At 40.3% G+C, this 288,358-nt stretch overlaps 1 protein-coding gene across 3 annotated transcripts; it reads left to right on the top strand.

The window, feature by feature from the left end:
• The first annotated feature begins 20,372 nt into the window (after nucleotides 1–20,372).
• On the top strand, nucleotides 20,373–123,484 carry epha4a (eph receptor A4a). 3 transcript variants are annotated; one of them, XM_060834863.1, is made up of 18 exons: nucleotides 20,390–20,652; nucleotides 22,559–22,626; nucleotides 25,484–26,147; nucleotides 68,826–68,981; nucleotides 75,132–75,467; nucleotides 90,539–90,663; nucleotides 91,372–91,531; nucleotides 92,073–92,184; nucleotides 105,255–105,319; nucleotides 107,103–107,216; nucleotides 108,292–108,477; nucleotides 111,230–111,291; nucleotides 111,420–111,629; nucleotides 111,760–111,909; nucleotides 113,251–113,447; nucleotides 117,108–117,263; nucleotides 118,313–119,153; nucleotides 122,603–123,484. In XM_060834863.1, exons 1-17 carry the CDS (start codon nucleotides 20,562–20,564, stop codon nucleotides 118,425–118,427), a joined length of 2,967 nt encoding a protein of 988 aa, XP_060690846.1. In that variant the 5' UTR covers nucleotides 20,390–20,561; the 3' UTR covers nucleotides 118,428–119,153; nucleotides 122,603–123,484. The 3 variants fall into 3 exon arrangements, with proteins under 3 accessions (XP_060690848.1, XP_060690847.1, XP_060690846.1); XM_060834864.1 differs by lacking the exons at nucleotides 75,132–75,467; nucleotides 90,539–90,663; nucleotides 91,372–91,531; ... (9 more) ...; nucleotides 118,313–119,153; nucleotides 122,603–123,484 and adding an exon at nucleotides 69,549–69,754 and having other exon boundaries at nucleotides 20,375–20,652; XM_060834865.1 differs by lacking the exons at nucleotides 68,826–68,981; nucleotides 75,132–75,467; nucleotides 90,539–90,663; ... (10 more) ...; nucleotides 118,313–119,153; nucleotides 122,603–123,484 and adding an exon at nucleotides 27,124–27,188 and having other exon boundaries at nucleotides 20,373–20,652.
• The last annotated feature ends 164,874 nt before the right edge of the window (nucleotides 123,485–288,358 follow it).

Consider the following 288,358-nt stretch of genomic DNA (forward strand, 5'->3'; position numbering starts at 1 on the left):
GCCATTAAATCAAGGGCCACCTGTTCTGACACTTCAGGTGCATATTAAAGATCCCATGGCACTGTTCAAAGTTATCAAAACCCTTATTCAATGTTATTTTTTCCAATATTACTGAAAACAGACTAATAGGTCATTCAATTCATTATTCTGCATTAGACTTTATTGAGTGAAACATCTTTATTGCGTTCATTTTTAAAATAGTAACAGCATTTTATAAATCATGCCTTCAAGAAGTATGAAAAGGTACTCTACAAAGGGAAGCCTTCTCTTTCCATCACTGTATAAGCTAACAGACTTCTCAGTGAGTCATCAGTTAAGTATAATGCAAGTCTTTTTGATTTATATTTAACTTTATTGTAAGGCTTATGAAAAAAATGTGGTTACTGTATCTCACCTTTTGACTCTAGAATCAGACATTCTATCAGTTACCTGATGCATGCAGTAAAACATGTAGCAGATAAATAAAAAATAGATTAAAATTAGATTAAAATTGTGCTTTACTGCAGAAAAGGAAACGAAAAATGGTGCTGTAGCCTGCATGTGAAGTGAGGTCTTTGAGGGCTATAATACTACAGGGAAAAATCTCAACCACTACACCCATTGAATAATGTATTTTCTACTTCATTTGCTCTCAGACAAAAGCAACCATTTAACTGAGAGAAAAAGTCATGGACCACATGTTCTTATTTATATTTTAAAAATACTATTGCCTGTGTCACAAAATCTTTGCTGCTGTCAATGCTGAAAGAAAAATGGCCACAGATATGGCAACAGATGCTTGGGTGAAATAGAGAAATTGCCTCCATGACACAATGGAACAGTTTACCAATAAAGCTTTCCTCAGCTGCATGGTGCTGTTCAATAGCTCTGACAGCTGTCAGGGAGCGCAGGGACACCTTTGCTGTGCCTCCAACATTTTAATCACATTACTTAGCAAGCTGGCAAACAAATATGCATTTTCAGGTTCTTTTTGTCAAGACTAGAGTTTTCTGACTTTTAAGAAAAAAGACATTGTCACCGTGATACCTTTTAAACGGCAACAATCTCATTGTGACAAATAAAGCTTAAGCATATGGAAACTGGCAGCCAAATAGGAACAAAGACACCTACTTTTAATATATAAATATTAATTGCGAGTTGTGCAAAGTATCCGGCTCAGCACAGTTGATTATTAATAGGATGACCTGTAACTGTACTTCCTTTCTCAGGATATGGAGAATCAGTGAATATGCATCAAGACCGTAAGACGTTCTTTTTTGAATGCATTGAAGGGGATACTTTTGCCCTTGTGATAATCTAGCAGACAGCGTCATCCAAATCAATAGAATTAAAATTGGTCAAGTGCAACAGGCAGATCATCTGCTCCATCACATCACAGCCCAGAGAGGGAGGGCAAAAATGTACTCCCAATTCTTCTACATGTCAATAGAAAAATTCTGACCATCTCTCATTTCTGCATTATTGGAAGTCGTTTAGGGTTCCCAGAGAGTTTTTGCGTCCCTCAGGTAGGAAGGGAGAAAATTTCAAGAGCTGCCTTTTCTTTCTTCCCCAGGAGATTATATGGCTACAGGAGGTAAGGAAGGACCTAGTTATGATGCTCCAGGTATCAAGTGTGAGACAGGCTTGAGGGACCAGCTGTTCTTTTCCTGTCAGTGGATTTCCATATGAATTTGCCTCCAGAGGGCATGGTTTCCAGTTTCTCTTGGTCGGGGAATGCAGCATTTCCAATTACATTCATTCAGTTATGTCATGCACTAGGCCATGTTTGCAGCTATGGAATAAAGCCTGAAGGGACAAGTTTCATTCATTTCTAAATCCATTTGGATCTATAAAGCTAAAAACAAAAAAAAAGATTTAGCTATATGCCCTTAAATACAATACATAAATAGACCACCAGAAGTTGCAAAACAATACTTGACATGTAAGTAAATAAGTTGCATGAAGATTGAACACGATTGTCCATCAATGTTGTCATCATCAGAGGGTGATGTTAAACACATGGAGAAGTCTAGCAGTAGTTTTGCAAAAGGCTTTAATTTTTAAAGTGACCTTTGGTCCAAATTAAATTGCAAGTGCTTTATTACATTATAAAATCTTTGATGAGAAGGGTGTTGTTTGTCAATGGCCACTCTGGTGTTTCCTTTCTTCCTAATGGTAGGAAATGAATAAAGGTTTGTATGCCTGTTGCTCTTCACTGTGTCCTACACCTGTATACAAAAAGAAAAAGTATACATAGGAGATTTAGAAGGCCTCTTCAGTCAGGGAACTGGCTTTGAGCTGGCTGGTCAGAGCCCAAGTACAGTGTACACGTAAATAAAGGGTGACTTGATGAAAGGATACCAGCCTCTGTTATTTCAATGCCAATACATGTTAAAATTTCACAGCAGGTGTTCTTAGGAACCAAATATTTATAGGTTGAAAGTACCTAAACAAATTAGCATATAAGTTTAAATTAATGTATCTTTTACAGGAAATAATTTAACTACAGTTATAATATTATTCTCTTCAGAAAACAAATTTATATTTTTCTGATCTCTATTGCCTCATTGGGTAAGTGCTGTTTCTTCTGGCTTTAACCAGGAAAGCATGTGAAATAATTCTGTGGAGTTTTGATTTGATTTGAGTTATTTATTGGCACATGTATTTTGCTACAAAGTACAGTGGAAAGTTGTTGTATAGTGTTGCCACTGTCCGGCTCCATCTTGAAACACACAAAAAAAACAAAACTTAGAATATAAAGACATAAGACAAAAAAAAGAAAAAGTGTTCAACTTCAGAGTCCTTCTTGTTAAATGATCCGCCATGGGCCCAGTGGCCCAGTTCCCTTCACTGCGTAACTACCACTGAAACAAACGTCTCCATTCTTCAGCACCATCTCACTTGCACCGGTGCTCTCGCCACTATGATCCTCAGTGGACCTCACCAATGCCCACACCACCAACTCTGGGGACCGCACCAGCCCAAACTCAACTTCCCTGATGCCATGAGTCCACTTTGGACCCACCTCACCGATGCAGCTACTGCCAATGCCACAGGGTCTCATACTGGATCCAAATCCACTTCTGCTGCCACCTCCATGAATCTGCGCTGGACACAATGCTGCTAGGAACCCAAACTTGCTTCCACTGCGGCAGCCATGAGTTGGTGCTAGGAACGCCTTGTTGATGCAACCAAACTCTCTCTAATGCCACCACCATGAGTCCACGCTGGGGATACTTGCTGATCACCACAAGGGCAGAGCAGTTGAGCCCCAGGCTAAGAAGCTGCACTCCACTGCCATCTTATCTAAGCTTTTGTGTTGCTTGGTGTTCTATTGTCTTGCCTTTGGATAAAAAGGAAGTCAAATGGGCTTGGGACACTTTCACATACCTTCAGCAACTGATCTAGGACAATCAGTGGTGATAAAGGGCACATTATCTGTTTCCCACCTTGGGTAGGAATGGCAAAACCTAAATGGTGCAGGCTTTGAACAGATCTAACAACTCAAGACAGGGCTTTATTTGAGGTATTATGGGCTAACAGCAGTAGCAGAAACATATACCAACACAATTTGCAACCTCATAGCCTGGTATATTCTCTGCTCTATCATTACCGTCAAGCTAGGGGATCAACCAAGTTCAGTAGAGGGCTTGCCAGGGACAGCACCAGCTATACCTAAAAACTAGGTGTCCATCTGATGGAGCTACAAAATAATAGGACTACTTACATACCAAACAACATAACCAGCAAGTGATAGCGCGAGGCAATTTCACAACCAACTGATCAGTTTGGAGCTCTGCAGTCCTGCCACATCCAGATGTGAATGGTAATGGACAATTAATCAATTCATTGCAGGAGGAGACTCCACAAATATTCCTATCCTCAATGCTGGAAGAACCCAGCACCTCGGTGCAAAAGATTAGGCTGAAACATTTACAGCAACCTTCAGCCAGAAGTGCCGAGAGGATAATCCATCTCAGCCTCCTCCAGTGGTCCCAGCTTTATAGATGCCAGTCTTCAGTCAATTTGATTCACTTTATGTGATATCAACAAACAGTTGGAAGAACTGGATAGTGCGCCAAAATTATGGGCCCTGACAATGTCTGGGCTTGTACCCCAGGACTTGCTGCTCCCCTAGCCAAGCTCTTCGGTACATTTACAACACTAGCATCCACCTAACAATGTGGAAAATTGCCCAAGTGTGTCCTGCATGCAAAAAGGAAGACAAATTCAACCCGGCCAATTACTGCCCCGTCAGTCTAGTCTTGATCATTATGAAAGTGATGGAATGTGTCATCAACAGTGCTATCAAGCAGCACCTAATCAGCAATAACTTGCTCAGTGATGCTTAGTTTGGGTTTCACCAGGGCCACTCAGCTCCTGACTGCCTTGGTTCAAACATGGACAAAAGGACTGAGTTCCAGAGGTGAGGTGAGAATGACAGAGCTTGACAACAAGGCTGCATTCAAATAAGTGTGGCATCAAGGAACCTGAGCAAAAAATGTAATCATAGATATCAGGGGCAAACTCTGTGCTGGTTGAAGTCATACCTGACATATAGGAAGATGGTTGTGGTTGTTGGGGGTCAGTCATCTCAGCTCCAGGACATCTCTGCAGGAGTTCCTCAGGGTAGTGTCCTAGGTCCGACCATCTTCAGCTGCTTTATCAATGACCTTCTCTCCATCTGAATAGGCTGGGATGTTTTTTCACTGGAGGGTAGGAGATTGACCTTATAGAGGTTTATAAAATCATGAGGGGTATAAATAAGGTGAATGGCAGGTGTCTTTTTCCCTAGGTTAGGGGGATTTCAAGTCTAGGGGACATATTTTTAAGGTGAGAGGAGAAAGATTTAAAAGTCATAAGGGGCAATTGTATGTTTGCATAGTGAGTGATTTGCATGTGGAATGAACCTCCAGAGAAAGTGGTGGATGTGGGTACAGTTACAACTTTAATAGACATTTAGATAAATACATGAATAAGAAATATTTGGAAGGATGCGGGCCAAGTGCAGGCAGGTGGGAGTAATTTAGTTTGGGGTTATGGTCGACATGGACTAGTTGTACCAATGGGGCTGTTTCTGTCATGTATGATTCTATGACTTTATTCTCTTGTGACTCTATAAAGTCAGAGCTGGGATGTTAGTGATCATTGTTCAGCACTGTTTATGACTCCTCAGATACTGAATTTGATTTAATGTTGTCACATACTGAGATACAATGAGGCGTATAGTTTCTCATGCTAACCAGACAAGTCATACCTTACGTAAGTACTTCAGGGTAACAGAAAATAATGCATAATGCCTTGGATTGACAAGTGACAAGTAACACTCACACCACACAAATGTCAGGCAATGACCATCTCCAATAAGAGACAATCTAAGCACCGCCTCTTGACATTCAAGATGTTCACATCACTGATTCTCCCACTATCAACATCCAGGGGGTTATCACTGACCAGAAACTGAACTTGACTAGGCATATAACTAATGTGGTTACAAAAGCAATCAGAGGCACGGAATCCTGCAGCAAGTAACCCACCTCCTGACTCTCCAAATCCAAACTACCATTTACAAAGCACAAGTAGTTTGATGGACTACACTTCTGAATGAGTGCTGCTCCAGTAACACTCAAGAAGCTTAACACCATTCAGGACAAAGCAGTTCCTTTGATTGGCACAGCATCCATTCCCTCCATCACTGACTCAAAAGCAGCCACGTGTGCCAACCAGACGATGCATTGTAGAAAATCATTAAGGCTCATTAGTCAGTAGCTTTCAAATTCATGGCAACTACCATTTAGAGAGACAAAGGGAGCAGATACATGCAGACAAATTCCACTACAAGCCACCCAAACATCCTGACTTGAAAATATGTCCTGTTCCTTCACTGTTGCTAAGTCAGAATCCTTCCCTAAAAGAAATGTGAGTCCACTTAAACCAAATGGACTGCAGTGGTTCCAAAAGGCAGCTCATCACCACCTGTAGAAGAGTACAAGCGATGGGCAATAAATGATGGCCAAGCCACTGATGTCCACATCCTAAGAATGAATTTTAAAACAAAGCATAGCCATAGGGACTACAATAAAATGTAAAATCCTGTTCATGCAGTTTCCCAACATAAGCCACTCCTTAGTGATCAAGAATGGAAAATTTAGCTCAGTTTTCCCTGTCTCACTCAATGGTTGTAAGCTAAGTGTGGGGCTGCTGCTGCTTGCTCAGCTGTAAATGCTTAGTTCAGTGTAGGACAGGAATTTGACCTGGACAGTTATCTGGATGGCTTGGCTCCTCAGTGAACAAAACGGATGAAACATTTGTTCAGATGGTATTTTCTTCATTACAGCATAGTCAGTGCTGTGGGTCTGTAGAAGCAGGGAAATGAGTTCTTCCTTAGTGACAGAGCTGAAAATGTGTTGCTGGAAAAGCGCAGCAGGTCAGGCAGCATCCAAGGAACAGGAGATTCGACGTTTCCGGCATAAGCCCTTCTTCAGGACTTATGCCCGAAACGTCGAATCTCCTGTTCCTTGGATGCTGCCTGACCTGCTGCGCTTTTCCAGCAACACATTTTCAGCTCTGATCTCCAGCATCTGCAGACCTCACTTTCTCCTTCCTTAGTGACATCCAGTATCCTTTTTCAATGCTGCAAGTCCAAAGTCATTATGTAGGACAAAGGTATAACAAAAATAATTTATTGGATATTATTTGTTTCTGTTGTTTTCTTTTCCCATTTTTTTTCCTTTCATTCTTCTTTAAAATTTGCTCATGGGGTGTGGGCTTTGCTGGCTAGGCCATGATTAATTGCTTATTCCTAATTGCCCTTGAGGAGGTATCAGTGAGCTGCCTTCTTGAACTGCAGCAGTCAATGTTCTGAAGGTAATGCCGTAAGGGGTGAATTCCACAACTGTGACCCCGTGACACTGAGCGAATGGTGATATATTTACAAATCAGTGGCTTAGAGGGGAACTTGCAGGTGATGGTGTTCCCATGTATCTGCTGCCTTTGTCACTCGAGATGGAAACGGTTGTGGGTTTGGAAGGTGTCGTCTAAGGAGTTTTGGTGAATTTCTTCAATGCAAGTTGTAGATAGTGCACACGGTGTTATTGATCATCAGTGGTGGAGGCAGCAGGTACTTGTGGATGTGGTGCCAGTCAAGAAGTCTGTTTTGTTCTGGATGGCGTCTGGCTTCTGGAGTGTTGTCTGAGTTGCAATCATCTAAGAACAAGTAAGAAGTATTCCGTAACATTTCTGACTTGTGCTTTGCAGATAGTGGACAGGGTTTTGAGAGTCAGAAGTTGCTTACTTATTGTAGTATTTCTAGCCTCTGACTTCTTCTTGTAGCCAATGTGTTTATAAGGCTAGGCTGGTTTCAGGTTCTGGTCAATGGTAATCCCCAGGATGTTGATAGTGGGGAATTCTGTAATAGGAACGCTATTAAATTTCAAGTGATAGTAGTTATCTTTAATTAGAGTTGGTCATTGCCTGACATTTGTGTGATGTGGATATTACTTACCATTCTTCTGTAAAGCCTGGATATTGTCAAGGTTTTGCTCAATGTGGACATGTTTCAGTATCTGAGGAGTTGGGAATGATGCTGAACATAGTGCAATCATCGGCGAACATCCCCATTTCTGACGTTATGATGGAAGGAAGATCAATGACAAAGCAGCTGACGATGTTTGGGCTACGACACTACCATGAGGAACTCCTGCAGAGATGTCCTGGAGCTCAGAGGGCTGACCACCAAAAGCCGCAACCACTTTTCTTTGTGCCAGGTATGACACAACCCTGTGGAGTCCCCTGATTGCCATTGATTCCAGTTTCGCTAAGGCTTCCTGATGCCACACTCAGTCAAATGCTGCCTTGATGTCAACTTCAGTCATTCTCACCCCACCTCTGGAATTCAGTTCTTTTGTCCAAGTTTGAATCAAAACTATAATCAGGGCAGGAGCTGAGTGGACCCGGTGGAACCCAAACTGAGCGTCACGGAGCAGGTAATTGCTGAGCAGGTACTCCTTGATAGCACCATTGATGATTCCTTCCATCACTTTTTGGATGATCAAGGGGTGGACTGAAGGGGCAGTAGTTAGCCTGGTTGGATTTGTCCTGTTTTTTTGTGTGTACAGGACATAACTAGACAATTTTCCACATTGTCAGGTAGACACCAGTGTTGTGGCTTTACTGGAATAGCTTGGCTGGGGGGAGGGGTCAGCAGGTTCTGGAGCACAGGCCTTCAGTACTACTGCCAAAATGTTGTCAGGAAAATAATAGGATTCAATGATGGCAATGTCATTGAATGTTAAAGTGCAAAGGTTAGACTCTTTTGTTTTGGAGATTGTCTGGCAATAGTATGGCATGAAGGATACTTGTCACTTTTCTGCTCAAGCCTGGGTATTGTCCAGGTCCTGCTGCAATTGCACAAAGAATGCTTCAGTCTCTGAGGGCAAGTGGTGCTGAACATTATGCAATCGTCAGCATATATCTCCACTTCTGACCTGATGATGAAAGAACGGTCACTGATGAAGCAGCTGAATCTCTTACCTGTGTTTACCATGGTGGGATTTGACCCTGGATCCCCTGAATATTACCTGAGTTTTGGAATGCTAGTCCAGCAACACTATTGTATATCATTGTCTCTCCATAAGTAGTCGACAGGGTATTAATTGGTTCAGAATGGGACACCTGCCCCCATCTGGGGAGGAATCCCATGTCCAAGAACTGCTGGCCAGTCAAGTAACTGGTAGATCTGTGGTTTCACCAGCATCACTGGATGCAGTAGGTACTGCTGTGACTACATGCACTCCTCAATGGAGACCCTTAAGGGAACCAAAAAGGGATGTGGGTTTTCGATTGGGCTAGGCTAGGATTTCCTACTTGAGGAGCTAGGAACATAGGCCAAGGGAATTGGTAGTCCAGGAAAGTGGAAGGAGGGTATTAGTGGAGTCCCTGTTGGGCCATGATGGAGTCAGACATGACATGCTTTACATTACCCCTGGCCTTCACCTGCCTTGACAAAAATAGTGGGAGGGGCAAGGAGAGGCCCTTAAGTAGTCATTAATTGACCCTTAAAATCTTAATTGACCCCGGGATGGGTGGGCACCTTGGGTGTGTGCAATATTGTGGAAGGTCGAGGGTGGCTGGATATACACAGGGAGATATGCCTATGTCATTACTGGACCAAATCTTACACACTCCACCTGCAGGTAAATCACTCTGCTGCTGCGAAAAATAAAATTCTGCATCATGCTTGTGGATGTTAAATGAAAAGAAGGCTGTTAGCTCTCATTGAATAGCCTGCTGATGCTCACTGTTTGCATTCTGAAACAGAGAATGGCCACTGAATAGGATACTGGATGCTACCAATTAGCAAGGAACTATATCGTAACATTAGCCAGTGTCTTAAGCAGAGAAAGCAACCTTATTTTTACAAATCTTATTTTCCTCCTGCTTCTCATTTTCTGCCTTCTTTTCCATGGCTGACACAACCATTTGGTTGGGTATTCTCAGCTCTACAAACGCTTCGCTGGATTGGAAATTGTGATACATGCAAGGGTAGCTCATCCAAGAGGAGATGCTGGGTTTTATTTCTGTATCTCTTGACAGAGTTGGAGGCAAGGAACTCTAGACAGATGCTAAAACATGAGTATGAATTTTACTTGTGCTTTCCATCAGCACATTAAACCCTTTTACATTTCAGAAAAAAACCAGAAATGGGCTGGAGACACTCAGCAGATCTTTTGAGAGCCAGTCACAGCGTTCGAAACATGAACTCTATAACTCTAAATGCCACAACACTGATGCTGTCAGGCCTGCTGAAATTCTTCAGCCCTTTCTGTTTCTCTTTCAGATTTCCCGACTTCACAAGATTTTGCCTATATTTCCCTTTTTCGATCCTGATAGACTAATTCCTTTCCTTTTCTAAATCTTGTTTCACTCTCCTGGAGGAACATTAGAAATCACATTCGAACATTTGTACATGCTCAGCTGGTCCCATTGCATTTGTATGAATTATTAAATTATTATATTTTCCAATAATATCGATAGTGTAATAATTTCATTGCCATTAAACCATGGTGGCGACCAAATCAGAAGCCAATCAGCAACTACCAATTTTGATGTTTCAAATTGCTTGTGTCATGAAACTCCTTTGTAGCATGATGGAAGCATGTTGATTTCTCAGGGCAGGACATGTTTACCTGGTTACAAGAGGAAGCTGTTTCTCAGACCTAAAAGCTCCAAACGAATGTACCTCTCCATAGCCACCATACCAAGGCAGCTAAGGTCACTTACATTTAGGACTGCTGTCAACTGCATGAGACTCATGCACTGAGTCTATTGATGTCAAATCACCTTCAGAAACAGCATAAAAGGGTTAATAGTTGGGCTGTCTTTTCTGTACTGCAGCTTCCAAGGGATAAAACAGTACTTACAAGACCACAACATCACTCCAAGATTTCACATTCAAATCACAATTTGAACAAATCAATACCAAATAGAATCAAGGATAGACACACATAATTTTTCTTCTGTCTCCTGTGACTGCTGCCCTTCAATTTCAATTCAATTAAACTCTGAAGTATAGTGACATTTCTTAAACCACTACATATTGACTCTGCCTGTTCATTTAGTTAGTACTCTGTGTATAATCTTCAGAACATAGAAATTGCTAGAATCATCCCTTGTTACCATAAATCTTCTTTAGAAATGCTTTTTTTTAATTAAAAAGGGCATAATGTTATTTATTTGCTTTGCTGAGAAGTATATTATCCAAAATCACTTCATTTTGTTATCTCAAATATTGTTTTCATGTCTAAAATATGCTAGAAACACTAATCGATCTACATTAGAAAACTGCAAAGATTCAGTGAGCAACACAATTAAAGAGAATGGAAATGATCTTTTAGTGAAGTCAGAATTTCCATGTTGCGTGGCATCATCTCTTAAATCTTTGCTTAGTATAATTACTGTTGGTACAGGACAGGAAATGTTTGGTGTGGTTTTACTGGCATTTTTTTTCAAGTATTACAAGACAGATATTAAAAGCTTTATGCTCCTGAAATATAATCTCTGAATACACCATTGAAGATATAATTAAAGCAATTGACCTACCCAAAAACACATTTGTAATGTATTTGGTTTTAAAGACATTTCAACTTTTCTGGATTATCTTTCTTATGTGGTTTGGTTTATAAGTTTTAAGTTACACTGCTGCATAATACTAGGCACTGCTTCCATTTGCTGAAGGAACTGGTACTGCAAGGATGAAACTTCTCAACAGATGCCTGTAAAAGGACCATTTTATCTTTGGAGGGGAAGAAAATTAAAATTCCTTTGATACCAAATGCAGCACAGATCAGGTTTAGGGTAACTCGGTTAAATTCTCTGCTTTTAAGTTGTGTGTACTAATTTGAATAACAGAAAGGTTTAAGCAACCTTACTGCCCTAGTGGGAGCATGGGAGGCAAGTGGCATGCTATGTGGGTTGTAAACAATGCAGATGTGTGGGTTGATGCCATCTGCAGCATAGACACAAGAGAAACAAAAAATGTGAGAGAAGAAGAGAACTTCTCATAGATATAATGGCGAAGAACCGAGAGTAATCAATCAGTACAGTGACACAAATGGTGAAACACAACAGCGCTGATGCGACAAGATGTCCGAGGTGTCAGCATCACCCGCAGCGTGTCAATCCCTAGGGTAGCTTTGCTTTATATATTGCACCCCTGATATTAAATAAAGTTCACTTCCATTGGCCCATGCAGCCAAGCATTGCTGCTTCTTCTTGCGCTTCTTAACACGATCTTTATGATTGCGCAGTCTTATGTGCTTGAGTACATTTATCCTTTGACCAATGCTGACAGTCACTTGTAAGGAAGATGCTGGATCTACCAGATGTTGCGCAGTCCCACAATTACATAGGGATTATTTCAACGGAGTAACAATCTTGCAACAATACAAATGGAGCGTAAATACAATGGAAGACCAAAAACCTCAGCAACTGACACAATGCGTATTTTCCACAAATTTGCCTGAAGTGTTTCTCCTTGACTAAAGTTTTTATTTCTCACTCTTTTTAAAGGAAAGCACAATTGTGGTAACTTTCACAAAATATTCCTCACCAAAATAGCCCAAAAACAAAATGCACAATGCAAATCAAGAACATTCAAGGCAATTATGCTGCCATAATATTTTGCTTTCACCTACATCAGAATGCAATTGTGGACTTTGTTATTACAATAGAAATAGTGCTTGAATTGTTCTGTTTCAACATATCGTAGAGATGTATTTTTAACACATAATAACAGGAAGAGAAGATCCCGAAAAAGAGAAATATTTGCTTCATACTTGCTCAAAATTCTTAGCTTTATTTCAAGGAATTCTTGGGAATGGTGTAATTATGTTCAATTTGATTGACTGAACATCTCAGCTTCTGCAGTATGAAAAGAATGTTTAATATTGAATGGTTCTCAAGAAAGATAAATAGAAAAGAATCATGAGGGCAGTAATATACTGGAAATTGTGATTTTATTCTGCAAAGGTTTGACCACCATTATTTCAACTAATGTTTCACAACTGCAGATTCATCACTTTTCTGCTTTTTTTTGATTTTCATAAACCCTGTCATCAGATTCTAAATTCAATCAACTCTTCATCTTGACCCGAGAACACCGCACCATGTTTTTCAACATACCACTTGTCAATTTTATCAATTCCAAAAACAGCCCATTACTGATTGTTCTGTGACTTGTCTAACCATGAAACATTAGTAACTAAGTTAATGCAGTACAGCTTAACAACCTTAAATAAATCGCACAGAGCTTCAGATGTGAATGGGGAACATTCTTGCATGATGTGACATTAGATACTAAACACACCAATTTTCAGCTCTAATCCAGCATTCGCTGTGAAATACAGGTATGGTTTTAACTAATATCTATTAGTGTCCTTAATATTTTTTCATCATTAAGCAAAACTTGATGTGTGATCACCTGAAAAATCATCTTTGATTAAGCTAACAACCTTCACAATTGCACCAAGTACCAAAACTATTCTACACATAGTAGCAACATCTAAGCAATTCCTAATTTTAAGCAACACAATTATATACTTCATGTTGTCATTTATTTTTAAATAATGCCACCCTCTATCTGTGTTCACCTATCCCCACCTCACCATCCTGCACCCCCCCCCCCACCTGCTTTATCTGCAGCTCCCCTTACACCCACCTCCAGTCCTGAAGAAGGGTTACACCTCCTGATGCTGCCTAGCTTGCTGTGTTCTTCCAGCCTCCTGTAATAATATCAGCAACAAATACTTGGTAATAACATGCAAAATAAAATTCCTTCTGTACTAGCCTAGAAATGCATGTTAATCCAAACCTTAGACGAATATCAGTAACTGTGTCAGAGTGATATTTCCCTTTTGGAAGGACAAATAAGAATGTGGAATACAGGGTTAACGGTAGGGTACTTAGTAAGGTGGAGGAGCAGAGGGATCTTGGGGTCTATGTTCATAGATCTTTGAAAGTTGCCACTCAGGTGGATAGAGCTTGTGAGAAGGCCTATGGTGTATTAGCGTTCATTAGCAGAGGAATTGAATTCAAGAGTCGTGAGGTGATATTGCAGCTGTATAGGACCTTGGTAAGGCCACATTTGGAGTACTGTGTGCAGTTCTGGTCGCCTCATTTTAGGAAAGATGTGAAAGCTTTGGAGAGGGTGCAGAGGAGATTTACCAGGATGTTGCCTGGAATGGAGAATAGGTCGTACGAGGATAGATTGAGAGTGCTAGGACTTAACTCATTGGAACGGCGAAGGATGAGGGGTGACTTGATAGAGGTTTATAAGATGATCAGGGGAATAGATAGACAGTCAGAGACTTTTTCCCCGGGTACAACAGAGTGTTACAAGTGGACATAAATTTAAGGTGAATGGTGGAAGGTATAGGGGGGATGTCAGGGGTAGGTTCTTTACCCAGAGAGTGGTGGGGGCATGGAATGTGCTGCCTGTGGGAGCGGCAGAATCAGAATCATTGGTAACCTTTAAGCGGCAATTGGATAGGTACATGGATAGGTGCTTAAGCTAGGACAAATGTTCAGCACAATATCATGGGCCGAAGGGTCTGTTCTGTGCTGTATTATTCTATGTTCTATGTTCTACAGTGATCTATATCCTTCTATTATACATGCCAAAGATCCTTTGGTAATGTTTACACTCTCATTGCTGGCTATTTGCAAACAAGAATAAACTATCTATTAAGTTAACTATGTCTGCCTGCATAGCTTTGACTATACTGGTTTGAAACAGTTGGTTTAACTATTTCATTTAAAATCTGCCAAACATGGATTTTGTGCAACTTTTTTTTCAAGAAATCAGTATTTTAACATTTCAGTAAATGCAAGAGCTGAAAAAGAATATAAGTGAGTAATTTGAATTCAGAAGTTACTTCAGCAGTGATAGAGATACCAGCAGCTATTATGTTCTGGGTACTTGACTGAAAACCTAGAAATCATAGAAACTTAGCTGGGAGGTGAAGGAGAATATAGATCAGGCAAAATAATCTGCAAATCAAAGGGAAATTTGCAAAAAAAAACTCTTCGCATTTTGATTTGGTTTCAAAAGTTTTGTTAAAGACAAAGAAAGAAGCAATTGCTGTGACCAACAAAGCTGGGACACTTTCTAAAACAGCAACATTCCAGGTTGTTAATTTACCATATTAACTATATTAATATAATCTATATTACATTAAAACTAAATCATCTAAAAAGACAGTTAAATTTTACAAGTGTTGTTTACAGTGTAATCATGTATTGTGGAGTATTTTGCATGATTTCAAAACACAAAAAGCTAAACGTAATGAATCAAAAATAAATAAAGCTTCATTTTTTCCTGGAGACATGTCAAGCTGATTATCTGAAATAACAAATTGGCATGTCAAACTTATCTGTGTTGCTTTACCAAACAAACCTACATATGGTTTCTATTCCTTAATGGACCTTTTTTTTTTCAAATTAATAGAGTGCCTGATGTAGATTATAAGCATAGCAGAACTGAACAAAAACTGTATTCACTGAAAATATATTTTTATCATGTTTATGTATAGACTGACAAAACACAAAAGATGGCATCTTCTACCTTCTAATCTTTATTACCAACACAGTGCACTTGGATGGTTTCTTTTTGCAAAGCACAACACATTGGAAATCTTGGTATTAGTCTCTCTAACATTCAGTGTGTGGGTGAGAAATTCACTACCTACCTATCACACTTCCTGGTCCAAACTTGACTACTAATAATATCTGTACCTACTGCTCGATCTGTGATTTGGCAAATACAGAGAAAGCTAAAGTTGAGTGTGTTTCAAATGTTTCTTACTTCTTCTACGTTAACAAATAAAATAAAATAAACCAAACATTCAAACAAATAATGATTGCAAAAGGGATATTGTGCATAAATTGCCATTATATACCTTCAGTTCTTCAAAATTTAAATTTACAAAATGACCTTGGAAAATCATAGCAATAAATATGAGTGTAAAGAAACTTTCAAGATATGATTCCCAAGGCTAGAATTAGACCATGACAGAAATAAAGTAAATGAAAGAAAGTAAAAGAGAAATATGTTTCAACATCTTAGAATAATGTCATGCTTGAATGATTTAAAAGAGTGCATTGATATAGGGCAGGTAGATGGGGGCCACCACAGATTAGGAGGAAAACATTCTGAAACAATTGTTCTTTAGAGTATTGATGGAGGTTTGCATGATTAAAAGTCCTTGCAATTACACATGAGGTAACTTAAAGGCACATTTTCAAATAGAGCGACATAGAAGTTGCCAAAGACTGTTGATTCAAATTGAAATATGCACAGTAGCAAATTTACCAAAGCAACCAGCTGAGATATATCAAAGTTTATAGACCTTGACAGATCCTGATCACTCACCCAGATTACACTTGTGGAGTCTCACACTCATCAAGGCCCAACTTACTTGAACAAAGTTCATATGCAAGTTCTGTGAGCAGCGTACAGTAAAATCTTATTTTTAAATTATTTACCCAGTATCCCTTTAACTACAGACAAGTGTGAATTTTTGGTAAAAATAATGGTTAGTTCATCATCATTTTCCAAATCCTCAATTTTTCCAACTGACATTGTGAGTTGTTGACATCATTATCAAAATTCCAACACCAAAAACAAATTTATTCTAACAAGTTATTTTAGGATATTGAACAGATCACAGTAGAGAGATTAAATTATTTGGATGGAGTCCATAGTGGAAAAATTGTCAATGATTGATGTAATGATTGTGTTGGCCAAGTAGATTTTTTGATTCAAACTTTCCATACTAGAAAGCAATCAAATTACCAATTACTATTTTTGGAGAAAGTGAGGACTCCAGATGCTGGAGATCAGAGTCAAAGAGTGTGGTGCTGGAAAAGCACAGCCGGTCAGGCAGCATCCGAGGAACAGGAGAATCTGATGAAGGACTTATGCCTGAAACGTCAATTCTCCTGCTCCTTGGATCCTGCCTGATTGGCTCAGTTACTATTTTAGCTTGGTTAACCAAGTCCAGTCTTTTTCATTTTAATAAAGACAATGTATTTTTCTGGTGTGGAGTGTAGTGGATGAGTAGGGGAAAGGAGAAGCAAAACTGTGAGTTGACAGGAAATAACACACTTTTTGATGACAGTCTAAGATTTAGTTATCTATTTTTTAAAAGTTAAAAATCACACAACACAACAGCTTTATTTGGAAGCACTAGCTTTTGGAGAACTGCTCCTTCATCAAGTGGTTGTGGAGTAACTTATACTCCACATCTTATACTCCACATCTTATACTCCACAACTACCTTATGGAGGAGCAGTGCTCCGAAAGCTAGCGCATCCAAATAAACTTGTTGAACTATAACCTTGTGTTGTGTGATTTTTAACTTTGTACACCCCAGTCCAATATCGTCATCTCCAAATCATATTTTTTTCAATGTGCTGTTTTCTTTTGTATTGGGAACATGTTACAACGCTACAAAGTGAAGTTTTTTTTATCATGAATTATTTATAAATATAGCAGAATAAGCATATATTGTTTTTGCATTATTCAAATTTATAACAGGCCAAATATTTTCAAAACAGATGATTGCTTAACCCTGCGGTATTATGTTTCTTTCAAAAAAAAATTGCACCACATGGAGAAACTGTGATGGGCTCAAAATGGAACTAACTTCTCACCAGTAAATCTGATGTGATTACAACAACTGTGCAATGGGACAACTGTAATTGCTTTCATTAAACGTTGGAATGTGTTCAGGGGATAAAGCACTACAGGGTCAAAGTGAGTAGGTGGTAAAATAGCCAAGTGGGCACAACATAAAGTGAATAAAATGACTGATTTGACACATTGGAGTTTGTGAGATTGCGTATTGAAGCAAACACTTCTGTGTCTCTTTTCATCCATATTCAGGAAAAGGTCTGGGGGAGGCATACACAAAGCCTCCTGCTGGGCTGGTGCCTATCATTGGCTGACGGCACTGATCTTCTGTGGAGATGTAAAGCTGTGAGGAGGAGGATGTTAGCAGCATTTAGAAGACTAAGTAAGTGAAGAAGAAATTCAAAAAAACAAGCATCACTATTGCTCCTAATTAGTCTTGCTGTAACAAAATCTAAAGGAACATTGCAACATAAGAATAGTTATAATTAACCTAATAATCTTTACTCAGTTCTCTCAAACAAATGCTAACATATAGGATAACAAATTTTGGGTATATTCAAATAAATTAAATGGAGATGTATAACTGCAGCAGTAATGACAAACCTGTGGTTAAGTGAATGCAAATTTTAGTGCCTGAGTTTTATTTGAACCTGTAAATAAAGATATATATGTAGTCCTTTATCTCCAAAATGTTTCTCTGAAAGTTTCTGAAGAAAACCACAACCATTTTATTTGTAGTATGTCTCCTTAAGAAGCCATGCTGTGCACAGTGGGATCCCAAGGATGACCAGTAAATCTATGGTGTGGGATAAGGGACGGATGTTGTTCAAAGGGGAATGGATGGTGGTGGGTGTGTGTGGAAATGTTGGCCAGGTCAGTTATGTATTACTTTTTGAATAATATCTTGGGATAGGATCTAGCTAAACCAGAACAAAAAGGCCTTGATTTACTATTATATCGAGAGCATAACTCTTCAGTCAGCTTTCTTTTAGATGGTCTACCCAAAATGTCAGGATTAATTTCTAGGTTACTTAAAAAGGTTAAGATCTTAAGATTTTGAAATAAGTTTGCTTGCAACTCCTTCAAGTTGGGGTGGATAAATTCAATTCGTGACTTTAATTGGGAAATGAAAATATATTTAAAACTCACAGAATTGTGAAATTGCAGAAGGAACTTCATGTCTGAATGATCATTATGATCTCATATCATTTTCCTTCCTTCTCATAACCCTGCACATTATTTATATTTAAATAATCATCTAATGCTTTGTTGAACGCCTCCATCGAGTCTGCTTCCAATACAGGTAGTGTATTCAGGATCCGAACGAGTTACGGTGTGAAAAAATCTTTCTCATATCCCATTTGCTTCTTTTGCAAATTACTTTCAACCTGTGCCCTATCATTTTCAATCCTTCCATGAGTAGGTCAGTTTCTCCCTCTCGACTCTGGGCAGACCTTTATGATTTGGAAGACTTCGGTCAATTTTTTTCTTGGCGATCTCTTCGGAAAGCAGTCCTAACTTCTCCAATCTGTCTTCGTAACTAGAGTTTCCCATCCTGTGTAATGTATTAGCAGTTTATTTATTTAGATTGCAAATTCCTTCTTTGCTATTTGCTTCAATCAATCTCAATGAATACATCCTATGAAGACGATCTATATTTTGCACCCTAGCTAAATGATGGTCGCATTCTTTGCATAATAGCATATTTTTAAAAATTCTGCTGATCAGCAACTGAACTGTTTGCATGGACAAAAAATACACTCTCTCTGTATATGATCTGTTGAATTTAAATATTCCCGTTGTAATTTATGGTGAACCCAAAAATGACTGCAGACAATTAAATACGAGAACCTATCTCAGGATTCGTATTGTTACAATTCATTCGCCACACTATTAATGAATAGGAATTCGTTTAAATGCAGGTTTAGTTTCTGCGTTTTCACGCTCTGCTGTGAGTGAACAGCACATCGAACCGGCCTCAAACCTCTTGCTGACCTGATGTTCTAATCCGGGTATTGGGAGGTTGCTTTCCCGAAACTTTATTGAACGCGAAGCGCTCTAACGATTCCACTTGGTGGCGCTGGCGGGTCAGTTGCAATGCGAGCAAACCCAGTCGTTTTCCATCCAGTTGTAACTATTTCAGCAAAGCCTGAGTCCGTCTGTCTGTACTTAGCGACCGGGAATCATTCGTCACTTGGATGGAAATGGTGCAAGACGACAAGCTGAGAAGACAGGTTTGGGTGAGATGAGAAACAGGCGTCAGATCCAGCCATCTGGGCCCGAGACTTAATACATTATTGAAACAACTTCTGAAAAGTTACACGAGAGGTTAATGCTTTGCCCCAGTTGAGTAAGTTAGTAAAGCAACACCCGCCACCACACACCAACCCCCCAGTGAAATGTAACAGATATTCTTATGGCATGCCCAATAACTCCCACAGTGCTGGAAGTATACCAGTGCTTAATACAGACGTACAATTGTATAGTTCTTGCCGCAAAAAAACCCCTCCATTGTTGGGAAATTCAGGCACTCCAATGACACACGATTGAAATATTTATAAGACGCAACGAGAAGAAGGAAAATGCCAGTCCTGGAAATATACACACATCCCGCTGGTGAAGTATGGTAGAACATCCTTCCTTCCTGACCTGGTAACAGGCCAGCGGTTGTTCTTTGGCATTGGCTTAAAGCCAAGTTGGTGAAACCATGAGAGTGAGCAGAGTACATGGAGACACACGGTGCAATTCCAACCTTTGAACGCTCAGAGCACGGGACGACATGAAACCCTGGGACTCCTCCGAACTCGTTCCCTGTATTGCCCACGTGCTGCACTCAGAAGGCTGAAAACATGTACCTTCAAATAATTTGCCAAACTGGAGTCGAAACCCTGAGTGTGCACTCTCAAAATAATTACCCTGGGAGGACGTTTACCAATGATAAAGGGGAGAGAGTGCAGAAAATGTCCCAAGTTGTTTTGATTGGGGCGGGGGCTTGGGAGTGTTCAGCCAGTGTCCGGAGTTATATGTGTGTGTGTGTGTATTGGCGTTTCTCTCTCTCACACACACACATACTGATGTAGGTCTCCAACAAAACCAGATGTGAGAATTGAAGGAGATTTGCCGCACTCTGTTAGAGAGAGTGCGTGTGTGAGAGAGAGGGACCATCTCCATGCTATAATTTGAGGGTTTACCTCCTACCCTCATTCTGAAGGCTAACTCAGGACTGTGTTGAGGGGGGGGGGTATTTTGACTGAGATCGGTTTGATTGACGGCTGACGTCAGTCTCAGTCCCCGCCCTCCCCGGCAATGTCTACAAACTGCAGCTCCCAAAGTCCACTCACTATTCCACCGGGAAACTGGGCAGGCAGGCGGGCCGAGAGAGAGGAGAGTGATGGCCTGGATTGTACAGTTTACCGCCTGGGCGCTCGCCCTCCGCACTGCTGCCGCTTTCTACACCTCCAAGCTCCATCCGCCCAACCAGGGTAAGTCGGATCGTCTCCCCCCACCTCCCCACTGCGGAACTTGGGAGGATTTGTGAACTTGGAGCGGAGCGTTCCCCTGCTCCCAGCCAGTGCACTGGGGCAATAGCACACACAACGTTGGGAGGGCAGCGCAGGAGCAGAAAGGCAGATACCCAGAGCCTTGCTCTTAAAGTCTGCCCACCTTTCTCTCCCTCACTCCTTCCCTCTTTCTCCATGGCTTTTGCTCCACGGGCCAGCTCGCTCTCCCGAACCTATTTAAACTGTTCGAGCGGGCTCCCCTCCAACTCTTTTACCCCGTCTGTCCCAGGGAAGTGCCCTTCTTGGTCAGAGGGGTGCCCCCTTCCCCTCCCTCAGTACATGAAGGACAGTCCACACCTTCCGCAGTCCCGACCCTAACCCAACACCTTCAGGAATCGACCGTGGGAGCTGCGTTCACAAAATGACCAGCATTTGTGTGCGTGTGTGTGTGTTCGGCTGCTCACACCGAGCAAAGAACTCGAGCGTTGGAAATAAGAAACAGTTCAAGGTTGCGCAGCGTTGCCATCTGAATGGGGATTTTACAAGGTTGCTATATTTGAGGGAAAACACACACTTTTCACAGCAATCGGGTCATTGAAATGAAGCAACAGCGGGTTAACTGTTTTCCTTAAGTGCTTTTTAAAAAGTTTTTTTCTGGGTGTTTGGGGCAGAGAGAAACACAAAAGGCAGAGATTCTGGTTTTGCGGCGAGCTCTGTTCAATATTCAGACCATGTCCTCTGTCCTTCATTGTCCTCCCGCAGTGTAGCCCATGTTTCAGCACATCTCCAGCACAGCCAGTCAGTAATTCACAGTCACTCCGCCCCCGGGAGTGGCATTCAGTCCCTTCACCCACTTTCCCCTGCAACCTCCCCCACCCCCTCCCCCGCTGTGCCCAGTCAGGTGCCAGTTAGCAGAAGTTAAGTGGGTGCTTTCTAACAATTCCTGAACTCAGGCATTGCTGGGGGGGGGCACTCGATAACGGTGCCCCTCTAACAATTGCGGCTGGCATTCAGAGGTGCTCTCGCCCTGAGGAAAATCATGTGTTAGGAGGAAATTTCCCACTCTCCTATCAAACATCCATTGGCTCCTTGCTTCCTGAAGCCCCCCAGATTGGGGTTGAGGGGGTTGATCTTACACACTGTACCGCTTGACAGACCCGAGTTCTTCCAATGAATATTCTTCTCTGTCTCCCCTTGTCCTTGCCAAGAGTTAGTGACAGGGAGCGAGTGCGGGCTTCCTACCTGACCGTTGAAACCCTGCCTCCACTAGATCAAGTCAAGCCCTGTTCTTTCAATCACACCGAAAAACACTGACCGCTGGGGTCGTGAGTGTCGCTGAACACTACCGCCCAGTCAGGGAGTGGGCATTAACGAACCGCCCGGTGCACGCACATTCTGCATAACATTAGATTACTTACAGTGTGGAAACAGGCCCTTCGGCCCAACGAGTCCACACCGACCCGCCGAAGCGCAACCCACCCATACCCCTACATTTACCCCTTTACCTAACACTACGGGCAATTTAGCATGGCCAATTCACCTGACCTGCAGGTCTTTGTGACTGTGGGAGGAAACCGGAGCACCCGGAGGAAACCCGCGCAGACACGGGGAGAACGTGCAAACTCCACACAGACAGTCGCCTGAGGCGGGAATTGAACCCGGGTCTCAGGCGCTGTGAGGCAGCAGTGCTAACCACTGAAGAGGACAGTCTTAAAAACGTTGCCATTTCTACCAAACTCAAACATTTTCATGCTGGAAATGCTCTCGCTGGGTTGAAGGTGTTTGGAAATAAGCAGGAATTTTGTTTTTTTTTGGTGGGGTGGGGGTGGTGTCAGCCTTTCTTTACTGTTACATTTCTGCTGATGGCTTGCTCTCTCACTCCACGCAGTGATTTTGTTGGACTCCAGGTCTGTCCAGGGCGAGCTGGGCTGGGAGGCGTTTCCCTCCGAAGGCGGGGTGAGTATGCCAAACGTTGAGACTCTCCTTTGCAGGTTGAGAATGATTCCGTTGCCAAATCCCTGTTGGAGGGGGAGGGAGGGTCACGTTTCCGAAAGGCTTCTCTTCCCCTTCCCCCGAACTGAATCGCACTCTGTCCCGGGGGGGGGGGGTGTAGAATGATACCTCCCCCCGAAGGGGAGGGAGCGATCCAGCCTTAGAAGCCCGAGAGGCAAAGCCGAGCTGGTTGAGCAGAACGGGGTGGCCTTTATCAATGCTCACATGGTTCCGAAAGCCCATGATCAACTCATGAGATCCTCCCCCCCCCCCCCCCCCCGGTCCACCCAGAGCGGGGTTAGAGTACACAGTCACAATGGCTCGCTGTTAAAACCGACTCCAAATACCTCGGAAGAACCCACGCAGTCATCATTCAGGCAATTACTGAAGGGTGGATCACAACCAGCGGGAAAGTGGCTGGACGGTGGGCACCGGTTGAATGTGGGAGTGATTCCATTTGTGGGTGCAGTTGGGGGGGGGGGGGGCTGACCGGTGCCTGGTGCTAAGTTCGGGGAGCTGGGGGGGAAGTCAGACCTCCGCCCCACCTTCACTTCGAGACAAGCGACAATTGGCAGACAGAAGCGAGGCAACTTGTGCCATCGACCCAGGCTAAAGGACTAGCCATTGCAACTCTTCCCCACGACACTGTGTAGGCAAACAACCGAGCCTGAATCCTCTTATTTTTTAGGGAAAGAATGGCAAATTTTCTTTCCAATTTCCCTCTAAGAAAATGTGCAAACGAGATAGTCGAATACAGTTTGAATCGAGGTAGATTCCCACAGTTCGAAATACTTTGCCGATGCTTTAGTTGTCGTTAAACGTCTGCAGTGCGTTATTTCTCTCACTGATTGGAATTGCATTACCGATTCTATTGCACAGACCCAGACAGTGGTTTGTGAAGAAGGTTGGCAGGGAGGGTTAGCTTTGGTTGCATCTTTCCCTTGCATTTGCGCGTTGCTGGCTGTGGAACGGGAATCCCGGTTCCAGGCCGGTTGACAGCAGAGTGGGGGGTGAGACAGTAGCAAAGCACCGTCTGCCAGCCAGTGTCCTCCTTTCGCTGGGCGGTGGGTAATTTTTATCTCAGTCAGAGTCAGACATCCCCATTCGAAGCAAACATCCCAGGCAAGGCCACTGGCTGCAGAGGGAACTGTCTCATCTCAGAGGAGCTGGAGTGGAGGCGGTAGAGCATGGCAATCTTTAATGAACCGATATGAGTCTGACTGATGGGCCAGTTCCTAAAGTCTGCTCGTGGCCATAGCTGCGGGCGGATAGGACACTTTTTTGTTGTTTATTATTTACACAACGGAGTTTAACATTGAAACGCTTTTCATTTAATTGAGAGGTTGGTTGCTTCCACAACAGGTGCTTCAACTCTATTTATAAACCCTTGTGAAAAATTAAACAGGCCCCTGTTTCCCCGCCGCACAAAGTGACGCATTTCTTTAGATTTCCCTGGGTCAGTGTTTTAATATAATACAGGGGAAAAAAATTGACTTTACGTTTTCAAATACAAGTTGTCATAACATGGTGAAGCAACCAACAGTATTTACCCCGAAATGTATGATTTACAATAAACGCAATGGAAAAAAAAATCTGTACTTGTACCTTTTTAAAAATGTATATGAGCGCTTAAAATTAATTAACACGGGCGGCGAGGCACTGGAGTGGTTTGAGCAGCATACAATTATTCTGAGCAGTTGATGAAGGTTGTCGGGGATGAGAGGCAGACGTGACCCTGCCGTGTAGCTTGATTTGAAGCCAGCTTCTAATTAGAGTTTATCGTTTTGTCTCTAACAAGATTTAACACATTGCTGATAAATTAAACCCTGGTACCCAATCTCCCGGGAGCTCCGAATGGCGCGATGGCCACTGAATCTTTATTAATTCCACGGCAAGTCAGGGTAATGACCGAGATATTATGGGACTGACATGAGGATTCATGTGTGGCAAGACAGCAGGTGCACTGTCTCCACTTTCTCTAATTAAACCTAACCAGCCACACTGACAAATGCGGAATGAAAGGTTACGCTCAGCCTTCAGTTAAATACCATCCGAATCCAGGCTATATTCTGCACTGAGCACACAACTCATCCTTTCCCGTTTGAAACAAATACATGCAGACTGATTATGAATGTAAATGCAGTGTATTGTCATGACGTAACTTTTTTTTTAAAAGCAATCTGTTTTAAAACAATTCAACTACATATTTACAGCAGTTTTCTTTTAAAAACTGTACTGCAACGAGTTATTGATCAAATTGGTTCCACCATAAATAAATTGGGATTCATTCAAAACTCACTACCCTCGACTTCTGATTATGCCCATAAATTACCAATTTTTTTTTAGCTTTTACAAAGCCACCTCTGCAACATTTTCCAGTACTGTTTCCATCCTCTGTCGTTCTATCCCAAGTACCTTGCACATTTTGTCCATCCCTTTCCCATGGCTGTATCCTTCTGCATTGATTTTACGGTTCATCATCAAGAAATGTCTGGAAGCCTATGTCACCATCAGTCATCTCCCTTAAAATTTTATTGTTCCATGGCATCTGCCTCTCCCTTCAGAAAGCACCTTATAATACCTGTAATTATTTGATGTACAAAAATGTATGTTATTTACTCAATGTTTAACCAACCAGCTCCATTTAATGTCCATCATGACTGGTTTTATCGAAAGCAGAATGAGACAAAGTCTTGGGCAATGTAGATTACACTTTTGGAGAAATGCTTGCAGTGTGTAATTTTACATTAATGACGGTAAATTGCAATACACCATTGTATGTAGACATGGAAGTAAAAGATGGATGCATTTGTTTTAACAGTGGGAGGAAGTAAGTATCATGGATGAGAAGAATACTCCAATTCGTACGTACCAGGTCTGCAATGTAATGGAAGCAAATCAAAATAACTGGCTGAGGACTGATTGGGTCCCTCGTGAGGGAGCCCAGAGAGTTTACATAGAGATTAAGTTTACCCTTAGGGACTGCAACAGTCTGCCAGGTGTCATGGGAACATGCAAAGAGACATTTAACCTATTTTACTTTGAGTCAAATAACGATAATGAGTGGTATATCTCAGAAAACCGGTACATAAAGATTGACACCATTGCAGCTGATGAGAGTTTTACCCAAGTCGATATTGGCGATCGTGTGATGAAATTGAATACTGAAGTCCGGGATGTAGGACCACTGACTAAGAAAGGCTTCTACTTGGCATTTCAAGACGTAGGTGCCTGCATTGCCTTGGTATCTGTCCGTGTTTTCTACAAGAAATGCCCACTGACAGTACACAACTTGGCACAGTTCCCAGATACCATCACAGGCGCTGACACCTCATCCCTTGTGGAAGTCCGTGGTTCATGTGTGAACAACTCTGAGGAAAAAGATGAGCCAAAAATGTATTGTGGTGCGGATGGAGAATGGCTCGTGCCCATTGGCAACTGCCTGTGTAACACTGGATATGAAGAACAGAATGGAGAGTGCCAAGGTAGGATACAATAGTATATTTGAACTTACTTCATTTTGACTTTGTACATAAGTAATTTCGTTAGTGATAAGATTGTATGGTGTAAACAGGGATAATTAGCTGGTCCAGTGGGACATTAAAAGATGGAAAAATGTAATTAACAATTTAATATTTAAAAAATAGATTGTCCTTGAAACTGGTATTCGATGATATGTCACTGGGCTTGTGTCTAATTCCTTGATGTAACTCATTTGTAAGTAACCTCTTGTTGGTCATGGTGATGCCATACTGACTTCTGTTCCAATATCGTATCATTCACAAGGACATAAAGTTACAATGATATTTTAGTATAACTATATTTTTGTAAAAATGTTAATTTATCATTTATCATGATATCATTTATCTAAACATCGCAATCTTGTTGATTAATGAGGAATTGTTGCTGCAAATTTCCATTGTAGTTAATGCATCTAAAGGTAAGTGCAAAGTTCAAGTGACACCCCCCCCAAAAAAAATGTTAATGATAAAAAAAATTGATTCTTTTTTAGTAGAGGTTTTAGATTAGGAACATTACACACTGATTTAACAGAATATCATTTGGTTTCTGCTAAAGAAAAGAAAATACAGTATGTAACATGAGGATCAAAAGGAATGGTATGAAACCATTTTTACAGTGAATAATCTAATTTTAGAAATTAATGAATTTTTTTTGATTTGAGCTGCTAACAAAAAAATAATGTAATCATAGTGCTTGTGTACATGTGTGTACATGTGTGTACAGTAAAATTACACTTTAAGAAAAAGCTGGAGCACCATGAAATTGCAAAATGTCTGTCAAATCCATTTAATAGTTTTAACCAGAAGTGCTTTATTTTCTTACATAATTTCAATCTTTAAGTATCCCTACATTCCCTTTTCCATGAGTTGTACTGTTTGGGTTCACTACATTTTAATGTGGGAAAAGAATTACCAGCCACCTTTTTCATTTATTTCATAGAATTTGTAATCTATCTAGTTTGGCCATACTGGGGATGATCAAGAGTTGAAGATATGGAGCTGAATGGATCATTATTGGATTGTCCTGATTTAATAACAGAATGAGTTTTTTTTAAACTTGTATTAACATTTTGTGTAGCTAATTATGTTGCTCTGTTCAAAAAGAGCCTTGTGACAGATACTAATGGACAATATAGAAGAGAGTACAGTTCTATCCTTGAGCATAACCAAATGTTTTATTGAGTGACAGAATCCAGGCCACTCTTTGAACTTGGCACAGATACAGCACCAGTAGAATTTATCATCCTATCCTTTTTCTGAAACTACATTGTCATTTAAAGAGGATGAATCAGAATATTGTAATTGATAATCCAGTGATAAATTATCCTCCAGTTTCAGATCAGTCATTGCAGTTCTTGCGAAATAAAAAGCAATGTAATTTATAGGAAGAAGTGAGGGTTAAGGGCATAATTCAATATTGAAAGACCATTCAAATTGTAACCACTTTTTTAAAAAAATTCTAATGCAATTGATGCAGTTTTTTGATCAAGCCAAGAAGGCTACATTAGGTATAATAAAGTGATGATGCACATTTCCAAAAGGGCTAAAGATCATTTTGTTACCTTCTGTCTTCAATCTGAAGTTCATTTTGTTTTATAAAGTTAAATAGATTATCTTTTTTTTCATAAATGTAAAAATCCAACTTTTGCTGTGACATAATTGACAAGGTGTCTCTGTAGGGGACCAGGGTTCATTCTCCACCCCCCCCCTCCCCCAACCTACACTTCCCCTATATACTCGCCCCCCCCTCCCCCCTCCCCACCACCTCCACCCACCCCAGCCCCATTTGATTCAAGTAAAACTGACTGTTTGAATCTTTTTGAATAGGAACTGCCCCTATTGTTTTTGCATGAGAGGACTCTGACGGGACAATTATGGAGCAGGGGTCAAGGGTCACTTACTTCCTCATCCATCTTCCTCCTGTCATTAGGGGTCAGAGTTAGATTGATTAAGATCTCATGGTGTGACAAAAGCCTGGCAATCAGCAGTGGTGGCTGCTTATTGTGATTGCAGTCACCAACGCTGGTCATCTGCTGGGGCCTGAGACCTCATGGGACAGAATTACATTTCCTCTTCCAGTTGTCACTTTCAGCAGAATGTGTTAATACTTGAAAGAATTGAAAGATTGGAAGGGACGTATCTGAGGTTTCAAAGTGACAGACGGGTATTGTCTGTGCCACCTGCAAGTTCATATGAAAGGGGCAATGGTGTCTGACAGACTGCCTGATAAGATAGCAAGGAGAAGAGAGTCTAGTGATTGCATCGCTGATCAAATGCTACTGAAAACTGATCACAACACTTGATTTAACAGAAGTGAAGAAAATAACATAGTAATACTACCTTGCAGAATCTCAACAACTCTTTTTTTTATTTTAATGAACCGCATTCCTAAATTTCCCAAGGAATCAAAGTCATGGTGTTTTGTGCTGCTTACAGAGCAGATTCCATTTGCCGGATGTTGAGTCAGTTCAGAAACTCCCCACTGATCCCTCCTTAATTATTGCTTCATTAAGATAATCCTCCATTTGAAAAAAAATCTCTTAATTATGATGCTGTGTTGTGAGTTTTATTAATCCAAATGAAAAAAATAATGGTTGTAGTCATGGAGCAGTCGTTGATGGAGCTAGACTTTCAAACATTGAGGAAAATAAACATTTTTTGGGGCCATGCCTTTTACTTGTTTTGACACGATAGCATCTCCAATCCAACTGAAAATAAATTGGGCAAGTCATAAATATGGGACTGCATCATTTCTGATGAGTGACAGAACAGTACTTGTATCCTAATGCACAATTACAGTACAGCCAAATTACAGAATGAGTAATTAATAGCCAACAAGTTTTGTAAAGCAGTTAAACAGCACTTACACAAAGTCAACAAAAGCAACCTTCAGTCCAACATTTCAGCAGTCTTAAAGGTGAACTGTCTTTATTGGAAAATGTTCAACACCTTTTTCTGTTTGCATTTACCAAGCAATAGATGTGAACCTCTGAAACAATCACTCGTAATTTCAGTACAACATTGTGATGAAATTGCAGCTTTCGCAGGTTACCTGGAATCTGGATCATTTCGATTCCACCTCGCAACTACGTTCTGGATAAATACGCTTATTATGTAGGCAGAACTGTCAAATCATTTTTAATAAAGATAGTTTCTTTAAAGTATAATCACAGAGTCTAATCGTTTTTGGTGTGTTGGATGAAGATACCTATTTATTCTTCTTCGATACTTAGTAATTTATCAAAACAAAATGGGTTATATTAGTGCAACGTAGGAGAAAAATTTGTAGAAATTTGGCCTATTGAAATAGTGGTTTTAATCATGTGATAGCTGTTCAGGATTCAAATACATATCAATATTCCTAACCAAACTATTACTGTGACTGCAACTTAAAACGCTGCAGTGGAAAAATTCCTTCTGAGCTCAGTACATGAGATTCACATGCAGGATGCTGGTGTTTTACTGTCAATCAATGCTGAAAGATCAATATGATCTTCCTCAATGTCATCATCATACTAACCCTCTCAACCCCCATTCATTTGATCTGTGAATGAACATTGTCAACCAATCTGCCAGCTTTCTCTTGCATATATCACTGTCCTCATTTACAAATATTTTACAGTGCATTATGCAAACCAATACATCCCATTTCCTATTTCACTAGGAAAGGAACTTCCTTTCCAAATTGTTTCACACAGAAGATGACTGCTGTTTAGAGAGTCTGTGCAAGAATGAGAGACAGTGAATTTTAACACTGTGCAGGATCATACTTGGATTGAGAGCTATGAAGAAAGGAGTGAGGGTATAAAGGAAATTAGAAATCTGTAAGCTCATGAGACCTAACATTTAAAATGATGGGGCCTCGTTGATTGGAGGGCAGTTTGGACAATTACGTCAGCAGCAGCCTTTGAGTCCTTAAATTATGTTAGGAATCACAGGTTACTATCTAAAGCATCAATCTACCTCTTAACAGATGAATGCATTCATTCAAGACAAATCCTGCTTCTTGATGTTTATTACAGAGTAGAAAGTCAGTTTGTTTCCGGGTTTTCTGATGGCTCCCTGGAGGGGCGCACATACAGCAGCCAGTGCTGGGTGAAAAATTTCGTCTTCACACAAGTGGTGAAATAAAATCCACCACTGCCATTTTACTGTTTGTTGGTGACAAAGGAAGTTCCGAGCAAGGCACCACTCTGAGCATCTGAATATGTGCCTGGATTCTTTGACATTAAAAGGTCAGGAATGGTCAGTCCACCTCCTTTCCTGTTGTCTTCAGTTGCCTATACTCATCCCCTCCTTCCTCTACCATTCAGTCCATTCACCCTAACTGCAAGACTGCCCTCATCACTGATCAAAAGGACAAATATAGCAGCTCTCCTCTTGTGTCACCTGTTGCATTCAGTCTTCCCAATAATGCATTCTCATCTCATTCATTTTCAATTGCGTGACCTGCACTGCTTTGGCAGTGCATTCCCTCCATAATTTACGCTCAAGCCACTCACTTCAAATTTAACACAATTTCAATTTCTTAACATCGTGTCTTTCTTCTCTCAGCTTCCTAATTACATGCATAAGTCACAACTTCATCTCCACTTTCTTTTACAGTAGACACCATTCTTTCCTCTGCAGGACATGCTCACATCCTCTGGTGGGATAAAAAAATCCCTGTTAAAGCCGATGAGAACCATGTTTAGTACAGAAAGGTATGCCTTAAGTGTATTCACTGCTATCAATTTTATGGCACTTAATCTGACTATTGTCATACATTGCAAAGAGGACGTTAAAAATATTGCATCTTTGGTTTATTTGCAGCAGCAAAATGTGAGGATCTTGAAACAGTAACCTGGAAGAAGCCATAAACATAAGAACTGAGAGTAATGGTAATCCTGACAGACACAGGTGTTCCAAGCACTCCTGGTTGACCAAGCATCAGTTTGTAGAGATTAGCCAGTATCTGCTCTGTCAAGTGCAGGTTCCTTTGCTACAGCTCTCGCACACGTTGTGATAGGTGACTCTTAACCCGGGAACCCTTTTGTGTTGTGAAACCATCTGAAAATGGGTTTTGTGAGTTGCTATATTTGGAGTGCACCAAGCATGGCTGCTTCTGCAAGTTGAAGGTATCACTGACATTGCTTCTCTCCCTCTTCCTGCACCCAATACAGTACATTTAGAATGGCACCCATCTTTCTCTGTTCCAGTTTCTTGAGGGTGAGTTGTCGAAATCCCTTCTGCTCTAGATATCATCGAATCATATTTTCAGAGATAACCACACACGTCTGGAGCAGATGGGACTTAAATGTGGTCCTCCTGTCTCAGCAGTTGTCTCAGTACCATTGCACCACAAACACCCTCTACATCGGTCAGACATGTCAGAATATTCTTCTGAAACAGGTGAGACTTGAATCTAGGCCTTTTAGCTCAGAGGTAGGGTAACGACCATTGTGCTCAAGAGTCCCTATCCCCTCTTCAACTCAAAGTGAAGTGTACAAAATGAATAAGTAGTTAACTACACAAACACCTTGAAGGCTAAAAGCTCAATTACGTTCTGTTATTACTGAATTGAGTGCCTGCAGCATGTGGCCACTTGCAATCCTGTAGCCAATCACAGTTTTCTCTGCTGGGCTGTTTGAAGAAGTCTGCCTTCAGTTTTTATTTTGTGTTAACATGTCATTGGAGTCCCAGTTACATCTTAACACCTAGGTTTACAAAATATTCATGAGGCTCCTGCTTGCCTGCAGTGGGCACCTTGGCTGACTGGGAAATGCAGGGAGATAAAATGTTGAAGCAGCGTTAGTAGGTCTACTCACAGGACATTAACTCCTACATATTTTTCTTCTGGTTGGGTGGGGTTCAGGGATAGGCAACTAATGTTCATTCATGTTTTAACAACCCTGAACACTTTCACTTGCATTGCAGCCAAAACCTACCTGCTATATTATTCTCCATTGTCTCTTTATGCACATTTAATTTCAATTCCAGACAGCACACTGCTGTTTGTTTAGCTGTCTATATTTGGCAGATATACAGGTCTTCATTGCATTGTAATAAACTAACATTGCATTATACAACAATGAACTGTTGCCCTGAAGATCTTTTGGTTAAGTTTATATCCTTTGAAAATTAGTTACGTCCATCACTATTAACCATAGTAAATATGAGGTCCAAACTGAAGCAAGTAACTCATCATAATGTTAATAATGTGTTTAAATTTATTTTGCAGCTTCATATTGTTAGACTACAGGCAGTCTTATTGCTTTAATGATGTGGATAACCCAGTTTGTTTCACTGGTTCCAAGTCAAACGCAATAACTAACAGAAATGGTCCTTGAGTATTATAATACACTTCTTGTTAAGTTACTATTCTTTATGGAAGATGGCTATGGAAAATCAAATATCAAATCATACAAAATATGGGGGGGGGTCATTTAATTTGTTGGAAACTCTTTGTCATTGTCTGTTTAGTTACTTAATGTTGAGCATAATGTTCAATTGACGTCCAAAAATCAAGTTTGAATATGGCTTTAGCAGCAAAAACAAGTCCTGTTTCTGTTGTTTTTGCCTGGGTTTTTCCAGATCATTTTTCAGGGTCTGTTTCAGTGAATAGCAGAAGCATCAGAGACTGTCCAGCATAGAGTGCCAAGTGTTGTTTTGACAGTCTGATCCCCTGCCGTTTGCCATTTGACTGTGTTCTGACATGGCTCCAGAACGTCTCTTTGTTTCTTTCAGCTAAAGGGGTCAGAGGCTAACAGAAAACTCATTTTTCCTCAGCCATGATCATTTTGAAAAGCACCGAATGTTTAATTCTTATATTTTGACTTGACTGACTAAAACTCAAACTTGAATACTGCCTGGATTTAATGTAATGTTTAGGTACACATTTATTTTTGCAGCGAATGAAAAGTCGTTATTTTATATTTCTTACAAGTTCGACTTTTTAAATTCGAAATTGATTCCAAATTGAATGGTGGTTTTGTTAAGAGCTGAAATCATAAAATTAATGTGCACCCTCTATTGTGGGTTAATGATGGCACTATTCCTGCTAATTTTGATGAACAAATTACTGCAATTAGGATACTAATTGTGCCTAACTTAATTAATTTCCACCTCAACCTTAGACTTTCTTAAATATACAAAACATAATTATAATTAATGTTGTGTTGAAAAGCTACTAATCATAAGTGATGTATTTCCAACAGACTCCCATTTGAGCAGCTATTTCTGCACTTGCAGTCTCGTGGGGCTTTTCTGCTTGAAATTGAAAGATGTTATATGACACAACAAAAGTCTCATCTCTTTTTTTGCTTTCATGAGAAGTAATATAAAAGTATTGATTCGCAAATAGATAGACTGGAGACTTTTAGGCAATGAACTTGATAGTAGAATGTGTTTGTTTGAAAATATGTGCATTTGTGTTAAAAAAGACATCCCAGCTTTGAAAAATGGCCCATTTTGAAGCGTGCCAGAATGGAAAGTGATTAATGCAGTCGCTAAGCAAATTAGCATGTCAAAAGCTTTGAATCAATACCAGTACTTTTTTTGCGCTGGATGCAGCGGGAAAAAGCCTGAGAAGCACCAGGAAGCTCTTGACAGCTGTGCCAATGTGCATAAGAGGCTGTCGATGGTAATGCAGACATGGAAAGCTTGATCTAGCAGCGAGGCTAATCCCCAAAAACAACGAGAGCAGATTAGTTGAAAAACCACTTCAAAGAACCTAATTGCCTCAACAGTGCAAGTTGGAGAAATTGAGAACAGTGTAGAAAACAATTGGTGGTCAGAATATTTGCCAACATTTGAAATACTTTGTATTAAGTATTTTCCTCCCCCATCTTTTATAGAAACAATTAAACAAGATCAGTTCATAAAAGGATCTTGACATATTAATGGTTTAAGTCATCATAGTTTTGGTAATAGGTAACAATGCAACTTCTATCTTTCAAGTTGAATTAGATAATATTTAGGTTCTATTTTATTCTTGAAAAGACTGAGGAAAGTGAATATCTTTTATAATGATTTTGCTGAAATTTTAGTTTGGCAATGACCACACCTTTATATCATGTTGTTGCACCAAAGTGCTCTTTTCCTGTTGATGCAAGCATACCTTATTTGGCTGGCAGTAGCTAACTTGTTAATTTTATTGTTGCGTATGTTAATTCCACAAAACTACTTCTCTTGCAAGCTTTTTGTCAGCTGAATACTTCACTTTGTGATGCAGGCTCAGTTACTCTGCTCAGCAAAGTAACTTGGACAATATGCTTGCTGACCTTTATTGGCTTCCAGTCCAACTATCCCTTGATTTTTAAATACTCCAAAGCACCCCTCCCAGCTTTGTAATCTTCTTCAGCCATGCAACCCTGGAGAACTTTGCATTCCTGCAATTCTGGCCTCTTCCTTCTCCTATTGTGCCTTCAGCTGTCTAGGTCCTAAGCTCTAGAATTCCTTCACTAATCCTCTCTCCTCCTTTACAATTCTTCTGAGAACCTACTCTTTGACCAAGCTTTTGGTCACCTATCCTAATGTCTCTGGCTCGGTGTCATAGTTGTTTGATAATTGCTCCTGAGAAGTGTTTTGGCATGATTTACTCTGTTAAAGATGCTTTATAGCTGCTATGTGCTTGTTCTTGCATGCAGTTGGAAGTGAGTAATGTGTGCAGAGTTTGCTGGGATAGTAAACAATGTTCCCTCTAAACTGCACAGCAAACTGAAAGTTTCCACTTGTATAAACGAATCTCTTCAAATTACGACATGGGAGAAGAAAGGATGTATAAAACATAAATAGTGGGGTAGATTTGTTGCAGTCATGAAATTTTACCTTGAAAGCTTTGAAGTTGAAGGAAGAGGTTCGTACAAATTGTTGCTTCTGAAAATGTATTTACTGAGGGAACCTACATGAGGTTTAGTTGTAAGGGTTTATGAATTGAATACTTCACTTCATGGTACAGACTCGGTTAGCCTGAACAGCAAAGCAACTTCGACAATGGAAACATAAGCCCTGTGCCTGCTGACCTACATTGGCTTTCTGTCTGAATTCACTGAATGAAATCTTTGACCAGTTTTCTCTGGATCTAGCTTGTCACTTCCTGCCCATTCTAAAAGATAATTTATTTGATTGTTAACATTCATGTGCTGAATAGTTTGTCTCCGATTTTTTTTTTATTTATCCAGCGTAACTTTAATGCTAAAAAATGATTACTAAAACAGTGGAAATGTAGTTTGTTTCGACATAAACTTCTCAAAAGTCACAATCGATCTTGAAAGTGTACATGTACTGACATGAATATAATATTCTACATGCAAAATTATACTGATATGTTCATTTAAAAAGGTGGGTGGGTTGGTGGTGGGAGAGGGGAGTGAGAAGCACCTGGTAATAATTCTGGATGTTGCTCTTCCAAATTTGGGCTGTTTTGATAAATGATGTTTACAGCTGTAAAGCAGGACATATTAGTAATGGTGGTCAGAGTCTTTTTAGTGGTTTCGCAGTGGTTTAAAAATCGTAATTTTTAAAACAACACTTCAATAAGATTAGTTTCGCAAATACAGGTTCTATATAGTCAAAAACATCTGAAGTTTGCTCAGAACAGTAGCATGAAAAACCTATCAAATATATTGGTAATCAGTCTTTGTGAGCTCATGTGATTTTTAACCAACCACATAGAACCCAAAGTGTGGTGTCCCAGCAACACCAGCACAATTTAACATTGCCTGAAGAGAAGCACACTGGATCATAATTCTGCCAAAACAATCTTGTTGTGGCTTAAGGGTGATTTTTTTTTGAAAAATCCCTTACAATGTATTGATTTGATAGTTCTGCTGACTGTAATTTTGTTGCTTTTAAAATTTGATACATTGGATGGTTTGCAGCATAATTGCATACTTGTTTTGAATCCATTGAATTCACTGACTTTTCTTTTCCTTCTGTTAGTTCTTTGCTATGGTTTGAGCTTGCTGTGAGTAAAAGCATCACATCACTGCAAACGATTTCAAAGTAGAGGCAAATATATTCTCCACTGATTGCACAAATGGAGCAATGGGCGGGGGGGGGGGGTGTTGTGGGCAGGCAAGTGCCTATAAACAATTAAATTTTTGTAAATCTGGTTCATCTAGAGTTAAAATTAGGCCTCCATATTCTCCACTGTGCAAAGCATCAATGCATCTCAGTTTAAATTGTCGCTCTTCCCTTCAAATAACTGGATTGAACAGTGACAAGCAGACAAATATCAACATGTAAATGTCTCAGTGTTGCACACACAATTCCATTCTGTTGCCCTTCAGGTACCCTATCAAAGCTGGCTCAGGATAAGAATAATACATTAGTTAGCCATGGCTTAACAAGATCTTATCAATTGTCCTTAAATATAGAATCCTGGAGAGGTCAACATTTCTGCTGTTTTTGGATGGGGGAGAGTAGCCTGTTGTGACACACTGTAGATTAAAAAATCACACCTTATTTAATCAGTGGTGGTTGCCAGAGTTCAAACAAGCATGAATTTCATTTGAGTTTCATAGCAAAACAATTGTAAAACACAATTTCTATATTAAAATTGAATTTAAGGTATCATAATTCATTCTGACGTAGGAGCAACTATAAAATATATTGAAGATGTTCACTGAAATGTATGTATACCTGTTGTAAGTTTGCTCTTGTGAATCCCATTTATTGCTTTCTCTGGAATACATTTCTAATTTGCAGAAATTGAAATGTCTGAACTACCTCTTGAAGTCTTAATTATACTCTAAGGGAAGCGATAAAATGCTTTGCATTTAGGCCCACGAGATTATTTTTGGCCAGTATCAGAGAGAAACTTTGTGGAAGGTTGAATATTCCTCATTTATTTGGACAGAAGCAGAGAGTTTGGCGGATTCTGCTTCAGTGGGAGGTCACAGCCCATTTTCTAACAAAGCGGTTGGGATTATTCCAGACGTTTGGGGGTGTGGTGTGTAAATTCTGAAGTTGGGACCATATGTGGTTTCTGAGTCTTTTGGAAGCAGGCACTGGGTCTGCAGTTGCAGTCTCCCCAGAAGGGATCTGTTTGTTGGCTGACAGTGTGTTGGCTTTCCGTGTTGTCATTTTAATCAACAGTACCACAGAGTGGTAGCTGCACCTGAGGGTTGTAAGGAGAGCAAGAGGGCACCTTAAATTCAATTTTAATATAGAAATTGTGTTTTACAATTGTTTTGATATGAAACTCAAATGAAATTCATGCTTGTTTGAACTCTGGCAACCATCACTGATTAAATAAGGTGTGATTTTTAATCTACAGTGTGCCACAACAGGCTACTCTCCCCCATCCAAAAACAGCAGAAATGTTGACCTCTCCAGGATTCTATATTTAAGGACAATTGATAAGATCTTGGTAAGCCATGGCTAACTAATGTATTATTCTTATCCTGAGCCAGCTTTGATAGGGTACCTGAAGGGCAACAGAATGGAATTGTGTGTGCAACACTGAGTCATTTACACGTTGATATTTGTCTGCTTGTCACTGTTCAATCCAGTTATTTGAAGGGAAGAGCGACAATTTAAATTGAGATGCAATGATGCTTTGCACAGTGGAGAATATGGAGGCCTAATTTTAACTCTAGATGAACCAGATTTACAATAAATCAGTTGTTAGAGGGGAGAGAGTGACTCTGTCCATGCGACACAGTCAGGCAGGCGCTAGTGATTATCATGCTGAGCTTTTGCATGGCAGCATTGGAACCAGATGCATTCCCCATAGGCCATCCATCCTTTGTACCTAATAGTTTCCATTGGGACTTCACAGCGAGACTTCCCCTACTGGAGCATTTGGGGATAGCGGGGAGGCAACTTAAAACTCTTAAAGGGCTAGTTGATTTAAATTATCTGCCCCTCTGATAGTGAGCTTGCAGTCCTCAGGTTAAAATGATCCAGTGGCCAGGCCATGCCAGAGAGCTGTGTGAATGCCATTTAATCCATCTGTGCTACGCTCCACCTTCCACCCCACCCCACCCTCACCCCTGGGGACCCCTCAACCCACAATCTGTGCTTGGGAAAATTGCGCCTAACAATTTGAATGAGACCACTGTTAGGAGGTTAGTATTCTTAAGAAACAAGGTCTTGAAAAAATATTTGACAAATAATTTTCCAATTTACAGTGGGAGAGGATGGGAGTTTGTATGTAGTTTGATACAGTGGTGTCATCGAGAGATATGCCGATGCTTGCAATATGTTTTTGCTGAATGTTTTTTGACTGACTTGTAAGTTATGTGGAAGAAAACATCAAATTAGACAAAAATGCAAATAAATGATATTCAATGTACCATATCGAATTATCAATGAGAAGTAGTCTATCTCAAGCATCCATTTTGTGAAAAGTGCAGGTTTACAGTTTTTTAGTATTGCAGCTGCTCAAACACATGCAAGGGACAGAATTGATAAATTGGGGTCTACATCAGATAATATTTGAAAATGGCATTGAAAATTGTGCTGTATAATTAACTGTTCCCCGAGTGATGGCAGTCGGGTTGAATGCCAGTCATGCTGTTTATTGGCTGGATGTATCTGTTTTCAAAGTTTGTACTAGTGCTCTTGTTGGATAAAGTGGAATGGAGGAGAGAGATCCTGCACTTGCAATGGGGAAGGAGATTTCTCAGATACACAGTCACCAGGTAATGAGAATAAATAACCGTGAATGTCAAAAGTGAAGCTTGGAAGATCTGGGTGCAGTGCCACAAGAATTTTAGTGACCTCACATAGGTGGTCACGGTCAGTGAATGCATCATCAAATACCATAACCTATCAACTGCAACCAGCCTCAGCACTACTCAAATCATCATACATACATGTATTACTCAATCCAAAAATCCCCATCAATTAGGACTCAAGCTAGACTCAGCAATTAACACTGCTACAAGCATCCTGCCCACATTCCACAACTTTCATATACTGCTAGCTATTCAACCATGGGGACTTCATTAACCAAAGCATATTACATCATGCCAACAGGCACCTTTCCCTCTGAAAGTTTTTAAAGTCAAATACTTTGTAAAAGTGTCTACAGTTATGTTGGGAAAACCAATGGAGGCAGCAGGAGCTAACTGGACAGAGAGTGGAACCCTGTGTAGATATTTTCTAATCCACTTGGACTGTGACATTGTTACAAATATATGGGGCCTGAACCCAGGCCTCCTGGCTCTGAAGTTGGGGCACTACCACTGTCCTACAAGAGCCTTGGGGCACTTGCATATCATGGTATGTGTCAACTCCATCAGGACTGCGGGTAAAAATAGTGCAGGTGGCAACCTAGCAGATATTTCATACATGCTCTATAGCATTTTGATTACAATATTTAGGATATCCTCCACAGGATGCTAATGATGAGCATATGTATCAAAATTGTTGACTCTAAACTTGCCAAAAAGGCTGAAATAAATGCCAAAAAGCAATGAGGAGTTGGCATCAATTGGGCAGAGCTTGGAACTCATCTTTTCCAGCATGAAAGAGACAGAGAGCCAAGTCCATTCACACAGTTGCCGATCCAAACATTATGGTTTATGCCTCAGCTTTTGTTGTGCTACCAGCAACAGCCACGCAACTTCCAAGTCCTCAAATTAATTGTGAATTACAGTATACAAAGGCACCTGGGGATTACTGCAACATTCTATCTATTCGTCTTCTGATAAATCACGAGAATGTTTGAGGTTTATCCACACTATTATCAAATCATCTTTGAGTGCTGATTGACATCATGATCACCTGCCCTTCTGGTGAAATAACTCATGTAACTACATGGTGGCAGGCATGACACACTGCCCAACTATGCACATGCATTGTGGCCACCATTTTGGTGTTTAACGTAAAAATGGATGCAAATGAGACAAGTTTCACATCAGTTGCCTTTCATACGGACTGCAGTTTGCTTTCTGAAGTGCAAACTAGTAACTGTTCCAATTATAAACAACAGTGCAACAGCATAGGGAGAACATTTGTTTGCTACTTAATGCAACAGGGAAGAAGCTGTTGTAATGTGAGCCTTCTCAAGTAATTGTCTTTCTACTATAGTAGCTAATACATTGTGATTCAATATCAATGCTGTCCTGGAAGAATTTTAAAAATGATACTTTCTTTGGATAGAAAACTTAGCTTATCTGATCATGCTTTGAGGAATTCTCCATATTGAATAGAACAAAGCATCTATCTCTGTTTCTTCTGTTATATGTTACCCTGTTTATCTGTGTGACTCTGCATCATTGCACCACATTTTTGAGATAGGTTTTTGTAATGAAGTTATTGTTCAATGGGAGGGGATTAATGGATCGTTTTGTTTACAATATCTTCACACATATCAGATTAGTTTCTTTTATTGGTGACCAGAACTTGACACCTCAGTATCATGTTTTCAGCCAAAGAAACAAAACGCGTTTTGAGAAAAGTTAGAATCCTTTTTAGTCTTGCAAACGCCTCCAATTTCTTGACTCAGCGATCTTGCTCCTGGTTGCAAAACCTAGAGCTATAGAAGATGCCCAACATAAGCAATGCTGAGAGTTGCCAATGTATTTTTCAGGGTTTTAAATGGCAGCTTGCTGCAACTGGGTATCTGATTCAGTGCTGTGTCCTCTGAAGGAAATTACTGTCAAAGTGAATAAGGCAAATGTTTCAATGAATCCAACTGATGAATCTTCACTAAGACATACAGTTTGAATTTAATTGACTGCAACAACATATATAATATAAATATAAAAATTTGGGAATGCACAAGGCCAGAATTAGAAGTACAATTGGAGAGTTGTGGGATTGGAGGAATTTATAGATGTAGAGAGGAATGAAGGATGTCCAAAAGATTGCTTGATGTAATTCATCATGCACAGGAGTGATAGGGAATGGGACTTGCTGTGTGTTAAACATGGACAGAGATTTGGATGGTCTCATGTTTATGGATGGTAGAATGTGAGAGACAGCCAAAGTGCTTTGAAATAGTTAAAAGTTACCTAAACTCTCCAAAATGTTGACTTTGGTGTGATTGAAACACCACCAGAACCTGGAAATATCTGGCTTCCATGAAGGTAGGGTGAAAGGGACCACATTAGCAGGATCATTTTGATATTAAAATGAGGCTGTATGCCTCAGAGTTAAACTTCATTTTTTATTTTAAACCTGGCCTTAGCAAATATTTTAAAGGTGCCTAACAGGAGGCACAGATTGTTGGAGGGATCTACCTGTAAATTTACCTGCTAGACGTAGTTTATCTTTTCACATTACTTCTTCCAAAGTACCATTCTGACACCCCCTAATAACTGGATTAGGAGAAAGTGAGGGCAGCAGATGCTGAGGTCAGAGTCAAGAGTGTACTGCTGGAAAAGCACAGCAGGTCAGGCAGCATCCAAGCAGCAGGAGTATCGACATTTTGGGCATAAGCTGTTTTCTGATGATGGACTTACATCACTTCTTCCCAGATACCATCCTATCACCCCCTAATAACTGGACACCTTCCTGATTAGATTAGATTAGATTACTTACAGTGTGGAAACAGGCCCTTCGGCCCAACAAGTCCACACCGACCCGCCGAATGCTTCTGACATCCTCTACAATTAACCCGTATGACCTCTCTGAAGTGTCGTCCAATCACTCCCATGCTTTCCCTCCACAAAGGCCTCAGATCTCATTCACCACCAACCCCTTCAATCTCCCTCACCTAATGAGACCTCAAATCCCTTCTTCCTTTCATAGTCCTGAAACTATACCCAGCTGGCAGCCAACTACCACCTCAATCTTGTGATAGAAAACAGAGCTTAAAAAAAGTTGCTTCGGTAGTATTGTTAAATTTAGCAGGACTCAGCTCTCCTGGTCGTAAAATAATCCCCTCATGCCCATCCAACCTTCAAGCTCATTATCAATGCTGCAGCTTTAAAGCAGAGAGTATTTAGAATATTCAGTTCATTTTAAAAATAATGCATATAAGTAATATCGAACAAAATAAAAATATGATCTTAAAAAAGATAAGGCATAGAAAGTTTCAAAACAAAACTCTAACAATAATTAAACTCTAAAGGGGGTAAGACTTCTCACTAGTAAAATTAAACTTCTGTACCAGGGAGATTCTTTGTCTGTAGCTAAAATTTATCTCTCAAATTTCCATATGAATACAATTCACCAGCCCTGATTCCTATTTTCGTATTTTGGCTGAGTAAAACCAATGGGTCAGCCGAGCAATATAACACCAAAATCCATGGAAAACTATTAAGTCAACAATAGGTCAGGGCAGCAGATCATACTGAGAAATATGATTTCTATATTTGACTGCATCACACAGACTGTGAATGTTAATATCCAGTATACACGACAATAATGTTGAGTGTAGTTCGCCTGACGGATAATCCCATTATAAATCACTAGTCCATTGTAGCACATAATTGCAATTTGTAGCTGATAACCTACTTAGTTTGGGAAATTTTAGACCTTCCAAATATAGTGCACTTCTACAACACCATTGAAGTTATCTTTGGCAACACAGACAGCAACTGTATTCAGAAGATGCAATCAGTACATGGACCTTATATTAGCATTAAGAACCAATCAGTGTGAAGGGTTAGTGACGATCCACAGGTATTTTTATGCAACCATTTCCTTGTCAAAGTTGGAGCCCTCACACAGAAATCAATAAGCTGATTGTAAATGAGTTTAGGTGAAATGTGAAACATTGCAGATGCTGTGCCAGTGAGGATTGGGAAGCAGGCTAAATATAACCTCCCATTAGGCTTTACACTATAAGTGCTAGTTGTTAATAGAAATCAATACATAGTTAAGAACCTCTGAGAGCCTTCAAAAGGACTGACTGTTTAGACATTTCGTGGCAACTAATCTCCCAATTGGAATAACCAGTGCAATATTTAAATCCCACATTGTTTGACTAAACAACATCAGACTTTATCTCTGGCTTTAATTTGGCAGATTCCTCATCCAGATTCAGAAGAATAGTATGTATTATTGCCAGATTTATTTTTAAAGCCAATCCAAAAAATTTGGGAAAAGTATTTGAGTTGGAGATGAGTTGAAATAAGTAGTGGGTTTTATTCCTTAGAATCCAACCATTGCATTGGTCCAATAAGCCACCTCAAAATGAAAATTTCATGCTTAATTTAACTTGTCTCCAATTGTAATCATGCATCCATGGTAACAAACCAAGTGAATGTATAGTTTACAGCATACTTGCACTCTCTCTATACTAAGGTACACATTGAAATGTAGGAGGGAGGCAGTGACTTGGCAGTCATCCAAATGGAATGCTTCAAATACATCATAGATTGCACAAATACAGTGTGATCGGTTTTGAGATGTCATCTGAACTCCGAGAATGGATTACAGCCTTCACTATTCACTAGATGTTTATTGGTTTTGATATAATGCAACCATGTTGAATGGTATAAAATTAACTGTTCTAACATTCCAACATGCTGAGCACAGTTGCAAGATTGAGATAGCATGATGCTTGACTGAAAGATATCCCACACTTTGTGATGGGTGCTGTAATAATGTGATAATTTCCTCCTTTGCATGACACTTTCAACATTAACCTTGTTCACGGCAGAATGGTCAGTAGTGAGGTTTAGACAGAATCGAATGGAAGTCACCAGTTTACAACACATTTTCTGAGATCAACGTAGGAGCATAAATAGGTGCAAATTTGACTGGCGCAAACAAACATAATGAGGTAAACAGAAAATTGAGTATAATTGGAATGTAAGCAAATAATTGTGGACCAACCTGTTATGATAGCAGTAGGACAGGTGAGGCTTGAACCTAGACTTTCTGACCCAGAGTAGGGACATGACCTCCACCATGAAACACCCAATCAGACAGTTCAGACATATGACATATTCATGGTAGGTGGGCCTTGAACCTGAACCTTTGTGGTTCAGAGGTAGCAGTATGACAGTTGCACCACAAGACTCCATCAGAACTCATGCAGTTGAGACAATTAAATTTGAAGACCAAAGTCTTTAAAATCCCACATGAACCCAGAAAGGTACCTCAAACCATTTAGCAAAGTTTTAATAGAGTAATGTTTAGAATACAGCCTGGAAAGAAGTGAAAGCTACCTCATTTTAAAATGAGCTGTAATAATTTTATGTAACTCTGTTCTCCATGTTTATTGGTGGTTACATTAAAAACATAATGACAGTCATATACCGTAAAGCTTTGAAAAATCTACACTGATGTACTGAGTAATGCGCTTAAGAATTTGGAGTACAGAAGTGTTGTTGGGAAGCTTGACTGTTAATCTGGATGCTGAATGTACAATGTAAGACAAAGATTCAGCAAGTTCCTGTAAGAGAATGAAGCTATTGTGGTTAAAGTATATCAGGTTCCCTATTCAGACTTCATTGAAAAAGTGCTATGTGAGATGAGACATCAGGATGGTTGTTCCTGAGATTAAATTATTTGATTTAACTACTTCTGGATTCTGGTCTCCTGTTTTGGTCTTTGCCAAGCAAATCCACTATTATACAAGAGTGTACAAACATACAGAATGCTCTCTTTTTCTGCTCATACAAAGAAATTTGGGCTAGTGTACAAGGCCAACATGTATTGGCTGTCTCTTTGCCCTCAAGTAGGTGGGTGTGAACTGTCTTCACGAACCATTGCAGCCTTTATGGTGAGGGTACTCGGAATGTTGTTAGGGAAAGAGTTCCAGTGATGATGAAGGAACAGTAGCGTCTTACCAAGGCAGGGGAATGTGTGACTCACCGGGATAGTGATCCTATGCACCTGCTGCCTTTGTTTTTCAAGGGGGTAGAAGTTATACCTTTCTTTGGGTGGAGAGGTGTGTGGTGTGAAAGAAGCCTGTGTGAAGTATTGCATTTTATTTTGTAAATGATACACTGGGCAGCTACAGTGTGCCAGGAGGTAGAGGCTGAGTACATTTTAAGTGGAGGATGGAGTGCCCGTCAACCAGCCTGCATGATCTGTGAGATTTGTGTTGTTGGAGCCAAGGAATGAAAGTTAGTCCAGGAAGTAAAACCTAAGTTATCACTTTCCTCTCTTGTACCTTGTAGATGGTAAAAAGGACTTGGCAGGTTAGGGAGGTAATTACTCATTGCAGAATCCCACCTTTTGGCCAGCCTGGGCAGTGTGCCCATCATTTTCTCATAGCACTTCACATTGAGAGACTGGAAGTAAAGGGCAGGAAACTGGCTTTGCAATATCCGCACAAGGCCCCAGCTGATAACCAGGTAACCGTCCCTCTCTTTTTCCCTGAGCCTCCACGACCCTATTACCACACACTACTGCATTCAACCCATTTCCACTCCCTACCCTGCACTCCCACCTCTCACAACGCAATTAACTTCATCCACAACTAGTCTCCCTGTACCTAAACCAGTATTTGACATCACTGGTACTGTTTGGCTCTAGCTGAAGCACCAATTTATTGACAGGTATGCTACAGCAAGGCATGGTTGGTGTGAGTATATAGGTAGGAATTGAGTGATCATGTGCTGAGGGAGTGAGAAAGTAATCTTGAGGCACGTCCGGATCCCATGCCTGAGCTGGGTGTCTATACCTATGTGCAAAGTATCTCTGTTGCAGCCTTTTAACTATGCTGATGGTACACCCTGAAATCCAAATCTGTGCTTCCTAAGTGATTTGCTTGTGTATCAAAGTGGTGCTGTGATGGTGATGAGGGGTTGGCAAATGCTGGATGCCAGTGTAAGTGGCGGAGGGGTCCGTGCAGTTGGTGTCTACAGATCAGGCCCTGAGGTGTGGTTTGATTGTACGCAACAAGGCGGTCCTTTGGAGTCATATGGTGAGCTAAATCTGCTTGTACCTGCTCCCTGTAGATGTTTTCATGACATCTTGACCTGTACAATAGGATAAAAAGCAAAATATTGGTCAGGCACATGGGCCATTAATATGGTGGTTCACAGATCATAATCTCACTTAATCGACAATTTGCTGCAGTTGAGTGAGAAACTCACCACACCATTTGTGAAAAGCATAAAAGATGAAGTGAGATGTTTCTGACATTGAGATTAGGCTCACTGGACTGCTACAATTCTACCACACATCTCGTCATCGCCCATGTCACTCAGACCCATTCTTTCTGCTGTATATATTAAGTACTCGTCGTGGTTCATAAATACTCAAAAGTTAGACGCACAATCACCTTTATCTATCTTGGCAACAGCATTCAAAATAAATACTCCAAAGTTCAGATTATTAAACACTGCTGCAGATTTCCTTTCATCTTCTGAAATTACTGCAACTCAAATTATAAAGCTATAAGGTTGCAAGTCTTTTACTTTTGCAGTTGCAGCACGGCAACCAGACTGATGGTTAATAATATAAACATCATTCATTTGAAAAACATGCATCACGAAAATCTAAAATTTACAGTATTTATCACTAACTTTGCTTAATAGTGTTTTTAAATGAGCGAAATCTTAGGTTTATATATGGGATTCAGTTCAGTTCCTATGAACTTTTTTTTATATCCCCAAAGTACACTGCAACTCACAGTTTCATTTGTACTGTCTTGAACTAAGTGTTTAATTTCTTTGGGTTCTGATTTGCTTATTGCTGGAGGGTCTTCAACATAAAGTTCTTTTTCTCAGCAGAAATCTTATCCCAGTTACAACTTTGAGATGATTAAATTAGGGCCAGACCATTGCTGGGACATGAAATGTGGGAGTTTCAAGTGATACATTCCTATTACCTGTGGAATTATTTAAGGAATGCATACCATAATTAAAAACATGTCTTTGGCAGGAAAAGTGAACAGTCGATCCCAAGAATACAATTTGGTCATAGGATGTCATTTATGGTAGTGACAAAGGTTAAATTTTCCCTTCTCTTTTTCTTCTTGACCTGCTTTGACATCATCAACCACTTGGACAACATACTTCTCTAATGCTTGTCCATTGTTGTCCAACCTGGTGGCTCCACCCCTGTCTATTTCTATTCATATCCATCTACTCTTCGCCAGAGTATCACTTCTGCTGGCTTCTTTTCCTGCACGTGGACCAGTACCTCTGGTGTCCTCCAGGTAGCCCTTTTAAACTGGATGTATAGCTTCCTCAATACTGGCTCCAACAAACCCTTTTAGGACAGGGATAACATTAGATAAATGAAGAGTAAAACTCCCTCTACAATGTCCCTCCTTATTCCTCCTCTACATGCTGTTCCTTGGCAGCAGCATCTTAAGGCACAGCATTAGTTTTAACCTGTATACTAACAACAGTCAGATTACCTTCACCAAAGTCTCTCCCATCTTCTGCACTGTGGCTAAATTTATCAGACTGTTTGTCCAATGTCTAGAACTGGTCAAGCAATAATTTAGTTAAATATTGGAAGCGTTGGTACCTGCTTCAACATTATCCTCTAACTACTCAATAGTCTGTCTCTGGCATCAGTCTTAGACTAAGTCAGTCAGTTTGCAGCAGTGATGTCACATTTGATCCTAAAATGAGCTTCTACTGTCATATTTGTTATTTCTTCTAGCTACATAACATTGTTCAATTCTATTGCTGTCTAAGTGAGTATGTAGATGGAAGACTCATCCATACCTTCCCATTACTCCGAAGTTTTACTATTTCAGTACACCATTGTCTGGTCTCACACAATCCACCTGTTTGTTCATGGAATGAGAGTTTATTGCCCATTCCTGTTTGTTCTTCAGATTTGATTTAGTGAGTTGCCTTTATGAACTGTTGCAGTCCATTTGGTGTAGGCAGTCCATTTGGTGCAGCCTTTTAACCATATTGATGGTACATCCCGCAATCTGAATCTGTGCCTCCTAAGTGGTTTGATTGTGTATCAAAGTGGTGCTGTGATGGCGATGAGGGGTTGACAAATGCTGGATGCCAGTGTAAGTGGCTGAGGGGTCCATGCAGTTGGTGCCCACAGATCATGCCCTGAGATGCGGATTGATTGTACGTAACATGGTGATCCTTTGGAGTCATATGGTGAGCTGAATCTGCTTGTACCTGCTCCCTGTAGACATTGTGGTGTCAGAGGTCAGGGCCAATATGATAAAGTAATATAAGTAAGCCCAAGCAGAGTAGGTTTACAACATGGCTGTATAGGTTGATCAGGTGAAATGAATGACCTGTACGAAGTAGGAATTCACAGACTAGTTCTTCAAGGGAGTGCAGTCAGAACCACGTTTGTGTCATTGCAAATGGCTCAGATGTGCAGAGGGGATGAAGAAAAAAGGGGGAATAATAATGAGAGGGGATTTCCTTCATCAGGGGAACAATCAATGGTTTTTGTGGCCATAGACATCACACTAGGAGGAAGTTTGCCTTCCTGGTGCCAATGCCAAGGATGTCACAGAGCGGCTGCAGGATTTTCATCTGGGAGATGGTGAACAGCCAGAGGTCACGGTTCAGATTGATACCAACGGGTAGGAAGGGTGATGTGGTCCTGCAATCAGAATTGAGGGAGCTCAGGGAAAATTAGTGAGCAGGACTTTAAACGTAGTGGTGCCTGGATTACTCCAAGTGCTAATTGAGTAATGAGCGGCATGGTGGCTCAGTGGTTAGCACTGCTGCGTTGCAGTACCAGGAACCTGGGTTCAATTCCACCTTTGGGCGACTGCCTGCGTGGAGTTTGCACGTTCTCCCCATGTTTGCGTGGGTTTCCTCTGGGTGCTCCGGTTTCCGGATGAACCAGACCAATTAGGTGAATTGGTCATGCTAATTTACCCATAGTGGTAGGGGAATGGGTTTGGGTAGGTTGCTTTTCAGAGGGTCGGTGTGCACTTGTTGGGCCAAAGGGCCTGTTTCTGCACTGTAGGTAATGTTAAAAAAAAGTGCAAATGAGTTCGGAAAGCGGAGGCAATAGCCTCATGGTATTATTGCTGGACAATGTTAGATTAGATTACTTAGTGTGAAAACAAGCCCTTCGGCCCAACAAGTCCACACCGACCCGCCACCCATCTGTACCCCTATATTTACCCCTTACCTAACACTACGGGCAATTTAGCACGGCCAATTCACCTGACCCGCACATCTTTGGACTGTGGGAGGAAACCGGAGCACCCGGAGGAAACCCACACAGACACGGGGAGAATGTGCAAACTCCACACAGTCAGTCGCCTGAGGTGGGAATTGAACCCGTGTCTCTGGCGGTGTGAGGCAGCAGTGCTAACCACCGTGCTGCCCACCCAGGTTCCAATCCTGCAGCAGCAGATGGTGGAATTTGAATTCGATAAAATAAAATCTGGAAAAATGAAACTATTGTCAGAAAAAAACCTACTTGGTTCACTAATGTCCTTTAGGGAGGGAAACTGCTATCCTTATTTTGTCTGACCTGCTTGTGACTCTTAACTGCCCTCTGGGCAATTAGGGATGGGCAAAAACTGCTGGCCTAGCCAGTGATATCCTCATCCCGTGAATGAATAAAATAAAATATGAGAATAAACCAGATGAATGAATGGAAAGATGGTTGGAATTATTGTGCAGGAAAGAGGGCTTTAGATTCCTGGGATACAGGGGAAAATGACACCTAAACAAAGCTGAGTCTGGGTTCCTTGTAGGTTGCATGTTAGTGCAGTTGGGAGGGCTACTTTCTAACGTTTTGTCTCTTCAAAACTGGGTAATCACTTTTTTGCTGATACTCTGGGCAGATGCATCTGCAGTCAGCAAATTGATAAGAATGGGGTCAAGTATGCTTTTTCCTCTTGTTGGTTCCTCCCATGCCCACCCACACACTCCTGTTTGATGTGCAGCCCCCTTCCCCTTCCACATTCTTGATGAAGGACTTCAGCACGAAATGTCAATTCTGCTGTTCTTTGGATGCTGCCTGACGTGCTGTGCTTTTCTAGCACTTTGCAAAATCCCATTTCCTTCAGACCAAAGGGGTAGCCATGGGCACCTGCATGGGCCCCAGCTATGCCTGCCTCTTTGTAGGCTATGTGGAACAGTCCATCTTCCGCAGTTACATTGACACCATTCCCCACCTTTTCCTCCACTACTCTGATGATTGCATCGGCGCCACCTCGTGCTCTCATGAGGAAGCTGAACAGTTCCTCAACTTCACAAACACCTTCCATTCTGACCTTAAGTTCACGTGGACAATCTCAGACACCTCCCTCCCCTTTGGCCTTCTCCGACTCAACACAAACATCTCCCTCAAATCCCACAACACTCCACACACCTCCCCTCATCCTGCCTGTAAAAATGTGATCCCTTACACCCACAACACTCCACCATATCTGCTCCCAGGAGGAGCAGTTCCCCTCCAAGAAATCCCAGATGGCCTCCAATTTCTCCTCGTACATGATCCTCCAGCAGATCTCCACTTCCCATAATACTGTCTTTGAACCCCACCCATCCAACTGCAACAAGGATAGAAGTCCCCGGTCCTCACCTTTCACCCTACCAATCTCTGGATACAACGCATCATCCTCAGCCATTTCCACCACCTACAATCAGAGTCCACTACTAGAGATATATTTCCCTCCCTAAACCTATCTATATTCCACAGAGATCATTCTCTCCGTGACATCCTCCCCACCCAGCACTTCCCTTGCTGCCATCAGAGGTGTAAAACTATGCACATACCTCCTCTCTCACCTCCATCCAAGGCCCCAAAAGATCTTTTCACATCCGGCAGAGATTTTCCTGCACGTCCAAATACCTCATCAGACGACACGGTGGCACAGTGGTTAGCACTGCTGCCTCACAGCGCCAGAGATCCGGGTTCATTCCCGCCTCAGGTGACTGACTGTGTGGAGTTTGCACATTCTCCCCGTGTCTGCGTGGGTTTCCCTCCGGGAGTTCCGGTTTCCTCCCACAGTCCAAAAATGTGCAGGTTAGGTGAATTGGCCATGCTAAATTGCCTGTAGTATTAGGTGAAGGGGTAAATGTAGGGGAATGGGTCTGGGTGGGTTGCCCTTCGGAGGGTCGATGTGGACTTGTTGGGCTGAAGGGCCTGTTTCCACACTGTGTAATCTAATCTAATCTCATCTACTGTGTCCGTTTCGCAGGATGCCAACTCATGGAGCATTTCGGGTAACATCTCTGGGACACATGTGCCAAACAACCGCACTGCCCTGTGGCCGACCACTTCCACTCCCCCTCCCATGCAAGTCCTGGGCCTCCTCTACCGCCAAACCAAACCCAGGTGATGCCTGGAGGATCAAGCCTCATCTTCTGCCTTGGGACCCTTCAAGCACAGAGCATCAACATTGAAATCATTAGTTTCCAAATCTCCCTTGCCCCTACCTCATCCCAGATCCAACCCTCCAACTCGTCACTGCTCTTGACTTGCCCTGTTCATCTTCCCACCTATCCGCTCCACCCTTCCTGCTAACCAATCATAATTACCCCCACCTGCATTCACCAATCGCCTTCCCAGCTACCTTCCACCCCAGCCCCACCTCCACCCCACCCGCCTATTTATCTCTCTGCCCCCTTCCCCCACACACATTCCTGATGACGGGCTTATGCCTGACACATTGACTGTCCTGCACCTCAGGTGCTGCCTGACCTGCCATGCTTTCCACCACACATTTTTTTGACCCTCACCACCTGCTGCAGACCCAGACTAACAGCTATGTTCTTCAGGAGTCAACCAGCTTGATCAGTAGTGCTGCTGCGGAGTCCCTCCTGATAGTGGAGTACATTTGTTTGTCCTTGTCATTCTCGGTGCTTCCTCTAAGTGGTGGTTAACATGGATGAATATTGACTTACCAGCCAGGGGCATGTGGCAGTATGTGGTAATCAGGAGGGAGTTTCCTTGCCCCTGACTGACTTGATGCCATGAGACCAAATGGGGTCCAGATGCAGTATTGCATCTCTGCCACAACTACCTCTGCCACCTTTGTGGGTTGGTGCTGCTGGTGGGACAGGACTACACAGTTATGGTGGTGCCAGGCACTTTGTGTCAGATTTGATTCTATGAGTAAGACTGTACTGGGTTGTTGCTTAATTAGACTGAGACAGCTCTCATGATTCTGGGACTAGCCCCTCCCCAAAATAAAATGTTGGCGAGGAGGATCAACAGAACAGAGTTAACGCTTATTGTTTCTGGTGCCAGGTGTTATGTCTGATGTCATTCCTTTTTTCATATGACTGAATGCTTGCTAGGCTTATTCAGAGGGCAGCGAAGAGTTGACTGCATAGAGATGTACAGCATAAAAACATACCGTTCAGTCCAATTTGTCCATGCTGACCAATTATCCTAAATTAGTCTAGTTTCATTTGCCAACATTTGACCCATATCACCCTCAACCCTTTCTATTCATGCACCCATCCAAGATGCCCTTTAAATGACGTGGGTCTGGCATCTCATATAGGCCAGACCAGGTGAGGACTGCAGATTTCCTTCCCTAAAGACCATTAGTGAACTAGATGAAATGTTTACAACAATTGATTCATTGTCATTTGCCTTTCATTTGCAGATTTTAAAAAAAATGCAAATTCCACAATGCCATAATGGAATTCCAACCCAGGTCCCAAAAATACTTGCATCTCTAAATTTCCAGGCAATTTAGCAACAATACCATTGTATCTCCCACCACTGGTATCAGCCTTCAAAGTGCCAAGCCCTGGAATTCCCTCTCAAATTCTCTGCTGTTTACTGAACCTTCTTCCTTTGAGACACTTAGGTCTTTGAACGAGTTTTTGACTTAGTATCCTCTTTTATGGAGTGGTATCATGTTTTGTAATGATTCTATGAAGTACCTTGTGTTGTTTCATTGTGTTAAAGGCACTGTGTACATATAAGTTGTTGTTTTTTGTTGTCCTCCCTCATTGCCTTTTGATACTTCCTGCTGTCTGGTTTCCTTTGTCACCGATATTCTAATTGTTTGTTCAGATCACATCACAGTAAACCTGTAAATTGAGAATTTATGTCTGGTTGGGAGATATGATTGTATGTAATAGAATCTGAACCATTGTGATTGCTAACAACACTGAACTAATTATATGCTTATAATTTAATATTTAAGGTATTTGCTGTTAATGAACAGCAGAGGAAAAATCATATTACTGTCGTTTAGTAAGCATTTAATACAGGAGATCTTCAGGGAGAGGTCAGTGCAAGTTTCTTCCCATCTATAGCTAATCATCCTTTGTTTTGGGAATATAATACATAGAATTGTTACAATTTTGCCAATTACTGTGTTTGACTTGGTGATAATTCCAAAGGACTATGTGAAGGAATTTGGGCTTACATGTAATGCTTGTGCTGCAGTATCATTGCAAGTTGCCATCCTTTAAAAGTGTGTGTGGTCTGACTGAGAGTACCAGCAGGTAATTCATTGAAGCATCGTATAAAGACAAGTTACTGTTTTCATCTGTTGTACACGGTGAGACTGGGTAACAATCAGAATGAAGTAAATTGGTTTCCTAACTAAGGGTTACCAATGGGACTTCAAGAACACCGCCTTTACTCTGACTGTAATATGGAGATTTGATCTGGAAGTTGCCTGGCCTCTGAATCAGATGCTCACTACTTTAACCAACTGATCTATTGATGGAGCTTAGCACAACTTTCTGAATTGTGAATATCCTCCAAAGGGATGAGGGAGAATCATAATTGAGGAGTAATCCATTTGATTACTGCTGGCCAACACGAATGACCAACATTGTGAGAATTCCTCCAATAGGCTGCATTCTACCTCATGAAAAGGAAAGCCAAAAATTGGCACCCAGATGAAAAAAATCCTACCCAACGCCTGGATACATTGGGAGGGACTCTGAATATGGGACCTTGTCAAATCTGACAGTCCCTGTAGCCGTCCTCCAAGAGACTCTGAAGAAGGAGAAGAGCTAGAAAGTGCTGGAAATACTCAGCAGCCCAGATGTAATCTGCAGAGGGAGAAATAGAATTTTTCAAAAAAAGTCTGTGATAAGCTGGAAAGCAGGAGAGCTGAAATGACAGAAGGGATAATGACTAGAGGTGTAAATGTGGTTTTAAAAAAAAAATTTGTGATGTGGACATCACCAACTAGGACAGCATTTATTGCCTATCCAGTTAAGAGTTAACCACATTGCTGTGAGTTTGGAGTCACATATAGACCAGACTAGGTAAGGCAGTAATTTCCTTTCCTCTGAGACATTAGTATAACAGGTGGATTTTTCCTGACAATTGTTTCATGGTGGTCATTAGATCCTTAATTCCAGACTTTTATTGAATTCAAATTCCACCATCTGCCATGGTGGATTTGAACCTGGGTCCCCAGGACATTGTATGAGTTAACAGTGTAGTGGTAATACCTCTAGGCCATGGCCTCCCCTAAATAGCAATGAAAATTACCAATAGCTGCTGTTTGTAAAGATGGTGATAAGGATTTTGATGTGAATTGTTGAACTCACTGTTGGGTTTGTGAAGTGTCAAATCAAAAGACAGGGTGCTTGTGATAACAGGGCAGGAGGCTGAAGACAGCTCAGAATGAGAGTAAGCAGAGCATCAGGTGATTGGAAGCTCGGGATCACTCTTGTGATCTAAATGGAGAGATTCTGCGACGTGATCACCCAATTTAGTTCAGAGAAGACTCCAACAGTATATTGAATTGAAAGAAATACAGTTAAGTCAGTGTTTCTCACAGGAGTGTTTGCTAGTTTGGACAGTGAAAAAAGAGGAAGTCAAAGGGCACCTGGTACATCCCCTGTATGTACATGGGATGGTTCTGTGGAATGGAGAGAGGGTGGTGTAATCAGTGGACCAGTTATCCTGCTGGGAACAATTGCTTTGGCATGCTAAAAGGGTAGGGCAAAATTTGGAGATGTCAGGCTGGAGGTGGTGGCAATAGCAGAGGCTGGCCTTTTCAATGTGGTTATTGTGGCAGCCGTTTATACTGAACATAGACATGTAATTGAATGGTAAATGCTCAAAGAAATACTTGTAATACACTAAACATGCAAGCTCTTACAGCTGTTCAACCACATTAGCACCCATTAAGCTACAATACCTTGGCTGTTGAAACCCCATCATTGTTGTCAGAATATAGATTGTACTAATACTGTGACTGCAGTGCTTAAGGTAGATGGAAAGCCAAAAGCAATGAGACTCTGCTCCAAAATTGATCTTCTCAACAGGCTGGGTGAATAGGAAATATTTTTCTTGGACATCTGGTAAGGACAAAGTGGAAAGATTTGATTCATTTCTATGTGTTAACCTCCCCTCATCCCATCCACTATGGAACAAATCCATAAAAAAAGAAAAAGTGCCGCTACTCGGAATGCAGTGACCAGGACTAGATGCAGTGCTTTTCTGTTTTGTTGCTCATAGGATCTGATGTCTTGTCTAGGTCAGCTTTTGTTGCCCAGAATTAACCACATTGCTGTGGGTCTGAATTCATATGTAGCCCAGTCAAGTGAAGGATTTAACATTCCTCCTCTTTTAAAACAGCCCTTTGCTCATTTCAGTGCACAATCAAAAATACAGAAAATAAAAAGATGATGTCTTAACAAGGATTAGTCAATAGGTCTGGATGACTTCCTTTCCAGATTGTTAAAATAGGGTTGGAAATAATGGAAGAATTCAACATAATTTTCTGATCTTCCCTAGATACAGAGGGAGGTGTCAGAAGATTACTAAATGATAAATATAGCACCTTAATTCAAGAAAGTGTTTTAAAGTCAGTCCTAGTGACTACAGACCAAACAGTTTAACTTCTGTGATGAGTGAAGTCTTAGTTAAATAGTGAGGAAAATCAACAAGCGTTTGAAGATGTTTGAGTTAATTAAGGACAACCAGCATGAATTTGTAATTAGTTGATTGTGCTTGTCTAACTTAACTGTATTGTTTGATGAAATAACAGAAGATCAATGAAGGGAATGCAATGAACATTAGCTATATTGATTTTAAGAAAGCACTTGACTTAGTGCCACATAAGAGTCTTGTTAACAAAGCTATGGCTCAGCAAATAAGAAGGACAGTGTCAATTCTTAAAAAAAAGGCTTAAGGACAGAAAAGTGATTCATGATAAATTGTTGTTTTTCAAACTATGGTGATGTTCTCCGTGGACAATATTGGTGTAGGTACACAATCCTTTATCCAAAATGCTTGGGACCAGCTGGTTTTTTTGAATTCAGAATTTTTCAAATTTCTGAATAAGTGACATTTTGATGGTGAAATTTAAAAATCTTACTGAGCAGCAGACTCAGAATACTACGGGCCCTGAAACAGAATTAAGACCTGCCAGTGCTGGGCCATGCCCACCCACGTCGCATCTGAGTGACACGCATCAAAGTGGGTGTGGGTTTGGGTTAACTGCTTGCACACCAAACAACCTTGTGAATGAGAAAAAAAATTCACAAACAAACCTTTGGACTTTGGAGCTTTTTGGATTTTGGGATTTTGGATAAAGGGTTGTCTACCTGTACCATTTGTTTTGACCTATATAAATTATCTGCATATTGGAATACATAAAATTTGAAAATTTGTCAATGAGAAATGGTATTCAATGAGGTTGGCACAATATGAAATAAATTGATTCGTATAATGGGCATCTGGGTGGTAGATGCGATATCTCTTGTGGTGCAGTAGTAGTGTTCCTATCTCTGTATCAGAAGGCCCAGGTTCATATCCCACTTGCTCCAGGGGTTTGTGTCATAACATCTCCATATCAATCAGAAATGTGAGTTGATGCATTTTGGTGAAAGGGATGGGGAGAATCAAACTACGTTTAATAGCTCAGTTCTAAAATGTATGAAACGTCAGAGGGGCCAAGGATTTGTGTGTGGGGATCTTTGAAGAGATCATTTATTGAGAGAGGAGATAGCAAAGTATAAGTGGTCTTGGGCTACACAAATGTTAGCATTGAGTACAAAAACAGTCAAGTTATGCTGGACCTTTATGAATCTACGGTTCAGACATAATGATAATATCATTGGACAAGTAATCCAGAACATTAAATTAATGTGTGGAAACAGGAGTTTGAGTCCCACTATGGCAGATCTTAAAATTTGAATTAAGTTTTAATTAAATGGGATTTATACCCACATGTTTACTCTCCAGCAATGGTAACTGGTTAACAGTTTTGAGACAACCAAGGATGATTTTCTCCATAAAAGCTTAGTTATATTATCAGCAATTGTAATCTCTCATCCCTGTGCAGACTTAGAATCAAACTTGTGGCCTTTTATTCAATATGGCTTGGTGACAGGTAATTCTATGTTTGAAGGGTGCTTTTACCTGTTAGTTTGATTTTTTTTTTAAAAAGTCTTTTGGCTAGGGAAAACCACATACAAAGATGAGGCAGCTGTTTGCTTAATTGGTTCGGGACTGATAATATTTTGCTAATGCCAACCGTTAGGTAAACATGAGAAATTAATTTGTTATATCAGATAGTTATTCCCATTGAAAAGACACAAAACCTTCTAACCATTGGTTTTGCATGATAAGCAGAACAAATGGGGTAATGCCCATCCAACTTCTATTGCTTTTAGTTGGTCCTGGCATCCATTCTCATTCAGGCTCAATTAAAATTAATTAATTGCATTTATCTATGGGACGTTGGATAAAAATTCTATGCTTCATCCTGGCATGGTGCCATTTTCCACGTGACCTCAGCACCAGTTTAATCTTTGCTTTTTATCTGTGACTCCAGGCAAGGGAGAATTTTGAAGCTATGTCGCAATATTGACATTTTTGTTTCCCACCTGAAGCAATAAAGCGTTCAACACACAAGCTCTTTTGGAGCAGACATTAAACTGACAATTCATCTGCATCATTGAGCGTAAAAAAGATCTCACGGCCCTATTCAAAGAAGAGCAAGAGAGGTCTTTCCAGGGAATTGACAAAGATCCAACCCTTATTGAAAATCACTCAAAACAGGTGATCTGATCTTTTTATTTTATTGCTATCAAGCATCTTGAAGTGTGCCAGATTACAAAATTACATGGGAGACAATGACAAACATTGTAATAATGCAATTTTTATTTCAGTGTGCAAATAGCTCATCTTTACCATATTCCACTATTGCTTTGGAAGATGGAGATAAATACCTTAGACAATGATGCTAAATATTTCTCACCTAATGGGAGATAATAAACTCTGATTTAAAAAAAATGTCAAGGAGGTAACTCCTGTAGTTCTAGCTGATTCCCAGTTAAAGACAATAACACATAATGGAAGGCTGTATTACCCTAACAGTACTACTTGATTTCAATCTATACTTGTGTAGCACCATTGGCACACATGAAGAGCAACTCTAGTTTAAGTCTTTTAATCAGATGGCAATAAACCTTGTGTTTGTTGGCATTGTAAATGCAGGAGGAGACCACATACAGATTAATCAGACATAATTTTCCAAAAAATGATAAGATAAAAAAGGCTCAACTTCACTGTTTCAGTGTTTGATAAGGCTGTCCAACATTGTTCTGATACGTATATCTGATTCGTTAAGATTCATAAGATGTTAAACCAGCCAATATTCAATGAATTTCTCATGGAATAGTCTCCTTTGTTCCTCTACATAACATGAAGAGTTATTGAGCAGTAACAAAAAATTGTCAAGCATTTTGAGAATATGATTGACTTAATTAAAGACTTTGTAAATATTTTCTTTATAAGTATGGTGATACTAGATTGTAAGAACACCCTTTGTAACTCACCCGTTGTTGTTTCAGACGGTGCAGGTTCCAGCCAGCATCATTAACACAACACCTTATAACATCTCAATATTTTCCTGATTAAATTTTCTATGTAAAAGACAAAGTTGCTTAATAATTCAGTTCAACCCCAACCATCCGCAAGGCAAGAGATTTGACTTACAACATTCTAAAATTACATTCCATGACAAAAGCACTCATTCATCGCAAACCAACTTGTAATTAATCCAAAATTTCTACCATGCAGCATTTGGGCATGTTAAAATGGTAGGATTGTTCAGAAATAAAACTCAATTTAAAAGTTCTGTGCCTGAAATGCACATAATTACTCTGCATTTAAAGGTGCGCTGCAGTTTTGTGATTTTCTCCTTTGTGCAGAAGAGCTTTATGTATTTTTCAGGTGATGTTGACCTTGTCATTAGTAAAGTGAATTGAGACTGTAATAACCTTTCAAAGACTTCTGCCACAATCAAACCATTAGTGATGTGAGGCTGAATTTGATTGTACTCTGGGCAGTAGGAATGCAGTTGGGGTATTGGTAAGAGAGCAAGGAGCCATGTTAGGACAGTTTCCTATTGGTACCTTGCTGCTGGGTTAGCTTACTAATAGTGAATGGCAAGGCATTTGGACTGTCTGACCCACAGTCAATTTGCATAACAAAGGTTAATTTTATGGGTCTGTTGGTATTTTTCAGGGATGGAGGCAGTTACCAACTTCATAGAGACTGCATCAATGGCAGACCGAGCGGCCGTTGGAGCCTAAAGCTCCATAGACCCCCAAAAGGGGGCTGTGGGCAGGTATGGCAACCCTGTAGCTCCAAATATCCCCTTGGATTGATTCATCCTGCTTCCCATGGGGCCGACTGTCCTCTTAGCATCATATATTTTAATTTGTACGTCCCTGCCCAAGGGCCTAATCATGTCAAGGTGCCTTTGTGGTTTCTTTGCTGCCTCAGTCGTGCCCATCTCTCCCAATGGTACCTTAAAGCTCCAAAGCTGCCAGTCCTCTGAGTTAAGTGTCCAGAGCCTGTCCACCATTTTTAATTGGACAGTAAACTCGCAAGCAGTCAATAAGGAGATCCGTGATAAAATTGCAGAATGCAAATCACTTTTCAGCTTAATGTTAATCCTAAAGCTCACAGGAGAGTCAAGCCTACAGTTCCTAATTAGCTTCAGTTAGATTATTGTTATTAGTCAACAACAAATTCACATAAATAAAGAAGATGAATACGTTTCTCAGCTTAAAAAATAGTTTTAAATAATGTGGCAATATAAAGTTAATATTTTATCTAACTGCAAGTTATCCTTACAAAAGTACATTTTTTAAAGCTTGCACCTATTCTAAATTCAGCATGGTCATCTTACATACAAAGCCATATGGTATTCACAGATGCATTCAGAGCTGTATGATAGATGGAGAGCTATATATAGTTGGAAAGCAAGGTGAGAATGGAACTGAATTTTTTTCAGAAAATGGTCATAAGCCAAGTAAAGTGTATGGAGGAGAATGGAAAGTATTTTTAATTGAGTTTCAGTTCAATGTTATCATCTAACAGGATCCTTTTGAATGGCTTTAAAGTTGGTTTGTGCAATTACTTGTGCAGTATTTGTGCAATTGGAAGCAGTGTCATTGTGGAAGAATTTTTAGTTGTAATTTTTAGGATACTTTATTATCAGCAAAGAAGATCATAGGCACACAGTTGGGAAACAGTGAAACAACTCATCACATAACATGAGGGGTGGTGCGCTGGGGTGGTTAATGAACTCTTTAGGAAGGCAGATAAAGTTGTTTCAGTCAGCACCGTATAAATCAAAGGATTATCATAGAATTGGAATTTACCTGCTGGCGATATTGGCCAGGGGCCCATTCCCAGGGAGTTGCTTTAATACAGAGAGCTATGTAAACTTGCCAAACAAAATATATCCTTATTTGGCCTTAAGGTGAAAAAAAATCAGAAGATTTCAAATATCAGTTAAGAGTGACTTAGAACAGAAACCTCAAAGTAGTTAACCTGTTCTGCTGTAACGTTTTGAAAACTACAGTTAAACTCCAATTTCTCAAAATGATTTTCTTAAGAATGGATTTGCTGTTTATTCACCTGAGAAAATAGTGGTAAAATTCAGGGCACAGAAAAAAAAATTACTGCTGCTGCTTTAAGGCTTATGAGTGAAATGAATTTGTTCTCAACCTGGTGTTTGGTGTAAGGCCATCATATAAAACTGTGAAATTTCTGCATTAATTGGTGCACTATTACATGTCTCAATCAGAGATAACACAAAGATGGCTGGTGTTGGTAATGGAAATGTCACACTAAGCAGTAGGAGGTGATTTTGCAGGAGCAAAGTGCATTGTTGAGGTAGATTAAGGGAGGCTTACCCTACATTCATAAGGAGTGCTTGATGTTGACATTTCATGAAAAGGGTTCCTCAAAACTGATGCCCCTTACCTTAATAACTGCAAATAACATCTACAAAAAATTCAAGCCATTTTCACTGACAGTGACTTTCATTGTCTACAGGTATATACATATTTAAAATTGCATACCATTTAGTTAATACATCAAGCATAGCTGACAATAGTACATTATAAACTATTTTATGCTAGGCTTTTCTTCTTTGCGTGCTTAACAGAAAATTAGATTTAAATTCAGTGCATTTTAGAAAGATTTTCATTTAATTTGGAGTTAGATAATTATACTGATTAAAATTGCAGGAGATGTTGAGTTGAATTTTTGTTTCATCTCAAATTACCTGAAGAAAATGATGGGTTTTAGATAACTACATGGTATGGAAAATCTCTATAATTTACAGCTGTTCAGAATTATGTCAAATCTTTTCATTCCGTAATGGCATGCTAGTTTGAGCAGAAACATTAAATTTTAAAAATTGGTTAAAATTGAGAGAACACCTTCATTTTAAAAAAAGTACTCTTCCACATCCTTTTCCAAAGGTGATGAATTATCTGAGAACTTGACTCTGTTTGTGGCAGATATTGTTTTGTAATTATCCCAACGCCCCCCCTATGCTGTTGCATAGATATGAGATGTCAGTAAAGCTTCCATCTTGAATTAATTTTTGCATCTTTGTTTGTTGAATTCTGCAGAATTTTCTGTGCGTGGACATTTGTATCCTTTGATTTTGCTGCCACATTATGTAGGTCAGTCTCCCTAAGCGTTTATACATAGAAACTTTCCTAATTGGGATATTCATGATAAAGTGCCCACATATCTCATTGTCTACGCACACTTAACATCATTCCCGTTCTTGAAAATTACGGCTATAATGTGGCTTTTACCACGCTGTGGCACCAATCATAATGCTGATGTATCAATCTCAATGTGATTAATTCCAGTTCTTAGTGTTTTAAATATAAATAGTTTGGCTAAGGTATAAAACAATGTCAGTGTATAGAATTAAGGTTTCTGAATTGGAAGTATCACATTGTTTGCTGAAGGATAATTCATTATCACTATTGTTAACTTTTAGAATAAAATATACAAGGTCTATTATTTTAACCATCAATTACACAAGAAAAAGTCCCTTGTGCTGTAATTTGCATACTCAGTGAGTGACCCTAATACTATTTTTTGTTTGATTTTAGTTAAGTGTGGAGGGGTACAGCATATTTAACCTTTGGTGTCAAGCAAACAGACTTTTAAGTGAGAAGAGATTGGCCTATATATCGTTTTTTTTTTGTTCACTTGTGCAACAGGGAAAATATTTTACATAAAATTCCTGAGAAATAGGCAAATTACTTATAATGAGCATTCATTTTACTTGGACCTTCAGCCTCTTACTATTTACCTTCTCACAGTTACATCAGTGCACATCAAACATCACATTTGAATCTGTGCGATTTAGAAAAAATAAAAATGCACTATGATGATCTCTTGTGGACACAGGCTGACAGCAGTCCTGACTAGATCTTTGAATAATAACAGTTCTTTGTTTCCCTAGCTGCTTGGGTTGATCCCATCTGCTAGCTGAGTTTGGGACTTAAATGGTTTTTAAGGATCAGTATGACTTAAAAGATCAGGGATAATCTCAGGCAGACTAGCCAGCTCTTTAAGATTTAGATCTGTGCTTTCTTTGCTTGTCATTGTTTGAACAGTTATGTAAATGATTCTCTTGTTGCAAGTGCAAGATCATTATAACTCCTTGTTAATACATAATATTAATATATAATGCTTTATGAATGAAAACTAATATTTTATATTTAGCTTCTGTTTATTTTTGCCTATGTGCCAGAACAGGAGAGAATAGTTTAAAACTTGAAAATGCTTTCATATTTTTTAAACGGCTGAGCTGTGTGGTTCTACCTCAAACTGCCCTGATCATGAGCTTCTATACTTGTTCAGCAAACCTATTTACATTAGCAAGCAGACTGCCTAAATTCTAGCATGCCCCATTAATCCCACTACTTAAAATCATCCCAATTTCCTTTTTTTCTTTTAAAACAAAAAGACAATCTTGTGATCGCAATGTCTCCCACACACACACTTTTCTCATCAATCTTAAATATAAAGCATTGGCTGAGATCATCTCTGAAGATTGTCCCTGTGACTACTGAACAAACAGATCGACTGATTTTGCTTTGGAGTAGCTGAGCGGTTCAATATCCAATCATGTTTAAGCATCGGATTCTCCAGAAAACAAAACTAAAAACATTAAAGCAAAACATTGCCGATTCTGGAAGGAAAACAAAGTGTTGAAAACACTTAGGTCTAGCCGCATCTGGGGCAAGAGAAGAAAGTTAATGTTCCTGGTCAATATATCAAACATCTTGGTGAATGTTTGGATTTTTCAGTTTCAATCTAAATGTTGAATTTAGGTTGTACTCATTTTACTACCCTTCATATTTATGGCAATCAAAAATTCATGGCTTAGTGCTCTCCAGTTCTGTTCCCGTTAGACTGAGAGGTTAGTGCGTCTGACAGCTGCCTATGCAATTGCAGCACATCATACATGCCCACCTGCCCTTTGCTGCTGGAAGCTCTGCCATGTCAACTGTGCAGGGGCCAATGCAGCCCTCATCTTTGAGACCAATTCCACACTCTCCATTCAACCACTTTGTTGAAACAAGCCAATAATAAAATCTTTCTTTATGATCTAGTAACTTCTTCATCTTTTGTGTCTGGATGCCTCTCTGGTGATGGCTGTTGAACTCTTCAGAGGTGGTGATGTCTCAACTGATCCAACATTAATGATCACAAATGCTGATGATTTATGTCTAATTTCTTGCTTAAATTGAACACTTGTTGAAGGAAGATAATGAGAATGCTACCCAGTCTATTACATTAAAAAACTTATCAAAGAAATTCCCAAGGCACCCTATTCAAGGAAGTGCATTATCCTTGGTATGCATATAACATGATACTTAATTGTATGTTGAACTTCTTCATTCTAACCTTAGGAATGTTTTGACAGGTGAACAAATGCCTAATTTGATTATAATTTTACAATCAACATTCCAGAAAGGTTCAGGTTCTTGATTACCTGTAATCTGTTATCTCAGTATAATTTTGTAGCCTAGCAACTTGGCTACAATACACCTGAGTGGGGTAATAAGCCAATTCTGTTGGTTGTCCAGTGACTAATATTGCAAAATGCCAACTACTGAACACCTGTTCAAGATAGAGGTTTTTGTAACAAATTTGAATTCTATGATTTAAGTTGCCTGTCTGCATTCAAAGATGTGACTGACAAATTCTGACTTTCCATCTGTAAAAGTTGTTATAGGGTGACTAAATCGGTGTGTCCTTGGAATGATCATAATGGAATGACCATCAGCCATGCTTGAATGGCGGAGTGGACTCGATGGGCCGAATGGCCTTACTTCCACTCCTATGTCTAATGGTCTTATAATTGGGAATATTTTTCTTTCTTTGTTATCAGGTTATGTACCTAGAGCTAAATTTTACCAGGAATTGGCAAAGTGTCAGTGTTGAGATTTTCTTTCCATGAGCCCTTTGAGGTATGTTGATCGCTGCAGTTTGCCTGATTAGGTAAGCACCATATCTCTATGCCACCCCACGCATGCTCCGTTCTGCTTGGTAATGGTGGATGTACTTGCTGCAGATAGGACCTCCCAGGATCCCTGACACTGGCGCCGTTTTAAAGCATAAATCTGCCAACCAGGAACTCCCCTTCACTGTGTACATAATGGGAGGGAACAGAGAGAAACTATTCCAAAGGCACACTTGTGGCACAGCTGATGTTTTATTGCAAATATAAGCTCACAATTACTATTTTATATCATCAGCTGTCCGATTGGCAGCCATTTAACTGCAGCTATAAAAATTCAAGCTACACAGATTAACCACCCTCAACATCATTCCACCTTCAAAACCTGTCTAAGGGAGTGCTACTCTGACCTTAACACCAAATGTAACCTAAAATCTTCTCATTGTCTAATCTAGGAAGCCTGCAAGCAGTTGAAAATGCCACTCTTTTTCTGCAACATCAAAAGCAAAGAAAGGCTGCATTTGCCTCTGGGAGCATAACTGCTTGCTGTTTTGAGCACTGACACATTTAAAGACAGAGAGTGATCATTTTACCCAGCTCTCATCTACTGGAACTAGGTATCAATTTAGTCCTGTCTGACTTGTAACGCTTGTTGCTGCAGAAGGTGATGTTCCTCAGATTCAACATCCTCATCTTCATCCTTGGAAGATTGCAGCTGCTCTCCCAGGTCTCCATTGTCCATCACACCCCCATGTCCTGCAATGCTTTGTCAATTCCCACCCTTGCATAACGAGTTAGTCTTCATCACATTTATTGGCCCCTCTGCAACCCTGTCCATCTCCTTGATTGACTGCTGACAACTACGACAAACTACCTGACTCTGTCTGCAAGGCAAGGCAAAAGACTGTGTGTCTAAATTCTAGCAGTTAGAAAAAAGGTAAGACAAAGGCAAGGCATAAATGTCATGAGCAGCCCTGAGATTCAGCCTTGTCTTCATTTTGATGGATGCTTGCCCCTATGCAGCAAAGTGTCCTGGCAGCAGCATTACAATGAAAGGTACCAGTGTGCTACAAAGTGCAGCAATAAAGTGGAAAACTGTATTGTGGGTGGGTTGGTGATGCATCATAATGACCTAGTGAGGCTTGTACACTAGGTGCTAATCATTGTGGGGGGAGGAGGAGAAATGTGGCCTGCCAATGGAGTGTGCTCCGAGATGTTGGTGACTGCTGGCTAAGTTGGAGGCTGAAGAAGTGCATGGCAAACTGGAGTTGTCAGGTACCTGCACTGGCTTCCATATCATAAATGTGGGGTACATCCAGTACTTGTAGAATGGGAAATTGCAGATCAATCAGGCAAGCTTGGGTACTTGGATGCAGAACTGGGCTGAGAAGTGTCAGATAGAGTTCAACCTGGAAAAGTGTGAAGTGATTTACTTTGGAAAGTGTAATCTGCATTCAAATTTAAGTGTTAAAGACAGGATTCTTGGCAATGTGGAGGAACAGAGGAATCTTGGGGTCCACATTGATAGATACCTCAAAGTTGCTACGTAAGTTGATAGGGTTGTTAAGAAGCCATACGGTAGGTTTGCTTTCAGTTGCAGAGGAATTGAGTTTTAAGAGCCATGAGGTTATGCTGTAGCTCTTTAAAACCTTGGTTAGACCATTCTTAGAATATTGTGTTCATTTCTGGTAACCCCATTATAGGAGGGATGCGGAAGCTTTAGAGAGGGTGCAGAGGAGGTTTACAGGGATCCTGCCTGGGCTGGAGGGCATGTCTTATGAAGAAAGGTTGAGGGAGCTAGGGCTGTTCTCATTGGAGTGAAGAAGGATGAGAGGTGACTTGATAGAGGTGTACAAAATGATGAGAGGCATTGATAAAGTGGATAAACAGGCATTTTCCCATGACAGAAATGTCTATCACAAAGGGGCATAATTTTTAAGGTAATTGGCGGAAGGTTTAGGGGAGATGTCAGAGGTAGGTTCTTTACACAGAGTAATGGATGTGTGGAATGCACTGTCAGCAGTGGTAGTAGAGTCAAATACATTAGGGACATTTAAACGACTCCTGGATAGAAACATGGATGATAGTAAAATGTAAGATCCGTAGGTTAGTTTGATCTTAGAGTAGGATAAAAGGTCAGCACAACATCGAGGGCTGAAGGGCTTGTACTATGCTATACTGTTCTATTTTCTATGTAACATCATGCAAGTGGGCTTCTTGTTACTCACTAGAGAGATCCTTATCTTGTTGTTCAAGACATGAGGTGGAATCAGACATTTTTCACGATGACTAGAATTAATATTTGCTGATCTAGCTATATTTTCCTAACTTGACATTGTCCGCATGTATTCAAGGGCTGGAAAGATTTCACCCTGATTTTCTATATTTGTATTTGTTATTTATGGATCTGAAAGAGTTAATACTATGAAATGCTATAAAGGCACCTATTACATTGATGTCATATGGACTTGTGGGCAGAACATCTTACAATCTTGAAGGACTGAGACCTAATATATGGTACTTCTCCTGACATGACTGATATTGTTACAATGTAACCTCTAACTAGTTGCTCACATGCAATAAACTATATTTTATCAACTACAAGAGACTCTTCCAATGAGACCAGGAAGTTATTTGTCTCTAACAGACTAGACCAAGGACTTAAAGAACAATGGTGGCAGCAACCATCATTTAGAACAGCTGATGATGTAACATAGTGAGCTGCCATACAACAATATTGTCCTAAGGCAATCCGAATATCTCATGTTTTTACAAGAATGACTTTATTCTTCAGAATCTGCCCCCGTTCTTCAGTAATCTACGATGCATTTTATTAAAACAACAAACCAGCACACATACTTTAAGAAATATGTTAGTTTGGACTTTTAATTTCTCTTATGACAAGCACGTTATCACTATTTGAAGTAGAAAATACTGGAAATATGCTGCAGGTCAAACAGCACCTGTCAGTGGTTCTGATCATAGTCAGAGACATTTATTGTGGTTTTTCCCTTGAAAGATGCTGACTCATTTGCTGTGTGTCCTCAGCCTTCAGATTTCAAATGGCAGTATTTGTACTTGGTTTATCTTATTTCCTTAATAAATGGAAAGTATTTAAATTAGAATTAGAACAATATCTTTTTATCCCAATTATATATATTTGTGTATGTTTAATTTACACTTGCTAATGATCATGATATATAAGAGATAAATGAATAAAGTTTGCCTTCAGAGTCTTGGTCACAGTAGTTAACAGTAGGACATACAATGTTTAGTTCATGTTTTAAATATTTGACATATGAGATTTTCATATATCAACTTACGCTTCTGCATTATTTTCTTGAAAACTAACCAAATGAGAAATGGATGGGCAACTGTAACTCTAGTGTTTCGATACAGCTGTTACAGTCAGTGCAGTGGAATGCTCAGTGTTAACAGGACAATGTACTTCACAGTCTCCATTTGTTTAATCTGACAGGCTCCCTTGCCCATTTGGGCTGTTATTACTTGTTTCTGGGATTGCTTTGGGTTAGCATTGTTTGATGTGGAGGGAGGGTTTTGACCTTTATACTTAGCTGTGATTCTTGATTTTTTTTCTCTCAATAAAATCCTGAAGCTGCTGAACTATAGCCAAAAGCATCGTGCAACCTTATGCAACAGCACTAGTTCCATAAATCTTAATCACCTCTGTTACAGATTTGAAGCTAGAGCTGGGGGAGATTGATAGTTTTGGTTAATTGTTTTTTCTGCCATCGGAAGAAGTTTATTGCCCCAATTACTTCTCTTGATAATTTTGCAACTAGCAAGGATGATGAGTAACAAGAGGTGAGTTTATAACCTTCAGGTGACATAGAGATTTTAAATCCCTCTTTTCACTCTCGTTCAAACCACTGCCTGTTTTAGGAGAAACATAGTCTAGTGATGACAAAATGATGACATTCAGACCAGCAGAACCATTACATCTGAGACACAAAATCTCATGGCATGTAAATGTTTTGAAATCCATCCTTTTACTCCTCTGGTTATTTACATTAACACTCCATTTCTCTTCCATTAAAAGTTAAGTGTTATCCCACTGTAGAGACTTCAAAATGTTACGAGGAGGTTCCATATAAAGCTATGTAAATAACACAGTGACACTTCATTCTTTCTTCCAGCTTGTAAAGTTGGATACTACAAGGCTTTGTCGACAGATCCAAGCTGCTCGAAATGTCCACCCCATAGCTCTTCCACTCAGGAAGCTTCCACATCCTGCACCTGTGAAAGGGGGTACTTCAGAGCTGAAAACGATCCCTTGTCGATGCCCTGTACAAGTGAGTCTAATTTTCATTTTGTCTCAATTGTTTGTTTATTGAAGTGCAATTAGGTCCTTTATTTCACCTACAATTCTAATAACAAAGCAATCTTTATATAATAAATGTGCCATGATACATTATACATCTAAAAAAAGAATGAACAGTTGTGCCTTAATGGTACATGAATCTGAGATGATTTTCATCCTTTAACAACAAAACAGAATGCTGGCACATTACATTGTACAGCTAAAATGAACAGCATATGTATCACTCAGCATTTAGTTTAAGACCAAATGCCAACAGTTAACATTTAAGTGTTACTAGAGGAATAGGAGTAAACTAGGAAAACTGCATTGTATTTAATCTCTCAATTCAAGGAAAAAGGTAAGTGGAGGAATTAGACTGCTGAGCAGTAGTGGTTCAAGATCTATTGGAGATAGCCAAGAATATGATGATGAGAGCGCTTTCAGGAAAGTGAGGAAGAACTATTAAGGGATAGGAGTTCAAGGTCATTGTAGGTAACAATTCTTGACTCATTGATAGAGCTGTATACTTTGATGCATTTTGAAAGATCATCCTTTTTAGGATCCCTGTTGTGCTATTGACTAAAGTATTAATCACATGGAGACGGGAAAAGCATCAATAATCAGAGCTGGAATAGTCAAGGATAAATGCTGAGATATAAGACAGCGATGATGAATTCAGCCAGAAGGAGACACCGGCAGTTAAGTCTCAATTGTGTATGTGTTAATAATAATGTACAAATTACCAGATCATCTGTTCCCTCAAATGAAATTGTTGGCTATTAGAAATTTCAAAAATACCAACAAGATAAAGGATGGGATTGTTATTCAAAATGAAGACACTAACTTGGACTCTGGAAATGGAAATTCAGTACCAATTACCTCCTGCAGAAATAGTTTTGATATAGGTGACAGCCATTGTCTGGTTCATTTCTTAGGCAATGCCTTGACCAATTGGTCAATTTGAAAAATGTGTTGCTGGAAAAGCACAGCAGGTCAGGCAGCATCAAAGGAGCAGGAGAATCGACGTTTTGGGCCAAATCTCCTGCTCCTTTGATGCTGCCTGACCTGCTGCACTTTTCCAGCAACACATTTTTCAGCTCTGATCTCCAGCATCAGCAGTCCTCACTTTCTCCCAAATGGTCAATTTGCCTTGTTAAAATGTAAACAAAACTTGGCACTTCATTGTCAGTTGTCATAAACTGATGCATTAGCCTGTACAAACCAGCGTTCACTTGCTACACCTGTCATACAGTAGAAATGTCATTTTCCTTTGTTTAGGTATTTCGTACAAATTGTCTTGATGAGTGCAAGGGGAAAATCTTTGACAAAATGTGTCATTTTAATGCAAAAAATTTCCTGTACCAACTGAATTGTATTTTTAAAAGTAAAACGGTTTGATTTTACTGAAAGTTGTTTGTGGATTAATTAAGAAGTTAGAATTTTGTTATTCACTAAAATAAGTTTGTTAAAATAACTGCTGCTTGTTTACTCTGACTGGATAGGTACACATCAAAAAATGAACATGGTTTGTGCAGTAGTTAAATGTAGATACTGATTAACATTTCATTTTATTAAAATTAATATAGTTATCACCGTAGAATGGAAAGGTATCAGCCTATCAAATAGTTTGGAAATGTGTTGGCAATACCAAATAATAGACTATACAATTTAATGTTATGTTTTAATCACGTTTTCAACTGAATGCAGAAAAGACATGACCTTCACTGATGCAGTGTTAATTTGAGTGATTCTTTGCAGTGTTCAAACATTGCAACTGCTCCTTAATGTAACATTCACAAACACAACTTTCTTATCAGTTAACTCTTTCATATATCCCTTTGATTTTTCAAATATGGTTTTGTACTCTTGGAACTCTTATGCAAAATAGTTGATTTTTAAGAAATCTCAATGTTTCCATGATTTTTCAGCCTAGACTTTCAGAAAAGGGAACTTAGAATATGTACAAAAAAGTGATGTAAAGCTAATGTGGGTACAAAATTAAATTCTGTAAATGTACCATACGTCTATATTGTTCCAAATTTTACTAGAATTAAAAGAATCTGTATGTTTATCCAGAAACCATTTCAAAAGGGTTTTCCTCTAATTTTTCATTAAACCCAAATGAAGATTTTTTTTTGAAAAACGGCATTGGTTGTCACTGAGTTACTTATTATCATACTAAAAACTTCACTCTTGTCCACCTTGCCATTATTTTATTGGCAAGCCTGGAAAGAAAATATTGGGAGACAATTGAACTAATGTAATAGGAAGTGGTTTTGTGGCATGGTGGTGGTGTCCCTAAGTCTCAGCCAGGAGGCCCAGGTTTAAGCCTCAACTGCTACAGAGGTATGAAATGACATCTCTGAACAGATTGATTCGGGGGGCGGGGGGAAGGAATGTAAGTGTAACAGATAGGTGCAACCTCTACAAAGAAGACACGGGGTACAGAGATTTGAATGAGATCAAGTTTATAAAAATTCGAAGTTGGAAAACTAGCTGGGGGACCCTTGGAAAAATAGAATATGGAGCTGAGAAATGGACGAAGGGGGTAATAAAAAAGATGAACAATATTATTGCGCTGGAATTAGTCAGGCTTTATGATGGACAAGTTCGGTTTGGAGCTCAGTTCAGAGTTAAAATCCGCAAGGGCCTTTGTGAAGTGCTGATTAGATGCAATAGAGAGTCTATTTCATTGATTTCAAGCTCTTTCTGTTGTAATTTTCCCTTCTAATTTTATTAACTGTAAAATTTTATTTTCCTAAAAGATAATTTCTGAACTCTGTCTGTTATAGGAAGTTTATTGTTTGTAATCTTACTTTTGCCTTTTGCTCTCCTGACACTACATTGTTTCTTATTCTACCTTCCATCATCGCTGACCTTTCACGTAGTCCATGCCCTTTGGAACTCACTTCTGCAGCCTTGTGTAATAACTTCACTGCAAGATTGTTCAAACTTGTGACATTTATAGCAAAATGGTCAAAAATCAACTTGCTCCAAGCCAAGTGTGGGGTTGCTAATGGGCTGCAAGATATAATGCAGAAAATATTTGTCAACAGAGGTTTGGAAAGAAGTACATTACCCTTTTCCATTGGAATGAAGCATTAAGTGTAAATCTACTTCTCATGTTGAATGATAAATGGTGCAATGCCAAGGAATCCTTTGCTAACAGATAATGTAATCTGAGTACCACCACTTGAATAAACTGGCCTCCAGCAAACTACACACTTTCCATATCTGTTGAAAGAAATCTATTAGGGCTGATGATATGTGGATGTGTCAAGAAAGATTTTAAAAAATTCCTTTAAGGGTAATAAAGTAACTTATTTCTCTTGTTTACGATCATCCACTTTCACAAATGTGCCTTTCTGCTTTCATGGTTGACAGGATTTATCAGTTGCTTGGGCTAGCCATATCAGCCCATCATTGAGTACTTTCAGGATGTTGGTCAGAAGTGATGAAATTAAAGAGTTTCTGAAGTCCTTCATTTAAACCCCTTTCAAAACTAAACTTGGATACTCTGCATTTCAACACCACTTTTAAAAGACATAGAAATCAGAAAGCTTTTCTTAAATTGATTTTTCTTCTCTATATAATTCCAAACTTTGAGTCCTGCAAACTCTTTCTCCACTGTATGATCAATGGAGAAAGATAATGGATAGACCAAACGTGAAGGAGTAGGATTTGCATAATGTTGTTATTTTCTTCATTTTTAAGACCCCCACCTCCCTAAAAACTTCCATTCATATCTTCTTCCATTACTTTACCACAGTTAATGGCAATTAAGGTACCATTTCCAATCAAACAACATCTGGTGCCTTCACCAAGTAGCCATTGCTGTCACACAAAACTAGGCAATTGAATGATGGTAGATTATTTGGTTATGTATCCATTTACAGACCTGTCAGACCTCTGTAATCTCCAACTTGCCCTAAGCAGGGAGCATCATGTCCAATTGTAGTTGCCTCCCACTACTTATGCTGTGTTCAGCTAACTTAAGGTTGGCCAGAGCTCTAAACAACTAGCATCTGAGTCTTAAGGGCAAATTAATGCGTGCAACTCAGTCATTGCTTTTCCAAGAGTGACTACATTTCAGAAATTGGCTGCATAGAACTTTATGATATCCTTGAAGTTGTGAAAGGCACGATAGACATGCAAGTTCTTTAACCAGGGTTAAGCCTTATTTTTACAGATTGTTATATTACATCAAGTTTGGATTGATTCCTGGTTGACACTATCTTTGCAAACAGTATCACTATTCACTCAAAGTAAACCAGGAGACCATATTTCAGCTACTTCTACAGCACTGCTTAATGCATTTTGGTTCAGGTCATGTCATTACACTTTAATGTAGCTGTTAATCCATTTAAAGTAAACATGAAGCATTAAACATTGTGATTAAAAATTGTATGTATAAGAAAATAAACCCACAAGTTAGCAGTTGCAGACCTGCAATTAGTGATTCTATCTGTGTTTTTATTGTGCTGTAACAAGTTATGGCAGTACCGTGGCAAGATACTTCCATGTAAAACCATTCCCTTCTAAAATTATTTCATTTTAATTGCCTTTAATTTCTTCGCTCAATGCGGATCACTTCCAGCAGTAAGAACAAACGAATGCCACTGAACTTTGCTCTTATTAAACCCAGTTCCCACCAATCCCAGAACCAGGTGCAAAGAGAAGAAAACTGAGTTACACAAAATGCGTGTTATCAGAATTGATTTTCTCCAATTAAAAGTAATTACAAGGTACTATCTGAAAGGAAATGTTTTTGTAGTGAGGATTGTACATGTAAATTGAAACAAAGTATAATTATTCTACAGTGCACTGCTAACCCCACATCAGCAGGAGTACTGAGAAATTCATTCCCTTACTGACATTTTTATATCTTTTCTTACATATTGCATTAACTACAGTTCATTTCCAAAATTAATTTTTTAGCTGTAACTGCATAGTCCCATTTCTAAAACATTCCTGTAAGCTAATGAGGTTTGATAATGGCATTCCTGAATTATTTGGAATGCAAACAGCGGTCTTCGAAGACCCTGGCAAATAACTTGGAAATGGTTAGAAATGCCAATATGATAATTTTACTTAATGTTAAAACACTCTGTAAGAACGGTAAAAAGCAAATTTAATTAATATTTGTAATTTTAGTTGAATTAATAATGGGATGATTGTAATTGTGCAAAGCACACAGCTGGATTACTAGGTAAATGGCTGCCCCTTCATTCCAGGCTGCGGCATTATGCAGCCTTTCCTTTTGCTGAGCTTCAGGCCTCCACTTTGTTGTGTAACCATGTCTCTCTTCTTTAGTGCACTGCTCCTCAACTCTTGCAAGCAGCTGCTTTCCAGTTTTACGCCTCACTGGTTCCCTCTTTAGACACTGTCGTGCCCTGTCCCCACATAATAATTATTGACTTTTGCTTCCAAAAAGCTCTTATTCAGTGTGGGACATTTTCCCACGTGAACACAGAGCATTCCGTTGTGATCCACTTTGAAAAGTCCAGTCCACAAAATGAACTTAGAACAAACTACAAATATTTCCACCCAATTTTTAAACTATTTATTCTTTATGCTGCTTTTTCCAATATCCTTGCTCATGCATATTGAATGTGATTTTAAACGTGATTTTATTGTTTACAGTATAGAACGCCATGATAAAGTTTACAAGTGCAGCCAATTGCTGTGTTCTGAACAAGGTTTGATTTTCAGGAATTTATGCTGTGCTTATTTGTGTAGGGTATTGCGAAGATACACAAAACAGCGATAGTTAAGATGACAGTGTTCAGTAAAACTGTTCTCCAGAACATTACCAATGATGCTGATGTCACTGAACAGATTATATTCAATATCCTTTCACATTTCTTGGCAGCTTTATGTTTTTACTTGCTTTTTGCCCAAGGCCATTACATCAAGTTTAGAAATCCAAGATAACCAGGTTAATATGAATAAACTGGGAGGAAGTACAGCAACCAAGATGATTAAAAATAAGCTTCATGTCTGTGTTTGAAAATATTTGACAGTGATTTATTTTCAATAATGCCCTTAAGAGCCTTAAAAATGATTAGATGGATTGAATATTGTATCAAATTTTTCAAACACAATAAAGTTGTCATTCACTAGATTTTTCCACTCTAACCAGGACCACCCTCTGCACCACTGAATTTGATTTCCAACATCAATGAAACATCTGTGATCCTGGAGTGGAGTCCTCCCCAGAACAATGGAGGCAGGCACGACGTTACCTACAATGTTATCTGTAAGAAATGCACCAATGACCTCAGCCGTTGTCATCCTTGTGGGAGTGGGATTCATTTTATCCCTCAGCAGACTGGCTTGAAGAATACCAAGGTCTCCATCACTGATCTTCAAGCTCACACCAATTACACCTTTGAAGTTTTTGCAGTAAATGGAGTAACAAATTCGAATCCCAGCCATGACCAATCTGCCTTAGTCACTGTCACAACCAACCAAGCAGGTAAGTCTGCGAAATTACTTAATTTTCACAATTGCTGCAGTATTATTTGACATTTTAGCCATTTTGCATTTGAGAAGTATCGCCAGAAGTATTTCACTGTGCCTGAGGTCACATTAGAAATGTTCAAAACTTAATGGAGTTCTTTATGAAACTTTTTTTGTGCTCGTTAAGGGGGAAGACTTTTGATTCAGTACTGAGAAAGCGTGCATCTCTAGTCAGGTATTCACTGAGCAACACCAGGCATTCCCTGGCCAGCTAGAGCGCAGTGAGGTGTACATTAATGTTCTTCATGCACTGTTCCATCAATACATATCTGTTCCAACCTCAGAGCAATGCCAATTTGACATTGATCCAAACATCCTATTGTGTAACTGGAATGAGATTACCCATCAAACAATTTTGCACAGTTAAATATATTCACAGTTCACAAACTCATTCCTTATAGTCCAATAACAAGTAAAGACATTTAACCCATCAATTTGAGCCACATTTAAACCCAGATCCGAAAGGCAAAAGGAAATGCAAAAAGTTGCCAGACTCCCAGTTTGACTACATTTTTAAAAGTGAGTTATTTGGTATTCAGTAGAATAATCCTTGACCCATGCATTCAGTAAAGAATCTTAACCTCACAATATTATGAATCTTAATGGTGTGGCCAATGATTTGAATTATTAACCAGTAATACTGTTACAGATTCAAGAATAATAATAAATAGATTCTCCTAAGGCAGGGAGCATGAACATAAAGTTCTCTTTCTGCTTAAATGAGCCGTACCTGAAACCCGCAATTATAGCTTAAAATGTTGGATTTTTTTTTCAAGCCTCACTTGAACAAGGACCAAAACGATGAATACATCTAAGTGCTTGTTTGTGAAATGCTTCAATGGTTTTCTATCCTCCATTTATAAATTCAAAACAACACAGTTACTTTAAATACTATCTCCAAGCATGTCCTGGGAGAACTTCGTGCTTTTCATGCAAGCTCAGTAATGCAAGTATCAATTTTATATTGATTGTATACTGTCTAGACTGCTCCAGTTACTTGATGTGGTTTACCTTGCAGAGAATACAGCCAACAGTTATAATTTTAAACAGATTGTTTTGAAAAACAACTGTGCAGAAACAGATTGATCACTTTTTTAAAAAAAATAAAATCAAGATCGCATTGTTGTGGTAGAGAAATCAATTAGTCGAAAGTTGGATTTTCCTGAAAGGTTCTTTCTAAGGTGCCTAGGCATTACTTCAGTGAAACAAGCATAATTGTGCAATAGTGGCCATCTATCATTCCTGGCAGTGAGGTGAAGAGTGTTTTAATTGTTGGCCTCAGTATAGAGTTGAGTGAATAGCAACTGATAGGATTTTGAGAGGAAAGATTTTAATCATAGCAGTGATATGCAAAACCTTGGACATCAAGCCTTCTAGAATATTATAATGCAGATTGAATATTTAACACAAATATATTATGATTATTGCAGGAAATTAGTTTTCCATTGTTATTTGAGCAACTGGAATGTGAAAACATGATGGTGTTGACTTCTTATAGTTTTCTACCTGCTCACTATAACTATTAAAGGGGGTAACATGGTGAAATTTGAAGTATATGCAGACATGTACCAAGTAATTGATCAATCTGGACTCCAGTGTATTTACCCTTGTAAGAAGACATACAAAATCCTGTCTAGTGTTTCAAGGCCTCAGCAGGAAAATGGGGAATGATTTTCTTCCATTTTTACAGCACTTTGATAAATGCATCGATAGGAAACTGAACAGTCTTATGCAGAGTTTGACAGTTGCAGGAGTCCAAGGTTTTCTTGGTCAGACTGACCTAAACCTGAATCAGGCTCCAGCATGACTTTCAACAGCTAACTTCAGAGTCAGCCAGTGATATACATCCAAATACAAGTAGGAAGAAATATGAACTGTCTTTATGCTGTTATATTTTTTTTCAGGTCAGATTCTGGGAGATAAAAATCTGTGAGACTGCACCTTCGTGCTGGTGACAGAACTTAGTTTTGTATTGTATTGCTGGGGCAAAGATTCTAATCTCGAGAGATCCAAAATTAACAACTGACAGCAAACAAAATGACTATATTTGGAAAAATAATGCAGTTGTGTAATTTTCTATGTGAAGTGCTTTTTTTCACAGATATTGAATGTTATGCCAGTTCAAGTGTTGAGGTGCTGCACTGCATGGAGTAATACTTTTGTTTTCGTGGTCTAATTTTGAATAAATGTTAATCTTGTATATCCTTCTGTATTATTTCCTGTAGGTTTGCCTTTCCTCTATTTTCCAAAGTATTAAAAGTTAAAGTACATTTGAAAAAGTTAATTTAATTCCATTGTCATCACCATCCAAATTCCAATCATCAGTGTTAACTTGTTTAAACTAATTGGATTATAGCTATCGAATGGGATTGAATGTCCTGAGTACCATCTCTTGTGAAGCGAAGGAAATGCAGCTCACAAATATTTGCATCCTTTAGGTGAAATCTTTATTATGGGCAGCTAGTGTGTAAATATGGAGCTGGTTTAACTTCATGTACTGTATATCACAAATCTGGAACATAATTGCATATAACATTGTGCAAATTCAGATTAGGTGTCCTTGAGGAAGCAATTATACAATTCTTGGACTTAACAATAGATGCAGAAACTGGCACGAAACATGGACCATCTGGCAATGTTGTGGATCTCATTTTAGCAAATTGGAAGTTGAACTTTGGTGGGGGGAGTAATTGCACTGTTAGGAATGGGGAGCAAGTTCCATGGGGTTTAGCAGAAGGAATGGCAATAACCTTTTCCTTAACTGGCTGCCTCTGAACAGGATCCCATGCGTAAACAGAAGAGTGATCTCAGCAAATGGAAACACAGCTGACATCTGCTTTCACAGTAAATGGATGTGAAGTATTCCTGGCTCTTTATAATGTTTTGTGTAGAATCTGTGTTAAAGTTACACTGGTTGTCCCATCATGCACAGCAGTTAAAATGTTGACAGTGTGCTCGAATTTACCTCAGACCAATCCCCTGCTGCATGAATTCAAGTCATTTTCATATCACTGATGGAATCCCAACGGGTTGAACTTTCTTGTGATGCTTCCATGTTCCTGTCAGCAATCTGGAGAATGGCCCCTTGGACAAAAACCTTATGTAATTGGACTTGAGACCTAGTTAATAATTCAATTTAGTTCTTACTTAGAATGTATTTACAGCAGAGTTAGATTTTGATGGACAAGGCCATCAAGGGTTCTGTTAGGGAAGGAAAAGGGTGTCAACAAGAAGGTGGATTTGAAACCACAACAGCTATGACTTTGTTGAATGGCAGAACAGGTTCAAAAGCATGCGTAGTTCACAAATATGTTCCCATATCTAATGTAAAAATTGAAATAAATAACAATCGATGAAAAATTGCACTTTATGATAATGTGTCCCTGACATTAGATGGAGTAAAACTGGAACCAGCATCTTTTCAAGCATTGTGTCATAGAATCAGGTCTACAAAGTTTGAGAGAGTACAGGACATGCCTTGTCTGGTAGGAGGCCACAAGCCTGAAGAAATGTAAAGGTCACAAAAATGGTTGGAATTACCAAATAAACATTCCTTTTACCTGCAAGTGATTTTGACCACTAAAAAATGCTAAGTGTCACTCTCTCTCCTCCAGTAAAATTGTCTTACAGTCAATGTTTGATCTTTCTTCACTCCACTGCCTCATAACTACAACATTCTTTTGGATCATTATAATTTTTAAATGTTTTGCAAAATTGATTTTGCTGTAGCACATAAGTGCAACAATTGCAATAACAGAGATAAACTGAATATTATGGTAGTTTTCAATAAGTTAATTAAAATTTATTTTGTATAGCTGAATTAGCTTTCTGATCCGTGTATTGATTTTTTTTGACATTCTATCTTCCAAATAACTGACAGGGAAATGTTAATAAATTTGTAACAGTATTGGAAATGCTTTATGGAGTAACCTTAATTAACCTAAGGGGAAGTCAGGAAGGTCTGTAAAGTAGATGCAGCGAAAAGGCCATTTTCAATCCAAAAAATTATTTGTATCAATCAAACAACTTTAGATGCAAAGTGATATGCTATTTTTAACTGTAGCAATGAATATGTTTACTTTATATGCCATTTATATAATATAATATATCAGGTGTAAAAACCTTTTTTTCAACAAACTAGGGAACAAGTTCAGTTTAGTGTTTATATACCCTTTATAATCCATACTTAATTATAATGATCTAATCTTGGAAATTTGCAGGATGAAGGCAGATTGCAAAATAAAACTTAGCTGTATTTAAATATGCATTGTCAAAGATTAGAATTAGATGAGACACTCCTTAGCATTTTCGCATTGACAAAGCTGTGAAACTGATACACCTACAGGGTGCTTTACTGCATGTTCATGTTGCTAGTGTGTTGGTAACAATGGGCATTTGCCAGAGGACTATCCCTCTAATAACAACAGTCACACCTTTTTTGTAAACTCACTTTAAACACTGGCACCAACATTATAGAGGTCAGGGAAATTACTTTGGTTTTGTAGGCCTGCATGAATCTCCACCAGCTATCATCTCTGGGAAATAGCTATCGTCAAACCTGTAATTAGACATGTCCAATGCAAACATAAATTTATCTATTACATCATTGACAGAGCAACTTTGAGGGGCAGGGATGGGGTAACTTTGAAAGGAGTGGTGATGCCTGTGCAGTGCGTTTCTGTGTTTAAATCAAGTTACAATTTAGTAGAAGCAGATTCAATAGTAATTTACAACAGGGCATTGGAAAGGAAAAAACTTGCAAGGCTATGAGGGAAAAAATCATTGGAATGCAAATGATTAGATAGCTCTTTCAAACTGTTAGCATGACCACAGTGAGCTGAATGACTGACTGACTGACTGACTGACTGTCTTCTGTGTGTGTGGCTGTATGATTCAACAATTTGGGAGCAGAGAGGGGAGGCAATTGTTATGGAGAGAGTTAACTATATATGTGTAGTTACAAGTCACAAGTCAGGAATGTGATGGTATACTTTCTCCATTTTCTTGGAGGGCAATTCAACAAGAAGCTTGACCCATTCAGGACCAAGCACCCCATACGATTGGTGGCCCAACCACAGCCTTCAACATTTGCTTCCTTCACCACCAGTGCACAATATGAGCAAAGTGCACCTTCTGCAATATGCATTATAGTAATTCACCAAGGCCCTTCTAAACCTGTGGCCCCTACATCTTATAAGCGAAAGGAAGGCAGTTGCAAGAACACAATCGCCAGCAAGTTCGCCTCCAAGTCAGTAACCGTCCCTGACTCGAAACCCTGACACCATATTTTTCCACTGTCAAATTCCTGAAAGGCCCTTTCTGACAGGCCTGTGGGTGAATGTACCCCAGTGACTGCAGTAGTCTAAGAGTGCAACATGCCACCACCTCCTCCAGGGCAATTCATAATAGACAACAAGTGCTGGGAGAAAGTGAGGACTGCAGATGCAGGAGATCAGAGTTGAGAGTGAGGTGCTAGAAAAGCACAGCAGTTCAGGAAGTATCCGAGAAGCAGGAGAATTGACATTTAGGGCAAGAGTCCTTCATCAGGAACCTAGCCAGTGATGCCCATGCCTCATGAATAAATGAATGAAAATTCTAAAGTTAACAGCGTTCAAACAAAGGTTTATTAGAAGTGAAGTTGGACATGGGTGAAGATGCAAAGCATGTGGAATTGCTGTTTAACTTGTTCTACATTCCCACCATTATTCAGTTGCATTGACTTCAGTCTGACTCAATTGGATAGGTCATGTAATGGTCCTTAGTCGATTCCATTGTTCTTGATTAACGTCCATTGAAGAATATGGACTTTCTATTCATATTGCTAAAACAAAATCCAGCTTTGTGGTCACAGGACTCTACAAAAATATAAGTAGTACTGTTAAGGCTCGAGAAGGTTTGTCCATCCGATAAATAAATTGTGCAAATTCTGCTCAAGAAACTCTTCATTGTGATGAATAGAATGAGGGATAGGTTACACATCACCATTTCTAATTCCCAGCTTGGTAAATTAGGTAGAGTCGAGGAAGAACAAAAGTCTCCTTACAGTTAGTGAAGAAAACAAAAGGACCAGTGGTGAGAACTAAAATCTCTTCTGTAATAGGAATAAGACTTAAGAACAGTAGGTGCAATACTTTAGTGGTATTATCGCTAGACTATTAATCCAGACACTAGGAAATTGCTTTGGAGAACAAAGGCTCAAATCCTGTCATTGCAGATGAATCTGGAATTAAGACTTTAATGATGACAGTGAAACCATTGTTAATTGTGGGGAAAACCCTATCTGGTTCACCAATATGCTTTAGGGAAGAAAACTGCCATCCTTATCTTATTTGACCTAAATGTGACTCCAGACACACACCAACGTGTTGATTCTTCTGGGCAATTAAAGATGGGCAGTAAAAGATGGCCTGGTCAGAAACAAACACTTTTAAGAGTGAATTTTTAAAAACAGCTTCTGACTGCAGTGGCAGAGATTGGGATTTTAAAAAAAGAATTCAGACAAAGTTTTAAATTTTTAAAAAACTCAGAAATTTTATGATATGCTGTACTTGCAAATACATATGACAAATTTACACTTTAGGCTACTAAACCAGATGTGAAATCTATAATTCATGTTGGGATGCAGGTGTTAGATGGTAAACTCCCACAAGAATCTTGCACCAAAGCTTAATTTATCAGTGGGATACTAGGTTATGATTATTACAAGACAAAATGAGTCTGAGGACCATCAAAACTGATTGCAATCCTGCCCTTATTCACTGCCCGCATAAGAGTTCTTTCTAGCATATGCCACTGGATTGGTATCACAGCAGAAATTCTACAGCATGTTCTACCTTTTTTAAAAAATGAGGAGAAATGCTGAAGGCAACTGTAATCATCCTTACCACTGATCCAGCAAAGGTCTCAAATTTAGTTCGAATCTGACCTGTTACACAACAGGATTACATCACGTATTATCACATTTACTCACTGTAGAATTGAGTTACGTCTCACACTGGTTTTTAAATACAAATTGGAATTGTGTTCAAACATGACAAACCCCACTAATAGTTACAGCTGGTAAATGGGGAGCATTGTCAATGGTTAAAGCTAAAGTAAGTCACTAGAAGATTTGCACTGTCCCCACCCTAACTCCTAACCCACTCCTATTTTAGACCATGCCTTCAGCTAAGTGGTCCCCATATTGTGTAATTCTATTCCTGAAGCCCTAGATTTCTACATTTAGAACCTCTTTCTTATATTAAAAAGACCCTTTAAAACCTGTCACTGACCAAATTCTCAGTCCATTTGCTTGACCCTTAATTTTGTTCATTGTGAAGATTGTCTGAAAATTTTTATACACTAATGACATGGCACACATGCAAGAAGCTGTTGCTCTGTCAGCAAGAACTGACAGCACGGTGGCACAGTGGTTAGCACTGATGCCTCACAGCGCCTGAGACCCGGGTTCATTTCCCAACTCAGGCGACTGACTGTGTGGAGTTTGCACGTTCTCCCGTGTCTGCGTGGGTTTGCTCCGGTTTCCTCCCACAGTCCAAAGATGTGCGGGTCAGGAGAATTGGCCATCCTAAATTGCCCGTAGTGTTAGGTAAGGGGTAAATGTAGGGGTATGGGTGGGCTGCGCTTCGGCGGGTCGGTGTGGACTTGTTTGGCCGAAGGGCCTGTTTCCACACTGTAAGTAATCTAATCTAATTGTAAAAAAAACTCAGCCTGGGAAATCAGTCAACTTTAAACTAGGAAATACTTTGAACAAAAATCCCTTCCCAATTTCCTTTTGGTTAATAGCAATGAACATTGCTTGGAGAATCAGAACATCTCTGAAACAAATTCTTCTTAGCACATGCTGAAAGTAATTAATAATCTTTTGAGTTCACCAACACTTCTTCCTGTGAACAGATCAAGCCAGGCTAGAGCCAGACAATTAGCTCACAGTCAAATTTATCTCACCATACTCTCGTTCCAAATATCTTTGATTTCTTGGTGCATAATGGAAATTTTATTGCCTATAAAAGGCTCTGTGTCATTTGACTGCAAACAGAACAGATGGTGAGATAGTTTCAGGCAAAGAGTAATCACATTTCTCAAAGTACATAGGGCATCATTAAAGAGGGGGGTTACAGAGTTACAAGCTCAATTTCTTTTTCTTTCATCATGCAAAAATGTTTTTGTGTCCAAGTGCTCACAGTTGTAACTATTGTACAACATTTGGTTATATTGCAGAGGGTTCCTCACACCATAATAAGTAAGGGCACACAGGGGGACTGAATTACAAACTTTAACATGATACACATGTATGCTAAATTATAATTTATTCTTTCATAAATAATATTTACACTGAACATAGAATTTGATTAAATTCTCATACTTTCACCTTTCTTTAATCATAGCTCAATTTTCACAAAAAAATACATTTCTGTAATAATTTCCAAAACGTTTTCTTAAAGGCAGTAAACAACCTATGCTAAGCAAACACAGGGATGAATAAAAGCTGACACATTTGTGTACTAAATGCACTTCTTGGTGTTCTTAAGAACAAGACATGGCTGGTTGGTTCATTTTGTGTGGACCCTTTTGCATTGGTCATTTGTTAGGGAAATAGTATTAGCAAACTGCCAAAACAGGATTTTCAGCTTTTTTTTTGCTTCATTGGCTCTGTTGGCTCTATTCCAAAACAGATCTGGCCTTGAATTAGTATTCCTCAGAGAGACATTCCTGATTTTACGATTACTATCCTACATTGGCCAAGTAATTATACCTGATGTAGATAGTGTGGCCGTGCTGAATAGCTGCTTTGCTCGTTTCCTGAGACTGAGTGACAGTAAAGACGTTTGCTCTCTGCTCTTGTGGCAATAAAGACATGTTTCCCAGATCCTATGAAAGGTTTAAGGCAAATGTGAAATCAATGATAATCTCTGTATTCTAATAAATCTGTCATTTTAGATTTTTTTTGTGAACCACAGCTTAAGTTCTTAGAAATGGTTATTTTGTCTAAAGATTACAGATTATTCATACCAACAGAGTGCTGAAATGGGTACTGGTGCTTTGTTGATAAAAGTTTAACCAGAATTGTTTGGACTCCCTGTGGATGACAGTTATTAGCATACCCAATCCATTTAAAGTACAAAACGAAAAGCTGTCCTGTTTGGATTGGCTTACACATTTGAGGTGTGCATGCTGAAACCCAGGTAACAATTCGCTTTTAAAGGTTAACCTGGTTTGCTTGTTTTCACAAGCAGTATTTCTGACCCAATGTGTCCTTTAGCAACCACTTGACCCTGCATACAACAAATAGGAAAACAGGTTAACCAAACAGCCATTAAGGCATTCCACACTTAAAAGATTAAGGAGTTTTAGCCTAATCAGTCCCCATCTGCAGATTTTGGGATGTTTACCTCAAAAAGAGCAAGAAAAAAAGTTTGAGCTAACTCAAAGCCCCCATCCCATTTCCTGATGCAGTACTACAACAGCAATATGTATTTCTATAATGGTTTAAATGTAGCAAAAACATCCTCAGGCATTTAGTTTCAGATGTCACAGAGTTATTATTATTCTTAATTTGAGAATTAGAACCAGGCCCAGGCTTTCCTTTTTATATGATTGAATTGGTAGTTAAAATGAACACTCGTTTTGGAAACAATTGAATTTATTTTATATCTTTAACATTATTTAGAATAATACTCCAAGTCTGGATATTTGGTCGTTCTTTCTAGAAATATAAAGTTGGATTTTTACAGCCCTCTGCTGGGCATGTTGTTTCTACAGAGTCTATGATTGATGGATCGACCATTACCTTTCTGCCCACTCCTGACACAATTATTATAATAAAGTGGGTGACCAGAGTCAGTATTTCAACCTCTATTTTAAAAAAAAACATAATGGACAGCTGAGCTTGATAATAAGCCAATTGATCTGGCTATGATGTGTGCCCTGCCATTAACGCAGTTGGTGTGGACATGGGCAGATGAGCAAGAGTGGCAAAGCCACTGTTTTTAAACAACTTTGTTAAACAGGTGGGAATGGAAGCGAACACATTGTTCAGGGTGTTCCCTGTGGGCTTTGATGGCACTCCATATTGTACCTCCCCACCTGGATTCCAAAACCTAGACCCTCCCCAATCCCTTCCCCATCCAAAACACCTTGACCCACCTGTCTCTAGTAGCCATGTCTTTATCACCCCTGTAATTTCCCGCTATCACAGTAGTGTCACCTGCTGAGTTCTAGGAGAACAAGAGACAGCAGAGCCAGGTGGCAGGACCTCCTCCTTCTGATAAGTAAACGTCCGCTGTCTGTTCACTAAGACCACTGGTTGCATGCTATTACTGCAGGATTACTTTTTTAAAAAAGTGACCTGGTTCAACTCAGCTAGTCCACAGTCAACTTTTCTCCATTGTAAATCTCAACTCATATTCAGAATACAATTTAAATTCATTAAGGTGTTCAAAACTTCATTTTTTTTCCCCTGATTTGAAGCATTTTAGCAAATACAAAGAATGTTCTGGCAATTTCATAGTTACATGTCATTTTTAGGAATATTGGACTCTGCTGGTTTCCTTTTTCGAAAAAAAATCGACACTTCTTCTCCAAAGCCTAAGTTGATAAATAATTTGTCAGCCTTGGCCGAATAGTAGTAGAATAAATGTTTCCCACATCTACTTTACAGACTGACACAATCTTAAACTGACAGATTAATATTCATATTTTGGTGGCTCATTAATGCTGATGTGTTGGGTCCTTAAGCAGTGTATGAAGAACAAAGCATTTACCATCAGCTAACCTCACTGAATAAAAGAAAGTATCTTTCAGGTATGACATGCAAAAGCTAAGGTTTACATAAATAAAGATTTATTTGCTGGGCAATTTAAGTAAGAATGGGGTGGCACAGTGGCTCAGTGGTTAGCACTGCTCCCTCACAGCAGCATGAATCCGGGTTCAATACCATCTTCAGGTGACTGACTGTGCGGAGTTTGCACGTTCTCCCTGTGTCTGCATGGTTTCCACCAGGTGCTCCGGTTTCCTCCCAAAGATGTCTAGGTTTGGTGGTTTGGCCATGCTAAATTATCCACAGTGTCCAGGGATACGTAGCCTCGGTGATTGACCATGGGAAATGCAGGGTTACAGGAATAAGGTAGAGGGATGGGTCTGGGTGGGATGCTCTTCGGGGGATCCATGTGGACTCTATGGGCTGAATGGCCTACTTCTGCATTGTAGGGATGCTGTGATAAAAGCAGCAGCATAATCTGGAGTGGTTCTAATAATATTTAGAGATCGCCTTAGGTTTATCTTTGTACTTTAAGTCTTCAAAGCACTTCAATCTGTCACTTTTGGAGCTCACCCCACCCCATTGTAAGTCTACAGTATGTAACATACAAAGAATCACAGGAATTAACATAAGATACAGAAGAATTACTAGGGAACACCAGTTAAGCAACATGAAAATTGCTAAAAACAGCTGTTTCTAGCCTTGTGATGTTCAATCACAGTAAAATTCCAAATTGTTGTACACTTTCCAATGTCCCAAGAGGTTCTCAAATTCATTTTTGCTGATCTGTTTTGACGTGATTGATTTGAAAACACAAATGGCAGTGCTTAATTGTTAAAGATAGCCATAACACATTAGAAGTACAGATGACATATTTCGACCAAATCTATTTACTGGAACAGAACAGTGGTTCCAGCAAAATGATCGATGAGTTGTATTTCTTGACTGAAAGGTGCAGTAATAGATTAACTCCTTACTGCTTGGTTTGTAGTCAGTTCAGTTCAATAAATTGCAATTATATTTAGAAATTGAAACATTTCATGAATTTGTGATCTGATTTTAAGCAACATTTTTTCCGACCTTGTTGTTTGATTTTATTTTGCTCAGTTAACATTAAAAAAACGCTTACACGGTTAAATAATGAGAGACCGCCCAACACATATTGAAAATGCAGCAGTTCTTTAAAAATGTGTCACCTACAAATTGCTTTCCAGCAGAATGCTTTGTTTTGATATTTAGTTGAGTCGAGGCTGACTCTGAAGGAAATACATGTTTCCCTTGGCAGGCCATAAGTCTTCATTACCCGATTTTAAGAAAATATATTACATTTAATGGAGAGAATTGGCAGAAACCAATCAACAGCACTTTGCTTGGTAGAAGTACATTTTAATACTGGAATGCAAAAGCCGCTTGAAGATTAATGTCTGAAATTGAAAATAATGTCATTTCCGTTTAGCAAATGAACTGCTGCTGTGCATAATATAAACTGAATGCTTTCCAGCTCATCGTTACAGTAAAGTTAATTTGAGCTCCAATTCTGTTTCCAACTAAATGAAATACCACTGTTTTTGCAAAGTTCCAATCTAAATAATGTTGGTTCTGAAAACTGTCTCATGGTGCATAACCCATAGTTTCAATTAAGGTGTTATTGAAGTAAATAACCTAATCTATATTTGAAGTGAAGTGTTATCTGCTGTTTAAATCCACTGTTGGAGATGAAACAAAACTGCAGATGCTGGAATCTAAAGCGGACCAGCAGGAGGCTGGAGGAACATAGCAAGCCAGGCAGCATCAGGAGTTGAAGAAGTCGAAGTTTCAGATATAAAGAAAGATTATCCCTGAAGAAGGGTTGTACCTGAAACGTCGAGTTCTCCATCTCCTGATGCTGGCTGGCTTGCTTGCTTGCTGTGTTCCTCCTGCTTGTCTATTTTAAATCCACTGAACTATAAGGTGAGTCTGCTTGAAATAACACAAGCCTGCGTAACTTTACCTGTCCTAAGACTCATCAATTTAGATTTTAAAAAAGTTTGACGCTGGAAATATTGCCTCAAAGTTCAGGGCCTATCTACTTCTTTCTGCCATATCATGAGTAGGTTTTGCTGGGATTCAACATCCAGAACCATTCAGTTGATTAGGTGAGATCTCCCATGTTCCCATAAAGGCAGTCTGGTTGCCAGCTGTCCACTGTTGCCAGTGGTTTTACCATGGCAAAAGAAACTATCTTTAACCATAAAAACAAAACCAAACAGTAATCTAAGTGTGTTCCAGAATTTAAAAGTGAATTATTATGCATTTGGCTTTATTTGTTCACAAGCAATAAGGAGCCAGCTTTTGCAACTATTTCTATCTTATTTTGGTTTATTTAATGGATCACCAAAAGAATTGTGGATGCTGTAATTCAGAAATGAAAACAGAAACCTCTGGAAAAGCTCAGTGGGTCTATCAGTTTCTGGTTAAGAGAAGTCAGAGTTAATATTTTGGTTCCGGTCCAGTTCTGAGGAAGGGTCACCAGACCCGAAATGTTAACTCTGGTTACTCTTCCCATATACTGCTGGACCTGCTGAGCTTTTCCAGCAACTTTTGCGTTTATGTCTTTAATGGATCTGTTGTTTTATTTCTATACTTTGGTTTCTTGGGTAACTTCAACTGGTTCTGATTCTTGGATACCTTGAAAATTGCATAATAGAACTTGCCACACAGAACAAAGCTGTTCTTCAGTATTGGAAATGCTTGGGTTCAGGTCAGGAGGACAGCAATAAAACTATTGAGGGGTGTAGAATAGCAGGTCATTGAGGAATTGAATCTAGCCAAAGAGTTTGTTCACATCTGGACAGAGTGGAAGAGCATTGGACACAACAAAGTGAAAATTTCAAGGCTGTGCTACATTTTGTTGAAATGAAACACTGGAATGGTATGTTCCAGCCAGCAGCTAATCATCACATACCATCACCTGAGATTTTACTTCAGACCATCTCAGGGCAGATTTCTTGCAAGACATGGGGAGTACAACACAAGTAGTGGTGGCGGTTGTTGGTGGGGATGGAGGGGGTGGGGCATTTTCGCTGTAAGCAGTTGCAAACACAGATTTCAGTGCCTCATTTTTTTACATTTGATTTCTTCTGGATTAATGTTTTTCCCCCGTCCCCTCTCCAGGCTTTGACTTTTGACTGAAGTGTGAGATTTTGGGTACTATACTTTAACTGAGTGGCTATTTTTCGGCAGTGAAATTCAAACATGAAGTTGTCACAGACAGGCCTTACCAGTTCGAGCATATATCATGTGCTAATGAACAAGATTTGGGAACGGAAATTGATTTTCCTTTCTCTAAAGCAGGATATTTCTGTTGTTGTTATAGATGAGATAAATATTTGCTTGATAGCTCTCCACCAAGATAGTTCTCAACTTGAAAATTTATAAGTACATTGGTAATGGTACTCCCAGCTTAGAAAATTTTGTGTCTGAAACATAACAAAAGTTACAGATTTCTATTACTATTTGTAGTGTGAATCCTGTTGATTAACTTAACATTTGCTTAGTTAGACTACTTTTTTTTCACCACCGTGCTTTTGATAAGACTGTGCCAAGAATATTTGGTTTAGGAAGCTCTGACAATTGCTCTCTGTTTACTTCAGTCTGGAAGTAGATGAACTTTGGTCAACTCGGAGAAATTCAATTCAATGCCAGCATGCTTTTGATGAAAAAAACTGAGGCTCTTAGACTAATGTTGGTCAATCTCTGTTCATCAATACGTCTAGTGATTCTGACAAGTAACAGCAAAGGCTAAACCTCTTCTGACCAGGAGAAATCAATTTGCAATCAATGAAAATTCATTTGCCTGTGCTACAGAAAGCCATGTTGATGAATTAACCTGTGAATGGGATTCTTGTATGGACCACATTCTTTAAAGTAGGGGCTCTTGGCACATAGTGGTAGTCCAGGCTTAAATTCCACCGATCCTGAGGGTGTGTCATAATATTGCCTGATCAAGGTGATTAAAAATAATAACATTCATAAAAGCACAGCATGTCAGTTCCTTCTTTAATGCAGCACTAGCATTCCCTTATTAATTCCTGATGTCAACATCTTTAGGTATGTACAAAGATTCACAAAACATTTCGGGAAACGACAATGTGATGTGGAGTTTACAAGAAATTATTTACTTTTTAAAATTAAATTCCTCCACAATGATTAGAGTCTATAAAGGATTAGTTGTATCAAGGGTGTTTTTTTTCTTTAAGTTGGGTAACTGATCTATTTATTCCACACAGCTCCATCTTCAGTTGGTCTAATACAAGCAAAGGAAATAACAAGACATGGGGTTACATTGGTTTGGCCAGAACCTGAGCGGCCAAATGGTGTAATTCTAGAATACGAGATCAAGTACTATGAAAAGGTCAGTGGTGATCAACATGTGAAAGGATTTGGAGGTGCCGGTGTTGGACTGGGGTGTACAAAGTTAAAAATCACAGAACAGCAAGGCTTCCGAATAAACCTGTTGTCTATAACCTGGTGTTGTGTGATTTTAGACATGTGAAACTGTCTACATTATAGAGAAACATCAAATAATACAGGGCAGAAGGGGGCTTCCTGGCCCATCAACTCTCTTTTGTACTTGCACATCTAAGATCTCTGGCCCTACTAAATATTTTTTTCTGTTCAAAGTTCTTGTTAACATCAAGGGAGAGTTAAACTTAACAACAAATGTAGCATCTAACAATACATTGCTGTTTAATAAAGTCACCTCTATTTGTGGTTCCATTATAAACTGCAGGTTGTGTCAGTAAACTTCCAACTGGTATTTACAGTATAATAGCTCTTCACTTGAAAAACTCCAGTTATAATGTAGATTTCTTACAGCTGCCTTTTCTGCATTGTCCATTCTATACATCAGTCTTTACAGAGACCGTGTCTTCTATTTGGCTTTGTCTTTATGAAAGGAGCACTAACAAGCACACTGAGCAGTAAACACAGGACATCCCCTTTCTTCTCTAATGTGCGCATATCCTGAAGGCAAAACTAGAGTCTTTTGCTCTCAATGTGAGTACCAGCTCATTGTTTTAACTGTTTCCCTTCTAACACAGTGATTTTTATTTTTCTACAGGATCAGAATGAACGCAGTTACAGAATTGTTAAAACTCTCTCAAGGAACACAGAAATCAAGGGTCTGAACCCCTTAACAGCCTACATGTTTCATGTTCGTGCACGAACTGCTGCAGGATATGGCGATTTCAGTGCCCCATTTCAGTTTATAACAAACTCAGGTATTAAGCAGTTCAGAAATCATTTCCGTCAGTTTCATTGATATTTTTCAGCAATTTTGAAATTTAGATCTAAACGTTTTTGTTGAATCAAGTAGAGTATAGATCTGTGGACCGCATCCATTCAACCCTTGCTTAAAAACCTGATTACCATGTGTAACCCCAGGCAATAAAACTGCCAGCAGCAGACTTGGGTTTTCTGGCAGGGATTTGTGAGTAGCTAATGGTAGCCAAACTATTGCTGATTTGTTCTCATTTCTTTAACTGACGGAGTTCAAGACTGACCTTAACATTCTACCCTTGCTCTGGATGAGATCAGTTTTGCTTAATACAATAGGTCAGATTTAACCTCTAACAGATGAGGATATTCATTTCTCAACAGGAGGACCTAACATAGTAATGTTTAGTTCAGTTCAATTTCTGACATCAGGGCACCTGTACAGATTAAAAAGAAGTGTCTCCATAATTAATGTTTTACTTTGTGTGCCCTATGATGAGATCTGTCTATTAAGAAACTCCTGTACCTTTCTCTGTTTGTTCCCAGCTCCATCAGCTATCATTGGGGATGGTGCCAGCCCGACTGTGTTGCTTGTATCTGTGGCTGGCAGTGCAGTTCTACTGGTGATTCTGATCTCAGCCTTCATTATAAGCAGGAGGTAAGACATTATTCCCTACAAGTAGGGAGCAAAAGATCTACTGCAGCTGGAAATTCTGATCTACCATAGAATTGAAGGTGTACACCTTCCCATTCATTATGCAAAAGCCCTTTCCCTCCCCCTCAAGCAGCAGAGAAAATATACATTCCCATGGGCCTTGTGAACTGGGCCTGGATTCAGTGGCTTTGCTTCTTGCTCAGTTTCTCACAGAAGATGGCTCTAAGTGGGATTGTAAATGAGGGAGAGCACTTGGAGGCCATTATATCACCACTGCTCCTGAATTGGAATTCGAAGCAAAAGTGCCTTTAATCAATACTGAAAAAAATACTTATTGGCACTGTTGCTCAAAAGTTGCCTGAGATCCCACCTCACAATTTAAAGGATGTTCGAATCTCTGAATCTTTCAAAGCTTAAAAGTAAACACTATATTGTGGCAGTCCAGTAATGAAGTACCAGTCAAACTAAATCATGGAGGGAGGTGAATAGAAAAACATGACAAGATCAGGTATGTTTGAGATCATCTTGACTCACATCAAAAATAACCTCAGAGCATGAAAACTACATTGCACCAATGGGAACAGCTGTAAAAGATCTAGGGTATTTCCACATGGGGTGCTCATTGTCTGGTCTCTGTTAGAAAGCTGATCTGAACCAGAAAAGCTTTAAGATACTGAATTGGAAGCAACCGTTTGCCATAGGATTACAATCCAGTGATCTTTCTTGAAAGATATTTCTATATAAATTTGGAGAATTTGTCTGTGTTTGCCCATTGTTTTCCTTTCACTTCAGTTATGACCAGTTTTTCATCTGCGAGTGTCCTAGAGTCAGAGATGTACAGCATGGAAACAGACCCTTCAGTCCAACATGTCCATGCCGACCGGATATCCCAACCCAATCTAGTCCCACCTGCCACCACCCAGCCCAATCCCTCCAAACCTTTCCTATTCATGTACCCATCCAAATGCCTCTTAAATATTGCAACAGTACCCGCCTCCACCACATCCTCTGGCAGCTCATTCCATACACGTACCACCCTCTGCTTGAAAAAGTTGCCCCTTAGGTCTCTTTTATATCTTTCCCCTCTCACCCTAAACCTATGCCCTCTAGTTCTGAACTCCCCGACCCCAGGGAAAAGACTTTGCCTATTTACCCTATCCAAGCTCCTCATAATCTTGAAAACCTCTATAAGGTCACCCCTCAGCCCCCGACACTACAGGGAAAACAGCCCCAGCCTGTTCAGCCTCTCCCTGTAGCTCAGATCCTTCAACCCTGGCAACATCCTTGTAAATCGTTTTTGAACCCTTTCAAGTTTCGCACCATCTTTCCGATAGGAGGGAAACCAGAATTGCACACAATATTCCAACATCCCAAACAATGTCCTGTACAGCCACAACATGACCTCCCAACTCCTGTACTCAATACTCTGACCAATAAAGGAAAGCATACCAAACGCCTTTTTCACTCTCCTATCTACCTGTGACTCCACTTTCAAGGAGCTATGAACCTGCACTCCAATATCTCTTTGTTTAGCAACACTCCCTAGGACCTTACCATTAAGTGTATAAGTCCTGCTAAGATTTGCTTTCCCAAAATGCAGCACATCGCATTTATCTGAATTAAACTCCATCTGCCACTTCTCATTGGCCCATCTGGTCCAGATCCTGTTGTAATCTGAGGTAATCCTCTTCAGTGTCCAATTTTGGTGTCATCTGCAAACTTACTAACTGTACCTCTTGTGCTTGCATCCAAATCATTTATGTAAATAACAAAACGTAGAGGACCAAGCACCGATCCTTGTGGCACTCCACTGGTCACAGGCCTCCAGTCTGAAAAACAACCCTCCACCACCACCCTCCGTCTTCTACTTTTGAGCCAGTTCTGTATCCAAATGGCTAGTTCTCCCTGTATTCCATGAGATCTAACCTTGCTAATCAGTCTCCCATGGGAAACCTTGTCAAACGCCTTACTGAAGTCCATATAGATCACATCTACTGATCTGCCCTCCTTAATCTTCTTTGTTACTTCTTCAGAAAACTCAATCAAGTTTGTGAGATGTGATTTTCCCATACACAAAGAAATGTTGACTATCCCTAATGAGTCCTTGCCTTTCAAAATACATGAACATCCTGTCCCTCAGGATTCCCTCCAACAACTTGCCCAACACTGAGATCAGGCTCACCAGTCTATAGCTCCCTGGCTTGTCTTTACCGCCCTTCTTAAACAGTGGCACCACGTTTGCCAACCTCCAGTCTTCCGGCTCCTCACCTGTTACTATTGATGATACAAATATCTCAGCAAGAGGCCCAACAATCATTTATCTAGCTTCCCACAGAGTTCTTGGGTACACCTGATCAGGTCCTGGGGATTTATCCACCTTTTAATGGTTTCAAGACATCCAGCACTTCCTCCTCTGTAATCTGGACATTTTGCAAGATGTCACCATCTATTTCCCTACAGACTTTATCTCCCATATCCTTTTCCACAGTAAATACTGATGCAAAATATTAATTTAGTATCTCCCCCATTTTATGTGGCTCCACACAAAGGCCGCCTTGCTGATCTTTGAGGGGCCCTATTCTCTCCCTAGTTACCCTTTTCTCCTTTAAAATATTTGTAAAAACCCTTTGGATTCTCCTTAATTCTATTTGCCAAAGCTATCTCATGTCCACTTTTTGCACTCCTGATTTCCCTCTTAAGTATACTCCTACTTACTTTATTACTCTTCTCAGGATTCACTCGATCTATCCTGTCTATACCTGACATATGCTTCCTTCTTTTTCTTAGCAAACCCTCAATTTCTTTAGTCATCCAGTATTCCCTATACCTACCAGTCTTCCCTTTCACCCTAACAGGAATATACATCCTCTGGATTCTTGTTATCTCATTTCTGAAAGCTTCCCATTTTCCAGCCATCCCTTTAATGCGAATGTCTGCCTCCAACCAGCTTTCGAAAGTTCTTGCCTAATACCGTCAAAATTGGCATTTCTGAAATTTAGAACTTCAACTTTTAGATCTGGTCTACCCTTTTCCATCACTGTTTTAAAATGAATAGAATTATGGTTGCTAGCCCCAACGTGTTCCCCCACTGACACCTCAGTCACCTGCCCTGCCTTATTTCCCAAGAGTAGGCCAAGTTTTGCACCTTCTCTAGTCGGTACACCCACATACTGAATCAGAAAATTGACTTGTACGCACTTAAGAAATTCCTCTCCATCTAAATCTTTAACACTATGGCAGTCCCAGTCTATGTTTGGAAAGTTAAAATCCCCTACCAGAAATACCCTATTATTCTTACAGATAGCTGAGATCTCCTTACAAGTTTGTTTCTCAATTTCCCTCTGACCACCCAAACAACTTCCCTGGATGTATTCCCAGGAATATCCTCCCTCAGTACAGCTGTAATGCTATCCCTTATCAAAAATGCCACTCCCCGTCCTCCCTTGCCTTCCTTTCTATCCTTCCTGGAGCATTTGTATCCCGGAACATTAAGCTGCCAGTCCTGCCCATCCCTGAGCCATGTTTCTGTAATTGCTATGATATCCCAGTCCTATGTTTCTAACCATGCCCTGAGTTCATCTGCCTTCCCTGTTAGGCCATTTGCATTGAAATAAATGCAGTTTAATTTATTAGTCCTACCTTGACTGTTTGACTCACTTCTGTTTTCAACTGTACCAGTGTCAGATTGATCTCTTTCCTCACTATCTCCCTGGGTCCCTCCACTGCATGCACACACACACACACACACACACACACACACCCTTACCCAAGCAGTCCTAGCAAATTTCCCTGCCAGTATATTAGTCCCCTTCCAATTTAGGTGCAATCCTTGTACAGATCACTTCTATCCCAAAAGAGATTCCAATGATCCAAAAGTGTGAATCCTTCTTCCATACACCAGCTCCTCAGCCATGCATTCATCTGCTCTATCCTCCTATTCCTGCCCTCACTAGCTTGTAGCACTGGGAGTAATCCAGGTATTACTACCCTTGAGGACCTCCTTTTTAAATTTCTGCCTAACTCTCTGTAATCTCCCTTCAGAATCTCAACCTTTTCTCTTCCTATATCGTTGGTTCCAATGTGGACAATGACCTTTTGCCGGCCCCTCTCTCCCGTGAGAACATTCTGCACCCTCTCTAGACAACCTTGATCCTGGCAGTAGGGAAACAACACACCATTCTGCTTTTTCTCTGCTGGCCACAGAAACATTAGATTAGATAGATTACTTAGTGTGGAAATAGGCCCTTCGGCCCAACAAGACGACACCGACCCGCCAAAGCGCAACTCATCCATACCCCTACCTTTACCCCATAACCTAAGACTATGGGCAATTTAGCATGGCCAATTCACCTAACCTGCACATTTTTGGACTGTGGGAGGAAACCCACGCAGACACGGGGAGAATGTGCAAACTCCACACAGTCAGTCGCCTGAGTCGGGAATTTAACCTGGGTCTCTGGCGCTGTGAGGCAGCAATGCTAAACACTGTGCCACCCACAAACATATGTCTGTAGCTCTGACTACAGAATCCTTTACACAATTGATCTCTTGGAAGTCAACGTACCCCTTGTTGCATTAGAGCCAGTCTCAATACCAGAAACTTGGCTGTTCGTGACACGTTCCCCTGAGAATCCATCACCCCTTACATTTTCCAAAACAGCATACCTGTTTGAAATGGGTATATCCACAAAACACTCCTGCCCTAGTTGCCTACCTCTCTTACCCTTCCTGGAGTTAACCCATCTATGTGACTGTATCTGAGACTTCCCCCCCTTTCTATAACTGCTATCCATCACATACTCTTGCTGTTGCAAATTCCTCATCGCTTCTCTCTGTCTATCCAACCGATCCACTTGATCTGATAAGATTTGCATTCAACAGAATTTATGGCAGATATAATCCGCGATAACCCTTAAACTGTCTTTAAACTCCCACATCTGACAAGAAATACATATCACTGTATCAATTTATGAATCATGGTGTGGATGGTAAGGCTAAATCACAGAAGTTCTATGACCTAGGAGGAAGCAATTCAGGCCACCAGCTCTTCAAATAAGTATCATTACCTTGTGCCAATCTCCCTTTTTTTTATCCCCCAATATCCTTGTACATCACTATTTCTATCCAATAGGAAAGTGTTTTCTGTCACATCAAATTTGCTCCTTTTGCAAATCAGTTCAAATCTATGTCCTCACATGCTTGTTCCTTTTACCAAAAACACTAGTTTCTCCCTATCCACTCAATCGAGTCCAGTACTGATTTTGAAAACTTCCATCAGATTTTCTCTGAGCTGCCTTCTTTCAAAAGAGAACAGTCCCAACTTTTTCAATCGATCCTTGTAACTAAAGTTCTTCATCCCTGGAACCACTCTTATAAGCCATTTGTCCACTCCAATGTGTTCACATCTTGCAAATAATGTGGCACCCAGTGCTACTACTACACACTACTCCAGCTGAGGTCTAACAAGTGTCTCATATAAGTTTAACATCACCTCCTTGCTCTTTCATTTGATAGCCAATGAGTAAAGCTGAAGATATTCTGTTAGTAGCTGCTCTCTCCACCTATATTGCCAACTTCAATGATCTGTGCATGTATACACGGGCCCCTTTGCTCCTGCATTCCCTTTGGACTTGTACCCCCATTATATTACCAGTCATTGTTGTTCTTACCAAAATGCATATGTGACAGTAGATTTAGTCTTCGCCTGATCATCATCTCTAGTGATGTAAAGTGGTTGTTGGTTGGTTTAAGTGTGTGATGTGGCATTGCCTCATGTATGATGTAAAAAGGAGAGAAGAAGAATTTCTTTTTAAAAGACTTTAATTTAATGGTTGTGGTGGTGACGAATCTGCCAGTGTTTGCCATTATTACTCTTCTGAAATGAAGGAGTCTTGTGGCACACTGGTTGTGCCCCGAACTCTGGGCCAGCCAGTTCAAGTCCTGTCTATCTCAGATGTGTTGTCACATGTCCAAAAGTTGATTAAAAATATTTATTTTAAGTTCCTCTGAAACTTACGGCATGTTCTGGAGTCAACACGTGCCGTTAAACATGGGAATCCAGGAGATGCTGTCAGTTACATTTCCTCAGAGAATGAGCTCCCCCCCCCACCACCATCCCACAAGACAGATAGTCAGTAGCAAGCCACTGGTCCAGAGAAAGCCCATTCTGCTGCCATTCACATGGTTGGGAAGGCTGAAATGCTGGAGCCTTGATCTTCTGTAAATCACTGTGGTGGAAGTCCCAATTTGATTGAGGGGATGATAAGATTCGAAAGGTTACCCTCCAAACATAGTCCCGGATTCACTTCCTTCTCACCATTTTAATAAACAGGCAATCCAGTTTCCAAAGTCGATGATATTAATCTGTGGATAGGGCAGTTGCTGGTCAATGGAGTTTTAGCAAGCTCCATTGAGACATAAATAATTTACTTAGATACGTTGGGTGGGCACTGAAATCACACACCATTTTATCCAAGTGGGCTCAGGGACATAGAAACAAGATGAGGCCATCCTGCTCATAGAGCCTGCTCTGGCATTCAATGCAATCGTGGCTAATCAAACATGGAAACATTTTAGCCAACCCATCCGCATAGCCCTGTATGCCACTGGCATTCAGAAATCTTCAATTAATCTCTACCTTAAACATACTCAGAAGATTGAGCTTCACTTCATAATCCTCTGGATAAAAAAGATTTCTCCTCCATCTTATACCTAAGTGGCATCCCCCTGTTTTAAAATTTGATTCCTGGTTCTACATTCCAACCATGGGAAACATCCTACGTGCATGTCGCCTGTTTAACTATTTTAGCTGTGCACTAGTTCACAGTTGCCACTAAACAGCCTCCCTGGCCCTGAAAGAGTAATTATTTGTTGAATGTTAAATGTCTCCATTATAATACTAAGACAAAATCCACATGGTTTTGAAATAATAAACATTTATAATATTTTTATTTATAGCTTAATACCTTATGTGTGCCCAAATCATTTATTTTGTCACATGAATAACTTGTATATTAAAGAGCTACAGGATTTTATTTTAAACTTTTGGCAAGCTTTCTATTTCTTAACTGTAGTAGGCTGCTTAGCCTGTTGATGGCCTTATTGTTGCTACATGCCTGGAGATCAGCTTGATTAAGTGCAAGCTTCAAACTAATAATGTTGGGAAATGGGAATGCATGTCACAGAACTTACTACATCTCTGTGGGCAGCTTTCTTTGAGCTCAGTGGATAGCATCCTTGTTCCACTTCTCAATGTAAAATTGAGTTTGTTATATCTAGGATTCTTCAGTTTGTATGAGATGTTTAATAGTTAATTCCCAGTTGTTACTCTTAATCTTTTTTTTGGAATCCTAAAGGTTTTCTACCTTCTGTAAACCGCCCAGTATTGTCTGAACTTTACCATAACAGAGAATCTATATTTGTCAAAACCAGGAAACCATCTCAAAGCCATGCATTGATCCCTTACATTTTTCCAAATACTCTGTGGTTTATTGGTAAAGATATTTTTCAGAAGTGTAGCTTTGATTATACTTCATTGCAGTTAACCTTGAAAAATCTGCGAGGTTTCATTATGTGTAAAATTCTTGAGCTATTTAATTTGAAGTGCATTTTCAGGGAGGAAAAAAGCAAAAGGTAATCATCAGCATAATTCAGTGAGATATCTTCATTAAAAGCCACTATAATACGAACTAGTAATGACAAGGACAATGGCATAATATCACACGCATTTATATTGATGACTTTATTATTTAAGATGGAATTGATGGCATGATTCATTTGAATTCTAATTATGACTTCCCATCTAAAAGCATTGAGATTCATGGAGTGTAGATGATGTTAATTCTGTGCAATAAATATAGTCATTTCCAGTCTCTGATAAAGAGGATCTAGTGATTGGCTCTCTATGGATCACTTTCTCAAAATGAAATGTCATATCATTGATTTTTTTTTAACTGAAAAATGCCAAGAGAAGACGGGCAGTAGACGAAACAACCAGGGGCAAATTTGCCAGTGTAATATTTGTGCTGGGTTCAGTTATCTTGGGTATTTGCTGGGTTAACTATCGTTTATATTAGTGCCAAGGAGCAATAAACCTGGTGATAACAGCTATACTTGTGAGTTGCAATAAATCATGGAGAGAAATCAATTGAATTCTGTCTTTTAAAAATTGCTTGTATTTAGAGTACTTCAGTGCTGTTTACCTATTGCCAAGCCAACTAATCTGTTGAAACCCAAAAATTGACAGCAGCACTAATCTGTAATAAGCCAGGAAAGAAACAAATGAGAAATGTTTGTAAGACTGTGGGACAAGTCAATAGTGGAATAAGTAATAGAATTAGACAGGGACACTGATAAACCAAGGTTTACAGGCTGGTGTCTAGTTGGCTCTTACTTCACAGACTGAGACGTTGAAAAAGCTGAGCATGACAAAAATGTATGAATTTAATTCTGTATTTATTTTGGCAGTCTTTCATGTTTAAATTGGTGAATGTTGGGATTTTGACAATTAGTGAAAAGTAGTGACAATTTATTATGAGGAATTACTTCTTGACCCTTGAAACACAACAGGCATTAGAGCCTTTTCCTGGAAATAGCAACTTAAGATGCTAGAATCCCTCCCAAATAGCTCATTGGGTGTGGTGTTTTACAGTTCACTCAGATCCAAATTTCCATTCCTATACGTGCTTTTGTGCATGTTTTAATCTGGAGTTATGGCTAATAATGGGAGAGGCTCCAACTATCTAACTCACTGACCAGGAATCTCTCCTGAACGTACCACCTAGCATGTTTTGGAGGATATGCAGTTTGATTAATTAACCTGTTTGGCTACATTATTAATTGTAACTCTTTGTTGATCAAGTCCTTGGTTGGGACTTGAACCCAAAACTTCTGACACAGAGGCAGAGATACCACTCTGTGTGTCATAATAACTCTATCATGGGTATGTTCACATCCTATAGATTGCCGTGGCTCAAAAAGACTGTTTACCATCACCTCACTGGCAGTTTGGAATGGGCTGCATCTTAGGGTTGCTCACTTGCTTTCATGGTACTTGCATGCTTGTAGCAACCATGGCATCCCTTACCATACAATACCAGTTAGTGGGTTAGCACGTCAGCCGGAGCTTAAAGGCTGTCTGTTCTGCTGTTTTGATGTTCTCTTGCACACAGGCTGCTCAGGAGTAGGCGAAAGTGAGGACTGCAAATGCGGGAGGTTTGAGTCGAGAGTGTGGTGCTGGAAAAGCACAGCAGATCAGGCAGCATCCGAGGAGCAGGAAAATCGACGTTTTGGGCCAAAGTCCTTCATCAGGATCTGATCAGCACATTTTGCTATACAGCATACCAAACTGTCAATCTAATATTTATTGCTTGTATCAGCTATTGTGTGGCAGGCACACTTTTTACATTCATTCAACCATGTCAGGAACGGAGCTATTCCTCAGTCTCTAGGGGGCACCGCTGTCAATCGGGAAGGGGTACAGACACCAGAGTGGGCATCAATGAGGTCTAAATGTCAGACTCAGAGGGCAAGGAGGATAGTTGGATTCCAAGTTTAATCCACATAGGAGTAAGAATGGGTAGAATATGCTGTTGGGATAAAGGGGACAGGGACGCTCTGGGAGGATGCCTGGTGACCAGGTGCAGCCCAATGTTCATAGTTTCCACCACAACTGACATTTCCTGCCATCACTTATCATTTTCTAGATGCTATCTTCAAACCCAAAAATGGGTAAGACAACTCCCAGAGGGTTGGTGTCACTTTGTATATACAAAAACCTTTTTTTCATCTTTGGATATCCAAAGATAGCCCAGGGTCCACATGTGCTGGGCATGAGAACATTGAAAGGGAGATAAAACATAAAACATGTACTTGCTCCAGCTACATTTAATTTCCAATCATTCCATCACCCACTTGTAATGCATGCAGAGTGAATATGCTCAGGGTTCAAATGCTGACCAAAAGTGATTTTCACTATGCTGTTGGTGCTTGAAGATTGAGCACTGGCATCGAAATGATGCAGCTATTAGCAGCAGTGACTTAAAAGAGGCTAATGCTGGCCAAAAACAACCCATAACTTGTGACACTTCTAAGTATGCCTGGGAGGTGGAGAACATCACCATCTGTGAAGTGGGGAATATGATGGGCTCCACTGAACGTGATGAAAAGTTGAATGGTTCATGTAGGTCTGGGGTGTGAAGGGGGCTCAGAATGCAAAAGGCATTCTCTTTTCACAATATGTGTGGCCCACTCCGCTGGCACGGCATCCTCAGCAAGTTGGTGTCCATGGTGCAGATGGGGCATGATGGAGAAAAATAGAGGGTAGTTAAGGATGTGGTTCTGCTGCTTGGACCAGTCTGGGAAGCCATCTGTTATAGTCCAGACAGAGTGTAGCATCCAGGCGAACGGTGACAGCATGCAGTAGTATGTATGATGGAGTGTCCACAATGGTTGGGTGCCATGAGAAGCTTTGTGGCTGCTGTGCTACTACAGTGCTGCTAAGGGGCAACACTAGATTATAATGCTCATCCAAGTACACAGCACTCGTTGAAAGGTGGCACTTGATAAAATTGACAGTCAGCCAAAAAAATGATTTAGCCCAGTGTTTTAGGTTAAGTACATGTCGGAAGTACTATTCTTTTCAAATTGAAGTGCTTGGAATATTTTACAAGGGTTAAAGGAAAATTTGAGAGGTACTCAAAATCATGAAGGGCTTTGGTTGAGGACATAAGGAGAAACAGATTCCAGTGGCTGAGGGCCATCGCAAGAGAACACAGATTTAACATAAGTGGCAAGAGAATCAGAGGCGTTTGAGGACTTCAATGCAGCAAGGTATGGTGATCTGGAAGATACTACCTTGAAAGGGTGCTGGAAATAACATTCAGTAATTTTTTTAAAAGGGAACTGGATAAATACTTTAAGGTGCAAAACATAAATCTGCAGGACCTGGGGCCAGGCAGAGGAGGAAAAAGTGTGGAACTATGTGGATCTCTTTCTCGGAGAGTAAATACAGGACAAATAGGCTTCTTACTGTTTCATCTTATGATTCTGTTGTTTTCTGTGATAGCACTGTGGGGTAGCATGGTGGCTCAGTGGTTAGCACTGCTGTTTTACAGCACCAGGGACCCAGGTTCAATTCCCACCTCGGGCAACTGTCTGTGTGGAGTTTGCACATTCTCCCTGTGTCTGTGTGGGTTTTTTCCAGGTGCTCTAGTTTTCTCCCACAGTCACAAAGATGTGCAAGTTAGGTGAATTGGTCATGCTAAATTGCCTGTAGTGTTAGGTGCATTAGTCAGGGGTAAATGTGGGAGACTGGGTCTGGGTAGGTTGCTCTTCAGAGGGTCGGTGTGGACATGTTGGGCTGAAGGGCCTGTTTCCACACTATAGGGAATCCAATCTAATATAAAACATTTTAAAAAGTGTATCAGGCATTCAGACAATGATGTTTCAAAATTTAGCCACTAATTTTTGCTGAACTAAGCCTCTTACAAGCACTGCAGCAATATGCAACTCCTAATGTTGTTAGCATCTGAGGATTTTCTCACCCCTAGCTGCTATAAAGTGAGTTCTGTTGGAGACTTCGTTACAACTCTTCTCGCATCCAGTTGAGTTAGCTATCAAAGCCTGCTAATGCCTTTGAAACAGTGCCACAATTTAAGATCATGAAAATCTTCAAGAGATGCCCTGTTTAAAAACTGCAGTAAGAGGTTGTGAAAAGAAATATGATTGTAGTTGGAATAAAAGATACTTCAATGATACTTATTCATTCTTCTATTACTAGCTTCACACTTACAACTTAATCACTAGTTTATCTGATTGCAGTGAATATCATCAGTTAAGCATATCTTACGTCTGATAAGTATAAATGATTTCACACAAATAAGTGTTATCTTTATGCAGTAGTATTTGCTGAACAACTCATTGAATAAGTAAATGTAAACATTATGCAAACACAATACTGCTTATCAAATGTCAATCTGGAAACCATCAGGTTGCTGTTTATGGGAGCATGCTATGTATAAATTGGCCACAGACTTTCCTTCATTACAGCAGTCCCCCGATTTAACTTCAACAGGGTGTCTTTTAGGATGCATTGAGGTTGCTGAAGGCACTAGATAAATGCCTTTTCTTCATCTTTGGATATCAAATATTACTCAACTATTTGGCTCTTCATATCGAAACAGTCTCTCTTGCTAAGCTAACAACATTAACTTCATTTTGTTGAAACTTGATTAATGGTTTAAAACTCCTGATTCCTTTCAGCGATTATCTGCTAAAGAATATATTTGAGTAATTAATCCTTTGTCAACGTGCTGCATCAATCAAAGGGACAGTAATCAAAGTTAGCTCTTCTTTTGTCTTAGCTGAGCAGATAAAAGTGGGAGACTTGGCAATGTCATCAGCTGTTTACCCATCCTCAGTATCTATTATTCTGTTCATTATCTTTGCTTTTGTGAATGATAAATGGAGCCACTTACAAAGCCTTGGAGCTTGAAACCCCAATAGCTCTGGCACTTTGAATGAATCCACAAATGCCATGTTAATGTCCTTTTGTATTGTCCTGTAGTAGCCTGTTGAGAATACTCCCCCTCTGTCTCACCTACAGTCCTGCTGGCCTCTCTGACCCCTGCTGCTTATCAAAGCACTCTCTACCTGTGCCCTGTCATTCTGCATTAACCTTTCTAATTACATAATTCAATCTGTTACAAAGGCTCCCTTATTCCATTTTGGCTTAGTCAGGTAAGTCATCTCGGAATGTCAATTTATTTTCCCAGTCTGCAACTGGCTATTAGCATTCATTTCCCTTGCTCAATGACTGGTTAATGAGTTCTCTTGCTTTTTCAATGGTTAATGATACACGACAGTGTCATGCCCCAGGCAGAGTTCAGCAGGTGACAGTCTTGCAGGTAGGGACTGGGGGAGGGCAAGAGCCAGGCCTGTAATTATGAGGCAATAAGGTACAATTGACTGTTTGAACAGCAAGTTACGGTGCATTCCCAGCTAAGCAGGTGGTCTTGAATTCTTATTTTCTCCCCATTGTCATTAATCTTCATGCTTTATTCCTGTTCCTGCAGGCGTAGAAAATACAGCAAAGCCAAGCAGGAAGCAGATGAAGAGAAGCATTTGCATAATGGCCAAGGTATGTGATAAGTAGAATTTGATTGCAATTACAGAAAGACTACAGAATTTCTGTTAAACATATTGCACAGCATCAAGATTAGCTCTTTTGTTCCAATTTTGTAACAGTAGTCACAACAACGTACTGGGTAATAGTTGCTTTATATAGGTGATGGTTTGTTTTGGATTTCTTGGAGATATCCTCTTCCTGTCTCCTGATGGTTGTTTTTGTTCCACCTCCATCTTCTTCACCACAATGGCAGCTTGTAATCCTACAGAAAGGCAGGATTTGAGAGTCTGCTGCTAGATAGGGGAATCATATGTAATCACTGAGAGCTAACTGATTGGTACTATTTTCTTCAGAATTAAATTAAAAGGTTAAAGTTATAGACACTTCACTTGTGTCTGTCATCTCACCCTCATCTTTATTCAATGATCTGAGAGATTTGGAGCTGGCTTTGCAATCAGCTTAATTCCTCAGGCAGCATGGTATCTGTATGGGGATGCCATCAATGTACACCAGTTTTTTTTAGGTTCCCTACAGTGTGCAATCAGGCACATCGGCCCAACAAGTCCACATTGACCCTCCAAAGATTAACCCACCCAGACCCATTTCCTTCTGACTAATGCACCTAACACTATGGGGTAATTTAGCATGGCCAATTCACCTAACCTGCACATCTTTGGATTGTGGGAGGAAACCGGAGCACCCAGAGGAAACCCACGCAGACACGGGGAGAATGTGCAAGCTCCACATAGACAGTTGTCCAAGGCTGGAATCGAACCTGGGACCCTGGCACAATGAGGCAGCAGTGCGAGCCACCATGCCGTCCACAGTTTTGGGTTGGTATATTATGCCGGAGCAATACAAAACAAAAATATATATATATATTCCTACCAATGTTCTTGATAGTTCAGTTGCTGTTTGAATTTTGTTTCCAGTCTGATTAATTGTCTTGCGTAGCAGTGCTATCTTGATGCCATGCTTTCTTAATTACTGAAGTCAATTCAAAATCAACTTTCTCATTGGAATTCTTTGATAATTCATGTATAGCATTTTTATTGGAGAAAAAAGTCTCAAGCTGCCTCGCTGAAATGCAATCGGACAAAAAAATTTACTTTGTGACACATCTATTCAACAAAGCAGGACATGTTGAATAATGAAAGAAAAGATGTCAGAAATAATATTTTCACCAAAGGGCACCAGAAAGCATTCCTTATGATCCACCGTATCCTAATGGGTAAAACACTGTCCTGTTAACATTAAACTGTCGCCCAGAAGATCTGTCAATAGTTGACGGTTAGATGCCATGTCTACCTTTTGAGTTAGCTGACCTTAGCTAAAGCAGCTTTGAGAAGCTCGATTTGCAAGAGGTCTCTGAACAAAAGTCATCCAGGGTTCCCATTCCAAATTGCTAAGCAGTGGCCCACACTGCAGGGTCATTTGAAAAGAGCATTGAACTTGCGATAAACCTTCTGTGGATGAATAGCTAGCTGACATTCATTATCTGGATTCTCATGATGTGTGGAATCATGGGAGTCCAAATAGTGAATGTCAGCTAGCCATACTAGAGGCTTGGGCACCTATCTAAATGTAGGTCAGCAGGAATCAATACCTTCAGGAAAAGCAGGTGAAAATAAAATATTAAGAAGTAACCCTTCTTCTCTTTCAATGATGTAGAAAACATTGACCGAACTGTTTATGTTTAAATGCTGCAAAAGAAATTGTTGCTTGCTAGTTTACTTTATATACAACTCAGGAATATCTCCCTTAAGTGGCATTAATTTTTTTTTATATTTTGAAGGCGTAAGGACATATGTTGACCCTTTCACTTATGAGGATCCCAATCAAGCTGTACGTGAATTTGCAAAAGAAATCGATGCATCTTGCATAAAGATTGAAAGGGTGATAGGTGTAGGTAAGTTATTCATACAGGCTACTTGTAAATTGATCTCGAAAACAGATTTATGGTTAGTGTTTTGGTATTCAACCTTTTTTTTAAAAAAGTTCCTGTGTGAAGTCTGTGCTCATTAAATTGAGGCTGTCTGTATTGGGAAGTGGAACAATATCAATTTCGCACAACTCGGAGGCTCTGGAATTCTGGCTTAGTCAGATGGAGCTCAGGGGAACAGTCACCCTGTTGTAGTTTGCTCAGAACTGTTCAATTAAGGACTCTTACAGTTGGAGGACTAGTATGGTACTCATCAGCACTGCTGAAGCAGCAAGTTGCCTTTTCAGGGGGGTGGAATGTATGCAGGGGGAGAGGGGGGTGAGAATGGGGTGTTGGGACAGGGCGTTGCCTTAAGATGGAGGCTTTACCTGCTGGACCACCAATGTGAATCCCCTCACAATGTGGCTCCAACCAAAACCACAGGTCTTCAGGATTGCCTGGAGTGCTGACCTACTGCACACCTTTCATCTGCCTCTAGGAGTTCACCTCCAGCCAGCAATATATCTGTGTCTACTACTCTTGGGACCGAGAGACTGGCAAAAAATTCGCAGGGTTGAGCTGGGGAACTGGCACACCAGCCAGTTGAAATAATTTACATATCAACCTGCTTTCACGCTTGCCACATCAGGCCCTAACTACATAGTCCATGGTTTCCGCAGTGAACACCTCAAGGTCAGGGATATCACAGTTAGATATAGAGTAAAGCTTTCTTTATCTCAGATGCGCCGACCTCGATGCATATCAGATTTGTATTTCTGGCTCTCAACTACCACCTTGCAGTTATTTCTAATCAACATGTTCAGAGATATTACTACCCACCTGTGGAGTAGTGAGTCATTAACCCAGATCTCCTAGCTGTGAGGGAGTGACGTTACCACTGCACCACAAGAGCCCTCTAACTTCTGCTTTGCAACTTGCCTGAGTGAGATTGTCAAATATGCTAAATTAGAGACAGCTCTGTTGGATCATTAGGTTGGGCAAGAGTGGAGTTAATGTAGTCATAATAAGTAGCTACATTTTATTCTCTGCTGTTTTTTCGTAGGTGAATTTGGTGAAGTATGCAGTGGACGCTTGAAAATGCCAGGCAAGAGAGAGATCTGCGTTGCCATCAAGACCTTGAAAGCTGGCTACACTGATAAACAGAGACGTGATTTCCTGAGCGAAGCAAGCATCATGGGCCAGTTTGATCACCCAAATATCATCCACCTGGAGGGGGTAGTCACAAAATGTACGTCCAATGATTGCACTGAGCATAAAAGTTGCATGTATTCATCGGAAAATGACAGATGGAACATCTATTGATAAATAACAGGGGAGAAGACCCAGAATGCAAGTCATTAATCTTTATGGCAGATTTAAATGAGTTTATCGTGTAAATTGACATTCTATCCTGAGACAGCTTGTATTAAGATTTGCAGTGAAATTAATATCTAGGTCTTTGTGGGCCGGGATATTTTTGACACACTGACAGATTGGGCTGTGTGTTGTAGGATAGGTTAGAAACAGATGGCAAAAGAATTCAGTATTCAGTGGCAAAACATTTTTTTATTGTAAATTATACCAAAGATTACCGGGCCATGAGTGGATGAGAAATTGGAAATATTCTCGCAGGAGAAGTCCTTTCTTCCTCAGTGACTGATGTGTAGTGAAATTAACAAAAACACCCAACAAAAACTAAATGACATTGCTTTGCCATGAATGACTTATAATAGAAAATGATACACTTGGAAATTAGTTGACAATGATTTTATTTTTTAAATTGCCACTTAAGTTTGCTATATATAAAGCTGACCTATTGTGTCCTGTTGCCTGACTCCCAGTGGGCAGTGCCCATTGGGAATGAGCCCAGTCTCTATATCACCTGTTCCTTTCCTAATGACTGTCATTTAGTAAAGCATTCATCTCAGCTGCTGCTGTCTACATTTTGATAAATAACAATATTTAGTAAACAAAAATGAAATGCAAATGAGATTGTCAACCATTGTTTTCAAACTTGATTCCAAGCTGTCGCTTCAGCAACTTTCTTAGTGACTTGAATACCACCCTGGCCTTGAATTGCGAGGATTAAATGCTAAGCTACAATATGCAATTGCCGCCTTCTTCCATTGGCTTAGAGTCATAGAGATGTACAGCACAGAAACAGACCATTCGGTCCAACTCATCCATGTGGACCAGATATCCTAACCCAATCTAGTCCCACCTGCCAGCACTTGGCCCATATCCCTCTAAATATTGCCTATTCATATACTCATCCAGATGCCTTTTAAATGTTGTAATTGTGCCAGCCTCCACCACTTCCTCTGGCAGCTCATTCCATACACGCATTACCCTCTGCATGAAAAAATTGTTCTTTCGATCCCTTTTATGTCTTTCCCCTCTCACCTTGAACCTTTGCTCTCTAGTTCAGGACTCCCCCAACTGCAGGATAAAGACCTGGTCTGTTCATCTTATCCATGCCCCTCATGATTTTATGAACCTTTATAATATCACCCCTCAGTTTCTGACGCTCCAGGAAAACAGCTCCCGCCTATTCAACCTCTCCCTATAGCTCAACTTCTCCAGCCCTGGCAAGTTCCTTGTAAATCTTTTCTGAACCCTTTCAAGTTTCACAACATCCTTCTGATAGGAAGGAGATCAGAATTTCATGCAGTATTTCAAAAGAGGCCGAATCAATGTCATGTATAACCGCAACATGACCTCCCAACTCATATACTCAATGCTGTAACCAATAAAAGAAACCATACTAAATGCTTTCTTCACTATCTTATCTACATGCGACTCTACTCTCAAGGAGCTACGAACCTGTGCTCCAAGGTCTTTTTGTTTGGCAACATTCCCTAGGACCTGACCATTAAGTGTAAAAGTCCTGCTCTGATTTGCTTTTCCAAAATGCAGCACCTCGCATTTATCTAAATGTGGCTTAAAAAGAATTGTCTACTTATGGACTAATCCAAGTAAAATCAATCATTGCTTGAAATTTGTAATTGAGATGAAGAGTTTGCTGTACGACCAATGTATAGAAACTGAAGAGTTTTAAAGTTCAAGCCTTCACCTCTGTTACCTTAGCTGGTCTGGTAATGGCCTATATTTCAGTGAGTCATAGTATTCCTGAACTGGGGGAAGAGTTAATTCAGTAAGGATTCCTAGGTCCTCTTGCCATTCAATGATTTGTACTGAATAAGGATTATGCTTGCCTGTGATACATGCCTTAGTCATGCTGAAATGCACAAGCTTCACCCACAGAATGGCTGCTTAGTGAACAAAACCTGAAAACATATCCAATTTCAAAACAGAGAAATTTGGAGTTGAAGTAGTACTTATCTTCATTTAGCCGTCATGAAGTACAAATATTTATCATTTTTGGACTTGAAGGTAAGCAGTTTCGGTCAGTGAGTGAGCACAGATCAAAATGACATCTAAATATTTACAATATTTTCTTCCTTTAGTATTTGGTTTGGCTGGGTGTCATTTTCTCCTCTGATGTGGACAGTGCACTGACAATTATAGGTTGGCTGTCTGATGCTTTGCACTTGTTCCTGCCCCTAACGTCTTATTTATCACCCACCACAGTGAATAACAGTACTAGTAAGTGGATGCAGCTTCAACGGGGACTCGTGAAATCAATTTGGCAATACGTAATGTTCTAAAGACTTGCAATTATAATCCCTGGAGTTAGGGTAAAGTAATGGAAGGAAAACCGAGTTTCTTAAGGCAACTGAACCCGAGAGACATGCTCCAGATTACACAAGACCTTGTAAATATATGGCTAGCAAGGGTTAATCTGACAGATGGTGTCTAACATGTTATTCAATAAATCATCTAGACTACGATGCTTCTCGGGTGCAATTTTTGGCATTTTTAATTAAATTAAATCCCTCAAGATGAATGATGGTACAGACAGTGTAATTCTCTATATCTCATTTTCATCTCATTAATGGAAGCATTTGTCAAGTAATTCTGTTTTTGTTTTGAAACTCTAGGTAAACCAGTAATGATCATAACTGAATACATGGAAAATGGATCTCTGGATGCATTCCTCAGGGTAAGTCATCCATCAGAATCTGAAGGAAGTGCATTTTTCAGAAACAGCCACTTTGCAAAATGTCAGCTCTTAATTGGTAGTTTGCTGCATTGTATGTCAAAAGTGAATGTGATTTGTATTGTTTACAGAAGAATGATGGCCAGTTTACAGTGATTCAGCTGGTAGGAATGCTGCGAGGAATTGGTTCGGGAATGAAATATCTCTCTGATATGAGCTATGTTCACCGAGATTTGGCTGCACGGAACATTCTAGTGAACAGTAATTTAGTCTGCAAAGTTTCAGACTTTGGCATGTCCCGAGTTCTTGAAGATGACCCGGAGGCAGCTTACACAACACGGGTAAGCTTACGTTTAGAGAGCACCAGTTTGAAATTAGTGCTGGAGCCAAGGTAAAACATTCAGAATCCACAGGTAGAGCAGTCAGTTCTTTTTTCTTCCTCCTAACTGATGGCCAAATTCTAATCTACAGGGTGGTAAGATCCCAATCAGATGGACAGCACCTGAAGCAATTGCTTATCGCAAATTTACCTCAGCAAGTGATGTCTGGAGTTATGGGATCGTCATGTGGGAAGTGATGTCATATGGAGAACGGCCATACTGGGACATGTCAAATCAGGATGTAAGTAGACTTCCTGTGATCCCATTGTTCAGCAATTTAAATATTTAGAGTTTAACACTGATCCTATTGGAAGGATGTTGTGAAACTTGAATGGGTTCAGAAAAGATTGACAAGGATGGAGGATTTGAGCTATAGGGAGAGGTTGAATAGGCTGGGGCTGTTTTCCCTGGAGTGTCGGAGGCTGAGGGGTGACCTTATAGAGGTTTATAAAATCCTGAGGGGCATGGATAGGATAAATAGACGAAGTCTTTTCCCTGGGGTGGGGGAGTCCAGAACTAGAAGGCGTGGATTTAGGGTGAGAGGGGTAAGATATAAAAGAGACCTAAGGGGCAATATTTTCACGCAGAGGGTGGTATATGTATGGAATGAGCTGCCAGAGGAATTGGTGGAGGCTGGTACAATTACAACATTTAAAAGCCACCTGAATGTGTATATGAATAGGAAGGCTTTAGAGGGATGTGGGCCAGATGCTGGCAGGTGGGGATATCTAGTGAGCATGGATGAGTTGGACCGAAGGGTCTGTTTCCGTGCTCTACATCTCTATGACTCTCTACCTCTATGAACATTTTCCTCCTCTTAATGTACTCTTCGAAAAATTACAACCTCCTCTCATTAACAACCACAACACAGGAGAACATTCCCATTTTGCTTCAAATTTACAAATTCCATTCTGTTTCAGTCCTCCCTGATCTCATCTGATCTCTGTAACTACTGCTAACTCTACCACAATCCTGAAACTGTGCATTCTTCCAACTCTGGTTGCTATGCTTCCCCCATTTCTTTTTAACAATCTGAGTTCAACACTAGAATTACAAACCTAAAATATCCCAGCTTCTCCATCTCCCTTTAGCACCCAGCTTTGAAGCTAACTCTTTGACCAAGCTTTTATTCAGCTCCCCAAATATTTCCTCCTTTGGTTTCTGTCCATTTTTGAGTGGTTACATCATGGGAAATTCTACTACACTGTATGAATGCAACTCATTGTAGTGAGTCTTACATTGTATTAAAAATACATGCCAGTGTACATCAGAAAATAGGTTGAGAATTGACTGTAACACCTTAATTTCCTTCGTGTTGGAACATTGTGTTGTTTCTCCTGTCTTATGTCTCCATGTACTTGGATGAAATACCATTATTGATCTTTAGCGCTCATGACAACATAGTGTGTTGTCGACTTCGAGAAAGTAGGGTTAATGAGAAAAACAAGGACAAGTATTTTAAATTGGAAGCAGGTACCATGACATTTGATAAATTGTATTCATATGAAATTGGAGTGAGTTGAAATCCAAGAAAAAGACTCTCGTGTGGGAAATATGGATCTAAATCAAACTCTTATTTCAGGTGATTAAAGCAATTGAGGAAGGCTATCGATTACCTCCACCTATGGACTGTCCAGTGTCCCTCCACCAGTTAATGCTGGACTGCTGGCAGAAAGAACGCAATGATAGACCCAAATTTGTGCAAATTGTAAATATGCTGGACAAACTGATTCGAAACCCAAGCAACCTGAAAAGAACAGCAGTGAGTGAGGTTACAAGGTGAGTATTTAAAATTCAATATTTTAGATTACTTACAGTTTGGAAACAGGCCCTTTGGCCCAACAAGTCCACACTGACTCTCCAAAGAGCAATCCACCCAGACTCATTCTTCTACATTTATCCCTTCACCTAACACTACGGGCAATTTAGCATGGCCAATTCACCTAACTTGCACATTTTTGGACTGTGGGAGGAAACCAGAGACCCAGAGGAAACCCACGCAGACACGGGGAGAATGTGCAAACTCCACACAGACAGTTGCCTGAGGTGGGAAGTGAACCAAGGTCTCTGGTGTTATGAGGCAGCAGTGCTAACTACTGTGCCACCGTGCCACCCTCAACATATTATAGCTATATCTGAAGGAAAGACATTATAAATTTGTTTCTACACTTCATTATTACTTTATATAATTGTGTGTATTGAGATTGCCATTGAGTATTGCTTTTTAAAGGTTGAAAATATTTCTAGTAAGTCTATATGTTTTCATGCCTACAGCTACTAAATATTCAGCTCAACAATCTGCCACACCCTTAAACACCTCAGTTCTTCAGGTACCCGTAATTTACAAAATGTTACAACTTTGATAAGTTTTTTTATCCAGAATTAACGCATTAACAAAAGATTGAACATGTAATTACTCCTGAAGCTGTTGTCTTGTATTCATGTTTCCTTGGGTATTACCACTTCAATTACCACTTGTCCCCAATGAATTGTTAGTATAATTATCAATTTCTATATTAATTGATGTCCTTATAGTACAAGAATGCACAATGAGAAATGTCACTAGGCAGACTGTTCTTGCAGATACTGTTACATTGCATTGGAGTTACATTCTCATTACTGGCTCACTGAGGCTATTATTGACCTTTACGTGATTTGAACAGGTAGCAACCACCTTGGAGCCAATAGCTGACACATTTTTCTTCAAATTGATTTAATTGTGGCAGGGCAAAGGCCCATCATGCATCCACGTGATGCAAGTTAATTATTCAGAAAGAACGAGCAACTTATTCAGTCAAAGACTTAAACCTGTAAGCCTGCCCTCAATCCCAACTCAAGAATGCAGGTGATAAATATTTAATAATACAATACATTATTAAAATGAATCTGATCAACTTTCAGCCAAGAATTATTGCACTTCTGCTCTCAGACAGTAACGATGACAGAATAGCAGCAAATGTATAGTTACATTTAAATACTTTCTTTCTCATAACCATTAAAACTGTATCTACAGTTAGGAATACGTGGATAAATGTATGTACTAACTTTGGCTTAAATGATTATTTCAATCAGTTTGCCACATCACACAAGTAACAATTATCTTCAGTAAAAATCAATAGATTTTTAATGAATCACAAATATATACAAACCACTTCATTTCACACTAATGCCTAAACAAACACAGAAGTTGGCATGCAGCTAATTAGAAAGATAAATGGCATGTTAAACTTGTAAGAAGACTGGAGTACAAAAAAGGAATTCTTCCTTCAATTGTATGGGGCCTTGTGAGGCTGCATTTATCAGACTATGTGTAAGTTTGGTCTCCATTTAAGGACTATATATATTTGCATTGGAGGTGGTACCATAAAGATTCACTAAACTAGTTCCTAATGATTAGAAGAATAAGAGCATTTTCCCCTTGATGAGAAGTTGAGTAAATTGCATATGTTTTCAAGTTTAGAATAATGTGAAGTGATCCCATTGAATTGTTCAAGGTTCTGTGGGAGGTTTGATATTACAGATGCCTGAGAGATTTTTATTCTGACTGGGGAATATAGAACATGAGCATAGTGTCTCGGAGTAAAGGATCAATATTCAGGACTGAGATGTGGAGAAATTTCTCAACTCAGGTGGTTGTGAATCTTTGGAATTCTTTTCCCCAGACATGCCACAATTGAACTTATTTAAAGTTGAGAGGGACAGACTTTTTGATGTGTCAGGGAGCTGGGGAAAGTAGACAAGTGGAATTGAGGCAAAAAAAATCACCAGTGATTATATTGAATAGAACAGCAGACATAAAGGTCATATGCTCTTAGAACAGAATCTCTTTTTTCAAAAGAAAGGCATAAAAATAAGCTTTGTCAGAGGTGTAAAACAGATGATAGCTACTGGACCAACCATTATGTATCCCATATGATTTATTGAAGTTTGATAGAAAGGCAAATGGAGTGGGGATTATGTTTGATGTTGGTAATGGTTTTGAATGGTCATTGACTTTGAATCACACTCCTAAAATCTTCCATGATGCAGAAAAAGGAATTTATTTTTAGGATATTTGAGTTTTACACTCCAGTTGCTCAGTGTCTCCTGCACTATCTATAACTACATGCCTTTTACTATCTTTTTGTATCCTGGCCTGTTTCATTGTCACCAAGTAATTGGTAGTATTTGTCCATGGAAAACAGATTGTTGGGAAATTACAAACAAACAAACCATGTGCTATTTGCTTTGATATTTAACTCATTGTTCACAATTTCATCAAGAAGTATGGAATGACGCAGGAGCAAGGGTGCAGAACAAATCACCGAGCATGTCCAGGAAAATAGCCAGGATCAGAAGACTTTACAAAAAAGATGACTGAGAAAAAAACAGCTAGACCACCCAACACAAACATGATGTCTTAAACATCATAATTCACAATGCTCCAACCCACCAACAGCCATGCAACCTCCGAGGAATCTAAAAAAATTCTTCTTTAAATATCACAGCGCATTTATAACAGTGGGAGAAATAGAAATATCTGTCCAACCCCATGAAATGATCACCTGCAGGAGACCATTGGTAGGATGTTCCCTCTAGGCTTCCCTATTGCCAGGCTAAGATGCAGATGAAAACCTGCACTGTGTGGGAAACAATCACTCAATGCAATTTTGTTCCCCCTGGCAGCCAATTAATGGCCAGAGGGTAGTTTGTTGATGTTGTATTGAATCAGAGGCCTTCACCAGCAGACTGCAGTGGAAGGTAAATCAGAAAGACAGTACTTCACAAATGGAGAGACCACCCCACACTTTGTTTTTCACAACAAGTCTGTGCCATTACTGTGGTTTGGGGGTTTGAGGAGCACTCTAGAGGGTGACTTATAATTACTATACAATCAGTCAGGCGTTTAATCCTGCTTGGAGTAACTCCATCCTGGCCTGCCAATAGGAAACCATCTACAACTAGTTCCATTGGTGATCTCCACCTCCAGGGACTCAGAGGCTGACTGGGAAATCCTAGTTTGTGCCTTGTAATTGTGATTAATTGGTCATCCACAAGCTGTGCACACAGGTAGCATTGCCACCATCTCACTTCCATACTAATGGCTTGATAGTGGAATAAAGCTGACAACTGGCACCTAGGCAGGCCAAACTATTTTTAATTCCCACCGTCCTCTTGTCCCAGTCCCTGGGAGTGGTGGGGGAACTAAAAATCAAGTCCAGCTCATTGATGGCGTTCACTTGCTATTCTGCCTGAAATTGGTGCAGTGCTTTATGAAGGTGTGCAACAAATCAATCAGCAATTGCTGTGTGAACCAGCAATTTCTTCCACAGGTTTTTACCAGAGCATATTTGCTATTTACTATAGCTGCTTAACATTTGCTGTAATTTATAGATGAATACTGGGCAGCAATATGGTTTCCTTAACTTCTTTTGCTTGATACTTCTTTTTAAAACACAGACCCTCTACTGCATTATTAGACCCAGGCACACCTGACTTCTCAGCTTTGGGATCTGTTGGAGATTGGCTTGAAGCTATCAAGATGGACAGATACAAAGATAACTTTACAGCAGCAGGATATACCTCCCTAGAGGCAGTGGTACACATGAACCAAGAGTAAGTACTGAGAAGTTATGTGTAAGTCTGAACTAATTACAGATAGAATTTTGCAAAGATTTAATCGATTTTACATGTTGCAACTTAAACACAAGAATATGGCTTACATCTAAAGCTTAAACCACTTGCATAACAGCTGTGAATATCCACATAGATTTTTCTAAATTAAGAGTAATCATCCCTAACCATCTCCAAATGTAGTAGATACAAAAATAAGTTTGTAACTGTGATTGGAGCAAGATTATTTTTGTGCACACAATAAAGTTCTACAATCAACAATGAACTCAACTCCCAATTAATTAGTTTGTGGTGAGGTCAGTTAAGAACTAAATCTTTGCACAGGACCCACTATTCTTACTATTCGTAAGTGGTGTTTTAGATCCACTTTGAGAGTCGACATGGCCTTAGTTTAATCTGGCTTCTGAAGGACTGCACTTCTCTGCACTCAGTATTGCATTGAAGTGTCTGCCGAAATAATGCTCAAGCATGCAGGGATGGGGGTGCAAGGACTGGACGAGGGTGCAAGGACTGAGACCTCAACTCAACATTTTGTTTAAAATATAATAACCTGATCTCATCTGGACTGCAACCATCTTCCATTTATGTAGTGTAAATTATTTCCTTATCCCTCCTTCCCCAGAATCAATGAGTAGTCTGACAAGTTGAAGGCATCCCTTATACTACTGAGGTAAAGTGAAGAGCATAATCTTATCTTCAGTTACCTCAGACTCTACAGACTCTGAGTAAATGTGACATTTCCTCCCACTGAGCATGAATGGGTAGAAAATGCAATACCTTGGAGTTAAAGAATGCTGTGAGACCACATTCAATTGCAAGTTTGTCAAAATTCCCAACAATATCTACCAGTGCAAAACTCCTGCAGGTAAACACTATCATCAATGAAGTTTTATGTAAAAATATGTGTTGGAACCCTGTATCTGATTTTGCTTGGGTAGAATTGGGGTAGGCAGTTCTGTTTTGTGAACAGTAAATGTGTGTATCACGTAGCTAATGTTCTGATGTTTATCTTCCTTTATTCATTACCATAGTGACCTGGCTCGAATTGGAATCACAACAATAACACATCAGAGCAAGATCTTGAGCAGTGTCCAGGGAATGAGAGCCCAGATGCAACAGATGCAGGGAAGAATGGTTCCCGTCTGAGCCAGTGCAAAAACTCAATGAAATTATTTTACCTCATCCATGCACTTTAACAGAAATAAACTGCACTTTTTACTTCATTGTTGCCCTTTGATACAAGGATACTTTGTCAGCGGTTTGCCTGGTTTGAGGACAGAGTGCTGAACTTTATGACCACTGAATGGCAAATAAGAGATCTTTGTCTAAATAAGAGGAAACTGGATTACATGTGTATCTATTTTCAAATTCCTGCATTTCTTAGATGAACTCATGAAGGAGCAATCTAATAATTTCATGATTACCATCAGATTTCCAGTTTGCTTTCGTAATCACTGGATTGAAGGTTACTTACTATTTGGCGGGCTTCCTAATGAGTGACTTGTGTAAAATGATTTGAAGGTCTCCAAGGCATTCCAGTTTTCACAGTTTTGATTTAAACAATGAATAACGAAAGGTGAAGTTCTTCTGATGGATGCATCCTATGAAGGTTTCAGTAAACTGCCGCCATGTTCTTCCAGTTATTCACTGAAATGAGCAAGCAGCCTTGTGGATTACCATTTAAAACTATAATGACATTAATGTAACTTCTAGTAGTTCCCTTTACAAACATCATGGAGATTCCTTCCATCAATAAATGTTTAGGTAGATTTATGGAGTGGAAGATTCTCAAATTTTGGCGAAGGGACTACCAAATCTTTCAGTCTCTTTGGATGAAGGGAAATTACTACAACCAACTACAAAGATGACAAGGTAAAATCAAACTTGATCAAATTTTAAATAAGTCATAACACTAATTTCAAATGACCATTATTATGTGGTTGGTTGCTTTGAGTAATGTTACAATACAGATTCCCTTCCATGCCATCAAATCATTTTTTCTCCTTCCTCTTCAGCTGAAAAGTCTGATTCATGTTTCATATGGTTTCAGAGATTCCCAACAGCCTTGCTTTAACTATTTAACCAAGAGGGATCAGCATGAGTATTTGTAAAATGTCTATTGAGCTGTGTACAAAGAGCGACAGGAAATTGTGGCAGGAAGAAAGATTTAAATCTACTGAAGCATTTCCTTGGAAGCAGTTCTGCCAGATTCCTGTTTAAGATTGGTCCATTGCTACAGCATATTTGTGGCGACAACTTTACATTCCATGGTGATCTCTAGAAAAAGAGCCTTCTTTTTCACATTGCTAAATCATAGAGCTGCATTCAACCAGTTGTATGCTCTCCACATTTGTTTTTCCAGGTGAAGCAGGTGAACAGCCATCAAGAAGCTCTATATAATTTATTTGATGGAATGTCACTTGAGTGATCAACGTATTGCATTTTTGCAAATTATTTCAAAATGTAGTTTGATTTCTTAAGCAATAACAGCATATTTATAGAAGCAAATGCAGAAAGTCTCATTACAAGTTGTGGTTGAGGTACCAAAAATTCCAACTTGAAGTGAAACGACTTAAATGAAACATTGGCTCCTACAGGAATCAATGTTAAAACTGGTGTTGCACTCAGTAAAGCCTTCAAACTGCACACTCCAATGTGAAATGCAATATTGTAAATCGCTTAATTCCTACTTTTGGTAGTGAAATAACAACATCAGCTTTAAAATAGAAAAGGGAAAAAGTAACAGTCTGCTGGCAGAACTTCCAGTGTTGGCCTCTCCGATACTGGAGGAGAAAGTGAGGTCTGCAGATGCTGAGATTAGAGCTGAAAATGTATTCTGCCTAGGAACCCTCCAACCACAAGGGATGAACTCAGATTTCTCCAGTTTCCTCATTTCCCCTCCCCCCCACCTTGTCTCAGTCAAATCCCTCGAACTCAGCACTGCCTTCCTAACCTGCAATCTTCTTCCTGACCTCTCCGCCCCACCCCACTCCGGCCTATCACCCTCACCTTGACCTCCTTCCACCTATCACATCTCCATCGCCCCTCCCCCAAGTCCCTCCTCCCTACCTTTTATCTTAGCCTGTTGGACACACTTTCCTCATTCCTGAAGAAGGGCTTATGCCCGAAACATCAAATCTCCTGTTCCTTGGATGCTGCCTGACCTGCTGCGCTTTTCCAGCAACACATTTTCATCTCCGACACTGGAGCCAGGAGGCCTTGTTCATTGGTTTCTGGTTGCCTGCTGGAGTCGTCACTTTTACTGGTCATGTCATGGTTACCATCTGGTGACATCTGTGGGAGTGTGTGGGGGTTGGGTGGGGAGGTGAAGTGGGATTTGGTATTGCCCTGTAACACACCTTCTTGGCTGCTGCCCCATGTCCACTTGTGCCCCTGTTTGGTGGTGCTGCTTCTCCTGGCCTTTTCCTTTATTTCCCTCATGCTGTTGGGCTTTTGGTCATGACTGGGTTTGGTGGCTTCTCTTCCTTTGCCTGAACGCCCCCCCCCCCCCCCCCCCCCCCCCCCCCCCACCAAGTTCTCCCCCCGTCTTTTTGGTGAAGGTTTTGCCCAGACTTCAGGGAGGGGGTCATGGCACAAAGGCTGAGGACCATTTTGGTAGCTCACGTATGTTGTTCCAATGGCTGGAGGGGCGGAAGTTCAGGGGTCAACTGGTTAGGAATGGCAGCTGAAATAATTGTCAATAATTATCTGTTTGTTTCTGTGAAACTTTGAAATAATTTTGAAATCTTTGTCTATATTTTAGTCTGATGTTTTAGAGGCACTGTTTTCTTCTCCTTCACCATGAGGTCGCCCTCATGGCTGATAAACCCTCAGATGAAATATGAATAAGTAACCTAGCTCCATGAAAATACTTTGTTCCCTTCTACAAAAGGCATTGATTCTTTATTGTCGTATGGATCATTGCTATGTGGCATCAAATTACCATTCTTCATATGTGACCAATAGCAGGCTACTTAATTGGCAGGGCAATTACAAAAATACCTTCCAGAACAGTTTTCGGGATGGCGATCAAGGGCATTTTTTTTTAAATGCTCTTACTTGAAGTAAGCAGAGATGGAAAGCCACTACGGCTGAGAAGAACAAACAAAATGCAATTCTGAAGTCAAATCTACAACCTCAGGATTTGTATGGCTCTGCTGTCTTAATCAGCTGAGGCACTGGTAGAACCAACTATCTACCTTTAAGAAAAGTAGCATTGGAGCTGATTTGGCTGTTTTCAGTGAAGAAATAACTTAATAGATCTAGGATCTTTGATTTCAGTTACAAGCCAAATATCTTGAGATTTATGATGTGGAGACGCCGGTGTTAGACTGGGATGGACAACTTTCAAAATCACACAACACCAGGTTATAATCCAACAGGTTTATTTGGAAGCACTAGCTTTCAGAGTGCTGCTCCCTCATCAGGTAGCTGTGGAGCAGGATCATTAGACACCTGTTTTATGTCTCATGATCTTGCTGCACAGCTAACTGTTGAAGGAGCAGCTCTCCAAAATCTAGTACTTCCAAATAAACCTGTTGGACTATAACCTAGTGATGTGTGGTTTTTACCATGTGAGGTTTAACATGCCTAAGTTCAGAGGAAATGGAGCTGTACATATTTCTTACAAGTGCATGACTTATCTAATTATAACAAAACCTGGTTAAACCAGATCCGTTATTTGGTTCTTAGATTTAAAGATGAAATGTGGAACTGTGATTTTCAAATTTGGAGATCCTTACAGGGTGGAAGGGAAGAATTCACATCTGTGTGAAACATTCCTCTTTTCCTCTCTCACTCCTCCACCATTCTTTCAACTTCAAGTTCCAAAAACTCTGAACCAGATACGTTTCTCAGACTGGGCTTGATGTACTGATCCTCCGCATCTGATCTGAATACATTCTACATCATCTTGAATAAATGAAGTGGTCTACTTCCTTCTCTAATTCAGTATCTGTGTAAACACCATTTCTCAGGCAACTCAGTGACTGAAACCAGACTGTTGCTTCTTCACAGCAGGATATTAGTTTTAAAACACAATAATCCACAATTGCTTTTGTTGCCACTACAGAGACTGAAACAAAAAACATGTGACCTGTATGCATTGTGATTAACATTAGTGACTTTGATTGATGACAATCTGGGGAATTATATGTAGATGATAAAATTGTTTCTAACAAACCGTATTCTCCGAATACAGACTGGTATGGAAGAAAATTAATACTAAGCTAAATAAAGTTGATTTAATCTTTTCTATGACATGTAACCAGCATTGTTACATTATGCAACAATTAAATCAATTATCCATTGCTTTACTTCAGAACTGACTGAACTGCCTAATCAACCTCAGCATGCAGCCTCTGGGAAGTCAGATCAACAATGAACATGAAAAATCCCACAGGATCAAATCCCACTAAAATCAGATTCAAGGAAGGAACTTCAGTTCTAAAAACACAGGCTTCAGACAAGCCCAAACTCAAAGCAAAAAAAACCTCATGCTTTAAGTATATAAAGTTCAGCATCTGTTCTGGAAAATCACTAGAGGAATGTACCGTGTAAGATAACTAACCTTTGTGGACTTCTGCATGTCACTGCTGCGCCTAGTGTGACGACCTGTTCAAAATACTATTCGGTATTAATAATGTATGGAATCTGTTATATAGGAACAGATCCCTGGACCTGTCACTGAGCTGTCTGCGTGTATTTTATTGAAGTAGCATTTCAAAATGTGCCATTGGAATTAACTTGTTTTATATGCATTTGATAATGTCAGAAAATTCTCAGTCATGTTCAACAGTCTTGGGTCATTTTCTTTTCAGGTTATTTTTTTCTAGATACTTAAAATGCACACTTGCATTATAAAATATGACAGTAAGTCTTCATCTTTCAAAGTTTTCATGAACTGTAACTGATATTTTCATTTGCATTTCAGATCCTTCTGTCTTGAGCAATGTTCTTCTTAAATGCTAAATTTAAAGAAATGACATAGATCTATTTTTTGTATTCCTGCTTGGACCTGATTGGGTATATGCAAGACTGTGGTCTTCTGAATAAAAGTGTACAGCATATTTTAATTTAGTTCAACTGGAATTCTTCTAACAGTCCAATATCCTGTTTTCTTTGTACCCTTTTTTCAATGAGTTAGACATAGATTATTTTTTTTATTTGAATTTTAGGTACATGTAACTTATGTCATTTATTTATGGTCTTGAGAACCTTTTTGTACCTAGTTTGTACATTGTAAAATAAATAGTTACAAAATGTGCACAGAAAGTGCATTCCAAATAAAGTAGTTACAGCACAATTTTTGGCTCAAGGTGATTAATGCCTAGATTGATAGAGTTGGTTTCTGTGCTCTGATCGAGAAGAACACATTTCCCTTCTTTTTGCCGATGGTTGTGGAGCGAAGGGAGATAGGACTTGGGGAATTGATGGTTTAAGACAAGAGATGCACCTCCTAATGGACAGCATAAATAATTGTCTAAAGTCCAGGAACAGGTCACTGAAAGGGAATTGATCGTATGTCCAAAGAGAAACCGTTCTATTTGCAACGGGCTTTGATCTTGACATCAGAGGCTATTTAGGAGGGAGAAGTTAAGAAACACTTTCTCATACGAAGGATGTAAAACTCTACTACAAAAAGTTGCTAACTCGACAAATAATTTCAAATCTGAAATAGATTTTTACTAGTTAAGACTGTTAATGGATTGAAAACACAGTAGAAATTGCATCACAGATCAGTCATAATCTCCCTGAATTACAGAATAGACTGGAGGAGCAGACTGAATGGCTTACATCTGCACCAGACCATTCTCTTTATCAATAAACTTCATAAAGCACAGATACACGAAAAAAAACCATTAAGATTTACTGCACAGAAGGGGTAGTCTCCTTTTTCATTAGGAAAGTAATCCAAAACACATCCCATAGCTGTATATCCCCCTTGCATCAAATCTTTATTAACATTTATTTAAAGATGCAGTGACCTCTGCATCAACCACTTGCTATGGAAAAGCATTACATAGTCTTCCGGTGTAAATAACATTCTTTTAACACCTCTCTTCACTCACTGTGACAATTTTAAATTGGTCACCTGTTATCACCATCCACCTGATCAGAAGATCATTTATTAATTCACTGTTTTGCTTTCTTTGCTCCAGGCGTAGTCTAGTACCTTCCCAATAAATTTGCATATGCTTTCTTGCTTAGCAACTAACAGTATCATAACTATGGCCCAACAGTGCCTTGCACAGATTTATCATAAAATGCAAGAGCAACACAACTCTAGAAAATCCAAAGGACTAATGTATTTTTTATGGCTTTAACTGCACTTGAATTTTCAAGAATTCAGTTTTGCTTGTTTGCATTAGTTAGTGCAGCATAATCTCAGCTGAATCTGTCAAACAAAAGCAAAAGGTCAGAGAACTTTTAATTGTAAATGAGTTGCATCCAAAACAATTTCCATCATAATATGTGATTTTTTAAAAACTTATTTACAGGTTCAAGATTTAATCCATTCAAATGAATCTCTCACCTACAAAACTGGCAAATTGTAGATGATGCATGTTAGTCGTGGCCACTTTAGTTTTGACAAGGAAGTGACTGAGGCTAGAGGGTTTTCATTGAAGCACTGTTTCATACTCTTGCCAGAGACCAGTTGATCTTTTCATCAGTAAGATTATAATAGTACCCATACAATCACACATCATTGCTTGACACCAGTTGTATATTTCAGATCACCCACACAAGGCAGTTGCAGTCATAGGATTGTGAAGAGGTTTCTTTGACATCTAAATCTTTGAAGCACAATCCACAGAGCCTTGTTTTTAAGTTAAATTTGTCAGATCAATAACAAAATGAAGAGTTTTAAAAATTTATCAAAGTACTTAGAAGTCCCCAGTTTGCTTGTTGGATAGACTCTGGTAATCAGAAAACATCCACTACATTTCTGTACTCAACAAGAACTACCATTTATTATAAATAAATAGACTCTTACTACAAGTAAACAACTATCACCTGTTGGCATATAACTGTGCTAGTTAAAACTTTACTCCCTCTTCTGAAACACCCCTAACAGACAGACAACAAAACATTGGTGGCGTTGTTGGAAGATAAAGTACTGGGAAATCAGATCAGTGTCCCCAGTCCACAGGACTCACTGAGAGGATCACTTTGCTTGCCAGGATTTTCTGTACTTCAATCTCTCTTTTCCACATTCTGTTCACTTCTCAGGAGTCACTGGCAATTGGTACATTGTCTACAAGTATTAGTTAAAGGCCACAGCTTACAGCAACTGTGGAGGGAAAATAAACTGGCCTTTATGAGGTTTTCGGGATTTTACTGAAGCGAAAGACAGTCTGAGGCTTCTGCCTGCATCATTCACAACCACAAGCTGTCCAGTTACCCAGGAGCCAATCAGTTATTGTCAGTATAGTGGCTTTTGCCATCTCCAAGTAATCACAAGACCACAAATCAACCAGCAATCTGCTTTCACTGTATCTCTCTTTGTACATACCTCCTGTTGCTTGCTGTTCTGCAAACAGCCTCCCCCAGTGCTTGAACAATGCAGCAGTGTAGATACAACCTAAACTGAGTTTTAGTCACATGCTTTTTTAAAAGAGCAGCAATTCCTTCCACCTCTTTGGTTTTACAACAATCCTTTACCCTTTTCAGTCCACAATCAAAAATGAGTCTTTACAACATATAGCAGAAATTTATGATCCTCATTAGGTGTGCTTGTTAGGTATATTTATTAGTATTGTTGCATGTAAATCAGCTGTTTGTTTTTCTACATTATAACAATGGGCTGAATCCTACTTTGGCAACGTGTTGAATTTCATGGAGGATTGTGCTCCAAGAAGCTGAGCATGTTTATTCTGCTATCAATCCAAATAATGTTACCCTTTCAAGGGAATGGAGTTTAAAAGTAGGGAGGTTTTGCTAAAACCATATAAGGCACTAATCTGGCCACACCCAGAATACTGTGAATAGTTTTAGACCTCTAAGGAAAATAATATTGGCATTGGAGGCAGTTCAGAGAAGGTTCACCTGATCCCAGGTGTGGAGGGTTTTTTCTTATGAGGAGGAGCTGAGTTGCTGTCTGGAGTTTGGAAGAGGAGATCTTATTGAAATAGATAAGATTATTAAAAGGTTTGTCAAGGTAAATGCAGAAAGGTTCTTTTCTTGTGGGATAGTCTACATCAAGAGAGCATGATCTCAAATTAATGTGTTGCCCATTTAAGACAGAATTTAGGAGAAATCTTTTCTCTTACAGTGTGGTGAATCTAAAATTTTCAACAGATCATTGTGAAGGCTGGATTGTTAAGTATATTTAAGGTTGAGTCAAACAGATTTTTAAACATTAAGGGACTGAAGGGATCTGGGAGAAGACAGGAAAGTGGAGTTGAAAACTATCAGATCAGCTATGGTCTCATTGAAAGGCAGAACAGACTTGAGAGGGCAAGTGGCCTACATGTGCTCCTACATCTAATGGTCTGTAATGACAATTTTGAGGATTACTCCCCTTAGATATCAAGACATGGCATTTCCTTACAGTAGTATGTTTACCACATGTGTGCCACATTTGGGCAGCACGGTGGCTCAATGGTTAGCACTGCTGTTTCACAGCACCAGGGACTAAGGTTCGATTCCAGCCTTGGGTGACAGTCTATGTGGAGCTTGCACATTCTCCCAGTGTCTGCATGGGTTTCCTTCAGGTGCTCTGGTTTCCTCACACAATCCAAAGATGATTGGCCATGCTAAATTGCCCATAATATTGAAGGATCTGTAGGTTAGGTGCATTAGTCAGGGTAAATGCAGAGTAATATGGTATGAGTCTGGTTGGGTTACTCTTCAGAGGGTTGGTGTGGACCTGTTGGGCCAAATGGTCAGTTTCCACTCTGGAGGGATTCTATGATTCTATGTGGCTGGTATATGACGAAGATGTGAGATGGACATAACACTGTGCAACATGTCCAGCCCTTTAACTGGTGATTACTGACAAACATGATCAGTTGTCTGGCTTTGACTCAGCACTAAATTGCAGAGTCACAAGCACAGTGAGCCTTTAAAGTACAGCTGAGGAGACAAAGCATTAAAAGATATAGCAAGGCAAGGCAGGAATGTTGTGAGTGCAAAGTAAATGAACGCTAAGGGAACAAGTTGTGAGATGCATCCTGGGCTATACCATGAACAAAGTGTATCTGCATGTAAGTGTTAATTCAACAGCATTCCAAAGATAGTTATCAGAGCCCCATAAGATCAGTGTGGCAGTGCAGGAGCATATCTTAATTAGCTTGGAGAGGTGTCATGACATTGTAGAGGGGCTAATACATGTACATAGAGCCCATGCAGCCACTTCCAATGAAATGTGCCCTGAGGTGTTGGTGCAGGGTCCAATCCAGAGGATGAGAAGTGCAAGTGGGGAGCTGGAACCGCCAGGCTCTCGGTTTCATGTTGGGAATTATTGCTGTCTACTTTCTATCCAGCAGGTAGTGGAAGAGGAGAGTGCATATTAATGAGGTAAGATTACATAATAAAGAAGATGATAATGTGCAATTATCCCCATTAAGCGGCTTCTCATGACTCACTGGTGAGAATTTCATCTCGACGTCCAGAACTTAATTGGAAAATTTGACTTGCTTCTCCCAAAGTCAGAAAAGGCCTCACTCGACACCTCAAGGTTTCTTGCCATGGCCCACATTATTTAGGGCATGGCCCTTATATTTCAAAAATATTTCATTGGCTGTGCCGCGTTTTGAATTTTCCTGAAGTCCCAAAAAGAAATTTTTCAAGGAATGTTTTACTTTTCTATTTTATTTGCACGGAACATATCAAAGCCTGTATGAAACATAAACAATCAAGAAAAGTTGTGGAGCGGTAACTTTGGCTTTTTAAATTAGTGAGTATACTTCAATTTCCTGTTTATACCCCACCCAATCAATGGAGGACAAAAAAAAAATCATGTTTGCCTTCAAAAAGGAAGCTAATTTATTGTAATCTATTGGCTGGGAATTATGGTTAAAATGATTCTCCCTGTCAGAGTCCTTTAATCTGCTTGATACTTGTATTTGATTGTGGTGATTATCTTACCAAAGAATCACAACAGTTGAAAGCATAATGCATCCTTAATAGTAAACAACTTTTAAAATCTAAATGCAGAAAAAAATAAAAGATAGCTTTTTATTGTACTTAGAACTGGGTGTATGCTAACTATGAAAATAATCAAATGATTAACATGTAACTTAGAATAATTACTGCAGGAGATATCCTCTGCTCCATTTCTGAACATGTATTTGAGAAACAGGTTTAGGATTTCAATGGAGTTAGTGAGTAGAGGAAAACTTTGCCCATATTTTATAAAAAAAAGGCACCAATTACAATCATTCCTTTATGCTTTAGCAGCATTCTTGGCTGAGTGATTATCGATAACATTAAAATAAGACTTTGGTTCCAATCATTATTTCTTTATTCAAAGGCAGAACTCATTTATGTTTTATTGGCCAGGTTTTCATCAAAATGAAGGAGCTGTCAGGTTTAGATGTCGGGTCGGTAACTCTGCCAATCTCCACACCCAATTCTGACAGTTCACCAGTAACTGATTACTGCCGGCAACAAAAGCAATTCACTGTTCCTGCCAGGTATAATATTAAATGGGTGATGATTAATGCTGCATTTCACTCAACTTTAAAGCCTCTCACTGGTCTGTGGAATTATAATTATGCTGGGATCTTGGTAACTGAAAATACATGGAGACTGCTGGTGCAGTGGTTCAAACAGGGGCTCTTCAATTACCATTTCAAACTTAAGTCTGTGCTGCCAGGGTCATTTGTAAGATAAAGTTTGAATATTCACAAGCTGTTTTCTTGTGGGTTTGGAGTAAAAGCACAGAATTGTTTTGAATTTAACAATTGCTCAGGGAGAAGAACTGAATACACAAAGGGTTTGGGTGGGGGGGGGGCGGGGGGTCGGGGGAGTTATCAAAGTACATAGACCATAATACAGAGGAGCAGTGGTAGACCTTTGAGCTCATCGAATCACTCCACCATTCAATAAGATCATGGCTGATCTGATAATTCTCAACTCAACTTTCCTGTGTATTCCTCATAACCTGTGATTCCATTGCTAATTAAACAACTGTATATCACATTCTTGACTACACTTGAAGACCCAACCTCTACAACATTCTGAGGTAAAATTTCCACAGATTCATTCCACTCTGATAGAAAACAAGTCCTCATGTCGGTCTTAAAATAGGTGACCCCTTACTCTGGGATTATGTCCTGTGGTTAGAGGATTTCTTCACAGGTGAAGCAATCTCTTTGTACCTGGCATATCAACCTTCCCTCCACCGCAAAAAAATCTTACAGCATCTCTTATTCTTCAAAACTAGGAGTGCAAACCCAACCTATTCGACCTGTCCTCTTAAGAAAATCCTCCTGTACTTAAAATAATCTTGTGAACTTTTTTTCTGGACTGCCTCCAATGGTAGTATATCTTTTCTTAGACATGAGCACCAAAACTATTCACAGTATTCCAGGTGTGCTCTGATGAGTGCCTTGTATGGTTTTATCAAAACGTCTGTATTTTTAACACCCCTTTCTTTTTGAAATAAAAGCCAACATTCCATTTCCCTTCCTTACTACCTGCTGAACTTGGATGCTAGATCTTTGTGATTTATGTCTAAGGACTCCCAAATTCCACTGTGCCACAGTCTTTCTCCATTTAAATAGTATTCTGTTTTCTACCATTCCTGCAAAAGTGCATAACCTCACATTTTGACACATTATCTTCCATCTGCCACTCAGTCTGTCTATATCCTCTGTAGACTCTTTATGTCATTCATTGGAAGGTAACCACATAGGCAGAAAATGAGTTGAAGAGGGAATGACTTCTAGAGCACACTGTATAGCCATTGTTGAGGCAGACAGTACAAGGAACAAGAAATTTCTTGTGTCAGTGGAGAATCTTTCTGGTTCAGAATGACTGGAGCAAATTGCTCAGGCAGGACAAGAGAAGGAATAGAGAGATTTGCAGAAAAGAAAAGGATTTTCAAATGGATTTCATAAGATAGAAGAAGGCTATGGAACTTGGCAAATGCGTGCTTATGGAAATTTTGTGTGGGAGAAGATGGTGGGTGTCATAGTTTCAGATTAGTTTCAATTTATGAAGTGTGTAACATGGTGGCCAGTGAGAAGAGTTTTGGAATCTCAAGTGTTGCATTTGTGGAGTAGAATTTCAGCAGCTGTGACGGGGCGTGGGGCAGGGTAGGTAATGAGGGAATTGAAAAGGCAAAAGCAGGCAATATTCCAGAAGTTTGGGGGAAAAAATGATCTTGGCAATTTACTGAATGCAAGCTAGAAAATTTAACTCAGTTGCAAAACAGAATGCCTAGGCTGTAAATCACTGTATTTTGCTTGAAGGAGACAGCCAGGCAGGTTGATTGAATCAGGGCCAAAGCTGTGCAAATTCTCACAGGAGTCACAAAGGATGGCTTCTGGTTTCCCAAGACTGAGTTAAAGAAAGTTTCTGCTATGACTTGATGTTTTACAGGAAACTGGGAAGTATTAATTCATACTAATTTAGCAACCTCGGTCAGGAGCTAGGGATAGCTGACGTAAAAAACCATCACAATTGTACAATAGAAAATGCTGAATCGAGGTAAATTATCGGGGCAGTGTAGATGTAACTCTACATCAAGTTAAATCAAACAGAGCTCTCAGTATTATTTAAAGCATTCAAACCTGTGTGCCTTTATTCATTTTCCTAACCTGCTTGTTAGAATGTTCTATAGGGACTCAAGTTTATTAATCAAATAAATCTGCTTTCTGTCACCAATCCTTCAAGAAGTTTTAATTTTCAGAAATTTGCTGACTGACACAGTGGACATAATATCTGTCCACAAGCAAAACTGTAATCCTAAAGATTTTTGTAAAACCTTCTTCCTTGCAAGAAAATTAAAATGGTATCATAAAAACACTAATATCTGGACAAAGAACTTGATAATTCTCAGAACTGTGTACTTGATTTCATGTCATGATCTTGGCAATTTATTCAGCGAACAATATCTAGCATGTTATAAGCACAATAAATACACACCCTCCTCCTCATGACTGTCTAATTTACATAGTGCTTCACTAAAATGAAGTTGTGAACAAAAGAATTGCCAAAGGGCCAATTTTAACTTAGGCAGGAATCAGCTGGGTCTGGGTGAAAGAGCTCCATGATGTTACCGGCCAGAGAACCAGAGCATTTTAACTCCTGGTCCTAATTACCATTTGATTAATAGGCCCTCCTGAACACATTGTGGGCGAGGTAACACTTCCACTTGGCTGCACAATTTTCACCACAATACCTGAGGCCTATCAAGAAGAGAGATGCCCCTCTTCAAGTGCTTTAACTGTATACACATATCATTGTTGCAAGTTTAAGCACGCTCTATTGCATGGATCTTATAACAAGTACAATTGCTGTTGGCACTGCTCTCCCGCCAAGTGGTTTTGCTCTACGAAGCTAGAATTGTGCAGAAAACCATTGTACAGAAATAATTTTGAGTTGATCAAGATACAAAATATGTGGAAATCAACCTTTCTAGAGAATGACAGCAAAATGATCTTTTAATCTGGAACTGAGAGCCCTTTATCTTGACCTTCAGTGGCTCTCATGCACAAACCTAACCAGATCTCCTGCTCCAGATTGTTATCCTGATGCTGTTGTGCTTTAGTGAACTTGTGATTAAGGCATGATTGGGTTTGGCTGTGTTACTGTCAAGGTTCACTTGAGTGAGACAGAAGACTTTATTTGTGGAACTGCATCACTGATAGGAATTGATGACTTGAAGAGAGAAAAGGGAAAGAAAAGATTGATGAATAAAGATCTTCTTGTTATGTCATTATAATTAAGTATTGTTCCAAAATGGCAAGTTACGAGGAATAAATATGCACCATATTAAGTTATTCTGAATATACAGCATTATGTAGAAGAAACATTTTATGGGGAATGTAGAAGAAACATTTTATGGGGAAAGAACCTGGCACTGAGTCAATGCTTTGTCACTCTCTCCTAACTTTTTGATCCATGCATAAGAGCTCCTGAGCCAAGAAGAAATAAAAAGTAATTTTGCTTGAAGATTCCCTGTAGAGAGGCAGCAGCTGATGTGAATGCTGTGATGTGGCGCGGCTGAGTGCAAGTTAGATACAAGGCCAGTCAAAGCATAAAGTCTGACTAAACCGCAGTCATTGTCAATAAATTTGGGCAAATCCATGTTCTAACGTAATTGAAGACTGTCTTAATGGTCATTTTCCAGCATCTGTTAATTCGCCTGTGTTCTGGCTCATAAAAACTCGATTATTCTGGTATTCTTAGAAGGGCTGAAACTCAGCAAAATCAATGTGAATGGGCAGTGGTAGCAGCCTCAATTTGATATCTTTACTGCTCCACTAATTTTGTTGCATCAATTAATAGCATTCTAGAAATTGGTCAGCCCTTAGCCAGTGTCGGAGTACCTGTCTATTTCTGGAAATTGTTTTTTTTCATCACCCTCCCACACCCAGCAAATTTGCGTTCTAATTACACTATTGAAGCAAATGGAATGGAAACATCAGTCAAAATGAACTACTACCACCAAGTTTCCCCCCATCTCAATACAGCGAGCCCCCCACTCAACAGGCAGTGATGTTGAGTAACTTAACCAGTTCAGCCCATGTACAGCTGGTAAAAAGTGCATTGCCAGTCCTTTAGACTCACAAATGGAGAGTAAACACTTGGCCCAAGGCTGGATAGTTGCAGACACCCATGGAGCCACAATTCAGCATGTTCAAGAGGTTAGGAAATGGGAGGGGAACAGTACAAAAGCCTGGATTGCAATACTAATTTTCCCAAAGGGCCAGCCTTCTAGCAGAGCTTTCACTTTAGGTTCGCCATGGCATTTTGCCCAGAACTGAACATTTCCTAATGATTCAGTCCCTTCCCTCGTTAGCAGGGAACTTAGCCAGAACACAATTTGGATGGTTGACATACAAACCTTGATTTTCTCACTTACTGTATATATTCATAATAAAATGCATGAACAATCACCTGGTTTATTGAAGTAGGATAGGATTCAATTGACTAATCTAACTGCACCAAAGTTGCGAACTGTTTGTTTGAATAAAAAGCAGAACTTCCTTTCTGTTCTTATTGGAATACCAGAATTGCCATGTTTGGATACCTTTATGATATTGTGGTTACATACTAACATGCTTAAAATATTAGTTAGTTATCAGCAGCTGTCTTTTCAATAATTAGTGAATAGATCTCATTATTGAAGCTCTCGGAATGGTGGTCAATGACCAATTAATGAATCAGCTGATCACTTGCATCCCTATAGAATAATGTGCCTTAACTGAACAATTACAAGGCCAAAAAACTAAATTCAAAATAATACTCCACTCCAATTCCTGCACCATCTGGTTTTTACATTATCTTCAGAACTGGATAATTTACTTCTGCACACTCATGGAAAACAAGCATAAGTGAATTTAAAGGAGATGAGAATAACTGAAAGGAGAATGTATTAATGAGGGAACAAACTTCTTTAGCTTTTGGAGCACTTTAGACATTATCACAGTCTATTGTCAGTTTACGCTTAGAAATGAACTTGTATGCATTCCTGTAAGATCTGGAGTGTTCAATCTAATTTTAATTGGAAAACTTAATTCATTTACAATCACAGACAGAGTTGGGATGCCAATGTATGTCTTACAGTGCTGATTAATTCCAAGACCACTCGAGGTACAATTCCTGTTTTCACCGAATTTATAAAGTTTATCATGATAACCTCAAAACAATGATACTTGGGCAGTGAATAGTCAGTCCTCTTTATCATGACAACTTCAAAGCAATGATACTTGAGCAGTGAATCAGTCAGTCCACATTAGCTTGTGACTTCTGGCTAACTGGGTGCTTGTGATTTATTGACCAGAATCTTTTTCTGTTTCCTCTTCTTGCTGCACACCTGTCTGCTACAACCATTGTTTACATGCTTTACAAGAATTCTCATTACAGCCTACAAGATTACCAAGAATCAAACTTGACCATGGAGTTGAATCTGTGCAGCCTATGTTGTCTGAGAAGGAATTATTATATTGTTAATTAACTGAAAACAAAATAAGGTAACATGGTACCAATGAAAGACATGCTTACGAAATATAACAAGTCAAATATCAATATTCAGGGGATTACCACTGACCAGAAACTGAATTGGACCAACCATACAAATAGATACAAAAGCTAGGAGTTCTGGAGCAAGTAACTCAACCTCTGCATCCACAAAGCCTTTACACCATCTGTAAGACAGAAGTCAGGCATGTGATGGATGCAACTTGGATGAGTACAGTTCTAATAACACTCAATAAGCTTGATATAATTCAGGAGAAAGCAACTATTTTGACTGGCACCATCAAAACACCTTGAACATTCACTCCCTCCATGACTGATGCAGAATGTTAGCAATGCATAACATCTACAAGGTACACTGCAACAATTCATTTAGGCTCTTGCCAAACTTTTAAATTCTATCACCAAGAACGACATGGGTAGCAGATCCATAGGAACAACACTACAGGTAAGTTCTCTTCCAAGCACTACCATCTAGACTTGGAATATCATTGCCATTCTACCACTTTCGTTTGTTCAAAATCCTGCAATTCCTTTCCTAATAGTATTATAGCTATACCTAGCCACAGGAACTGCATCAATTCAAGAAGACAGCACACCACCAAATTCTCTAGGACAATTAGGTAATAAATTTTAGCTGAGTCAGCAATGCACACATCATGTGAATAAATCATAAGCAGTCCAAACTAATTATGTCATTTAATACATTTGCTTATCACATCATGTTTCAAAGAAGTGGCAATTTCTCTTTAAGGTGCTTTAAACTTGAAAAAAGTCAAGCCAGTTTAGAACATAGATATATTTTGAAACCTTAAGCTGCTTTACATAACACAATAGGCTTTTAAAGAACTACAGCGTCAACTCACATCCCAGCATCAAGATTATTTTCACAGCATTTACTTCACTGAGTATCCTCCACCATTGCTTTGTTGTAAAAACATGAACTCATAGAGTCATAGAAATGTCCGGCATGGAAACAGACCTATGAAATCAACCCATCCATGCTGACCAGATATCCCAACCCAATCTAATCCCACCTGCCAGCACCCAGCCCATATCTCTCCAAACAATTCCTATTCATATACCCATCCAAATGCCTCTTAAATGTTGCAATTGCACCAGCCTCCACCACTTCCTCTGGCAGCTCATTCCATTCCCATACCACCCTCTGTGTGAAAAACATATGCCCTCTAGTTCTGGACACCCCGATCCCAGGGAGAATATTTTGCCTATTTACCCTATCCATGCCCTCTCTAAGGTCACCCCTCAGCCTCCGATGGTCCAGGGAAAACAGCCCTAGCCTGTTCAGCCTCTCCTTATAGCTCAAATCCTACAGCCCTGGCAACATCCTTGTAAATCTTTTCTGAATCCTTTCAAGTTTCACAACATCTTTCTGATAGGAAGGAGACCAGAATCGCATGCAATATTCCAACAATGGCCTAACCAATGCCCTGTACAGCCACAACATGACCTCCCAACTCCTGTACTCAATAGTCTGACCAATAAAAGAAGCATACCAAACACCTTCTTCACTATCCTATCTACCTGCGACACAACTTTCAGAGAGCTATGAACCTGCACTCCGAGGTCTCTTTATTCAGCAACACTTGCTAGGATCTTACCATTAAGTGTATAAGTCCTGCTAAGATTTGCTTTCCCAAAATTCAGCATTTCGTATATATCTGAATTTAACTCCATCTGCCACTTCTCAGCCCATTGGCCCACATGATCAAGATCTTGTTGTAATCTGAGGTAACACTCTTCGCTGTCCACTATACCTCCAATTTTGGTGTCGTCTGCAAACTTACTAACTGTATCTCTTATGCTCGCATCCAAATCATTTATGTAAATGACAAATAGTAGAGGGCCCAGCACTGATCCTTGTGGCACTCCACTGCTCACAGGCTTCCAGTCTGAAAAACAACCCTCCACCACCACCCTCTGTCTTCTACCTTTGAGCCAGTTCTGTATCCAAATGCGAGTTTTCCCTGTATTCCATGAGATCTAACTTTGCTAATCAGTCTCCCGTGAGGAACCTTGTCAAACGCCTTACTGAAGTCCTTATAGATCACATCAAACACTCTGCCCTCATCAATCTTCATTGTTACTTCCTCAAAAAACTCAATCAAATTTGTGAGACATGATTTCCCATGCACAAAGCTATGTTGACTATCCCGAATCAGTCCTTGCCTTTCCAAGTACATGTACATCCTGTCCCTCAGAATTCCCTCCAACAACTTGCCCAACGCTGAGGTCAGGCTTACTGGTCAATAGTTCCCTGGCTTGTCCTTACCACCCTTCTTAAACAGTAGCACCACGTTAGCCAACCTCCAGCCTTCCAGCACCTCACCTGTGACTATGATTTATAAATATCTCAGCAAGAGGCCCAGCAATCACTTCTCTAGCTTCCCACAGAGTTCTCGGGGACATCTGATCAGGTCCTGGGGATTTATCCATCTTTAACCGTTTCAAGACATCCAACACTTCCTCCTCTGTAATATGGACATTTTGCAAGGTGTCACCATCTATTTCCCCACATTCTATATCTTCCATATCCTTTTCCACAGTAAATACTGATACAAAATACTCATTTAGTATCTCCCCCATTTTCTGTGGCTCCACACAAAGACCACCTTGCTGATCTTTGAGGGGACCCTATTGTCTCCCTAGTTACCCTTTTCTCCTTAATGTATTTGGATTCTCCTTAATTCTATTTGCCAAAGCTATCTCATGTCCCCTTTTTGCTCTCCAGATTTCCCTCTTAAGTATACTCCAACTTCCTTTATATTCTTCTAAGGATTCACTCGATCTATCCTGTCTATACCTGACATATGCTTCCTTCTTTTTCTTAACCAAATGCTCAATTTCTTTAGTTATCCAGCATTCCCTATACCTACCAGCCTTCCCTTTCACCCTGACAGGAATATACTTTCTCTGGATTCTTGTTATCTAATTTCTGAAGGCTTCCCATTTTCTAGCCGTCCCTTTACCTGCAAACATCTGCCCCCAAACTGCTTTCGAAAGTTCTTGCCTAATACCGTAAAAATTGGCCTTTCTCCAACTTAGTACTTCAACTTTTCGATCTGGTCTACCCTTTTCCATCATTATTTTAAACCTAATGGAATTATGGTCGCTGGCCCCAAAGTGCACCCCCACTGACACCACAGTCACCTGCCATGCCTTATTTCCCAAGAGTAGGTCAGGTTTTGCACTTTCTGTAGTAGGTACATCCACATACTGAATCAGAAAATTGTCTTGTACACACTTAACAATTCCTCTCCATCTAAGCCCTTAACGCTATGGCAGTCCCAGTCTATGTTTGGAAAGTTAAAATCCCCTACCATAACCACCTTATTATTCTTACAGATAGCTGCGATCTCCTTACAAATTTGTTCCTAATTTCCTTCTGACTATTAAGGAGTCTATAATACAATCCCAATAAGGTTATCATCCCTTTCTTATTTCTCAGTTCCACTCTTGACTTTACATTTGACCTGAGACCGGATGGACGTTGGTGGAACTTTGGGAATGGTGGTCATTCTGTGCTCTATATTGGTGGTGAGATTACATTTTCCTGGCCAGCTACTTGCAGTGAAAGAATTGAAGTTTTAGCTTATATACATGTCTACCATCAAAATTTATTATTTAATTCCCCAGAAAATTTGGTGGTGATTCTTGAATTGTTGCAGTTCCTATGGCTAGGTACAGCTATAATACTGTTTGGAAAGGAGTTGGTTATTTACATTCACCAAATATGATTGAGATGACAACTGCTCAATAAGGTTTCAATTTGTAATCATGGCAGCCTTTTGCTGAAAGTGACCTCAGAGAGGTTTATAAAATCATGAAGGGCATGGATAGAGTAAATAGACAAGGTATTTTCCCGGGATGGGAGATTCCAAAGGCATAGGTTTAGGGTGAGAGGAAAAAGATTTAAAAGGGACCTAAAGGGCAACTTTTTCATGCAGATGTTGGTGTGTATGGAATGAGCTGCCAGAGGGAGTTGTGAATGGATATATGAATAGGTAGAGTTTAGAGGGATATGGGCCAAGTGCTGGCAAATGGGACAAGATTAATTTAGGATACCTAGTCAGCATGGACGAGTTGGACCAAAGAATCTGTTTCCATGCTATATATCTCTATGATTCTAATTACACTCTGCCTGGCTCTGGTACTAGTGTGGCAATTTGAAATTTTGCTTTCTGTCATTTTGCTTTTATTTTGTTGCTCATGTCTTTTGCTAAATCTGCCTTCAGTTTTTTTTTTCGCTATTACAAGTATAGTTCCCATGTGGCATGACACAAGTCTTTGGTCTGGACTAATTCCTGTACTTTTAGATGATATGTTTCTCTATTCATGGATTACCCTTGTACAAGTCTGTGCTCGATTTGCTTGATTCCTTTAGGATTCAGTTAGTAATTTTCATTGTCACCTGAACCTTTCCATTTGACTGGATATAGTGTGGATGTATGGTGTTGAATTTCCCAACCCTTTACCATCACAATGACTGGAGTTCAGTAATGACGGAAGTGTGCATTCGGGCATTCCATAACCTCATTGGTAGTAACTGAAGTTAACAGGTCTAATTCCCAGTAGTTAGATTAGTATTAATGGTGACAAGATAATTAGTTCCTGCAAGAGTGAAGAGGTCTACTCTGTTGGGCATGTCATGTCTCATACATATCTCTTTAGCTTGCTTACCATTCTCTTCAATAAAAAATTGCAGTGGACTGATGTGCCATTAATCTCATTGATCATATTTAGTGAGTAGAGACTTGCCTTCCTCAGACTTGATTCCATTCCTTGATAGCTTGCATGGATATGCTTTAGAATATCTTCTCTCATTTGCTTTGGGACAATGGCTCTATTTCCTTTATGGGAGGTGATATCTTGGGATATAATTTCACCTCTGTTTGTCCAACAGTCTCAAAGTAACTGCCCTATGAGGGACCTCTCGTATGATTTTGGCACTTTCTGGGGTGAATTTGGCACTCACCCCAGCATCTTTGTATATTGAGAATGGTATCTATGGTCTTATGCAGCATATATCCATCACAGTTGCCCAAATTTACAGTCCCCTGAGGCTGTTTCAGGCTAGCTCCTTATCTGACAAATGCCACAATTATAGGATTCCTCTGCATCCATATCTGACAAAAGCCACAATTATAGGATTCCGCTGCATCCACTCAAGAAGTGTTCTATGGATTCTATCAGCTTCTGTCCAAACAGACTTGAATTCTTACTGATGAATAAGGAAGGTTAATTTGACTCTGAATTGATCTTCCAATTACTCCATACCTTTTGAGGATCTTTTAGCTCTTTGGCTGTTAATCCTGACATGTTCAGTCAGTGTAGACCTTCATTCCCAATTGCTAAACAAATCTTAATGGCTTGTTTTTCTGCATTGGACACACCCAAGTCTACAAGGTGTAGCTTTGAGTGCTGTTTAAATATTTTGAATTAATGTTAAAAGATTTGTGGTGCCCCAATTTAAAATAGGGAAACCGGAAACATTCTGGCAATTTGCCTTTGGTGTGTTCAATAAAAACTGAAAGAACTGCAGATGCTGGAAATCAGAAACAAAAACTGAAATTGCTGGAAAGGCTCAGCAGGTCTGCAGCATCTGTGGAGAGAAATCAAAGTTAACGTTTTGGGTTCGGTGACCTTCTCTCTGCTTTTGGTGTTCCACTGTTTGTTACTGATCCAACATACACCATGAGTATAGGTCTTTCTCAAGTGTGTCAGACTGGCTTCTCAATAGGCATTTGCCTGTTTACCAGCAAACTGTGTTTTTAACACTTTCCAATGCCATAATGAAGCATACATTGTCAACAGTCATGATTTGGAGATGCTGGTGTTGGTCTGGGGTGTACAAAGTTAAAAATCACACAACATCAGGTTATAGTCCAACGGTCACCTGATGAAGGAGCAGTGCTCCGAAAGCTAGTGTGCTTCCAATTAAACCTGTTGGACTATAACCTGGTGTTGTGTGATTTTTAATATTGTCAACAGTGTATTTCACTGGTAGATTTAACTTGCTTGCTGACTATTTAAGCATAATACACTTCTTCAGCATTACTGCTCACCATGACATGTTCATGGGAACGGTCTGATGATCCATGATTTGCCAGGGATTGGTTAAATCTGTGGTTACTTTATTTAAACAGTAAAATACATTCCCACGTTTTGAAGCAGGCATTACAGCAAATCAACTGATTTGTGTGTGTGCAGCTTGCATATCGACAACAGACTGCCAGGCAGAATCACAATATTGTATACACTCAGCACATAGAACCCTTAAAAGTGAACTCTTTTTTAAAATATATTTTTATGAAAAAAGGAATTTTTTTTTCTTTTGAATATTACACAAATACAAAACCAAACAATTCTAACTAATATTAAAAAAACGAACCTGCTAATTACATAAATAAATATCAACAAGTAACTAAGCTAAGAAAGAAGTCTTAACAATAATAATAATGATAATAACCATAACAGCTCAGCAAAACAAAGCAATAGCCCTCAATCATTAAGCTCAGAAGTTTCATATGTTGATACATATTCATATGTTTGTAAATCCTCCCTTCTGGATACCAGATTCATTACATAGAATTGCCATGGCTATGTAAAGGCTCTTATTAGTATGGTGGACAAATCTGTACCCAGGTAGTCCAAAAAGGGCTGCCACGTCTTATAGAAATTCTCAGTTTTATGGTGCACCATACTCGTAAGAAAGTCCAGGGGGATGTGCTCCATGACTAGCTTATGCCAGCTCACCAGCCCCTGATAGAATTTTCTTCTTGGCATAAGAAGTGAGGATACTGAAATGTCTTTTTTTGTGTGTGCATCTAATGCAAGTGAATTAACAAAGCCAAAAAGAAGAGATACTGGGCCATCTCCACCTCCGTCCCCAAGGCCTTCTCTATTTCGCCTACCACAGTACTCCAGCATGCCCACAGTCTGTGGCAGGACCAAAGACAATGAGATTTAGGACACATTGGAAATGCTCCCACTTTAAATTTAATGAGGCGGTCTGGGGCCGGCTGGACCCTGTGGAGAATCTTCAATTGCAAGGCTAGACTCATGTTGAAAATTGCAATCCTTTTTCCCACATTTCAGAAGAGATCTCAACGTCCAACTCCCTCATCCATACCTTACAGAGCCATTCGGTCTCGTTCAAGGGACCCTCTCCCAATAGATGATAAGCATTGCTTTCAGGTAATATATCCTCAGCTCTCAACACCTTCTTCTCCATGTCGAATCAAGAAGGAGCAGTTAGAAGTATAAAGTTTTTGTACGAGCTTCCTCATTTGAAAGAAAAGAAAGTGGTCCCGACTGAGCAATTCATATTTCCGAGCCAAGTGGTCAAAGGACATCAATATGTCCCCTTTGAATAAGTCACCCAGGCAAGACATGCCCCTAGCTGCCCATAGGTTAAACCCAAAGTCCATCATCCCTGGCTGAAAACCCAGCATTCAAATTATGGGTGTTAAAAATGATGTTTTGGCAAGGTTGCCCTCATCCTAACATATTACCTTCCATGTCTTGACAATATTGATGACTATTGGGCTACGGCAATATTCCTTAGCTGTTCTCATTTTGTCTCAGAACAGCAGGCCAATGAAGGGGCATCTTGCCTGAGATGCTTCAATGTCCAACCGTAGTGAGTGTGAATTCCGCACCCCGCATCTATCTATTCTGGACATTATTTCACGCAACTCATTACCAGAAAGGAGACTCTATCAAGTTCTTTTTAAAGATGAGAAAACCCGAACAGCTCTGTCTTCTATGTCTATTAAGCCATTTGACTTAAGTCAATGTGTCCACAAAGTTCTCTGCTTTCTCTGGCGAGTTGAACAAATATATGGATCCACTATGATTGATACGAAGCACCACTGGATATCTTGAAGAATACAGGATCCCACGCTCTCTCAATCTCCTCTTGATGCCATCATAGGACTTTCTTTTTTGGACCACTGCCGCCGAGAAGTCTTGAAAAAATATGATGCTGGATCCGTCACACACCAACACCCTCGATTCCCTCCCCTGGGCTTCCATGACCCTCTGCTTGTCTTTATAATGATGAAACCTCACCTCTGAACCTCACTGATCCACACCTGGCTTTTGTGCCGCAATCCAGTGTGCTCTTTCAATTGTTATCCTTCCCTTCTCAACCTCCAACCCAAGGAGCTCTGGGAACCACTTCTCGAAGAACTCCACCGGCTGCTCACCTCCGGTCCCCTCCGGTATCCCAACAACACACAGGTTCTTTCTTCTGTCCCTGTTTTTGAGATCATCTACCAGATCCAACAGACCACAGACCTGTGTTTCCAGGGCTTCAATCCAGCTCTTGGAGGAGTCAATCAGGCTACTCCTGCAGCCCGGTGCTTGAGCTCATCAGTCCTTTAACTCAGGTCTTGCAGCATAGCAGATACAGGAGCCAGCTTCTCCTTGATTTTTTTCCTGGTTCTGCCTCCCTAGGAACTTGTGAGATTTGTCTAGCTCCTCGAACAGGGCCTGGTGAGTAAGCAAGCCCGCTGCTTCAGAGGGCTAGGCCGTGGACACGGCCCCAAGTGAGCCTCCTCCTTTCATCAGCATTCTCCAGCTGCAAGGACAAAGGTAAGTAGATTTATTTCAAGCTTCTAGCTCCTTTGTTGTGTTTTTACTCACAGTAAAAACAATGTTTGCAATTAGTTCTAGCTCTGTCAGGTCGGTGTTGCAGGGCAGAGCCTAGCAAACGCAATCCTAAGAGGATGTCACCATCATCGATTCCGCGCCCCCCCCAACCAAGGTGAACTCTTTCAACGGCAAGGTACCCTTTCAGCTTTCCTGTGATCAAAGGCCCTTTTTTGTTTTTCTTTATTCTTTTTAGTGTATCATTCATTTCTTCCTTCACTTGTTCTTCCTTGGCATTATTACTGAAGAAACATTTGATGCATGTTGGAAACTTGCAGATGGAATGTGGTGGTGGGTCCAAGGTGATAGATTAAAGGCCCTAAATTATTTAAATCAGCAACAAAAATTTGCATTTCTCTAGTGCCTTTCAAATAGTAATACTCTAAGTTACTTCACAGGAATGTTTCCCAATAAAATATGACACAAGTAAGGAAATAACAGAACATTTGATGAAAATCTTGCTCAAAAAGGTATAATTTAAACTCCATCTTAAAGAAGGAAAGGGAAGTAGAGGGGCAGATATTTAGGAATGGAATTCTAAAGTTTAAATCCAGGGCAACTGGAAGTATGGACACCAATGATTGAGTGCCTTAAATGAAGAATACATAACAAGCTCGAAATTGAGGATGCCTGGGAGACCCTCGCTCTGAAGAAACAGATTGGAGGAAACGTCTCTCTGAAGGAACATAATCATTTGATATCAGCCATTGGCCAGTTGGAGGATTGAAAAGGAACTTGAGAAAGGAATGCCAGAGATCTTGAAGTCATAGAGTCATAGAGAAGTACAGCATGGAAACAGACCCTTTGGTCCAATCTGCCCAAGCCAACCAGATATCCCAACCCAATCTAGCCCCACCTGCCAGCACCCGGTCCATATCCCTCCAAACCCTTCCTATTCATATACCCATCCAAATGCCTCTTAAATGTTGCAATTGTACCAGTCTCCACCATATCCTCTGGCAGCTCATTCCATACACGTACCACCCTCTGCGTGAAAAAGTTGCCCCTTAGGTCTCTTTTATATCTTTCCCCTCTCACCCAAAACCTATGCCCTCTAGTTCTGGACTCCCCGAACCCAGGGAAAAGACTTTGCCTATTTACCCTATCCATGCCCCTCATAATTTTATAAACTTCTATAAGGTCACCCCTCAGCCCCCGATGCTCCAGGGAAAACAACCTTAGCCTGTTCAGTCTCTCCCTATAGCTCAAATCCTCCAACCCTGGCAACATCCTTGTAAGTCTTTTCTGAACCCTTTCAAATTTCACAACATCTTTCTGATAGGAAAGAGACCAGAACTGCACTCAATATTCCAACAGTGGGCGAACCAATGCCCGGTACAGGTGAAACATGACCTTCCAACTCCTGTACTCAATACTCCGAACAATAAAGGAAAGCATACCAATCGCCTTCTTCACTATTCTACCTACCTGCAACTCCACTTTCAAGGAGCTATGAACCTGCACTGCAAGGTCTCTTTGTTCAGCAACACTCCCTAGGAACTTATCATTAAGTGTATAAGTCCTGCTAAGATTTGCAAGACAAGTTCCACTTCTCACAAACACCTATGGCTCTAGGACTGTGTTCATCAGCCATGCAAGGAGCCTATGAAACATTGACTGGTTACATGAAATTTCCTAGATAGACAATCATGGTCATTGCAAGTGAAACAATTTGAGAAGCAGAGAGACCTTGGAGCTAGATACCTCAGCTTATTAGGTTCCTTCTCCCCTCCACTTTGCTAAATATTTTTCTGTAGTGTTCAAAACCTTGACCAGCTCCCCCCCACCCTGCACCAACCACCCCCCAGCCATCCTCACCCTTCTGTTGCCTCCCAGCATCTAACAGTGATCTTTTTGAGCGCAGCTTTGCTGTTTGCACAGGGAGGACGTCTGCTGGCAGATAGGGACTCCCACAAGGAGAGACAGCCACTAATAGGTAATGATTCCCAAGGTAGAATTTGGGATAGGCTAGTAGTGGGGGTGAAATGGCGAATGCTCACCTAGCCTCAAGCACATGAGAGTTAAAAAGAACTTACAGCCTAATGGTTAGAATTTAAGAGAAGATTTTTAGTGCGTTTAAATATTAGCAGAATATCTTTTGCCGTATTCTTCATCCATGAATACTCACTCAGGTTTAACATTCCCCACATCTCATTTATGAACATATTGTTGAGATATAATGTGTTTTTAAAATAGCTGTTCGCAGTTTCAAGACAGGCAAGAACCATTTCACTTATATAAATAAGAGATACAGAAACATTTTGAATCTTGATTACATTCTGAATAAACTATACTGCAAGAGAAATTGTTTGACTGTTTTTGACTCAGTAGCATAATAACAATTCTTTACAATAAGCCATTCCTGAGATACAAGAGTGTTTAAAATTCATGAGTTGCGCCTTGACAATAATGACAGTACTTAACATACCAGCACTTTGACATTGTCTAATTATCTGAGTGGGGGATTTGGCAATGAGAAGTTTACAGCTTTCAAAGCTGAAATTCCTGACTGCCATCTCTTTCAAACATAGAATGACCACTTAGCCTCAGCAGCTGTTAGTGACCTTGGATTCCTCATTTAAGCGTGCCCACATTCCAAGTTTGTTAACACACATTCTCATTTGAAGTGCTAAAGGGTCAGGAAGACCTGAATACAATAGAATAATGACTTACAGGATTAGATCAATCACATTCCCACCTCATACCAGCAGGAAAAGTTTGGATTACACAGGGTGATGGCCATTGTGCAGATTTACCTGATCGAGGAAAATCATGCTGTTTGTTTTCTTCCATCTCCTCCTCTCTCAATAGAAACAATAGAGAAAAAAGTTATGGCTCAACTTTTCTTCTTACCTTTGCTGAGAGGAGATAGGGTATAAGTCAATGTGGGGCTGGATTCCCCTGAAGTAAACCACAACTATCCGATAATGGTAGGGTAGGAACTGTAAACACCTCAAACTCAGATGCCACCTACAAAAGGATAATGTTGTCATGCACTTTGGCTACATGCCTGGTGACAGAATACTTGAACCTGATCAACTGATTTGCTAAATCTGAAACCTGATTCATCCTTCTCTAGGGCTTAATTGATGAGACACTCGGCTCATTATTGAAACCTGTTGAATTAACTGCTGGGTATTTTGATTGTTCCAAATCCACTCAAGACAATCCAGCCAGTAAAAGCTCCTAGCTGGATAAGCAGTAGAAACTTACCAGTGATGTGTGTTTCCAAATGGTGTGATTTTAGTTTGATTATGTGCCCATTGGCACAATCACATAATATTTTCAACGAAGCCTGGAACAACTCGCTGCATCTTTTCACTAAGTTCCAAGTGTTGAGGTGAGGTTCTCTCTAGGAAGCTGCAAATTGCCCGTTAAAGGGGATGACTGTATATTAATGACCTTTTTAAATGCACATCTCACCTCATTAATATGCAGCTTTCTCAACATGTGAGTCAGAGCAGGGATTTGGTGACTTCCCTTGTCATTTGCTCCACAGGCCTTCCATGTCAGACATCAAGAAGTGATGTCTCAGTGCATACACCATCTCCACGTTGGCCTCCAACATTGTGCCAGCCTGTAGGAACCTCATGACAGATCTCTGATCCACTTTATGCTTCAACACTTCAACGCCAAAACTTCGGGGTTGCCACAGATACTAGCATTGTAATGTTGCAACAAGGGCACTGCATATTCAGGGACACAGACCCAGCTCACAGATTAGACCAGGCTACATCTACATTAGATTCTGGATCAGTGGTGCTGGAAGAGCACAGCAGTTCAGGCAGCATCCAACGAGCAGCAAAATTGATGTTTCAGGCAAAAGCCCTTCATCAGGAATAAAGGATTAGACCAAGCCAGTTAGCTTTTAACTCCCCAAACCTGGGGCAAAGACCTTCATTATTCACCTTATCCATGCCCCTCATGATTTTATAAATTTCTAGAAGGTTACCCCTCAGCCTCCAACACTCCAGAGAGAAAAGTCCTCGACAATTCAGTCTCTCCTGATGGCTCAAAGCCTCCAATCCCAGCAACATCCTTGTAAGTCTTTTCTGAACCCTTTCAAGTTTCACAACATCTTTCCTATTACAGGAAGACAAGAATTGAATTCAGTCTTCTAATCAGTATCCTGTACAGCTACAACATGACATCCCAACTCCTCTACTCAACACACTACCAATAAAGACAAACATGCCAAATGTTTTCTTCACTGCCCTATGTTCCTGCGACTCCACTTTCAAGGAACTCTGCACCTGCACTCTAGGTTTCTTTGTTCGATAACACTCCCAGGGCCATACTTTTAACTGTATAAGTCCTGCCATAGTTTGTTTTATCAAAATGCAACACCTCACATTTATCTAAATTAAACTTCACCTGCCACCCCCTCAGCCCATTAGCCCATCTGATCAAAGTCCCATTGTATTCTGAGGCAACCTACTTCGCTGCCTACAACACAATCAATTTTGCTGTCATCTACAAACTTACGAACCAAATCTCCTACATTCACATCCAAATCATTTATGTAAATGATGGAACATTTGCCCATATCCCTCTAAAGCCTTCCTATTCATGTACCCATTCATATATCTTGTAAATGTTCTAAATGTATCCACCTCCACCACTTTCTCTGGCAGCTGGTTCTAAATATGCACAACCTTCTGCATGAAAATGATGAAAAGCAATGGACTCAGCACTGATCCTTGTGGTACACCAATGATCAGAGGCCTCCAGTCTGAAAAACAATCCTTGACAACCACCCCCTGTCATCTTCTACCTTGAAGCCAATCTTGCATCCAGTTGGCTATCTCCCCCTAGATACCACCTAACCTTGCTAACCAGTCTACCATGCAGAACCTTGTCAAATATCTTGTTGACGAGCAAAAGGGCAAATCACCTTCAGAATTCTTAGAGGGGAAAATTCCCAATAAGTGAATGAAAGACAGCGTCAATTTACAAATGACCTCAGCATCAACAAGGAACTGAAAGGATTTGGAAAAAACCTGAAAGAAATTAATTCATCAATTCTTGTGATCGAGATTGGGGCCGTTGAACTGTGTTTCTTTGATTTCTTTCCTCTGTTTCCACCCTTAAAATGCATGCCTTGTAATGTCTGCATGGGGGGATTTAAAAGGGGTAGGGTTTAAGTTATAGAGTTTGCAATTCATGCTTCTTTTCTGTTCTTGCTTTAAAAACTATCGTTCACAATTAATAGCTGATTCTTGTTAAAAACCAAAACCAGCTGAGTGTTTCTTTTTAACGCAAGTTCATCAGTCAAATAAAATGGGACTTTTACAGTTTGACTAAATTTTTAACTTTTGAGATGACTTAGGGAAAAGTGGATCTTGATTTAAAGTGCACGAGCCCAGTGAGTGGTGACACCATCTATTCATCATCACATCATTATGGGTAAAGGTTTGCTGGATCCAACTTAATAGCTGCCATTCCTCCATGATATCAGTGACTATACCTGAATGTACTTCATTAACGCTAAAACACTTTGGGTCATCCAGAGGTTGCAAAAGACACTTCATGGGGCAGGATTTTTTTTGTTGAGGCAGTGGTGGCTTGAGTGATGGACTTAGTATCTGAGGGCAACACTACTTGATCCAATTGGGAAAATTCTAGCCAGATTTCAGTCCCATAGAGTCATACAGCAGAGAAATTGACCATTTGGTCCAACCAGTCCGTGCTAACCATTTCCCAGACTAAACTATTCTGCTTGCACTTGGCCCACATCCCTCCAAACCTTTTCTATTCATATATTTATCCAAATAGCTTTTAAATCTCATAATTGTACCTACATCAATCACTTTTCTGCACTCTACCCATGAACCATGCTGTGTAAAATAAGTTGCCCCTCATGTCTTTTTTAAAATCTTTCTCCTCTCACCTTTAAAATATGCTCAAAGTTAAAAATCACACAACAGCAGGTTATAGGCCAACCTGTTGGACTATAGCCTGGTGTTGTGTGATTTTTAACTTTGTACACCCCAGTCCAACACCGGCATCTCCAAATCTTAAAAATACGCTCCTCCATTCTGAAAATCAACCCTCAACTACTACTCTCCGTCTTCTGCGTGAAGTCAATTTGGATCCAATTGGCAAGCTCACCCTGAATCCCATGTGATTTAACTTTATTAATTAGTCTACCACGCGGAACCTTGTCAAAGACTTTAATAAATTCCAAGTAAACAATGCGACTGCTGCTGCCCTCATCAATCTCCTTGGTTACTCCCTCAAAACTCAACCAAGTTTGTGGGACATGATCTCCCTCACACAAAACCATGCTGACTATCCCGAATCATTCTTTGCCTCTCCAAATGCATATAAATCATATCTTTAAGAATTACCTCCAACAATTTACTCACCACCAAAGTCAGACTCTCATGTCTACAGTTCATTGGCTTCTCCTTAAATTCCTCCTTAAGCAAAGGCACAACATTAGCCTCTCTCCAGTCATCCGACACCTCACCCATCTTTATAGATGATAAAAATATTTCTGCAAGAAGCCCCGCAGGTTCCTCCCTAACTTCCCACAATGTCCTGGGATATAGTGATCAAGTTCCAAGATTTACCTGCCTCTTTATTTTCTAAGACCGCCAGCACTTCCTCTTCTGTAATGTGAGTTGTTTTCAAAACACCAATATTTATTTCCCTGAATTCTATAGCCTCTACTTCTTTCTCCACAGTAAAAAGTGACACAAAATATTCATTAATATTTCTTCTATCTCCTGACGTTCAACACAAAAATTACCTTTTTGATCTTTCAGGGGCCCACCTTTTCTCTAGTTGCTTTCTTGATCTTGATGTAGTTGTTGAATATTTTTGGATTATCCTTAAGCTTATCTGTCAATGCTATCTCATATCCTTTCTTAGCTTCCTCTTAAGAATACTCTAACACTCTTTATACTGTTCAAGGGATTCATTTGAACCCAGTTATCTACATCTAACATATGATTCATTTTATTTTTGACGAGAACTTTAATATCTTTATTCATACCAGCCTTATTTTTTACCCTGAACATAATGACTCTGAACTCTCATTATCGCACTTTTGAAGGCCTCCTACTTTTCAAGTCATTGAGATGTACAGCACAGAAACAGAACATTCGGTCCAACTCATCCATGCTGACCAGATATCCTAACCTAATCTAGTCCCTTTTGTCAGCACTTCACCCATATTCCTCTAAACCCTTCCTTTTCATATATCCATCCAGATACCTTTTAAATGTTGTCATTGTACAAGCCTCCACCACTTTTTCTGGCAGCTCATTCCATACACATACCACCCTCTGTATGAAAATGTTGCCGCTTTGGTCGCCTTTTAAATCTTTTCCCTCTCAACGCTTATCAGACGTCCCTTTATTGGTGAACAGTTCTCTCCAATCAACTTTTGAAAGCTGTTTCTCATTTCATTAACATTTCCCTTACTCCAACTGAAAACTAAGTTTTATGGAAGACATCCTTTTCCATTACTATTTTAATACTAATTGAATTATGATCACGAGATCCAAAGTGTTTCACTCCTATCACTTGCTCTGCCTTATTACCAAAGAGAAGGTCAAATTGTGCTCCTTTCTTAGTAGTAACATTTACATATTGATGAAGAAACTTTTTTTGAAGATATTTAACAAATTCTTCACCATCCATGGTAATCGCAGCCAATGTTTGGAAAATTAAAATTACCTATTATATGTCCTTATTATTCTTACATATATCTGTGATCTCTCTACATATTTGTTCCTCAATTTCCCTCTTACTGTTGTTGGGGATGGGGCAGTGGGGGGAGAGGCTATAGTATAATCCCATCAAAGTGATCATTCCTTTCCTTTTTTCTAATTTCAACCCACACATTTGCACTCTTTAAGAGTTGGGAGAGGTAGTTGCTCAGGATAGGGAAGAATGTGCCATGTGGATGGTCATTTCCACCAATGCCTTTCCTATCGACCATTGAATGCCCACTTAAGTAGGGTCCTGCTCCTGAACCCATGAGCAATGTTTACTAACCAGACTCCCCACATGGTACATTGCCCATCTGCCTTTGGTAAAATGCAAGCAGCGGCATACAGAATTGTTTAATTGGCCTCTGGTCAATAGGTCTCTCCTCGACCTTCTTGTCCATTGGTGGGGTGCACTAACAGCAGGTTGAATGACAGATACTCCAAATCCTCACTCTCTTCCCTTGTGTTTTTTCTGATTCCACACCCTCCTCCTCCTCAACTCCACAACCTCCTAAGTTACCCCTGCAGGTCTCATACATCTTAGCTTTATAAGCACAGGGCTGTTTATAAAAATTCCAGCAGTTTTGATGTGTACAGGTGGGGAGATTTAAGCTTTTACTGTTGACAAGTTGAATCAAAGTCTCTGGTCCAAGATAAGTAGGTAGCATTTTTACCGAATAGAGGACAGTCCAGAAGGTAAATTAAGATTCCACACGCATAGATTTGTCAACGCCTTAATTTGAAACTTCTTAAACATAGCCAGTCATTCTCAGACTGAATCTGAAATTGTCAAGGAACGGGAAGTTTGAGCTTCTGTGCTATGCTTCAGTCATCCTTCCCAAATTTCAGAGTAAGAGTTTCTGACCTGGCTGTACAGGCATTACTGAAAATATCCACCCCAGCAGACTGAGAAGATAGATTGAACATTAACTTTTCTGGTTGCTTGAGGGGTGGGAATCTGAGTTTAGACCACTTGCTGAAGGTCTGCAGTCTTTTTAACTCATGCTCTATAGTAATATTGTTCCCATCTTAATCCAGATAGCAAGTGATTCTGTTGAGTTCAATTCTATCCACTTTGGGATCCTCACTTATGTCTGCATCATTATGACTTTTTAATGCAGGTGAAGTTACTGCTGGCCCCAGAGGAACTTTAACTGGAAACAATTCTGGAGTAATCTACTGACAATGGTAAAGTCTAAAATGCAACTTTGTTGGCATGGTGTAATAATCTTTTACAATTTATGAATTAAAACAAAAATTGAACCCCACCCATGACAATAGTGAACTGATATCTCAATTGTAACAGAGATTTTGGCAAGGTTCTAAAATACTTTTTAAACAAAAATTATAAAATAAAAGTAACTTCCATTGAACCCAGGTCCAAGTTATTTAAGGCTCCTCTACAAATATCATAATTTGGATTTCAGTTCTGAGGCTTTTCTATTTATTTCTATCTTTCAATGTCCTTCCATTCAGAATGTTCTCCTAATCTTTCTTTTTCTGCTTTAAATATTAGCTCACTCTAATCATCATTCAATTACATCTGTCTCATGCTAACCAATTTCACTATCTTGTCCATTTCCCCAGTTCCCTTTTGCAATGCCTCCATCCTGCTTCTAAAGTTTTCACTTATATATCATGAATCACTTATGAGATTGCGTTCCGATATACAGGCCTACATGGTTCAAGTACGTCAAGGGAAAGAGTGGTCCCTGAACTCACCAGGGTGCTTCGAGAGTTAACAGTCTCCATTCTGACTGCTAGCTACATAGACTAACTCATCCATCATTTTGTTAGCTTTTCATAAATTCTTTTGATTCAGCAATATCATATATATGCCACATACCATTTCTATAGGTGTTTAATTATGAGCAACATATTGAAGAAACATAGTTAAGATTTAAATATTATGCTCAATATTATGTCAAACATTGAATGATTTTGAGTCAATATGAAAGTTCCTTTAATTTTCTATTGAATTTGGCAATGTAAAAGATTAACAGTATTTTCATTCTTTTCACAGTTTAATTCCAGCCGGGGCTGATATTTTGTTATTCAGAGAGAAATATTTCTACGTCTCTCAAATGGCATTCCAGCTGGGTTCCCTGCAGTTTTCATACCTTACAATATGGCAGAGGGCACATGTCAGTAGGAAGCTTTAGGAGAAAAAAATTAAAAATTTCATTTGAAAAAGCTGATGTCAGCTTTGCCTGCAAATCCTCTTGACAAGGGCTGCAAAACTGATATGGCATCAATCACCTCACATGTAACATTTTAATTTTGCCATTTCAGAATGCCACCTAATGACATATTTTACAAAGGCACATTTTACTCCAGACACCCAAATCTTCCTTTTATTCTTATCAATAATTTTAACAATTATCAGCTTTGAGTAAAACCTGGTACAATATTGATAGAAAGCAACAATTGACCAATTTTGTGTTTAAAACCGATGTGTGGATTAGTATTCCTCCATAAATTAATTAAGCAACATTAGTAACAACTTTCAGTGCTAAAGGGAACTTTTGCTGATTAAGGCATTGTTAAGGTTCATGAATCAGAAATTTGCACAAAATAAACTGCCACATAGTTACAACTAAAAGTGAGCATATTACTCCAAGATGTTTTTATAGTGACGTTAATCACCAAACTAGTCACAGCACTAGGAATATTACACCATAAGACAGTTCTATGCATTGTTTGCTGTCATTTACATAAATGCAAATTCAACACTACTGACACATGGAGGGTAATTTTAAAAAAAAACATTGATCACAGAATTGCACAGGAAAACTAAGAATTGAGCAATGGCATAAATCAGCAAACGTCAGAAGGGTTTACTAATAGAATGGAAGAGAGGGAAACATTCATTGAGTAGGATTAATAAATAAGTGAGAAGGTAAAATCAGAGTATTTTACAAAATGGTGTGGATTCACTAATGTGCAAAGAAACAAGCTGAGCAGTTGGTTGGACAGGGAAGCATAAAAATCAGCATGTTATTGAGAAACAAGCACTGTAATAGCACATGATTGGTGCAAGAACAACTTGTTGATTTAGTGGAGTGTGGATGATGCTAGCCCATTGGAATGGGTAATGATTGGTAAAATCACAATGCAGTTTGAGGAAAGAGTGGTCTGGTGGTATCAAACATAGATCAGGAGGAGACCATGGTATTATTCATGAAAACAGGGTGATGAACCAATCCAGCCAAAGGAGGCAGTTCATGGTTGAGTGCAAGTCCAGAAGCGGGATGAGGCAAACCTTTACTGTAGATGACAGTGGTTTACATACTTTTGTGAGATTAGGGACAGAACTAGCATTATAAAATGTTGGTTAAATTGCACTTTGACATAAGCGGGTGGAGTGTGTACAGTGAATGCTTTGCTCAGTTGTACTTGAAATTACAAATAGAGTCCCAAGACTGGTGTGGGACCCCAACTTTTCATAAGTAGCATGCGTTCTATTGTTTCTGGAATGAACGCTTGGCTTCTCAGGTCTCTAATGTATGGTCTCTGCTTCTCTACAATTTTCTGCAGGATGAGATGAGTGACAGCTGCAATTTTTCTTTAGTGAATTTATTACTTTTGCCTATGGTGCTAACTGGGAGTCAGACAGTGAAATTAACTCCTCAAAGCTTTTACTGATGTGAAAATATGTGCCTTTATTGTATGAATATTAAAACATGCAGACACATTTTAACAGATCAGATCAAACACTTTCTAAATCTGGGCCTTTGCCATGGTTCTAGTAATTCAAACCACTGAAACACCATGAATTGGCACTAACTCAGTAATGTATATTCACAAACTCTCAGTCTTTGGCCTGCAGAAATAGTCCAATACTTCTGCAGGAAATGAGGTTATTCTGAGAATGGGTTGAGACACAATCAGATCAATGAAGATTCGGTCTGGTCCCTGGATGACCCAGAAGTGCTTACTATTATCATTATATGCAACATAAGAAGCAAAGAGCAGTAGCCTGTTACGTACTTGTGTCAACTGCCAGTGTGAGACAGAAGTCATTTTATTTTGCAGGCCACATTGGCATATTGATGTTTGTCTGCTTGAACCAAGCAGGAATCATAAGAATGGCAATGGTCATGTGTTGAGGAATGCAACAGTAGGCCATTATGGGGGAGAACTGTCCTTTGGCAGTCATATCATTATAGTACATTTGAAATCAGAGGAAGCACTGAGTAGAAAAGGCCAAAGATTTTCTGTTGAGATCTGGAGTCTGTTGTCTTGTTCTTCCTGACCCACAAGGAAACATTGAAGAATATGAAAATGGACTTAACTTATTGGCGATCTTCTGGACAGCTGCTCTTCAACAACTGGTGTTCTCGGGGAGGTGATTACCTACAATCAAAATCAACAATTCTATCACACAGCAAGGCCAATCAGACGTTAAAATACTGGTCAACATGTGCATACAGTGTCAATTAGAACAAAGCAAGACACACATTTAAATTCCTTTAACATCAAATACACACACAAGTGATTTTGATGCGTATAAGTAATTCAAATAAGTGTATTCTCTTAAGTTCAAAACTGGTTTGCATTTTATGTAGCAAGTTGCCATTGGTAACAAAATCAAATGTATGTGTTTTTTGTATGATGACAGCAAGAGTATAAATCAATTTGCTAACACTTTCTCAGATGTACTACATAACAAATGGACTGCTAGTAGGGATCTTTATTTGAAGGAAATAGAGACAGCCACTATACACAATACATTAGTTAAGTAATGCAACAGTCATTTAAACAGAAATCTTCAGGTTTGGCATTGTATCAAAGTTTCCAAAAATTGAGCAAATTAATTTTGATATTTTACAACATATGAGAACAACAAGACTGTGTAGCAAGAATCTGTGAATACAGATCAATTCTATTATGAGGAAATTTATTATCAAATTTGCCAAAGTTTAGCTTATGTAGGTTGACTCTTAATGCCCAGAGCGCAGTTAGGGATGAGCAATAAATGCTGGCCCTCATCCTGTGAATGAATTGAAAAAAAATTGACTGGACTCAGGATAGTTCATGAATATACCTCTCTACAATTTTAATTAGACTCAGGCTTGTTTTTAAAAAAATGCACAAATGGCTTCAAAAGGAAATAAAACTCATCTTGCACTGAATTTATTTTAATATAATTTACATACATATCATTAATGGATCTAAATGCCATATATCCATCTAAGAATTTAAATGAATCTGGAATTATATTTTTCACATTAACTAACAAATTGTAGAATACATTATGGTGAATTCATAGAAAGGTTTATTTAAGAAAACATTGAAGAATGTTAAATTGTTCCTTTTCTCATTTGTTCTGAATCTCTCTAAGTACAGAGGAACCTTGATTATCCGAATACCAATTATCCCAAAGGAGATTGCGAGGTCCTGATGGAAACATTACATCAAAGACGTGTTTCCAACAGTGATCGCGTCTTTTGTTTACAGTGATTAAACAGGCACCGTCTCCAAATTACTGACCTCCTGCCCTCGCTCTCTACCCACATTTTCCCTGGAGTTCTCCACTGGGGTGTACCCTAACACTCCCACACCTCCACCCCCTCCACCCAACTTCCCAGGAATAATCTCTTCAACATTGTCTTGAACAGGGCAAACATGGAACCCGTCCAAAAGGAGTGGGGTTGGACGGGGGTGGGGTTGGGCGGGGCGGTGACAAGAGGGGGCAAAGTTGGGGGGGCGGAGTCTCACACGCTGTGTGTTGCTGCAGTCTCCTGAATAGGGAGCAGTCTTTAAAACTCCGAGCCCCAGAGGAAAGGCATTTAATCGATTTTCCAAAAAATCGTTTATCTGAAAAAAAAAGTGTCTGCCCATCTCATTCGAGTTTCCACAGTACATGCTACTATCTGGCCCTACTCTCTGGCAATTCCTCAATAATACTATTGATTGGGATACAAAAAGCACAAGCCAGTGTAACACACTATCCTGGCAGGCTTTTCTTGGGAGCTTCAGGATTCCATATTTAGGCGCAAATGAGCATCAGGAACTGGCACTATGTGTTGAACAGAGACTCAACTGTGACTTTTCCTGAATTAGCCAGAGGCAGGGCTTAGACTCATAGAGTCATAGAGATGTACAGCATGGAAACAGACCACTTGGTCCAACTCATCGACGCTGATCAGATATCTGAACGTAATCTAGTTCCATTTGACAGCACTTGGCCCACATCACTCTAAACCTTTCCATTCATATACCCATCCAGATGTCTTTTAAATATTGTAACTGTATCAGCCTCCACTACTTCCTCTGGCAGTTCATTCCATACCTGTGTGTGAAAAAGTCGCCCCTGAGGTTCCTTTTAAATTTTTCCCCTCTCACCCTAAACCTATGCCTTCTAGTTCTGGATTCCCCCACCCCAGAGAAAGAACTTTGTCTATTTACTCTATCCATGCCCCTCATGATTTTGTAAACCCCTATAAGGTCACCTCTCAGCCTCCGGCACTTCAGGAAAAACAGCCCCAGTCTTTTCAGCCTCTCCCAATTGCTCAAATCCTCTGGGCAACATCCTTGTAAATATTTTCTGAACCTGCTCAAGTTTCACAACTTCCTTCTGATACAAGGGAGACCAGAATTGTACACATAGAAACTCTACAGTGCAATTAGAGGCCATTGAGTCTGCACTGACCATCCAAAGACCATCCAATCCCGATCCATCTATCACCATATGCCCATATTTACCAACTAGCCCGCACAACCCTGGACACTGCAGAGAAATTTAGAATGGCCATTCCACCTAACCTTTGGACTGTGGGAGAAAAGTGGAGGGGAATGTGCAAACTCCACACAATCACCCTAAGCTGTAATCAAACCCGAGTCACGGGCACTGTGAGGCAGTGAGCTACAATGCCACTCATGTCTTCCAAATAAGAAAGAAGTGTTCACAGAGTCCAAACTGACTGATCAGGTCACACAAAGGCACATTGGGTTAATTTCTTTTGCCATTTTCAGTCAGTGTTTTCTTCAGTGAGATCCATGTGCCTGGTCCACCATTGTTTACTCAGTGGCTTTCTTCTTGCAATTCTTTGCTCTTCACCTCATTAATTGTACATTTGGGCTTCATGGTGTCTTCTTGTGGAACCATGCAACTGGAGAGGCCAAAGCGATCTTCTGCCATTTAGGCAGCTGATGCCATGCTTAATTCCAGCAGCACATCAATTCACACACTGCAAGCCAAGCAAGCTTTTATACTGAGGTGGAATAAAATATCCTTCATGATCACAAGACCACAAGGTGTAAGACTAGAAGTAGTCTCCACCATTCAATGAGATCATGGCTGATTTGACAGTCTCAACTTCATTTTCCTGCCTATTCCCCAGAACTCTCAAATCCCTTTCTGATTTAAAATCTGTCTAACTCAGCCTCGAATATACTTAATAACTCAGCATCAACAGGCTACTGCAGTCAAAGATTCTCTACCCTGATGGAAGAAATATCTCCTCTTCTCTGTCTTAAATGGACACGCATTAGTCTGAGATTATGCCCTCTGGTTTTAGAATCTCCCACTTTGGAAACAAGCGTTCTGCATCTAGTCAAGTCCTCGAAAAAAAATGTTTCAATAAGTTAGCCTATCATTCTTCTGAATTCCAATGAATACAGTACAATGAGTATTTGACCTCTGTATTAGCCTAATTAACTTTCTCAGGACTGCCTCTGAGGATCAAAGCTTTTCTGAGTATTCTAACTATAATCTAACTAGTGCCTTACATAGTTTTAGCAAAACCTCACTACCTTTATACTCCATTCCCTTTGAAATAAAGGCCAACATTCCATTTGCCTTCTCTATTATCTACTGAACTCTTTGTGATTCATATGCGAGGACTCCCAAATCCCTCTGATCTATATCTTTATGCAGTCTTTCTCCACTCAAAAAATAATACGTATTCAGCTTTTACTTTTCTTCCTGCCAATGTGCATAACCTCACATATTTCACACGTTATATTCCATCTGAGTGTTCTGTGTTCTGAGGAAGGGTCATTGAACCCGGAACGTTAGCTCCGATTTCTCTTCACCTTTGCTGCCTGACATGCTGAACTTTCCTCGCAAGTTCTTTTTTCCAGCAAACATTGTTCTTTCAATTTTATATTCCATATGTCAAGTTTTTGCCCCGCTTACTTAATCTATCGACTGTATATCACTCTGCAGACACTTTGTGTCAGCCTCACCACTTGCCTTGCCGTGTCATCTGCAAACTTGGCAATAGTATATTTACTATTAAAAAAGTTGTAAATTCTTGGGGTCTTAGCACCGATCCTTGTGGTACTCCATTAATTACAGATTGTCACCATGAAAATGTCCCCCTTATCCCAATTCTACATCTCCTATTAGTCAATTCTCTAATTGTGTTCATTATTCTATCTCCAACAACATGGGCTTTCATCTTACTGAGTAGTACCATGCTGTTCCTAAACAAAACTTTCTGAATATTCAAATATATTACATCCACTGCTGCCTCATTATCTATTCAACTTGGTGCCTCCACAAAATAATTCTAATAGTTTTTTCAGGCTTCATTTCCCCTTATGAAGCCATGCTGAGTCGGCCTGCTCATATTAAACATTTCTAAAGGTTCTGGCATTACACCCTTTACAATATTTTAGTTTTGTCTTTTTTTTAATGAAGGTATTAAAATGGCAGATTGCAAGATGACCATCTGTGCAACCACTATCTCTGTAGTTACTTCTTTTAATATCCTCGATGGTATCCTATCATATCCCGGGGACTTATCAATCTTTAACATGCAATAGTCATTATATTTATTTCCTCCCCTCCTTTTGCCCTTTGATTACTTAGAAAAAATTGGAATGTTATTAGAGTTCTCTATTGTGAAGACCACTGCAAAGTATTTATTTAACTTCTCTGTCATTTCCTGGTTCCCCATTATTATTTCTTCAGCCTTTTTCTCTAAAGACATATGTTCACTTTGGCTTCTCTCTTCCTGTTCATACATCTAAAGAAGCTACGCTGTCTGTCTTATCACCTCCAGGTTTATTTTTAAAGTTATTTCTCTTTAGTATTGTTGAAAGGTACAAATGATTGGCAGCTCAACTCAAGTGACACCAACCTGCAAATAGTCTGCTGGCTAGGGAGCCAAGTTTACGATGGATGGAATGTTATGTTTTCAATTGGCACAGTGAGAGTTGCATTTTGATTTTTGGAGGGTTTAGCCCCACAAGGCCATGATTTCCTTACCTCAAGAGCTGCATACCTCATCAGATTCAATCCCCATTTTTCCACACACTGTTCCTGGAGCGATACATAAATCGATAGATATCCGCTAAACCCACAATATCCTTAGAGCTTATGCCATCTTTAAAATGTCATGGTGCACCCAGACAAGAATTCACAATCCAGTGTCATCCCTCACTTGCCGAGAAATAGCACAGCAGAAACAAAAAACACACTGCTTATGATATATAGCCAGCATACAACCCGATTCTCTCACCCTCCTTAATCACCAGGCTACACAGCTTAAACATACATCCCCAATTTTTCACCCTGCTTAATCACCAGGTCACACATTTTATTTGTTCTGGCCTGCATCCCATCAAAATATCCTCTCCAAGTCAATACTCTCTCGCCAATGTCCACTGGGCCCCACATGTTGCCATCATATGGAGAAGATCACATGAAGGCAAACAACTGACAATTCCAAACATAAGCTTTATTTGCATCTGTTAAAATCAAACACAAACTAAAGGAACAGATTCTGCATATCACCTGAAGGAAGCAAACCAAATGTTGGCGTCATGACCAACGACCAGTCTACCCTCCATGATGGTCTGCTACCCCAAAACTTATCGACTGGAACCAGGTGTCAATCAAGTCCAGTCTGGCTTGTAGCGTAAACACATCTGGGGTCTGCCATGCACAGGAGAGCTTTCTCCTTCACAGTGTCCTCCTCCTCCTCTTTAAAGACAGCTCACATTCCCCCAGTTCCTCAACACACAGCATATCACCTTATCACCTGTTCTAATTATGCAGGATGCATCATCTCAAGATGTTTGCAATATATTGGACGGACCCCAAAAAATTAGTTGAAGCGGCGGAACTGCATGCTCACCAGCCCTATCTTCTGCTGCACTGTTGTCACAGTTGATGCATGGGGAGCATTGTATCTGTACTAGAAGGTTGTGCATGGTCACAGTGAGAAGCCCAGTAAGGCATCTGGATCTTTAAAGACACAATATGCATGAGTGCTCCAGGATGCAGTAATGGCAACTACCAGGATAGCGGGCACACCCCTCCAGGAAGTCATAATAGTGATCACAGATCAAGTAGATATTAATGAAATGACAGGCTTCACTGTTGCTGAATTCTGCAGTGTTGTGATAGGTCAGTGCCATGTGTGTAGAGCCAATGGCATCCTGCACCTGGGGAACTCAGCTACAGTCCCGAGTCACACTACCCTGGCTAAACAAAATGAGCCAGTGTGATTTGGCACAGGTCGTATTGGTCATTGTTCTGATGCATTGTGGGAGCATGTTTGAATAATCCCATACAGTTCTCTCATCACTACCTGGAAGAAGCAAGTCCCATAAAAAAAATTAAAGGAGTCGTCAACTTGCTAGCCATTGGGAGACAATGGCTTTCCACCCGACAACCCTCAGATTCTGCTCCAGCATCCTTCGCAGTTCCAGCACAGGGATCGGGGACGTAACAGCCTGCATGGACATTGCACCTCACTCCCATCAGGAAATGGAGTCAGGATTGAAAATCTCAGATTCTCCTGAATGCCTCATACATCATGCAGTCATGTGAGTGGAGCCTCTCCCCATGTTGGTTGTTCATCATCCTTAACAGCAGCCTACTGCTACCCCAGAGCTTGAGGTTAGACCAGCTTCTGTCGTCACCTTCTTAAATGGGGCGGCATGATGGCTCAGTGGTTAGCACTGCTGCCTCACAGCACCAGGGACCCAGGTTTGATTCCCAGCTTGGGTTACTGTCTGTGTGGAGTTTGCACAGTCTCCCCGTGTCTGCGTGGGTTTCCTCCGGGTGCTCCAGTTTCCTCCCACAATCCAAAGATGTGCAGGTTAGGTGAATTGGCCATGCTAAATTGCCCATACTGTTAGGTACATTAGTCAGGAGTAAATGGGTCTGTGTGGTTGCTTTTCAGAGGGTAGGAGTGGACTTGTTGGGAATCGAATCTAATTTAAAGAGGCGGTCATAGCCAATAACCTGCCAGTTGCAAGGTGCAGCTCTCTTGACTGAAATGGTGCAGCTCTTGACTGAAATGGTGCGGCTCTCTTGACTGCAAGGTGCAGCTCTCTTGACTGAAATGGCTTACATTGGGGATATATGAATGAAGGATCTTCTCAGGTCTCAGTACACAGTCTTTGCTGGCATAGCTTGCAGATGAGGGAAGCACACATTCCTCTTTTCACTGAGACAAACTGCACCCTATAATGAGGACTGCGTTTCCATCAATCGTTCAGCTTCAGCCTCAGTTTGTGTACCAATTTGTTCAATATGCTGCACTGGCTTAATCTACAGCACGCATAACAGAAAAAGAGAGTGCCAGCTGCACTTTGAATCCATTCCCATCAAGGCCCACTTCAATCATTGCATTCGGTACACACTATCATTAAACTTATCCAAGAGACGGTGAAGCAACAGTCTCCAACTCGCATAGAAATCTTGAGAAGTTGCATATGGAATGGCTCACCTTTGGCTAGTATTGACATCTTTTATGTCATTGGTGCTCAGCTCAGATCTTAACAATTTGGAGGAACCAAGGCATGGTGCAAATTGCCCTTGACCAGCATCTGAACTGTCAGCACCTTCACACTGCATGCATTGCAAATGGATGATGAAATAATTCATAATTATATAAAGTTGCATTTTACAAAAGCCTGTGTTACATATTTGCCCCTTCAACATCCTAGATGTGAAATGTGGATCCTGTGTTCACCTATCAAAGTGACACCGACTTGGCCTAGAATGGGTTATGTTGCAGCATTTTCTACTGGCATTTCACATCTAGAGAATGGCAAGAGATGATAGGGAACACAACCCGTGGGAACACCATCAGCTGTTGCCTCAGAGCCTTCATTTCCCCTTTTACTTTGCACTGCACCAACAGATTTCTATCCATCTGCCCCATACCATGTGGAGACCCAGCACAGGGAATTTCATCTCCAATCATCCTCACTGCCCCAGAACACCTTAATGATGCCCACTCTGGTCCTCTTCACTCCCCTGTGGAGGTCACAGAGCAACCTCTAGACATAAGTAACCAGAGCTCCAACAGCTGTGCTTGCACCTCCTGGGCTAGCAATCCCCTGGCTGCTGTTGCTGGTCATCCAAAACTGACCATTGCCCTGTCAGACAGATCTACACCCGAGTGAATAAATGACTGTGGTTAAACCTGTGTGCAGACTGTGGCCATGACTGACGGTACTGATTGATACAGCTCATCCCTGTCCCCACACATTGAATGGACTGATAACTAGAACTCACCCACTTTTAGCCATGGCCATTCGATTGAATAAATATACAGTATGTTTGCCATGTTGGCAGCTGGCATATGTTGTAGGTGTTAGACTGACATCTCTGAATTCCATAGAGCAAGATGTGCCCTCACCCTTCGCTGTGCTGAAAGATTCCTATTGGCATTCTGTGTCTGTGTGTTTGTGTCTGTGTAAATGAGCATGTCATTACAGTAGCACTGATAGGTTTTCACTCTGGCAGAAGCACCAACATGCTAACTGGCACAACACAGCATGTCAAGGAAAGGCATAGATGACACTTAGCAGGAACTAAGTGCGCAAGTACTAAAAACAAATAAACAGTCCTGAGATATAACTTGGTTCAATCCATGAACTGGGTGCCAGTTTCTGTGTTCAAAGTGTCCTTGCAGTAGCCCTTTCAATGCTCATTTCCAGTGTGCCTTGCAATGCAGATCTATGCTTTCTAAATATCCAACAAGTGGATTGGAGTGATTCTGTGATGGTCATGAGGGGTGGGCAAAAATCAGGTGCCATTGTCTGTGTATGAGTGTTATGTGTGTGGCTGATACCCATCAACTGTGCTCTGAGACTCTGTTCATTGCTGAGCAGTACGGACGCTCTCAAAATCTAGCTTATTTGACGTATTTGGTAAGAGAGGTAGCTAAATATTACTGAGGCAAATTGTGGCTCTAGCCAGGCTTTGAACAAGCTGCCAGGTAGACTAGCAAGAGTTTGGAAGAACACAGCAAGCCAGGCAGCATCAGGAGATGGAGAAGTTAATGTTTTGGGTGCACCTCTTCTTCAGGACTGAAGAAGGGTTACACCTGAAATGATGATTTCTACAAATCCCGATACTGCCTGGCTTGTTGTGTTCTTCCAGCTGCCTGCCTGTCGACCTTGGTTTCCAGCATCTGCAGTTTTTTTTTGTCTTTAACAAGCTGCCAGGCCCCTTCATTTTTTGGATTAGTGGTGCTGGAAGAGCACAGCAGTTCAGGCAGCATCCGAGGAGCAGCCTTCATTGGCAATTTGCCACAGCCAGTGCGATACTTGCCTTGTCACTCGGCAAGTTCATTAAAGATACTCTAAGTTGCTCCTGACATCGAGATGGGTCTCGACTTCCCACATAATTCTACCATAAATCTCATTATAGCCCAAGTTGCTCAGGTCCATGTAAGGTTTCGCACAAGGTCTTCAGTCTTCTTTACATTTAGTTGAAGGAAATTCTGCCCTAGATAACAGCGCTCTGGTAACTTAGAGTTATTGAAGAGTTTGAGAGAAGTAATAGAGACATGGATTTGGGCATTATTAGAGTATGTATGGGGACAGATGCTTTGGTTTTGGATGCTGCTGCAGAGGGCCAACATTTTGCTGAGGATATGAGGGGATTATGAATGAAATTGAGACTTATTATTAATAATAGCAGAGGTGAAGGAATAAAAGACACTGCAACTAACTTTCTGCCTAGCTCAGATTATGTGGCGTTCTGGGAAAACTGGGCATCATTCTGCAGTACACAAACCCGAGGACTATGCCATCACAACATATCCAAAATAAACTCAAAATCAAGCAACATTTCAGATCATTTTAGGTGCTTCATATAAATGTCATGACAAGGCATCCTGCAAATACTTCTTGATATCAATAATTGAGAAACTCATCAGTTAAGGAAATTACGAAAGCTAACTGTATTTCCTTTGTAATCATAAGTACTAATCTGATAAAAGGTACATGTAAGTTGCATTATTCTTTGTAACAGACTAGCACCTGTGGTAGTTACATAGTTACATAAATTTGTTTTTTTTTAAGAAAATCAATGCATGTTTTCAATTATAGAACAGCTACAAGGCTGTATGTTAAGATATAGGGTAGGTTTACTGAAATGACATTGAACAAATGAATTTCTTTAGAGCTCATCCATTTCCCAAACTTCATGCCAATTTGAATTGTCTGATTGCAAACCAATTACAGGGAGTTTTCAATATCAATGGAACATATAATAGTCCAAAGCATATAAAGGTATTTTATGATCAATATTAAATGCACCAATTGCACAGTGCCTCAAATATTTTCCTATATAAATCTATGTAATATTACCTCTTGCATATTGTTTTGTGCAATTTCTGACTTTTGCTAAACTAGTTAAGTCTAAATCATCAGAGCATTTTTCATCTGTGAAGCTGGTGCTTGTATTCTTGGATGTTTGTGCATTTTTACTGGTAAATTTTACAGTTGTCATGCTCACTATTCTTGTCTCACTTTAATGTACCTTCAATCATCGAAAATCATCACGGTGTGTTTACGATTTCATACTTTCACCATTTCGTCAATAGTTGACAATTCATGCCAATTTAGTATTGTGGACTTGAACTATTTTCTCTTATCTTAGAGACTTCACTGCCAGCTGTTGGCATGTCAATGGACAGAGATGCATCACCTTCCCTCTGTACAGGCAAGTCAGAGGTAACAGATAAGGGAGAACATGGAATAATCCACATTTACAGGGAAAAGGTTGTGAATTTGTAGAATTTGCTACCCTCAAAGTGCAGTGGATGCTGGGACAGTAAGTAAATTTAAAGAAGAGTTAGATGGATGTTTAATTGGTAATGGGTTGAAGGGATATGGTGAGAAGGCAGGAAATGGGGATGAGGAGCACATCAGCCACGATCAAATGGCAGAGCAACTCGATGGGCTGAATGGCTTAAGTCTGCTCCTAGATCTTATGAACTTATGTATGGATTGCTTGCAGTGCTTTACATACCAATAAGAAAATAATGTACAAACTAATGGTGCTTATTATAAAGAGGGGTTTTCTCTAAAGTGATGCTTTTTCTCCATCTTTGTCAAGCTAACTGAAAGTGGGTTAAGAATTCAGTGCATCTTTCCCCATCACCCTCCTAATTTTCATTCACAAGCCACCTTTATCCTTTTTCAATCCATTTCTCGGAACAAAGTTATGCAAGTTTCACTGATATGTGCTACTGCAGAGTTTCTGACTGATATTATGCCATGGTAGAAAGCAAATTGTTTCATAAAAAGCCGACGCATGTTTCCCAATGCTTCAAGACCATATAATAAATCTAATCCACCCAAGTTAATGAAATGTAATCTGAAATACTACTAAGACTTTAATATTTACAAATAATGAAACTCAACCTCTGAACTCTGCAATGTTTTTTGAAAAGCTTAAATGAAAAATAATTTATTTCTCAAAGCTCTTCGGAGTGTCTCCCACAAGAAGCATAATCTGATTTATTTTGAAGGGATAATTAATGCTTCTGCACTAGTATTTATGCTGTCAGCTATGAACTAGGTGGGCCTGCATTGGTTCTGATCTCTTCTAGAACCATAGCCACTTTATTTTGTGCTAACAGCCACTCGAGAATGTACCACAAACTACTTATAGTGGGTATAAAGTAATAAAGCTTCACTGATTGTGATTTTTGCAATGTTGAATTTTCTCCAGTTGCCTCATTAAGCAGAAAGAGAGGTGATCCAGTGTGTTATTGCTTTTTTCAGACAACAGCTTTGCAAGAACTTAAAATAATTTGTTGCCGTGGGGAAACTTAAATAATTAACTGCTAAATTTTTACATTACTTGTTCTTCTGGATTAAATCAGAGTTTTACTGAATGGCACTTTATAGTCGAAACAAGGTCCAAATCCATAAATTCGATTGCAGTCCGCCCTCCAAGGTAACACAATCTTTAGGTAAGATTAAGAGAAAACAAAACCTTCTTTTCAATAGATCTTTTAAGCTGTATAAAGTTTTACAATGGTTCACGTTATCTGTAACTTAATAGATTCAACTTGGCTCTATCAAAACTTTGACTAATTCAGGCAAGAGAAGAACTCTGAAATCATAAATTTTAAAGGAGTGGTTAATTTCAGAAATACTGATACAACGTTACTTGGGTGATCGGTCCAGGTAGAAGTATAAATGATTGCCAAGTCTCTGCACTGACAGAAATTTCCCAGAAGTCCTGCCACAGTGAACACTGAGTACTTATAATGACTATAGTTCCACTCTCCAGTCTGGCTAAAGGTGATTGTTGTAATCTTCTTTACTTAAACCCGAATTAATATTGCTTTATCTCAAATCAAACCTGTTATGAGCCTATTGTTCAATTTTTGTTACTGGGTTAATTTCACTTGTTTTAATCATTTGTACACACTGCCCTGCAGAGCAATACAATGATATAGTTCATGATTTCTCTCTTATCTGAATTCCACTGAAATTGTCAACATTACCATGTACCTGTTCCAGAGATTACAATAATAGAGAATCATGCTTGGGTTCTTGCAGTGCAGTGGTAGTGACCCTACCTCTGAGCTAGATGGTCAGGATTCAATTCATTTCCATTCTGAAGAAGTATCATAATGTCTCCAACAAGTTCAGCAGAAAATATCTAGAAATTTGTGCACAATGGTATCTGACTTAGCCCTATCCAGACAATTTATGGCCTCACTTTTACTGTTATGAATTTGCAGCAAATGAATGATTCAAAGTTTCAAATGTGAGTAACATTGAATAGATCTTCTCGCTATTATTCAATCATAATAGAATCGAGGTACACTGCTTAATCAATCATTTGTTTCTGCTGGCTACTAATTATACAGTAATCCTTATTCAACACTTGTATGTGATTATATACTTTGCAGAAACTAAAACATCTTCCTTGCCCCATGTTAGTGCACAAAAAGAAAGGAAGAAAGGAAATCTGCCATCCCCACCTGTCTAACCTACATGTGACTTTAAACCCACTGCAATGTGGATGATTCTCAACTGCCCTCTGAAATGGCCTAGCAAGTCACTTAGTTCAAGGGCAGCTAAGGACGGGCAATAAATGCTGGCCAGCCATTGAAACCCATGTCCCACAGGTGATTAAGAAAATAACATCCTGATTTTGTTACCTCACTATAGTTAATATGATATAAAACATCTTTAAAGCGGTGAAGTTAAAATAAGATCTACTGTCCAGGCTACTTGTACTCAGTGAACTTTAAACCTTCGATATCAGTTGTCTAAGCTTAATCTTAAATATATTATTCCGTTAATATTAACATTTTGAAGAAACTCATTAGCGTGCAATATTATTTTAAAAAATGACTAAATGAAATTGTACATTAACGACATGATTTAGTTATCAAGCCTTGTGACTCGAGCACTAAAGTTCATTTAAATACGGATAGGTTATTTATTCTCTGACAGCATAATATTTCTGAAATGCTGGATTCTTATTACTCAGGTCTTTAGAATTACAGCTGATCTAGCATTTATGTATTATAACAGCATTAACCTCTTCACACTACATGACAAGGTTTGTGAGCACAGAAACAGATCAATCTTTTTCATATAGATTGCACATTAATCAAAACAATCGCAGCCAGATTACCAGTACAGTTTTGGGCATTCTTCAGCATGCCTATGTGCATACTTTAACCTACATAGATTGATGCATTAGCTTTCTGTTTTTCTTTTATTTTGAGGCTGGTGAACTCTTCCTCATTTCAACATATGGATGAAATAGTGTTAACTTTGCGTAACACCACACATGGACACCTCATCATTAGTGCAGCTCTGTATTCCATGTTTAACAAAGTACTTAGCCAAGGTGTAATTTGATAATCTGTTGCAATGATTTCCTTATCGAATAATAACTGGAAGTTTAAATTTATTTTTGAAAATTAATGGCTGGAAAAAATGATAAAACAAGTTTTCACATTTTAGAACTTTTACTGTAACAAAAGACTGAAAGAATTATTTATTAAATTTGATATTTTAGGCAATTTATACCTTAAAAAAAGACCATTCCACTTTTTCTTTAAGGCAACTAAAAGGTATACTTCATAGATATACCTTTTACAGTCCTTCAAGGAAATATTTAATTGTAGTGGAGGTAATTCTTTACTTCTGAGGGTTTATTTCTTGCCATTGTCAGCCTGGTAACTTGTAACCTCAGGAGTGGTCTTTCACATTGAAGCTTCTCCCTTGGAGATTCTTCCTCTGGTGCAAGCTAGACAAATTTCCCAGTCTCATTTTAACACTTCATGAATTTTATCTTTCAATCTAAGATTGAGCTCTGACCCACATTCTCATATCTTACTCTGTCTAGCTACTCTCCCTTGCCAGGAGGGCTCTGGCTGACTACATTTGTCTTTGCAAAACCTTTCTCCTCTCAAAGCTTATCTCCATGGCAACGTGAATCACTTGGGCCTTGCACCTAACTAGAAATGATGATCTATCAAGGAAACCCCAATTCTCTTTCAGCTTGTAAATAAATGGACAATTTACAATACAGCTGTTTAAAACCCGATATTCTTAACATTTTTCTTGAACTTTGGTGACTCACAATCTATCTTCTAGTAGACAGGGTGTGACTGTAAACAACATGCACCTTCTTCCAAGTGAAAAAATATCTGGGCGCCCTTTAATCAAACCAGCCATGATCTGAGACTGTAAGAAACTACAGAGAATTGTGAACACAGACCAATCCATGATGAAAACCAGCCTTGCATCCATAGTTCCTGCTAGGAAAGCGACCAACTAAATCAAACGCTTCTCCTACTCCGGTTATATTCATTCCACCTTCTTCTGCTGGGCAACAAAAAACAATAATTTGAATACACATATAAAGAGATTCTTCTCCAATATTATCAGATTTTGAATGGATTTCTAAAATGTTAACTCTTATCTCTCTCTCTCTCTCTCTGCACCTTCTCTGCAGCTGTAACACTATTCTGCACTCTGTTTGGCTACCCTGATGAACTTTGTATGGTCTGAGCTGCCTGTATAGCATGCAAAACAACACTCTCACTGTATCTCAGTACATGCGATAACAATAAATCAAACTTAAATGTTGCCTGCAAGAACAGGTCACAATATCCTCTTCATTTTTCCCTAAACTAAGACACAGTTCCAAATAGAACAACCTTGCAATTTGCATACATGTAACATTGCACTAACTTAATGATTCTTGACAACAAGCCATATTGCAATGGGTCCAGAATTTGATGTCTAGTGACTTTAGGCCTGACTTTAAATGCAATTAAGAAGGAGGCAGATGGATGGACTGAAGTACATGTGAATAATCCCTGACATTGATACTTCACAGATTTTAATACCAGAGTCTTATTTACATACCATTGATGAACTTCTGGCCTAAATTAGATGGGAAGAGGGAGTTACTCAGAAAGTTGAATTAGAACTCCAAATGGCAGAAGGATCCGATGGCAATGACATAACTGTCAGTTGTAACCAAGTCAAAGGTTTCCTTTAAGAAACCCATTCATGCTCCACTTGTTTGCACTTTCCTGCCCTGGATGCCTTGTCTACATTGGTCATCTGGTGGGGAAACCACACCAGCTTTTCCACTCAGCACCCTCCCAGTTATAATAGAAGGGTAATTACATCTTTGCACTCCATCTAGGACCCCACTCAGTCAAAGTTGCCACTCAGGTGAGGAGGCAAAACAAAATACACTTTCAATGGCGGGGCCATCAGTCAGTACATCACCTGGTGGATTTTAAATGCCCGCCTGCCTATTTCTACTGATTGGAATGGAATAGGTTTATGATGTTCATAGTGGACTGCCATCAGATAGCTAACACAGTCATCAAATTAATTTTCCATACAAAAAAAAGTCCTGCAGGATGCTTGTTTTGCTATTAGCCAATTATGGTCTGGATTTTTTCCCCTGTTTTCATGCTGTGGTGAATCACCTGTTTAGTTACACATGGAAGAACTTGTAACAGCAATGCATTTATCCATCTGTTCACGTGTCACTGTGTTTAACTTGGAATGATATCAATGGCACCTCATTTTATTTTTAAGCATACACATTATTTTTATTGATTATTTCAATGATGTGTAAAGTCCAGACAGAGATTTGGATATAACTTTCTTTAGGTGGATCATGTAATGATAACGTTTTCAAAAAGCAGCAATCAATTTCAATGTTGAGTTTTATCAGGTTTAGTAACTCAACTGACGTATGCATGTTAACAAATGCATTTAACATAATCCTCAGCAGTTCACAATATCATGCAGCACTAATTTACACAAAAGTCTGGCTGAAGATTTGTAGCTCGGGTGTCCGTTGTTGTGGTTCTGTTCGCCGAGCTGGAAGTTTTTGTTGCAAACGTTTCGTTCCCTGGCTAGCACTGATGATGTTCCCTAGCCAGGGAACGAAACGTTTGCAGCAAAAACTTCCAGCTCGGCGAACAGAACCACAACAATTTACACAAACTTAAATATATAATGTGTAGCTCAACATGGTTTAACTAGTATGGGTAATGGAAAAAAATTGCATGAGGGTTATTGCTTGGGACACATATTTAAGCACAATGGACTGAGTTGTACAGTTCAGTGCCAAAGTATGAGTTGCTTCAAGTATATTTGTTATGAATATTTTTATTGAAGGAAAAGATATTAATTTTTTTACATAATTACAAACCCAGTACAAAATGGTGTGACAACTTTGTAATATGATAACAATAATAGAAAACAAACTACTACTCTACTCCACAAACCACCAAAATATGAAAAAAAGCAAAAAAAACTACAAAAACTACAATTCAATAAATAACGAAGGAGAAAGAAGAAAAATAAATAAACAAACAAAATTAAATTAAACCAAGTTATAGCAAGGTAACTTAAATTATATTCAATTAAATTACTCATTCAGCACAATCTCACTGAAGCTCCCCACTACTGGAGCAATAATAAATAAACCTCTATTTGTTCAGGTGTCTTCCTCCCCAGGGACCCCCCAACCGACAGACACAACTCTCACGGTTACATAAAGGCCTGAACAGTATAGCCGATATATCTGCATTAATGTAATTCAAAAATGGCTGCCATGTTCTGTAAAACAATTCCATTTTCTGGTGCACCATACTCGTAAGGAAGTCCAGGGGATGTGTTCCATGACTAGCCTTCGCCACCTCGAGAGTCCCGGGGGATTCACCAATACCTAGTTCATCAGAATGTTCTTCCTCACACAGAATGAAAGAATATTAAACAATTTCTTCCCATTCGCATCCAAGAGGATGGAAGATCCAATTTGGAAGACCCAAAAGGAGGGATACCGGATCCAACTTAACCTCAGTTCCCAAAACCTCTGCCAAAACACTCACTAGCTTGAAATATTTTTGAAGGATTCAAAAATACTTGAAGGACCTGAAGAAGAGTTACACCTGAAACATTGACTTCTCCACCTCCTGATGTTGCCTGTCTTGCTGTGTTCTTACAGCCTCCTGCTTGTCTGACATGTTGGTGCCAGGTGACCAACAGGAGATCCTTCAGAGCAAGTTGCCAGGTACCCACTTTGATTTCCAGGTCTAGCCTGTTTGGTGCATTTGATAAGATGGGAAGATGAATATTAATCAAGAAAATTGGTTTAACAGGCAATAATTCCCCCTTAATTGGCAACTTACCACTACTTAGAGAGAAACTGATTATGCAACTTGTCAAAAGCAGAAAAGGTGGAACAAGATGCTTCTGATGTTCAGGTAAGCTTCGTCAGATATCCAGCCTCATGCTGCCACAAATCTCGTCATAGCCCACATCACTCAGACCTATAAGATTCCACCCACTACAGCCATCTAATCACACTATCCAGTTTGCGCAAGTTCTCATTGGTCACAAAAATAATCATTTTTTCATAGTTAACGAAGTCACATACGCAAAAAGGACCAGAAAGTTCTCTTTTCAGCATCCTTGCAAACAGGGAGATAAACAACAATATGACAATAAAGAGCACGAAAACAAAGATGGGACTTGTAACATGATTTTGAGACCATCATCGCAACAGCTTTTTGGTAAATTGCCCTTGACCATGCTTATCACTGTTGAGAATTTAGAAAAATCTGCAAAAGTTCTTACAGGTAATACTACACTTGACTGGAGAACTGATGTCCTTTCCTATGCACTTCTGCAGTGCCTTTATTTACTTAAAACCCTGTCACCAGTCATTCTGAAAGAACTGTGACATATCTTGGTACCAGGAATGTTTTGGAATGAAAGTAGTGTCTCTGGATCTCAATTTGATTTATGTATCTGTGTAAAATAAGATTGAAAAACTGCTGCATGTAAAACAAGATTTTACATTCAAATATCTCCAACTTCAAATGCACTAGAGACGTTTATTTGGTATCAAATTTTATGTAAATAACACAGTTTTACAATTTACAGCAATTTGAAGTCAGTCCCCAATAACAGATTCTTTACCAGCAACTGACTTTGTGATGTCACCAGTGTTGTGACCAATCGAAGAGGTGGGTAAGTCTCCAACAGGAGCCAGTTCACCCCTCCTCATCCAGAAGACTTCCTCCAGGACATTATGTAATACCTTCTAGTTTGCTAACCTGAAGGGTGCTGCTACCAACCTCTTCATCATATGCAGAAACTCAAAAATCTGATAAATCAGGCTACAAAGTAGAAAGTGCTCGAAATATTCAACAGGTCCAGCAACATCAGAACAGTTCTGATAACCTGAAAAGTTAATTGCATCTCTCTCTCCATAATTTCTGCCAGGTCAGCTGAGTATTTCCAGAACTTCCATTTCCAGTTTAAGGTGTCCATAAACCACAGTTCTATTTTTAAAATAAAAAATTGGACTTATCTTTTCTCTCCAAAAAAAATCTCTTACTCCAGGATCAACCAACAAAGGTAACCTATGGCCTTTTCTGATTCAAAGATGATCTGATTAAACCCAACTCCCCTTAATTCTAACAACAATGGCTTTTATATAAAAGCTGAGCTGCTAGCTTTCCCAGCTGTCACCTTCCCTAAATCCTACAGCTTGGCTCCTGGCTTTACATTTTCTGCATGCCATTTCCGACTTCATCTTGTCAATGAGACCAATCTTATGCTCCTTCGACTCCATTCCCAGTAAACGACTGATGACTCAAAACTATTTCATGGTCCCTATTTTAGCTGAGTGCTTTCTCCCCAAGTTCTCCCCCCAAAACATTAGTTTCAGCCTGCATTGTTCTTGGAAAATTCCGGCCTACCTGCAAACTTTTTGTTGTCTCCACAGACCTTGAACATGTTCCAGCCTCCTAAACATGTGCCTAATTTATTCACTACTTAATTCAAATATCTCCAATCAAATTTCCATCTCCATCACAGCAATACAATTTATATAAACAAATTCACCACCTGTAACCATGGATGTGATACATTTTCCTTCCCCCTTCTCCACTAAGCTTAATGACACGGCAAACTAATCATTTCCTGTTCAATGATCCGATGTCCAGCTCACTTGGCTTGATTTATATCAATCCAGGAGCATCTCTCAAGATAGCTCTGTTATCTGCTGAGACCCATCATGATTGATGCTTAACCTCTTGTCTTCCTCAACTACATATGCTGTCCCTTTTTGACATCATCTGCACTGCTGTTAATAGCTACCACATGTATCCTCTTGACACCCAACATTCCCTTTCTGACAGGTTATTAGATTCCAACATTGCCACTATGTTGCCAGGCTTCTGGTTCATCATACAGGCCTGGATGAGGTGCAGTATCCAATTAAGATGACTAAAGCCACTTTATTGCAGGAGTGTGCCCCAATATTTTATTTTGCTTCCTGGAAAATGTAACTAAAAGTGAAGGAAAATGGATAAGTTTGGCTTCCAGTTTGCTATAACTGATGAAACCAGTTCATAGAGTCATAGAGTTATAGAGATGTACAGCATGGAAACAGACCCTTCTGTCCAACCTGTCCATGCCGACCAGATATCTCCACCCAATCTAGTCCCACCTGCCAGCACGCAGTCCATATCCCTCCAAATCCTTCCTATTCATATACCCATCCAAATGCCTTTTAAATGTTGCATTTGTACCAGACTCCACCACTTCCTCTGGCAGCTCATTCCATACACGTACCACACTCTGTGTGAAAATGTTGCCCCTTAGGTCTCTTTTATATCTTTCCCCTCTCACCCTAAACCTATGCCCTCTAGTTCTGGACTCCCCCGCCCCAGGGAAAAGACTTTGCCTATTTACCCTATCCATGCCACTCATAATTTTATAAACCACTATAAGGTCACCCCTCAGCCTCTGTCACTTCAGGGGAAAACAGCCATAGCCTGTTCAGCCTCTCTTTATATCTCAAATCCTCCAACCCTGACAACATCCTTGTAAATCTTTTCTGAACCCTTTCAAATTTCACAACATCTTTCCGATAGGAAGGAGACCAGAACTGCATGCAATATTCCAACAGTGGCCTAACCAATGTCCTGTATAACTGCAACATGACCTCCCAACTCCTGTACTCAATACCCTGACCAATAAAAGAAAGCATACCAAACACCTTCTTCACTATCCTAACTACCTGCGATTCCACTTTCAAGGAGCTATGAACCTGCACTCCAATGTCTCTTTGTTCAGCAACACTCACTAGGACCTTACCATTAAGTGTATAAGTCCTGCTGTGATTTGCTTTCCCAAAATGCAGCACCTCACATTTATCTGCCACTTCTCAGCCCATTGGCCTATCTGGTCCAGATCCTGTTGTAATCTGAGGTAACCCTCTTAGCTGTCCACTACACCTCCAATTTTGGTATCAGCTGCAAACTTACTAACTGTACCTCTTATGTTTGCATCTAAATCATTTGTTTAAATGACAAAAAGCAGAGGACCCAGCACTGATCCTTGTGGCGCTCCACTGGTCACAGGCCTCCAGTCTGAAAAACAACCCTCCACCACTTTTTTTCTAGTTTGGTTAGGCTGTAGCAGTGAGAAGCTGCTTATAGTGGAGAAAGGTTCCAAGCCTCCGCGTATATTCCTGACTCTTTGAAAGCTGGTTCCTCCTGCCTGTGAGAACCTATGTTTGAATTTAGATAAATTGTATTGCTGTGATGGAGATGGAAATTTGATTGGAGATATTTTAATTAAGTAGTGGATAAAATAGATACATGCTTAGGAGGTTGGAACATGTTCAAAATCTGTGGAGACAACAAAAGGTTTGCAGGTAGGCCTGAATTTTCCAAAAACAGTGCAGGCTGATGCGTAGAAATCTCCTTCACCTAACGGCAGATTTAAGCTCATATTGGAAAAGGGGAAGTCAATGCCACAGAGATTACTAGATTTTGATGGACAGCTTTCTTCAACGCCATGGCAAACAACTTACCAGGAAATCTGAGCCAATGACACACAATTATGTATCTTGTAGCTAGCTACCAGACCACACTCACTGTTGCGTGTGCATTTAAAAAAAAATTGCACAAACATAACACTCACCAATTATATCTGCGGTTTGTTTTTAAACCAAGTTACAATTTTTACGCACCATCTCCCAATCTCATTGCAAAATATTCATTTGAAGGATAGGCATTATTAAGAATATCCAAACTGTTTTGACATAACATTTGGAATAATTTCCTGCTGACTTTCATTTAAAATACTGTGATGGACACCAATATTCCGTAAACACACTTTAAATTTTCCTTCTGTTGAAGGATGTCAGAGTGTGTTGACATTGAAAACACATTGAACCTTGGCTTCAAATTGGCAGACTAATGCTTTGATGGTGGCTGTCAAGGAATGTGTTAAGCTAAGTAAGTAACTGCCTGAGGAAATGATAACAGACTGATTTCCTCATTGTCACTCTATATATTCAATGGGTTGTCTTTATTAAGATGTCTGGATGGTTGCAGGGATAAAATCTCCATCACAGAACTGCAAACTGAGAAGGCTTTATACTTGATCCTCAGTTTATACTAAATTAGTTGTTCTCAGCTGTGACATAGATTACACTCTAAACTAGGTCATTTTATTCCCGGGTTATATTGAAAGGACAACCAATTGGGATTTTCACTGCACTACCTTCCTTTTTCTACTCTGTCTCCTGGTCACTCCTGCCCTTTTTGGCTCTTCAGTCTGCACCTGTGATGTGATAACCTCAATCACCATGCTATTCATGACAGGTCCTCATTAGGAGAAAGAATACTTATGAGAGAAAGTCCTCAGGTGTTTCTTTCATGGTGGCTTCATTTCACATTAATAGACACATAGAGTTGGTGGTCCAAGCACGGGACCTTGGGAAATATTACCCTCTGCCCACTCTATAGTCTGAAAAACGTACACTTCCCAACATTTATTGCTGTCTGCCCTCAAGGCAATTCAAATTCAAATGATCCCCTGTTCCACAAGCCTCAGTTTTGTTAGCTAACCACTTGTTCAAAAACGTTACTAAAGTCCATACAGACAACAGCATTTGAGTTCCCTTCATCAATCTTCATTGAAACTTCATCAAAAAATTAAACTATTCAAATAGTATACTTTTTAAAAAAAACTCACATTGGTTTTCCTGAATCAATGCAAACCTTTCAAAGTGCCCGTGAGCTATTCACTGATTATTGTTTGTAGAACCTTATACACCATTGATATTAAACTGACTGCCTGCAGTTACAAGGGGCTTCCTTTCTTGAATAAAGGGTGACACTTTTGCCACTCTTAAATCCTCTGATACCTCTCATTTCTCTATGGAGGTTTGGAAAATTAACTTAAGCTCTTCCATTAGTTTTACCCCAGTTCATTCAGCAACCTAGGATGTCTGCTATCTCAATCAGGATACTTATCCACTCGAAGCATAGCAAGTCTTTCCAGCAATATTGAGCTGAGAATTTTCACTACACTCATTAAGGCCACCATCACTGTTTCCTTTGATATTTTGCCAACACTCTCTTAGTGAACATCTATGCAAAGTACTAATTTAAGGTTCTAGCCTTGACCTTGTTATGAAGATGTGGGTGTACTGTAGAATTAAGAGAGTTAAAAGCTAGCAGAACTACCTGACACCACCAAATGTTCTGAATAAAATACAATGTAACATGTGGTCCAGCAGCTAGGGTAGCTGGTTGCCTGGAGACAAAAACAAATTTGAATTAGGCTAATCAATTTAAATTATACCTAAAAAGTACCAAACTCCAATCAAGTTTGAATATAGCATATTGACAATATTAAAAGCCAATGACACAAGCCAATTATTTGGGGGTATAAAACCAGGAAAAATTGAATAGCTGAGGGAGAACTGCCAAAAGATCAATAGATGTAGGCTGTTAGTAATAACACTCTGAGTGGTACCTGTCTGGAGAAGGAGTTTGCACAGAGAAAAAACATCAACACCGACCTAGAGACCAAATCTACAGAGGAAAATATGAAAGCTGGCTGGTTTTAAAATTTGAATTTTTCAGTAAATCTTAATTGGGGGTTTATCGGACTAGTGCTATAGAAGAGAAAGTAAAAGATAGGATAGAGGAAGGAGTTGTAAATAGTTGTTAGTTAATTATTCTCTGTTATACTTTAAGAAATAAAGTTGTTAATTTTTACTTTAAATAGTTCTTGGGGTCCCTCGAATTTTCACAGATTGCTGCCCGGGATAAATCTTTTCTGTATTGCTGGTTTAAATTAAGCAGGCAGATTTACCCTGTGTTGTAACAGTTTGGGAGCTCATTGCTGAGATTTAAATGGTTTGGAGGACTTTTGCTCACAATTTGAACAGTTTGGGTCTTGGATTTATGATTTGAACAAGTTTACACAAATCAAAATAGATTTGGGAAATGAAAAAGCCCAGTAGACTTAAACACTTGCAGGTTAGTGTCCTAGATCTTTAAATAAAACAGGTGAGATAATTTGTTTAATTTCAGTGTCTTGCGGTTGATGAAATTAAATGTGAGAGAAATGGCTTTTAAAATTGCTAAAGAGAGTCTGGGCTTTGAAGACGATTCTCAAATTTGCCAAGAACATTTAGAAAGAAAGAAAAAGGTCATACTTTTAGAATTAGCAAATAAACTAGATTTGGATTTAGTTGAAAATGTGTTGCTGGTTAAAGCACAGCAGGTCAGGCAGCATCCAAGGAATAGGAAATTCGACGTTTCGGGCATAAGCCCTTCATCAGGAATCCAGCAACACATTTTCAACTGTGATCTCCAGCATCTGCAGACCTCATTTTTTACCCGTAGATTTGGATTTAACCAAGGTCAAAATTAAAGCTGCAATTGTGAGGGAAGTACTCAAATACTTAGGTATGTCAGAGAAACAGACAAGTGCAGGAGAGGTAGAAAAGCTTAAATTACAATTGAGGAAAATGGAGTTAGGGGATAAACAAAGACAGAGAGAGGAAAGAGAGAGGGAGAAATTTCTTGGCTGAGCAAAGAGAGAGAGAAAAGGAGAGAGAAAGAGAGAGAAAGGTAAAATAAAGAGAGAGAAAGCTCTTAGGTGGGCAAAAAGAGAGAAAATTTGAACTTGAGAAGTTGCAACTTAGTCAGCAAAGTCAAGTTAACAGGACGGAGATTAAAAGAGAAGGTAGTGATACATATAAATATGTTAAAGCTATGCCACATTTTGATGAGAAAAATGTTGAAGCCTTCTTTATTTCATTTGAAAAATTAGCTAGCAGATGGAATGGTACAAGGATTTATGGATAATGCTAGTTCAGACTAAACCGGTAGGCAGAGTAAGTGAGGTATTTGCTGCGCTGTCAGATGATGGGTCAAAAGATTATGAAGAGTGTACATAGTGCTTATGAGTGCTTTTAAGTGCTTATGAGTTGGTACCAGAAGCATATAGACAGTGGTTCAGAAACACAAAGAAGGAACCAGGTCAGACTTATGTTGAGTTCAAAAGAATTAAACATAGTCATTTTGATCGATGGGTGTGTGCTTTAAAAATAGATAAGACATTTGAGGCTTTATAAGAGATTATTCTCCTGGAGGAGTTTGAAAACTCACTTCCAGAAAGGGTAAGAATTCAAGTGGAGGAACAGAAAATTCGGGAAGTCAGAAGGGCAGCAGAATTAGCAGTTGAATACATGTTGGCATATAAGACAAGCTTCTGGCCAGAATTTCATCCTGTGACGGACCGAGGATGCGAGAAAGCAAGATCCTACACTATGAAAGAAAGAGTAGAGAAAACTGGTAAGAATTTACCACAGGATAAAAAAGAAGCCCAAGAGGGTGGAAAGGAGGCAAAAGCCTCAGACGTTTCCACTGTAGTAAAGTGGGACAGTAAAATCACAAAGCTGGTCATTAAAGAAAGGCACTGTGGGAAATGATGTGGTAAAAGAAGCCAAGCCAGTGGCATTAGTGAAGGTAGGAAAGTTAACCCCAAGAAGAGCCGAGGAACTGCAGAAGATTGCACAGCCTAGACAGGGGTTGAATATGGAGTTAATACCTGATCTCTACAAATAATTCACCTCTATAGATAAATATTACACACAAAGAACAAGGGGCGAAGGACACAAAGTTATAATTTTGAGAGATACAGGATCTAACCAGTTGCTGATAGTAAGGGACAAGTGGAGATGCACTCTTTCTGATCTGTTACCCGAGATGAGAAATGGGCCAAAGTGCACCACAATTTGTTGCCGGTAGCATGTAGACAAGAGTTGTTACGGGTAGCACATGAACTACTTGTAGGAGGTCACTTAGGGATACAAAAGACTCTGGCTAAGTTACAAAAGTATATTAATTGGCCTGGAATGCATAAGGATGTCTTTAAGATTTGCCGAACATGTCATATGTGCCAAATGATAGGTAAGCCACAGGTGGTAATAAACTGAGTACCTTTGTTACCAATTCCCACATTTGAAGAACCTTTCACGTGGATTGTAATTGATTGTGTAGGTCCCCTCTCGAGAAGTAAAAGTAGAAACCATTACTTGTTAACCATAATAGATGTGTCTACCAGATTTCTGGAGGAAATTCCATTGTGGAGTATCAAGGCAAAAAGGGTAGTAGAGGAGTTAGTAGTTTTCTTCACATAGTCTGGGCTACACAGAGAGATTCAGTCAGAAGAAGGGTTAAATTTTACTGATACGCTGTTTAAGGAGGCTTTGGATAGCTTAGGTAAATAGCAGTTTAAATCCAATGCATATCATCCTGAATCCCATGGAGCTTTAGAAAGGTGGCATCAGGCCCTGAAGACCACGTTGAGAGCATACTGTCAGCACTATCCAAATGATTGAGATAAAGGTATCCCATTGTATTGTTTGCCATTAGAGATGCCCCAAAGAATCTACCCAGTTCACTCCTTTTGAGTTAATATTCAGGTATGAAGTGAGAGGCCCTTCAAAATTAATTAAAGAAAATTGACAGGACTGAGTCGGAGATCTCACACTTAGATTATGTATCGGAGGTGAGGGAGAGATTAAGTAGAGTAGGTGAGTTAACTAAACAGCACCTAAGAGGGTGCAGAATAGAATGAAGCAGGTGGCAGATAAAAGCTCTGAAACTTGAACATTTTCCTGAGGGGATGACGTGGTAGTACTGTTACCAGTGATAAGAGATCCCTTCAAAGCCAGGTTTAGTGGTCCCTATCAAATTGAGAAAAAATGAGTCAGGTGAATTATCTAGTAAAGATGCCAGTTAGAAAAAAAAGGTATCAAGTATGTACTGTGAACTTGTTGAAACCGTGTTATACCAGAGAGAAAGAACTGGAGAAACAGGTGTTAGTTACTACCCCGCAGAGTGAGTAATCAAATCCTGATGAAGTGGATTTTGATGTGCCTCAAAATAGATTAAAAAATGAAGAAGTCCTTGAGGAGTGGGATAGGTTAGTAAGCTATCTGTCTCAGGAGCATAGAATGCAGTTGATAAATTTGTTACTCCAGTATAAAGACATGTATAAGAATCAGATGGGGAGGACTAGTGCTTTTGTACATGAAGTAGACGTAAGGAATATTGTGATAAAACAACAGTCCTATCAGCTTAATCCTTTCAAAGCCAGACAAGTCCAAATGGAGTGGGAGGCCATGCTCAGCAAAGACATCATCAAACCGAGCCAGAGCGAATGGAGTTCATCGATTGTCTTAGTTCCCAAACCAATGGGACTCAACAATTCTGCATGGATTATTGGAAGGTCAACGCCATTTCAAAATCGGACTTATATCCAATTCCGAGATTGGAGGACAATATCAAGAAAGTCGGACAAGCCAGTTATATCACCAAGTTGGAATTAATGCGTGGTTACTGGCAGGTAACTTTATCAGAGACGGCAAAGTAAATTTCTGCATTTGTAACCCCAATGGGATATATCAGTTTAAAGTGATGGCCATTGGAAGGAAGAACACACCACCACATTCTAAAGACTCATGAACAGAGTTGTGACTGGGTTAACAAATTGTGCAGGCTATTTGGACAATGTAGTGGTCTTTAGTAAATCCTAGAAAGGTCACATGGTACAGTTGGCAGAGCTCTTTGAATAAATACGAGAAGCAAATTTGTTGATAAACTTAAATAAAACTGAATTTATGAAAGCAGAGGTGACTTTCTAGGGACATAACATCGGTCATGGAATGTTGAACCCATTGAACACAAAGACGAAGGTGATCAAGGAATTTCCATGACCAACTTTGAAGAATGTTCAGACTCAGCAGATTCTATTGGAAGTTTGTTCGAAACTTCAGCAGTGTCGTGGCACTATTAGCCAATATGCTGAAGAAGAACAGACAGTTTTTGCGGACAAAAGCATACCAGGATGCATTCGATCATTTGAAATCAATATTAACCACTGCATCAGTTTTAGCTATATACATACATGTATATGTATATATCACACAGTTATATGGGAATAAGTTAAGTTGAACTTAGATAAAAGTTATCAGTATATTAGACTGATGTGGTTAAAGAATTTTAAAAAATGAAGCCATGTTTTCATTTTTTCTTATGGGGTAGGTGTTAAGAAGATGTGGATGTACTGTACCTTTAAGAGAGTTAAAAGCTAGCAGAACTACCTGATAACAGCATGTGTTCTGAATAAGATACAATGTAACACGTGGTCCAGCATCTAGGGTAGCTGGTTGCCTGGAGACAAAAACAAATTTGAATTTGGCCCATCAGTTTAAATTATACACAAAGAAAAACAAACTCTAATCAATTTTGAATCTAGCGTATTGACAATATTAAAAGCCAATGACACAAGCCCATGGTTTGGGGGTATAAGACCAGAAACATTGAACAGTTGAGGGAGAACTACTAAAAGACCAACAAATGTAGGCTGCTAGTTAGAACACTCTGAGCGGTACCTGTCTGGAGAAGGAGCTTGCACAGAGAAAAAACATCGACATCAACCTAGAGAGCAAATCTACAGAGGAAGATACGAGACCTGGCCTGTTTTGAAATATGAATTTTTCAATAAATGTTAATTAGAGTTTTATCAGACTGGAACTACAGAAGGTAAAGTAAAAGATAGGTTAGAAGAAGGAGTTGTAAATAGTTGTTAGTTAATTATTCTCTGTTATACTTTAAGAAATAAAGTTGTTAATTTTTACTTTAAATAGTTCTTGGCCTCTCGAATTTTCACACATTACTACACAGGATAAATCCTTTCTATATTGCTGGTTTTAAATTAAGCAAGAGGGTTTACCCTGTGTCATAACAACCTACTTCACTAAAGTTACCCCAACCAAATTCCTCCCATATCTTATGAACTGTTTTACTAATAACAGGCCAATAAATTATTTAATTAACTGTGAATCTCTTCCTACATTCCATCCTTATAACTCTCCTTTTTCTCCTACCTTGCCTTCTTGACCTATTGCAATTGGCCTTGTTCTGTTGAATAATTCAGCTAACATATATTGTATGCTCTTTTTCCATCTCATCTCTATCTTCCTGGAGCATCAACTTCAGTTCCTCTACCTTTTGTGCTTGTTGCAATATATCTAGCCTTATCTAACTTAACCTACTGAATTTGAAAATCCTACAGATATCTCCCAGTATCATGATGATTTCTATTTCTACATTTGTTATTGACAATACATTATATTCGCACATAATCTTTTTTGTCCTTGTAGCTCACCAAGGTATTCACCAGTGTGTGTCAATTACACACTTATGTTCCAAACTATTCATCATAGCCGAGGCCTATGGAAAATGGTACTTGCTTGTCCAGTTCTCCACTAATCTCACTTTTTTTTAGATTCCCTACAGTGTGGAAACAGGCCCTTCAGCCCAACAGGTCCACACCAACCTTCTGAAGAGCAATCCACCCAGACCCGTTTTCTTCTGACTAATGCATCTAACATTTCCCTGACAATTGACAATGGTTTCATGGTCATCATTAGACTTTTAATTCCAGATTTTTATTGAATTCAAATTTTATCATTTGCCATGGATTCGAACCCACATCTCCACACATTACCTGGGTCTCCAGATTAAGAGTCTAATGGTAATACCATTAGGCCTTCATTTTTCCCTTGTGTAAACTTGAATTCTCTAAATGTCACAGCTTCAAGATAGCTGTTAGGCATCTTTACACTGCAGGTTAAAAAAAAGGACACTCTTTCTCCAAGCATTGGAAGCCAGGCAAGCCAGTGAAATTACCATTAAAGAGGAAATAGGACAAAAGCCAATCTATTAACTTGTAAAATCAATATTCTTAAATCACCTGCCTCACTGGCAACATTGGCATTACCATTATCATCCAATTTCACTGCTGCAACCTTCCATCATCTTCTCTTGACCAAATACAGAAACCTATTCATGTATCTTTTTATTCAATGCACATTTCTAATCTGTGTGAATATATGTTGCTTTTGTCTCCCCCTCCCTCCCCATTACATACATATCGAGTAGGTAATAAACATGCCCCTTCTTTCTCTCAAGAAAGCCTGGTTAATTCAGCAACTTTTAAAACATAAATATAGATTGGCAAAAAATGTACATCGAGACCTTGTTGCAACGAATTGCAAGAGAGGGGCCGAATTAAGATGGAGAGCTGGTTCATTCATCTTCACCTTGAAGTATAAAGATTTTGGGATATCCTACCAAAATCCTAATGAATTATGGATCCTCAACCAGAAACCAATCATAGGACCAACTATTTCCTGTTAGGCTAAAGAAATTGCCAAAACACAATGTAACATTTTCCAATGAATATAGTTTCATACCAACTTTGCCACACTGCTTCATTTGGGAAGCTGCTGAGACATGGTTTACAATTGGAAGCAGGGTGGTCTCAACATTGTAAACGCATAAAAAAGTAACTGAGTACAGAAGATAAAAAAAATTCAAGATGGGAAAATCACAAATTTACAATTTAAGAAACGGTCCAGTAAAGATTAGCGTAGAAATAGAAGTTTGATAGATAAAAGACACCATCACATTGCACTTTCTCTCACATCCAGAATCAGTAACTGCAACTGGTTATCATTTCATCTTCAAATAGTCTGTACTGTTGTGTTGAAGGTTGTTTTGGAGATGATGCCTCATGTAAAAATGACCTCCCTTTCCAAGTACAGTCAGTTCTGATATAATGCGATAATTCCTTTCTCATGCGATCTCGCGTTACAAGAAAATCGCGCAATAGCCGTGCCACTTAAACTAATGGGAATGGAATTGCATTATAGCCAATACAGGTAACGAAAGTTCACGTTCTACAAATATCGGTGTAAATGCTTCAATTGAGTTAAAGCTAATTTGTGCTGAAGAAACATGCATTAAAGCAGAACAGACTGTATGTACAGGCAGTTCCTGGGTTGCAAATGGGCTCTGCTCTCAAGTCAATTTGTACACTAGTCCAAATACCATGCAGGAAGTGTAAAATAGCTGTTCACAAGTACAAGGAAATGTTTGTATCTTGGATATATCCCTGTATGGGATTGTGGTCGTAAGTATGAGCTTCTGTAAGTCAGACTTTCCAAAATCAGCGAATCCTGAATTTGAAAATAAAGTGCAACACTAAATTACTTAAATGTTAACAAATAGAATTTAATTCCTTAATCATTATTACCATAATTCACTGTGAATGTTGATTTATACATGTGTATTTAGATAATGAGATAACAATGTGAAGTAGTTCTGATCTTCAGTTAATTGCCTTTTGTTGGGGTCAGTTCCCCAGCCACTAAGTGTAAACTAACAGGCAGAAAGAAAGAAGGAGAATAGTTTGTCAGTCCTTTTCCTTGCTTTTCAATGTTGTTAGTTAAGATGCTATCTTGCATGACTGTTGTGAACTGTCTGATGATAAGCTGGACAATAAGCTAGTACCCTTGAGGGAGAGATATCTATATCGGTCTATTCTGCACAAGTAAAGAACTCTTTCACAGATCAGTGGTTTTTACTACGCCATAATCCCCACCTTCTCAGGCACCAAAACAGGAATAGAAGCTGCTGCCACTTTCTGATTACAATAGAGCATCCTGGGAGGGGTGGAGGAGAAATGATACAAGTTCTCTCTTATCTTGGGAATTTCCAGAAAATTTGGCAACCAGTCTAGGCTAGACCTGATTTCTTTACACGAGTTGCGATAGCAGAAATCAAACTCATCTACCCACCTAACCTCAGCTGAGATTTCTGTTCTTTTAATCCAACTCATCTCCTTTGCACCAACACCTTTACAGTAACAATGACTTTATTCAAAAGCCTCTCTCTTTTAGTCTAACTCATGTTTAATAATGAAATCTTCAACTTTTTTATCAAGTAACAGAATTTTGATTTTGAAAGAAATATCTCTCTTCTCTTAATCATAAGAATTACTGGCAGCTATCAGAAATAAATGAAGAAAAGAATCAAAGTTAAAAATCACACATCACCAGGTTATAGTTCAACAGGTTTATACAGTCATAAAGTCATAGGGACGTACAACACGGAAACAGACCCTTCAGTCCAGCTTGTCCATGTCGACCAGATATCCCAACCCAATCTAGTCCCACCTGCCAGCACCTGGTCCATATCCCTCCAAACTCTTCCTATTCATATATCCATCCAGATACCTTTTACATGTTTGCAATTGTACCACATCCTCTGGCAGCTCATTCCATTTACGTACCACCCTCTGCATAAAAAAGTTGCCTCTTAGGTCTCTTTTATATCTTTCCCCTCTCACCCCAAACCTATGCTGTCATGCTCAGGACTCACCCACCCCAGGGAAAAGACTGTCTATTTATCCTATCCATGCCCCTCATGATTTTATAGACCTTTTGTAAGGTCATCCCTCAGCCTCCGACACTCCAAGAAAATCATGCAATTATTGTTGAACATACCCACTTCAGACCTTAAATGGTGGAATTATTTGGAAGCACTAGTTCGGAGCACTGCTTCTTCATCAGGTGGTTGCGCTCTGAAAGCTAGTGCTTCCAAATAAACCTGTTGGACTATAACCTGGTGTTATGTGATTTTTAACTTTATACACCCCAGTCCAACACTGGCTCCTCCAACTCATGAAAAGTTAATGTTCTGTGGCATTATTGACTTATCCTCCTTTAAGGGTAGAGGGTAGGGGATTTGGAGCGCTGAACTGTGGTTACAAGACAACAAAAAATATTAATCTACCTTCTTTTCAATAGCAATATATATAGAAATAACATCAATAATGGAATAACTAAAGTTAGCATTCATTATTCCATATGCAAGAATTTTAAAAATAGTGGGCGGCACGGTGGCACAGTGGTTAGCACTGCTGCCTCACAGCGCCAGAGACCCGGGTTCAATTCCCACCTCAGGCGACTGACTGTGTGGAATTTGCATATTCTCCCAGTGTCTGTGTGGGTTTCCTCCAAGTGCTCTGGTTTCCTCCCACAGTCCAAAGATGTGCAGGTCAGGTGAATTGGCCGTGCTAAATTGCCCGTAGTGTTTGGTAAAGGGGTAAATGTAGGGGAAAGGGTAAGTTGTGCTTCAGTGGGTTGATGTGGACTTGTTGGGTCAAAGGGCCTGTTTCTACACTGTAAGTAATCTAACCTATGCCATCAGATTCTTGACATCCTTTAAAAACAAACTTGAGAAACAAACAAGAGACTATTTTACATATAATATTGCCTGCCACTTGTAAAATTTATTTACAGGTGGTTTTGATAACTAATTGAATTTTTGGAAATCCAAAACTAAAGTGATTATACTTCAAGAAATATTTGAATATTGATAAAAAAAAACACATTTTGTCAAAACTCTACACCTTGCACAATTCGCAAGATGACAATTTATTGTATGAGAAGACAGATTGATTGGCAAGTGGACTCTGGTTGGTGGAAGTGTTGTCATAGCAAATGTCCTAGTTAATGGTGATAGTTAGTTTAGGCTTAGTTTAAACTTTATTCCAATGTAGTTGATTCTTTTCATCAAGGTATTGCTCTGAGAAATGAATCAATGAATGGCCTGTCAACTATTTTGATGAATTGAAACAGACTCAGTGTGTACACATTTGGGTTTGCACAAAAAATGGCTTAGTATTAATACACATATTTTCCAATACACGCAAATGCACAACACAGAGCCTAGCTGACAATCCTAAATTGTCAGTATGATTCTTTGTACACTTGTTAATGTCAAGCAACATGTCTGATGTTAGGTATTGTGAGCTTTGCAAGTGGGAACTGGTTGTGTGCAGTCAGTACCCAGCAGTCAAGCAAGGTACTGAATGTACCCAATGAGCCTGTGCTTGAAAAGCATACAATATAGTGTCCAATATTAGGAGTGGTTCCACAATTGGACATAATCTGCTGAATCATCCTGAAAGTGTGAAAAGTTAGGCAGGCAATCAATTTAGGATTGTCTTTCAGGTTTGCAGTGTGGTACACGTGTGTGTACAGGTAACTATATATATTAACACAGAGGACTCTATTCCTTATAGTCAGAAAAAACATGCACATGCACTACACCTGATCAATTCAACAAAGTAGGTGACAGCTATTTACCTTGAATCATTTCTCAGGGTAATGCCTTGACCAACAGAATCATTTAGTTTTGTTTGAATGTAAACACAGCCTGACAGTTAACTGCTAATTATATTTAACAGATACATTCTGTATGGCAATGGCGCGACCAATCAATCAGCACAATCCTATCATACTGTGTAAAAAATGTTGTTTTTCCGATCAAATTAGTATTCTTGTAAATTGTCCAATTAATGCAAGACAAAAGTTTCAACAAAATGTGTATCTTTCCAGCAATACTCACATTACCTATTACAAAACAAAAGCCTATTAACAATTTAAAATTTTCAGGCATAGTAGATGAAACTAAGCAAACAAGCTGTTTGTCAATGTATGACCGTGCCACTCATTCCTGTCACCTGTCCTAAAAAAACAAACTCAGCTATTGCTACATTGTCTCTCTCTCTCTCTCTCGCTCTCTCTCTCTCTCCCCCCTACAATAATTATCAAAGACCACCATTCTCAAACTGGCAAAGGAAATCCTAATATTGTCTTTCAAGGAATTTCAACAAAAGATAGTAATCAGAAGCCAGAGTGGATGTTCTCAATGAATTGATATCAAACAGCACAACAATATGTTGGAATTGAACAGGGTTCTTGCTCCTGATGTTGCCCTGTCAGTCTGATGGAATTAATACACAGATCTCAGGCAAGCATGTGTTCTTGCCTTCCAAGCAAATGGACTCACTAGCATCCACCTTCGTTTGTTCATGAGAACTGGACACTTTGGGGAGGTATTAAAGAACTGCAGCTCTCTAGACTCGGGGGCTTGATGTTCAAAATTATTTTGATGAATCAGTTATTTAGCTTTCTCATGGCTAGTCACACAAGGAACACAGACCTCACCAAATGTAACATTTGCATGTTCAAAATTGTTTTTTTCCAGTGTAGTAAGAAAAGGATTTTTTTTTACCAAGCACCTTTCATGACTGAGGGTGTTCCAAAGTGTTTCACAGCCAATGAAGTACTTTTGAAGTGTCGTCGTGATTGTGATATGGGAAACACAGCTGTAAATTTGCTCAAAGCAAGCTCCCACAAATAGCAATATGCTCGTAACCAGGTAATCTGCTTTATACTGTTAAATTAAGGGATGAATAATGACCTAGGCGCCAGGGATAATTTCTCCTTTGCTAATTGTCTTCTTTAAAATTGTCCGACAGGAAGTTTTATGTCTCTATTAGTTCTGCACTAAATTGGGGTCAAATGGAATAGCAAGGAATTTATTGTTACAATTATTTCTTTAGTAGGATTCAATATATTATTAAAATGTTCCTAATTTTTATTCACCTTACACAAATACGAATTAATTATATGATTTGTGCAAATGACAATATTACTACTTTAAGTTTAAAATTAAAGTTCCCAGAAGATCATTAAAGTCCCTGTTGCTCCTAGGTGTATTAGTGGACATCTGAAATCTGTAGCTGAAGGGAAGAACTGGGCCAAAACCAGGATTAGATTTGAGTGAAATAGTTCAGAACATCACAAAGTAACACCAACCACATCCTGTGTTGAGAAATGAGAAAAAGCTAAGGATAAAGTAAAGAGGCTGTTGCTAGGCATTAAGAAGTTTCTAATCAGAGTTAAACCAAACAGATTAACATGAATAAGAGCAGTGGATAAGGAGGGAGGTGTTATTATATAATCTTCTGAATCTGGTTTTCACAGGCACCAGACACAATAAGCCTTTCATTTTTAGAGATTAGAAAATGGCAGTAAGGAGAATTAAGTTCAGAACCATTTTACAAAGGGTGAAATAAAATGGAGGGAGGAAGAAGAAATATTCAACATTTGGAATGTTTTTGGTGTTTGGATCCCATCTGTCATTATTTCATGAATGTGAAAAGAAAATGGGCAACTTTTTCACAAACTCTTTTGGGAAACAAGAACTGTTCTAAAAGCTACCTTTGCCCTTCACTATTCAAATGAAGAGAATTACTTCAGGTTATCACCATGTCCATCATTCTTTAATAGAGTTCCCTATATTGTACTACAAGGTTGAGTTTTGTAAATGAAAATTCCAAGTGGCAATTTTCACCGAGGTAACAGAAAAATTGTCTTGGTTGAATTTTGGCAGCAACTGAGAAAGTCATTTTGGAGCTTTCCCAGATCTGTAGTATTACTGTGATATAGATATTACCACAGTAAAGGTTATAAATGTTGGTATATTTCTGAAGCACTTGTCAGTGCTGCTGGCTGTTAACCTCAGTGGAATGACAAACCGTGTCACACAGAGAGCAATTCATGATGATATTAGCACATGACGGGGCAGCCCTAAACAGTTGAGACTCAAATCCTGCTAAGGACGTTACATTGTGTAAAGTGATTAGAGCAATCAGTCAGCACAATCTTGCACACACACAATGTGATGCGAAACAGATGTCAGATTCTAACAGAAGTAGATTTGCAGTCACTTGAGTATCAGCATGCTGTATGATTCAGCTGAAGTATTTTACCAGCTGAGACTTGAAGCATTTCTTACAAGAACTAATCACTGAAAAGCTTGTACTCAGAAGAATCAAAGGCCTGAATTATGCAGGGCAATTAATACACCATCACATTTAATGAGGCTTGAAAAATTGTGGGGTCTCAAAAGGGCATTCGAAAATTGATTCAAAATTTGAAAAGAGCAGTTGTCATAAAAAACAGTCTAAAATACTGACCTCTTTCCACAATAACTGAAATCTAAGCATTTGAATACATGTGGTCATCAGTGTTTTTACTAACAATTTGAAAAAAAACTACACTATTATTTGATTGAAATGTATGTGTACAGATTAAACCAAAAACAACTCTGAGCAAGTAAGTCACGCAGTACACATTTTATTTTAACTAATTCTTTTCTAATCAAAGATTTTACTAGGTAATGGACCTCTAAAATGACATGGACGTTCTTGTCTTTTTGACATAGCAGAACTACTTTTGTATTAAAGGCATTACTCAAGGGATTCATCTGCAAGAGCACCCACTTTTCTGTTTACTACATTAGTATAGCAAATAAATTTTTCATTTCACTAGTGTCAAGTGAGACTGCTTTTGAAAAAAAGCCAACAACTTGCTGAGTGTGTAGGTCCAATACAGGCAAACCCAAGTATGGCTGATTGTGGCTGATCAGCCACATAAAGTTGGCTGATTTCAGGTTGATTGACAGAGGAGTAGTACAGTTGACCTCACTAAGGCATATAGCGTCAGGAGACGGGGAGTGGAAATAGAAATCAGAGTTCCTGCTAAATTACTTCCCAGTGATCACTGCTGGAAAATGAACATGTGCAAATCCTGGTTCAAAAGAGGTCAGGTCCAGCAATGAAACACTTTTGCAGTTCAATAGCTCCCCAAAATTTATTGTTGAGGTACGCACATGGACAAATGAGGTTGCAAAGGTCAGGTAGTGCCTGCAGAGTTGTACTCAGCATGAGCCAGTGCCTTCAAAAACAGAAGAGGCAAAACTGGAAAGTAAATAATACATTGATGATTCTTTGTTTAAAGAGTTTATACTCAACATTGAGACACATATTGGCAACTGAAAAAAATAAAGAAGTGCCCGAGAGTGGGGCACATAGTTGGTGAAAGGTTCAGAAAAGGGTGGCAAAAAGGTGGAGATGTCTCGTCTTATTACAGTTGCATTCCTGCTGTCAGCCTGAGTCTATTCAGTATGTTGGCCCGGGTCTGCCACTCTCTTTCAGTCAAGGAAACTCTGGAGTAATATAAAGATTCAGAGACCCAATGAAGTGGGTCCATTACCCTTCCTGATAGTCTGAGATAGTTGATCACACCCAGCCCAAAGGTCAGGGGAATTGGCGTCATTGTGTTTCATAAAGCACAAATTACTTTTAAGGAGTTAAAGCTGTGTGGATTAGCTGCATTTGCTGGGTGCATACTGCACATATCTGTTACTCGTGAGGAAAAGCAAGGACTGTTAAGCTCCAGTGTCACTTGAGATTTGTTCTTTTTTGAATCTTTGTGCTCATAGTCCAAGTTAAACAACATGCTAAAACCTATATAATCTATATTTGACAGCATTTAGCTCCTGGATCATGTTCTTGCCCAATCTTTTGTCCAGAGAAAATAGCTTGAGTCTGAAAAAGTCTCTCTTCACTAATTAGAGCACTCTGCTTTGCCATTAAGCTATTTTCTAACCAAACCATCTCCATTCATTCAATGTCCTTCTCGAGGTTAGTCTCCTGGAAGGTCATTTTCTTTTACCCCAATGTGTACAACAGCACATTTATCTACATTTATTAGATGTATTGAAGTGGGGATAGCAAGGATGCCTTGTTCCTGGTGCACCAGTGCTCCAGCAAACATTAGATGCTTTCAAACAAAAAGATATTTTGAAAGCTTTTGAAGGGGCTATTTAAACTTATGTTTGATCTTGATATGATTGTTCAGTTTGCCATAGTTCTGTTGAAATTTTAATATCTGACCTTGGATTTCAAATGCTGATGTCTGAGGACTTATAAGTTATTCAAGATCTCTGTCTTACCAGCGATTGTTGCCTTATCACTGAAGTGCGGGTTTAGTCCTTTGGAAAACAATATTTGATTATTGCATGTTGCACTATCCATATCTTTCTGTTATTGTGAAAAGTTAACAGCGGAATTCTTGCCGTTGTTTCATTTACAAAAGATCTCATACTCCAAAAAACAGTACAGAGGAAGAGAGTCACAGGACTCAAAATGTTGGCTGTGTTTTTCCTCTCCAGAGATGCTACCAGACATGCTTTGGCTTAGAGTCATAGTCATAGAGATGTACAGCATGGAAACAGACCCTTCGGTCCAAACTGTCCATGCCGACCAGATATCCCAACCCAATCTAGTCCCATCTGCCAGCATGCGGCCCATATCCCTCCAAACCCTTCCTATTCATATACCCATCCAAATGCCTCTTAAATGTTGCAATTTTACCAGCCTCCACCACATCTTCTGGCAGCTCACTCCCTACACATACCACCCTCTGTGTGAAAAAGTTGCCCCTTAGGTCCCTTTTATATCTTTCTCCTCTCATCCTAAACCTATGCCCTCTAGTTCTGGACTTCACGACCTCAGGGAAAAGACTTTGTCTATTTATCCTATCCACATCCCTCATAATTCTGTAAACTTTTTATCAGCCCAGTGGCCCATCTGGTCTAGATCCTGCTGTAATCTGAGGTAACCCTCTTCGCTGTCCACTACACCTCCAATTGCGGTGTCATCTGCAAACTTACTAACTGTACCTCTTATGCTTGGCTCTTTGCAAGAACAGTGGAAATTGGAGATACTTAACAGGCCAGACAGCAGCTGTTGAGAATAAATGAGTCATTTACCATTCCAGGTATAAAACCTTGCTTTGGAAGCAAAAGATTATAGAAATAATAGCGTTTAAAGAAGAAACAAATAAAGTAGCTGAATGGAACTCACACATGCAAAGCTCACACACAGACACTGTGAAGAGTCAGGAAATGGTTGAAGGTTAGAAGTGATACGTACAGGAAACAAAAAGAGGCACAATGAGAAATAAAGAATACTTTCATAACTCAGAGTGTAAGTAGATACAGAGAACTAGAAGTAGAATGGCAAATAAGATAAACTGGCAAAGTGGTGAAGGATTTTTTGTGGCTAGTCATAAAGTTATACAGCATGGAAACAGACCCATCAGTCCAACTCATCCAGGCTGACTGGTCTCTAAACTGGTCTCGTCCCATTTGCCAGCATTCGGCCCATAACCCTCAAAATACTTCCTATTTATATACCCATACTGATATCTTTTAAATGTTGTAATTGTACCCAACACCACCGTCTCCTCTGGCAGCTTGGTCCATACACCCAACACCCTCAGCATGAAAAATTGCCCCTAAGGCCCCTTTTAAATTTTTCCCCTCTCATCTCAAACCTATGCCCTCTAGTTTGGAATTTCCTTACCTTGGGAAAAGACCTTGGCTATTCATCCTGTCCATGCCCTTCATGATTTTATACGGTCACCCCCCTCCAACCTTTGATGCTCCAGGGATAAAAGCTCAAGCCTATTCAGCCTCCTGCTATAGGTGAAACTCTCAAATCCTGACAACATCCTCGTGAATCTTTTCTGAATTCTTTCAAGTTTAACAACATCTTTCCTATAGCAGGGAGACCAGAATTGAATGCAGTATTTCAAAAGTGGCCTCGCCAATGTCCTGTAGAGCCACAACATGTCCCAACTCCTATACTCAATACACTGATTAATAAAGGCAAGTGTACCAAATGTCTTCTTCACTATTCTATTTACCTATGACTTCACTTTCAAAGAACTATGCACCTGCACCCCTAGGTCTCTTTGTGCAGCAACACTCCCCATGACCCTACCATTAACTGTCTAAGTCCTGCCTTGGTTTGTCTTGCCAAAATGTAACACTTCACATTTATCTATATTAATTTCGATCTGCTTCGCCTCGGCCTATTGGCCCAGCTGTACTCTGGAAATAACCTTCTTCACAGTCCACTACACCACCAGTCTGATTTAAAATAATAAGTTGTAATCAGGAGGTACATCCCACTGTAGAAATGCAGTACTTTGACAAGTGTATGCATCTGTGCGCATGTACAGCGGCGAACGCTCCCCATCCTTAATACCAATCAATCATTTCCTCTTTCCCAAAACCATCTGCAAATACTGTACTACAGTGCAGTTTCCAAGTGAATTAGTGGCAGACAACCAGTGCCATCCTTTTAACAACATCACTAAACTACTGTTGATGCTTGAAATAATAATTTAAATTGAAAATATTTTAGGCACAAATTTGGAGGAAGTAATCCTTTATAATCCAATACATATTTTGCTAACAACCAAACTTTTGTTGAGTTTATCACAAGCTCATTTTTCCTATGGTGAATTAAGCACAGCCTTGACAGCTGTGCCCATGGGTACCTAGTGGTTAATGCATTAAGCTGGAGAGATCAGAAGGTCCCTGATCTAATTATCTGGTATGTCCTGAGTTACATGATCACAGTTAGAGAAGAAATCTGAATGCCACAATTGACAGCTATTGACCTCAAAAAGAAACCAGGAAAATTCAGCAATATCGCCTTTTTTTAAAAGTTTGCTTCCACACAGGAGATACTGACAGAGCCACAAATAATGGCCAGAGTCACATTTTTGACCCAGCCAGAGAAAGATCTTTAGGTCCAGAATTTCAGCATCACCTCTTTAAATGAGCAGTTACCTTCATGTTGTTTCCTCTGCCTTTTGTCTGTAACCCTGCTCATTTTTCCTCTACAGAAAATAATCTAGTTCACTTTAGAATGCTTCAGTTGAACACTTCTCCACCACACTCAGGCAATGCATTCCAGACCTTACAACCTCTTGCTACATGAAAAACATTTGTCCTGTGCCACTTTATTTTTAAACCAATTGTGTTAAATGTGGTCCCTCTGATTATTGATCCTGTCATGAATGAGAAAATTTCACCTTATTTACTGTACCAGCCATTTCAAGGTTTTGAAAACCTCAATCGAATCTCCTCGCAGCTTCCTTTCCTCCAAGGAAAATGGTTCAAACTTCTCCAACCTACTTTGATAACTGAAGTTCTCAATCTCTGAACCTATTGTTGTGAAACCTTTCTGCTGTTTTGGCTGGAAGTAAATATTTTTGTCACTGAAATTAGCAATCGGCATGGATTGCGGCACGGTGGCACAGTGGTTAGCACTGCTGCCTCACAGCACCAGAGACCCGGGTTCAATTCCCGCCTCAGGCGACTGACTGTGTGGAGTTTACACGTTCTCCCCGTGTCTGCGTGGGTTTCCTCCGGGTGCTCCGGTTTCCTCCCACATTCCAAAGATGTGCGGGTCAGGTGAATTGGCCATGCTAAATTGCCCGTAGTGTTAGGTAGGGGGTAAATGTAGGGGTATGGGTGGGTTACGCTTCGGCGGGTCGGTGTGGACTTGTTGGGCCGAAGGGCCTGTTTCCACGCTGTAAGTAATCTAATCTAATCTAATAGCCTATCATTTCTCCACAGTAATGAGGGTGGATCCCATATCGTTGTAACTTGTGGGGAAGCTTTACCACATGTGACACAGGATACTTGTTCAAGTTGTGATGTCAACCAGTTGGAAGTGGCTGCCGTGGACTGTCAAGAGCAATAATGGTGGGGGTGGCTAGAAAGACAGATCAATTACCCACTACTCAAGTAGTTCTGCAATCCCATACAGGGATTGTGTGGAGTAAGGCTAAAGACTCCTGTTCCCAAATCTCTGACCCTGTAATGTCCCACTCATAGTGGTCATCATATATGTTTTCCAAGTATGTCTGGAGATCTCACAATATGTTTGAACCCAACACCATGAATATTCTCAACTTCCTTACTTCCATTTTCATATCAATCTAACCATACACTACCTGTAATCCAGGCTATGAAAAGTGTGATCAAGCACAGACAATGAGAGTTCAATTTAACCACAAAAGGGGATGTCTGCTCCCTATGAAGCAGACACTCAGGAAAAGCTAGGGACTAACGGTTGACATCTATACTCTTATGTCAATTAGTCACATTGTTTCTGTATTGCTAAGTTTCAAGCTCACTACAGGACAAAGACTGATCACTCTACATAAGACTGAGCCTCTTCCTGAAGGAACCTTCCCTGCCTGCCTGCCTGCCTCTCCAGGGGAGGTCTAATTGATTTGACATCAGGTGAGAAGGGAAGACTGTTGCACTGGGTGAGGCCTCAGTGCCTGATAGAAGTGGGTGGCATTGGTTGTTAAGAGCAGTCTCCTTTGAAGTGCCCAGTGCTATGACAAATCCAGCACATCTTTGCACTGTCCCTAGATCACGAGATTTACTGTGGAGATAAAACATCAAGGAGTAGATCTGTGCTTGCTGTGTGGCAATCTGTTCCAGCTAACCCTTCAGTCTGAGGACGACATTCCCACTTACACTATCTGTTGTCTCCCTGATGGTAGACTCCTTCCTGGCCCCAGGATTCCAATCTTTCACCACGATTGATCCTGCGCAAAGAAAGACAATTGATGATTGTCACTATTAAGTCTCCTCAACTCCATGCGGATATATCTATCCCTCTCTGCTTCTGTGAGTCAGTCCTTGAGCTACTTGTCCCTGGTTGATTTGAAGGGATGATCCTGGAGGATGATGAGATCGAATTGCTTGGCAGTCCCAGGAAAATGAAAACCATTACACTGACAAACCTCTGCTATAGCTGGGTCAGGCTACTGCTGACTCCAGTAACTTTTGTTAGTATCACAAAGATTTGCTGCAGAAAAAATAAGCGACAATATTTGGCTATATAAAAATGTAGCCAAGGTGGCTAAATGCCTCTTTTAGCAGTTTGATATGTAAGCTTATTGGGTAGAAGAGAATAAGATTGTGGCACTGGACTCTTGTGTACTCCTTCCTGTCTTCCTGTGTTTATTCTCCCCGTGTCTGCGTGGGTTTCCTCCGGGTGCTCCGGTTTCCTCCCGCGGTCCGGGGATGTGCAGGTCAGGTGAATTGGTCATGCTAAATTGTCCGTAGTGTTAGGTAAGGGGTAAATGTAGGGGTATGGGTGGGTTGCGCTTCGGCGGGTCGGTGTGGACTTGTTGGGCCGAAAGGCCTGTTTCCACACTGTAAGTAATCTAATCTAATCTAATCTAATTTATTTGAAAAGTGGATCTCTTCCCAGTGTTCCCTGCACAGATGCATTAATGATCCATTGTCCCTTGAGACCACTGGACACCAAAACCAACTGTGTGTCTTTAATCATTCTTCAATCGCTAGACCATCAGATATCCCAGTCTTCCTCAAACCTGTGCAACTTCCTATTCATCAGGAGTACTGCTTCTTTTTTCTATAGCATCAAGGGCACACACATTGGATGTCTCTGCCTAGGTTTGGCCCAAAGGTCTGATATCCTCCAATAACATCTGAGCTTTCACTGATCCCAGAGCAATTTCAACTTTTCTCAATGGACACTGGCAGTTTCAACTCCTACATCATTTGCTCCATCTTGGCCAGATAACTTTCAGTCTCTTCTTGATATCTGTGTTGTGGAATCCTGTAATCTGTGCTAAAAACATCACATCAGATCTTCCATGTGCTTAAATCTGAAGGTCACAAAGCAATAATTCCTTACTCCACTGCCATCAGGTTATTACGAACATGAAAGGAAATTAAAATTAAACGTGGAAGTATTTGCATTGAATGATGCCTGTGGTTTACATTGGGTCAAAAATGTTTTTGTCTGCTTGCTCCGTCTTCTCAAACGGCCTCCTTCTCCTATAAAGACACCCTGAGGTCCAGAGAGGGTTCATTCAACTATTTCAGCTATCCTCCCTCACTGTCGCCACCTGTTGCTGGGCATCCTGGCAGAATTGCTCAAGCTCCCCGACTCATCGCCCTCCTTCAATATCATGACCTTCAGTTGGATGTTCTATCACAATAATCATGTTGCTCCAGTCCCTTTTTTTCCATGAGCTGTACCTTGGCCCACAGTTGGGTTGTGTTCTATCAAACACCATTTGGAAATCCACGTATGCCACACCAACTGCATTGCCCTCTCAATTCTATCTGTTAACTGTTGAAAATGGCAAGTTAGTCGAACATTATTTTCCTGAATGAAATCTCTGCCGACTTTTAATTTTGCCCCAAATTGCCAATGTCTAAAAGTTTTTCCACCACTGAAGTTGACATGTTTGTAGTTGCTGGATGTATCCTTACACTTTTTTTCCCTCAGAAAGAGGTGCAATGTTTGCAATTCTCCAATTCTCAGGCCCATTCCCAAGTTCAGGGAAAATTAAAAGCTTACGGATGGTGCATCTGCAATATTCCCTCTTCCTTGCCTCAATATCCTCAGATGTATCTGAGATGGAACTAGTGTGTTTTCCATTTTAAGTACTGTCAGGCTATCTAATATTTCCTCCTTATCAATTTTAAATCGATGAAGTGTCTAAAATACCTCCTTTATTTTTCCATGGCCCAGGAACCATTTTCTTCCCTGTTGAAGGCAGATGCAAAGTGTTCAATTAATAACTGAGCTAGAGCCTTGGCCTCCAAATGTACATTTCCTTTTTGGTCCCAAATTGGTCTTAATTCTCCTCTTACAATCCTTTTACTATTTCTATGTCAATAGAAGATTTTGGAAATCAGTTATATGTCGGTTGCCACTCCATTTGTGTATTCACTTTTTCTATGCCTTTACACCTTCCCTCTGAACCTTATAGATTTGGGTTGGTTTTAAATTCTACCTGATATCTATCGTAAGCATACATTTTATCTTTTATTTTAATTTCTGTCTATTTTTTGAGGTCCAGGGAGTTGTGGGTGTTCTTTTGGCATGTCCCTTTTAATTTGCCGAGCTGCTTTTTTTTTCATGGTAGCCCATTGCTCAGCTGTGATTTAACCTGTCAGATATTGATTCTAATTCGTATCCCATTGACATTGCCTTTCATCCAGTGGATCATTTTTACTCTCGGATCTTTTTTATCATTTTCCATCGTCAGCCTAAATCTAAAGGTATCGAGGTCACTTTTGCTAAAAGGCTCTCCTAAAATGCTTAAACAGCATGGCCCACCTTATACCCAATAATAAGATCTACCAGTGTCCCCTTTTTTGACAGACTGAAAAGCTACCAGTTGTAAGTTGAATATATTCTTGATCCTCTCTGCTCTTTACCGTCCCAGTCTATATTCAGATAAGTAGAAGCCCCCTTTATAAGGACCTTATTAATCTTGCCACATCTCTAATTTACACATTTGTTCTTACTCATCTTTCCCACCAGCTGGTTAGATTTAGATTTAATTAATACTGTCACTTGAAACAGTGAAAAATGGATAACTTCATCATATTCCAGCACCATGTTGGACTACAGGATTGTAGAAATGGTAAAACACTGAACAAATTGATATGAAACTGATATTACTAAAACTGAAACCACTTCAAATGTACATCTTTTGCTCTCTGTAGACTTCACCCTTTCTGTTCCTCCAGTTGCCACCCTCCAACATTTTCGCTGGGGTCATGGCAATGTGCTCCTTTTCTGCTGTCACGAGCACCATCGTTTCCACATCTGCCACCTCTGAGCTGGAGACAGTCACGCTGCACGTGGAGGCCTCAGGGCAACTAAAACAAATTAAAAGTTCCTGAGCTGGAAAGGCAAAGATGAAGCCATGTGGATGTGGCAGAACCCGCTGCATGAACCATGAATAGCTGAGCCCTGCGCTCTAGAGCCAAACACTGCTGACCCGCTGCTGACATTTTGCATGTTAATTGTACGCTTTTTTTGCCCCTTAACTCTAGCCAAATAGATTCTGCTTTTGACCCCCTTCTCTTCCAGAATTGTAATGCTCCCTTTAATCAGTACTGCGGCGCTCCACTTCTTGCCCTTTCCTATCTTTCCTAAACACCTTGTACGATTTAGCATGTAATTTAAATTTGTATTTAATACCTATTCCTGCTTTTCTTTGAAACAGTTCTGTGTTACAATCACATCATCATTTTTCCATGTGGAAATCTGAATCTCACAGCTGTAACTCACCAATGTTATTTTCCAAACTCCGCACACTCACATATGTTAAGTTTGATTAAGAATTTATTACTTTTTTCCCTTACTCTGACGTCACATACTAAATTTATCTTCCTTATTCCATTGCTATCTCTCTCTCCCAATATTCTGGTCATCTTGGTATTGCTTTGTGATATTTCCTTTTGTCTCTATTTCCCTACCAAATTAATTTGAACCCTTCTGAATAGCAATGGTAAAGTGTCTCAGAAGGAGCATAACCCTGTTTGGGTGCAACTAGTCCCATCTCCCCCAGAGTCAATCCCAACATTCCAGAATCTGAAGTTCTCTCTCCTGCATCATGTATCCAACTGTGCATTCAACTAGCCTCCAGTACCTGTCATGGGTGAGTGATGCTAAAAATAATATGGAGATTGCTACTTTTGAGGTTGGCCCAAATGAATTTCCTACCCAGCACCATGCAGTGTCTTATCTCTCTTTTTGCTTGCATTATTTGTACAAATGCAGACATGACTGCTGGCTGTTCACCCTCCATACTGAGTTGCTGCTCAATGATGTTCTTAACCTTGACATCTGGGAGGGAACATGCAATATCAGAGCAAATTACTGCAGATGCTGGAAACAAGTGCTGGAAATCACAACGGGTTAGGCAGCATCCATGAAGAGAGAACAAGGTACTGTTTCGAGTTAGCTGATTCTTCATCAGAGCTCTATTACTCTGCTACTCAATTCTTGATACATTTTACTAATAGTAGCAAACCTTAAAGTAAAGGAATAAGTCACTAGCTATTTACTTTTTACTTATGATTGTTACTTAACTTTTCTGATACTTTTTAACCTGTGCCAATTGTTTTGACTGGACATCTCCCTAATGGAACAAATTTCTCTTATTCTTTAGTTCATATTCTTTGGCTGTACTTAGTGAGGAGGTGCTGTCCTCATGCTGATTTGATATTGGTTGACCTTCTGAAAGCACTGCATTTTTCTGATAATGGTGCACAGTAGGTAAAACGAGGATTTTGATTCAATTACATTTAATAATATTGTTCTGTGCCCAAGTCAGGACGGTGAGTGGTTTAGAGGGGATTCTGGTACTTTTCTGTCAAAGCCTGGATAATATTCTTGTCCTACCATGGGCTGCCATACGTATGGACTACAAACAGCAAACCCTCAGTGTTATGACAGAAGGAAGGTTATTCATGAACAAAATATGATGGTTAGGCCAACAATTTTGCCTTGAGAATTGCATAAAGCCATGATGACTGGCTTTCAACACAACCAACTGCCTTAGTGGCAGGAATGAGCTGAGACACTGTTCCTTTTGACTGTAGTGATTTCAATTTTGTGAAAGCTCCTTGATACCTTATATTTGAATGCAACTTTAATGTCAGTGACAACTACCCTTACCTCTCTCTCTCAGCACCAAGTCTGGTAATAGTGAGGCAAAGGGATTGAGTTTTTCTGGAATAACTTTGAATGGAGTGTAAGTGAGAAAGTAATTGATCAATAGGTGCTGGTTGGTTAAAACTCTTTCTTCATTTTATGATAGAGGTTGCTGACCAGATTAGAGTCATTCTATTTTATGTGAATTTGGCCTATTTGGACAATGTTTCAAAATACCAGAATGTCATTGGTAAGCTAGAGCAGGTCGGCTCGGAAGCACATCCTTCAGGATTACTGTTGGGAAGTTGCTCTGTACACTTAGCTACTCTGTCCTTCTAGGATGGTGTGAAGCTCAGATGATCAATATAGCACTTTTCTTTCATCTCTCATAGTTCCCTGCTGATTTTCATCAAGACTGAGCAGGGGAATGCATGGAGGCATTCCTGTTAAGTGCTTAGTTAGCTTGAGCACTCTTATTTGTGTGCAGTAGGCCTACAGAGCTTTGTTTTGTGTGATGGACTTGTAAACTGTGAGTCACTGGATACAAATATTACTGACTCTCTGGTTACATCAAACTCATAGAATCCCTGCAGTATGGAAAGAGCTATTTGGCCCTTCAAGTTTGCACCAACCCTCCAAAGAGTGTTCCATCCGGCTATTCCCACAGCTAACCCACTGAGCCTACATATTGATTGACATCATGGGCAATTTAGCACGGCCAATCGACCTAACCTGCACACCTTTGTACTTTGGGAGGAAACCAGACCACCTGACAGAAACTCAAACAGACACTGGGAGAACGTGCAAACTCCACACACACAGCCGCCTGAGGCTGGAACCGAACTCAAGTCCCCGGTGCTGTGAGGCCGCAGTGCTAACCACTGAGCCACTGTACTGTCATAGCCACCATGCCACCTGTAGCCACTGTTCATCTGAGATGGTGCATAGTATGAATGAGTTCTATAATGATGCAGTCTCAGAAGAATGAGCTCCTTTGTGCATTTGTCACCCACATGATCCATTGACTTCTGGTCTGTACAGGAAAGGCTTGTAGAGAGGAAAGATGCACATTTCTATTGGGAGGGTGGGAATGTTACAACATGGTATTATGAAAGTGATCTGATTTCACGCCCTGCCCTGCTGTATTCAAGATGTGTACGATGTGAGTTGTTGATATTTAATGATATCACATATCACAGTGGTCAGAGGCACTAAAATGTCACCAATCTATATCTACACTTGCAGTTGCAGAATGCAGAAGAGGAAGTAGTGTGTAGAGGACACCTTCAATTTTCTCTTTTCAAAGTTTGTGCGAAGATTTGTAGCTCGGGTTGTTGTGGTTCTGTTCGCCGAGCTGGAAGTTTTTGTTGCAAACGTTTCGTCCCCTAGCTAGGCGACATCATCAGTGCTTTGGAGCCTCCAGCGAAGCGCTTCTTTGATGTTTCTTCCGGTATTTATAGTGGTCTGTCCTTGCCGCTTCCGGGTGTCAGTTTCAACTGTCCACTGTAGTGGTTGGTATATTGGGTCCAGGTCGATGTGTTTGTTGATGGAGTTTGTGGATGAATGCCATGCCTCTAGGAATTCCCTGGCTGTTCTCTGTCTGGCTTGCCCTATGATAGTAGTATTGTCCCAGTCAAATTCATGTTGTTTGTTGTCTGTGTGTGTGGCTACTAGGGATAGCTGGTAGTGTCGTTTCGTGGCTAGTTGATGTTCATGTATGCGGGTTGTTAGTTGTCTTCCTGTTTGTCCTATATAGTGTTTTGTGCAGTCCTTGCATGGTATTTTGTATACTACATTAGTTTTGCTCATGTTGGGTATCGGGTCCTTCGTTCTAGTAAGTTGTCTGAGCATGGCTGTTGGTTTGTGTGCCATTATGAGTCCTAAGGGTCGCAGTCTGGCTGTCAGTTCTGAAATGCTCCTGATGTATGGTAGTGTGGCTAGTCCTTTTGGTTGTTCTCTTTGTTTTGTAGTCATAGGAGTAGGTGTAGGCCAATTGGCCCATCGAGCCTGCTCCTCCATTCATTAAGATCATGGCTGATCTATCCATCATCTCAGCTCCTCCTACCTGCATTTTTCCCATTACCATGCAAAAATCCATCCAACTGTATCCTGGAAATATTTAATGAAGCTGCTTCCAACTGCTTCCTTGGACAGAGAATTCCATAGACTCACTACTCTCCGGGAAAAGCAGTTCCTCCTCATCTCTGTCCTCAGTCTTTTCTCCCAATCTTAATGCCATGTCCCCTAGTCCCAGTCTCACTCACCAGTGGAAACAACTTGCCTGCCTCAATCTTAATCATCCTTGTCATAATTTTATATATTTCTATAACATCTCGTCAATCTTCTAAATTCGAGCAAGTACAGTCCCAGATGGCTCACTGTCTCCTGATAGGGTAACCCCTCATCTCCAGAATCAACCTGGTGAAACCTCCTCTGCTCTGCCTCCAAAGCCAGCATATCCTTCCTCAAGTAAGGAGACCAGACCTTCACACAATACTCCAGGTGCAGCCTCAAGAACACCTTATACAATTGCAGCAGAACTTCCCTGCTCTTAAATTCAATCCCTCTAGCAATGAAAGCCAATATTCCAGTTGCCTTCCTGATTATTTGTTGTACCTGCAACTCAACTTTCAGTGATTCACGTACAAGCACTCCTCAGTCCTCTGCACAACAGCATGCTGCAATCTTTCACCATTTAAATAATACACTGACATACTATCTTTACTTCTAAAGTGGATAATCTCACATTTACCAACATTGTACTCCATCTGCCAGACCCTTCCCCACTCAGTTAAGCGATCTAAATCTGTCTGCAGACCCTCCACATCCTCTGCAAAGTTTGCTCTTCACTCAATTTAGTATCACAGCAAACTTGGTTAAGCAATTACACTCCATCTCCTCCTCAAAATCATTTATATATATCCTGAACAGTTGCGGGCCCAACGCCGGTCCCTGTGGCACCCCACTCACCACTAGCTTCCAGCCAGAAAAACACCCATTTATCCCAACTCTCTGCTTTCTATTGGTTAACCAGTCCTCTATCCACGCTAGTACATTCCACACAACTCCATGTATTCTTATCTTATGGATGAGCCTTTTATGCAGCACCTTATTGAAAGCCTTCTGGAAATACAAGCATACAACATCCACCTGTTCCTCTCCATCCATCGCACTTGATACATTATCAAAGAATTCCAGTAAGTTTGTCCTTGTGTTCTACCTCAGACTGAAGAAGGCACATACTGGACTTGAACCATTAACTCTGCTTCTCTCTTCATAGATGCAGCCAAACCTATTACGCTTCTTCAGCTTTTTCTAGTTGCACAAGGTTTTACCCCTTTATTAGAACAACACAGCACAGGGACAGGCCTTTCGACCTCCAACTATTGCTGGGAAAGAGTTTCTCCTGCTTATCAAAGCAATGAGCAGCTGTTGAAGTGACTACTCCAAACCTATTAAAGTTCTTGCCCTTACTTCACTTCAACAACAAATTCCAACTTGGAACTGGCTTTTTAAGTGCTTGGAGTGAGATTTAGCTATTCAGATATGTTGGCAATTATGAGGTGATCTCACTGACATTACAAAAAATGATATGCTGAGACTACGCCTGGGATTTCCACTCAATATCACACCTTCTCAATCCAACTGTTGCCTCTACTCTGAATAATCCTCAGTTACCCAGGCTGCAATGTCAATAAGGCATAAATTGACTGTGCAACATTTAAAGATTGCCTTGGGTAACTGGAAATGATTACGTCGAAACTATTTAATGTTTTGTAAAGCAGGATTTAATTTCAGTAGGACATAATTCCATTCATATCTGTGGTTATGGCATGGAGATTTTCAGCTAATACTTTAAAGTAAAAAAATTAATCCAATAATTTAATGTGGAAGTAAACAAAATAATAAGATGCTAAGATGTAAACCAGCAAGAATTAATTGGTGTTTTCTTATTTGCCAATCCTAACTGTTGTGACATGTCGAATTAATGTGTGTTCCTGGTGAATAGAGGCTTTTTGAAAACAAAAACAGAATTCCGATTTGGATCACTACCATTTTGTTATTCTACACAGATGGCGAGGCAGCAGATTCAATGTTACAGCCTGATACAATCTATTATACTTCCAAACAAAATAATAGCTGGATAAGTCATTTGGGTATCAGAAAGTTGCTGAGAAGCTTTCCGTCCCAAGGTTGATCATATATCGTTGAGGTATGTGGAGTGATAGTTTGCCAGTCTCTCCAGCTGATGATGACATGTTCAGTCAAGGTGGTGGAAAGGGCCTCAGCATCCCAACATTGCGTCAAGATTACACTTCCCTTTGCTAACCCAGCTACGTGCATCTTTGCAGATATTGGATGAGAACAACAATATCTGGTCCAGACTGAGGTACTGCAGTGGACAACTTTCTTTCATTAGAAATTACCAATTTGCTAAACTACATGCTCAATGTCTATTAAATTCTATCCAAAATAAGTTTCATTTTCAAGCAAGGGTCTATTTTTTAAACTATCTAATATCTGGTTAAAAGTGGTGCTGGCTATGATGGAGGGTTCCTTTGCTTTGTACTCTTGGTCTGGGAAGAAGCATTCCAAACAATAGACTCGGAAGGATAAAAAGATCAACCTCCTGAACACAACAAGAACTGAGTACCAACACTTATTGGCACGGAAGTTCCAATCAAGACCAGAACCCTGTTTCTGACTCTGATCAGATTAAAACAATATCCATATACTTTTCAATTAGTACCGTCTTGGAGTTCCTGGCCAGGAACTTCATGTTAGACACCATTGGGGATCTGTCCAGGAATCCTTATATGGTTCAACAGGGAGAATTGATATAGAAACCATCTTTTCTGCAGCCGCAAATGTGCTATATTCTGAAGTTTAAATATTCTGCAGCGCAGCTCGTCATTTGCACAGCTATTGTGAAATGATAATTCTGTAAGTTAAGTGTGGAGGGGGATAGGATAGAAGGTGTATGGACCCCAGGGTAAAAGGTGGGGAAATGTGGTGGTTGGAAGTTATATAAAGTAGTTATATAAAGTAAAGGCCAATAAGGATCAACTCAATCTTTGGAATATTTCTGCCCACTGATGTGCGAGTTTTTGGGAGGAGCTGGTCAGTTTTCTTTTTGGCTGGTAGTCAGGTCTACTATCTGCAGCCACATAGCATAGACCTAGTCACTATCTCTAGCAGATAACATTGCTTTTTATTGGCTGCTAAATATAGATGCCAGGTCTTAGCGAATGCAACCTGTTATCTTAACTGAAGACGTATTAGTAGTTAATCCTTCACCACTTGATATTAGCAAACCCTGTAGAATGGTAATACAATGCACACCCAAAGAAATCCTATCACAACCACTTGGGGCAGATGCAGATATCTCTTAAAATGCTCAGTGGTCAGGGTGGCAAATGTATGAGGGTTTGGGTGCCCGGTGGGTGAGGAGATAGGATACCAGTAAGTGGATGACTGTTTACAGTTTGAATTGAGAAGGATATTTGGGGCAGTGATTAGATTAGATTACTTACAGTGTGGAAACAGGCCCTTCGGCCCAACAAGTCCACACCGACCCGCCGAAGCACAACCCACCGATACCCTTACATATACCCCTTACCTAACACTACAGGCAATTTAGCATGGCCAATTCACCTGGCCTGCACATCTTTGGACTGTGGGAGGAAACCGGAGCACCCGGAGGAAACCCACGCAGACACGGGGAGAATGTGCAAACTCCACACAGTCAGTCGCCTGAGGCGGGAATTGAACCCAGGTCCCTGGCGCTGTGAGGCAGCAGTGCTAACCACTGTGCCACCATGCCACCCCTGCCACCGTGCCGGTGTTGGTGGTTTGCATCTATTCCATGGGAGCAGAGTATCAGATCTGGTTCAATAGAGGCAGGTTGCAGAGGGAGTGGGAGTGGGGGCTAGTGGTAGAGGAGGATTGATGAATGGGCCTGTCCAGTCAGGATGTCAGGTCAGGGTCAGAGGGGTAGTCAGTTGGGGATTGCAGTTGTAGAGTAGTCATTAGTGAGGCAGGGATTCAGTTTAATGGCTACCCAGATATTTGTGTTTCCTGCTTCAGAAACAACTCTCTGGCTATCAGGTTATCTTGGCCATAATGTCCAGATTAGTTTCCTCTGTATTGCTGATGCCAGATCATTATTTGCTTTACATCTATGTATGAAAGAACAGTGACTCTCCAGATCAAACAGTTAGAAGGTGATGGAAGTCTTGTACAACAATGTAATTACTTTGTCAGCCCTTAATGTGGTACAAATTATACTTGAACAGTGAGATAAGGTGCAAACAGTAAACTAATATAAACTTACAAGCTCTTGGCAATTGATGAACAAACAAATAGAAGTATAATCTACATCTTGTGACAGAAAGTGGTTTCATGGAAATCTCAACCTAATTAATGTTGCAGGTTCAAAGACAATTTTATTTATTTGTGACAGTGAATTACAATCTTGTCATGCTGTCTGGTTAGTACACTGCTGCCTCACAAAGAAATAAATGAAACATTGATTTAATGTTCATTTAGCTTCATATATGCTGGAATCTAAACCATCCCTGCTAGATACTGCATTCAATTAATTCAGGTTTCTTGATTCTCCTTGCCCTCCTTAATGATTGTGATTTTAGCTTCAAAGAATCTAAGCTCTGAAAATCCCTCTCTCAACACCTCTGCCTCAGTTTGCTCCTTTAAGGTGCTCCTTAATGCCTATGCTTGATCAAGCTTTTGCTGGTCTACCTGAACATTAGTTAACATGGTGCACTGTCAAATTTTCTTTTATAATGTTGCCATGAAGATCCCTGGCATATTTGATTATATTAAAAATGACAGTTAAATAAACAGTAATGAGATCATAAGATATCGGATCAGAAGCAGGCTATTCAGTCCATTGAGTCTGTTCCACCATTCATTGAGATCATGGCTGGTCTGATAATTCTCAAGTCTGGAGAGGCATACCCCATGTGATATTATCGCTTGACCTATTCAGGTCCTGGGGACTTGGGTTTGAATCCCACCATGGCGGGTGAAGAAGTTTGAATTTAATTAAAAGGAAATAATCGGAATTAAGAATTTAATAATGACTATGAATCCATTGTCGATTGTCAGAAGAACCTATCTGGTTTACGAAAGTCATTCAGGGGAGGAAATCTGCCATCCTTAATTGGTCTGATCTACATATGACTCCAAACCCAAAGCAATACAGTTGATTCTTAACTGCCCTCTAGGTAATTAGGGATGAGCAATTAATTCTGGCCTAGGCAGTGATGCCCAGATCCCATGAATGAACATAAAAATCTCCACTTTCCTGCCTTATCCCCATAACTTTGGATTGCCTTTCCGATTAAAAATCTGTCCATCTCAGTTCTGAATATATTTTATGACCCAGTCTTGACAGATCTCTGCAGTAAAATATGCCATCATTGACTACCCTTTGAGTGAGTAAGTTTATCTTCATCTTTGTCTTAAATAGGCTACCCCTCACTCAGATTGGGTGGTCTGGGCCTAGATTATTCCACAAGAGAAAACAACCTCTTTGTTTCTGCTCTGTCAATCCCCAGAAGAATCTTATATGTTTCAATATTGTTGCTTTCTTGATAACTTTCCAGAACTATCCTTTTCTGCTTTTAATGATAAATTAGGTTAGTAGGGCAGTCAGCTCCTAGTTAAGAATGTAATATTTAGTTAGAAGGTTATGGGGGAAAGTCCCTGCTGGAATGGAAGTCTGCCATTCCTCACTGGTCACAGCAACAAAGTTGATTTTGTAGTGTCTTGTTTCAAGTACTAGTAGAATCAAACTTAGCCTGAGACAGTGTTCATTTTCCATTCAGACAATTCAACGCTGTACAGAGATGTGGTGTATGGTTAGAGATGTCAAAATATTCATCCCTCTGCCTGGTGTAGTTCTAACAGATATGATGACACCATCACAAGATATAGTGAGTTGTCTTGACATTCTAACCAACATTACTTTCTCAAACAGCACCACTAAAATAAATACGAATGAGATATTCTGCTCATTGCTGTTAGTAAAATTGTGCGTTTGCCAGACTAGTTGCTTACATACTTTTGAAAAAATTATTATATTAAATATAATTTTGGATATTTGAGACAGAGGGGGAGAGGCTGAATAGGCTAGGATTATTTTCCCTGGACCATTGGAGGTTGAGGGGTGACCTTATAGAAATTTATAAAATCATGCGGGGCATGGATAGGGTAAACAGTCAAGGTCTTTTCCCTGGGGTGGAGGAGTCCGGAATTAGAAGGCGTAGGTTTAAAGTGAGAGGGGCAAGATTTAAGAATGACCTGGGGGGCAAATTGTTCATGGATTGGGTGGTGTGTGTATGGAATAACTTGCCAGAGGAAGTAATAGAGGTGGGTACAATTGCAACATTTAAAAGGCATCTGGGATGGGTATATGAATAAGAAGGGTTCAGAGGGATATAGACCAAATGCTGGCAAATGGGACTAGATTAATTAGGGTATCTGGTTGACATGGACAAGTTGGACTGCAGGGTCTGTTTCCATGCTGTGCAGCTCTATGACTCTATAATAGTGCATCATATAAAGACAGATATAATTCAAAGTGATTTGCAAAGAGGAAATAGAAAACAAAAACTCGAGTTAACATTGTTTTGCAAATAATGTTCACATGGTTCCGTAGTAAGATTACTGAATAAAATATCAATTTAATAAAACAACAGAACAATCACCTAACCAGATCAGAGTCAGAATATTCTGTAAAATGTCCCTTACTGTCAAAACCTTTCTTTCATCTGGAAGTTGGAAGGACAAGCATGTGATGGAACCTTCAACGCTTCACGAGTGCATAAAAAGAAAGTGGATTCATTCATACAAAAGAGATAATCAGTTGATATTTTCACACTGCCCCAACCACTAACCCTGCACCCCTAACTCCTGTCCCAAAACCTATCTTAATACGGTCACTCCAGCATTTCTGGATGTAGTAGGTTCATTCTGCACAATGTATTGCAGCAATTCACGACACTAATTGGATGGCATTTCCTAGTTAATATAACTTTTGTCACTCAAGAAAGAAGAACAGAAATGTTGTCGTTTTCATGGATCTCAACGTTGTGGACATATATTGCTGTTCCTTCATTGCTACTAGGTCAATAACTTGGAATTTCTCAGCCAACAATATTACTGTCCAGCAGCAATTCAAGACAACAGCCATTTCCACTTTCAAAGGCATTTCCACTTTCAAAGCCATTTCCACTTTCAGAATTAATGCATTAAAATCATTTTAAAACTCTAGTGTTTAAACAAAAGAAAAAAAATTGTTGGTGAGGTATCTTGTAAGTAACTGTTCTAAAAAGACTGGCTTCAAAATTGAAATGTATCAATCAAAAAAATCTGCATTGTTCCCAAACAGATAGAATTTTCTAATCTCACATTCCCAGTAAGTTTCTGAAGCATCCTTTTGTTTTGTTTTGTGTTTCATATTTCATTTAAACAGATTACAAAAATAAGCTTCTATATAAAAATATAATATATAAAGGTAAGGGGTAAGTCCGCAGATCCCTCAAGAACAAACCACGACAAACAGACCAAACACAGCCAGAAACCCTAACCACCTTACCATACATCAAAAAAATTTGCAGAAATGACATCCAGACTACTAAGACCCCTCGGAATCCTAGTAGCACACAAACCCACCAACACTCTCAAACAAAAACTAACAAACTTAAAAGACCCAGTACAACCCATGGACAAAACCAATGCAAGGACTGCCACAAACACTACGTAGGACAAACAGGAAGAAAGTTAGCCACCGGGATACACGAACTACAGCTAGCCACAAAAAGACACGACCCTCTCTCACTTATAGGCCTACACACAGAGGAAAAAAAACACCATTTCAACTGGGACAACACATCTATCCTGGGACAGGCTAAGCAAAGACACGCCAGAGAATTCCTAGAGGCCTGGCACTCCAACCACAACGCCATAAACAAACACATAGATCTAGATACCATCTATTAACCCCTCAGAAAATGAACAGGAAATGACATCACCACAAACCCCAGGAACCCCTTCCAGGACAAACATATAAATAGAAAGCAGGAGACAACAGCTTCGCTTCACTTGTAGGTTGCCACTGATGATGTTACCTAGCCAGGTAATGAAACGTCTGGATATCAAACCTACACCTCAGTGAGCAAACCTACACCCTAAAGGTAAGGGGAGTCATTGAGAAGAGCATTTTGGGTACTAGCTTTCTTTTCCATAAGTGTTATTTCAATTGTGCATGTCTGAATGAGAAAATCCATTCACTTTTAATTAATATTCTCCTACTCTTTTGTCTTTAATATCAACAAGATTAGCACCAAGAAAGAAATGTTTTCTCAGGCCCCAGCCATCCTTCACTGCTTTGATTAATGGAGAATAGCACTGATCACTTGAGCAACAATTAAAAGTGGGTTCTATTTTATTTAGGCAAACTTTCAATAACCACATTCAATTCTATTCATGAGTTGATAAAACTAAAGTGAGTGGCATCAGTATAACTCTGTCAAATGCAACACAAATAGTTCATTCAGATCTTGAGATCATGGAGAATCTGGAAAGATTTTTAGTACCTTGGTTTGTACAATAAAATTGAAAAAATGTACCATTTATTAGGAGTGTGATACTGGAGAAAGCTAGAAACCTGTATCAGGACTTGAAAAAGAAGTCAAATGATCTTGACATGAAACCTTTCTATGTCAGTCGTGCATAGTTTGAGCACTTTAAGAACAGTACAATTCTAAAAATGACTGCTGAAGCAGTATAAGGAGATGCTGAAGCTGCAGAAGCATTTTCCACATTGCTGCAGGAAGTATTTAAAGAATTGGCTTTTTGGATGGATGAAACAGCACTGCATCAGACTTACATTGCTGCTGGGGAGAAGACTGCACTGGGATATAAGGTGGCGAAAGATCACTACACTTTGCTGGCGGATGGATATGCTAGGGGACTGCAAATTAAGGCCAGCAATGGCATACAACTCAGAAAACCTGAAGCTTTAAAGGAATATTTAAATGCCCATTTTCCTGTGAAATAGCATTCTGCCAAATTGGCCGAGATGACCGCTTTTGATTTTTTGATTGGTTAATGGATATTCATTCTATTCCTGATGAAGGGCTTTTGCCAAAATGTCAATTTTCCTGCTCCTCAGATGCTGCCTGACCTGCTGCACTTTTCCAGCACCACTCTGATCTAAACTCTGGTTTCCAGCATCTGTAGTCCTCACTTTTGGCCAGGATATTCATTCTATGCCAAGAGTTTATTGTGCCCAACAAAATCTGGATTCCAAAGTTGTTCCTCTACTGGAACATCTTCCAAATAATCTGCAGCTCTAGAAGTTAAAGCTTAAGGATCATGAAATGATTCCTCTGCTGCTTTGAAGCTGGTGGGTTGCATGTCCCTGGACTTATCCAGCCTTAACTCAGTCACTAACTTATTTTTCGCGTATAATCAAGAAACGTTTAAAACATCCTTGTTGGATATCTTCATGTGTGTTTTGGTTTTTCATTTTAATTTTATTTGTATTGTGCACTTACTGAAAATCTGAGAATGTAATCCAAACATTTACATGGGTTTCTATGGGAATACATGTTTCAAAAATTTAATTTCACTTCAAACATTATTCCAAAATGGCATCAAGTATACCCATACACACTTCAGGTCCCTGCCATATGGTGTCATATTTTCATGTACCTTTTTTCTCAATAACAGCGCTAGGGCCTGTATAATTATCAGTGCTAGAGGATGGACCACTGGTGAGTCTAAACAGCCTAGGCCTTTGTCTTACTTAGCAAGGTAGTTTAATGCTTGATAACAGTAGTTTACATTACTAATCAGATAACTTCAGTAGGACTTGCGGGAGTCTGTACAAAATGCCTTTGCTTCATTCGTGATTTTTGCAGAACTCAGTTGCCTCCACCCAAAGATTGTGCAACATTGTCAAATTGGGTTGAACTTAATTTAACATGAAGATTGATTCATTCAGAAATGTTAGCTTACACAAAATACAAGGCCATGTTTTGTTGTCAGTGTTAGCAAAGTGACAGAGAGCTTACACTGCACTAGTCTTTCTGCTGGAAGTACGTGAAGAATAGACAGATTGTGACATCATTCAGTGTACTTCACTGATTTGGTAACAATGCTGTCTTTTTGGTCCTAATTTCAGAAAACACCATTTCCCAACTTCATGCTACTTATATTCAGCAGAAAGATGCATCTCTCACAATGCTGTTTAATGGCATCAACAACTATTGTCAAGTTGATTGATTTGTTTTCCCTGGACTAGTGAGTTAGCACAATCACTAGTGAGTTTGTATTGCTGCTTAAAAATTTCTCATGTCTCTGGGAATGCAATATGGATATGTTTGCTCACTGCACTATCTGAGCTGCTACTCAAAGTAGATGATACTATTACCATCCTGTTAACTGTAGAACACTGCAGGGCTACTTAGTCTACTATGGTAGAAGGAAACACTTGCTGGTCTAACTAGAAGAGTCTTGTTGTTAACAAGATATAATTTGATGACAGCAGCTAGTTATTCTTCCGCAACTACACTGGCAACAGTCCATCTTCCGCAACTACACTGGCACCACCCCCCACCTTTTCCTCCGCTACATTGATGACTGTATCGGCGCTGCCTCGTGCTCCCACGAGGAGGTTGAACAGTTCATCAACTTTACTAACACCTTCCATCCCGACCTGAAATTCACCTGGACTGTCTCAGACTCCTCCCTCCCCTTCCTAGACCTTTCCATCTCTATCTCGGGCGACCGACTCAACACAGACATCTACTATAAACCGACTGACTCCCACAGCTACCTGGACTACACCTTCTCCCACCCTGCCCCCTGCAAAAACTTCATCCCATATTCCCAATTCCTTCGTCTCCGCCGCATCTGCTCCCAGGAGGACCAGTTCCAACACCGCACAGCCCAGATGGCCTCCTTCTTCAAGGACCGCGGATTCCCCCCAGACGTGATCGACGATGCCCTCCACCGCATCTCCTCCACTTCTCGCTTCTCCGCCCTTGAGCCCCGCTCCTCCAACCGCCACCAAGACAGAACCCCACTGGTTGTCACCTACCACCCCACCAACCTCCGCATACAACGTATCATCCGCCGTCATTTCCGCCACCTCCAAACGGACCCCACTACCAAGGATATATTTCCCTCCCCTCCCCTATCAGCGTTCCGCAAGGACCACTCCCTTCGTGACTCCCTCGTCAGATCCACACCCCCCACCAACCCAACCTCCACCCCGGCACCTTCCCCTGCAACCGCAGGAAATGTAAAACTTGCGCCCACACCTCTACACTCACTTCCCTCCAAGGCCCCAAGGGATCCTTCCATATCCGCCACAAGTTCACCTGTACCTCCACACACATCATCTATTGCATCCGCTGCACCCGATGTGGCCTCCTCTATATTGGGGAGACAGGCCGCTTACTTGCGGAACGCTTCAGAGAACATCTCTGGGCCGCCCGGACCAACCAACCCAACCACCCCGTGGCTCAACACTTTAACTCTCCCTCCCACTCCACCGAGGACATGCAGGTCCTTGGACTCCTCCACCGGCAGAACATAACAACACGACGGCTGGAGGAGGAGCGCCTCATCTTCCGCCTGGGAACCCTCCAACCACAAGGTATGAATTCAGATTTCTCCAGTTTCCTCATTTCCCCTTCCCCCACCTTGTCTCAGTCGGTTCCCTCAACTCAGCACCGCCCTCCTAACCTGCAATCTCCTTACTGACCTCTCCGCCCCCACCCCACTCCGGCCTATCATCCTCACCTTGACCTCCTTCCACCTATCCCACCTCCATCGCCCCTCCCCCAAGTCCCTCCTCCCTACCTTTTATCTTAGCCTGCTTGGCTACTCTCTCTCATTCCTGATGAAGGGCTTATGCTCGAAACGTCGAATTCCCTATTCCTGAGATGCTGCCTACCTGCCGTGCTTTAACCAGCAACACATTTTCAGCAGCTAGTTATAGTTTACATTATTTTAGGTTTTATTATTATGTATACTCAAGTGCAGGAGTACAGTGAAAAGTATGCAATGTCACCATTCCTGGTGCCATTTTAGGTACAAAGGTACCTAGATACAAAAATAGAAAAATAAAGAAATAAGTTAAAACGTTCATCATTACTGTACTAAAGAGAGCTAAGTTGAAAAATAAAGAAATAAAGTTAGAAGTTAAACATTACTGTCCTTTCTGAGGGTGTGTACACTCTTCCTCCTCAAAATCTGCAATATCTGATAATGACACACATTGTTACAGAACTTTGAAGAGACCCAGATGTCTGGTCTCACTCCTTCAAAATCCCAAGCTGTATACCCACAAGTCCGCATGATAGCATAATAGTTGGAAGTGCTTACTGCACTCCTTAGCATGAGTCCTTTTGAACCCATGTACGAGATTGTGCTCAAGGAATGGATCCTGTAATAGTTATGTTGCTAGACTAATAATCTGGGGAACATGAAAACTTGCATTCATATCCTAGGTGAAAATGTGGGTTTGAGTTTGTGTGCAAATATTCCATCAGGTATATTGCATAAGTTCTGAAGTGTTCATGTGCATGTCATTTTAGCTCCACCCATTGTACTGATGTCACTTACAGTCATGGGGAGAGCCAAGGCGTTCTATTTGAGAGTTGACAGGTGTACCTCTGATAGGTCCAGAAGGTCCTAGTAATTGCACTAACCAAATTAAGTTGTGCTTGTTGTTGTCATACAAAAAGCTTTCTTCTTATCTAATAACCAAATGTCAACTAAAGTTACTCTATGGTATTGTATCTTCTACCACTACTTTATTTTTCCTAAAACTATAATTTATTCATAAAAATTTCAAAGATAAGTTACAAAATACTTCAACTGAATATTGTAATACAGAATGTACAAAAGTCAACTTCTCTTCAACAGCACGTTCTAGTCAATGCACTTATCCTAGTCTTAATATTTACAAAATACATTCCGTGCAAGTACTCAGAATAAGGGCAAAACGTTTTGATTTGGAAATAACAGAAAGTGGATACATATTTAAAAAAAAACCTCTATTCACCATTTCCACTCTGAGCTGCCTCCATACAATTTCAATACTCTTGATTGACAAGGTATATCCTTTGTAAAGCACACCGCTTGATTGTTCTTTCAGTGGACAATGGCTGGAAAGCCTTAGGTAATGACCTTTTCCCTGTGGCTGCCTGCAATGGCTACATCAAGAATCCCCAAGCACTTAATCCTGGAACTTGGTCAGTCTCCAACAATTGGATGAGGTCAAATTTGAGCACACGAAGATCAGCATGATTTATGTAAACTAAGGATGTCCTTCATGAAGTCGATGGTAATGGAGTTATAGAGTCATACAACACAGAAATAGGCCTTTCGGTCCAGGCTGACCAGATATCCTAAATTAAGCTAGTCCCACTTACCAGCACTTGGCCCATATCCCTTTAAAGCCTTCCTGTTCATGCATGCATCCAGATGCCTTTCAAATGTTATAATTATACAAACCTCCACCACCTCCTCTGGCAGCTCCCTCTATACACACATCACCCTCTGCATGAGAACATTACCACTTAGGTCTCTTTTAAATCTTTCCCTCTCACCTTAAACCAATGCCCTCTTGTTTTGGACTTCTCTAACTGGGGAAAAAACTTTAGCTATTCATCTTATCAATCCCCTGATGATTTTATAAACCTCTATAAAGGTCACCCCTCATCCTTCATTGCTCTGGGATAAAAACCCAGCCTATTCATCCTTTCCCTATAGCTTCAATGCTCCAATCCAGAAAATATCCTTGTAAGTCTTTTCTGCACCATTTCAAGTTTAGCAACATCTTTCCTATTGCAAAGTTAAAAATTACACAAGACCAGGTTATACTCCAATAGGTTCATTTGGAAGCACTAGCTTTTGGAGCGCAGCTCCTAAATCAGGTAGCTATGAAAGAAGATCATAAGACATAGAATTTATAGCAAAAGATTACAATGTCATGCAACTGAAATGATATATTGAATTTATTTTGTAATAAATTCTGTGTTTTATGATTCTCTTCCATAGCTCCCTGATGAAGGAGCAATGCTTCAAGGAGTAGTGCTTCCAAATACCTGGTGTTCTGTGATTTTTAACTTTGTCCACTCTAGTCCAACACTTACACCTCCACATCATGGCTTTCTTATAGCAGGAGGACCAGAATTGAATTCAGTATTCTTAAAGTAGTGTCACTGATGTCTGGTGCAACCACAACATGATGTCCCAATTCCTATAATCATTGCACTGACCGATGAAGGCAAGCGTACCAAACATCTTCTTCACCATCCTGTCTGCCTGTGACTCCACTTTCAAGGAACTATGCTCCTGCAACCCTAGGTCTCTTTGTTCGGCAACAGTCCCCAGGATGCTATCATTAACTAAGGGTCCAGCCTTAGTTTGCCTTACCAAAATTCCACACCTCACTTTTATCTAAATTAAACTCCATCTGTCACTCCTCAGCCCATTAGCCTATCTGATGGAGGTTTTCCAACCATAATTGGTGTTTGTCTCAGCTTGTATCCATGGGGAAAGTCCACAGAACACAGGGTCTTGTGTTACGGTACAGGTTAGCACAAACTTTGACAAAAAACAATACATCTCTCTTTAGACCTTCCTTTAAAAAGCACATTCCACAAGAAGGTGAACCCTTATCCACCACAACCACATCAAGGAAAGTGTGCAGAAGGGGAGAGACTGCAAGTATTTAGGAAGGATCTGATGGAAAAATCTTTTCTCCACCAAAAGCCAAGGTTCCTCTTGATGCTAGTTTGTAAGTTCTGGCAGTTATCATTCTGCCAAATGACTTTGACAGTCTGCTGAAGAAACCATCCAACAGTATTCCTCATCTCCTTTTCCTGCAGGGCCTTAAGGATGTTATGTGCTGACCACTACCTGGTGGAGTTGTGGCTAAAAGTGTTTTTCTGTATAAACCTATCTATGACACACAAGTGATAATGGTAATGTGGCTAGACTCACCTTATAAAACACTGGAGACAGGTAGAATATCAAAATGTCTTGACATGTGGTGTTTGTATTCTGAGGATCTACTCATAGCTTAATATGGCTGCACTCAAAGGGGCCATCAAGATGATAGTGATGTTGGGTACTTCACTCACCTCTATGTTGAGGTTCATATATCATGTCCCTCCAAACACACTCCATTTTTGACCTCCAGACAAAGTAGAAGATAATTGCCATTGCATTGGATTGAGGAGTGGGCCAGACCTGCATCACGTATGGGCGTTTTTTCAAAAACATAAATTTTATTAATAAATTATAAGTAAAGACGTTTACAAAAAGAAATTGACTCAAATATTACAGAACTTTAAAGAAAATTCAACTTGTTCTAATATAATATGTTCTACTCTAAATAACTGCAAAGCCTTAGTATTTACAAAATACATTCTATGTAAAGCATACAACCTGAGGGGAAAAAAACACTTCAAAATGGAATTACAGAAAGTGCAATAGATTTGTTTTTTTCTGTCCAACATGTTCCATTATGAGGTGCCGCACTACATTTTCAACACTTTTTAAAACAGCCCTAATTGCTTGATCACCCCAAGACAAAGCAATAATTAAGAAGGATAGAAAATTGAAAATGTATTGTAGTTATCTCTAGATATAGAAACTTTACTTTGATACCATCAAACATGACACAGAATTGATTAAGCCTGAATTTTGCATGTATATTTGAAGCACAGTTACACAAGTTAGACTTCTTCCATCAATTGAGCCAATAGAAGATCTGGATATTTCCAGTACTAAACATTCTGTAGCCATTTTGGTATTATACTCATCCTGAATATGTAGATCCCTATAGCATTTTGCTTTTAGTTGATAGCTAGTCATGTTAACCTCCATTATGTAATCTGTTGATCTACTGCTGCATTAATAGAACAGAAGAAGTTGGATGCTCAGATTTACTGATCTGAAACCAACTCTCTTCATTCAACAGCAGAGTCTCATGTCTGTGATGCCATTGATTCTGTGGCGTGCAGTGAATTGAAAGAAGCTCTTGTACCTCCTAGCAGTTGTACTGCTATATCGTAAAAAGGGCCATGGCATAAAGGTTTGACAGCTGTCTAACAGGAATTCAGGACCCTCCTGAAGCAAGCATTGGGTTTGCCGTGAAACATGCCTAGCATGCCAATGAAACCATTGCTCACACAGTCAAGTTAACAAGATTTAGATCCCACTATCTATGTGTAAGTCTTTGATAGCTAGTGAACAAAAAACATTATTTTATGGAATTTGTGGAATGCTTGGATCCAAAATTACATTTTATCATATATCTGCTTATTACCTGCCTTCTATGTAACAAGTTTCCTTCAGAATATAGATTTCCAACAATCCAGTAGATTTCTGAATGGTAAAGGCGAAACAAAAATTGGAAATATTGAAGAAATGCAAATATTTAAGAAACAGGTGTAGCTTTGAAAGGTAGGAATATAATTTTATTTTTCTGAGGTAGCAACCTCGATTATTTGAAGGCTGCTGAACCTTGGCTTCTGCCAAAGTCTTAAAGTAGCTTAAGGCGAGAAGGCAGATCCCAGCCTATTCCAGACAGGCATAAATCAAACCCCATACTGTTGCCATCATTCTGAACAATACATCAGGCATCCAGCCAACTGAGCAATCTGTCCCCCAAGCATTGCCTTTGACAGATAAATTACAATCTATCATATCATCTTTCTCTTCCATAAGTATTTGTCATCTGACTCGGTTTACTTGTATTTAACTCCATTTGACTTTCCAAGTGGCTTAATTTATAATAATCTGATCATGGAGTTTGACTTCATTTAAATCTATTGGAGTCTGGTCCTCTTCACGTTTGGTCATATTGAGTTCAGTTGGCTGATGCAGAGTGATGGCAACAGCATGGGTTCAATTCCTATACTGACTGAGGTCACCATGAAGGACATTCCTTCTCAACCTCTCCCCTTGTCTGAAGTGTAGTGCCTCGAAAGTTAAACCACCACCAATAATTTTTCTCTAATGAGAGAGCAGCCCTACCATCTGGTAAGAATATGGCAACTTTCTCCTTTGTCCCCCTTTCCTAGCTAATTGAAGTGATTCTAGCTAATCACTTCACCAGTTTCTTCTAGTCCTTGACATCTTTCTTGGATGTGGGGTGCATTGAATGGAGCACAATACTCCAATCAGAAGCTGTGATTAATGAAATATTTACAAACTCCATCTTCTTTTGTATTCTTTGCTTCTGATTATAAAGCCAAATAAGCCAATAATCCTTTTTAATTGTCAATTATCATCCTGTCATCTTCAAAGCGGTACCTTCACCAGGAACTACTACCATCTAGAAAGATGAGGGTGGCAGCTACACCTACAATTTCCCCTCCCAAGTCACCAACCAGATTTTAAAAATATATCACCATTACTTTGGTGTGACTGGTAACAATGCTGGAACACCCCATACCCCTCCCCCAACAGAATTGTGGGTGTACTGACTCCTAATTGAATGTAGTGACTCAAAGAGGCAGCTCCCCAAGGCCTTATCAAGGGCAACTATGGATTGGCAAAAAAAACTGACCAAATCCCGTGAGGGAATAAAAAGGATTTTTGTTTGTGTGCAGCTACAGGTCTCAGTTCATGTACCCTTTAAGATTGTACCAGTTAATTCATATTCCCTTCCTTATTTTCTCTATCAAAATGCGTCACATTACATGGTCTGTACAATAGATCAGATGTGTTCCATGCCTGGCCATTTCTCCAGTTTATTTATCTGCTCCTGAAATCAGTCATCGTATTTGCTGTTTGAGTTTTATTTCATGTAAAAACCTTATGAGTGCACCCTGGATACCCAAGTCCAAATCATCCACATAATAGTACTGAAGCTAAGGGAAAGTATACAATCATTTTGCAAAAATCACACTTTTAAATTTTGTGCACTACTGTTGATTTGTATTATTGCCACTACATTCTCTCTCAAAAGAAAATTACCATAGGGATCAGACTATTTATTGAGCAAGAAACTCTTCCTTCTAAATCAGTTGACTCAAAGTTGAGTGCACTTCTTTTGAAAGGATTAATTCACTCTATCTTCTCCCAACTCTTACCAAGACAAAGAGCAATTAGTCTGATCTAGGTCATTGCCAATAGCAGTTGCTTAGACAGTACCCAGAGTTAAAAGGAGTTCACCCTTTTCACTCCTCCCCAAACCAAAAACAGGGGTTTCCTTTCATTTGTGGTCCCCTTAATGCAACCGGTACCAGGAATATGTCTTGTGTGCAATTATGGGCATAGATCCATATACATTACTTTAACTCAGCCCTTCATTACACAACTGATCTGATTTGGCTATCGCTGACAATAAAATAAATTTGCCGGCTGAATTCAGTGGGGTCCTTCTGGCTTTTCAAAATTTAATCTATGTATATATAAAACAAATTATAAAATTCCATTATATATGTTACATAGTCATCAAATTGAAATGGATTGTTTGAATTCTTGCTGCATTTTGTTATGAAACTTGGCACATTTAGGCTTGGGCGGCACGGTGGCACAGTGGTTAGCACTGCTGCCTCACAGCGCCAGAGACCCGGGTTCAATTCCCACCTCAGACGACTGACTGTGTGGAGTTTGCACATTCTCCCCGTGTCTGCGTGGGTTTCCTCCGGGTGCTCCGGTTTCCTCCCACAGTCCAAAGATGTGCAGGTCAGGTGAATTGGCCAAGCTAAATTGCCCGTAGCATTAGGTAAAAGGGGTAAATGTAGTGGAATGGGTGGGTTGCGCTTCGGCGGGTCGGTGTGGACTTGTTGGGCCGAAGGGCCTGTTTCCACACTGTAAGTAATCTAATCTAATCTAATTTTGTTTAGCAGAAAGTATTTGCCACATCTTTGTCAGTAATATGTAAATTAGATGTGAAAGACAGTTTTTAACTTGAACTAACAATCAAAATGTGGAGGGGGAGCAGGTTACATTCCAATTTAACATCAGATGGAGGGAGCTTGTGATCTTGATGCATCACAAAGCCTCAAACAGTGAGTTAATCAACAATTGTTTGACACCTCTGTTTCCAATGAAGATCAAGCAATTCAATAAGTGAGCAAGCCCTGAGGGCTACAGCAAACAGTTTTCCACTGTTCTTCATTAACTGCCCTTGACAACATTGTTCGTGAAGTTATTTTGTGGCTACTTGCCTTGTGGAAGCAGAGTTGATAAATGCTGGGCTTTGCTCCCTCAGTGTGAATTATCTGACTCCCACCTTAACTTTTACAGAAACACAAGATCATAGACGGAGGTTAAAAACTACAGTTTCTGACCACAGCAATTGATTTCAAAACTACTGGTTTGGAAAGGCAATTTTAAAACTTGATATTAAATGTTTGGAGTGTACATGCAGGTGGTATGGATGAAAAGATAATGCTTTTCATGCCACTTTATAAAGGAAACCAATTATAACTATGCTAGCTACTCGTTGGTTTTCAAGATTGAAGTACAGTAACCTCCCTGCACCACATTTACAGAATAAAACATATTCAAGTTCAAAAGGTTACAATGCATGAAAATTGCTATGCCACAGTGTATAAATACCAAAGCCATGGGAAGGAATATTTATTGGCATAAAAAGGCATTTAAACATTGACAGGAAAAGCTGGTAGACAGTGATTGAAACATTTCTGTTGCTCAGGTTTTAATTCCTTTTGTGAAAAATGAAACAAATTTAATAATAAAACAGAATTCAATTCCCCTAGCTTTCATCTGCATTAATTGAAGAATATCCCTGAACATCAGATCAGAGGTTTAAGTTAGTCTTATCATTCCATTATAAAAAAAGATGTAAGGAATTTTTTTTTCCCAATTTGCACGTTAGAGAGAGCAGAGTAATGGGAATTGGAAATGGATAAGTTACAGACAGAATGAAAGACCACTCAGAGCTGGGAATAATTTAATAAGTTGGAAGAATTTTTAGAGCATTCCAGCCCAATTACCAATGTTGTTGAAGGGATCTCAATCCTAGATGTAACCATCAATGTCAGGGGCCCACAAAATCTATAACTGGAATCTGATTTCCTTTGGCGCCTGAACTCTTAGATTTCAATTCCTGAGGTGCAGGCATTGCAACAGCCTTTTGCAAGTTTCGAACAAAAGACAAAATAAATATTAAAAACTGATAAAGCTACATTTTAAAATACACTTCAAATGCTATGGGCTAAAATTGAACAGTTGACAATGGATACAAAGACAGCAATGCTCTGTTAACCATCGGCTTTTAGCTTCCTGCTTCCTTAAATGATAGAGGCATACAGCCAAGTGCACTAAGGTGAACTCATGCATCAACAGTGGACTCAAGATCAAGTGAGTCAAGTACCAATTCAAGTTAATTTGCACTTCTGAAAGCGAGCCTATATCTCTTAAAGGCAAGGTCCATTTTTGCTGCAGCTGGTCCTGCAAATCATTAAATGATGTGTCTGAGCTAAATGAAGAAGAAACATTCAATACTGTGACAGAAAAAGAAGGAACTCCCAGATTTTCTGATGTTGCGCCTGAGGCTTTCATTCAGAAGGGGGACAGCAGGTGAGATGTCCTGTATCCACCCGGGACCAGGAAGCCCTCCAGACAGTTGTTCAGAGGCAAATGAGAGATAGCTGTAGGGATTGAAATGAGGTCAGTCAGGCGGACCTCATTGAATAAGAGTTCCCTGACTGGGGCTGATAATCTAGTCCAAACAGCAAGTGCTGGCTGACAGATGTCAACAGGAGTAAGCATGCAGTGTCTACCAACACCCTTGAGCTGTTCAGGGAAAGATGGGCACCGCAGGGGATGGAGTACTTTATTTACCCCTCCCCCACCCTAACTCCATTTTGATTTAGCCCCTGCCCTCCTCTTCACTTTTTTGATCATGCAGCATTGCACTTTGAGAAGGGGACAGTTAGTCACTGGCCACTCGGGTGTTTCCTTTCTTCCTGGTGGTGAAATGTAAATAAAGATTTACAAACTTGTTGTTTTTCACTGTGTCCGACACCTGCATACACACAACATGGGTGGTGGGGCAAAATAAGCACTACTGCTGACAGGTGGTAGTGTAGGGGAAAAGTAGGCTGAAATAAACAGGAGGGAATAGAAAAAAAAAGAGAAAAAAGAAAAAAACAGGTGTAAGCACACAGTGTCTACCAACATTCTTGAGCTGTTCAAGGAGAGGTGGGCACCGCGAGGTGTGGAATGTTTTATTTCCCCCTCCAACTCTATTTTGATTTAATCCCTGCCCTCCCCATTTTTGATGAGAAGGGCACTGCTTGTCACTGGTCACTCTGGAGTTTCCTTTGTTCTTGGTGGAGGAAAATGAATAAACATTTATAAGCAGGAGTATCGGACAACCAGACATTTTGAGAGCTAGCTCTGAGGGAGCTGGATCAGTGTCAAGGATTTTCCTTGTTTAATTACAGACTGACTTATGACTGGATCCAAGCCCAAGTGGAGTTATTTCATTGGTGATGAGAGCAAAGCACTCACCTGAAGAATTTCATTTGCAACAGTCATCTTTGAGTTGGGGTAAGCTTTTCTGACATCATGCTGTCATTAGGGAAGGTTAACTTGTTTGATCCTGCTGAAGACTAGGCCGGTATTTGGAACGAATGCACTGTTTTCTTCTGGGCAGTAAAAAGCAACAAGTAATTCTCTTGACAGCTTGTGGACCTGCAGCTTATTCTGTTATTAGGAGCCAAACTTTCTCTGAGGAACCAGATACTAAAACCTTTCAAGAGTTGCTAGATTTAACTAAGGAATATTATGACCCCAAGCCTCCTCTAATTCTGAGTCACTATTGTCTTTACTTGGCAGTTTGAGGACCAGGGCAACCTGTATTGGGATTTTTGACTAGTTTAAGACAACTAGCAGAGGCATGTAACTTTGGTTTCACCATTAATGAGATGCTGAAAGATCGTTTCCATATGTGGAATTAATGATGTAACCATGCAAAAGTACCTACTAGCTGAATCCCAACTGGACTTCAAACAGATACTACAATTGGCTTCTTTACTGGAAAATTCAGCAAGTGGAGCGTATTCTGATGGAAGTGGATACCCTCGCCAGTCCAACTGAGCTTGGGGAACACCACTTGAGTGAAGGAAAGTCTCATTCAGGACATGTCATGAGCAGAGGGACTCTTGATCAGCCCACAGCAAAACCCCAAAACAAAACCACGTCTCGGCCAAATGATTAAAATTTTCTTCAGGATCCAGACTGGCATGCCATTACAGTTGCAGAAAGCATGTGGACTCGAGAGAGCAAGAGTCCACAATTCTAATGCCCACCAAGTGCCATTTGCCTCCGGGAAAAAGTAAAGGCAGAAGACTGGAAAGCACCTCCTTCACAAAAACAAAGGAGACACATGTACTTTTGGCTTAGTTGGAGATCAAGGAAGTACTCCAAGAAGACCCTGGGTGGATAGGCCATTTGTTAAGAGTTCTTTGTTCCTTCACCTCACCTCCCTGTCCCCCAAAACACACACAGTGACAGAGCTCATCTTTTTCCTTGCTACTTTTGCTCTATATTGTAGACCAAGGGGAATTGTCACTACTAAAATCACAGTTGAATGTACTGGTTAGACCAGAACACTTTCAGTCACAACTCAACCCTCTCATTCATCAACTGTAAGCAACTCTTCAAATTATCCAATTCTTCCACAATAAGAAACAGAGCCAGTAGAAAGTAAAAAGCAATAAGCAAGCATTGATGCTTTCTTTAAAAAGCAACTGCTGATTCTATGGTTTGTAGGCACTAATCAACCCCAAAATGTATGAATGATTGAAGTTGTATTTGCACAGTAGATACAAATTAAATTTACCACAGGAAGTTAGAGCTGGTTAGACATGATGCAAGGATGGTGCAAGAAGCAGAATGCTTCCGAGACAGGACGCATACTTGCAAAACTCTTCGGTACACACGCATGAAGCAACCCCACTGCAAATTCAACTTCAACTTCCCCCTCCCACTCCAGCAAGGACATGCAGCTTCTGGGCCTCTTCCACTGCCAAACCCTAACCACTCACTCGCCTCGCCCCATACCCCACCTGTGTGGTGGGAAAGGAAGAAGCGGAGGGCTTTGAGTCCATTGTGATGGGGGATGAAGGTGTACAGGGACTGGATGTCCATGGTGAAGATAAGGCGTTGGGGACCGGGGAAGCGAAAATGGCATTGGGGACCGGGAAGTGAAAATTTCCTCATTCCTGATGAAGAGCTCATGCCCGAAACGTCGATTCTCCTGCTCCTTGGATGCTGCCTGACCTGCTATGCTTTTCCAGCAACACATTTTCAGCTCTGACTCAAAGCCCTCCGCTTCTTCCTTTCCCGCCATACCAACCAGTACCCTACCACTTACACCCTCCTTCAACTGACTGAACTGATCCTCACCCTGAATAACTTCTCTTTCCAATCCTCCCACTTCCTCCAAACCAAAGGAGTAGCCATGGGCACCCGCATGGGCCTCAGCTATGCCTGCCTCTTCGTAGGAAATGCAGAACATTCCATTTTCCACAGCTACACTGGCACCACACCACACCTTTTTCTCTGTCACATCGATGACTGTATCGGCGCTACCTCGTGCTCCCACAAGGAGGTTGAACAGTTCATCCACTTTACCAACACCTTCCACCCCAACCTCAAATTTACCTGGACCGTCTCAGACTCCTCCCTCCCCTTCCAAGACCTTTCCATTTCTATCTCGGGTGACCAAATCAACACGGACATTTACTATAAACAGACCACAGCTACCTAGACTACACCTCCTCCCTCCTTGCCCCCTGTAAAAACACCATCCCATACTCCTAATTCCTTCGTCTCCGCCGCATCTGCTCCCAGGAGGACCAGTTCCAATACTGTACAACCCAGATGGCCTCCTTCTTCAAAGACCGCAGACATGATCGATGATGCCCTCCACCGCATCTCCTCCACTTCTCGCTCCTCCCCCTTTGAGCCCCGCCCCTCCAATCGCCACCAGGACAGAACCCCACTCATCCTCACCTACCACCCCACCAACCTCCATATACATTGCATCATCCGTCGTCATTTCCACCACCTCCAAACGGACTCCACCACCAGAGATATATTTCCCTCCCCCCCCCATCAGAATTCCAAAAAGCCCACTCCCTCTGTGACACCCTCATCAGTTCCACACCCCCCACCAACCTAACCTCCACTCCTGGCACCTTCTCTTGCAACCGCAAAAAATGCAAAACTTGTGCCCACACCTCCCCACTTACTTCCCTCCAAGGCCCCAAGGGATCCTTCCATATCCGCCACAAATTCACCTGCACCGCCACACACATCATTTACTGCATTCGCTGCACCCGATGTGGCCTCCTCTATATTGGGGAGACAGGGCGCCTACTTGTGGAATGTTTCAGAGAACACCTCTGGGACACCCGGACCAACCAACCCAACCAATCCCTGGCTCAACACTTCAACTCCCCCTCCCACTCCACCAAGGACATGCAGGTCCTTGGACTCCTCCATCGGCAGACCTTAGTAACACGATGGCTGGAGGAAGAGCGCCTCATCTTCTGCCAGGAACCCTCCAATGACAAGGAATGAACTCAGATTTCTCTAGTTTCCTCATTTCCCCTCCCCCTACCTTTACTCAGTCAAATCCCTCGAAGTCAGCACCGCCTTCCTAACCTCCAATCTTCTTCCTGACCTCTCTGCCCCCACCCCCACTTCGGCCTATCACCCTCACCTTGACCTCCTTCCAACTATCGCATTTCCAACACCCCTTCCCCAAGTTCCTCCTCCCTACCTTTTATCTTAGCCTGCTGGACACAACTTCCTCATTCCTGAAGAAGGGCCCATGCTCGAAACGTCGACTCTCCTGCTCCTTGGATGCTGCCTGACCTGCTACGCTTTTCCAGCAACACATTTTCAGCTATTATAGGACAAGCCAAACAGAGAACAGCCAGGGAATTCCTAAAGGCATGGTACTCATCCACAGATTCAATCAATAAGCACATCGACCTGGGCCCAATATACCGACCACTGCAGCGGACAGCTGGAACTGACAACTGGAAGCGGCAGATTCAAACCACTACAAATGCCGGAGGAAAGATCACAGAAGCGCTTCACAGGAGGCTCCCAAGCACTGAAGATTCAGATCATTGCCTTGCTACAGCAAATTATGAGCCTATTTGTTTTCACATGTCACAGTCTGGCACCTTGTCCAAGAGGTCATTATTCTTGAATGAGTTCCAGCAGATAAGATAATTGCCGTAGGCAACACCACAGCTGAGCTCAAACTGTCCTCAACCAATGTCCACGTACAAGCACTTCTAACAGTGGTTGCTGGATAGCTGTCAGAAGCAGTTAGTCTCAATGATTTCCCTTCCCCCTAATGCATGGCTTCTGAAGCCAATTATATACCCATAAGTTATTCTTGGACAGTGTGTCAGAAACAGGTCAGACCTTCTTCGCAGTAGGCCAATATTACTTGGGACAAGTCTCCTATACAGCAGTCAGTCTATTCAAATTAACTAAGTTAATTTTAGCTTGGCACCATTCAAAAGGAAAGTTATATTTATATTTTGTAATGTAGATACTGCAATATTCCTTGGCAAGGAAGTTTTATTTCATCAAATAAAGTCGTTATTTAAGAGTACATTAGGCTAAAGTGAGCAGATCAATATATGTCCAATCATATCCTTTGGTTGTTTAACGCAATTTGTCCAGTATCTTTATTTTTATATTTAATTCATTTTGTTTTTTTTGTCTCCCTTCCAGTCTGAAAATTTGTTGGTCTTCAACACAAAACCCAAATAAGACCAAAGAAAGGCTTGCATTACAATAGCACCGTCAAGAACTGTGGAATTTCCCAAATGGCTTACAGTCAGTGAAGTACTTTTGAAGTGCAGTCTTTGTTGTACTGTAGGAAACAAAGCTGTCAAATAGTGCACATCAAAGATCCCCAGACAAAGCAATGTAATAATGTCCAATTAATTTATTTGTGTGATGTTGATTGAGCGTTAAATATTGGTCAGGAGAATCAGGAATAATTTCCTTACTCTTCATCAAAATAATGTCACAGGTTCTTTTACATTGACTTAAAAGAATGACGAACTTGATTTGTTCTCTCATTCACAAGATGGAACACTTTTGACAGTTCAGCACATCTTAACCACTTCACTGGCATGTTGGCTGATTGTCTGTGGTCAAGTTCCTCGAAAGCGATTTAATCCACAGACTTCAGGCTCAGAGGCAAGAGTCTGGCCACTGAATTGATGGCTAACAAGTGTAATGGGTGATTTATTACTTAACTGCTTTCTCATACATCCATTACTTCTAAAATTATGGAATTTTTCATTTGCTCAAACAATATCCATCAGCTTGAAAGTTCAAGCCAAATTCACATTTGTTGGTGCAATGTTGGGAAGGACTGTTTAGCTGAGATTTTCATTTCCTGCAGGACGTTTGTGTTTGTGTCTGTCTCCAAAGATTTGGAGAAAGTCTGTTACTGATAAACAGCACTTAAAGCTATTTTCATGAATTTCTGCATTTCTTTGTAAATGAGTTTCTGTCTTGCAATTGATGGCTCATCCCTTGATTCTTTATCCATTAATTCAAGATTCTGACCTCCCTTTCTAACTCAGTTCCTACTTCATATCTACCACCTCCTTCATTTATCATTTAATTGCATCCACTCTTTCGATGATGATTTCAGCCTACATTAATCAACATTCTTTGGATTGTGTATCTACAATTCACACAATCAGCATCATTTTGAAGCGCAATCACTGTTTGTGCATAGCTTGACTTCCTTTTCAGAAGTTAAATTTCATTTAAGTCAATGTTTACCCCATGTCATTAAATTTTACTTTCTTCAGGTAACTATAACCTATATCTCCATTTATGAGATCCAGTGATACATATCTGAAAAGTCAACACATTTTCATTATTGTTTTTACTTCTTTGGAGCTTTTATTTGACAGTTTCTATTTGTTGTGTTAAAGTCTATTTTAGTCATTCTCTGCACAGATATGCTAGCAAGCCATCAACTGCCATTCTTTGACAGGTCTGGAGACGATCTAAAAGTGTTAGGTAACAGAGAGGGCATTGAGGAACAATGCATTACAGAGGAGAGACAGGGGATGTTTCATTAGTCTACTTTCACTTGTCATTTTAACCAATCTCTCACCAGAGAAAAGATTCCAGCTATCTCCAATATATCACACTTGTCACACAGCTGACTTTCAAGGTTCAACTCACTTGTAGTGATATTGGAACAGTTTTGCTTCTCATTAGTGTTGCTGTATCAGAAAATTGAAAAAAAACAGAATTATGTATTTCTACAAAATTGTCATTTTTGCTTCAGACATTTCCCAATTCATCATTTACTGTATGAGAATAAATTTTAGACACATGACCGTACAATGATCAGTCAAGGTCATTTACTGACCACTGACCTGAATTTGGCCTCTCTTAATTTTGAAAGAGATCCTACAGCCCAAGCCAAAATTAATACTATGTTAAAAGTCCAACGAACGTAACAGTGAAAATTGAAATTAAATGTTAGTAAATATACTGAGCTATACAATGATTCATGTTTTAGAATCCATACAATCCCTACATTGTGGAAACAGGCCCTTGAGCCCAACAAGAACACATCGACACTCCGAAGAGTAACCCACTCAGACCCATTCCCCCACCCTATTACTCTACATATATCCCTGACTAATGCACCTAACCTTCACATCCCCAAACACAATGGGCAATTTAGTTTGGCCAATCCATCTAACCTATACATCTCTGGATTGTGGGAGGAAACCAGAGCAAAAACACACAGATACAGGGAGAATGTGCAAACTTCATGCCTAAGGCTGGAATTGAACCTGAGTCCCTGGCACTGTGAGGCAGCAGTGCTAACCACTGAACTACTGTGCCACCCATTTGTTTCATGTACATTAGTTGCTGTTGTTTTTAGGTATACTGTTATATTTTAGATTTATGCAGTAATAAATTACAAGCATTAAAACTTGTTAATTTATCTCAAATTTAAGACCTACTGATTAGTAATCATGGTTTTCTTGTAAATTTACAGCAGTTGATCGACACGTTTAGTGTGAGACTGCAGAGGTATCATGTGCCAACTGCAGTCAAGTGTAGTTTTTTTTGGTTTGTGAATTCAGATATTTGGAGTTCATTCTCTTATGCCTTATCCACCACTCTGAACCTTGTCCAACTGAGAAAGAAAAGGATTGAATGCATACACAGAAGGTGGGAGAGAAAATAGCATCCTGCAAGGGGTTAATATTGACCAGAAATCTAACTGGGTCAGCATAAGTACTAAAGAGCTGTGAATTCTGTGGTTACTAACCCATCTCCTATTTCATGAAAACCTGTCCAAGACACAGATCATGAGGATGAATATAGCACCAAAATCAATGAAGTAGCTCGATATTATCAAGGGCAAAGTAACCTGTTGATTGGTACCATATCCGCATTGAATATGCACTGAGATCCCCAAAACAGATAATTTCTTCCTTTCAGTATCTTGAATTATTGGACATTGATCATTCCTCAGAGTTACCTCCTTGTCTATTATCAATCTTGGATCAGTGTTGCGCGCTGAGTTTCATCATACACAGTTTAGTCAATTAGCTCAAATGGAGTGTGGTGTTCAGGTTATCACATTGCCTGTTTATCTTTACACACTTAGCTGGCTCTTGCAGTCTGACTGCTTTTCAGTGCTGAGAGCCATGGAAAACCTTTATAGCAACACAGTAGAGCCATGCGTTCCTATATCTTTGACAGTATGAACCAGATTTCTCATGCCAACATAACTTAATAGATTTTGTTCAACACCAGATTATAGTTCAACAGGTTTATTTTATAGCACTAGCTTTCGAAGCGGAGCTTCTTCATCAGGTGTTTGTGGAGCAGAATCATAAAACACAGACTTTATAGCTACACGATCGCAGTGTCATGGAATGTAATCTTCAACACATTTAACTTCTGTAAGCAAATTTAGCCTCCAAATCATTAATGGATTTCAGTTTTTATTTAGATTCTGGGCTGACTTTAAGGAGCCTGGTGAAATTTTCCTTTGGCTGTCCTTTGGCCAACTGTCCCTGACCAGCTACTCTTTAACTTTTACTTCCATTTAAAAAAAGATTGAGTGAAGCCATACCTTCTCACTTGATAGTAAGAATTCTTGATGGTGCCATTTAGTAGGGTTTCTGTTATTTGAGAGAGTTGCTTGTAGCATTATCTGTAATCTCAATTGATTTGTCTCCTGGACTGCATAGTTGCACTGTTGGTTGGTTGCATACAGACTTTTCTAAACCATGGTTCACAACTTAATATAAGCGTTCTTGCTCCAGTACCTAGCTTCAAATTTTTGAGATGACCATTGACATGTGTCACCTTGTCAAAATTGAAGATAAAGATTCTTTTGTCCCCAGAAATATTTCAGATTTTTCTTTTGTTGTAGACTGGGCTAATGTCGCTGACCTCATTGTGTGCTTAGCTCTTTGATTTCTTGCTTTTCTGAAATTGTATCCTATTTCTGCACATTTTCTGAAAATGGCTTATCATGAAACAGATGAAGCTTCACATTTAGCAGATAGATACTGTCTGTGTATGTGAGGTTTCATTGCTCCACACCACTGACAAGGACTTACAGAACCTGGTGTGAGTCCTAATTGCTGTATTAGTTCCTCATACCACCATTTTCTGGTTTTGTACATTAAACATTAAATAGATTTTCCTCTTAGAAAGTTTCTTCTAGATTTCTGCTTTACTCATAACATGAATGGTTTTCCCTTTATCAGGCCTTCCTTTGATTGCAATAAATCTTACAAAGACTCAGCAGAAATTCCTGTAACAAACCTGTATGGTATAAATTATGACTTGAACTCACCAGAAATGTATTTGTTCACTAATCTGTCAAAATCATAAATTAAATCACTTGTGAATTTCCATGGATACTAAACTTTCATGTAAGCCTTACTTTTTCAAGAATGGGAGGTTGAAGTCATTGTCAAAAGCTTCAAAGGTATCTATGAATTCACATAGCCTATGGAAAACTATAATGTCATCAGCTAAACCCCTGCTAGTGTGTTGAAGTGTATTTACATGTTCAACTTCTGATTAACTGTCTAATTTCAAGTTGGCTTGGTGTCCCAGAATTTGTTTTCCCAAGATGTTTAATTTTATGTTCCATTTTGCCCATCTCGGGGATCAAATCTTTCTGGGAATATTATTTCTATTGTCAATGATTGAGCCTATTATTGCTTATGTCCCATCTCCAAAGCACACTTCGTTGAATATAATGTCTCTCCTGAAGATGCAGTATCGAAGAAGCACCCTTTTTGAAGCACCCAGAAGCTGACTAATATCAGAGACTAATTTCAGCAATAATACATGCAAACAAATGGTGTCTCAGTGTGCATTATGGTTTGTACTTCTGTAACTCAAGTTTTAATATTAATCTTGTTCTTTGTGCACCTTCTTTGCAGTCGTAGCTTGCTCTGTTCCATCATCCCTTTGCAGTTTGGATGGTGTGATCTACCTATACTGTACGCAAAATAAAATTTTTCACTCTACCTAGTACATGTGACAATAATAAATCAAATCAAATCAATTGGAGGAAAGTCTGAGATCTTCCCAGCTTCAGTTACAGACTGCAGTCAGGAAGGAAAAACATGACTAATTTTCATTTTACTTGGACAGACTTTTGAATCAATTGTAGCTGCATAACTGACACCACATTTAAGACTTGCTAACTCAGCACAAGATGCAAATTGAACACTGGATTTCCTTACTAGTGTTTCCCAATTATACACTTTCTTTGTGTGCAGAATCATCGAATGAACATTTCCCTCCTGAAATAATCAAGGATATTCAGAGAGTCAGTTTACATACCATCTTCCATCATATGTTCGTTATCGAACTGTTAGTGAAAATGACATCTTCTTGAGTGCTCGGACTGAAACCAGGCCCTTGCTGGTTATTTATCAAACCCCAGCAAAGTGCCTGGATGATTTTTACTGTGGGTAGGGCAAAAAACCAATCGCTTTTTCCCATTTTTAATATTATATATTTGTGTTTATAATCACATTTGTAACTACTCCACCTTCCCATTCCCCATGTCCCTGGTCTTATAAATTCAAATGATTGAACCCTGTGCTGTTGGCACTAATCTCATTCCATGCTAGCCATCTGGGCCCCCCTACTGAGTTAACTGGTCTCCTATTGAAAACTACTAATGTGCAAATGAAACTCCCAGCAAACTACCTAGTCTGAAACACATTGCAATGATTATCATAATGCCACTGACTCATATGGTATTGTTACTTTCCTAGAACGGGTAAATATTGTAGGGTCTTGTACAAACTATGTTATTATATACTAAAACCAACTAATGAGGCAGAACTAACCAAACCTTTTCTGGGACACACAGTACCAGCTTGAGATAATCCTACCAACCTCCCATAGGGTCTCATTAAATTGTGGTATACAAAATTATAGTTTCGTGATGAGGCAACTGAGAATATCACTGTCAAATTACTCCATTTCCTGTTATTTCCTCTTTGAATTTGTTTTACAGGTGTTTGAATCAGTTAAAGTGTGTTTTTATTGCAGAGGATTGTAGCAATTTAAGTGGTATTTTTGAGCGTGAATTCCATGATAATGTGCACATTTGTACAGGAAATGAAAACTAGTGGTCTCAAATGTCATTTAAAAAATGAGAGGGTTTTCAACTTTAGGCAACCCTTCTGCTTTAGGGAGAATATCAAAAAAAAATGAATGAAGGATGGTTTGTAAGCTTGATGCAAGCACACAGGAACTTCCTTTTAATAATTTCATTAAATTAATGACTAAAAGGAACAATCGCTAATGCAGGGGTGGGGCTGGGGTGGGGAGAGGTATTTGAGAGAGCTTGCAAGAGACAGAAACAGGACATGTGAACACAGGATAGAAAGTTTCAATATCCTGATGGTTAGTTGAGAAGCAGAGATGAAGTCATTGATCCATTAGTCATGTTCGAGCTTCATGCTGACCTGGGGTTGGAAAAACTGGCAACACATTTGCAGAATAATTATTACCATAAAACTTTTTATAATAAAGTTCTACCTTCAAGATACATTCTGTGGCTATTGAGAATCTTAGCACATCATGCTGATGTTTATCAGGGTGGTGTTGTGCTGATCAACTTTGTGCAGTTGTGTCTGAGGTTAGCAGTTTTCTTTGTTAAACGACAACTGAGGGGCTGGAGAAAAGACTTTTATGGTTTGGGTGGCTTTGAGGCTGGCAATTGTTGTTGGAGGGGCATGATGTGGAATTAGGTCAGGACATGGATGTGAAAGTGGAAGAGGGACAGCAAAGGGTGAAGTTGAGTACATAGTCGAGTGGTGGGCATCCTGGCAGTAGTGGGAAAAGTTAATGCAAGGTTTTAAAAAAAGGGGTGACCTTAAAGGCAATCCAAAGTCAGGTGTTAGTTTTGCCAACACATTAGCTGGCAGAGTCCTTATGGGCCTTTGTGTTCACCCATTTCAATCATCGTCATTGTTAGTACCAGGTAAGGAGGGGTAAATCAGCTCCTCTCTTTGTAACCCCCTTAGTTGATTTCAACAAAGGTTTTAAACTATTTTTAGCTTGCAGTTATATCTCGCTTCAGTTAAACATTTGGTTAACTCAGTCCAACTAAAAGAGTCAATTACAAGGTTTTTTTTAGCGTAAAGAGAAGAATTTTATGACTTACTAAACCTGATTAGAAATAATAAATTGTGACATCAAACACAAGTACGATGTTTAAAAAGGGGAGTGAATGCAGTACAATAGAAGTTAAAGAATGCGCAGTATAAAACGTTTTCAGAGTTTTTAAGGTATTAAAGATGAACCAGTGATCACAGCTGCTTCATTGGTGTCTTGTGTCCTCAACATTGGTATGACCTGGATAATCCTTGAGTATTTGATGAGTGGATATTTCTTCAGTTTGTTTCAGTACTGATGCTGGCTTTTGAGATGATAAGAAGAAGAAACAAGAAGGGACTAAAGTCTTCCAGTCCTTGCTATTACAAATCCATTTCCTTTCTGTTTCAATCTCTGCCAAGTAGCAATTGAATTATGATTCATTTGTATATTCCAGAGACTGCCTTCATCGACTATCCAAGGTTGCAGACAACTTTTCATGTCTAATGTATGCAAGTTCTTTGATCCCTGACTCAGTTGATTGGTTTCAATGGCTTTAGATAAAATATTAATTTCAATAACTACATTGGTTTCCAAAACTTGCCTCAAACTGTGGGCAGGTGATCACTGGAGATATTTTTGACCAGTATTTCTACCATTTTAGTCCTCTCTCAGGTCTTAAAAGCAGATGATGGAAGCTAAAAATTGACTATCAATATTTTGCTGATACAGTTGAGGGTGCAATATTGAAAAGTATGGCACTGGAAAAGCACAGCAGGTCAGGTAGCATCCGAAGAGCAGGAGAATCGATGTTTCAGGCATAAGCCCTTCAGCAGAATTGGTGGTGGGGGGGGGAGGGGGGTGTTGAGGTTGGGGTGGGGGGAGGGGATGACCGGGAGCTGACACATAAATAGGAGGATGAGGGTTGGGGAAGGTAGCTAGGAAGGCAATAGGTAGACGCAGGTGGAGGGGTGGTGGTAATTGTGAAGGGTCGGTGCGGAGGGTGGACCAGATAAGTGGGAAGAAAGATGGACATGTAGGGCAGTTCAAGAGGGAGGTGCTGAGTTGGAGGGTTCAATCTGGGATGAGGTGGGGGAGGGGAGATAAGGAAACAGGTGAATTTGACGTTGATGCCATGTGATTGTCGGGTCCCAAGGCAGAAGATAAGGCATTCTTCCTCCAGTCATCGACCTGGATTTGGCAGTTGATGAAGCCCAGGACTTCCATCCTTTACAATGCATAGAAGGAAAGACATGTTGAGCCAGCAAGTTCAGCCATATCCCATGCAATGGCAACTATAATATTGTCACGAACATGAATGTTCTTCCAAAATAAAGGGAATATTGCAAAGTCCCCTAGAACAATCAATGTGTGCCAACCTCAGGACAAGGTTTAGCTCTTTGACTAAGCTTGGTTCAACAAAAACAAGGTGATAATGTTGCCTATATGAATAAAGTGACACCAATTTAATGCAACATCTTTGCAAGCAATATTTAGATTAGCAAAAACAACAATACAATTTTGTGCTTTCAATAAATCTTCAATTAATTGCAGTAGAGTTTAGTAGGAAGATTGTGGCGAATGATGCAGAAGGTTCAGTTATAGTTCTCACTTTAAGCTGAAGCATTGTTAGCTGATGATGGGCGGCACCACTGAAAAGGTTGTCTTGCAGTAGAATCACACGTTTCCCACAAATAATTTGATCTGTAATCATGTGGGAAGCTGAGGGAAAGCAAGACAAAGGAAGAGGCACACACTTCTGGTTCTGCAAATGGGAATGATGCGACACTGACCACATCCAGTAGAAACACACCAAGCTTAACAGAAGCATGTATACACTGTACTGGTGTCTTAAATCTCTTGGAATGCATTCCTTCCTGATCTTCCTCCTTTTCAGTAAGCCTTTCCAAAATAAATTACAACAATGAATCAGCGGACACCCATCACAGACAACTGTAACCTGGGTAAAACAAATAGTTTTAGGAGGGGAGTGCGAGAGTAAAATGTGACAACAAAGAATGAAAAGCTCTCAGTAGAAATAAATACAGTGCTTCAGACTTTTAATATATTGCTGATGTCCATTTTCGAGTGATCTCACAGCATTGCATTAGGCACTGGAATCTCCCTGTGCTATAATTAGGCAGTGGGATCTCTCTTTGCTGATTTAGGCTTGGGATCTCCCTGTGCTGCATTAGCCAGTGGGATCACTCTGTGCTGCATTAGGCAGTGGGATCACTCTGTGCTGCATTAGGCAGTGGGATCTCTCTGTGCTGCCTTAGGCAGTGGGATCTCCCAGTGCTACATTAGCCAGTGGGATCTCTCTGTGCTGCGTTAGGCAGTGGGATCTCCCTTTGCTGCATTTGCCAATGGGATCTCTTTGTGCTGCATTTGGCAGTGGGATCTCACAGTGCTGTATGAGGCATTGGGATCTCACGGTGCTGCATTAGACAAAGGGATCACACAGTGCTGTATTAGGCAGTGGGATGTCATGGAGGTGCATTAGGCAGTAGGATCCCACAATGCTGCGTTAGGCAGTGGATTCTCTTTGTGCTGCTTTAGGCACTGGGATCTCTTTTTCCTGCATTGGTCAGTGGAATCTCTCTGTGCTGCATTAGGCGGTGGTATCTCTCTGTGCTGCATTAGGCTGTTGGATCCCTCTGCGATGCTTTAGGCAGTGGGATCTCTTTATGCTGCATTGGTCAGTGGGATCTCTCTATGCAGCATTAGGCAGTGGTTTCTCTCTGTGCTGCATTAAGCAGTAGGATCTCTCTGCGATGCTTTAGGCAGTGGATTCTCTTCGTGTTGAATTAGCACTGAGACCAAGCAGCGTTGCATTAGTCAGTGTGTCCTCTCTGTACTGCATTAGTCAGAAAGATCTCTCTGTGCTGCTTTCAGCAGTGTGATCTTGCCATGTTGCATTACGCAGTGCGATCTCATGGTGCTGCATCAGGCAGTTGGATCTCACAGCACTGCATTACTCTCTGTGCTGCATTATGCCATGGGATTCCTTTATGCTGTATTAGGCAGTGAAATTACTCTGTGCTGCTTTGGGCAGTGGGATCTCCCTGTTCTGCATTAAGCAGTGGGATCTCTGTGTTCTGCATTAGGCTGTGGGATTTGGTGCACTGCATTGGGCAGTGGGATCTCTCTATTCTGTCAGGCAGTACGATCTCTCGGTGCTGCATAAGGCAGTGGGATCACACAGCGCTGCGTTAGGCAGGGGGACTGCTCTGTGCTGCATTCAGCACTGGGATCTCTTTGCACTCCATTAGGCACTGGGATCCCTTAGCGATGCATTAGGCAATGGGATCTCTCTGTGCTGCATTAGGCAATGGGATCACTCTGTGCTGCATTAGGCAGTGGGATCTCTCATTGCTGCATTAGGCACTGAGATCTCTCTGTGCTGCATTAGGCAGTGGGATCACTCTGTGCTGCATTAGGCAATGGGATCTCTCATTGCTGCATTAGGCACTGAGATCTCTCTGTGCTGCATTAGGCAGTGGGATCACTCTGTGCTGCATTAGGCAGTGGGATCGCTCAGTACTGCATTAGGTACTGGGATCTCTATGTGCTGCATTAGGCAGTGGGATCTCTCTGTGCTGCATTAGGCAGTGGGATCTCTCAGTGCTGTTTTCGGCAGTGTGATCTTGCTATGTTGCATTAGGCAGTGAGATCACTCTGTGCTGCATCAGGCAGTTGGATCTCACAGCGCTGTATTAGGTAGTGCAATCTCTCTGTGCTGCATTATGCCATGGGATCCCTTTGTGCTGCATTAGGCAGTGAGATCCACTGTTCTGCATTAGGCAGTGGGATCTTTGTGTGCTGCATTGGTCAGTGGGATCTATTTGTGCTGCATTTGGTAGTGAGATCTCTCTGTGCTGCATGAGTCAATGGGATCAAACAGCGCTGCTTTAGGCAGAGGGATCTCTCTGCTACATTCGCCACTGCGATCTCCCTGCGCTGTTTTAGGCAGTGGAATTACTCTGTGCCTCATTTGGCAGTGGGCTCTCTCTGTGCTGCATTAGACAATGAGATCTCCCTGCTACATTAGGCACTGAAATCTCCCTATGCTGTTGTAGGCAGTGAGATCATTCTGTGCCCCATTTGGCAGTGGGATATCACGGTGCTGCATTAGGCACTAGGATCAAACAGCGTTGCATTAGGCAGTGAGATCTTTCTGTGCTGCTTTAGATAGTGGGATCACCCTTTACTCATTAGGCAGTGGGATATCACGGTGCTGCATTAGGCAGAGGGATCTCTCTGTGCTGCATTAGCCAGTTGGATCTCTCTATCCTGAGTCAGGCAGTTGGATCTCTCTGTGCTGCATTAGGCAGTGGGATGCCTGTGTGCTGCATTAGGCAGTGGGATCTCTCTGTTCTGCATTAGGCTGTGGGATCTCTCTGTTCTGCATTAGGCTGTGGCATCTCCCTGTGCTGCATTAAGCAGTGGGATCTCTCCGTTTCGCATTAGGCCGTGGGATCTCTGTGCGCTGCATTCGGCAGAGGGATCTCTCCCCGCTGAGTGGCTGTGGGATTGCTCTCTGCTGCATTAGGCAGTGGATTCTCTTTGTGCTGCTTTAGGCAGTGGATTTTCTTTGTGCTGCTTTAGGCACTGGGACCTCTTTTTCCTGCATTAGGCAGTGGGTTCTCTCAGAACTGCATTGTTCAGTGGGATCTCCCTGTGCTGCATTGGTCAGTGGGATCTCGCTGTGCTCAATTAGGCAGTGGGATCTCCTTGTGCTGCATTAGGCAGTGGGATCTCTCTGTGCTGCATTAAGCAGAAGGATCTCTCTGTGTTGCTTTCAGCAGTGGGATCTCCCTGTGCTGCATTAGGCCCTGGGACCTCTTTTTCCAGCTTTAGGCAGTGGGATCTCTCAGTACTGCATTGGTCAGTGGGATCTCTCTGTGCTGCATTGGTCAGTGGGATCTCTCTGTGCTGCTTTAGGCAATGGAATCTCTCTGTGTTGCATTAAGCTTTGGGATCTCTGTACAGCATTGGTCAGTGGGATCTCTCTGTGATGCATTAGGCAGTGGGAGATCTCTCTGTGCTGCATTAGGCAGTGGGATCTCTCTGTGCTGAGTCAGGCTGTGGGATCGCTCTGTGCTGGATTAGGCAGTGGATTCTCTTTGTGCTGTTTTAGGCACTAGGACCTCTTTTTCCTGCGTTAGGCAGTGGGATCTCTCAATACTGCATTGTTCAGTGGGATCTCCCTGTGCTGCATTGGTCAGTGAGATCTCTCTGTGTTGCATTAGGCTGTGGGATGTCTCTGTGCTGCATTAGGCAGTGGGATCTTTCTGTGCTGCATTAGGCTGTGGGATGTCTCTGTGCTGCATTAGGCAGTGGGATCACACTGTGCTGCATTAGGCTGTGGGATTTCTGTGCGATGCATTCGGCAGGGGGATCTCTCTTTCTGTGTGAGGCAGTGGGATCTCTGTGTTGCATTAGGCAGTGAGATCTCTCTGTGCTGCATTAAGCAGTGGGATCTCTCTGTTCTGCATAAAGCTGTGGGATCTCCCTGTGCTGCGTTAGGCAGTGGAATCTGTGCTGCATTAGGTAGTGGAATCTCTGTGCTGCATTAGGTAGTGGGATCTCTGTGTTGCGTTAGGTAATGGGATCTCTCTGTGCTGCATTAGGCAGTGGGCCGAAAGTGTGTCGAAACTGTAAGCAGGAAGGCCACCTGACCAAGGAATGTAAGGAGGCCAAGAACTGTAATCTGTGCGGAGAGGTGGGCCACATGTACAAGGTCTGCCCAAGACGAGGGGCCACCACCTACGCACAAATGGCCGGAGGAGGCAACACGAGCCGTGGACCGCATAAGACCTGCAAGGTACCACAAACCAGCACGGGAACAGGTCTAGAGGCACCCAGAAGGAAGGGCAGGCTGTAGTGGAGCAGACTGCAGACAGCGGGGAGGTGCAGCAGCCGATCCAAGCTCCTTCAAGACAGACAGGAAATGGAAGAGGAGAGAACAAACGAGGCAGAGGATTGGATTACTGTCAAAAGCAGGAAGAGGAAACTTCACCAGGCCCCCAAAGCCACCGAGTGAAGAGGGAAGCGACACCTACATGACGAGGATACAGGCAGGTCTTCCAACAGTGAGGACGGGCACAAGGAGGAAGAGACAGAGGAAGAGACAGAGCGCCATGGGGAAAAAGGAGGGCAGCACCGCCCAAACAGGAAAAAGTGATCCCTCTGAGGGGATGGGTAAAGACCTCCCCCCACCCGATGAGAACCACGAGGTACCCACCGGCCCTCAGCTCCAGGTAACTGGGAGCAGTGGTCCCGTGACAGCCCCACTGTCAGACAGAGAACTCGACTGTGCGGATCCTGGGCCCAACCCTAGGATACCAGAGTGAGGAAATGGCCCCAGTGTGGAGCCGGACAGCTACCTCAGCCCTGGGAGGGTCCACAGCTTGCCGTTACCACGAGGATGCACACAGCTACCCCAGAGAGGCAAGACCAGCAGCAAATGGACACGGGTAACCTCGTAAACTGTTAAAATGGGGATAAGAGTTGCCAGCATCAATGTGCATAGCATCAAATCGGCTACGTGATGTGTATCTACGATGGCCTTCCTGGCCAACATTAAAGTCGACATCCTGCTTCTGCAGGAGTGTGAGATACCGCACCTCAGCAGTTACAGGAGATGGTTGAGCGTGTGGGCCCATGGACCGTCAGTTTGGTCGGGGGGCAATGATAGCCCCACCTCCTGTTGCAAGGAGGCAACTTCACCATCTCCAAGGTTAAGGAGTTGGTGGGCGGGCACCTCCTCGTCACTGACGTCATGTACAGGAATGTTTCCCTGTGACTGATTAATGTGTACGCCCCAGTGGGTAAGGGTGAATGGTTGGCCGTCCTACAGCAGCTTCCACTGTTGCTGGCTACGTCCAGGCTGGTCATTCTGGCCGGAGACTTCAACTGTATCATTGATGCAGCAGGGGGGACAGTAAACTGGACGCCACGCCTTGAGTCCTGATGGAAACGGTAAAAGATACCAAGCTCCACGATGTCTTCAGCACCCCTGCAGACGGAGCGCAGCGTAGATACACCTGGTCACAGGCAAACGGGTCTATCCGCTCAAGGATAGATTATCTGTTTGTGTCCCGAACGCTCTCGGTCAGATCCACCAATGTCAAGCTGGTGTTCTTCTCCGAGCACTGCCTCCTGCTGGCCGACTGTCACCTACAGGACGAGCATTGGGCTGGTAAGGGAACGTGGAAGCTGAACACAAAGCTGTTGACCCCGGGAAACATCGAGGAGCCTAATTTAGGCGGTGGGATCTCACTGCGATGCTTTTGGCAGTGGGATCTTTCTGTGCTGCTTTCGGCAGTGGGATTAGGCTGTGCTGCATTTGGCAGCGGAATCACTCTGTGTAGTATTAGGCAGTGGGATCTCTCTGTGCTCCATTAGTCAGTGGGATCTCTCTGTGCTGCATTAGGCAGTGGGATCTCTCTGTGCTGCATTAGGCAGTGGGATCACTCTGTGCTGCATCAGCCAGTGGGATCTCTCTATGCTGCATTATGCACTGGGATCTGTCAGTGCTGTATTAGGCACAGGAGTCTCTCTGCTTTGCATTAGGCAGTAAGATCTCTCTGTGCTGTTTTAGGCAGTGGGATCTTTCAATGCTGCATTAGGCAGTGAGAGCTCCCTGTGCTGCATTAGGCAGTGGGATCTCTCTGTGCTCCATTAGTCAGTCGGATCTCCTTGGGCTGCTTTTGGCAGTGCGATCTTGCTGTGCTGTATTAGGCAGTGGGATCTCTCAGTGCTGCATTATGCAGTGGGATCTCTCAGTGCTGCATTATGCAGTGGGATCTCTCTGTGCTGCATTATGCAGTGGGATCACTGTGTGCTGCATTAGGCACTGGAATCTCCCTGTGCTGCATTAGGCACTGGGATCTCTCTGTGCTACTTTAGGCGGTGGGATCTCACTGTGCTGTTTTCGGCAGTGGGAATAGGGTGTGCTGCATTTGGCAGCGGAATCACTCTGTGTTGTATTAAGCAGTGGGATCTCTCTGCTGCATTAGGCAGTGTGATCTTTCTGTGCTGCATTAGGCAGTAGGATCTCTCTCTGTGTTGCATTAGGCTGTGGGATCACTGTGCTGGATTAGGCAGTGGGATCTCTCAGGACTGCATTAGCCAGTGAGATCTCTCTGTGCTGCATTTGGCACAGGGATCTTGCTGTGCTGCATTAGGCAGTGGGATCTCTGTGCGCTACATTTGGCAGTGAGGTCTCTCTGTGGTACGTCAGGCAGTGGGATCTCTCTGTGGTGTGTCAGGCAGTGGGATCATTCTGTGTCTCATTTGGCAGGGGAAATCGCACGTTGTGGTATTAGGCAGTGGGATCTTTCTGTGCTGTATCGGCAGTGGAATGTCACTGTGCTGCATTGGCATTGGAATCTCACAGTGCTGGTTTTGGCAGTGGGATCTCATGGTGCAGCAACAGGCAGTGGGATCTCTCAGTGCTGCATTAGGCTGTGGGATCTCATGGTGCAGCATTAGGCAATGGGACTTCTCAGTGCTGCATTAGGCTGTGGAATCTCTCTGTGCTGCATTAGAGAGTGGGATCTCTGTGCTGCATTAGGCAGAGGAATCTCATGGTGCTGCTTTCGTCAGTGGATTCTCTGTGTGCTGCTTTTGGCACTGGGATCCCTCTGCGCTGCATTAGGCAGTGAGATCTCTCTGTGCTGCATTAAGCAGTGGGATCACTCTGTGCTGCATTAGGCAGTGGGATCACTCTGTGCTGCATTAGGCAGTGGGATCTGTCTGTACTGCATTTGGGAGTGGGATCTCTCTGGACTGCATTAAGCAGTGGCATCACTGTGCTGCATTAGGCAGTGAGGTCTCTCTGTGCTGCCATATGCACAGGGATCTCTCTATGCTAATTTAGTCACTGGGATCTCTCCGTGCTCCATTAGTCAGTGGGATCTCTCTGTGCTGCATTAGGCAGTGGGCACTCTCTGTGCTGCATTAGGGAGTGGGATCTCTCTGTGCTGCATTAAGCAGTGGGATCTCTCTGTGCTACATTAGGCAGAGGGATCTCTCTGCGCTGCATTAGGCAGTGGGATCTCTCTATGCTGCATTAGGGAGTGGGATCTCTCTGTGCTGCATTAAGCAGTGGGATCTCTCTGTGCTACATTAGGCAGAGGGATCTCTCTGTGCTGCATTAGGCAGTGGGATCTCTGCGCTGCATTAGGCAGTGAGATCTCGTTGTGCTGCATTAGGCAGTGGGATCACTCTGTGCTGCATTAGGGAGTGGGATCTCTCTGTGCTGCATTAGGGAGTGGGATCTCTCTGCGCTGCATTAGGCAGTGGGATCACTCTGTGCTGCATTAGGCAGTGGGATCTCTCTGTGCTGCATTATGCCATGGGATCCCTTTGTGCTGCTTTAGGCAGTGGGATCACTCTGTGCTGCATTAGGCAGTGGGATCTCTCTGTGCTGCATTAGGCAGTGGGATCACTCTGTGCTGCATTAGGCAGTGGGATCACTCTGTGCTGCATTAAGCAGTGGGATCTCTCTGTGCTGCATCATATCATTAAATGAGTTTGGGAAGATCCTGACTGCAGGCTGCTCATATCTCAGCATCATCCAAAAGTGAGACTCCACACCAATCCCTGGTCATCCTGAAGGAAAGCAACATACTGGAGAAAGGAGACAAAAATAAATAATGTCCAGGAACTATCTTTCAGGGAAATGTACCTTTTTCCCAGTTGAGCAACTCTGGTAAAGATGAGAGAATTGAGAGCCACGGAACAGTTGCAAGAATCACTATTTGAGCATCTGACAGCTACCTATCCAAAAAACTGCACCAATTTGAGTGGAACTTTTACATCTGTATGTACGGAATGTATGGCAGCCAGAAGTGTGAAGTGGATAATCCTTTCTGTCTCCTCTTTAGATTTTCCCCTTCATATCAAAGCTTTACCTCAGTGGCTGTACATACTAGTACAATCAAACAACCACCCCAACAATATCTTGGTTGTGCTGTTGAATACTTGAGCTTCAGAACTTGCTGTACTCGTACTTCAAATATTCCAGAACTGTAGGATTGGCAAATTATGGTAGAAAAGTCACAATGCATATTCTATCCAGACAAGCTGGAGAAATGCAGCATAACTGATTCCCACTCGAACAGCTTAATTCCAATCAGCAACGAAGTATGAAAGAAGTGCACCACTTAAATCCTCAAAAGCCTGTTCACCAAGGCTCACTTAGTGGCAGCAAAGACTGTTCGACTTCAATATCCATTAAAGTTTGAGCCCAAATATCAACAAAAAGTGTTGATTTCCAGAGGAGAGGGACAAGAGTGACCACCTTTAACATTTGCTTGACATTTGACCCGGTGTGGCATCAACGAGCTGTTGCAAAATTAAATTATTGGGCATCAGCACAACACCCACTCTAAGGCTGTGCAGTCACTGGAAAGTTCCACACATGATAATTGATATGCTGACACATTGGCTTCTACTTCCACAGGTTGGTATCAATGCATTGACATTGGATGTTTGCACAGATGAAAAAAAAATACAGGGAACATAGAATTGGGGCTAAACTCTCCACTGCCTGGATTCATACACTGTTCCAAAAGAGACAATAGCGCTTGATGTAAGTCAATGATCTCAGCCTAGGATACCACCGTAGGAGTTCTACTGATCAGCCTCCAAGGCTCAAAATTCTTCAGGAGCTCAATCAATAGACTTTCCTGTATAAGGTCAGAAGTGAAGTCCTTTGCTGGTAAATTCACAGTTCAGATCAATTTGCAATTACTCAGGGATTGGAAAAGACCTCTCCAATCCCCTTAGGTTATTTAAACCAATCCAACGTCATTATATTGACTATATGCTTATGTAATTGTACAATCATCTAAGCAAAATCAAGTCCAGCTTTCATATGAAAGTATGTGGAGTGTCAGTACAAATTATGCAAGTAAGCATTATTGTTTCCAAAGTTCCAGTGTTTTCTGTGGACAAAAGAAAACTGTCTGTCTCTGCTTGTGTTGTTCTTGTCCTCATAATATTCCAAAACAATTAATTGCAAGTTAATTATTATCAAAGCTCATAATTCTGTTTTGCAGGCATTCACTTCAGAAACATGGTAAAATTTCATAAAAATATCAAAATGAGTACATAACGCAAGTCCACCACTTGCCAATCCATTCCTCATGGTGGTGGCTGAGAAAGGATCAGCCACCACATTGGATATGTTACTGACTTTTTTTGTAAAAACTTTCAAATCCATCAACCTGCAAACAGGGCATTGCTATAACATTTTACCTGAGCAACATCACATCTGACACTACCAACAATGCAGTACTCTCTAATTATATCAAACCAGATTACATGCTCAAATCTTGGGGTGGGGCTTGAATCTACCTATTTCTGGCTCATAGGCAAGAAAAATTCTGATGACCTAAAAAGCCAAAACAAAACTTTAATTAACTTCTTACTGGTGAGTAGCGCAGTTTCCAAAGAACAAGCAAATTTCTTCTGGTAATATATTAGGTTTGCAGATCTCAGTACCTGAGTTTACGGAATGTTCTCGTACAGGAGTGGGAGTGGTGAATAGTGACAATATGGAAACAAATCCATACTCTGTCAAATTTACCCTTCAGTGCAGTTCAATCTCATTATCACAAAATCATAGAATCCCTACAGTGTGGAAACAGGTTCTTCAGCCCAACAAGCCCACCTTTATCCTCTGAAGAGTAACCCACCCAGACCCATTCCCCCTACTCTATATTTATCCCTGACTAATGCATCTAACCTATACATCTCTGAACACTATGGGCAATTTAATATGGTCAATTCATCTAATCTGCACATCTTTGGAGTGTGGGAGGAAACCGGAGCACCCAGAGAAAACCCACACAGACAGGGGAGAATGTGCAAACTCCACATAGACAGTCGCTTGAGGCTGGAATCGAACCCAGGGCCCTGGCGCTGTGAGGCAGCAGGTGCTAGCCACCGTGCCGGCCCTATTAACATTTCATAGTCTATTATTGGGACATTATTTTGATTAACTTTTTCTCTCCCTCTCCTTCTGTCCTTCTTTCTCAGCTCCTTCCATACATTTCATAGTCATTTTTCTCCACTTTTACTTATTCCCAACTATTACCATTTTTGCTGTGCTTCGTCTGAGTACATCAATTTTCTAATACATTATAGTTTACATGATGCCAATCTCTCTTTTGTAGTTTACCCAAGAATATGTGTGAACTTTAATGGTCACTAGGCCATTCTCATGTGGATGTGGCAACAATGTGTTGGAAAATAAAATGTTAATATCCTCATTGCTAGTCCAGCTGAGATTAGTGTGCACAATATTGTTATATATGTAAGGTCTCTAAGGTTTTGTGTTAAAGACTCTGCATTAAAGTCCACCAATCTGATAATACCGTAAGGATTTAGGGAGGAAATGGTAGAACATTTTAGGATCTCATAGAAGACAAACATATTGTCAATAGGATGACATATCACTACACGGAGATAGAGAATCTGATCAGAGGGTCCATGTTGCTCTACAAAGCCTACAGACTTGAGGGCTCACTGTCAGTGACAATGTGAATTTTCCAAAGAATCTATTCATTTCTTATGAGATTTGTCAAAAGTGATGAAATAATGGCAGACTTAGAGGAAACAATGTCTGTTAAGGATTTTCCCTCTCTGAGATTGGTTCATGATATGCAAATACTCACAGGTATGGAATGCCTTTTGCAAAACATTGCCTCACTTGGCAACTATGATTGAACCTTTGAGGCAATTCCTCATGCAGATGAAAGGATGGTGCTGGAATTGACATCAAGAAGGTACTTTCCAAAAGGTGAAATGACATGCTGATAGCTATAAATTTCCTGGCCCACTACTATCCATTTTTCCAATGATCATAGAAGTGGATGCTTCAGCTACAAGCATAAAAGCAGTGCTTTTTGGAAAGCAACTAGATGGGCATTGTAATCCTCTATGTAATGCTCCAGAGCATTGTCAAACATAGAGACAGGATATGCAGTAATAGAAAAGGAGACTGTCTCAGTCTCACTGGCTTTTGAGAGATGTTGAAAATGTTCAGACGAACAGATCATAAATTGTTAGTCTTGCAGTTGGATGAGAAATTCTTGGTAAGAATACTTCCTTGGAGACAGAGATTCCAACGTCACTTTATAAGGTTTATCTCTGAGATGAAATACAGGCAGGGGGAGCGACAGATGATGGCAGATGTTTGTTCCCGAGAGACAGTCAACAATGCTTTAAAATGATTGATGAGGAATTCATTTGTGAAATTGAGTTACAAACTTGGGCTAGAGTGATGCTGTGGCCGGCAAGCCATTACAGGCTCAAGAAAATATGACAGGAGTTGAAGAAATAAAGAGAATACATTGCTATTCATCTGTATTATTCAGAATGTTGACCAGATCAAAGGCCCAGAGGTTTGACCATGAAGATCTACTTTGAGTATTGACAACATTTCACAATTGTAGATGACTTACTGGTGGATGACTATTACTGTGAATGGTACCCCAAATATTATCTCTCCACTCCCCTGAATAACTGAAGCAATTATTTTGTATACTGGGAGTCCTGCTTACAGCATTAGTCACCTTATTTATAGAAGACAATAAATGCTTTGGAAGCCATGCTGTTATTGAACGACAGGGCAGGCTCAAGGGATTAAATGGCCCATTTATTCTTATTTGCATGTTTTCATGTTTGAAATTTTGTCTTACTGTGGACTAATCAGCAACCAGTAAATGAATGGGATGTACCTAATGAGGACCATCATGATAATAATGATTTACAGACAGCACACCACCAGAAGAGAATCCAAAAGTCCTCATGTCACTGACCTACCAATTATACAAGTCTGAAAATAAGTGCTTGGAAGCATTTTAAAACTTCCAGATCACCTGAATTTGTGAGGACAGAGGCTTTGGGGAGATGGGATCATGGCAGTTGCAATTATAATGTACAAATGGTAACAATAATAAAATGTTTTGGATGAGATGCTGTATAGGATAATGGTTTGGGAACAGTTAAATTTGGGAGACTGCATTTAGCAAACTGGAAATCTAAGCTGTGCAAAGACAGAACATCTTTGGATCTTGAAGAGGATGGTCTTGTTATTCCAGGTATCTTCATAGTCTTTGTAACAATACTTATACTAATATGACTTGTAGCTGGTTACTATTGCTGTTGCAATGAAGTGCATCTTGTTTAACACAGAGACTTAGAGTCATAGACTCATAGAGATGTACAGCATGGAAACATACTTCTGTCCAACCTGTCTATGCTGACCAGATATCCCAACCCAATCTAGTTCCATCTGCCAGCACTCGGCCCATATCCCTCCAAACCCTTCCTATTCATATACCCATCCAAATGCCTCTGAAATGTTGCAATTGTACCAGCCTTCACCACATCCTCTGGCAGTTCATTCCATACATGTACCACCCTCTGTGTGAAAAGGTTGCCCCTTAGGTCACTTTGAAATCTTTCCCCTCTCACCCTAAACCTATGCCTTCTAGTTCTGGACTCTCTGACCCCAGGAAAAAGACTTTGTCTATTTACCCTATCCGTGCCCCATATAATTTTGTAAACCTCTATAAGATCACCCGTCAGCCTCCGATGCTCCAGGGAAAACTGCCCCAGCCTGTTCAGCCTTTCCCTATAGCTCAAATCCTCCAACCCTGGCAACATTCTTGTAAATCTTTTCTGGATCCTTTCAGGTTTTACAACATCTTTCCAATAGGAAGGAAACCAGAATTGCACACAATATTCCAACACAGCCTAACCAATGTCCTGTACAGCCGCAACATGACCTCCCAACTCGTGTACTCAATAGTCTGAACAATAAAGGAAAGCATACCAAATGCCGCCTTCACTATTCTATCTACCTGCGACTCCATTTTCAAGGAGCTATGAATCTGCACTCCAAGGTCTCTGTTCAGCAACACTCCCTAGGACCTCACCATTAACTGTATAAGTCCTGTTAAGATTTGATTTCCCAAAACTAATTTGTTAAACTACCTAATAATTCTTCCGTCCTACTTTAACCCTTGTTAACCCAAGCAGGAAACGGGGATAATGCAGAAATCAATCAAATCAAATGTTGGCAATGGTATTGAATGATGATGTGACTTTATGCCAGCCATTGCCATTTGAAGATGTGAGCTGGCTGCATTGTGTAGTCCTGCTCCACATGACCAAGTGGCAACAGTCCTATCTCTTAGCTTTTATGACATCAGAACTGTATTAAAGGTGCATTACTTTCCAAGGTAAAGTGTTTGCGAGGTGCAAGCATATGGCAGGAAACAGGTCACAACATATCTCCGATTTGTGAAACCATTAAGTAGAAAAGTGTGAAACTGTCTCCAGTTTTTCTCCCTCTCAAAATGAAAAGTCTTTTTTCCTGGAAAGCAATGTTCCATTACATAGCAAAAATAGATCGTTCAGTATCAGTTTCTCTCTGGTGTAAATAAAATACATTTAGTTGAAATCTGCAGCAATCATTGTTGTATTAAACGTTTTTGTTACGGATGCAGTGCTGTTATGTTGTTTTTGTCCTTTGTTGACGATATTTGTGACTTATGTTCCATTCACATTCCTCCCCTCGTGCACTGTCTCTGTGTTCAGAGCACTGGCTCCTCTATTATTTATATCTAGTTCCAAACAATTTTTAAATGCAGATAAGAGTGCTTTGTTTTTGCAATACCAAGAAAACTTTTCCTCATCAAGTAGCCACAGTTCAACTCTATGCTCCATTGATTGCTAGTCTCTAGTCACTTTTAATGAGTCCATTGACATTTCTCTTTACCCTATTATATCTTACACATGATATAACCCTTTGAAGTCGCTAATCCTTTTCTTGCACTGTAACTCTCTATCATCTGTTACCATTTGTTGGAATCTGTTTTAAAATTTTATTGCTCAAGTCATGAACCCTGCCTTAAAGTCAGCATAGCTTCCGCAAGTACATAATTGCATCTGCATTTGACGGTGCTGTTTTGCGAACTCATGCTATCAGGATGGTGAACCCTGCTAATGTTAATGAATAAAGACGATCTCCAGTGGTCAATAACTTCCTAAACAGATGGATAATTACTTATTCCACCAGACAAAGATAATTAGCCACTGAAATTGATTCTGAGCATTCCAATGTTCTGCAGTAATAATGATTTCTTTATCTTGCATATGGGGGAGGCAATAATTTCTCTAAAATTCCATTATACTTGACTCCTGATGAAAAGTCAAAGCCCACCTGACTCTTATTCAGGTGTTCTACATAGTTGACTGCTCTACATCATAGCTGTTTTAATTAACACTAGATCCTTATGTCAATAAATGTGAATCTTTTAGGGAATAAACTACACCTAAATCAATAAACTTATAAAGAAACGCAATCTCTAAACATCCATTTCCTCAGAATGCATGGATACTTACTAATAAAGGAAACACAAAGGGATCAGCCATCAAAATAATAACCTGAAGACACAAACATTACCAGAAATTTATTTAAGGCATAAAATGATGGACAGAACAATCAGTTTATGCTCCAACAGAAGAAATGCAACAGTTTTTTTATACTTTAAGCAAATTTCCTCCATACATCTGGTACAAATTTAACCTTTCCATTATCTCACAGTCATATTTTGTTACTTTTTTTGCCCATTCCTAACCTTTACATATGTACATTTTTAATTTGGTCTACCTTGGCTAATTAAGTGATGAGCATCTTTGACTTGACATCCAAATTCTTAATATGGGGCTCAAACATCATTTGAAGCTTTGCTGATGACTTAGTTGTGATGCTGACAATTTTCTTGCTTTAGCCACAGTCCCATTTGCTACCTGTAGACAGTTGGTTGAATGAACAGCAGAATCAGGAATGATGGAGGATTAATGCCCGAAACATTGATTCTCCTGCTCCTCGGATGCTGTTTGACCGGCTGTGTTTTTCCAGCACCACACTCTTGACTCTGATACCCTAGCATTTGCACTCCTCACTTTCTCCTAGTTGGGCTGAATGGTCTCCTTTTGCACCAAAACAATTCTGAACTTAATCATGGAAAAATACCTGCCTTATCAAAAATCTTTATCCAACTTAGCCTGCTAGCACCTCCATACATGATTTTCTTTCAGATTTATCCGACGTTTTATCTGCCTACAGAGACCTCTGCACTTTCATAATGCAATGATGAAAACAAATGTTGCCAATATCTTGAAGGTTTGGAAACTCATTTCTCAGACACTTAGCAGTTATTGCAGGTGTGACATCTATTATATGGTGCACATTTCAGATGCCACAATATGACTGAATGGAAGAAAACTAATAATCCTCAGAGGCGTTAAATTAGAGACACAGGAAGTACTGAATAGGAGGCCTCACCATTCATTATTGGAATCATCAAATGTATCTAATTTCTACAACAGAACCGGTCTCAAATACTTATTTCAAAGGGTTAATATTCACTGATGATACCAGACTGCAGTGGCACCATTGGAAGCAGCCTTGTAATTAAAGGATGAACAAAACAAAATAAATATATAGATTAAACAATAGCAAATGAAATTGAATGAAGACAAATGTAACATTCAACCATTAGAAACTAAATTAATCAACCCAGATGTTCTATGATTTATACTGAGCTTAAGTTGAAGCTGAAAGGAGTCTCAGTATATTCAACATGCAGCCACTTCAGCACTATTCAAACCCCAACAGCATAGGGAATTACATAGCCAAAATAATAGAATTTAAATCATCCAGCAAGGGAGAAACCATAATTGTGAAGGAAAAAAGTAAGTTTGTGATTCTTTGAGTTTGATTGAGTTTTGGGCACATTTCAATGGAGGATTTAGTCTTTCACATTTTGGTTTTGAAAGATGAACTGTGATTGTTTCTCTTCCTCCTGATGGGGCTTTTGTGCTTACCTGGAAAAACCAGAGGTGATGGCAGGAACTAGCAATCAAGCTTCAAATCAGGGGCGTATAACTGTTACGTTGTAACCAGGTGAGGAGGGGTGATTGACACTCTCTTTCTAAGGCCCTCTCGGTCAGTTATAAAGTCATAGAATCATAGAGGTGTGCAGCTTGGAAACAGACCCTTCAGTCCAACTTGTCCATACTGACCAAATATCCTAAATTAATCTAGTCCCATTTGCCAGCATTTAACCCATATCCCTCTTAACTCTTCCTGTTTATGTACCCATCTTTTAAATGTTGTAATTGTACCAGCATCCACAAGATTTAAAAGACACTTATAAGTACATGAAAATGAAATGGTTGGAGGGATATGTGCCAAGTGCAGGCAGGTGAGGCTAGTTTAGTTTGGGATTGTAGTTGGCGTGGACTGATTGGACTGAAGGGTCTGTTTCCATGCTCTAAGAGAATCTAGAACTCAGGATTACTGTTTCAGAATCATGGAAGTGCATTTAAATCTGATGAAGTGAATTTTATTTTCTCAGAGAGTTATGCATCTTTGGAACTCTCTACTTGAAAAAGAGGTGAAAGCAGAGTCCTTGAATATTTTTTATGGTTGAGATAGATAGATTCATGTTAAGGTTGTCAGTGTCGGTGGGAATGTGGATTTGAGGTTACAATCAGATCAGTCATGATCTTATTGAATTTTAATACTTAAGACTTCCATGGGCTAAAAATGGATTTGAAAAGCCATCTAACTAGCACTGATCCAGAAAAAGTCCTACTCTCTTCAAGGAGATTAGTAGAGGGGCTCCAACCCTGTGCATTCATCACAAGTCCTCATTTGAAATCTTTCTGACTGCCTTAGAGTATAAGGGGCTTGAGATAAACAGTTGAAATGTGATTAAGCTCCAAATTAGTGTTTGCTATCAGGGCAGGTATTAGCTTTAAATTGGCACAATTCATATACAAACCACAACACGGCCAAACTGTGTGTGAAGATTCAGCCCTTCATCATTTTCAGGAACTTCCATGGAGGGTTTCCCACCTTTGGCCATGGTAACTTTTCTAGCGCAATCTTTCACTGATCACTTCATTAATTATACATCAAGGCTCCAGTCCATCCCTCTCATTCAATTGTGCAATCACAGAAGTGTAAATGCTCTGTCATCGACACAATGGCCACCGCATTTAAACCTTCGCTCTGGTCCAATTCAAATACTGCAAGTCACTGTGGCTAGGTGACCTATGCCCTCCGGATTGTTACAGAAATATTGACTCGAAATGTGTTTATAAACCCAAAATATGGAAGCCAAGTTTAAGCCTGGCTGGACTGTGCAATTTGCAAACTGCAGAGCTGGGACAGACAGTATTCATGCAGCCAGGCCTTGGGCAATCAATTTGCCATCGAAACTCCCAGACAGGTCTGGCATGACCTGGTCAGGTGCTAATGTCCACATTGTGTCAGAATGAATTTGCTTTGTTAAAACAATGTTACAAGGATTTGGGTCACCCAGCTCAGACAGAGACCAGAGGCATAGCTTAACAGAGACAGCAGTTGGCTTTTGATGGTTCAAACACATGTTCTGCCACCTCCAAATGGAAACTGGTCCCCTCATTGGACCTTACTGCCCCTTTCCAATGCTAGTATTGGACACAGGCGCCAGAATCTTTGAGAAGGCATGAAAATGGTGATAAAAGGAACACCCTGGAGCCCCAGCTCTCTCTGCTTTTGCACCTTTTTATAACAACGTTCTCTGAGAGCATCTTTGACTGGCAGCTGAGCTACACAGTCATCTCCAGCTCCTTGTATCTCATGGCAAGCATCACCAAACTGACTAGAATGAGAAGACCACCTTGGTGACACAATCCGAAGTCAAGAACCAACTCTAGATGAGAGAGGAAGCCCATATCAATGACAGTAGATCTTGAAATATCAGCCAACCCTGAAAGATCAAGGAATAGCCTGTCTTCGCCTCATCGAATGGGTAACACTAGTTTCTTTTGGGAAAACAGCTCAAATACAGCAGTAAGATAGGGTGTGGTGAATCGTCGGAAATGCATGTGAGGAGTAGATTGCTGGTGTGGATTTGAAACTGTTTACTAGGAGATTTAAGATTGTTTACTGAAGAGATTTGTGAAGTGATTAGAGTCTAATAAGTATTATTGTTCCTTATAAAGTGTTCCCCTGAATCTTGTCCTATTTGTCTCTCTCACTGTGTAATGAACTTAAGTTGTTTTTTTCAAATCTTTATATTGTGGGAACAGGCCCTTACCCAACAAATCCACACTGATCTTCCAGAAGAGTATCCCACCCAGACCCATTGCCATACCCTATTGCTCTACATTTGCCTGACTAATGTACCTAACCTACACATTCCTGAACACTAGGGGCAATTTTAGCATAGCTAATTCACCTAACCTGCACATGTTTGGACTGTGGGAGGAAACCAGAGTAACCAGAGGAATCCCACACAGACACAGACAGGGGGAGAATGTGCAAACTCCACATAGACAGTCACCCGAGGCTGGAATCGAACCTAGGTTCTTGACATTGTGAGGCAGCAGTGCTAACCACTGATCCACTGTGCAGTAGAAAGACTTGTTGAAAGCTGGTCAAGGTTGCTCAGAGTACACTTACCCACCCTTCAATTTATAACACCAGAAGCTGCCATTTAAAGTTTGCTGCTTGATCATTATTATGGAGGAGTTTGTGAAGAAAACATTGGCACCCTGTTTTGTGGTTTGGTAGAAGTCCTGATGAATGAAATGGATTGCCAATGAGGCCACGGCACCAGACACTGTCAGCTTGGACCCAGATAGTCATCCAGGACAGTGTAGTGTTCTCTGTGGGAAGAAACGTGCAGCAATGTAGAAAGAAGATCAATGACCATTGTCTGTCCAAAGGGTAATTATCACCATTTTCTCTCTGCTATCTCACAGCCACTGTACCTCTTCCATTGCACATATCTTCCACCAAGGCTCACATTCTACCACTCTCACTATCACATGTAGCAATAGCTCTCACCCACTCATCCACCCAAAATACTAACCCTTCCTACCCTCTGAGCTCCCTACTCACTCATCAGGACATCTTACTGCCTCTGCTGCTCCTGCACCACCATGAAAAACGATTCTAGTTATTTTAGATTAGATTACTTACAGTGTGGAAACAGGCCCTTCGGCCCAACAAGTCCACACCGACCCACCGAAGCGCAACTCACCCAGACCCATTCCCCTACATTTACCCCTTTACCTAACACTACGGGCAATTTAGCATGGCCAATTCACCTAGCCTGCACATCCTTGGACTGTGGGAGGAAACCGAAGCACCTGGAGGAAACCCATGCAGCCATGGGGAGAATGTGCCAACTCCACACAGTCAGTCGCCTGAGTCGGGAATTGAACCCCGGTCTCAGGCACTGTGAGACAGCAGTGCTAACCACTGTGCCACCGTGCCGCCCACAAAGTAAGATTTTCATCTCACTTACTTCCTCCTGTTTCCAGGATGGCCCTGACTTGCAAAAAAAAAACGCTTTCCATAGTGCCCAGTCCCCTCCTATGTCATACCACATTCTGCCCTTATATTTGGAATTACTGCCCTTCACAACCATTAGCTGAAAATGTGTTGCTGGAAAGGCACAGCAAGTCAGGCAGCATCCAAGGAGCAGGAGAATCGACATTTCGGGCATGAGCCCTGATCTCCAGCATCTGCAGTCCTCACTTTCTCCTTCACAATCATTAGCCTGTCTGGATTCCAGCATAATGGCTCCAATCCCCACACGTGAATTTCTCACTTTTCCTGAATACAGCACACACTGTACCTGAGAACTCCTGAAAGAGGGATAGCACAAAGAGGCAGAAATTGCGATTCAAGCATATAGTTGTATCCAGAAAGCAATAGAGGGAAGATTCTTTGCACAGCTAAGCAGAGTGAGGTTTTTTTTGTCAGACTGCAGGAGTATTGTTTGTGATTTTATATATACCATTATATATATGTAATTGTGATTATATGACCAAAACTGTACCTTTCTTTTGATTAAGAGTGAATTCCTAATCTAAGAAGATATTCTCAGTTGTGATAAGGTAATATAATTAATGTATGCGTGTTTAAAGTCAATTGGATAATCACAAACCATGTAAATTGGGAGATGCAACTGAACGGCACTGTGGGCGGCACGGTGGCACAGTGGTTAGCACTGCTGCCTCACAGCGCCTGCAGACCCGGGTTCAATTCCCGACTCAGGCGACTGACTGTGTGGAGTTTGCACGTTCTCCCCGTGTCTGCGTGGGTTTCCTCCGGGTGCTCCGGTTTCCTCCCACAGTCCAAAGATGTGCGGCTCAGGTGAATTGGCCATGCTAAATTGCCCGTAGTGTTAGGTAAGGGGTAAATGTAGGGGTATGGGTGGGTTGCGCTTCGGCGGGTCGGTGTGGACTTGTTGGGCCGGAGGGCCTGTTTCCACACTGTAAGTCTAATCTAATCTAATCAAAACTGCAACTATTGTAAATCTATAATTGTAATCAAGTGTAACTGATTGGGGCATTTGTGTATCATGCTTGGATAGCTGTGATCCCCTCAGTATATGCTCAAATTCATCATTGAACAAAGAAACCTGAATCTCCTCTGGTCATTGCAGGTGAAGAGGACCATCGAACTCCCACTTTAACCCCCTTGATGGTTATTGCCAATTCCCTAGGACTGACATCTTCTGATCTGACAATGCCCATGACTGGGTGTGGCAGCACACCCTGACTGACCATAGCCCCCCTCAACTCGATTAACGACTGATTCCTTTAGCCATTCAGAAATGGCCATTTGATTGAAGCACATGCAGGGTGTTTGCTGCATAAGCTATTGGCGCATATTGCAGGCACATTGTTGTAGCATGCTAATGTACAGAAACATGTGCATCATTTGACTGTTCAGTGCTCACAAGCATGACAAGTTGCTTATCTTTCTGTCTGCGCTAAAAAGCAAGTCAGAAACTCTGTGATTGTCTAAGTAAGCACAAAGTGGGTGAGCATGAAAGAAGCAATCTAATAGCCCTGCAATGTAGCCTATGCAGATGCACGAAATGGGTATATGCCCTGTGTGCATGGTGACCTGGCAGGACCTTGCAATGTAATGTGTCAAAGAATTCCAAAGTGCAACAGGCAAGCATTGCAGTGTTTTCTGAATTTGTCCGAGGTTGACCATCATGATATGGTGCCTCTGATGTATTGTCAATGCCAATGTCTGTAGACAAAGAGTGCAGGTCTTTGTTATCCGTGGAGCAAGTTGATGAATGATGGTAAAAATGGAGGCCCCGAGAAACAACCTAAAAGTTTCATCCTTTAGGTAGCCGCTCAGACTTTCAAGTCGAGAACTGGCACCATTTAGTTTTTCTACCAGTACCTGGGAGAAATGCAAATTTCACAGACATGAGGCAAGATTGGCTAATAATGGGATGCAAATTAAATCTTAATGAGAAATTGGACTTTTGCCTCAATGTCGAGAATTTTTTTTCTTTCATTTTTGCTGTATTCTCCAAAACCTCTCACCATTGCACACGCTGCTCAAGGGCTTGGAAAGTTCTCTCACTACTTTCAGTTCAGCGACCTAAATATATGTCGAATTTCTTTGGTGCTTCTCCTACTCAACTGATACAATTTTGACTGACAACTGCAGGGGAAATGAGGAAACTTTGAGGAAATTTATATGCCTAGTTTCTTCACAATAATGACAAACTGACCAAATATCAAGTTATTGAAAATTTGCATTTCTAAAGATACCATTAGCCATGGTTAGCCATGATCATAATGAATGGTGGTGCAGGCTTGAAGGGCAGAATGGCCTACTCCTGCACCTATTGTCTATTAGGAACAAGCCGCAACACAACAGTGAAATCAGCTCACACCTTACAATTCCATTAATTATTGTTGACATGAAGCATGCATTTATTGTGCAAATATAAGTGTTGATAAAGCTTCTCAATGCTTTTGGTTTTTTTAAATAGGCAGTTGCCTTTCAGTTTTCTGATGATGGATGACATGGGGCGGGGGTGGGGGGGGGAAGGTGGGGGGTGGGGGGGAGGGAGTCTCTACTGGCATTCCTCTGATCACCATCTTAGCTATGGTAGAGGTACCATATACGGAAACCTCAGAAAAACATTACATGACAATCATGCAAACCCCTGTGAAAATCCACCATGTAGTTACGTTGTGTAAGCTTTAACAGAATCATGCTTATTTATAATAGAATCTCAATATATGAATGTGAACTAAGGCATGAACAGGTGTCAATTTACAGTAATATCATATCGTACTTATGGATAGCATAATTTTAAACTGCACATTTTGTTAACAGAGTAATAAATCTGCCTACATATCTGACTATTATTATAGTAATAGACAATTTTTCAGTAAAAGTAAGATAAAATTTTAAAAATTAACAGAATCAGTGTAGACAAAATCTTGTTGTAACTCTGGGGCTTTAAAAGGTTAGTGTATGGTACAAATAGAATATATCATCTGGAACAATAATATTTCTTTCCTACTCAAGGCATTTTCCACAATTCACTCTTAGTTTATCACTCATGAATTAGAAGTCAGTCTATCTATAGTTTATAAACTACACCCTTGGGTTACCATAATATAGTCTCAATTTCCATTTTGACTTGATCACGTGTTGAGCATCGGAGTAAAAAAGCATTTTGCCACTGTGGTTTATTTAAATGAGTTCAGCCACAAATAATTGATGGTTCATCAGCTGGTGTTTTTCAATTAAAGTGGTGCTTACTGTGCGGATGGTGTGAAGCAGTGGTAATTACTGGAAGTGGTACTTTACGGCCAGCAATGACAGATCCCAATGAGCAATAAATGTGTGGTATAGTATTCACACAGGATGATGCAGTCTTACATCATTTGCTTCCATTGCGCACAGAGCAGGAACATTATGTATATTTGTTTGGATAAGAGTATATTCTTAATTGCAACTACAGCATTCGCTTAAAGTGGCATCATCAACAGGAATTGTCTGAGTGAATTGCTCATCTTGTGGCATATGTATCTTTAAAATTATCTTCTCAGATCACTGGCTTCACATTTTCATGCTTGAATAGCTTACAAAGACTGTGATTATGGTATGCTCAACAATGCATTGCTCTGTTCACTTTTTCAGTCTCCTTATAAATCAGGTCCACAGTGAAAATCAAGATCATTAGAATAAAATCAGGATTATCCACTAGCATAACAAAAGTCTGCCTTAGGTCTTACTTGCATGCTCAATGAAGTGCAGCAGAGGTCAGGGCTAATGTCCACCACAGCCATGCTACCTTTAGGCAATGTCCTGTCCCTGGACTTTTCTACAGATTTCTTGGAGTTGAATGCAAATGGAACCATTTATCTTTGTAGATGTGTCGAAATTAAACATAGCCTTTGTGCTTGTACTGGTAAAGCTATGTCTAAATGTTGTATTGGTACAATTGAACATTAAGCAAACACATCACTAGCCTTAGGCTTAAGGAGTGGAAGCCTTTCTTTCAGCTTATGCCATTTGACATCGGCTAAAAAATAATCTGTAACATTTCAATGAAGGCTGAAAAATCAAACTAGGTTTTCAGTTAGTTTCAGTTAGCCCATTACACAAAATCAATGACTTTGTATCAAGTATTAAAAAAGAACAAAGATCACAAATTGTGTTTACGGAATTAGGCAATTGATATTTCACAGTGACATTGCAACAGAGTCATGTAACAGTGGATCATGGAGAAAATTCCTTTTCTCCATGCATGTTCTAAGTTTAGAGCAGAAACAAAGAATGGTTGGAGTCGTTAAAATGTGGAGCTGGAAAAAGGACAGAGGGTCAAGCAGCATCGGAGAAGCAAGACTGATGAGGGATTCTGATGAAGGGTTCTGCCCCAAACATCGACTATCCTGCTCCTCTGATGCTGCTTGAGTTGCTGTGCTTTTTCCAGCTCCACACTTTATTGATTCTGACTTTCCAGCATCTGCAGTCCTCACTATCTCCAAACAAAGAATGGTTACAAAACAGAAGGAAGCCTTTCAGTCTGCCTGTTGTAAATGGGTCTGAAAGGATGCGTGCATATCCTTATAATATGCTGATAGTTGCAAAGATGCAATAAACTACATCTTACTTACTACAAGGAATTCTTGCAGCCAGACGTAAAGGTGGATATCTTCATTCTTATTAGACCATATAGGCCCTTGAAGAATAAAAATCTAGACAGCAGTTCATGCAAAAGTGTGCGTGCTGGTCATTTGCAAGAATGAGTCCTCTTATCCAACTTCCCCATCATTTCCCAATCTTAACACATACTTTGTCCACAGAAAGTTATCCAATTCTGTGTTGAGAGTCTCATACACAAGTTCTGAAGAAGAGTCACCAGACTCAAAACATTAACTCATTCTCACTCGTCAGATGCTGCCAGACCTGCTGAGCTTCTCCAGCACTGTCTGTTTTTGTTTGCTTCATACAGAAGTCATGGTTGTTAAAATTGCTGATAACACAAAGATTGGTAGGAAAGTGAATTGTGAACTGAATGCTAAAGCGGGAGAGAGATAGATTACATGAGTGAAAAAAGGGATTTGATAAATGAAGCAAAATGTGAAATTGTCCATTTTGGCAGGAAGAATAAAAAATAGCATATTATTTAAATGGTGGGTGTTCGCAGAGCCCTGAGTTGTTGGGAATCTTAGTGTCCTCATGCATGAATCACAAAAGGCAAGTATGCAGTCACAGTGAGTAATTAGCAAAACTAACAGAATGTTATCATTTATCATAGATAGAAAAGTGAGGAGATTATGGTTTAGTTTTATGGGACTCTGATGACACTACATCTTGAGTATTGTATAGAATGTAGTCACCTTATTTAAGGAATCAAACCCATTGGACTATAACGTGGTGTTGTGTGATTTTTAACTTTATTTAAAGAAGGATATAAATGGGTTGGAAGCAGTTTAAAGAAGATTTACCAGACTAATGTCTGGAATGAGTAAATTGTCTTTTGAGGTTGGATCGGCTAAACTTTGAGGGAATTTACTATAGTAAGGTGTGATTAATTGAAATATAAGATCCTAAAGAGTTTTGACAGGTTAGGTGCGCAGAAAATGCTGCCTTTTGCCAAAGAATTAGGAACTGGGGATCATTGTTTAAAAAATAAGGAGTCATCCATTTAGAACAGAGAAGAGATGAATTGCTTTTTCACTTAGAGGGTAATGATTCTTTAGAATTCTCCTCCTGAAAAAGGAGGTGGGAGCAGAGTCTTTGAATATTCTTAAGTCAGAGTTAAATAGATTCTTGTTAAGAAAAGGGGTGAAAGAGTAGGCAGGAATGTGGATTTGAGATTACAACAAGATCAGTCATAATCTTGTTGAATGACAGAGCAAGCTAGAGGGGCCAAATGCTCTTTCCTTTCTCTTTGTTCACATTTGTTCATACTAACTCTAATTTTATGCAGTGGTGGAATACCTCCAAGTAGTGGATACCATTGATGCAAAATATGTGACATTATGTTATCTGGCTGAACATTACCTAAATTACATCAACATGGAGGTAAGGTTCCTTCAAGTTATGTATATGCCACTTGTGTTGTGTGCCAGCCATTCTGTATGCAAAATACATTGCACAGATTTGATACCTTGAAAGTTGTCTCAATTTCTTCTGCCCACTGACAATCAAAGATACCTGGCATTAATCAACTGAGAAGTTCATCAGTAAGGTTGCATGGAGACCAGGATTCTCTATTTTAATCATGGCTGTTCATACTATTCTGTCTTTTTTTTTAGATTACTTACAGTGTGGAAACAGGCCCTTCGGCCCAACAAGTCCACACCGACCCGCCGAAGCGCAACCCACCCATACCCCTACATTTACCCCTTACTTAACACTACGGGCAATTTAGCATGGCCAATTCACCTGACCCGCACATCTTTGGACTCTGGGAGGAAACCGGAGCACCTGGAGGAAACCCATGCAGACACGGGGAGAATGTGCAAACTCAACACAGTCAGTCGCCTGAGTCGGGAATTGAACCCGGGTCTCAGGCGCTGTGAGGCAGCAGTGCTAACCACTGTGCCACCGTGCTACCCATCCGAATACTGAGTTGAAAACTGTGCCGCTGGAAAAGCACAGCAGGTCAGGCCGCATCCGAGGAGCAGGAGTGTCGATGTTTCGGGCATAAGCCCTTCATCAGGAATGTGGGTTGGGGGGGGGGGGTGGGTGCTGAGGGTGGAGTTGGGGTTAGGGGAAAGGTAGCTGGGAAGGCGATATGTAGATGCAGATGGTGGGGGGGGGTGTGGTGATTGTGATAGGTTGGTGGGAAGGCTGGAGCGGATAGGTGGGAAGGAAGATGGACAGATAGGACAGGTCAAGATGGCGGTTCTGAGTTGGAGGGTTGGACCTGGGCTGAGGTAGTGGGAGGGGAGATTTGGAAACTAGTGAAATCTATGTTTATGTCATGTGTTTGAAGGGTTCCAAGGCGGAAGATGAGGCGTTTTTCCTCCAATAATGGGGTGGCTTAGATTTGGCAGTGGAAGAGGCCCAGGACTTGCATTCCCTTGGGAGAGTGGGAGGGGGAGTTGATGTGGTCGGCCACAGGGCGTTGGGGTTGTTTGGTGCGGGTGTCCCAGAGATGTTCCCTGAAATGTTCCATGAGTTGGCATCCTGTCTCCCCAATGTAGAGGGGAGAAACATACGCAGTAGCTGAGGTAGAGATATGGAAGAAAATCTCCGCTGGATATGAAACTGATGTGCACATCCACCTACTTCATCTACTGTGTCTGTTGCTCTCGATGTGGTCTTCTTCATTTCATTAGTTTCCTCATCTCCCCTCCTCGCACCTCATCCCAGATCCAACCTGCAATTGGGCACTGCCTTCTTACCTGTCCTACCTGTCCATCTTCCTTCCCACCTATCCACTCCACTCTCTCCACCGACCTATCATAATCATCCCCACCTGGATCTACCTATTGCCTTCCCAGCCACCTTCCCCCCAGACCCAACATCACCCTCTTATTTATACCTGAGCCCTCTTAACCTCCCATATTCTGCCTGAAACGTCAACTCTCCTTCTTCTTGGCTGCTGCCTGACCTGCTGTGCTTTTCCAGCGCCACACTTTTCAACTCTGACTCTCCAGCATCTGAAGTCCTCACTTTTTCCATCTGAATACTGAGGGTGACAACATGTTTCATAAAGCTTTGTGCACTACAGCTATCACTACTGAATAGCTCATCAGTTCTGTCATGTTTCACTTCAGTTCCTTGGATAGTTTAGGGAACTTTACAGAAAGGCCAGTGTGGGGATTCTTGTATTATAATGGTCAAATTGCATATGACATGGTTTATCATTTGGCAAAGGACAGAAGCTTCTAATTGCAGAACACACAGAGCTAAAGGTTGGACACTGTCAATGCCTTAATTGTGAAGTGACTGCTCAGGAAAAGAAAAGTTTGCACATAATATCCAGTTGGCAGCAGCTTTTGAGATTGGACAGAAACTTAGCAGTAAATTTTTCCACTAGAAAAGTTGTACCCATTTCCAACGCCCTAAGGGTTTTGATGTAGTGGCGAAGTGATTATCATAAAAAATAGTCACACGCATGCAATTACTCCTTTCAACTCTTTCCCATGGGATCCATGGAAGTAAAAACCATTGCTACTCTATCTCAGTATTAGAATTAATTCTAAAGATGAAGGCGTTCCTGCAGGGCCTTCCATTTCCTTCCCATCTCTGAATGATCTGTAAAGAAAGTGGTGCATTGTCTTTTTGCACATGGTTTTGTACAACTAAGAATCTTGTTAGCCCATTTTAGATGGCAGGTTTGAGTAACTCAGTTTACAATGGTACTGGGGTCACAAACAGAGCAGGTAAGCTTGGCAAATTTCCTAAAGATGTCAGTGAAACTATTTTTTTATTTAACAAGAAATATTTTGACAGCATAATTTTCCCCTTAACAATTTCACAGTGTGCCAAGTTAACTTCAAATTGCAATCTAAAAGGAAAAAGCGTAGGTAATATGCATTGAGAAATTCTACTTGTATTTTTAAGTAACCTTCCTGACAAACTGGCCATTATTTTTGCTCACAAGCCAGGAGTGCAGAGTTGGGACACAAGTTGTGATTTTCATTCCTGGATAGCAGTTGGGCCTGGCCACCCGATAATGACTACGGTGTGTAAGGTACAGAGACAGACTCTGCAAACCTATCTGCATGCACTAAAACTGTTGATATTTTGAAAAAAGGCATTAACATTTTTAAAGAATCTCTCTGGCTATCTCTGCTCACACCCCCTCAGCCCCAACAAACTCACCATATTACAGTTATGCCCTCCATAAGCCTTTTTTTAACCATCCATGCCAGCCCCTATCCCTCCACCCACCTACATTATAACCTATACCACTGTACCTACCTCCAAAATGTCTCATATCTTCCATGCCAAATGATCCCTTCATCCCACACCCACAATCCCTAATACATCCTATTTCACTTTATGCTCCCCTACCCATGTAAACAGCCCTTCATAATCCCACGCCAACCTAGGATCAACTCATGCCAACCAATCACCACAATTCACCCGTACGTGTTATCATGCCAACTAAGTGTTTAATATTGACAGACTGAGGACCCACACTGAGATGAAATGATATAGAATTCTCAATGTCTATTTTTATTTGTGATAACAATTAATTTATGGCATGTGACAACAATAAATCAAATCAAATATTTTAAGAAATGCTCACACATTAAAAAAATTACATTTAACTTATTTTCATTTCCAAATACTTTATACCCACAAACATTTTCATCAGTTGTTATAACCACATTCACTTAAATTTATTGTACAACTCCAATGATTTTAACGCCATCTAAAACTGCCAAACTTGAAAATGGCAGGCACCCCACAATGGTAATGTTAGGTTGTTAAATCAGCCATGTCACACTAATCTAGCAATTACACCTCTCAGACTTACGTTAGCATATAGAATGAAATAGTTAACAATGTCATTTTAAAAATTGTTTTTTTCAAAATTTAGACAGCAGGAGTTTAAAGGTATGACACATTTTGTGAGTTCCACTTGGCACTTTTCACTATCCATCTTGACAGTTCCAGTAAGTTAATGCACTTTTTATTTACATTCATGCCTACTTTTAACAGCCAAAAAGTCACTTGGATTCTTACACAGGACATCTTACCATAACCGAAGGGTACCTTCCCTCCTCCGAAAGGTGTCCTGGAACCATAAATAATAAGGTTGCATCTGCAAAGGGGTACTCTTTACAAAGGATACAAATCTATGAAGATCAGACATCCACTTCACCAATCTCACAACCTTGGCATCTCCTGTTTTCTATGAGCTGCTAACTTTACAAATTATGTATACATGAAACCTATCCAGCACACCTAAAGATGATAGCTGGTGTATTTGGGAGCAGGACATTCACATTTTGCTCATATCCTCCATTTTAGAACATAGGACATAGAACAATACAGTGCAGAACAGGCCCTTTGGCCCTCGATGTTGCTCCAACCTGTGAACTATTCTCAGCTACCCCACCCCCCCCACCCCCACCCCACCACACTATCCCAAAATCATCCATGTGCTTATCTAAGGATTGTTTAAATCTCCCTAGTGTGGCTGAGTTGTCTACATTAGCAGGTAGAGTATTCCATGTCCTTACCACTATCTGTGTAAAGAACTTTCCTCTGATCTTAAATCTATCACCCCTCAATTTGTAGCTATGCTCTCTCGTACAAGCTGACGTCATCATCTGAGGAAAACGTATTTCACTGTCTACCCTATCTAAACCTCTGATCATCTTGTATGTCTCTATCAAAGCCCCCCTTAGCCTTCTTCTTTCCAATGAGAACAGACCCAAGTCTCTCAGCCTTTCCTCATAAAACCTTCCCTCCAGACCAGGCAACATCCTGATAAATCTCCTCTGCACATTATCCAATGCTTCCACATCCTTCCTGTAATGGGGTGACCGGAACTGTACACAATGGTTAAGGCACAACACTCTCTGTGGTTGTGAAAATCCCGGCAACTTTCTTTCTGCTCAGAATTACAAACAGAAGTCACCTAACCTTCTGATATCCATTTTGACAAGGTGTTTCAAATATTTCATGTGATTTTCCCTTTTAACTAACATTACAGGTGACATCAAAATTGGAGGTGTAGTGGACAGCGAAGAAGTTACCTCAGATTACAATGGGATCTTGATTAGATGGGCCATTGGGCTAAAGAATGGTATATTGAGTTTAATTCAGATAAATGTGAGGTGCTGCATTTTGGAAAGACAAATCAAGGTAGGATTTATACATGCAGTGAGAAGATCCTGGGGACTTTAGAGTACAGTTCATAGTTTATTGAAAGTGGAGTCCCGGGTAAAGAAGATAGTGAGGAAGGCGTTTACTATGCTTTCCTTTATTGATCAATGCATTGAGTATAAGAGTTGGGAGGTCATGTTGCAGCTGTACAGGACATTGTTTAGGCCACTTTTGGAATACTGTGTACAATTCTGGTCTCCCTGCTATAGGAAGGTTGTGAAACTTGAAAGGGTTCAGAAAAGATTTGCAAGCATGTTGCCAAGGTTGGAGGATTTGAGCTATAGGGAGACGCTGAATAGGGTGGGGTTGTTTTCCCTGGAGCATCGGAAGCTGAGGGGTGACTGTATTGAGGCTTACAAAATCACGAGGGCCATGGATAAGGCAAATAGCCAAGGTCTTTTCCCTGGGGTGGGCAAGTCCAGAACCAGAGGGCATTGGTTTAAGGTGAGAAGGTAAAAATGTAAAAGGGACATAAGGGGCAACATTTTCACACAGATGGTAATGTATGTATAAACAAGCTGCCAGACAAAATGTTGCAGGCTGGTACCATAACAATATTTAAAAAAGCATCTGTATGGGTACATGAATATTGAAGGGTTTGGAGGGATATGGGCCAAATGTTAACAAATCAGACTAGATTAATTTAGGATATCTGGTCAGCATGAACGAGTTGGACCAAAGGGTCTGCTTCTGTGCTGTATATCTCTATAACTCTATAACATACAGAGTTTATTGCCAATTATCTTTATGGACATGAGGTAACCAGCGTAATTACTTACAGCAAAAGTTGTTTACTCAGACAGATGTGTGAAACCTCCCTTTGTGGTGGACAATTGTTGAAATCAGGCCTCACATGAAATGTGAAGACTTCAGAATCTGACTGGTTCAGACAAGATTCTTAAAGGGTTAGTATAATATTAGTGCCATTTTTCATTTGCAAAGAGATTTTGCTCCATGCATTGACTGGTTTTGTTGGATAATCTGTTACTTTTTGCTTTGTATTTAATAATTTTATTTTCTTGATTGTTGAAGAGGAATGCTATAAAATGAGTAGGATTGGAATTCCTTTGAGAAGTCTCATAGCATTACATAACTTCAGATGATAAAGACCAGTTTATGAGCAGAGAAGGAATTCATATTAAAGTGGTTTTCTGGCCAGAGAAACAATATCTTGCACCTCAGTGACCATTTTACAGAAAGCAGCCAAGACGCACATAAGGGCTAACATTTTTTGAATGAGAAAAATCATCACGAATATGAACCTTAGCAGACTCCAGTTTACCTATGCACTTGCAGCTACTAATCCCTCTGAGAAAGTCCCGAACAGGCAAAAGACAACTTTGAGCTGAAAGCTTAAACATCTGTTTGTATTATCTGTCTCTATTTTGTCAATGAAAGCTTTTTCTTGAGTTAAGGATGTAATTATGGAAAAGGAAATCAATTTTGATTAGACGAGTATTTTTGAATAATTATCTACATGCTCTGTTTACACATAAGAGTTCCACAAAAATTGAGCCTGATTTAGAAAGAAAATTGAATTAATGGTACTGTTTCCTGTATTTTTTTATGTCTCACAATGATTTTAGCTACTCAAATCAGAAAACTCCTGGGTAGGACTGCTATGGCAAAGTGTTCCCAGGTATTGGTTCTCCCAGTGTATATTGTCTCAGATTTTGCACTCCCAGGATACAGCACTCCCTTGGTACTGTTTACCCAGAATACACGACTCACATGGTGAATTGCTCTCAGCATAACAAAGTACTTGCAGTGTGCAATTTTGATATGGTAAACTGCTCTTGGAATCCAGTATTTTTGAAAGTTCTTTTGTACTCTTCCTCTTCCTGTGAAAATGCTGACAGCTGCTGAAGTACTGCCTGTTCCCTGGTATGATATAAGCAGTCATTGTATGGTTGTAACTCAAAGCTCTGTAGGAAAACATTTCCAGGGTTGTTTCTGTGAAGAATTAAAAAAAACTTTGTTAATGTTTCTGTCAGGAAAATTGCATTTTTGGTGCAGACCTGACTTGATCAATGCATATTCTGCTCCTACACCCACAAGGCCTGAAACCTGAGAAAACAAGCGATGAAAGAAGTGAGAAGATTTGTTTCACTGAGTTCTCCATGCCTTTTAGCTTACTTTTGAAACTCAAGTTGTTTTCATGAGTGCAGGAGGTGTGGAAATGCATAGGAAGTGTGTCTCATGAGTTGCCTGATGTTGCACTGTAACCTCTCTATTAATGGGTCTGAGAATTATTTCAGCCTTCTGAAGTGGGTGTGGCTGCTGTGTGGCATCACCATAGGTGAGAGGAAAGGTGGGGAGAGTTGAGATTATTTATGACTGCAACATTTGTCAATTTAATGAGAGAGGAGACAAGGGGCCATCATTACTATTCAGCTACAAGCAAACGGTAAGCTTTTCTTCCCTGTTCTTTATTTTGTGTAGTGCTTAAGAGATTAGTCTTTCATTCCTGGAAAATCCAGCACAATTTGGAAGGACTGGCAGCCTTCCCATAAGCTCTGGGAACTAAAGGGTGGAAACTTAAACAGTATTTGCCACTCCAATCAAAACTGACAGGACTGAAATGAATCCAGAGTGTGCTGTGGGGTGGGTTGCTGGAAAACGCCTCACTGTTAGTTCCAACCACTCAATTCCTGTACAGGTAGGCTAAAACAAAATACAGTAAAATGAAGCAAGGTAAGTGGGGAAAAAAGATTGAAAGACAGAAATGATCACAAGTACTTACATAAAATGGCTGCTACTGTAGCCAAAATGCAAACAGCTACTATTTGAGGAATTAACTGTCTATGGTGCCAACAAAGGTTCCAGTGCAATCTAAGTCTTTAATGAACCCCCCCCACCATCCTTTTATCAATTGGGTTCCATACCTACCACCATATCTACTTTGGGGAGAGACAGTAGATGCTGAACACATGAAAATAGATGAAGCACACTTTAAATTTGTATAATGTACCCTGGCTGAAAGCAGCACATTCACAGCTTAGGGTAGACAATATCTGGTGATTTCCTTCCAGCAAGGCACTTCATAAATGAGCCCTCATGAAAGCTTGATTTACTTGATTTTAAACAGAAAAATGCAGTGATTACATTTCTTATGACAAGTGTTTTGCTTGCAAGGCTTGAATAATGGTGAGAAACCAAGTCCCAGTCATGAATATTTCAGTAGACACAACATCTGCTGCAGAGCAAATGATTTTCAGCAAATAGTTTGGTTGTATGTTGGAGAGTTCAGACTTGACTTTCACTTCATTATATCCTGAATGTGGGGAATGGTGTGTCTTTTTTGAGGTGGGGGGGGGATGGTGAATGATAGGAGCTGGTTCTATGCACAACCTCCTGTTCCCTAGCAGTGCCTTTTTCACCCAATCTCTGAATTGACATATAGCTTCTAGATTTCCTGACTGATTAGGTTTAGTGGGTGCAATAAGACTTGCATAAGTTGATTTCGACTTGAGTATTTAAGGGGACGTTGCATATTTGATATTTGCTGAATTCTGGAAGTGGGAGTGGAGAAAACCTGACAGGATCAAAGGCTGCACCTTGTCTGAGAGAGACCTTGCTGATGTGATGTTAGGATCTGTTAGAGATCACAGCGAGATGTCTAGAAGTAATAGAGGAGGTCAGTAGTAGGCAGGTGACGGTATGATCTTCAGCATCTGGTGGCATGGTCAAAGACATATATGATGCATCTGTTTGTCTTATGACTTTTATTATAGTGGGTCTCATCAGTTGGGTTTCCCATGGGTCCCATCAGCCACAGTTTAGTAGGTGTCCCTTTGCTCTGAGCAGCTAACAGCAGCCAGTAACTCTGCTTTGAGATGTGAAGTGTTCAAGGATTGTGGACTGGCTCAGGATGTAAACACCCCATTTCAGCAGCTGCCTAGGAATCCTGTGCACAACTGAATAAACAACTTTATTTGGTTACAAACCAGCTGCACATTAATGGAAACAACGAGGAGTCGTCCGTGATAATTTAATTGCCAAATGGGTGAAATTGATAACACCCTCAAACTGTGGGGATCCAGCAAATCCACAAGTCTGGGAACCTGCTCATTTTGACTGGTATCATTAGCAGCAGAGTGCATATAATTGCCTGACTCAGCAAATACAGCACTGGGCTCCTGTCTTGACCTGCAGGCCACTGACTGCAGAAACCAAAAGAGGCCAGACACAAAGTGGCCAAAGGCAATGATGACAGCCATGGGTAAAGCACCTAGATCTTTTTCCACAATTGTCTACTACCACCTAATACAAGATCCTGAGCCTCCTGAGATACTGATGTCTCAACAATTTGAGAGAGCTTATCCACTGCTTGGCCACCTTGAGTTGGGGGGCTGTGACCTCTTTCAGATTGCATCCTATCGACTAATAGTTCCATGATGCAGGTTGTCATCTTGACCTTCATGTGATTTACAAAGTAAAACAGCATCAGCAGCTCCTGTGCACATCTGATAGATCAGATCTCCCAGGAAAAACAGATGTCCAAATGTGTAAGAATCACCTTTCAGCTCAAACACAGCAATTTCTTTACACAATCAGGCAAGAAAGGCAGGAAGTTTAGACGAGATTTTAAGAAAGATGTTTGTCATCCAGAGGGTGTTGAAGGTTTGGAATGCACTGTTTGGAAGGGTAGCTAAGGCAGGAAATCTCACAATCTTTCGAACTTTCATAATACTCAAGGCTATGGGAAAGTGGTACAAGTGCAGGTCGTTGCATATTTTTGGTGGTACAGACCTAATGGGCCAAAGGGCCTTTTCTGTCCTGTATCCATTCTGTAATGCAGCAGGGATGTCCATGAGCTCAGCCCTGTGACTTGCTGTTGTGTTCTTGTTTGCGCTGGTGATTTTTGGAAAGGCCAGAAAATCAATTAATTTCTGAATTCAATGTGAATATCTCCGCAGATGACCTGACAGAAGTGTTGAAGCTAATGACCCATCTCTGCTAGACAGCTTCCGAGCCCACAGTTAGAAGTTGGCAGGTTAGAACCAGTAACCTGATGCAGTGCTCAAACCTTTACCTACCCACCCACCACATGCACCCCAGCAAGTTTAAAATCAGCCTCTCGAATTTGTCTCAAACTTGTGTCTAAAGGTATCTGTCCAATTTACCACGCAGTAAATTAAATGCCAGCATTGGAACTGCTAGAATTGCTTGATTGGAGGAATTGTTAGACCTATTGACAATTTTCCCAACACAAACTTCAGAATGTTGTCAGGATGGCATTCCATTAGCTTTTTGAAAACTTTCTACCTGTTCATAACATTTCAATATTAGTAGTTGGATATAAGGTTTCTCTTGGACCTTCACTATTTATAGCTGTTAATTATTTCTAAAATACCATATTTGATCCTTTTGAAAGTCAGAACATGTTAATAGATGACTTAATTCCATTGAATTCTTAGTGATTTTTGAGAAATTTGTAGCTCAGGCTGATGATAAGAATGTAAGTTAGCTCGCTGACTTTGTTTTCAGACGTTTCGTCACCATACTAGGTAACATCGTCAGTGAGAGTCTCCAGTGATATGTCCCACCTTTCTGTTTATAAGTCTTGGTTTCTTAAGGGGTGTGATGTCATTGCCAGTTCTTTTTTTCAAGGGAAGATTCCATCAATAAACACATTGATTTAGATTGCCCTCACCAATCTTCTTTGCCCTAAACTCTGAGACGTGATTTCTCTCTCACAACACTGTGCTGATAATTCCTAATCATTCCTTGCCTCTCCAAATGCATATAAATCCTATCTTTCAGAATCACATCCAACAATTTTCCCACCACCGCAGTCAGACTCACAACTCTACAGTTCCCCAGCTTCTCCTTAAATTCCTCTTTAAGCAAAGGCACAACATTAGCCTCTTTCCGGCCATTCGGCATTTGACCCGTATTTATAGATGAAACAAATGTTCCTGCCAGGGGCCCCGCAATTTTCTTTTGAAATTGCCACAAAGTCCTGGGATACACTAGATCAGGTCCTAGAGATTTATACACCTCTTTATTTTCTCAGAACTCCAGCACTTCCTCTTCTGTAATGTGCACTGTTTTCAAAATATTCCTTCTGTGTTCTCTAGGCTCCATTTCTTTCTCCACGGTGAAAACTGATGCAAAATATTCATTTCATATTTCTCACATCTCCTGAGATTCAACTTTATTTCACTGGAGCAGATAGATAGTTATAGATAAGGTGAATGGCAAGTATCTTTTCTCTAGGGTGGGGGATTTCAATACTATGAGACATATATTTAAGGTGAGAGGAGAAAGATTTATAAAAAGACATGGGGGCAATTTTTTTTACACATAGAGTGGTTTGTGTATGGAATGAATTTCCAGAGGAAAAAAATGGATGTGGGCACAGTTACATTGTTAAAAATAATTTAGTGAAGTACATGAATAGAAGATGTTTGGAGGGATATTGGCCAAGCGCAGGCAGGTGGGATTAGTTTAATTTGGGATTATGGATGGCTTGGACTGGTAGGACCGAAGGATCTGTTTCTGTGTTGTATTACTCAATGACAAAAGCAATCGCTTTGATCTTTAAGGGACTCTGCTCTGATTAGTTGCTCTCTTGCTCTTAATTTACTTGTAGAAACTCTTTGGATTATCCTTCACCTTATTTGCCAAGGCGATTGCATATGTTCTCTTTTTCTTCCTGATCTCTCTTAAGAGTATCCCTACAGTCTTCATACTACTCGAGACATTCATTTGAACCTAGTTGTTTATATCTAGTATATGATTTTTCATTCTTGACTAGAACTATTTGTAGATATGTGTGTACAACTGTCTTTGCATTCATGTTTATCAAGACTTAAAGCACAAATTAATTAATTAATTGCAACATTTTCCACTTTTATTCAGTCAAGTATTTTTATATTATAATAGAAATACAAAATGAAGGGAACAGGTTAACAAATGCACTTCTATTACACACTGGGTTTAAGCGGACTACTTGAAGAGAAAACACACTTGTTTCTTTTATATGTTTTGGCTGAGTTTTTGCTATTATGCTGTAAATCACAACCATATTGAAGGCATAAAACTGCCTCTTAATATCTTTTTTTAAGATAGCTGGACTTCAAAAGTAATTCCCTGATTGTTAAGAGAGCTTGGAGACATTTTGAGGACATAAGGAGGATCTGTGTAAGTGCAGTCTTTTAAAAGTGACATAATGGCATAACTCAAGGTTGGATTGCATTCTGCTCTCCAGTTTAATGCCAACTCCTTTCCCGCTCCCAGCCTAATAACGACAGCTTTTTTGGCCACCCGAAACAAATGTCACCTTGCAAACTTGACAGGATTTTGCTATTTGAGCTCTTTCTATGGTAAGTCCCCTCTCTGACTGAATTTATAGTAGCAACAGGATGAGGACTTTAAGGGGCATTAATTTCCACTTAAGAGATTCTGTTAGATCCTGGGCAGAAGGTTTCCACACGTCCTTGCATTTTGAACACATTGGATGAAGGTGGGGAAGGTGGTAGGATTCCTGTGCTGCATTTTCCTGCCTGAAGAAAAGAATAAAGTTAAAAATCACACAACACCAGATTATAGTCCAACAGGTTTAATTGGAAGCACACTAGCTTTCGGAGCGACGCTCCTTCATCAGGTGATAGTGGAGGGTTCGATCCAAATCATGAAGAAAAGAATGGCATCCGTAATTCAAACTCACCATTGCAGAATGGGAGAGAAGGAATTAAATTCCAACCTTGATACATAATTACCTTTCTGATCTTATAATTTCTCAAAATTGACTATAATTAAAAATTTTAACATCTATTTCCCTCATTTGCCCTTTTATGAAAAAAGAAATTAACAGACAAAAAGTGCAAAAATCTAAAATATGTGCAATCAGGATTGTATTTTCATCAAGCCAGAGAATGTGGATCAATAAATCACAGTTTGACAGTGAAAAATGTGCGAAAGAGGCTGACTATTAGAGTCAGGAGGCTTCTAAGCTACACAGCCCGAAATAGGAAGTTGGTAGCTTCAGTCAGTTGGACTCGCACTGCTACATCAGGTTGTGGATGAAATGTGTCAAATTTACAGTGAATCTTATGGGGACAACTTTAGATATTTATGAAAGAATATCAAGATAATCATGCAATCATATTTGTTTTGAAAAGATATGATGCAAATCTTTCCACGTTCAGGTTTCATGTCTGACTTTGAAGTAACAAAGATCCATAGAGTCATAGAGATGTACAGTACGGAAACAGACCCTTCGGTCCAACTCGTCCATGCTGACCAGATATCCCACCCAATCTAGTCCCACTTGCCAGCACATGGCCGATATCCCTGAAAACCCTTCCTATACGTATACTCATCCAGATGCCTTTTAAATGTTGCAATTGTACTAACCTCCACCACTTCCTCTGGCAGCCCATTCTACATATGCACCACCTTCTGTGTGAAAAGATTGCTCCATATGTCTCTTTTATATCTTTCCCTTCTCACCCTAAACCTATGCCTTCTAGTTCTGGACTTACCCATTCCAGGGATAGGATCATGCCTATTTACCCTTTCCATGCCCCTCATGATTTTATAAACCTCTATAAGGTCACTCCTCAGCCTCTGATGCTCCTGGGAAAACAGCCCTAGCTGATTCAATCTCTCCATTTGACTCAATTGCTCCAACTTTGGCAACTTTCTTGTAAATCTTTCCTAAATCCTTTCAAGTTTCACAACATCCTTCCTATAGGAAAAAGACCAGAATTGCACACAATATTCCAAAAGTGGCCTAATCAATGTCCTGTACAGCTGAAATATGACCTTCCAACTCCTGTACTCAATACTCTAATCAATAAAGGAAAGCATACCAAACGCCTTCTTCACTATCCTATCTACCTGCGATGCTACTTTCAAGGAGCTATGAACCTGCACTCCAAAGTCTCTTTGTTCAGCAGCACTCCCTAGATCTTACCATTAAGTGTTGAAGTCCTGCTAAGATTTGCTTTCCCAAAATGCAGCACCTTGCATTTATCTAAATTAAACTCCATCTGCCACTTCTCAGGTTATTGGCCCATCCGCGCTTCGGCGGGTCGGTGTGGACTTGTTGGGCCCAAGGGCCTGTTTCCTCACTGTAAGTAATCTAATCTAATCTAATCTAATCTAACAGAAAGAGTCGGGAATAAGCACTTTGTTATTTATAGAGTCATAAAGCACACTCCTCAATGCCAATTAGACATCTTAATCTGACCTAATCCCATTTGCCAGCATTTGGCCATATCCCTCTAAACCCTTCCTATTCATATACCCATCCGAATGCCTTTAATTGTCTCTGCCTCCAGCAATTCCTCATTCCACACACCACTCTCAGCATGAAAAAAATAACCTCCCAGGACCTTTTAAAATTTTTTCCCTCTAACATTAAACCTATGCCCTCTAGTTTTGGACTCTCCCACCCTAGGAAAAAGACCTTGGATATTCACCCTATCCATGCCTCTCATGATTTTATAAAGGTCTATCAGGTCACTCCTCAGTCTCCAATGTTTGAGGGAGAAAGACCCCAGAATATTCAGCCTCTCGCTATTGTTCAAACCCTCCAGACCTGGCAACGGCCTTGTAAATCTTTTCTGCACCCTCTCAAGTTTTATAATGTCTTTCCTATAGAAGACCAACCAGAATCATACACAATATTCTAAAAGTGACCTCACCAATGAGCCGTACAGCTGCAACATGACATCCTAACGTACAAAAGCATACTTAGTTTCTAAATTTAATTTACTTTAGTTTTTCCAGTTCAATGTTATTACTACATGCTTCCAATTTTTAAAAAATGCAACAGATTACATTGCAAGAGTAAACATGAGTGAGAGTGAAAGATTAGAGGGAGACTGAAAATAGCAGTAGGAGAAAATGAGAGTGGGGTTAGGGCAGTGGTGTGAGTTTGCCTCAAACAAAGTGTTTTAACTGATGTGGTCATGCTTATGTTATTTCCCATAATATTGAAACTGAGTGTAAATATCATGGTATCAAAGAATCTAGCAGAGTTTTATAACAGCTAACTATTATGCACAAACATTACTTTCTTCAAACACATAAGAGTTTGGCTAATACTAAATTATTACAGGAGGAGCATCATACATCAGGTCATAGTATTCGTGCAGCAGGAAAAAATACTCTTTTTGGCCCATAGTGTCACCATGTTATCAAAGCTAAAAATCACTAAACACCAGGCTATAGTCCAACAGGACTTTTGCCCGAAATGTCGATTTTACTGCTCCTTTGAACTGCTGTGCTCTTCCAGCATCACTAATCCAGAATATGGTTTCCAGCATCTGCAGTCATTGTTTTTACCTAGGTTTATTTGGAGCCAGTAGCTTTCGAAGAGCTGCTTCTTCATCAGGTAGTTAGAAAGCTAGTGATTCCAATTAAACCTGTTGGACTATAACCTGGTGTGTGATTTTTAACTTTGTACACCCCAGTCCAACACCAGCATCTCCAAATCATGACTACCATGTTATCAAGTTTCTTTCAAATCTAATCTAATATCAGGTGGAGTATGAGATATTCTGCCCTCAAGCCTTAAACGGTGATTAAAAGATAATATCATGAGCTTGTCTCCTCTCTTATACTGTTATTCTAATTGTTCAGACAAAAAAAATCTCCTTTTACCAATAATAAAAACTTATCCTATGTAGATATACATAGTTATACATAGGCATATGTTTTCAATTTGAGAATTAAATAAACACGTTAAGCAAAGTTTACAAGACCAGCATTTTAAACTTTGGTCTTACACTTTGGAGATTTGTCAAGTTAATTTAATCTTGTGATTGTAAACTTATCTGGAGAGGTATGCATTGTCCTCTGTTAATTCGTAATGAGTTCACATGATCTGGGCTGGTTGCATAATTCAGAAACCTTTGCTGGCATTCAAAATACTTTATTTAGATTGACTAACTTACAATCTTTTCCAAGAGCACAAGTTTTGTAGTTGTCCACCTGCTCACCAGCCATGTATCACTTTCATTCTGCCCTGCCTTTGGAGAAGAACATTCTGTGTCTCAGAATAGTAAGACAATTAATTGTTTAGAAAGGTCATTCATAGGTGTCTTTGACATTTAATCTGTACCGGACAGGCAAGCACATCTTTATTAATGCTGCATCTAAATGGAGCAAGACAATGTAAAAACTTTGCTTTGTGTGCTCAACACATATTCAGCATTGATTTGATTGCACATATATATTCTGCTAAGCTGGATGCTGATGGATAGAGTGGTGTGAATGTGGCACAGGTCTCATATAAATTTTGAAATAATTTTTCTTCTGAACTAGATGTTGAACTTATACAAAATGCTAGTTCAGCCTCAGCTGCAAGACTGCATCCAGTTTTAGGCACTTCAGAAGGAATGCAAAGCCATTGGAGAAAGTGCAGAAAGAGGCTCCTGAGAATAGTTGCAGGGATGAAGAGCTTTAATCTGCAAGATAGTTTGGAGCAGATAGAGTTGTTTTCCTTGTAAAAGAGAAGGCTGAAAAGTGATCTGATTGAAATATTCAAAATCACAAGAGATCTGACAGATAAATAGGGAAAACATTGTTCCCATTCATGAAAGGATAGAGAACCAGAAATCACAGAATGAAAGTAATTACTAAAAGGAGCCAAAGCAATTTGAAGAGCCATCTTTTCCATGCAGCGAGTCATTAGCGGTCTATAATCCACTATCTGAGAATGCTGTGGAGGCACGTTCTATTGAGCCATTCAGAAGGGAATTAGAGGTTTAATTGGAAAGGAAATGTATACAGGTTTATAAGGAGAAGGTGGGAGAATGGCAGCAAGTTAAATGCTCATATGGAGAATCAGCTCAGACATGACAGGCCAAATGGCCTCCCTCTGCACTTGGATAACACTGTGATTCTTCGAGTAGGGGAAGAGAGTGAGAATAGAAGAAGAGAGTGAGAGTGGAGAAAATAAGGCGAGTAGGGTAAAAGTATGGGATAGAGGAGATATGATGTGGGATAGAATTGGGAAAAAGGAAGAAGAAGAGTTATAGAATATGGGAGAAAGGGTCACCTGGAGATGATGTGAAGAATGTGAGTTTGAAACGGAGTGAGAGAGAAAAACGATAATTCGGATAAAGTGTATAAACAAGGATAATTGCTTGAACAAGGATATTGTGCTGTTCTTTATTGGTTGCCAAGCAGACGCACGCAGCCTCAGGGGCATCCCTGCAGCTGCATGGGTGATCCTACACTCACAACTAGCTCTCTTTACTATACAACTAATTAATGAATGTGACTCGAATGTATATAAGAGTTCCTAAAGATGATTATAGTGAAATTTCACTCTAAGTGCACAGACATTCAGCTTGTGATGGAAAATTCATTAGTAATTTATCATCAGACAGTAAAGATATTTGGAATGCAACGTCCCACTCGTTAGCTAGTTATAAACTATGGTAATCTTTTCCATATGTTCCCAAACTGCAGCCAGCAGCCATAAAACAAGGAAAACTTCTCAATTCACAACTATCAACTATATGATCTCAGTACATGCTCTGCACCAAACTAAATATAAACACTAAATTTCAATACCTTTCTGTTAAATGCCTCTGACTGACAAGTTTGGATCATCACTGCAAAACTGAAAGACTAATAAATATCAATCATTACAAAAGAAGGAGCATCAATAGCTTCAATTGCTGGGTTAATTTGAAACTTTTTTAAACAGTTAATTCCACAAACAACGTAATGATCATGTTTCTGTAGAAAAAACTTATATGATATAAAATAGGAAACCAGTCATGAGAATGAGCCTGTCATTTGCTATTACATTTTATTTTTGCATTTAAGTTTTAGGTTTGCTGGAGAATGGAGGCTCATCATCGTCACCATAGTAATGGGACATTTTGTCCTTGGCTTGCTGAAATTCAGCAGGTACCGTAAAGGACATTCATAATGTTGAATCAGTCAATATATAAAACATTGTTGAATCACTCCTTTGATCTGCCTACTGTCCATTTTAGCAATATGTTGCCACATCACACACAAAAAAATACACTGTTCGATTCAAAATGGAGAAGTTCTTGCCAGTTTGACAGGAAACTGGTGAGCTCAACTGACATTGTTTTAGGAGCATAAGCCTAGAAATTATCATTGGCAATATTAATCTTATGAACAGAGCTGAAAAATGTGTTGCTGGAAAAGCGCAGCAGGTCAGGCAGCATCCAAAGAGCAGGAGAATCGATGTTTCGGGCATGAGCCCTTCTTCAGGAATGAGGAAAGTGTGTCCAGCAGGCTAAGATAAAAGGTAGGGAGGAGGGACTTGGGGGAGGGGTGTTGGAAATGCGATAGGTGGAATCTTATGAACAGTCAACAATATGATGTGATCTACATTAATCCAAATTTTTAGTGTAAGGGCAACCCATTTACATGAGGAAGGTTATAGGTGTCCATTCATTAACACTATGAGGTAATTTCTTGCCTCTCATTACCGTGCTGAAGATGAAAGATTTAGCTTGAAACAGAGAAGCTCTTTGTATTTGATCTTCAAATACTATCACTTTTTGTCAGAGTATCCTGTATCCAGTAGCCAGCCACTGCACATGTTGTGTTCTGTAAGGCTCATAGTTAACGGATCAATGTCTGCTGCTGATTTAACTCTAACACTTCATGCTCGTGTAATTTCAGAGTGCCCCCAGTTAGCAAATAATCATGTACACAACATCACACCACTCATAGAGAATATTATAACACGGGATTGGGTGGGTGGTAGAGAGCAGTTTTTCTTTCCTGGAGTCTGAATTTAGCGGACCATTGACAGCATAGAAATTGAAAACATACCTGGAAGCCAGCTCCAACCCAAGTACTTTCCATTTAGCTGCAGTGTACTGGGCTGCATGCACCCTCAGGAGGCCAAGTCACCAATTTCAATGTTAGTAACTCACTGAGAAAGATATTAATATTGGCATTGGAATTTGATTGCAGGTGCAGAGGTTTCCTGGATGTCCGGAAACTGGCCAACAAAAGCAAGGAGAAAAAAATGGCAAGAGAAATTGAGGGGCTTCAGAAGTAACAGGAAAATGCATTAATAACTACTGAAAACTCACTGTGGTTTTCTTGCGTGCTTGTGTAAAAGGCTCCTTGTGCAGAGAGATTGCTTTCACTACTTTGGTTATCAGCAGTGATCTACTGAACCAGCATGAGGGCTGTTTTACTTCAACATCAGATGAAAATGAAGATGATCAGATGTATGAACAGCTAAATAGGGACAGCCCCCTCCTACACATCACACAGGGCATATGGCAAGAGGCTGAACATCTTTTTCATGTCAGAACATTAGTCTCCAGCATCTGCAGTCCTCACTTTTTCCTCTGAACTCCGGAGGTAGAGTCAAAAAGTGTGGCACTGGAAAAGTAATGAAGGACTTATGCCTGAAATGTCAATTCCCCTGCTCCTTGGATGCTACTGACCTGCTGCACTTTTCAGCACTATGCGTTTTGACTCTCAGAGTTCAGAGTCTTGCACCAGGGATGGCAGATCCTTGCAATTACCAGAAGATCATGTTTAATCACTGCCGTCATCAACCTCAGACTCCTCTCAGACCTCTCCCAGAGATTTGGTGAAGGAATTTCCTGGTTCTGAAGAGATGAGATGGTTGCTGGTAGACATAATGGTTAAATTCCACACCCATTTCAGCTCTCTGCCATTTTGCAGACAGCAGGGAGCTGGCAGACTTTGCAACAGGCCTGTCTGTATTAATAAGTTGCCAACTAGCATAATTGTAGGCTCGTTAAGAGGAATCATGTCATTTTACAAAGTGGCCAAACTTTAGCAGCCATTGGGACTGAGGCTAGCTCTGGGAAGACAGGAAGAGGATCAGATGTAGATATTTTAAATCAACATATTCTGACATGTCATGACACACATTGGGAAGCAGGTGGGGCTTGAACCCAGGCCTTCTATCCAAAGGAAGGGACATTACTATTGTGCTACAAGAGCCCCTACCATGCTTGTGTGAGAAGGTGCAGTTCATCCTGGGCGTTCATCCTGAAGAAGCAAAGCATGGCAAAGAGGTTCCACCACATGGTCGAATATTTCACAGTTTTTATTAAGGAATGCATCACAAGGAACCTAATCCTGGGAACCAGGATCCAGTCTTCCCTCCAAAATGTGAAAAATGTTAATGTTGCTGACTTTTGACCAATGTAATTGTGCCAGTAGCAGTCACAACAATATCTGCTGAAGTGAGTTACGAAAAGGCCCTCATTTTGACTGACTCACCTCCACTCCTGTGCCCTTTGCCAGCTTATTGAATGGCAGACAATTCCCAACAGCAGCCATCAACTGAGACATCGTTGAAACCAGGTGGTGACTTTGAACTCCATCCCAACAATTCTTCCGATCATACTTCCAATTCCTGATTCCATTCAAGTCACCTTTGCAGTGTCTCTTTATATAAGGCAATTCCAATTACTTTCAGTGAGACATTACTGTGTCTGCTCAACCTAACTGGTTGAGAAACTTGTGTCTTGTTTCACAGTTAAAAAAACTGCTGAGAGATCTGCTGCATTTACTTCCAGTCTCTTGCTGATGAAATGTTGTGATATAATTTTACTTTAAATATTTGTGGCCAATTGAGCCCTAACACTGCAGTTGTTCATTGTATATTTCCTTCAGTTCAAGACAGTCTGGAAATGTGATTACAGGACAAATTCAGGAGAGAGATGTCTCCCAAAGCAGTCTGTAGAATTTTAAAAAAACTTGATTAGTTTGGGATTTGCATTCACATCTCTCCAACTGGCTGCCGAGGAGTCTATTACAGTTGACATAATAGCCAAACACTCCTGCCAAGAAATGTTCTGCTTGAATCAGAATTCTATAAACCACAAATAAAACGCTAAATCGATAAATACCTCACCACGACACATTTAATCATTCACTCAGCAATTCAATTGAAATAAGAAGACAAAACAAAATCATCAACTCACAAAAATGCTACTGATTTTCAGTAAATTTGGGCTCTTGTTTGATTAAATTTAACATATTGAGCATTAAAATTTCAGTATGATAGGAACATTCTATCTTTAAACAGTATTGAATACTGAGTGAAGTTCAGTGGAGGCATTTGGACTGAACAAAAGATTGAGCAAGTGCCTGTCCCCACATACCTTTGTAATTAAACAGGAATACATTTTCTGATTTTAGGTTTAGGACTCAAAATCACTTTCTTAATACGAGCATTCACAAAACACCTAGACATGGCCTGAAGAAAGAAGAGTTGTCAGAAAGAAAAGTATGAGAAAATAAATAATCGTTTCCTGTTGTGTGGAGTCCCATTTTGGGAACCAGAACTTGCAATAATTATAAAGCAGACTTTGAAAACCCTGACCAGTTGTGTAGGCTGGCTGCATTATGAGTTACTTGAATCTGCTGCTCACACACAAATATTTACAATGTCATCATACACATTCAATTAAAAATTGCCAAGGACCCTTAGGCCAGAAGGAGAAAATCAATCAGCGTTCCTGCTCGTGATTGGATCCAGTGACCTCTGCTGAAAACTATATGCACAGGAATGTCAGATGAATGTTGGATTGCAATTAACTGTGATGTCAGCCTTAGTGGAGCAATATGCCAATATTCCTTGTGGAATCTCACATATAAGTGGTGCAAGTTAACATTAATATTTTGTTGGAGGAGAAAGTGAGGACTGCAGGTGCTGGAGATCAGAGCTGAAAATGTGTTGCTGGAAAGGCGCAGCAGGTCAGGCAGCATCCGAGGAGCAGGAGAATCGACGTTTCGGGCATAAACCCTTCTTCAGGAATCAATATTTTGTTGAGCACTATTGTTGCCCTTGAAGTCCGAAGTAGTGTCAAAAGTGCAAGTACACACACTGCAATGTCACATTGCTAAGAACTTTAGCATTCCCTCGAACTATATGGTGTAGGCTGTTCATTATATTGACATGAGTGTAAAGCTGAATCAGTGCCTGTGCTGACATTTTGGAGCTCAATGGCCCAGCTAAAGCCTTCCCATCTCGCTGAGCAAGTGTTCAAGCTCAGCCTTTGGACTGGAGACCTCACATGGTAGGCAGCTGCCTGGGCTGAAATATGCATATATATTAAAAAATGCTGGGAAATCAAAGTAGTTCCGTGGCATCTGTGGAAAAAGTAAAAGAGTCAACATTTTGAGTTCAATATCACTGTCATTTGGAACCCAGCAGTCTGGTTTGACTAACAACATGGGTAATGGCTGGTGATGTGTGTAGGACGATGAATGCAGGTATTGTCTTCCTGAGACAAAACAGCAGGATTAGGCTGCTTTTCAGCATTGTAAACCTGTTGAATGAATAGGAAGGTTTTGGAAGGATATGGGCCGGGTGCTGGCAGGTGGGACTAAATTGGGTTGGGATATCTGGTCAGTATGGACAGGTTGAACCAAAAGGTCTGTTTCCATGCTGTACATCTCTATGACTCTATGACTCGAAATCCTTCTTCCCATCTCCTCAGCTCTCAACTTAGCCAATGAATGTGAGGAGTTAACTGGACTTCTCATTAAAATTGAGACCATCAGCTGCCCTTTCTGTTTTCCTCTCTTCTGCAAAGCCACTGGGTCAAACACACTGCACAGTTGTCCTCTCCCTCATGCAGAACTTGAACTTTACTGAGTTCTCTGCGATCACCCCTCAATCCTACACTCTCCTACTTCATCTTGCAATACAACTTCTGCATGTTTGGCCTTATTTGCAGTAAGCTGCTAAATAATGAGAGATTTCAGTGGTGGCAGTCTGGGTGTTCTCCTGTGTAAATTGCAGGAGTTTAGTGCGCTAGTTAAACAAGCAATTAAGAAAGCGAATAGAATATTATCGTTCTTTCATGAGGGGAATTCAATTAAAAGGTGACCTATTTGAAACATAAGATTTTGAGGGATCTTAACAGGGGAGATATAGAAAGGATATTTCCTCTTCTGGGGGAATCTAGCATGAGGAATCACTGTATATAAAAACTGTTATCCAGTGAAGCAGATATGAGGCAACATTTGTTTCTAAACTCAGAGGACTATTGGTTTTTGAAACTCTCTTCTTGAAAAGGTGGTCAATGTAGAGTCCTTAAATATTTTTAAGAAGAAGTAGCTAGTTTCATGTTAAGTAAGGGGATGAAGGGTCATTAGGGTGGGAGGGAGTGTGACTTTCAGACTACAATCAGATCAGCATGATGTTGTGGAATAGTGGAGCAGGATCAAAGGGCTGAATAGCCTGCTCCTGCTTCTTGTTCTTGTGTTCATGTGCTGTCCTGCCCAACCTCCCTTTATCATCTTCATGATGGCTGGTATTGTTAAAAGCTCACTTTCTTGGGTTCTATCCATCTTTCCTTTGAGTGAGGGTATTATCCTACCCTTAAATAAATCCTTTACCCCAATATCCACAACTTATCTCCCTTCTTCAAAATTCTTTGATCTGTTGTTAATTCCCAAACACGTGCCCCTTTTTTTTCAACTCTCTGCTTGAATCCTCCAATCAGGCATCCACTCCTGTCTCAGTAACAACATTGTTTGCATCAAAGTCACAAAACATTTTGGATGTAATTGATGAAGATAAACTATCCCTCTTCAGTTGGAGATGCTGGTGTTGGACTGGGGTCTACAAAGTTAAAAATCACCCC

The sequence above is a fragment of the Hemiscyllium ocellatum genome, chromosome 13, assembly GCF_020745735.1.
Source record: "Hemiscyllium ocellatum isolate sHemOce1 chromosome 13, sHemOce1.pat.X.cur, whole genome shotgun sequence".
NCBI lineage: Eukaryota > Metazoa > Chordata > Chondrichthyes > Orectolobiformes > Hemiscylliidae > Hemiscyllium > Hemiscyllium ocellatum.

Coding starts and splice junctions, on each gene's coding strand:
- epha4a (XM_060834863.1), top strand. CDS start 20,562: ATGGCCTGGATTGTACAGTTTACCGCCTGGGCGCTCGCCCTCCGCACT. Junction 22,627..25,483: donor CGTTTCCCTCCGAAGGCGGG/GTGAGTATGCCA, acceptor TTGTTTTAACAG/TGGGAGGAAGTAAGTATCAT. Junction 26,148..68,825: donor ACAGAATGGAGAGTGCCAAG/GTAGGATACAAT, acceptor TCTTTCTTCCAG/CTTGTAAAGTTGGATACTAC.